A 288,358-nucleotide genomic window follows, 5' to 3' on the forward strand; every position below is an offset into this window, starting at 1 on the left:
CCCGGCACCGTGCGCCCCTGGACGCTGCCGCCGCTGCCGCGGGCTCCCGCCTTCCTCTACAGCCGGCGTGCCGGCTCCTGCTTCCCCCGCTGCTGCGCGCAGGCAGAATCCTCTGGTGCTCATGCAAAAGTGCCTGGGCTCCTGCAAGGCTGCTTCGCGGAGTCGCGGGACTCCACCACGCTCGGGACGCGTTCCAGGCACTGAAGCTAACCTGGAATCCGGGGGCGAGTCCGAGCCCGGGCTGGAGGAGCCGGCCCGGCTCCGCGGGGAGGCGGCGGGGTCGACAGCTCACTGCAAAGCTACCTCCATGCGACCCTCCTCTTCCCGCCCCTTCCCCTCCCCCCACCAGCTCGATCTGGGTTCTTGGGCGCTTATTGTTTTAATGAAATTTTTGGTTGTTGTTTTGGTCCTTGAATGTGATTTTTAGCTGCGAGTAACGTGTCCTCACTCCTCTCAGGATCTCCCGGAGGGTATTCAGAGAGGTCTCAGTGCATCCATTTTCTCAGATCCTCTCCTTTCGGGGCAATGATTTGGTGCCCGGAAGGCGACTTGGAGCTTGAAGGCAGTGACTTGGGCTCTCGAAGGGGTCTGCGCGGTGGTAGAGGTAGCTCCCGGGTGGCGGCGGCTGTTCTCCTGGGCTGGACGCCGTAAGGGGAGCAAGCGGATTTTCCCAGCAAGATCTCCATGTACAGTTACATCTTTAGGGCCGCTCGGGTTAATATATGTCGTCAGAGGCTCCTCACGCCAATCCCGGGGCGGTGGGGGCGGCGCCTCGCGCACTCCGCAATAAAACTTTTTGATGTTCACGTTGCTAATTGCTGAGGTCCTCTTCCAGGATTGGCTGTCCCTTCATAACCATAAGATAATTGAAACAAGGGGGGGGGGAAGGTTAAAAAAAACTTTTTTTTTTTATCAGCCAGAGGTTAATGCAAGTGTTTAACAGATGCTTCACTATTAAAATATTTCCCCCCAAGTCTCAAATATTGGACAATCTCAAATCAGGTATAGTATCACTCTATTTTCTTTTCTGGTTAAAAAAAGAAATGAACTCAGATAATACTTTCCGAATACTTTTGTAGGTAACAGAGGCAGGAAAGTGAGCAGGAAGGCTAATACGGTTTTGTGAGGGAGACCGGAGAGCCGAGCAGCAGGCGCGAGGACCCCATGAAGGGGTGGCTGGTAGCCAACAAGTTCTTTTTGCGGAGGAGGATACACCGCGCGGCTGGGAAGGGTGCTTCCTTTGACCTGGCACAGGTCGGAAACGCCAGACTCGGTGGCTTTTTACTTAGCCATTGCGTTACCTCGGTCAGAGCTGTTTGGAGTGGCTCAGGTTATTGTGACAACTTGTGCAGATCACGGTTGGGACCCCCGGGGCAAACGGTCATACTGATTGTAAATGCTCTCATTTCCACATTCTTCAGGGACACCAGCCCCATCGGAGACTTTGGAAGATTTCAAAGTGCTGGGTACCTCGATTCCCCGAATCTGTGGTGTGGACGGTATCGGTGTTCCCCTGGTTTAACTAGCCTGTTTGGTAAGTAACTGAATATTTTTTACAGCGTGTTCAGAGCTTATTTTCCAGTTTTTATGAACAAACACATAAATATATCTCTGCATTCCTGCCTCTCCCATAAAAGCGGGCATCTGTGGAAAGCAGGTTTAGTTATCGGAGGGGAACCATTAAACGCCAGTTTAAGAGGCAGGCCGAGAGGACGGCTCGTGGATGTTTAGACTGCTGGCCTTGGTGATCTTGAACGCATTATAAGAGAAAATGGATCTCCACTTGTAAGTCACCGGGCCGCGGGGCACCAGGGCCGCGGCGCCCGCGTGGCGTGAGCGTCTTGAGAAAGCTCTCCAGCGGCCAGGGGTGGGTTGGTCATTGGCGGGAGCTGAAATCACCCTTGATGCTTGGCCCCAGCAGCAAAGAGAGGCCGATGTGTGTCTGAGGATTCTCCCCGCCGGATGGAGTTCAGTGTGGAAAAGGGTGTCAACGGAGCCCTCGGGCTGTAAATTAGGAGGAGTCGAGGGCAGACTGTTCAGAGGCTGGCGCGGGCGGGGACGGCCTTGGACCTCGCCAGGGTAGCCCAAGAGAGACCAATGACTCCACCTTGGGAATCGCTTTTTGGGGGCAGGCACAGCCCGGCCCCAGGCCTCAAAGGGAACCTCACTCGAAGGACTCCTTAGAATAGCTCTTTCCTTGCCCGTCGGCCCCTCGCCACTGACCGTGTGGTTTGGGCTGGGAGACCGGGCCAGCGCGAATGGATAGCGTCCAACTCAGGGGCCCAGGCCCTGCCTGCCACTATTTCCCGAGAAGGAGCACCTAGAAATAGTTTGTTTTCAGGCTTGCGGGGCTGGGCAGTAGTGGGAGGGAACTCAGAGAGGGATGTAAAAAATCTCGGTTTGAGAGTCGATTCTTCCTTTCGGTAAGGGGTCAGTTTCCCTAGACGCCCCCAACAGAGCGTTTTGAGGCCAGAACAGAGCACCGGAGTAGCAGAACCCAGGCTGGCTGGTAAGACCAGGGGCTTGCATTTGGTATCAGAGCAGAATAGCCACCTACACATAGCTCTAAACTCCCAACTTGAGTGGGTTTGCAGTTTGGGGTACAAGTAGAGTCTTTTTAAGAACTGTTTCTTCAATGAAAGAATACAGGTAGTGTGGTCGGGGACTCTGTTTACATTTTCACCAGGAGGCAAACCGGGAATGTGTAAATACTGGTAGTTCAATCCTCTGACATTTGATACATTTAAAAAGTCTGTTTATAAAAACACATTTAGGCCTTGGGAGCAGGTAGACAAGTAAGATGGTTGCACTGGGAACAGATAAAAGTTTAGGGAAAGTAGCTGTTTGTCTGCTTTCAGAAATGGAGTTTGGGGGGATTGAAGAAAGGTAGAAGAATTCAGAAGAAGACTGGGTTGGGGATTGAGAAAGTGTTCATCACAGGCAAGTGGCCTCAATTGTAAAGAATCACAATTTGCTACTTTTAGTTTTTCTCGTCCCTTTAAAATTGAAACCAAAAAAATGGGTGAGTCGATTTGTGGCCTCAGATAACACCTCAAGTGATAAAAGAAATGGACAATATGGGTCAGAAAGCGGTGGTCATAAAAGATGCTAATCTGGACATCACCCCTGACAGCATCATTATCAGCTAATTACCATGATCTAGGGGTCTAAAGCTTCATGTTATCTCAATAACCCAAACCCAGGGGTTAGAGCCTTAGAAAGGTGACCCCTAAGTGGCTTAGAAAGAGGAGACAAATGGATGAACTCTAGTGGTGTACCTAACTGTAGCAACTGCTTCAGGGAGGCCAAACTGGTCCCAATCAACTGAACTCTACTCTGAGTGCATAGATGTACACATTCACTTTTTCCTTTGAATGTCACCTGGGACATTTTGCTCCAGGAATCCCAGAATGCTGGGTTAACCTGCTGCTTTGGAAAACTGTAAGACTAAGATGCCTGCTTAATTTTGCCCCCAATTTTAGTGGCCTACCCATGTAGGCAAGTAGTGATGGAGTCAGTGGTGGTGGTGGAGGAGAGGTTGGTGTGGTGATGAAGGGGACAGTGGGAGGGGAAGGGGTGTAACTTAGCTGTCAGCCTTGGAGCCCCACTTCTGGGCTGTCCTTGTGTGGCCTCTGCTATGCTGCTACCCAAAAGATGCATATTCATAGTTTTCAAAGGGCTCAAGGAACTGCAAAAATGTGGTTGGGACTGCCCTGGCTGCTTTGGGAGAAATTCTAGGGAGTGGATGCTTTTTTTCTTCTCCATTGGAGCTGAGGGCTCACCCAGGGTTTGAGATTGAGTCACAACAAGGCATCCTAGGTTCAGGGGAGTGTGTGTGATTCTGAGTCCCACAGTTTGCCTGTGGCTGATGGTATACCCACTGTGCTGCCTTACATCTGCCTCCAGACAAATAAGCAGAGCAGCATTATTTTGTGCCCATGTCTCTTGTCACTTTACATATATCCCACTGCTGTCCCTGGAAAGTATTCAAGGAGCATGAGAAAGGCTGATCATTCCCTTGCAAACGTTTTGGTCTTGTGAGATATTACTTTTAAAACCAATCTGGTTTAAACTAAATATTTTTTTTTTAAACTTCAGTCTGTTTTTAGGGAAAATACAGATCTTTTCAAGGTATTTATTATTTCAAAGGCAAGGGCAATTTTGTATCTTGTGTTTTGCTCATGAGAACTCAAAATAAACTGAACCTGAGAAGGACCAGGCCAGAAGGCCATAAACACACATTTTATATTTACAGGAATTATGGCTCAATTCCCTTCATCATCTTTCAAATCTCTTTTCACCTTGTTTTCCTAACTAAAGTAGTAGAAATAATTTTGAGCATTTCTTCTAAATATCTATAATAAAGTGGACTTCAGAACATGCTAAGAAGCTGAGAAAGAATGTCAAACCTGGATGGTGATAGAAAGCCAGAGTTCTTAAGGATGTCATTTCAGCCCCACCTGCTGAAAGGACAGTGCTTCTGGTGACACTGATGGCTCTGCATTCCTGTTCTGTACTATGGTGGGACTGAGTCATTTTACATGTTAGCCACTTAGTCCCAGAATGTTTAGGACATCCAGAACAACAAGGCATATATCATCTGAGTGGTGGCAAAGGACTCCCTCTAACTGGGGTTTTGAAATCCCTCCTTTTCTTGTTTTCCTTTTGGGAAGTAGTTTTCTATTAACCTGGCAAATGACAATGACTCAAAGTACACATCTACAAATAAAATCAAGTTCGATTGTACTTTTATGAATATTTTAAAAATGAAGGGCATGAGAAGCTGCCTTGGATTCTATGTCGTTTTGTTTCTTCCAGGCAATTTCATTTTGGATTTTGGGGGGAGGGTGGGCATTTTGGGAGTGGCTGTCTTCCCTCCAGTTCCCCATCCAGAGTAGCTGGGGAGGGGGAGGGACTGGTTCAGCTGTACTGATGGTTGTGGAGGACTGATTGCTTGGGAATCCTTCAGTCTAGTTCTGATTAAGAAACACTTAAGTCAGTGGAGAAAACCAGGACTTGCTAAGTGCCTGTACATTTCTCCCTTCTCCCCCATCCTTCCTTTCTCCCACCTTCTCTCCTTCTTTCCCTTATAACTTACCGGCAGCAGTGTTGGATTTACAAGATTTTTTCCTGTGACTGAACCTGAGATTGGTATGAAAGAATGAGATACTGGTTCATCCATAAGATTTTAAATAAAAATCTTAATATCTGGTATCACAGGCAGTAGAATTTCCATTTTCTCCAAATAATCCACTATGAGATCCCCATCTTAACCTAGATTTGTTGGTATCTGGAGAGTTTTCATTAATAAAGAAGGACTAAACTCTTTGACAGATATTCAAGTCTGTCTGTAAAGCTAAAACACTTAGTCAGACTAAAGGCAAAAGGATACTGCTACAAAAGGGCCTCTCATAGAATAATGTATATATATGTAGATTTTATTAATGTTAGATTACTAGTCCTAAGAGGTATGATTAATCTGATCTTTGCTAATTCTTGGAACTTTGTAATAAAATATAGTAAAATATAGAGTTTAGAGTAACAATGCCTAAGAAACTATATCCCACAGGATTTGTGTTGGTCACCCTCATTATTGTTTTAAGCAGATTACATACACACAGAAATATTTTGGGGGATGATGGTATAACTCAGCGGTAGAATGTGTGCCTAGCATGTGCCTGGTCCTGGGTTCCATTCTCAGCACTGAAAAAGATTAAAAATTAAAAGTAATAATTTTTTTTTCTTCCAAGCCGGGAGGAAATCATTTAGAATTCAGATGAGAAAGTAAATGTGATTTTGCATACACACTGTATGGAAATAGTCATGAACATCAAACATTATGCACTGTAGTCTGGAGTTCAGAATAAAATACGAACGAAAATGGTAACTTAAAATGTGGGACTTTGGAGAAACCGTTATGTGACCAAAAGATTTACTTGTGACTTGAGGCCTCTGAGCTTTCCCAGTTCTAACAGCGGTGTTGCGCTCATTCCTGGGAATTTCTATTCTGTATCTTCCTTTGCAAATGTACGTAGATGGATTTCTTTATCTATGATAGTTCCTTCCAAACCTTTTCCACATTCTTATAGGGTCTTTGCTTATAGAAAAGGGACTTGAGCCAGGATGGTTAGGTTTCAGGTTAACAAAAAGAAACACTTTTATTGTCAATATTAATGGCAAACCTCGATTTTTACAAGGGTTGGGTTTAGCAGCATGAGCAGATCAAAAGCAGCTTGGCTTGATTTCTCAATATTCTCTGGAGCTTAGACAATTAACTGCAATTTTGCTCCTAATGAAACAACACAAAAAAATGTTAGTTACAGAAATGTTAAAGTTAGCCTTTTGACAGACACTTTTACCTGTGTATAACATCTCATAATCTAGTGAATTTATCCATTCAATTCAATTTGAAATTTGAAGGAAAATTCCTTAAGAAAGTGTGTATGAGCAGTGTCCTCATTTGCAATGCCAGGAGCCTGTTTCAGTGTGTGCATTCCTTGCTTGCCTTTCTGGCCGGGTAAGGATCCGACAGACTGAGGTCTCCCTGGTAATTTGGGTACACCGAGTCTCCAGTTAATGATAGATAATCAGCCTTTGGGTCATTCGGTCATTCTCTTATTACAAACCCCTCCTGCTCTCTCTGATCTCCTTTCAAACTAAATTTCACACAAACAAATAAAGCAAGACAGGGACAAGTTCTTAAAAAAAGAGGGAGAAATATTAGAAACTTCTGATACAGAACTCTAAACAAGGAAAGGCAAACTAAAAGAGGATAGGAAAGAACATCTTATCAAAATGAACATGTTGTGTACAAAACATTAAAAGAAAAGGCTCTGGTTTCTGTTAAAGTGACAGAAAATTAAAATAAAAATAATTGCAGGCAGAAAAGTTATAATATAAACAGAGAAGGCAGGATGCTTGCTGGGAATGCGCAGCACCAGGAGGCTAATTTGTTGTTACAGATTGTGTTTCTCTGCTGTGATTGGAGAAGCACTACTTTCTTCCATTTTCCAGAACAGAATGGTTTTCCTTTTTAATACTTGTGTGAGTGCCCATTTAAGTTAACACAGGCCAAAACCTCGAGGAACGAAAAATGGAATTGCATTCTGCTTGCAGAGCATCTAACTTCAAACGAAGAAATTGGTTGCATACAGAAAAAGCAGAATTCCATTCAGAATACATTTGGAGACTTCACTAAATGGGTGTGACTGATGCTTTTTCTGTTTTGCTGACAGAAGGCGCAGTTCATTCTTAGTGAAGTACAACTGAAACCAGTCTTCCCTACCCTCTTGGGGGTCTTCGCTTTCCCATTCTACATCTGCCTGTGACTTCAGGAAGAAACTTGATTGGCCAAGGTACACCTCAGATCAGATCCTCCTGGGAAAAGTGCGGGAATAGGTGGCTCTGGTAGTTAAGCTTTCTGATGAGAGCGCCCCTAGTGCCATTTTCCTGTCTCTGTCCTTGACAGTAAGTACCCTTTGGCCTAACCCAAGGCTCCAGAAGGGTCAAAGACTCCCCATCAGGGTTACCTCCAAGCTTAGGTTTTTCAACTGTATGTGGGACTGAAGTTTTGGTTCAGGGTTTGATCAACCTGTGGTTATTTAAGTAAGAAGGGCAGCCAGGAGATGGCAGTAGGTGGTGACTCCATAGTCCCCATCTGTGGGTCTGGAACCTGTGGATTTGCCAGCATCTCTTGCAAACAACTCATCTCCCTCCCATGTTGGAGAATCCATACTTTGTTGCTTACAGGCCCAACCTAAGTGTCACCTCCTCTAGGAAGCCTTTCTAGATAAGTGCTTCCTTCTTCTTTTCCTAAATCAAGTCTATGCTTTTCCTTTGAGTTCCTTTCTCATTCATATTCTCTTTGGTAGTTCTCTGTACACCTATTTGTTGCCTCCTGCGACCTGTTTCTTTTTTGAAAACCCGATTACTGTTCTGCACCAAAAGATGCTTAGACACCCACCCCCAGACTCCCGAAAAGAGGTGTAGGGAAATCTGGTATCCCATTTGCAGTCAGATTGGTGTCTTTTATTTGGAAATGTCTGGGGTTGGGAGAGGAATGCGAGTGGTTTATTAGAGAACAGACCTTCATCCTCAAGTCTTTGGGAGAACTAGGGAAAGCTTCCAGATCAGTTGGGCCTGCAGCATGTCTGGTCTGGCCCGGCCTCTCTTGTACCCACTGCCAGTACCCTGAGCTCCAGAATCGGAGCTGGGCAGGACCGCCTCTCCATTCTGTGCGGACTGGTTGTGATCATGCTCGGTGGCTCTAAGCTTAGTTTCCCCACTGGCACAATAGGAATAATGACAGAGACTTGGGAGTGTGTGCGCCAGGTTAAATAAGATCAAGGCACTCTCGATAGTGAGTCGCCTGATACACAGGCTGCGCTCAATAAGTATTCATGTTTTTCTCTTCCTGCCTCTTCGTTTTTTTCTCACCCTTCAGCTACCAGAAGATCCAGCCTGACAGCGATTGGTGCCAGTCGGCCAGGTGTGTCCTTCCCGCGCCTCTACCTCTCGCCAGGGCATCTCTTCTGGCGGACTCGCAGTATCCATGCTCGCTGCCCTGAAGCCGCACAAAACCGCGGCTCCGCGACGATCGTCCGGGCCTCAGCCCTGCTGGATGATGGGCATAGGGCAGCAAGATGCAGGGCTGCGGTAGCGGCCCGGGAATGTCGGGTGGCAAGAGGCGCGGCCAGAGCCTGCGTCTCAGATTAGACTCCGGCTCCCCAGCCACTGCTGTGGCTTCTGGGCCGCCCCCCTTCCTTCTGGTTAAATTCTCGTTTTGATCCCCACCCTCTCGGTTCCCGACACGGAGGAGGCGAGTTATCCGCCCTTAGGCCAGGGGAGGTCACCGCTCGGGGAGGGGTGGACCCTCTGCTTCGCTAGCGCATCTCCGAGGACTTTTCGCCCCAGGCGGGCAGGAAGGGGTTAATGACTCCCCTTTCCCACCCTCACTTCGGAGCCCCTGGTGCTGGGCGAAGGCCACTGCTTCCCTCTTGAGGTCTCATTAGGGAAACCCTCACCGCTATTTTCAACATTTCCTCAATCAAGTGCCTTTAAATAGAGCTGCACAAACAAATTGGCGGCAAAAGCGTAGATCTTGTCACGATTGAGACCAATCCAATATTTCAGCCTTGTTTGCTTTGCAATTACGGGTTGGCTTGTGGCTGCGGTGCCACCGGGGCAAATCTGCAGCCGTCCGCTTTCTCCTCCGCACCCTGGGTGGGTGGAGGAAGCGACCCGCGGAGGCAGTGCTGGGAGAGGAGGGGGCGGCACGGGAGAGGCGGGCGGTGGGCGGGGGCGCCTTTCTGGACCCCCTTGCAAAGGGCGAGCAGAGCAGTGTCAGAGGAGACAGACATTTTAGGTTCCTGACTGAGCCACTGAGGTAGATACAATAACAATAAAGTGCATCCTTCACACATGCAAATCAGTGTTGTGGTCCTTATCAGACTCCTTTCTGCACTCTGCCCTCCTTCCCGTCCTCTACCCTCCTTAAGCTTTTCTTCAGTGTAAGTCAGCGGTTACTGGATTTCCCTTTTCTCCCTTGCTGCTCAACTTCTAGCATGATTTGTTATATTTTCCATAGCTGCTTATTCTTGTTTGACTTTTTGTGCAAAGTCACTTTAAATCTGCTGCAGGAATCAAGCTCCAAACCCTTTGGATGGGCTCCTGCAGGCATGTGGCTGCCTTCAGCCCACTCTTAATTCTTTCGGGGCAGCTTTTCTGTGTAAATCAGCCTCTTGGTGCCTTCGGTCACCACGCAGGCTAGGCTAGTTTGTATCAGCTGAACAGTAGTTAACTCAAATCAGGGCCTAAGCCTTGTATTTCACAGACAATTAAATCTTGGCTCCCGTTTAACAAAATTGTAATATTTATTCAGCTCTATACTAAGAAGTACTTTTAAAGTAAAAAACAAATACTACATTTCCAAAAGAAGATCTGATAATAAATCTCTTTTTATGGATTCTCTCTGCCTAAGTGGAAACAACATGATTTACATTCCCAACAACCCCACACCCCTTTTCAAGCACAGCTGAAGTTATAAGATACTGGTTTTTCTTTTTCTTTTCTTTACTGGTTTTTATGTTTTCCCTCTCTCCTTCCCTTCCCTTCCCTTGCCGTCCGTTCCTTTCTCTTTCTTTTTTTCTTTCTTGTTTTCTGTTTTCTTTTTGCAACACTGGGGATTGAATCCAAGAGTGCTCTACCACGGAGCCACATCCCAGCCTTTTTAAATTTTGAGACAAGTGACTTGCTAAATTGCCCAGGCTGGCCTCAATTTGCCATCCTCCTGTCTCAATCTTCCTTGTACATGAGATTACAAGTGTGAGCCATGGCTCCAAACAAGATGCTGCATTATTCATGGGTGTGTGTGTGTGTGTGTGTGCGTGTGTGAGCGCGCCCACGCGCGCCCGCATGTGCATTTGTTACATTCAATTGAGTTTCAAGGGTTCACACCTCATCCTGACCCATATAATATGTAACAAGGATTATTAAACAATAAGATCTTGGAAGTGAAATCTTTTTTACATTGATTCAAGAACCATGGGTGTGATGGATAATTATTTTATGATTTTATACAACTTTTCTAATGAATATCCCCTTTCTTGTCAACTTCTGAAGGATGAGGAAAGTTGAGGCAGAGAAATATTCTTGAGATTCTTGAGCACATATTAAAATATTCTTCTTTATTATTTAAGAATGTGTAAGGTATATATCCACATTTGTTTGTCAGTGATCATATACTAAATTTGTAGTCATTTGACCAGTAAATAATCCTTTTACACTTAAAAAAATTTGTTTGGTTTGTAAACTCTCCTGGCTTGTATCACCCTTCTATTCTAATATTTTGATTTGCACTCATTCAAAGCAAATCTCAAAAATGATGGCTTCATAAATTTTTCAGTGACAAAGCTACAGGATAATATTCAAAGTCCATAAAGTCATGCTTACTGATGTATATTTCTCATATTTTCTAGCCAACTGATTGCTTTAGCATTTCAAGAAATAGGAAGCAGTAACTGGAAAGGGTACCATTTAATAAGAATTCTCTTCTCCCCAAAAGAATTGGTCTGGCATATTATTCAATGCACAAATTATACTATTACTTTCATGTGTGTTAATCTGTTTGGTATTAGAACTGTGGAGGGTCTTAACCATTAACATGTTTTGCCACACCACTTTCAAATGGGTGATCTCAGATAATTATGAAGATGTTGATGTTAATATCATGCTAAGTGAACAACTATGGAAAATAACCTTAAAGCATTATTAGTCTCATATAAATGCCAACAAACACAATTGTACAGGAACAGGATCAGTTTTTTTTTTTTTTTAACCTGACATTATCCTATAAGGATATGGCTATATTTATTCCCTTTAAAATTAGAGCAGTTTTCCATTACTTTTTAACAGAACTTTCTTTTTCAACATAGTATTTTGCAATACCCATAAACCACTGCAACTTGATACTGACAGATATGTATTTTTCTACATATTATTAACTTCTTTGCAAACTCACTAAAATTGAATAACATTTAAAAATATCAACATATAATGAACAATTATTAGGTTCTACATATTTATTTAGGTAAGCCAATGTTATTAAAATTAAAAACATGTGCTTGGCATATAAATGCTTCTTTAGAAAAATTTTTTTGGATGCACAGTTATTATTTTTTAAACTGACTCAGATTTTCAAATTCTGAGTTTGCACTCTGAACAGGCATTACATTGTTTTAAACAGTAGCTCCTGGAACAATATCTTCTTTAGAATTTTAGACTTTCAAACAATTGGAATTGGATAAATGCTTTCAGCTGGGAACACTTTCCTAATACCTTTGTAGGTAATAGGATTCTGTGTTTGTGCTGGGTGACAAACAGACAGTGTCTGGACAGACTGCCTACCCTTTGCAAATTGTACCAGAATTTGAAAATTTTTCTATGAGATTGCTTGTGACCCATTTTTTTTTAAAAAAAAATTCTGTTAAAATGTGAAATTAGAGAAAATGCTCAAGTGCTTTTCTAATTACAGTTATAAAATGATGACTTAGAGAAGTAGGTAGAAAATAAGAAAGGAAGAATGCAGAAACTCAAAATTTAAAAAAGAAATTGTGCTTAGGCAGGATCCGACTGTCTTTATCTTTAAACAGAAGAGTGAGGTATTAAATCCAAGTAGCCAAGTAAGTTTGGTTTTTGTTTTCTTCAATTCAGTGACTTTTAAAATTATTTTTCAATAGTTGAAGAAACGCAACCAAGGAAATATATGTACATTCTTATATATGGGAAAATACTAGCTTACTTGATTTTCAATATTAGGTTAAAATGTAAAGACTCTAATTATGATGCCATTGTTTTTTCTAAACCAATGCTTGATGCAACAATTCGTGTCTAAAAGAATTTTTTTTTCCAAATGGGGATTGAATTGGAAAAATAAAGTGTATCCATGAGATGATGTCCATAAAATCCAACTTGCTGAAAAAAAAAATGAAAAAGCTTTTTGTGGAAGAAACAAGGTAATTTAGCTGTGATCAATTTGGGATAAACAAAGCAGGAAACTGCCTCCTTACATTCCTAGTAATTCTTTCTGTTTTTCCAAACATTGTTAGGTTCTATGCATCTTGTGCTATTCAAGTAAAGATGATGTCAGTAATCAAATTGCTGAATCTAATCAAGTGACTATTTTTGCTCTATTACAAAATTTATGTATCGTATTGGGTGGTTGAACCACTTAGTTGCTTGAATGCTGAATTTTTCTTTTTTCAGATAGAGTGATATTTAATGAAGTGCTTATAAAGATAAATATCATCGTTTATCAAAGTTCACATAGTCATAGTAACGAAGTAGCATTTGTGCCCGTGTGGTGTGGCTGTGCTTTGTAAATTATGCTGCTTTTAAAATCATGACCTAGAAATTTAAAATAGGGACATCTGAGAAGAGAAACTCAAGTCCTCAATTTACACAGCCAAGAACACACAATCATGTAAGAGAAATTGCCCTCAGAAGCATTTCTCCATGGGCCTTGGCATTTCCTTTTCTTTCCAATAGTTCTATTTGCTTTTTTTTCACTACAAAGTTACAGAATTAGGAGTGACTGCTGTAACTCACTGGACTTTTCTCTGCCTAAACACCTTAATATCATGTGGTATTCATATAGCTACATTACAATTGAAAAGTTCCATCAGATGTCCGTGTGTGTGTGTGTGTGTGTGTGTGTGTTTGTGTTTTTTTTTTTTTTTCTCCTGTTGTTAAGTAGCTCAATATTTGGAAATTTTTCTCATTGCCTTGGATGCTAGTAGTTTTAACTTAAAACCTCAGATGCATCTGAGTAAATAATAAGCTGTATTACTTTTTATTTTATTGTTATTTATGTTCTGCTTAGTGTCAGAAATAATTTAAAACAGTTGTCTCAAGAATTGGTATGATGAATTTTTCAAAATCTCTTTGTAAGAATAATTCCTGTAAATACAATTGTAATTTACTTTTGATGTTTAGAAAAAGATCAGTGATGTGTTCTGGTAAATATTTTGATCCCAAGAGGAAACAAGATCACAATTAGAATGCAGCAGGATTTTAAAATTAGTTATGTCGTAAAGAAATCTTAGAGATTCCATATAGCTATTGTGGTATATGTAAAGCAGTTTAACACTGTGATTAAGAGCAGGGTCGCAGGAGACAGAGGCAAAGTTTTGAATCTTGACTACGAAAGTTATCAGCTGTATGATCTTGAGAAAATTATTTAGCCATTTTCTGCTTCAGGAACCACATCCATAAAAGGTTCTTATTTATTGCAGACTGTGTCACATTATCATAAGGAACATTTAGTAAGATGATTCATGCAAGGCTCTTAGTAAAGGGTCTGAAATAGTGTTTAATATGTGTCAGCCAATCTCTTTTGCATAACTGTGTGATACTCAAGAATGGCATGCCATAGGTACCTTTCTGAGAACCTTTAATGTGACAACATTGACAGTACATGAATTTCATGAGACTTGTATTGAGGAACCCGTGTTGGTTTCCAGCCCTGAGTTGACATGGTCAAGACAAAGCTTGCTGTCTTTAGACACTCAAGAAAGATAAAGGGAGAAGGTCTTAGAGATAGTAACTCACTAGACTGCCCCTGGAAATCTAGTTTTATGCCACTTCATCAGGTGTATGGTCTATTAGTACCTGAAACAAAGGTCTACTCTGGGGAAAATAACACCTTAAAGGAGTGAAATACCCTAGGTCAATGGTATTCCCACTTTTTATTACAAACTCTGGCAGTAATATAGCATGCACATTATTATATAATACATATTATGCACATTATAAACCTGTGCAAAAAAAAAACCTAATACAGGGTAAGTTAAAGAAGAATTAGAGAATAGATTTAAATATTTAAGTGATATGCAGCACCATCAGCACTGGCTGCAAAGCTACATTTCAAATGGTCTTGGTCATTTAAGAATACTTGACTTACTGTTGGAAGTATGTTGTGTTTCTTCCTTATTTTGTTGCTGGTTTAAAGCTCTTAACTGTGAGGAGGAGCAGAGTCATTTCTGCCGTTCTCTTCTTGATGGTTTATTCCTGCACTATTTGAATGATCTATAATCAACAGTTCTTCGTAAGAATATTTTTAAGCCCCTTGTCCATGGTGCAGGTTTGTTTAGTGAAAACAGAATTATGTAATCTCCTTCCACCTAAGCAAATCAGGTAATTCATAACCTCAGCCTCTGAGACTGCTTCTGAGATGGTAACTGTGTTATATTTAAAAATCTTCCTGCAAGTTTTTGTCCCACATTTGATCCCCAGCTTTGGCTAAAAATCAATCATGACAACACAAAATGCTGGCAAGGATGCAAAGAAACTGGAACACTATACACTGCTGGTGGGAATTTAAAATGGCATAGCCTCTGGAAGAGAGTTTGGCAGATTCTTAAAAAAGGAAACATGCAACCACTATGTGACTCAGCAGTTGTACTTCTGAGTATTTATCCCAGATAAATGATGACTTACGTCCACTCAGAATGCATACAGCAGCTTTATTCATAAGAGCCAACAACTGAAAACAGCCCAGATATCCTTCAATGGGTAAACAACTGTTGGCCATTCTGTTAACATTTAAGCATATACTATTAACCACAGTACATCTATACTGCTCAGCAATAAGAAGAAACAAATTATTGATAAGTGCAAGAACCTGAATGAATAGGGAATTGTGCTGGATGAAAACCAACCTCCAAAGGTCACATTACTATATGTTTTCATATAATGTTCTTGGAATAGAAAAATTAAAGAAATGGAGAAAGAATTGGCAGATAACAAGAATTAGTGAGCAGTGCGGGGTGGAAGGGAAGTGGGTTTGGCTATAAAGGGCAACAGAAAGGACAAGATGATGGAGGAGTAATGGATTTTAACTGCATCCATGTCATATCCTGGTTGTACTAGGCTTCCCACATGTTACCATTGGGAGTAGCTGGTTAAAGGGTATGTGGGATTTCTATTCTCACAACTGCATGGGAATTTTAAATTATCTTAAAATAAAAAGTTAATTAAAAATGTCAACAAATCTTCAGGGAGTTTAATTCTGTACCTTCCAGAACTGACCTGAAAATAGGAGGAGGATGAGATTGAGAATAGGGGTTGTAAACTTTTAGAAAGATTTTCAACATACTACTCAAACTCTTCTGAATTTTTTTCTCTCTGATTTTTTTTGAGGGTACCAGGGATTGTACCCAGGGGCACTTAACCCCTGAACCTCATCCCCAGTCCATTTTATTTTTTATTTTGAGACAGGTTTTCACTAAGTTGCTGAGGCTGGTCTCGAAGTTGCAATCCTCCTATGTCAGCCTCCCAAGTCTGGGCTCACAGATGTGCGCCACCAGGCCTGGCTTCCTCTGATTTTTTTATTGTAGATTCTAGCGCTATTTTGAGGAAGAAGAAAGAAAAATGCTGCCCGTCAGAGAACTTTGGCTTTCCATAGGATTTTAAAAGCCATCAGCTGATTGCTTTACACATTAGAAAATGAAACTAGATTACATTAGATCTGTCGCAGTCTATTTTTAAAGTCAATCAGAGAAGAGTTATACATTTTCATTTGTTGTGGTTTAGATGTGAGTTGTCTGCCAAAAGCTCATGTGTGAGACAATGCAAGAAAGTTCAGAGGTGAAATGATTGACTTATGAGAGCCTTGACCTAATTAGTGCATTAATCCACTGATGAGGATTATCTGGGTGGTAACTGTAGGCAGGTCGGGTGTGGCTGAGGTAGGGTAACTGTAGGCAGGTAGGGTGGGTCATGGAGGATGTGCATTTAGGGGTTCTATTTTGTCCTTGTTGAGTACAGCAGTCTCTCTCTACTTCCTGCTGGCATGATCCCAGCTGCTTTCCTCGGTCATACTCTTCCATCATGATGTTCTGCCTCATCTCAGGCCCAGATCAAAAGAATCGGCCATCTATGGACTGAGACCTCTGATACCGTGAGTGCCAAATAAACTTTTCCTCCTCTAAAATTTTTCTGGTAGGTTCTTTTGGTTAAGCAGCAGAAAAGCTGACTAAAACATCATTTTAGTCTCTTCCTGACATATTTCAATTTCTTCTTTTGTTCCCTTATTCTATTTGAATTCACTTCCCCCATATACTATTTAATCTAAAAACTAGTAAGTGTGCTTATTGATTAAATTAGAAAAGCCACACATTATTATATGCTTGCAGTATGCTTGGGTGTTCTTATTTTCAGAGAGGAGTAGTGGAGATTATAAAAGTTAGTTAACAAATTTACTGATGGTTTGTCGAGAAGACAAAGTAACAGCAACAGTGCAGAGGGTTGGTCTCACTTTTCCAGGCCTCCAGTGCAATCAAAAGCCCTTTGCAAACACCCAGCAGTGCCGGAGAGTGATTTAGTCATTGGAGGGGAGCTGCTGCCATGACAAATAGGGGTTAAATTGTGAGAATTTCGGGACATATTTGGGGGAAGGATTAAATAAATCAGAGGACTTGCTGACAGCAAATAGTGTCTTTGAGTGACTGATTTGAAATGCAGAATCAGAGAATTGAGATGAATCCCAGGTGGTTGTTGGGAGTTGGAAGAAGTCCCAATGAGTTGGCTGGCTGCACAGCTTCATTTCAGCGTCATTAGATAATCCTAAGTGATGGTGTATTAATTGTTGCTCTAAGAAAAGATTATGCTAAAGAGAATGGTAGAATTAAGGCATATTCATTTAGGGAGCATTGCCTTCCAATGATTACTCTAATAGGAGCTTTGGGAGGCTCTAGAACTGCTTTAATCAACTTAAAGGGCATTAATACTTTTTTAAAAAAATGCATTTTTCATTGTTGATGGACCTTTAATTAATTAATTAGTTAATCTGTTTATTTATATGCGGTGCTGAGAATTGAACCCAGTGTCTCACACATGCCAGGCAAGCGCTCTTCCACTGAGCCAACCCTCATTAATTCTTAACTGTCAAAAAGAAGAAGAATTTTTTTTTCATTCCGACGAGGCATTTAAACTCTTTTACAATAGTGACTGATGAACTTTTTTCATGAATGCCTGGTGGATGTAAGAATGAAGTATTTTCACTCAACTAACTTGCAGTGGAATGAGAGGTGTCGGGAGGGGAAACTGGTACCCCAGAGCCTGAAAAAAGTATCCAGCACTCATGGGCATTTCCAGGTGCTTACCAAGAGGAAGTGACTTGTACAGCAGAGGCTATGAAACAGGTGGACACTGGGGGACAAAAATTCCCAATTCTGTGTCTATTCGGGTGAACTTAGCATGGCTTCACTTTATAGTTTTTCCAGAATAAACACAAAGGAAGCAGAACAAAAACAAAAACTATCAAAATTTCAAAATTAATAACAATATGACCCAAACTAGAAGATGAAACCAGACAAGAGTTTGACTAGTGTTATTATGAGTTTGAGTTGAAGTCAGGAAAAGAATGATAAACTTTTGAGAGGAAGGAGGAAATCATCAAAGCCAAGAGAAGCTCAAAGTGGGTTTAATAGCTGCTATCCGATTGCGCCTCAGCCTTGGCCACTTCTGATGCAGCTGTTTCATTTTACGATGTTCCTGTTCCTATTCCACTCACGTGGCCCTCCACAGTGACCCAGGTGCACACTTCCAGGCATGCGGGCCACTCTCGATGGCCATAAAGCCCTCAGAGAGTTATGGCCAGGGCAGGGGTAGTGGAAATGCTGAAATTCAATATAATGGCTAGCTGAATCATCATCTGAAGTTAAGCCCAGTGAACAATTAGCAATATTGGGAGGGGGTCTCTTTGGATCTGTGAAAATTGCACTGATGGCATTATGTACAAATTATATGTGTAGGTAAGTTATTTTTTAAATATTTTGGCAGTAGTAGGAATTGAACCCGGGGTGCTTTCCCACTGGGCTATACCCCCAGTCCTTTAAAATTATTTAAAAAATTATTTTATATATATGTACTTTTGGTAATAGGCTTGAACCCAGTGGTGCTTTGCCACCGATCTATATGCCTAGCCCTTACATATATTTTTTTTACAAAAAGTTTTTGAGACAGCATCTTGGTGAGTTACCGAGTCTGGCCTTGAACTCTGCCTCAGCTTTCTGAGTTACTGGGATTATAGGCATGCACCATGGGGCAAACCTGAGAAATTATTCATTTATTCGTTTGATACCAGGGATTCCAGGGAAGCTTGACCACTGAGCAACATTCCCCAGCCCTTTTAATTTTTTGTTTTGACACAGAGTCTCCCTGAGTCACTTAAGGCCTCACTAAGTTGCAGAGGCTGGTCTTGAACTTGCAATCCTCTTCTTTCAGACTCCTGGGTCACTGGGATTACAGGCATGTGCCACCACACTTGACTTGAGAAGTTATTTTTTGATGGAATTTGAAGAGTAGCATGGACTCAATTTTTTTTTTTTTCCTTTTTAGTACTTAAGGGCAAGAGTAATCTCAGCTTCTCACTCCAGGAGATCATTTTTAACATTGCAAAACATCAGACCTTTTGGAAAATTCATTTTATTGAATGGTGAGCTTTGTCTTTTCATTCACAAAAGGAGGATGATCTATGTTAGAGACAAATGTGCTTGCTGGGTGATGAACACCTGTATGGGATTGCACAAATTTTCAGAAGTTGGTCAAAGTCTGTTTCACCTTATGCTAGAAATTAGAGGTAATAATAATAATAATAAGAGTAATAATGATACTGGTGCTTCCTATGTGCTGGACTAAGTGCATTTCTCATATTAACTCATTATTTTTTCATAGTCGATGAAAAACTGAGGCACATAGAAGTGATCAGGGTGACACATTAGCAGGCGGAATGAAAGCCACAAGGACTGGCTCCCTGGTGTGTTCTCTTATCTTCTGTCATTCACTCATTCATCACATACTTATTGAGCATGTAATGTACAAAAACCATTGGGCTTTATGCAGACAAAACTATAGTGAATCCAGAGAGATGTCTCTGCCTTTGAATTTACAGGTTATTTGGCTTAATAAAGGCTAATGACTCACTTTAAAAGGAACTTGATGCTGTGAGAAGGTATCAATCAATGTTTGTGTGTATGCCCACTTTGACATAAGTTCCTTGCTGAAAATAGAGAGCCTGGGTTCTGTACAGACTTGGTTGAGTGTGGGAAGATTGGCTCATTTCAGCATACTATGTGCATTTATGAATATGCTAACAGGAACCCACTATTTTGTATATTTATTATGAACCAATAAACATAAATACACTTGAAAGTTACAAGATATGAATCCTCAATGTCATGTTTCTTCTTTGCTCTCTGCTGGTGTTTCAGGTTACAAGCTCCATGATCAAGTTTCTCACCTGGGTATGATGGTTCAGGTGGCAACAGATGTACTTATACACAGTAGGAGTGGGAGTTGGGGGTGGGTGATCTTAGAATGCACTCTTGGTATTAACTCCTTTTTGCTTTGTTTTGATGTCCAGCTGTGTGACACTGGAATATGACTCTGGGCTTACTAATTCAAGAATTGCCTCACAAAGGGATTTAGGAGATTGTCCCAACAACTTTCTTCTTTTATTCAAAGGAAGGTCCAAGCTATTTCTTCAAAAGATAGAGTCATATCTACTATCTTTGACTTCTTCTTAACCATTTTTTCTGGATTATAATTATTATTATTAATTTATTGCTGGGAATCTAACCCAGGGCCTCTTGCAAGCGAGGTAAGCACTCTGTCACTGAGCTATATCCCTAATCCTGTAGGGATCTTTTGAAACCTTAAGGATATTTATTCCTGGGATTCAAACTCAGAATTAAGTGGAATACCTACATGAGGTAGATAAGAACTTAATTTTTAATACGATTATCTTGAATTTTGTCTGGGATCTCTTGTAGAGTAACTTCTTTGTAATTATGGGTTGGGTTCCCAAATTTGGGTGGTTGGAAATTCCTTCACTCATTCTTGATAAATGTTTTTTTGAGACCTACAGTAAAGTAAATCTAAGATTTTGGGGTTCACTGACTTTTAAAAAAATTCTAAAAAGGAAAATGGTAACTTTAGATTCATGTTAGTATTTAAGATTAGAAAGGAAAACAGTGATTCAAAGATTGTGCAGGAAAAAATTCATGACTTATTCTGCTCTGGCGGAGAATATTTAATTCTAATGCAAACTGATATGTAAAAACACATTTGGTAATAAGACAACATAATTTTTGTGAGAATATGCCAAATCACGAACAGTGAGATCCAGCCCTGTCTGAATGTGTAAACATCAGGGTTATTCATACTTATGATAATGGGAGTGATAAATGTATATAGCAAATCCACCATTGGAGGCCCAACCATGTGAGGAGCTGTGTTCTGTGGGTTTTCACACTTGTGGGTGATTAAGCCCTGCAGAATACAGTCTGTCCCCAAGTATTTGGTTCATGAAGAAAACTGGTAAAGTGAAATTGAATAAATCATCTCATTTCTCAAAAGGTAAGACCACTGACCTGACACCTTCCTAACTTGCTGCTGTCAACATGTTCAGTTTGGTTCTAATGGGAGCTGTGATGGAGAAGGGACACATTTTTAGGAAAGGTGATGTGGTATTAATAAGAATCAAATTCTGTGTGATATTCTCTGCAGTTATGTGTTCTTTATCTTTTAAATTATGTGTTCTTTATGTTTAAAGAAATGGAACCATTCCAAAATAATAAATCCTTCTTTTCTGTAGCCCCAAAATGACCAAGATTTTGGATGATCAAAAAAATTTTGTCCTAAAGGTATCCTGCTTCTAGCCCAACCTTAGTTGCTGGTGCTGATTTATAGCCAAAAGCACCACTTCATATTTTTTCCAAGCATCAAAGTCATAATGTGTTTCACAAATACTCAAAAGTGCTTAAAATCCATGAACCTCTATATTCCTATTTTTCATTCTTCTGTAAGTATGTATTTAAATTGGTTAAACAGATGGTTTTCTATTTTTGAAAAAGAAAACTGCTAAGAATATTCATCCCAAAATGGAGAACTCATAGGTTAAGTTTCATTTTAGAGTGCCCTTTTAAAACCACATAATTAACCTTTGGAAATGGGGGTATTTGAAGGAACAAGGAAAATCTTAACAAGATGATCTCACTAACACTGCTGTGGTAGACTTCTCAGGAGCAGAGATGCTCCAGAAGTTTAATAATTCAAGACTTTGGAAAAAATGTAAGAATCTATTAGTCCACAGATCAATGAAGAGTCAAAAGGGAGCATAGGAAAGAAACAACAGTGTGGAGGCAGGTCATGATTAATTGTTATCTAACAGTGAGTTAGTAAAGCTAAGTTAAAAAATACTAGAGTAGCATGGCATAGAGAGGCAATTCAAATGAACAAGGAGAAGGGGCTTAAGCAAGAACTCATCCTGAAATAAAAAATTGACTTTAAAACTACTCATTTTGCACTTGTGGTTGAATTTCTCATCTACCCTGGGCTTTTCCACATAGGATGAGTATTGCACTGAATCTACAAACTTGTCCATCCTTAGAAGCTGGCACCAGAATAACCATCTATTTCAAGACTAAGAAGAAAGAATACAAGCAACAATAGGTGTTGGAGAGGATGTGGGGAAAAAGGCACACTCATACATTGCTGGTGGGGCTGCAAATTAGTGCAGCCACTCTGGAAAGCAGTGTGGAGATTCCTTAGAAAACTTGGAATGGAACCACCATTTGACCCAGCTATCCCACTCCTTGGCCTATACCCAAAGGACTTAAAATCAGCATACTACAGAGATACAGCCACATCAATGTTCATAGCTGCTCAATTCACAATAGCCAGACTGTGGAACCAACCTAGATGTCCTTCAATTGATGACTGGATAAAGAAACTGTGGTATATATATATACAATGGAATATTACTCAGCTATAAAGAATAATAAAATCATGGCATTTGCAGGCAAATGGATGAAATTGGAAAATATCATGCTAAGTGAGATAAGCCAATCTCAAAAATCCAAAAGGCGAATGATCTCACTGATAAGCAGATGATGTCACATAATGGGGGGTGGGAGGGGGGCAAGAATGGAGGAAGGAGGGACTGTATAGAGGGAAAAGAGGGGTGAGAAGGGTGTTGGGGGGAAATAACAGAATGAATCAAACATCATTACCCTACATTAATGTATGACTACGCAAATGGTATGCTGTCACTCCATGTACAAACAGAAGCAACATGTATCCCATTTGTTTACAATAAAAATAAATTTAAAAAAAAAGACTAAGAAGAAAAGAAATGTGGGAATCTAGGTTTCTGGACATCAGTGACTTAACCCATGAATGTGTTTGTTCTGAGTGGAATGTCCTCCCTGTTGGTAGAACTCTGTAACCAGTGGTCCTCAGACACACAAAACACACTAGATACTCAATGAAAGTTTTGGATTGATTGACTGACTGTAGATTTTTTTTTCCCTCATGAAGCTTTGCTTGGACAGCTTCTAGATCCTCTTCTCACAAATTCTGGCTCTTGTTCGCATTTCTGGTTTTATCAACTACTCTTCTTGTTTCTACTTCCCCTTTTAGCCTAAGTTAAGGCTCAGGAGAACCCACGCCAAGGAGAGGTCTCCTAATACATCTCACCAGGTAGTAATTACAATGGTTAATGTCTTTATTTCCAAGTTGGTACCGTATGAATTGTGTTTCAGAACTGAAGTCAGATTTCTCTGGAGGTGATCATATTTTGGTTTCATATTTTGGTATTTGGCTTTGAAAATGCCACTGGGGCATAAGATACAACATATATAATTTATAGAAGGACAAAACACCCTACTTTAAAAATTTTTTATCACAGCATTATAGTTACACATAGTAGTTGGGTTTTGATAACGTCATACATACATGGAATTTGATTTACTCTACTTTAATCCCCATTCCCCCCAACCTTTATCTACCTTTGTCCCTCTCCCTTCTCCTCCCTCTACTCTACTGATCTTTCTTTCACCCATTTATTTATTTATTTTTGATTGGTGCTTTTTGTATATACATAAAGGTGGAATTCCCTGTGGTACATTTATACATGCACATAGCATGATTTTGTTAGGTTCATTTCACATTTCCTTTCCTTTCCTGTCCCTCCTCCTTTCCTTTTGATCTCCCTTTTCTATTTCACTGATCTTGCCTACATCTTTGTGATATTTGATCCCTATCCCCCTTTTTCTTTATTTAGGTCTAGTTTCTGCATGTGGGAGAAAACCTTTGACACTTGATTTTCTGAGTCTGGCTTATTTCACTCTATTTCTCCCCATTTATCAGCAAATGCCATAATTTCATTCTTCTTTATGGCTGAGTAAAATTCATACATACCACATTTTCTTTTTTTTTTTTTTTTTTTTTGGGTGCTGGGGATCGAACCCAGGGCCTTGTGCTTACAAGGCAAGCACTCTACCGACTGAGCTATCTCCCCAGCCCCCACATTTTCTTAATCCATTCATTTATTGACAGACAACTGGGTTGCTTCCGTTATTTGGCTATCATGAGTTGTGCTGCTATAAACATTGATATAGCTATATGCTATCACATGCTGATTTTAGATCTTTTGGATATATACTGAGGAGTGGGATAGCTGGGACATATGGTGGTTCCATTTCCACGTATTGGAGGAATCATTATACTGCTTTCCAGAGTGATTGTACTACTTGCAGTTCCAACAATGTATGAGTGTGCCTTTTTCTCCATGTTCTCATCAGCATTTATTATTTGTATTCTTGTTAATTGCCATTCTGACTGGTGTGAGATGAATTCTTAGACAACATCTCCTTTAATGCTTAAATACCAGCTCTATGCCCGTAATTGGGTATAAGTTCTGCTTGGCTGTGACACCTACATGTAGACATCTATCTACACAGCATTCAATTTTTTCTTTTTTGGTGGCTATTTAGCTCAGGTGGTCAGGGCACTGAACTAATGAGAACAAGGTCACAGGTTCAGTCTTTGTGTGGGCCAGCAAGGTTTGCTTTGTTCCATGGCCACAGACCTGGTCCAGCCAGCTGTCTAGCATATGTCTGCCCTGGGTCATAAGAGGACAGGGTAGGAGGCTGTGGATGGACAAGAGCAAATCCATCACCACCATTAGAAAAAGTCAAGCCAAGCACGTGTCCTACTAATGGGGGTCAATAATGTCTCATTTAAATGAGGTTGACATTTTATTACCTCTTGCTGAGAGGGTCTTTTGAACACCAAATTTAAAAACATTGTTGCTTTTTTTTGTGTGGATTCATTTCTAATAAATGGAAAGCTGTACAAGGCCTCGGAGGAATAGGTTCCCAAATACACATTAATGACTTAAACACTTATTTTTAAAAAATTTTTTTAGTTGTAGATGAACACATACCTTATTTTATTTATTTATTTTTACGTGGTGCTGGGGACCAAACCTGGTGCCTCACATGTGCTAGGCAAGCACTCTACCACTGAGCCACAATCCCAGCCCCCTAATGACTTAAATATTTAACAAATTGATTTAGCGTTAAGAAAAGAAAGTTCAGTATGACCATTTGGTAACCTTCCCTTTTTCTTAAACTATGTTTAGGATAGTGAAATGAAAATGCATTAATTCTTCATAGTGTTGATAATCACTGTTTTCATTCAAGAATGAAAACATTTTATTTGTTTTTCTTTTTTTTTTTTTTTTTTTGTGGTTCTGGGAATCAAACTCAGGGCCTCACACATGCTAGACAAATGCTGTACCACTGAGCTACATCCTTAGCCCAAGAATTAAAACACTTGAATTAAATTTTCTGATAATTAGACCATGAAATATTAGCAAGAAGTAGGTATGATTAATTCTGTACTCTTCAAGTTTTGGGCCATTACTCTGCCAGCACATTCCAGCTTTCACTTTTAGGCAAACATGTTCCCTAAACTACTTCATTATTTAGCAGATTCAGATCTTGTTAGATTTCAAATTGGATCAAATACAATTCCATTCCAAAGTGCTCTGCCTCAGCTGTGTCCTCAGCTGGGTCTTCGTGAATGCTGCAAGTCATTTGATGTAGAAAGAGAAGGACAGAGAACAGAAGGAAAATTTGGCAAGAGAATTATCTATTGAGAATTCTTTTAAAGTTAATTTATTAAACATTGTGTCCATGATAATAGAAGTACATACAATTCTTTAAATAATCAATATATTCATAAGGGGAAAAACTAGAAATATAAAATGGTATTGTGAAGAGTTTTGCCCCGTCTCCTGTCCCCCAAATATCCAATTCTACCTCCCCGGTATAGCCATTTTTATCAGGTTTTATGTGCATTTTTCCAGAATTTCTTTGTGTCTTAAATTCTCCCTCTCTTAATAGTAAAAGTTAGCATAAATGTTGTTCTTAATTTTGCTTTTTCTACTTAGCAAATTATCTCAGAAAATTTTCCACATAATGAATTGCTTTGGAAGGCAGCAGGTAGAAAGCATCCTCATTCATTTTTAACATTTACCTATTTTTGTTACTTTGAATAGCAATGATGTAATTTGCTTATCTAGTCCTCTAATGATGGACATTAAGCTCCCAAGCTTTTATTTTTATGGAAAATGTAATAATAAATAGCCTTTATATGTATTCTATTACCTAAGTGCAAATAAATATATGTAGAATTAATTCCTACAAGTCAGATCTTCAGGTAAAAATGGAAATTTTAATGAAGTAAAAGTCATCAAACACATATCACATTATAAAATCAAATATCTTCACTTTCAAGCTCTCTCAAGCTGTTGTTTCCTGGTTGTGGAAGATAAATTATTTTGCTTTTACCATTTGACATTATAATATAGACATTTGAAAGATACTATTTTTTTAATGGTACTGGGGTTTGAACTCAGGGGTGCTCTACCACTGAGCCACATCCCTGGCCCTTTTTGTCTTTATTTTGATACAGGGTTTTGATAAGTTGCCTAGGCTGGCCTTGAACTTGCTATCATCCTGCCTCAGCCTCCTGAGTCACTGGAATTATAGACTTGTGCCACCTCACTGGGCTTGAAAGATTAATTCTTAAACTGTAATAAAAATTTAAAAAGATAAGAGAACTACAACAAAGAAACTTTAATGACATGAGACCAGGGGTCATAAATTGTCCTTCAGGTAATATCAGAACCATACAACATTTTTATAATTAGAAAAATTTAGGCTGGGCATGGTGGCACACACACGGTGACTTGGAAGGCTAAGACAGAAGGACTGTGAGTTCAAAACCAGCCTCAGCAACTTAAGTGAGGCCCTAAGCAACTCAGTGGGACCCTGTCTCTAAATAAAATTCAAAAAAGGCCTGGAGTTGTGGCTCAGTGGTTAAGTGCTCCTGAATTTAATCCCTGGTACCAAAAAAAAAAAAAAAAAAAAGTTTGTGTAACCTACTTACAATGATAGAAACCCTTATACAAGAAGTGTGAGTCCATGACACCTGCTTAAGTGAAATATTTGGATGTGAGCAATGTTTTCCAGTTATGGACAATTTTCAGATATATTTATTATTAGCTTTGGGTAAGGGGGGAACTCTTCTTTTATTGAATTGGAGATTTTATGAGAAAATAAGTACTAATAACTATTAATATTGACATCTATAATATAAAAATGCCACATACAGATAATTTTATTTGAACTCAGTAAAGTATGATATCAAGAATTGTAACAACTGTTTTAAATGAAAAAGCAGTAAGTAGAAATGAAGGTACAATTCAGAGAATGTAACCAATATTCCTTAGTGGTTCTTAACCTGTCCTATATATCAACAACACATTCTTGTAGCTAACATTGTTGCTGGGCATTTACTGTTATGTATGACACTTCCTTTTAAAGTAAGGAGATTTAAGTAAGCCATGATGAAAGACAGGGTCAAGGTGGGGCACTGTAAGCCTGGGCTATTGGGGGCTATAGCAATCAGACTCCTTATTGAGTATTTATTGATAGATCGGTTCATTCACTGCATTGATTCATCCATTCCTTATCATATTTCATATTTATTGGGTTGCTAGTATGCTACTTATTGTGCTCAGATGTTGGAAAATGTAAGAAGTACAAGGTGCAGATCATATCTTAGAATCTTGCAGGGGAAATAAGCAATGGACAAGCTACAATATGAGTGCATGATAAGTACCTCATTAATGGTATGAAGTGCTACAATAGCTTCAAGGAAGAAGACAATACTTTCAGTAGATTAGAAAAGATGATGTACTGGGTATACTAGTGCACACCTGTAATCCCAGTGACTTTTCAGGATGAGGCAGGAGGATTGCAAGTCTAAGACCTGCTTCGGCAACTTAATGTGGCCTTAAGTGACTTAGTGAGACCCTATTTCACAATAAAAACTAAAAATGAGCTAGTGATATAGCTTGGTGGTTAAGCACTCCTCGGTTCAATCTCCTGTACAAAAAAAAAAAAAAAAAAAAAAAAAAAGATGGTGGTATTTGTCCTGGAATGTAAGGCAATTGGAATATCAAAAACAACACAATAGACTTAACTTCCAACGCAGAGATGTATTAGAAGGTTACACTGGTAGTTCATTGCTGGAAACTGTCCAACAGAAGCAGATGAAGGGTCTACTACTCTGCCAACTGCCCACCTTTCCTTGAAGCTGTGACTGACCATTCACACACTTCCATAATCTGGTTCCCTGTTGTCACTGGGGTGGTATAAAGTTTTGGGCAGAGGATTTCAGTATTTTTCTAGGTGCACATGAAGGGGAAGTTTGCCTCAACTTTGTTAATGGCCCAAAAGATCTTTCTTTCACAATTTATTATATAATCTCATTTTGGTGAACTTTGCTATTACCTTTTTATGTAGTCCTCGCTTCAAAAAAATCACCAAGTAGCTTTAGTGTATTTGATAGTGCAAGCAAGCAGGTACCTGGGCATGTTTTCTTATGCATTCTCTTTAAACAACCCATTCTGACTCCCATTGCTAAGCTATCATGGTGCTTCTGGATGTAGTTCTTACCAGTTTTGCAACAGAAAAACTGTGGAAAAGATCTTTTTTTGAATTGTTTGTTCTATTTAGTTATACATGACAGCAGAATGCATTTTGATTCATTGTACAACAATGGAGTACAACTTTTAATTTCTCTGGTTGTATGGAAAAGATCTTGATGAATTTGGAGCTGGAGAAAGGTGCAGGGGGAAAGAGGAATCTTTCTAAGAAGAAGAAATATGACAAGCAAAATTATGCACACATGAAATTTTCACTTTTCATGAGAATGGTATGTATTACGTTTCTGTTTTTCAACTTGCTGCTGTAATCATTATTCTTGTTGCTGTATTTTGCTAAGAAAGGCATTTGTAAATGAATATCATTAAAAATAACATTGTATTTGTTTTATATGAATTATGACACTTAACTCTGGCAATTCAGTAAGAATAATATGATCAACTGAAGTTGATTGGATCTGTTGGCATAGCACAAGGACAACTATGATGTTTAAGATAGCACTCTAGACCAGGTCTGTCTTGGCTATAATAAAATTTTCCATATCAACTTTTGGCAAGTATACAAATTTTTGTAGCTGAAATGGGGCTAATGTAAATAAGGAACTGAATTTTAAATTTTCTTTAATTTTAGTTATTTTAAATTTGAATTTAAATGGCCCCCATGTGAGTGAATGGCTACCATATTGGACAGTATAGCTCTAAACAAAGGTTTTGAATGTATAGAATCATAGCATTTAAGATCTGGGTTAGAGTTGACCTCATCCAGTACTGATGAAACCCTTTGTCCAAGGGCCCTGGGTAGTAGAATTAGAATCTGACCTTTTGATGTTTTGACTTCTACCTAGCTTGGTAGATTTTGGATCCAACCATGCTTTTCTTTCTAGTTATGCCAGTAGGGCTGTGGCTTTACCCAGTTAAAGATGGTTGGTTGATAGATTGAGAAAGTAAGGCCAAGCTTAGTATTTCAGATCAACCAACCAAGGTTTATTTGCTGGACAGGACACCAGGCATTAAGATTGGGAGGGAGGTTGTTGGACAGAAAGGACTGTAAAATGACATAAAGAAACCACAGTCCATTGAGGAAAACAGGATGCAGATAGATATATCTCTAAATGGTTTTTCTCAATGAACTCACACATGTACATGAACACACATGTGTATATATTCCATATATTCATATATTTCCATCTCGTATGTGCTTGTAATTACACACACACACACACACCCCACATCTGGTACAAGATAGTCCACATGGACCAGATGAGAAAAATCCCAGTCAGGGTTATAGAAATTTAGGGAGTTCACTATGGGTAAGTGTTGAGGGACAGCTTCAGGGACAAGATAAGGCTATATGTATATAATATGGATATATATCTATAAAATATGGATATATATAAAATGTGTATATGCATATACATGCACACATATATGTATTTATTTATTTATTAGTGCACTATAGTTATACATAATAATGGGGTTCATTCTGATATATTCATAAATACATATTAAGCATAGTTTTCTCCATTTCGATCCCCAGTACTTTCTCTTTCCCTCCCTTCCTCCCTGTCCCCATCTTCCTGATTCCCTTCCTCTATTCTATTGGTCTTCCTTGGTACCTTATAGTTATATATGAAAATGAAATGAATTGTGATATATTCATACATGCACATAGCATAATTTGGTCAACTTCATTCCCCAGTTCTGCCCCTTTCTCTCCCCCTTGGTTCCCCACTTCTACTTTTCTGATTACCCTTCTATTTTCATGAAATATCCCCATTTTAATTCCTTTTTTTCCTGTCTAGATTCTGCATATGAGAGAAAACATTCAACTTTTTGCTTTCTGGGTCTGACTTATTTCATTTAACATGTTCTCCAATTCCATCCATTTACCAGCAAATGTCATAATTTCATTCTTCTTTATGCCTAAGTAAATCTCCAAACTGTATAGATAGTACATTTTCTTTATCTATTCATCTATTGTTGGGTATCTAGACTGGTTTCATAACTTGGCTATTGTAGATTGTGCGGATAAAAACATTGTTGAGTATTTATCACTATAGAATGCTGATTTTGGTACTTTTGGATAAATACATAAGAGGGAATAGCTGGGTCTTATGATGGCTTCATTCATTTTGAGGAATCTCCATACTATTTTCCAAAGTAAGTTTTAACCTATATTAAAGAGTCTAAGAGAGGAGGTAAAAGATGACATAATGTCATTCAAATTCAATAGTGGTTAATAATGAAAGCAAACCTTTGCTCCACAATTTTATATTCTTGCTTTCTGTATTAATTACACATTTATTTATACATCCCAATCAGTTCTATTGTTCATGGAGTTTTAAAATATGAACATAAAATAGTTTCTTTCAGGATTATTTTCAGAGTAGAAATTATGTATAATTAATCAGCATTAAATTTATGTTTGTATTATCAGGTCATAAAGGCAAATGGTCAAATTTTACTACATTTTTAAACTAGGAAAAACATATTGGCTATTATTATCTTGTAGGCATAATTGGGAGATCAAATTCTCACTCAGCTTACTAAAGTCTTAATTTAATACTACACAACAATATTGTCAGAGATTCTTTTCTCCATCATTGGCAAAACAAATAAGACTCAAGTGCTCAGGGAACATTCCAGAGTCAACAGAGAGAAATGGAAAGTATTAGAAACTTGATTGTGTTAGGTAAGGGAGACATAAATGTAAATAAAATGGGTAACAAAAAATCCTCTATGTAGATGTTCCTTAAAATCTTTTTCTTTTATTAATTGATTGATTAATTGTGGTTCTGGGGATTGAATCTAGGGCCTCACACATGCTAATCAAGCACTCCACACCAAGCTATAAAACCTCCCTACAAAAATCTTTTGTTTTTATAATCTGAAAATATAGTATGTTCTTATTGTATGCACCTAGGATAATAAAAGATAAGGAAGCAACTAAAAATTTCTCTTCATCTCACACAGAACCATTGTTAATCTTTCCTTTCCTTCTTTACAAATATTCAGTTTTAAGTGTTTACTGTCTGCTTCCACTGCTTCTTGTGCCCAAGCTTGAGTTGTGAGAGCTGCCAGTTCAGGAAACACTGAGCTCACCAGGTTGGCCAGGACCAGAACCCCCCTACTGTTGGCTTTATTTATGGAGGTCTAATTTGTTCTGGGGTCCTTCTGGAGTGGATTTCAAGGGTCATTTCTATTTTCAATTAAAAAAAATTTATGTAATCATGTTGTTTTTATTTTTTGGACTTTCCCTGTGCCATGTAAATGGTTGAAAATAACTTCATGCACTTTTTTGTTCTGTTTTGTTTAGTCTCAAGGAAGGCTTCCTGGCTTGTCAATTTGGTAATTTTTCTAGTGTTTGTTTCTGCCACAAATGGTCTCTTTGGGGATATTGCCAAAAATGTTTGATCCAACTTAGGATACCTAAAATGATACTCAGTACTTACTAATCTTAAACTTTATAAATCAGTTTCTCATCCTCAGAGGAATTTTTAAAGATGTTGTTTCCTGCACAATTATAGCCTCCTTTGATCTCACACTACATTTGGTCTTTCAGATAAGGAGACCAATAATTCCTCAGCTATAACTTCAGCAACATAGATAACTATCATGCATCATGTGACATGCAGTTCATTATTCAGTTGTGAATAACCACCGTGGTCCTATAGTAAATGTTTTACAGCCCATCTCTTCATGGCTCACTGAGTTAATATAACACTTATGACTATTATTGTGTCTAAGAGGGATAAAAGATTCTTTACAGCATTTAATGGCATGTAGTAATCAAATTAAAAACATTTTAAGATATCTTAGTAGAAGAGAATAATTATAGTGAAGTAAATCTACACGTGTTGCTTAGAGGGCCTCCTCTCTTTGATGTAATGAGTAATTCTCACTATTGCCTTTTGGATAAACTGGATGAATATGAAGCAGCAAGATTCAGTCTTCATAGATCTCATACTCAGTGTTTTCTGATGTTCCATCATTCCTTTATCCATTTTACAATGTACTGTTGAGTTATTTGCCCTGCATAAAGACTTCTTTGGAATGTGGTAGGAAACAAAAGATTGTTTCAAGATCTGATCACATACTTAAGGACAATCTTCCTACAGTTTTTGGTTCACCAAATAAAGAATTAGCAGTTTGGCGATGGCTGGAAGAGCAGTTTTCTAATCTTGAGTCTTTGGCAAGCTGAAATTCCACCTGCTAAAGTTTAACAGTGTACAGATTGTTGTCGTGCAGATATTTTTTGCAACTTTCTGTTTGGTGCTCAATAAAGCAGATTGTATTACTGTGAGGGAAAAATTTAACTTGCTGCTTATTTGAGTATTAATCTATCAAAATATTTCCTGGACTTACTTTACAGTTGAACAAAAGAGCTATTGTACATTTACCATCAGCAAGTTCTTAGTTCATATTGATATTTTTAATTTCTTAATTGAGTGGTTTTGCTTCCTAGCTTAATGTAGACCTTATTTTCAGATTATTAGTGAGGTAAGAAAAGGTTAATTTGTAGCTTGAATTGAATTTTTGTTACCATCTGAAAAGCCTTTTTGTAGACCAAGAGCATGTTTTCCCCTGGACTTTATTCTGACCACGACTCCCTCTCACCCACTGCCCTCAAATGAGACTCCACCATTCCTTCATTTCTACTTCTAGTCCAGCATGGCAGCTACTTTCTCTGATAGTGCCCTCTCACTTTTTAGGAACAGTTGTTTCCCAAACACTTCAGGAGGGATGTAGATGTTTAAATTGCTAGCAAAAGAGAAAGGATGATGAGAGCCCCCAATTTTTTGTTATGGATATCAGAATAAAAATCTGGTCACAGTATAAATGTGAACTCCTGCTCAAAAAGATTTTTGTATTTTTTTCTGAAAAATCAATTCCGTGATAGTATACATTAACTTCTTTTCTAATGACCATAGTTAGTGTAAAATTCAGATCAAAGACTTTTAAAATTTGTTGTTTTTTTTTTCCTCCAATCATGTCTGGGTCCTGTATGTTGTTGCTGTTGTTGTTTTCACTTCCCTTTGTGCAAAATTTTTAGCAGGAGAGGTTCAAAGTTTGATTCAATTTGGAAACTAATTAAAAAATTAGTTTGGACTAATTTCAACCTTAAAAAGACAAAATAAGAATTGACCTTAAATTCTACTGTTCTTCTGTACTTCTGTTCAAATCCACTTTGTTGGTGTGTGTTTATGTGTGTGTGTGTAGGATTTGTGTGTATGCATGAACTGTTGAAAACAAGAAATCTTATGAAAGAAATTATAGTGAACAAAACCAAATTATTAGGTTAATTTGGCTAGTAAAATGATCTAATAGTTAACCTTGTATCAAATTCCAATTGCTTCACCCACAACGTTCAAATATGAAATGACAAATTTTTTACTTCTATATAGCCTAAAGTACATAGGCACTGGGTACTACTAATGTTAGCAACCTAAGCCTGCCCAGGCAAGGTTTTGTCAGGATAAAAATCTGCCTAATAATGATTTTTTTTTCATTATATGCTTCTTTGCAGCTGTTTGTGTGTATGATTTGTTTTGCTGAACAGTAAGGGTGCTGAAATAAAAAGAACTAGAGTATTGAAGTCAAAAGACCTTAGTGAACTAGTCTATTAGTTATGGGGGGACTTTGGAAAAGTCATTTAGCTTCCCTCTGACACATTTGTTCTTTAAAAGGAGTTAGTAATATCATCTCCCTTAGAGGGCCATATGAGGAAAAAAATTAAATATGTGAAAGTGCCTACTGACACCTAGTACAGAGTGGGTACTCAGCACATTTCATGCCTATGGTATAAGGATAAGTTATTGATTAAATACTCTTGCAGTGTGGCATCAATCTTATTAAAGTTTCACATTGTCTCATTAATAGTCTATGTGGCCCCCAAAGTGGTATCTATATTAATGTCCTATATTAATGCTTATGTCATCTGATCAAACTTAAGTGAAGAAAGGAAGATTAGATGGTACTTTTAAAACTCGGTGGAGAGGGGCCTGGCTATCTTGAGTGTTCTCTTTCTGGAGATCTTAATGGGTGTCTAATTCCTTATCTTAAACAGTGACTATTTTCTCAAATATTTTTATTGTGGACTCTCTGGGGTCTTACACAGCTTTCCTACACCATTTGCATACCCATAATCCACAGCACAACCAGAAATTCATTTCCTTTCTCAAATTACAGTAAATCTCAGAGGACTGGGAGATTGAAAGGGCTGGAATGGAGAAATAGTGACTTCCTTCTGTTCCCCTGGCTTGCTATTTCCCACCATTCCCTTGGAGAAGTTAAAGAGACTGGCAACATGGTCTCCAATGACCTCCTCTGACCATCCCCTGTGTCCTCTTTGTGGTAGAAAAGGCTCCACCTTCTATATGAAAATCACTCCTGTGCTACATCCACAGCTCCAAGAAGAAAAACACTTCATGAGGGACAGACACTATTCTCATTTGGAGGATGTTCCATGTATTGAATGGCATACCCTTTCCCAATCAGTGTCCTAACAGAGGCTGAGACCTTAAATGCCTTGACCCCTTGAACCACATTGTCTTATTTATGTCCATGATGGGTAATACCTTAAAGGATGAAACTCAGTGTTCTTGGGAACTTTGTTTCTTCTCTCTCTGCAATTTTTTTCATTTACTTAGCAAGGTACCCTTGCTAAGACCTTTAGTCTTATGTTCATTATTTAAAATGGGCATGATAATATCTGCCTCATGCAACTTTGTGAGCATTGAGAGGAGATTCTTTGTTGGCACATTGTAGATGCTCAGATACATATATTCTCTCATTAACACTGCTAACAAAAATAAGTTTCAATAAGGACTAGAAGAGCTTCAGGATCAGGTAGCTTTTTCCTCTTTGAGCAAAGAAAAATAATGCTAATGGAGAGGAATGATGGGCTCCCCTACCCTGTTTCTGCTGGTTTCTGCCTTTAGCATGTTGGGTGGAAGAATTGGACTGGCTTCTCCTACACCTGTTCTGTGGTTTAAGTCACTGCTGGTTCTGACAATTGCAGGGAGCTCTGGCCTGGGGAAGGCAGCTGAGACTGGTAAGATTTTCTCCATTGGATTCTCAATGAGCCATAACTCTTTCAGATTCACTGTTCACATATGGCCTCCAAGCAGATCTGGCAGTTTCCATCTATGATGCAGGCTGGGAAAGGTAGGGTCTGGAAAACTCATAAAAGCAGACTGAGTGGTAAAGGAAAATCAATCTTCCCCTGGTTTGGACCAAGTTGACGAGAATCATTCTCCCTGATTCTCCATAAATTGGAACAAGGCTTAGGACACTAATCCTACTGTAATACCATTTGAAGACGAACACTGACATTTGTGACATTTAAATAACAGTTGAGGTCTGCTATTAAACCAGGGCCTCCAACTGTTTAACCTTTGCCCTTGTGTACTATTACCCGTGGTCCAGTGCATGCAAATGTACTTATTAATGCATTTTGGCTTTCTGATGCCATAGGCTTATTTAGTTTGGCTAGATATGTTGCTTTATGTGAACTATGCACTGAACACAAAATTTGTTTTAAAACTTTTAAATGCAATATATTCCCAGGTTCTTTTTTAGATTGTTTTTGTCTAACTAAAGCTAGATGAAAAGTTGTCAATTATCCAAAAATCTTCCTGTGGGCAAGCGTTTTCTTGAACTAAAGTTATGTACAGTGATTCAAACCCATTCATTCATTCAATAGAATTCTTAAAGACTTTTAACATGTCATATACTGTGCTAAATCCAAAATAGAGAAGATGTGTCCCCTGTCCTTAATGAAATAAAGCTATGTTATTTTATTGTCAAACTTAAATAGTTATGCACCTTTACTTATATGCTCTTATTTTAGTCTTTGCCTATTTCTACATACAAAATCTTTACTGGTTTCCAAAAGCAGATTCTTATTTCAGTTAGTTATATTAACTGATAAATTTCAGATTAGGCATATGAATATTTTCCACACAGATAAGTTTTTAAAAAATTAGTGTTGGTATTAAAGACAAGGATAACCTTTCCTTTATCTTTTGGTTATTTTCCCAAACAGAAGAAAACACTTCCTACAATATTCTTTATCATTACATGCCATTTCTTGAACACAAACAAATTTACTTCACATCTGACAGAGTTGGGCCACTTTATTATTAGGACCACTTCAAGAACAATATTTTAGTTTGTCTTTATATTAAGTTAATCCCAACCTAGGATGGTGTTCAAAAGACCTGAGTTTGATGGTTGGTTCTGCTAGTTTCTGGGTGTCTGAAACTCAACACAATGTTTACCTTCCACAATCTCAGTTTCCTCATCCAAAAGATGAGTTAATTGGACTTTGTTGAGTTAGAAGGATCATAGAAAATAATTGTGGTCAACATAAAGCCTGGTACACTGTATTCAGTGTTCTGTTCTCATGATTTAAAGAGTCCCCTCAAGATCTCATCTCTGGCCTTTTCCAGCTCCAAACTTCCTCAAAGCACAAACTTTTCACTTCTAGGCCAGTGCTTCTAAATTGGGAGCAATTTTGCCTCCCAGGAGATATTTGGCAACATCAGGAGACTGCTCTGGTTGTTCAACCTTGCGAGGTCCGGGGCAGTACTGGCATCTAGTAGACAGAGACCAGGGATGCTGCTAGATTCTAGAATGCACAGGAAAACCTCCTTTCCCCTCAGTAAGAAAGACATCCAGTGGAAAAGATCAGTAGTCCAGTCATTGAGAAACCCTTTCTTAGACCATGCTTAGATCTCCAGGACTCTGAAATTCTTTTCTCAGACAGCTACTTTCCAGCATCTTTGCTTCTCACACCTGGGCCAACTGGGTGACTATTTGGGAGGGATGAAGTGAAGCTTGGATGTGGAGTTTGGGGTGTCCACAAGCCTGTGTGAGTCCTCTCTCAAATGCCAGGGATGGGGAAGAGAAGGGAAGTGACCCTGGGGTTAGCTGTTTCCTGTCACTGTGTGCCACTGTGGAACTTGGAGGAGACTGAGGATTCTGAATCAAAACCTGGCCTTCCAAGTTGTTATGAAGGTACTTTTGTCAAGGTCAGAGAATAAAACACTTTATTAACAGTTTATAAGCTCAATTTATAACCTTAAATATTTAGACATATGGTATGCAGGATTTTGTTTGCAGTTTTGCTCTTGGTCCCACACATGTTAGGGATGGGTCTGCCTTTTAGATTTCCAAGACTCTGTAGCTTCCCTCCCTGTGGCTGGAGTTACTTGGTCTGCATCTTTCCGGCTTTGTCCTAACAGCTCACCTTTATTTAAGGCAGATGGTGCATGAATAGCTCTGTTGCCACGTAAGCCTCGTGCTGAAGCTTAGCACCAGTTTGTTTTGGTTGCTAGTTCATTCCAGAGTTTGTGATCTTTTTCATAGTTGAAACATTTATGGTGATGAGCCTCATAATGATGTATTTTCCTGAGAATTTTACCTTTAGCTCAGGCTTCAGCCTCTGGTAGACTATTGGTATCATTTGATCCAAGCAGAGGCCTTCGGAATCTCTTCCAGGCACTTTGGAATTGATGTGCATAATCAGTCTCTGAGAGTGGTTTTAACTGAATGCCGTAAACATGAGAGCTGCTGTTGGACAGCTGTCTTTCACCAGAAGGGAAGCCTGGAGAGAGAGAGAGAGGGAGAGAGAGAGAGAGAGGAAGAAGGAGAGGGAGAAGGAGAGGGAGAGGGAGAGGGAGGAGAGCGAGAAAGATAGATATCTGACTGGGTTCTTTTTGGTTTTAGTGCTGGGGATCAAACCCAGAGCCGTATATGTGTTAAGTTCATGCTCTGCCAGTGAGCTATATCCCCAGCCTCCTGCCTGGGATCTTGATGGTTTTTCAGGACCTGGAAAGATCTCTGGCTTCCATCAGATACCTTAGTTCCTTCCAAAAAATTCTGTTTGCTTAAGCTGGATTGAATTGGTTTCTGTTATGTGTAACCAAAAGGAATTTGACTAAGTCCCTATTTTCCAAGCCCCTCTTCTGGTAACTTACCGCAAATCTTGACACCTTGCTTTGACTGAGGTCTGGCTTTGCCCACACCATTGTACAGATGGGCTGAACAGTGGATGGAACCCACTGGTGGCTGTTATAGTTTGCCTGCTGGTAGGACACTCCTTTATCATCTGCAGTAGGAACTTGACTCCCAGGAGCTGTCCAACATTAGTGGGTAGACTTGGACCTGGACCTCACTCTTCTAGTCACAAGAAAACAGGGTGATTCAGGTCATATTCTTAAATGTGACATGTTTCATTCATGTCATATTCTTCAATATGACATATTTTATGCTCTAGAAATCTGCAGCTCTAAGCTATGTCTGTATACTTTCAAACATCCAGTTAAAGCTCCCCAAATAAATGGACAATTGCATTAGGAGAATTTATGAATAATAGATAATGAAACAATTTAACCTGATATGTACAGTTTACCAGATGTAATCTTGAATACATATCATAGCTGACAAAGTGGTAGGAGAATGTACAAATGAATGGTGAGATACTGGCACAAAGGCAAAACTCAGAGGACAGAAATGGTGTTGCTTCATTCTTTCAACTTTACAGAAAATAGAAGTGAAGTCTCTGTTGATGAAATGAATAGAAGTCTCTCTAATCACAAGGTATGAGGCTAGTAGTAAGAAACTTAAGTTGGTAAAGGTAGGAACCAGTGTTTCTGTGCAAGAGGAATGTTGGAAATTGCCATTAAAAGAAATCTAGCCATGCCAATGAGTAGTTTCTAGAAAGTCACTTACAAATTCTATTATGTTACTTAGTGATTGTGACTTATGGGGTCTTCTGAGACAGTTCTTTCTTTTTTCTCTCTGCTTACTTATGGATTGAAGCCGACTTTCAAGAGAGCCCATGGATTCCTTAATATAGACAAATTTTTGCTAAAGACAAATACGTTTTTAGATCTAGTGTAGTTTAGAAAATTAATTGACTGCGTTGCTTGCTCCCCTTTCCATCCTGGCTGATGCTCTTTTAGTTTCCTCCCTGTTTGTTTGTCTTTTTCTTCTCATCTTTGTCCAGGCTACTCATTCAATGTCTGCCAGATTATTTGGGCAAATGTGTCTGAAGTTTTCTCATGTATAGATTCAGAATAGTTGTCTGGCTGATCTAATCATCTATGCTCATATTACTGTTGAGATGACTTAAAAAAAAGGCAAATGAATTCTAAAAAAAATCAATTCCTTGACCTCCTAAATATTCTATTTATGTGTTTCCAGGTTTAACCTGGCTACAATCTTCAAGTCAAGTACAAAATCTAATTAGAGATCTATGGATAAAAAAGATATCTGGGGCCACGATACAGAGAAATGTATGCCAGCAGTTTTATGACTTAATTTTGTTTATTCCTGAGATTCCCAATGTAATGGATATATCCAGGATCTTGTCAACCAGGGAATTCTTACTATGGTTGTTGAGTAGCTAGATTTTTTTTTCAAAACTTTACCATGTGTTTTAACCAACAATCAGCAACAGTTGAACTCTCACAAATTCTACCAATTATAGGAGAAAAGTAAAAGACTAACCAAAGACCTGTGTCTACAGTAGAAAAAAAAAAGATGAATCTTTTCATCACTCAGCAGCATAGGGATGCTCCAAATATATTGGTCTCCCCTCCTTGGAGTTATTTATTGGTCAGAGGGGAGGGTGGACAAAACCTCTTTTGAAGTTAAACATCTTGCTTGGATGAGCAGATATGTTGCATCAAATCAAAGTAATAAAAAGACAAAATGGTTTATTAAATCTTCTTTATCACTATATTGTGCTCCAATAGGATGATCTAATTAAAGCCACAGTTGAGCCTCTTATTATTTGAAGAGGAGTTCACAGACTTTATTATTAAAAGGTTTGCACAAACATGAACACATTGCTGTACTGCTTCCAAGGTCCTCAGGGGTGCCTCCTTCCTGTTTTCCTTTAATTGTTATGGATGTCTTGGCTGCCACTTCGTGGTTCAAAACTAATTAGTCCTTTTCATCTTCAAAGCACCTGTAAGGCACTAACATGATTCATTCTCATAATATCGCTCTGAGGTAGGCACTGGAAGTGCTCTATACTTTTCAAAGACATGGAAACAAAAGAAAATAACTTAAAGTTGTGTTTATTTGAATGTTGATGATGGACACTTTACTTTCTGGTTCTGAGCTCCCAAATGTCTAAGCTGGCACTTGGCCTCTGTATTCTTCTCTGCATCCCCTTAGATTCTGCCAATCATTCCTCATAGCAGGGACTTTTCAAGTAGCCAATGAATCACCACCATCATCAGAAAAAGTGTAAAAGCTAGAGAGAATCCAACTAGTGATTGCTTTTCAGTTGGATGCTTTCTAGGACATCTTGATTTAACAAGCATTTGCTAGGTACTGAATTGTGTTCTCAATTCCTGATTAATGCCATTCTTGCAAAGAACTTCATGCAGGTTCAGGGGTCAAAAACTAGCATCTCCTTAGTTCATCACGGACCAGACAGTGCTCATTTGCTTTACAGAGTTGATTCTGTGTAGTTTATGTTACCTGCTTCATTGCTGAAGGCATTTGCATTTACTGAACTAAACCAGAGAAAGGAAGGATTACCTTATTTCCCCCCATTCAAGGGAAATTCGGTAAATTAGCAAAATTGGTCAATTATTGAATTTCTTTGACATCATCATTTTGCTCCTGCCCCTAAATTATCTCTTCCCTTTCTCTGTCAAATTCTTATTCTTTTATTACACTTAGCATTCTCAAAGGCAAGTAATCTAATAAAGAAACCCATGCTGAATTGTAAATGATCATGCCACCTGTAAGTTCGAAAGAAGATGGTAACCATGCCCGCTTCTCTGGCATCTGCTAAACCAATGGAGATTATTTTGGTGGGGAGCATAGCCTTTTCTTGTTGTTGTTGTTGTTGGCATGAGTGGAATCTCTCAAATCATTAGAAGATTGTAAATTATTGGCTTTTACACTGTGTATGTATAAAGCAAAACTTAGTCCAAAACTATTATTCCTAAATTCAAATGTCTACATCAGAATCTAGAAAATTGGAAGACATTAAAAAGTCAGTGTTAAAAATATTAGTTCTGAAACAGTGTCAATTTACTTAGGCTTCTCTGTATTAAAGCACACAGGAAGATGTTGAATGGAAGAGAATGTTCTCGGATAGAAAACAAGAAAGCGAGGCAGACCCTTTTGCACTTTTGTCTTCATTCTGAATTGGGTGCTGACCAGCCTGACTTTGGGAATTTCAGATACAGATAGTGGAGGTTTCCAGACATGGTGAATGATCATAGACACAAGACTCCAACTGGGAACAGCAGCTATGAGTGAGAAATGTGACCAGTTCTAGTTGTAACCTATTTAAGTATGGAACTATAAGCCTGAAAGGTAAAAGCACAGAGCCACAGCCTGGCTGCCTTTTCAAACGTGCCTCTGCAGTGTCTCTGTCCACTGCCTTTGACCCGACTTGGTTAAATCAACCTACATCCTCAAAGGCACAGGTAGAGTAAAAGCAAGTCACTTCTTGGGACACTAGCATCTCAGTTAATTCCTTGGGTCTTTCATTTTTAATTTTTATAGGTTTTTAGTGTCAGTTTAACAATGATTTGTGATCAAGGTTAAATTAAAGTTTATTTTATTTTTAGTGACATTTTCACAACTAATTTGAACTTAGGTCTTTCATTGTAGAAATATTTACAAAGAAATAACATCAAATTGCGTGGTATAAATGCCATGCCATTCAACTATGTAAATAGCAGCCAAAATGTTTAATTGAAAATGAAACACTGGTAGAATGTAAACACCATTTTTGTTCCAGTTGCTTGAGGGTAGGCTTCCATGGCACAAATGAATGCAGTAACTGATGGTGGAAGTAGGAGTTCATAACAGGGTGCAATAACTCTTGTGTGTTTGGGAAGCTTTTTAGTCATCACTGTGCTCTTTAATGCTGTTAGCCACTTCTCAACACACACACACATTTGTTGCCTAAAAGACTGGCCATTTGGGACACCCTATAATATGATTTAACATGCAATTAGTATACAATTCAGTGCACATCAGGGATTTCGTTCCTTAACTCATTAAGCTTTTTCTCTGACTATAAATTTGACATCTTTTCAGATTGCTTCATTCTCTTAGGCCACTAAGAATAAACCTGACAACCCAGAGCATCAAATTGTACTTATCTATTTGTGGGTTCTGTATCCATGGATTCAACCAACCACAGACTGAAGCATTCCAAACAAAAATTGTGTCATTATTCCCTAAACAATACAGTATAACAACTACTTACATATTAGCTATGTGTATGATAAATAATCTAGAGATGACTTAAAGTTGATGGGAGCCTTTTTGCAGGCTATATGCAAATACTATGCTATGTTATATAAGAAACTTGAAGATCTGCAGATTTGGGTTTCTTTAGGGGGTCCTAGAACCAATGCCCCAAAGAATACTAAGGGACAGTGGTATTTGTATCTGTGTTACATGGAGCAATCTCCACTCCCTGAGCAAAACCCTCACAGGTCATATCTTGACAAGCATAATATAGGAGGAAATTCACATACTTGGTTATGGGATAGGAATGTATAATTACTTTATACATAAACATGTCCATTTTGGGAAGGGGTGCTCTTTTCTAGATTTATGTGCTATAATATGTGGAGATGAAATCATAATACCTTTGAGCCACACTTTGGCACAGGTGGAAGGATATTTCAATGATCCAGACTGGTTATATAGTTTATCTTTAAATCACATCAATGGGAGATCTTCCATTACCTTCCTTGAAAAATTGTAGTCAGAAAGGAATTATAACTTACTAAGAAAAACATAGATCTGGAGCCAGATCTTTTGAATTAACTGTGAAACCTTTCACAAGTAACTCAACCATTCTACCCCTCAGCTTTCTCATCAGTAAAATGGGTATAAGACTAATACCTAGCTCATTATGCTATTGCAAGGATTAAATAATGAGAACAGTGTCTGGCATGGGTGGTACTGTATGAATTCAATTATTATTAATTTAATTAGTGAATATTTAATAAGAATTTTATTATTTAGCATCTCCTAATATGCCCATCTTTCTGTATTACTATTATCTTTTATGGGAAACAATTCTTAAAGGAAGTAAATTTGATTTTAAGTTCCTACTACTTCTGTCCCCACAGTGAGGGCCACTTGTTGAAGATTTAGCATCTGATGAAAACTGCTCAGATCTGGCAAAATTCTTAGTATGAACACTTTTTTTTTTCATTTATAGGGCAGCATCTGGACTTTAGTAAGCAAATATGCAGTGAAGTATTATTTTGACCTTTTAAAAAGTTGATCTTTATTTTATCCAAATGGTAGAAGTATCATGAAGAGCAAACTTCCACGTTGAATTGCAACTTTTACCATTATTTAGTGGAATGTTTATATGCAAATACTGCTTTTACATGTCATATCTTACACAAAGAAAATTAAACAATAGACTGATAGGAATCGCCTCCAGTGACAAATGGAAAAGACTTGACTTAAACTCACCAAACACTGGAGTCCACTTTGAAAATGTTCTTTTTTAGTTGAGAAATGACTAGATCTTATTTCTGGTGGGAGGGTCAAAGGCCTCAAGATAGACTATTTTGCTCTCTGTTATAGCCATGTCTCTTCCTATGATTGGAGTTAGGCAAAGTCCAGGAAGCATTTTACGATCTCACTGCACTAAAGATGCTTCTCATGTTTTGTCCCATCCAGAGTCTTCAATCTCTGAAGCTCAAAGTGGACTTTGTCAGAAGTGGAAAATTACATCCTAAATTCAAAGGCTTTTAGAAACCAAAGCAAACTAATGCATTTATATAAGAAAATTTTTTGTCTGTCCATGATATTCATTGATACAACAAGTCTCTAAGTCTGGGTATAAAGAGACACCAGAATTTTACACTAATAACTTAGTACAATTAATGGTGACCAGTTTCAGGTTAATGTAACTTAAACTTTAAATAGCTTCAAGCTATTATGAAACTGTGACAGTTCTATACTTCTGTAGGGTTTCACAAGTAAGACTTACCCTAATGCAGTTTGGTTTGGTAGTCATCTCCCAACAGCCAGGGCGGGCATGCACTACAGATGGGTTGTGTGCTTCAGCATTTTTGCTCCTATTTTGGAATTAGAACTTTGACACTATTGGAATGAGCCATTCTAATGGCTTGGGAAGGTGGGGGAGGGTAAATCAACGGACACGTAATTGGTTTCAATACTGTGTTTTTCAAAAGTGAAATGTCTGCAACAGCGTTATTAGCTGAGATACTGTAGATAGTTTTACATGTCAGGAACAATTAACACATATCCTGCGGGTCTGATTACTAGCGTTAAGGAAGTTCTGCTCTGTATAAACCCCCAAGCAAAACCTCCAGGAAAGTTAAAGGTCCCTGTTCTACCATTAAAATGGGAAAGTAATGTGCCCTTTTTTGATTGACTATAAACTTTGACTCGTGGGACTTTGTTCTCAAAGGTGAAAACAAACATGAGTAGGAGACAAGTTGTTTTCCTTAAAAATTCTTAAACCTTTAGTCAAAACCATTTATCAGAAAATTTCTTAAAATAAAATTAAACCAATATTGCCTCATGGTTAACACAGGAAAAAACAAGTTAAAAAGCCAAAGTGGATATTTTCCTTAAAATACAGCACAAAAGAAATTTTGCATGTTTAGGCCATTGCCCAGAAGAGTGATAAATTTGATATTTGATATGTGAAACTGTTGTAGGCATTGCACAAGAAGTTGTAATTATAAAAGATTTTAGAAGTAATTAAGTGATTGAAAGTGAATTTATGAGACGTCCTGATTATTACATATCATAGGTCCTTGAAATACGAAAGTAATTAGGTGAGATTCACACGAACACAGTAAATTAAATGCGTTATTAGCGAGTGATGTAGAATAATACTCAGATTCTCCATTATATGTGAGTACAAAGTCAAATCGTAAACCTGGCTTTCTTTTCCCGCTTCTTTCCTAACCAACTGACTAACCTGAGGCCAGTTTCCTCAAGTGTAAAGTGAAAACACACGAGTTCAAACTTCCGTAGGCTCTGAAATTCCATAGTCCTAAGTATAAGCTTTTAATAAGATTAATCTTTGGTGTAGTTGCTTGATTATGCTTCTCTTCTTTTGGCACAGAGGAGAAAAGGAACAGGAAGAAATGTCATGTCAAGCAGACAGTGTAATCCGAAGTGCCTGGCCTCCAGGTGGATTTGGGAATGCAGAAATCCACTAGTTCATATCCTTCCAGTCCAAAAATGACAGGTGGGAGGCGGCATTCTTCTAGTGATCATCAGCCAGGACAAAGAATAAGTCTCTTGATGCCACATGGAAATCCCGATGTCAAAATAGAAAGTGCTGGACTGAAGAGGTGATTTCTGCCTCCTTACAAGCAGCCCCAAGATTTAGAACAAATTACAGAGCCTCCTCTTCAAAAGAGGAGGTAGGTAAGACCTTCAAAGTTCTTCCCAGCTTTTACATTCTTTGATTCAAAGGAACCACGTTTTGGGAATAATGACCCAATTTGTCTAGTAATTTGAGGTTTTCTTTATCATGTCTAAATTATGATTCCAAGTTATAAAGTAGAGATAGTTCCAGGATTGAGACTAATTTTTCCATTTTAAATGATCAAGGATGAATTCAAGAATTTTCCCTGAAGAAAGGAAATAAAAGAGCTAGGCACATGGTCAGGCAAACTGTGAAGTTGTGGGAAGATGGAGAGATCAGACTTCTGTTTTTTTAACCAAGTGCAAGAAAAGAGTAAAGTTAAGAAAGAGAGAGAGAGAGAGAGAGAGAGAGAGAGAGAGAGAGAGAGAGAGAGAAAGAGAGAAGGAAAGAAAGAAAAAGAAAGGAAGGAAGGAAGGAGGAAGGAAGGAAGGAAGGAAGGAAGAAAGAAAGAAAGAAAGAAAGAAAGAAAGAAAGAAAGAAAGAGGGAGGGAGGAAAAAACACCACAGGGAAGAAGTGGGGGAGGAGGAAGGAAATAGAATAAGCACAGCCTCTCTTGCCTTGCAGGTCTTTGAAGTGAGTCCAGAACTGCAGCAAAGGATTGTGGGACAGGAGGTCAAGAGAAAAAAGTAGATGGAGACCCTTTGTTCAGAGGTTAATAGTTATGTGTCAGAAGTGCTTTATCAGAGTAAAATGCCCTGTGCATTTTTAGATACTTTTTAGAGGAGTAAACCAATTTCAGTGGAAGTTTCCCAAGGTTCTTATAAAAGAAGAATTCTATGGTTTATAACCTCTCCTCAAAAGATATTCTGCAACTAGAGGGTCTGTTTTAACAGAAATAACAACAAACTGGAAGAGGTCTGATGTTTTCATATTTAAAATTATTCCAAACAAACGTTTTATTTCTATTCTGGGGTACAGAGGTTGGGTGAGTGAAGTAGCTGATCTGGGGAGTCTTTTAATTGCTTACCCACATCTGCAGTATTTCTACAAGTTCATTGCCATCTAGCTCTGTAAATTACAAATGACAAAAATGATCTTTTCTCAGACATTCTCATTCCTGAGTATTCCAGTCGAAGGTCAGAAGTGAGGTAAATTTAAGTTCATTTAAGCAGAACCTATTTTCTTATTCAGGTAGTTGAGTAGACCGTATAAAATTAGCAGAGGTTTACTATAGAAACATTATGAAAGTTTTCTGAAAGTGTAGAAGATAGTAACTCAACTGGTATTTCCTTGAATGAATTATTCAAAGCCTTTAAATCAGCAGGTTCCAGGGAGGTGTTTTTTTTTTTTTTTTTTTTTTTTAAAGAAAATCAACATTTTCCTATGTTTGGCAGGTTTCTTTGTGTGAAAGTGATATGGCTGAGTTTTTATTTGTATAGCTCTCCTCAAACGTGCAGTCATGCAGCCACTGGGATGATTAAGAGGGCTCACAGGAAACCTCCACCTCTGACTGTTTAATTTACCAGGACTTTTAAAAGCAAGCCTGATAAAATTCATAAATTTATCACATCTCTGACAGTTGATGACACTCATCAAGTCTATTTCTAAAACTCTTTGGTTCTGTGCTTTTGCAAAACCAGGTCACTGATGACAGACCTAATGCAGAGTGATCAAGTCATAACTAACCTTTAAGTGTTTCCTTAAAGGTTAAGACCGGAGGATCTGGATAAAAAGTAGCAGGATCCTTGCTCTGATCTTTTCTGACATTTCCCAAATCCACAAGGCAGAGGGCATGATGCTGGGTTGGAGATAAACTGTTATGCCCTCTTAGCTCTCACAGAGGATCACTGGCAAGTTGTGTTTCACAGGAGGGGAAAGGAATACACACATATTTCATGCAAATAATATTTGATTCATCTGTGGGTTTATTTTTATTGTGCTTATCAAAAAAATGCTTATCAAAGAAAATTTGAGAGCATTGATGTAATAAATAATCATATAATTGCAAAATATTAAGATGCAAATTTCTGTTGTTTGATGTATTTTATTATTATTTTTTTAATTCTCATTCTGTGATATTCTAGTAGACTTGTTACACAACAGTTGATTTAATACCATTTTAGGATCATATAAATGGTTGTAAGCCTATTTAATCTGTGAGAAAGGGTTACATTATCTCCTTTAATTGTTGGTGACAATTTCAAATAGAATGTGATATTTTATATATGCATTGATGAGCAAACTCCATGTTTGTCCGTTTTATAGGATCAATAGTTAGTTGTCTTTGTATTACCAAGTATCATTCTCTGAAAAGGTAGGTCAAGTAATACTAGACTTAGTAATAGCCATGGTACTTTGAACACCTCTCAAATCAATAATGACAGAGGTAGCCTGATAGCAATTTATGAACCACAGTACTCCTGGGAAACATATTTCAAACCATAACTTCATCTAAACTGTTTATCGGGTAAGCTTGCTCAAATGTATGAAGTGTCAAAAAGTTTCTTTGACATTAGGCTTGTTATTGTCCTTTGATTTATATACCTAAGCAAAACGTAGTAAATAAAAAGATTGTTTGGTGGTTTGGTATTTTAAGGAAATGATTAGAAACATTTGCCAGTGCTATTCATTTTATATAGTTTTTTTCTTTCCAAATAAAAAAAAAAAGTGTTTCCATTCAGGGAATGACTTCACAGTCATGGAACCTTAAATGATCATTATAGCAGTCAGAAATGCCAGTGAAATTGCTATGAAATATTTAAAAACTCTGATCTAAATGTGTAATATTCATATATAAAGCATTTGTCCCTTTCCTTGAATTTTGCATGCCCAGAAGTTCACAAAATGTCCTGTTTATAATCTGAAGCACATTTATGATGGTAAATTTGACTTATTAAAAGCTTGGTCATCATATCTTGGTTGGTTTTTGTGGAAACTTCCATATGGAAAATACAAAGGACTATTCTTTTGAAAAGCATCTGTAAAGAAAATTCTTGGGTATAGATAAAGTGTTTTTATTTGCTTAGTAAGGGGAATATTGAATTTATAGATTTTTTGATGGTACAATATTATAAAGGTATAGAATGCATCAAAAGAAAAACAAGATAAATGATTTTGAAAAATATTTCATTTAGATATTTTAGTCTAGTATTTTACATTGCATTTCAGTTTGAGGCTTTCCATTTTTATAATTACTTAACCAGATTTTCATACTAGGTAGCTTTAGACAGAATGTATATAAAAACCTATATATGTGATAATAAAAGTTGGCCAAGGATACTAAAGGATTACATTATGAGTTTTTAAAAGATTAAATAAAACTTGTGCAATTGGAGTTCACTTGCACAGTGAAGGGACATGAGGAACTGAATAGAGACAGACACGTTTTAATGCAAGAGAGACACATTAATGCTTAAATGAGGACTGTATCTGTTTCCAATATATCTCTTTTGAGCGTTTAACTACTAAGTTGATGGGCATCATAAAAAAGAGGCACAGATATAAAAAGACAAATGAGTACACAGATATCTATACCAGCACTGTTAACTTGTTAGTGAATCTGTTTCCTTGAAAACAGGACACAGAGAATCTGGGCATATTTATGTGCATTTAGGAGAATTAGGAGAAAACACTCCCCAATGGAGTCAGAAGTTCTGATCTGCTATCCTTCAAATAAAGACCGTTTCCTAGGTTGGCCAATATTCCTATGGGGAATGCCTATTGATAAGTTATCAGATTCCTCTCCGGAATCAGCTGGTCAGGAAGGATACAGAGGGGAGGGGACAGGAGGAAGAAGGGATTCTGATAGTGGCTTTGTAAGATTGCCAAGGTAGGAGGAGCTACAAAATAGAGGAGGAAGAACAAAAGAGGTAAAGAGAGAGAGATGCAGGGAGGAAGAGAAAATAAAAGAAACAAAGCAGAAATTGCATTCAGGCTCTTTCTCTCTCTCTCTCTCTCTCTCTCTCTCTCTCTCTCTTCCTTTCTTTCTTTCTTGTACTTAGGATTGAAGCTAGGGGTGTTATACTACTGAGCCACATCCTCAGTTCTTTCAATTTTTTTATTTTGAGACAGGATATTGCTCACCCTTCCTCCCCACAACACTTCCGGTGATTCTACCCAGGGTCTTGCACATGGTAAGCGAGGGTTCTACTATTGAGCCACACACTCAGCCCTGGTTTTGCTAAGTTACCCAGGCTGGCCTCGGATTTTTGGTCCCCTGCTTTGACCTCCTGAATAGCTGGCACTACAGGTCATCACCATCTTTGATGGCATCCAGGCACTTTTGAATGGGTTTTCCTCAGCTCAAGTTCATGGACTTCCCAAGTCTCTCAATACACTGAATAGTATATATATTTTGTGAGTGTATGTATATATGTGTGTATACACACACACATACACACACACACACACACACACGAGTATGTGAGTGTATGTATATATATACATATATATACATATATATTTATATACTTATGTATATATTTATTTATATACATTTTTGGGGGGTGGGGAAGGAATTTCCTTTTCTTTGTTCTGATTCTCCAAGGGGTCCAAGAATCAATACATTTAAAAACTCCTATTGTAGTAGGATCATAACACACACTTTATAGATAGATGTCTTTAAAGGAGACATTGAATGCTTGAGATTGACTGTAGATGTTCCAAGAATGTTGCCTTCTAGTATTAAGTTGTGTGCTCTGGAAGATTAGCCATTCTTCCAGATCCCTAGAATGTAGCTATTGACTATTTACACTGAGTTAAGTCAGCATTTTTCACAGTGGGTGTCCTGGGAGACACCCAGAAGACACTAGAGAAACAGTGTGGTACAAGGAAAGGGCATTAATACGGAGCCAGATATTTCTGGGGCATGGATACTATCTAGAATGCTGACTAATGGTGAGAAATTGGTCAGGTTGTTCCCTACAAATGAAAATGATTATAATTACTTTACAGGGCTGCTGTAGAGATGAACATAAATGTAATTCCAGTTTACATTTATTGTGTACTTTCTATCTCCCACACATCATAACACATTTTATGTGCTTTTCATAATTTAGGCTTCCCAGTAAGTTTGTAATATTAGTGCTTTATTTTTTTCCATTTTCCACATGGGAAAATTGAGGCAGAGAAGTCCAGAAATTTGTTCAAGATCATGAAGTTAATAAATGGTGGAGCTGAAATGTGAACAGAGGCCATGTGACTCCAGAGCTCATGTTCTTGAACCTTTGGACAGACTAAATGGGGCAAGGTACTCAGCTGCTTCTGTGTTGATGGGAGAGAGTGCTGTTCCTGTTATGAAGTGGTTGCCATGGCACTTCTTGCATTGAAGTTGTCCTATTTCTGAGTCATGTATTGCTATTTCCCTCCATGTTGAACATTGCATTTTCTTCTGTTACTTCTGGTTTCCAGATGACTTCCTGGGTTTCTGTGGTTCTATAATTCTGAGGGAGAAAGGATGACAAAAGTCTTGTGAGTTTCAGAAGACTAGTTTCTTGTCACACAAAATTGTTTTCTGGAAGCTTTAGGAGATACTTGGTTTTCTATTAGAATGAAATTGAATACTACAGAAGTATTATTTTGGAAACTTAAGACCCTACCTACTCTCCCTACCAAAATAAAACCCTGGAGATGTAACAACTATATTTTTTAATGGGGCAACTTCCTTTGGACAATTATATAATGTAAGCAGGCATTATATTACTTGGTACTTCACATTCAAAAAAGAAGTTCAGAATTTTTCCTCTTTTGGAATGTTTTCCTTTTTGCCCCCAGGGTATTCATGGATGTGTTTAGTGTTCTTAAATCCTAGAAAAGCACACATATAAAATGTAAGTTTCTTTTTCTGACGATCAAAGTTCTTTTCTTTTTGTTCTTTCTTTTTTTAGTGCTATTCATCAATAAAATGACCAGTAGTGGCCTTATAAAAATCTTATTTTTCAGATTTTTGTGAAATTTGAAAAGGTACTTCACTGTTGAAACAGTCATTATTTTTTTTCTCCTAGGAGATAATGGTTTTCAGAAAGAGTAAGAACACACCTAGAAGGCCTTTTCCCATATGCCTGTTTTGGAAAGGTTATAGGGAGCTTCTTAGTGCTCAATATGCCTGTTCTGGAAGGGGCATATGGAAAGACCAATGAATGGGATTAGGTCTTCAGCTGTGCTTAAAAATAAGTTAATTTTTCTCATAAATGATTTAAATGTAGCTTTGAGGAGGAAAAAGTAGATTAATTGATCTCTTAAAATAAATCGTTATCTCAATGCTTATTCTAAAGCTGAATTCCTTAACTTAGTTTAATTAAACAGTGATCTGAGTAATTTTATTTTTACTAAAGCTCAAATCAAGATGCCAGCACACTAATTAGAAAAAAAAAAAAAAAAACAACCCATGGAAATCTTTGTTTTCCACTGAGTGGTTAAATTGATGAACTATTTCAGCACCATACCCTTATGGCTTAAGTTCCCGATAAGCATCCTTGGGAATCTGTAATAAAGCCCTCTTGGCCCATATCTTTTTTCATATGTAATTTTCTTCATTTTTAAATATCACATTTTAAATCCAAGGAAATAGTGGTGCCTCCTTGCTTTTCAAAGCTTTTGGTTTTCAAGTCAGAAAACAATAATGAGACATTATTTATGAATGAGCTCTCCATTTGTCAGGAGCAATTTTATTAAGAGTACCGGAACTTCACAGTTTGAGACAGAAAAGATAGGAGTGTGGAGTCTTGATCTATACCTCCCTCGCCACCATCTTTACCTCTCCTCCCTCCTTCTCAGTAGCAGTGCACAGCAATGGACTACACAACTGGTTTTCTCCAGTGCCTGGTGGAACCTTAATTCCTCCCTGTCAGCACATCTCTAGTCCACTCTCAGAATTTGGATAAGGATTTGATAAGCTGTTGAACTTCTCCATACTTTTCCAAATGAAATTCAACCTCTAGACCTTTGGGGGTTTACCCAGTCTTCCTCACTACCCTAAAATGAGTTTGGAATGAATTTTCTCTTAATGGATTCTATTTGTGGGTGGGAGAGGTATCATTGCATTGCTCAGAGTCATGAGCATTACTTCAAATAAGGCAGGAATGTGAGAATAGATGTGATCCTCAGGAAGGTGTGTCTGAGGAGGTGCTGGGAGATTCTGATCACCTGTTGAATGGAGATACTGTATCTCACGTGACAGAAGTCACCTCCTGACATTAGAGCTGTATTTGAGTGGTGATTTAAAAAATCATATAGCTGACAAAGAAATATGGAAGGCATTACATTACTGTGTGACATAATGAAATGAATATGCAACATTTGAGATGAGTTACTGAGTACTGATTAGCTGGGAGAAAGGTGATAAAACATTAAAAATAATATTTGCAAAAATATATCCTAAAACGGACTACACCTCCTGTTGATTTGTTGCAAGGAATTCATTTTTTTTTTTTTGGAAAAATCTTATTAAATTATGTGACATGTGAATATGTCTCTAGGATCGTAAATGTTACAAGAATTGAAAAAGAACTATTTTGGATTGCAAAGTATTTTTTAAAAGTTCCCATGTTTAGCAGAGCTATTTTCCATAAAATAAGTTGAATTCCATTTTTGCATGTCTAGGGTCCTGCTTTCATGCCAGGAGCAGGTTATCATCAGGTATCTGAGGCACCTGGCACCTCTCCTGTTTCACCATAGTCATGGCTCCATTTCATCCTGCATGTTTTTTTAAATAAGTGGCTAGACCCCAGGTGTGTGTGTAAACATGCTGTATCTCCATGTAGTTGTTTTGGTAATGTCATATATAATGGAGAGAATACATTAAATTTTGGCAGTAATAGTCCTTTGGATTAAATCTGTTCTTCTTTCAAGATGAAACTTTTTCTCATAACGGAAAAATGTGATCACCCACATCTCCTTCATCAAGAAACAAACAATTATGCAGGAAAGTAGCTTATACAGTCAGTGACGTTTCTAAAAGGTATGGTATTAAATCTACTTTCAGGAAGGTTATGGTCCACTCAGGAATGAATATAAGACAGATAGATGGTAGGGTGACTTTTTGTAGTGTGGTATAACGTAAGTGTCAACTGTGTAATACTAAAGAGCACTACTCCAGGAGAAGCAGTGGTATTTAAAGCAGACAGGTGAATAAGCACTGGGACTTGAACGAAGGCTTGAACAGAGGGCAGACCTACTAGCACTGGAGTGGGAAAGATAATACAGACTGATTTAGACAGGGGAAAAGATTTTATTCTTGAAGGAAGACAGAATAGGCTTGATAACTGCAATGTGATTTGTAATGCCTGCTCACAGAAAAGTATATTTTCTTGACCCATTAATGATGGGCTTGCCTGTGTGACTTTCTCTGGTCAATGAAATATGAGTGAATCCTACCATATGATATGGCAAAGAACAAACTTTAAATGTGACTGCATGCAGAATTGCAGGTTGCAAAATTAACATACACAAATCAGTAGCTTTCCTATGTACCAATAATGAATTTTCTGAGTAAGAAATCAGGAAAACAGTCCCATTCACAGTAGTCCTCGCCCCCAAACACCTAGTAATAAGTGTAACCAAGGAGGTGAAAGACCTCGGCAATGAAAACAATAGAACACTGAAGAAATTTAAGAAGAAGAAAGAAGTAAACATCTCTTATGCTCATGGGTAGGCAGATTTAATATTGTTAACATGGCCATATTACCAAAAGCAATATACAGATTCATTATCAAAATGTGAATGGTATTCTTCACAAAATTAGAAAAAAAAAATCCTAAAATTAATTTGGAAGAATAAAAGACCCAGAAATAACCAAAGCTATTCTAAGTCAAAAAAGCAATGCTAGAGGTATCACAATACCTGAATTTAAATTATACTATGGAACTATAGTAACAAAAACTGCATGGTACTGGCATAAAAACAGACACATAGACCAATGGTACAGAACAGAAGACACAGAGACAAACCCAGACAAATATGAGTCATCTCCTTAACAATGGAGTGAAAAATACATTGTAGAAAAGACAGCCTTTTTAATGAATGGTGCTGGGAAAACTGGTTATCCATATGTAGTATGACATTAGACCTTTACCTCTCACCCTGCACAAAGGTGAACTTAAAATGGATCAAAGACTTAGGAATAAGACCAGGAACTATGCAACTCCTAGAAGAAAACATAGGGTCCACACTCCAGTATATAGAGATATTCAACAACTTTCTCAACAGGAAATCTCAGGAAACAATGCCAAGAGTTAATAACAGGGAGGACATCAAATTAAAAACTTCTGCACAGCAGAGGAAACAATAGGACTGTGAAGAGGGAATCTACAGAATGGGTGAAAATCTTTACTAGCTATTCTTCTGACATAGGATTAATACAAAAACAAAAAGAAAGAGAAATAACCCAATTAATAAATGGGTGAATGTACTGAAAAGAAACTTTTCAAAAGGAGAAATGCAAATGGTCAACAAGTATATGAAAAAATGTTCAACATCATTAGCAATTAGGGAAATGCAAATCAACACTACACTGAGATTTCATTTCACTCCAGTTAGAATGGCAGCTGTCAAGAATACACAATGGACTATTACTCAGCCTTAAAGAAGAATGAAATTATGGGATTTGCAGGTAAATGGATGGAGTTGGAGAAATATCATTCTAAGCTAAATAAGCCAAACCCCCAAAACCAAAGGCCTACTGCTTCCTCTACTAAGTAGATGTCAATCCATAATGGGGGATGGGTAGGGAAGAATGAAGGAACTTTGGATTGGGCAGAGGGGAGTGATGGAAGGGGAGGGGTATAGATGCAGGAAGGATGGTGTAATGAGATGAACATAATTACCCTAAGGTATGATTACACTACTAGTGTGACTCTGCACCACATACAGCCAGAAGAATGAGAAGTTGTGTACATTTGTGTACAATGTGTCAAAATGCATTGTATTGTCATGTATACCTAATTAGAACAAAATAAAAAAATAAAATACAATGATGTCTACAAATAATGTAACATGTAGCATATTAATACATATACTTAATACATGAAGAAAAAGAACACAAACAATAGTAAATGCTGGAGAGGATGTAGAGAAAATGGAACACTTTTATACTCTTTGTGGGACTGTAGTACAACCACCTTGGAAATCAGTATGGAGGTTCCTCAAAAAACTAGGCATGGAACCACCACATGACTCAGCTTTACCACGCCTCATTTTTTTTCTAAAGAATTCAAGTCATCCTACTACAGTGATACATGTATACCCATGTTTATAGCAGCACAATTCACAATAGCCAAACTATGGAACCAGCCTAGGTATCCATCAACAGATGAATAGAGAAAATGTGATGTGATACACACACACACACACACACACAATGGAGTTTTATTCAGCCATAAAGAAAAATAAAATTATGTCATTTGCAGAAAAATGGATGAACTTGAGAATATTATGTTAAGGAAAATAAACCAAGGTCAGAAGGGCAAGGGTCAGGTGTTTTCTCTACATGTGGAAGCTAGAGAGGAAAAAGGAAAAGAAAGGTTGGGAGGCGGGTGGAATCTCATGAAAACTGAAGGGAGATCAGTAGGAAAAAGGGATCAGGGGAAGGGAAGAGGAAAGAGAATGGGAAAATACTGGGAATGATATATTGTTATATTGTCAAATATATCAAATATATTGTTATATTGTGTGCATGTATAAGTATGTATTAACATATCCCAGCATTATGTACAACTCTGATGGACCAATAAAAATATGGAAAAAAATGTGACTGTGTTTTGCTTCTGCGCCCTGCCATGAGTACAGTGATGTCCCAACTAATGGCCACTTCCTGGGTATGAGTTCCAAAATGAAGTGACACATAGAGTTGGAACCTGGAGCAGGGTTCAAATGCACTAAAATCCTATACCTAATGTGAATGAGAAATAAATATTTACTGATGGATCCACTGACATTTGGGACCATTACTGTAACTGACTAAAATAAGAAGGGAACCCAAGTTGATCAAAGGTGTTGAGACAGAAAGTTACATGTTTGAGGGGGAGCCAAAGGGGGGAAAAAAATGAAGTTAGCCTACGCAAAGGAATTTTGTAGGAGGAGAATAAAGAAAGTGAATTGGGCCATATTATCAAATCCTTGAATAGCAGAGTAAGAACATTGACCTTATCATATAGGCAGTGGGAAAACACTGAGAATTTTGAGCACAGGAGTAAAGCCACAAAAGAAGAATTTTAGGAATAATTCTTCAAAAAACATTGTTAGGATGAAGTAGAAAATGAGAGAGAATGTGAGTTGGAGCAAAGTGTTCTTAAGCATGTGTGTTAAAAATGTTTCTGATGAAAACTGATCATTTTTTGGAAAGAGAGTGGAGTTCACATATAAAAATGCAAAGAAAAAAATCTAGTGGATAAAAAACTTTAAGGTAAAATCTTGGTGTGAGCAGCATAACATGTTTTCCTAGAACAGAGAACTAGAACCACTGGCTCTGGTATAAGGGATCCCACGAAAACCATGCCGCAGACACAGGAAATCACATAAGGGAATTTATTAAGCAAACAGAGTGTCTCCCTGCAGGGTAAGAGAGAAAATGAGAGGAAAAGAGAAAGGAAAGAGAAAGGGCGCTGCGCTAGAGAGAGTGGAAAGCGAGGAGGAGAAAAAAAGCAAGTCAGGGGGAGAGAAAAGCAAGAGAGAAAAAGATAGCGGTTGAATTCTGCCAGACTAACAGGGGACCAATAACGGAGAAGGATACTTGCAAGCTGACTGATGAACCAATAACTAGCTAGGATGTTCACAGACTGACAAATGGTTGGGAGGCGGGGAAAATGACTGCAACAGAAAGGGCAGGTGAGGGGGGAGCAGTTTTATACATGACATCTGGTCCCTTGGCATCTTTCTCAAGATGGTAATTCTTTTTTTTGCCTCCTCAGTAATGGAGGTTGAACCTAAGGATATTTCACCACTGAGTCCCATCCTCAACCCTTATTATTTTTTATTTTGATTTAGGGTCTTGCTTAGCTGTCCAGGCTGACCTCAAACTTGCAACCCTCTTGCCTCAGCCTCTATCCCAGAGTTTCTGGGATTACAGGTGTGCTCACCATACCTGGCTAAGCGCATGATGGTTATAACTACACCAGACCTTCAAGACCTTCATAATTCAAGTCTGTCACTTTTCTTTGAGCATATATCCCAAGTAGGATGCCATTTTTCCTTCGGTCTGAAGATCCATTATTAATGTTTGTCTCATTATGGTGTGGATCTTATGAAATCATGAATAGATGTATTGAAGGCACAGCAAGTTCATAGATGTGCTGTTAATCTTTAAATCATCACATACAGAATCTACAAAACATCAGTGTGAGCGGCCTTTGCCACACACATGAACAGGGATGAAAGTTCATATTAAGGGGGGAGTCTAATAAAACAGAATGAGGCTTACCTGCTTTCTATTTTGCTCAATGCTCACCTGCTTTGTGCCCACTCATGCCTATCTCTTCCTCCTCCTCCTCCTCCTCCTCCTCCTCTTTCTTCTTCTTCTTCTTCTTAGTACTGGGGATTGAACTCAGGGGTGCTCAACCACTGAATCACATCCCCACCCCATTTTTTGGTATTTTACTTAGAGACAGGGTCTTACTGAGTTGCTTAGAGCCTCATTAAGTTGCTGAAGCTGGTTCTTTGAACTTGTGGTTCTCCTGCCTCAACCTCCTGAGCTCCTAGGACTAGGTGTGCACCACTATGCCTGACTCATGTGTATCTTTTGTATGCAAGCAGGATAATTATTTTGCATGGATTCTGCAAATTTCCTTGCATTTTCCTAGATGATGTATCATTTGACAAATTGGTTCATTGGGGGCAGATATCAGAGGCTCATGCCAATGACAACACAGCTAGAAAGTCCTCTCAATGTTAAAATTCTCCTCTGGGTTTAGACACGAATTTATTCCATTTCTAATTCCTCAGTAGAGCTTTCTTGGTTGCTGTGAGACATTTTTATTTGCTCCCATCACAGTGTTTGCCTCAAATCTCATAAAGCCCAGCGTGTTACTGCTGTTCTGAAAGTCTCCTGCTTTGTGAGCAACATGTTTAATGAATTGGGAGTATCCTTGCACATTGCATTCACTTAAAAAGGGAAAATCCTTTAAACAGCTATAGCTACAGAAATTCAATTTAGTTTATTTAGGAGGAAATGAGAGACCTGAATTGTAGCTGTGGAGTCTTACAATCTTTCAGACCGATAAAAGCATGGTTTGGGGGATGGTTGGAACGGCATGGAATTGCTTCAGCCAAAATTATTTTTGTGAGCACATTCCCAAACCCACGATCATGTTTTGATAAGAAAAATCCCTTTCTCCACAAGTTCTCAGGTCCCATTCATTGGCCCCCTGCCCCCAATTCTGGAACCGATGTCAGGCTGTTATGTGGCTTAGTTCTTGGTGATATGTTTTCAATTTGAGTCAACTTGATGAGAGAAAAATTACTAAAAAGTGGGAATGAGCTGTGAGGTGAAGAGGGTTTTCCTATCAAAGTGGAGGTATTTTTAAAAGCATTTATTATTTGAAACTAAAACATTTATAGAAAGCTGTGAGTGTGAAGTGTATGATTACCAGTTGCAGCTTTGCTGTATTGAAAAACTCAAGTTCATGGGGAATATTCATGGAGGCTCTGGCTAGCAAGTAGTTTGTTCAAGGGAACAATTTGGTCCAGAAGTCCTGTCAGTTTAAAACAATAGTTTACTAACATAGTAGTAATGGGCAATTAGGATTCATAAATGTTGCCATGACCAAGACATAATTTGGGGTCTTGGACTGGAACAACTCTGTTATGAAGAGAACGGAATTTAAATGCTGTATATTTCTCTGTCTTACACATGAAATGAATATCAGAAGTGAGAAAACCACTCCTCCATTTTTCACATTTTATAGGTTCTGATGTAATACAGTTATTTTTTTCTATGTTGAAAATTATGAATATCGTTTTTGGCACATTTGTTCCATAGTAAGGGAATACTTACCTTACAAGCGAAAAAGTCTGACTTTAGTTGTGGATTAAAGAAATGTGGCATAGCTAAGTTGACTTTCTTAGGAAAAGTCAGTTTTGTGTGGTATTCTCTGGAAATTTGTTTGCCACAAATAAAATTCTCATTGTACAAATTCTGGGACTCTGAGGGAATACTTACTCATTTTGGGTGAAAGCATTCCTTTTTTGTAGGGGTCCTTAGCAAAATCTCAATTTTTTTTTCTTAGTTGTATGTTGTGAAGTTCATCCCATGACAAAGCATTTGGCTTATTGTTGAATAAAAAGCAGACTGCAAACAGCATTTATGGAATATGATCCTGCATACACATAAAATTTTATGTGAGCATGTGCATGTGTGTGGAAAGAAAGATGTCATGAAGGTTGTTAATAGTTAACTCGGGGTGGTGGGTTTTGAGTAATTATTATTTTCTTTGAATGTTTTTTTATAATGCTAGATTTTCTTTTGTTATTGTGAAAGGTGCCATACATTTGAAAGAAGACATATGTGTAGTTTAAGGAATAATACTACCATGAATACCCACTGCCTGGCTAGAAAAATGTTGCTCTAGAAGACCAGCAATCCTTCTGCCCCTGCCTCTGTCAAGGAGGTCACTATCTACCTGAAATTTGTGCTGACCATTTCTTTACCTTCCTACACAGGTTAGTCACCTATGAAAGTGTCCATAAGCCATATAGCATTTTGATAATTTTGAACTTTAAATAAATGCACTCATACTGGATGTGTTCTTCTATTACTTTCTTTTCATTTATATTTTTGAGACTTGCTCATTTCAATGTGTATCTGATTTTTTTCTTTATAAGTGGAAAATGTCATTTCAATCACATTAAAAGTAATGACGTTATAGTCATTTTGAAAAGGGAAACTCAAAAGTACATTTAAAATATATGTGTGCTGGCAGAGTGCTTAAATAACCATGCTTTTGTTAAATGAAATATTTTTGTCCATTCTTATATGTTCACCTGTAGATGGTATAGATAACTGCAGTCAGAATGTGATTTTAGGAACCATTGGCTATACATCATTACAGAAAAATGCCTTTCTTTCTTTCTCTTACTGATCAGTCACTGTGCCTGAAATTTAACCATTAGCTCTTTTTTGCCCTGGGAATTTTAGCAAGTATATCCAAAAAGAAAAATTGTGTCATTGATATTCAACATGAGTTAGTTTAGCCAGTGATCAGCTTTAGTACTTGAAAAGTAAACAGCAGGTCTTGAGGGGCAGAGGAAAGGGACAGTTCTGCACCTGGAGATATTTAGAGGAGAGGTTTCAGTGTGACATTGTAATGAGGACCCACAATAACATAAGTGTCCCCCCATGAATGAAGGGGGAGAGAAAGTGTGGTATATACACACAATGGAATACTTACTATTCATCCATAAAAAAGAATGAAATTCTGCCATTTGCAGAATCGATTGCATGTGGAATCGAAGAAAGTTAACTTATAGAAGCAGAGAGAAGAAGGTTGTTGCTAGGTGCTTGGAATGAGGTTTGTTGGGGGAGATGTTGGTCAAAAGGTACAACATTTTGGTAAGACAGGAGGAAAAAGTTCAAGAGATTTACTATATAATGTAGTGATTATAGTTAATAATGCTATGCTTGAAAATTGCTAAGAGAGTAGATTTTAAGTATTCTCACTACAGATAAATGTGTCAATCACAGCTTGATTCAGCCATTGCACAATGCATACATACTTTAAAACATTATGTTGTGTACCACAAATATATACAATTTTTATTTGTCTATTCAAAAAAAAAAAAGAGGGAGAAAGAGAGAGAGAGAGAGAGAGAGATCACTCAGTGTTCTAAAGGTCAATGAGGACGGGGTGAGAAGGTGTGTGAGATACAGAGAAAGGAGGTGGGAAGGTCGAACTAACCACTTACCACCTTGCCCATATGTAGTGATAAAGTACTTTTTGAGTCTCTATTATTTATCAGGCTTCATGCTAGACATTCACAATCCAAAATAAAACAGACACTAGCCCCTTCTTTTAAAGAACTCACTCTATTGGAGGAAGCAGGTACATCAATAATCTTTGTACCACATCCCAGATGTCCAGTAAGGGAGTATGAAAGAAAATTTGTCTGACTGCAGGGAACTTTCAATGAGGCCAGGCTTCTGCTAGTGGGATGATTGTGGTGGCCATCCTGTCAGATGGAAGGGCATTTACAGAGGTATGGGGGAACGAGCGTACAGGGCTCCTGGGAACCACTAATAACTATGACTGGAGTGTTGGTGTCCATCCTTTATGACACATAATATTTGCACTTGACCTTAGTCTATCTCTCCTATTGTGCTTTTCATATTATTTTCCTGAAATGACTTTCAGCATCATACTTTCCTCTTCTATACAAACAGAGAACTACATTAAGTCAACTAAACTAAACTTTTCCCACAGAGGTCCTGGCAAATGGGTCTTCTCAGATAAACAAGATTTGTTTTCATTACTAGAGTTGAATTGCAGAGTTCCAAAAACATATGAGTTCCTATGAATGTGGATGAGCTAACCATGAAGGTCTAAATATCAGAATCTCAGAGAACACCTATTAACTGATTATGAAACATTCGAGTGCCTACAGGGATCAAGAAGCTATATGGCCATGCCATGTTATCAATCTATTGGAAAATAATTTAACTTTGCATGTATAGTATTTTGTTTATATTTATCTTAAATTGAATAAATTCATCATAAGTGTTTATGTCAACTGCTTGACAGCCATGCACAATATTTTGCTGCTTCATCTGTCTCAATAAAGTGCAAGTACATATAAGAATCATATCCAACTAATATATCATAGTTTTGAAGAATGTTAAATTTGAGAACCAGCAACCATAAACAAGAAAGCATCAAACTGTAAGAATTGACTTGCCTGCTATCTAGACATAAATAGAACTTGTCATGTAACTTAAATTTGATTCAGCAAATAATTACTGATGCCTATACTAGGCTTTGTGGAGGACAACACACTTTCCATGACATACCTCTTCTGCCCTCTGTAATTGTTCAAGTTTCATGAATGTGGACTTTGTATTCCAGAATAAGAGAACGGGAAAATTTCCATCCTTCTTCCCACCCCTCACTTCCAACAGCAACCTTTCCATAATTTGAGTCTCCCACATAGGAAATTCATACAAAGTCCATCAGCCCTGTATTAGTCCAGACAAGCTGTGAAGTGTAAAGTAGTGATGAGTACAGACAGATTTTAACTAGAAATGTTGGAGTCTACACTTTACTCCAGTCTTAATGTCATCAATCTAGAATTTCTGATACTCCAGAGAAAAACCCATGAGATATTGCCTATGGCTCTCAGAGCCCATTCTCCTTGCCCAATCTCTCTGGGATCTCTCATTAAGGAATGACTGAGGAATTGCTGAAAGATTGTATTTAAAACCATCTCACTGTTTCTTTCCAGGTCTCCTCTAGGATGTACTAATTCTGGGGAATAAGTAGAAATAGGAAATTTTCTACTGCTTTTACCTCAGTCTAAACCATAACATCTTACCTGGTTATTCCATATTCTTCTAACTGGTTTCTCTGCTCTGTCCTTGCCTCTCAACACATCAACCACGCTCTCACCTGAGGGCATTTGCACTTGGACCTCTGCCTGGACCACTCTTCACACTATTTCTGGTTCATTGCCTTGGGTGTTCAGTTCTGTACTTAAATGTCACATTCTCAATGAGGATTTCTCTGGCTGCTCTATATAAACTTGTAACACCCACAATTTCATATTAAAAAATTCCTACTCATTTTTTCTGACTTTATTTTTTGTATGTTATTTATTGTCACCTGATGTATTATATATTTAAAGTTTTTACTTTTTCTATTCTCTGTATCTCACAATTAGAATGTGAAGTCAGTGAACTTGTTGTCTGTTTTCACATTCTGTTTATAGTGCCTGAATGCTACTGATATGTGGTAGATGTTCAGTATACATAAATAAACAAATGTGTAAGAAGAAGGGGCTTATTCCTACCTTATGTTATTTTTCTTAGACTAGTCCCATTCTGAAATTTAGTTAGAACAACACTTAGTTTTCATCTGAGTGAAGAGAAGAAACCACACAATTGCACATGATGTTTCTTGTTACATACCATAATATTCAGTTTGACTTTTGTCTTTTCTAGCTGAAAAGATTAAAAGTTTTGTAATTTTTGACTTTTCTCACATTTTGCAAGAGTCACTTTCATTAGAAATTGAAAAATTCACAGGTTTTCCAGAAATATCCCTTTTGAGAAAATGTTCAGAAATAGCTTTTAAATAGACTGTGTGTGTGTGTGTGTGTGTGTGTGTGTGTTTTACATATTCAAAGAGAAAAGAAATCTTTTAGTAGTACTGAGTATGAGACTGTTTTGCAACTGAAGTATGTGATTGCATTTCAAACTCAGTTCTTCATCTCGATCTTAAGATACTTGATAAAACATTGGGTCAGATGGATAATGACTGCTTATATTTCATTTTTTTTCTATCTGATCTCAAATAAGGCAGTAAGGAAAGAGTTTTGTCTGCAGGAAGAATGGGAAGTGTTTCAACAAATTTACCTTGCTATCTGTTTTTCAAATAAAACTTTATTGGAACAAAACCATGCTCATTTATCTGTGGATATTGTTTATACCTGTTTTCATACTTAAATGGTAGAGTCGAGTAATTGCAATACAGACTTTGTGGCTTTCAAAGCTAATATTTACTATCTGACTCTGTACAGTAAAATTTATGGACCCTGACATTAGATAGTAACCAATTTAAGTTGGAGACACCAACCAAAATGCAGCTAGCCATATGGAAGAGGGTAAAACAAAGGTGTTTGATAATCTACAGAATGGCTACTTTTTCCTTAGATAATAAGTAATTATATATTTTTTCTATTTGTACAATTTTAAGACCTGTTACATTATTTGTAAACATAAATTTTCTTAATAAAACCATTTATGTTCATCAACATATTGAAATTCAGATCTGTTTTGTTTTCATTTGGGATTGACTTTTCAAGTAACCATGATTTCTGTCACTAATTTAATGGGAAGTGTTTCAACAAATTTACCTTGCTATCTGTTTTTCAAATAAAACTTTATTGGAACAAAGCCATGCCCATTTTTCTGTAGATATTGTTTATACCTGCTTTCATGCTTAAATGGTAGAGTTGAGTAATTGCAATACTGTACTTCTACAGCTTTTTAGATCAAGTGCTATTTCATAAGTAACACTGGTTTTATAACTTTAATTATTCTTTTATTTACCTGTTTTGTATATGTGTTTAATATATGATTGAAATTTGTTGCAAATAGGCCCTGTTACAATGATTCATTTTAATAAAGCTTTCTTTTTAAATACAACTATTTCACAATGTAAAAATAGGTAGCTTTAATACTATAGTTAATTTGGTCACCACATCAGGTTTTATAGAATCATCCTCTGTTTTGAATTTTCTTAAAACACAAAGAGCACCTGTATCTATCGATTTAATGTCCTGTCATATTCTGTATCATCAATATAGATTATATTGAGATACAATTTGAGATGTGTGATAAGTAATCAAAAGTAAGTACTACTGTGTTTAACATTTAAAAAGCTTTCAGAATGTGTTACTCGCATTTTGTAATCTCCAGAAAGCCATACTCAGAATATTTTTCATCTTAGTACAGTATAGACAAAGTGTCAAGCTTTCTGATATTTGCTGGAAAACACAAGGATATGCAACATTTTTAATGTTCAAAACAACTCAATGATGTGAAGAAGCTGATGTCTTTGTGAGCACATTTTAATCAGATTTACTTAGTGCTTTGGAAAGCAGAGTATACTGCACACAAAACAGGCTTAATTATGAAGTCTTTAGAATCACAAATAGCAGAATGCATTTGGCACTGCACTGTTTTAGTAAGATCTATAGTTACACCAAAATGTAGTAGTAGTAGTAGTAGTAGTAGTAGTAGTAGTAGTAATGTTAATAATAAATCTATCCCATATAGGACTTTACTTGTGCCAGATACTGTTCTGTATTCTTCCTGGGCATTATCTCACTTGTTCTTCACAAACACCCTTTCTTTCATCCTGCTGATGAGGAAACCCAGGAAACTGAATAAGAACAGAGAGAGGACGTGATATAACCAGACTTGACCAATCCAGACAATCTGCTTAGTCCTGAAGTCCATCTCTTAACCTCTGCAGCAGTCTGCCACTCTAAGTATAATTTCGGTTAAGTACAATGGAGGGAGATACTTAAACGGATCCTCTCTTTTAATCTGTTTTCATGTTTTGCACAGTCTGGTTAAAAACAACATTCTTTGCAATCCTTTATTATGTCTTGCAGGTTTCAACCCTGAATCCCTTATATTTGCATACTTAATTGACTTTTATAGAATATCCCTTATAAGTAAAAATAAAAAATCATTTTTCTGAGTATTACAGTTATCTTTCTCTTATTTGTCCTTTCCTTTGATTCTTAAATAGTATGTCATCAATCTCACTGATTAGCCATGATTTAAGATGTACTTTCTTATTTAAAATAAAAAAAGAAAGAAAAACACAGAAATTCCTGTGTTGTTCCAGACAGCTGTATTTTGTTGAGATGACTTGGTTCTGGAAGGTGTTCATTCTACTGGACATTTCTGGAAACAAATATGTTAGCTTGATTTATGGTGCTGAAATAATCATTGTTATTTTACAGATTCTACATACTTCCATTGGAAGAATAACATTTGGAAAGCATCTTCCAATTGTCCAATTGTCCAGGCACCATTCCCTGCCCTGACTTATTTCAATTTAATTAAGCCATGTGGTACTTTGTGTCAACAGATTTGAGAGAATGCTTGCAAAGAGACTTGAAGGCAAAAAGTGTGATTTAGTGGGAATGCACGTTACTGATACAATGCAGTTAGCTTGGGTATGTGAAGGTGATCTGCATGCATGGTGATCTGTAAGCATACTCTTTGTAAGCTTTTATGTAGAGCCAATCATTATTATGGTATCTAGACTCAATCTGGATGGGAACCTTCCTCTCCATGAAGTCCCATGACTGAGAGGAAACTAAATTGTTTTGCTCTGACTTTCTCTTTCTCCCAGCTCCTGGATAGTTTGTTGAATAAGCAAGAAATTATTATGTAGCCTCTTGAAGGTGAAAATCGTAGTTACCTTACCTGCTTAATGTATACCTCACTGGAGTTTCCACTTCTGCCTTTAGAAAGCTATCAAGAGAAGGAGGTGAATTTGGGCAAGTAGTTAATAGAGTCATTGAAGCTTATTTAATTACTTAAATGATCAGTGACCTATCATTGACTAATTAGTAGATTACTCATTTCAGAAAACACTTGGGATGATACAGTTAATATGCAAAAAAATGATTACAGATCTGCATAAATAGAATGTCAAGACTAGAAGAAATATAATGTGAAAGTCAAAGAATTACGACAGGATGACTCAAACCATATGAGTAAAGCTGAGGTCTATTTGGTTCTGAATTTCTGACGACTAAGGTGGAAGGGGAAACATGATTGGTGAAACCTAAATTTAATTAACTGAAATAAAACTCTACAAATATTTCAGTGCTTTTATCCCCCCTTATGTTGAACTGTAAAAACCATTGTGGGTGTTGTGGACTGAATGTTTGTGTTTTCCCACTACCAAATTCAAGGTTGAAATCCTAATCCCTTTGGTGATGGTATTAGGAGGCAGGCAGGGTCTTTGGAGGTAGTTAGGTCAGAAGAGTGGAACTGTGATGAATGGGATTAATGGCTTAAATGAAAAGGATTCCAGAGAGTCACCTTTCTGCAGGGTGGCGTTATAAGGAGAATTCAGTCATTTGCTATCAGAAAGAGGGGCTCTCACTAGAACCTGACTTTCTGGCACCTAGATCTCAGACTTCCAATCTCCATAACTGTGAGAAATAATGTTATTTATAAACCATCCAATTCATAGTACTTTGTTATAGCAGCTTGAACTGCAGTTAGGTGAGTCAACACTTTTGTAAGTCCCAGCATAATGTGTTGGTCATTTTAGGGAAATTATTTATTCTTTCCTGCTGCAGCTAATATAGCTAAATATATTATTTAACTACCTTAAATAGAATCTGAAAAGGAAAAAAATAATTTTTCTCATAATGTAATCAATTTAAATTCAGACAATAATTAACTTCCTTGGCTGAATCTGACTGGTTGTATTCTTAATTTGTTATAAGAACCAGGTGTTCCATTGATAATGTCTAGAACAACATGGGGATAGTGTATCTTTTCTGTTTTTGTCCCTGCCTTTTCTTGTTTCTATACCTTTATTCAATCTGTGGTCTCTGTCTCAAATATACTGTTAAGAACTTTAAGGGTCTGATATATTATCCTCCAAGTGAGTCTGCCATAATTTCATAACTCGCCAGAGCAGTATCCAGAGTATCAGCATTTGTGTCAGCATCCCAAGCTTCAGCTGCAACAGGGTGACCCAAAGAACCAGGTGACATCTGCACAAGCAATATGTTGCATTATAGGAGAGGAACCCTGAGCTTAAGGAAACTAAATGTTTTATAATGGGCAATAGGCATATCTGTCTGGGGGGAGAATATGGATGAATTATCTTTATCTATAAATATCTTGGAAGAAATAATTTGGAACAGTATCAATTTGTGCCTATGCTTGCAAGAAATACAGAAATTGAGATACCCAGGAAGAACAATCTTCCAACAATACTCACTTTTATATACATTTATATACTATCCATCCATGAAACTACCACTTTCAGCATTCTTGGAGCCTACATTTTTAAGAAATGTTTTCACTCTTTGATTTTTTCATTGTAATTATACCCTCTACCAAGATTTTATTATTTATTTTCTCATGTATACCTCTATGCTTCTAATGGTTTCATGTAAGTCAGTATTTTTAAGGAGGGTTTATGATCTCTGAGGGCAGAAAATACCATTAGAATTCATTTTGTATCCACTATAGTAGCTAATACTGTACATGGTATGTAGAGAATATAGATGAGGAATATGAGAAAAGGCCAAAATTTGAAAGTATGTTCATGGTAACAAAATGAAAATGGCTTTACTTCCAATTTGTCATGGTATAGTGTCTAAAGAAACAGAAATTCTAGGCTAAGAATCGGGAAGTTTTTGTGACCTTATAGCTGTGGCATCCAGGATTCGTCAGCCAACTTAAGACTTGACCTTCCTGAAGTGTAATCTTGGTATGTCAGTAACATGTTGATTTATCTCTGATTAAATACAGGGCATGGTAGGGACTCTCAGGAAAAAAAGCTGGTTGTTTTTTAATCCAAAAGTTTCTTGGACAAATAGGGCCTTGCAGTGCACAGAAGACAGGTGGTAGCAAAGTGGAAGGCAACATTCTAGATATGAATTCATCAAGCAACAAGTCCATCGATATTGAAAACCAACTAGGGATATGCTTTTTGAAAGCCTTGTCAGTCTGGCTCCTGGTGCAGAAGCAGAGAATGAGACCAGCATATGTATTTGAGATATTTTGGCAACCCAAGTAAATATTTTTCTTTTTTCCCCTGTTTCTATTTAAAAAAAAGGAACAAAGTTAATTTTAGAAGGGTAATGGAAGACTCCTCTACAGAACATTAAAATCTGGCCTATACCACTTATTCACTGTGTGAGTTAGGTTAAGTTATATGGACTTGCTGAGTTATCATATCAGTAAATTTGTAAAATAAAACCCAGTTTTTAGATATTTGAGAATTAAATGAGATAATGCGTATTCAGCACCCAGCACAGGTTCTGACACCAAAATGATAACTTATGATTACACTATTGACTCTTAAGTCTGAAAAGATGAACCATAAGCCTCCCAACTAGGAAATAACGTAAGGGTCTGGGGCAGATTTTAACTATGAGCCAAGATACCCACTAAGCCTCAGAAATGAAGGAAAAACAGGTGACTGCTTTTCAGGGGTTTCTGTTTAGTGATGAATTAAATCAAAACTTTCAATTTTCAGGGCAATGGAGATAAATTAAAAAAAATTATAACTGTATTGATCTTGTAAATTTTCTGGGCTACAAGTAGACAACTTATGTGATAACTTTTGATGTAGTATAAAGTCTTTGCCTGAGTTTCAGGTTGTCTTTATATATGTGTGTGTGTGTGTGTGTGTGTGTGTGTGTGTGTGTGTGCGTGTGTATATATATACATATATATATATTTACTTTCTTTTTAGATATTCCTAATATCAAGTATACAACTGAAACTATAGTACAGGGAGTAACGGTTTCTTTGTCAAACTGAAATAAGGTAATTGGTACTTTTCCAAGATAGTCTAAAGGGGGCAAGTTACATTCATGTGATCTAAATCCATTGGTTAAATGCACAGGGATTAACATCTGTTAAAAGAGTTGTGCTTGGCATGCAGGTGTTTCAATATTTGCATTTAGTATGTGTTTCAGAAACAGCCTCTGAGAAAAACATTTATGTAACAATCTGGTGGTTTTATTGTCTAAATCTGTCAGGACAGTCATTTTGTTACTCAGACTTTGTGACCCTCTTGCAAGCCATAAACTATTTAACGAAGTGAGTATATTGAGAAAGATGACAGACTTTCAAGCTTTGGGGAAAGAGTATTATATGAGAAGAATCAGCCTTTTCCCCTGAGACTGTGCCTAATATGTGAACAGCAAAAACAATTACATTGGTGATTTCAGGAAGTCCAATAAATTCCATTGCACAGCCCCACTTTTGAAATATTACATCACTCAGCAAAAGTTTAGGTTCATATATTAGCTGAAATGAACTAATCATGAATTAATTGCCATCAGTTCAGTTTTGTGAATGGAGTGCAGAGGTAGGGCTCTGGTTTCAGCCTGGTCAGCCCTCACCATTAACTGAGCCTGCTGTTGAAGTCTCACGGTGCCCATATGCAGAGGGTGAGCCGGATCTCCTCATTTCAGCAGTCCTCGCCCTCACCTCTCATTGTGGTGATTGACTTAACCATTCTGTAATCCACATTGTTAAAATAAGTTGTGCTCTGGTCCGTTTGTTTTGGAGGTAAAGTGGGGGAAATAAATGCAGTGCGTCTCCAGGGATTTGTGGCTTGAAGTTAGAAAGAAAATAGAGGAATCAATTGGTTTCACACACTGCCAGATCAAACCTCAGGAAAATTAAAACTCAGTAAAAGCTGAATTATAAGTGAAACCACACTTGGCTGTGATAGCAATGATGGCTCACTTTGTCTTAATTATTTTCTAAGTGCTTTAAATGTATTTAGGGTACATGAATATCCAGTCAGAAACAGTGCTTTGTGTAGAAATAGCTATGAACTTTTGATGGTAATGGATGCCCTGTGGCTTGTCTTCATGCAATTAGGCTGCTTTTTGACTTCTAGATGGGCCCTAAATCATGGTTATTTCAGTCCACATAGGGAATACACAGGGAAAGTATCAATGGATGCAGACTTTAGATACCTTATAGCTTCAGAGAATCATCTCCCATGCATGATTGGGTGTGGTGGGAATGTATATGTGGGATGGTATTTAAAATTTTGTCTGATGCTTCTGGAATAGTCTTCACTTCTTCAAAATTTAGACCAATAATCTACTGTGTTATTCACTGAATACTAATATTTTCCTTAATTGCTGTAGCCAGACCCATAAACTCCACCTTAACCTGTTTCCTTCAGGTGGTTTCCAGAATTTTGGATTGAATCTATCTGAAAAGTCTCCTGAAAAAAAATCTGGGGGCTCTATATTGATGGTTAGTTTTCATTTTTTTTTTTTTTTTTCAGATTCTGGGGATTGAACACTGAGCTACATCCCCAGCATTTTTTTTTTTTTTTTTTTTTTTAATTTGGAGGCAGGATCTTGCTAAGTTGCTTAGTGCCTCACTAAGTTGCTGAGGCTGCCTCAGCCTCCTGTGCCACTGGGATTACAGGAGTGCAACACCACACCTGGTGGGCGGTTTTCAATTTTGCCAATTATGGACATGAAAAAAAAAAGACTACATTTATCATTTAATAAAGAGTACATTTTAACACCAACACTATAGTCTTTGAAAGAAGAACAGTGCTTTCAATAAAAGCAATTTAACTTGTAAAGGAGTAATTCCATTATCTCTATTTCTTGTTCAGATGGCAATTTTGCCATAGATTGACATCTAACAGGAAAATATTAAGAATCATTGATTTGACCAGGCACAGTGGTACATACCTGTGATCCCAACTAATCAGGAGGCTGAGGCAGGAGGATCTCAAGTTTGAGGCTAGCTTTGGCAACTTAAGGAGACTGTGTCTCAAAGTGAAAAAGGACTGGGGGTGTGGCTGGTGGGTTCAATCCCCAGTATACTCCCCCAACAAGCATGGACACGCACACACGTGCAATCATTGCTTTGGGGGTCAGAGGGCCCTGCCTGGGGTCAGACATCACTCCTTGTTAGCTAGTGGATTCTTTCTGTGCCTCCTCTCCTATAAGGAAGGGGTGACAACCCTTGCCCGACTTTTCATACAAGGTTATTGTGAAATTTCATGTGGAATAATGTATGTGAAAATGTTTCTTGAACCATAAAGCACCATCAAAATGAGGTGGTTTTATTGTAGATGTATGTGAGATTATGATCAGGTGAAAGAATCCTGTGATTGGGCACAGTCTTGGGCACCCGCTGAAGAATCACCTCCCCGTGTTTCCGGATACCTTCCATCAAAAGGAATGGCCCCACTTTAGGTGTGGCTCTGAATATTCATTTGTTTTTGTTGCTGATTTATCTCATTGCTCCATTCCATCTGAAATGTAAACCCATGGATTTGCTGCTCCTCTGCAAATGTATCCTTGCTTTGGCAGGAGGGTTAATTGATGGGTATCAAGCATCATAGAATCCTTGGTTCCTGGGGGTGAGGGAAGGGGTTGCTTATGGAATGCATTCATGAAGTTGTTTTTCAGAAGATGTGTAGTTTGCTATATTCATGGGTTGCATCAGGAAAAACAAAAATCTAAAACTACTCTGCGGAGTCAATTTATAAGCTATTTGTTAGGATATTATTTATTATAAAGATTCTTAAGTGCCCAAGTTAGGAAGGAGTTACAGGTGAGCTTTGAACTTCACTTTCAGTAGCAGCATGTGCTGTCTCTGCTCTCTGATAAAGTGTTTTTAAAATTAATTTTACAGACTGCATTTTGATTCATTGCACACAATGAATCAAAATGGAATACATCATTTCTTTTCTATGGTTGTACACGATGTAGATTCATACCATTCCTGTAATCATACATGTACATAAGGTAATGATGTTTGTCTCATTCCACCATTTTTCATACCCCCCTTCCTCTCATGTCTCTCTACATAATCTAAAGTTCTTCCATTCTTCTCTCACCACTCCCCCCATTATATATCATCATTCACTTATCAGGGAAAACATTCAGCCTTTGCTTTTTAGGGATTTGGCTTATTTCCCCTAGCATGATATTCTCCAATTCCATTCATTTATCTGCAAATGCCATAATATTATTATTCTTTATGGCTGAATAATGTTCCATTGTGTATATATACCACAATTTCTTTATCCATTCATCTGTTGAAGGGCATCTAGGTTGGTTCCACAATCTAGCTATTGTGAATTGAGCTGCTATAAACATTGATGTGGCTGTGTCACTGTAGTATGCTGATTTTAAGTCCTTTGGGTATAAACTGAAGAGTGGGATACAATCAATAATGTGAAGAGAGAGCCTACAGAGTGGGAGAAAATCTTTTCCACACGCACTTCAGAGAGAGCACTAATCTCCAAAATTTATAAAGAACTTACAAAACTTTACACCAAAAATACAAAGAACCCAATCAATAAATGGGTCAAGGAACTGGACAGACATTTTTACAGAAGATATACAGGCGATTAATAAATATATGAAAAGTGTTCAACATCTCTAGTAATTAGAGAAATGCAAATTAAAACAACTCTAAGATTTCATCTTACTCCAATTAGAATGGCTATTATCAAGAGCACAAACAATAATAGATATTGTGTAAAAGGCACACTTTTACATTGCTGATGGAGTTGCAAATTGGTACAGCCACTCTGGAAAGCAGTGTGGAGAATCCTCGGAAAACTTGGAATGGACCCATTTTTGACCCAGTTAAAGATTTTTTTCTTTTTTTTTTTAAATGAGCTGTTCTGGATCTTTCCATGTAACTTCCACCCTTAGTACTAGTTTCTTGAGGAAAGAGATACTCCCACCACCCCTGTGGTGGCCCTTGAGAAAGATAAGAAGTTTAATTCCTTAGATTTTAGGGTTTTGGGGACCAAACAACTTCAATGACTTTAAATATTTCTCATGTGGAAAAATTCAGAAGTAGTTGTCTGTCCTGCTTCTTCTCTCTACAGTAAAGATCTGTTAGTAAGTATAATGTTATCCCTTTGTGATAGGAGTTAAAAATACTTCATCCTAATTTGTAATTGATTAATTTTGACTTCATTTATAGCATTTTCCACATATTACATTTTACTTGCTAAATATGTTGTATTTTTACCTTATACCTCTGGTTTTTGGTATAGTTAGAGTTTCCTTACTGTAAGATTATTTCAAAATTATAATTTTCTTGTTAATTTTATGGCTTTATTTTCCCCATTGAAATCTTTTACCCATTTGGGTTTATTTGGCAGTAAGGAGTAAGATTAGGAATCAATCTACTCTTTAAAAAAATACCACTGACTTTACATTTCAACCTTCTATATTTTATAATCTAACTTCTTCCCATTAATATGAATTTTGCCTTTATTATACACTACATGCTCATATATACACAATTCTACTTTTGAACTTTCTGTTCTATTCCATAGATCTATTAATCTACATAATGTTTTACCACCATTAAAAAATATTTTTAGTTTTATGTAATATCTAGCAGGATTTAATTGCTTATTTTTTGTTAGATTTTTCCTGATTATTCTTTTTATTTTCAAAATATTTATTGAGATAATTGATAGTGATAGATTCTTTATGTTTAAATTGAACTATTTGATTAAATTTGGCATAGGCATATGCACAATCAAGATAATGAACATATTTATGATCATGGAAGTTTCATTGTGACTCTTTGAAGTCTCTCCTTCCTGTTCCTCCCTGCCTCCTTACTCCAAAGAGATTAGTTGGTATCTCCTAGAAATTTAGGAATGAAATCATACATATGTACTTTTTTCCCTCCCAACTTCTTTCACTCAAGGTAATTTTTCTTTCAGGTTCTTTCTTGCTGTGTCTAACAGCAGTTCATTCCTTTTAATAGCTAAAATTCTACTGTATGAATGTATTAGTCTTCTTGCGCTACCATAACAAAACTCCAAAAGATTAAGTGGCTTATCAACAGAATTTTATTTCTCGCCATTATAAGTGCCATTATGATGGGAGGCCTCTGGTAAGCTCTTTTTTCTTGGCTTTCAGGTTCCTTCATCCTCTGACTTCATATGGCCTTTCCTCTGTGCTTGCCCAGAGAGTTTCCTCCCCTTACAGGACACTCATTCCATCAAGCACTACTGATAAGACTAGTCACCTCTCAAAGGCCCCATCTCCAAACACCATCTCACTGTGTGTTAGGGAGTCAGCATGTGAATTTTGGGATATATAAACATTCAGTGTCCATAACCATTTTAAAAAAGTCCTTGACACTATTGAACATTAATAAATTTGTTGTTTCCAATATGGAACAATAAATATGTACAACTATAATGCACCAATAAAAATATGGAAAAAAATAAAAGAAGTTTGTTGTTTCCAATTTTTGGCTATTACGAATACATCTGTGAATTTTCACATTAACAAGGCATATGCCTTTATTTATCTTGAGTAAAGGTCTACAAGTGGAATGGGTAGATGTTCAACTTTAAAAAAGATTGTCAAACAGTCTTCTAAAATGGTCGTACCATTTTATATGCTCATCACAACTGTATCAGAGTTCCAGATGGTTCACATCCTTGACTAACGCTTGGTCAGTGGTTTTAATTTTAGATATTCTAATAGGTGTGCTGTATAGTGACATTCATTATGGTTTTAATTTACATCATCATAATAACAACGATTTGAATATCTTTTCATGTATTTTGTTCCCATCTATATGTCTTCTTTAATACAGCTTTTGTTTGAATATCCCCCCTGTCCCCCCATTTTTTCCCATTAGGTTGTTTGGTTTCTCAATATTGAATTTTGGGAGTTCTTTCTATGTTCTGGATAAAAATCCTTTATCACACATGTAATTTGCAAATATTTCTTCACAGTCTGTAGCTTGTATTTTTTTTATCTTAGTCTTTTTTGAAGAATGAAAATTCTTAATCCGATGAAATATAATTTGTTAATATCTTTTTAAAAGATTGTACTTTTGGTATAATTTATAATCATTTTCCTAATACAAGATCATGAAGATTTTTTTCAAGGGGTTTTATAGTTTTAGGTTTTATATTTGGTAATAAAATCCACTTTGAATTAATCTTAATGTTTGTATTTATTATGGGTCAAAGTTCTTTTTTGCATATTGTTATTTGTATTCTAATTTATAGTTATCTATTACTAGTATATACAATTAAAATTGATTTTTGTATGTTGATCTTATATCTTGACATCCTGTTAAATTCACTTATTAATTCTAGTCACTTGTTTTTATGATTTATGAAGGACTTTCTATATAGATGATGATTTCGTCACTAAATGGAGGCCCTTTTCTCCCTTTGTAGTTTGGATCCTTTTTCTTTCTTTTCCTTGCCTTGGGGGAACTGGCTAGAACTTCCAGCCCAATGTTGAATAGACATGGTGAGTGAGGGATATCATTGCCTTTTTTCTGGTCTGGGGGAAAGCAGTCAGTCTGTCTCCATTAAATATGATATTAGTGGTAAGCTTTTGTTGTCTTGCCTTCTCTCAAATTGAGGAAGTTCTATTTCTGCTTCACTAAGAGTATTTATCAGAGATAGTTATTGAATTTTTGTCAAGTACTTTTTTGGGCTTGTTGAGATGAGCATGTGATTTTTCAGTTTTAGTTTGTTATAGGCGATTTGCACTGACAAATTTTTGGATGTTAAACCAGTTTTGTTTTCCTTGATTGGACCCTATTTGGTAACATTGCATTATTTTATATGGTTCTGGATTTGATTTGCTAAAGATTTTCTAGAATTTTTACATCAATGGACATGGAGGATAGTTTTTTTTTTTCTTGTAATGTAAGCCTGTGTTTCAAATCTGAGAACTGGTCTCATGGAATGAATTGGAGTTCCTCTTCAATTCTCTGGTGGTGTTTGCGTAGAATTGTCATAATGTTTTTCCTTAAATATTTGGTGGTATTTTCCACGAAGCAAACTGCCTAGAGATCTTTTCTTTTTTTCTTTCTTTCTTTGTGTGAAACTTTCAATTACAAATTCAATTTACTTAACAGGCTATTTAGATATCTATTTTTTTCCCCACTAGCACACTTTTTAAAAAAAAATTACTGTAGCTTTGTAAAAAGTATTAAAACCAGGAAATGTGAGAACTACTATATTTCCCCCTCCTAGGTTATTTTGACTATTTAGGGTTTCATCAGATTCCATATAAATTAAATATTTGTACTTGAGTGAATTGGATAGTTTGTGTCATTTGAGAAATTTGTTATGACTTCTGTCTACCACATACAAAATTGTCTTTTATCTAAATGGTTAAAATTAATGCCAAAATGTTCTTGATAATATTTATTATTTTCCTTTTATTTCTGAAGAATATATATGATATCAACTTCTATCATTACTGATATTGGAAATTTGGGTCTTTTCTCATTTTTATTCCCTGATTAGTATGACTTATCTATCAACTTTATTGATCTTAAAGAAGCTGCTTTGGATTTTATAAATTTTTTTTCTCTAGCTTATTTCATTGATATCTATTCTGATTTTTATTATTTCTTTTCTCTTACTTGATGTCAATTGATGCCTTTGTTTAGTTTCTTAAGATAGAAGTCGAAGTCATTGACTTGGGAACTTTTCTTTAACCTGATACAGGTATTTAGTATTGTGGATTTATCTGTATACATTACTTTCATTGCATCTCAAAGATTTTAGAATGTGTTTTCTGTTTTTTGTTTTCAGTCCAGTATAGTTGCTAATTTCTTTTTATTCATGGATTATTTAAAAGTATGTTAATCTCAATATATTTGAGGGTTTCCCTGACATCTTCCTTTTATTGATTTCTAACCTAATTTAATTTTATTCAGAGCATTTATTTTGTATGGTTTTAAAATGGTTTACATTTATGGAGACATGTTTTATGGTCCAGAATATAGTGTATTTTGAAAAGTGTCCCATGTTCATTTGGAAAGAATGTGTATTCTAGTCCAATGTTGTCATGTGTATTATCTGTAAATACTAGGTCAAATTGATTTATAATGTTATTCAGTGTCTTCTACATCCTTATTGGTTTCCTGCTTACTGATTTCATAAATTACCGAGAAATGATTGTTGAAAACTGATTATAATTTTGAATTTATCTCTTTTTTATTGTCTAAAATCTTATGTCATCTAAGTCTCACAATATCCTGCAATGTAAACAGTATTATTTCCATGTGTCAGATGAGGAAATAGGAGCTCAATGAAGTTACATGGGTGACTCTGTGTCACTGAGTTTGCATGCGCAAGAGCTAGAATTCAGGGACAGGCTTATTTGAATCACAGGCCCATTCCCCCCCACCACCACTTTATAATTATGTCTCTCAAAGGATTCTGGGTTCTGTCACTCTCTATGAAGTTTATTTCCTGAAGATCCTTTACAAAAATAAAAATTTTTGACTCTCAGGGACAGTGAATTAGGTTAATCAAAATGCTTCGTTCATGACACATTTATCAATGGTTTCTCTATGAAGCTCTTTTATTTGTTTAACTTTCTGTTGCAACATTATAACAATAACGCAGTAAGATGATGATAATAAATAGAATAAACAATAAAAGACCAGAAATAGCCAAATTGACCTTGAGAAAAAAAGAGCTAAGTTGAAGCCATCATGTTTCTTTTCTGTTTTTCTTTTTTCTAGTACTTGAACACAATTCTCTTTCATGATAGGCAAACACTCTACCACTGAGCCATATTCCTAGCCCTGAGGTATCACACGTCTAGATTTCAAACTATATTGCAAAGATACAGTAATCAAAAAGGAATGGCATTTTATAAAATGGATGTATAATCCAATAGAAAAGACTGGAGAACAAGAAGTAAGCCCATACATGTTCAGTCAATGGACCATCTATCAAAGGACCAAGAATACACAATGGGGAAAGGATAGTATCTTCAACAATTAGTGTTGGGAAAACTTTATATCCGTATGCAAAAGAATGAAATTAGACCTTTATTCTGTACCATACACAAAATAGAAACTCAAAATGAAAACAAACAAACAATACAACAAAACCTTAAACACGAGACCTGAAACTAAATCTTCTAGAAAAAAACTGAGAAGGAAAGCTTCTTGACATTGGACTTGGCAATGATTTCACGAATAGGACACCAAAAGCACAGACAACAAAACCAAAAAGTAAACAAGAGAGGTTACATCAAAATAAAAAGCTCTGCACAGCAAAGGAAACAATTAACAGAAAGAAAGAAAAGACAAACTGTGGAATGGGAGACATTGTTTACAAATCATACTTTTTGGATAAATAGTTTTATTAGCACATAGTCAAGTTCCATTTGCTTACATGTTCCCTATGGTAGGTTTTTTTCCCCTGCATTTTTTAATCAGTGCATTATAGTTGTACATATCAATGGATCTGTTGTTACGTATTTGTACATGCACAAAATATAACAATATGACAATATAATTTTGCCAATATTACTCCCTGCATACCATATTCTGGCAAGGTGTTACTTTAGTCAGTGTTTTGCTGACCAAGAACAATTTTAGAGGAAGAAATGTTTATTTGGGGGCTCATGGTTTCAGAGGTCTTAGTCTGTAGATGACATGAGGGAGGAGAGCAGCTCAGTACATGACAACCAGGAAGCACAGAGTGAGAGAGCCCTCCTCACAAAGGACAAAATATAAATCCCAAAGGCATGCTCCCAGTGACCCACCTCCTCCAGCCACACCCTACCTGCCCATCCTTACCACCCAGTTAATCCCTGTGGGGGGATTAACACAATCTAATGATTAGGTTGACTCTCATAACCCAATCATTTCAACCCTAAACTTTCTTGTATGTTTCACAAATAAACTTTTGGGGGACAACACATATTTAAACTCTAACAGATGTTAATCCCCAAAATATACAAAGAACTCAAACAACTCAAAAGTTGAAATAAATCTATTAATTCAATTAAAAATGGATATTTTTTTCCAGAGAAGACCTACAAATGTCCCAAGGTATGTGAAAAAATGCTCCACATTTCTAATCAACATGAAAATGTGAATCAAAAGCACAATGAGATATTACTTCACACTTGTCGAGATAACTTATTTTTTTAAAAAGAATCCAACCTCATGAATATTGAATAGAATCAATAGAGTAGAGGAAATAAATCAGGGGGAGGGAGGAGAGGAGGGAAAGAGGAAATACTGGGGAATGATATTAGGCAAATATATTGTTAAGTAGTGTGCATATACAAATATATAACAACAAATCTCACCATTATGTACAATTATCATGCACTAATAACAAATATGGGAAAAAAGAGAAAAAAAAAACCTGAACAACAAACAAAAAACAAAAGGCAAATGTCTGCAAAGATGTGAAGAAATAGGAACCTTGTGAACTATTGATGGTAGAGTCCTCAAAAAAGTAAAAACAATTACTATTTGAACTAGCAATCTCATTTCTGGGTATTTATCCAAAATAATTGAGATGAGGATCTTGAAGAGGTATCAGTACTCCTTTATCAATTGCAGTACTATTCACAATAGCCAAAATCTGGAAATGAACTAGATGTTAACAACAGATGAATGGAAAAGAAAATGTGGTATATACATACAATAGAATGCCATGCAACCTTAAAAAAGAAATCTGCCCTATGTGACAACATGGATGAATTCCGAAAATACTAAGTCAACTGAAATAAGCCAGTCACAGACAATTCCATGATTGCGTTTATATGAGGCATCACAAATAGTTGTAGATTTGAGTATAAATTCATAGAATCAAAGAGTAGAATGGTAGTTGTGAGGGGCAGGGAGAGATGGAAATGGGGAGTTAATCACTGGGCATAAAGCTTTAATCAAACAAGATAAAGAGTTCTGTAAAGCCTATAGCCAACAATTCATAGGTACAACCAGGTATTATAGCAAAACATTTTCAGAGGGTCTCTTTTTATCACAGTGAAATAAAATATTATTACAGTAAAATAAAATAAAATAAAAATAAAATAAAAATGGACTACCCGACAAAAACGTTAAGACATTGAAAATGATTTTTTTCATTCAACTCAATAGCTGTTTTATCAACTTTCTTTCCATTTCCATCACTATTAAGTTAAAGTCTGATTATTCTGCCTTTGGACTATTTAAATTGTCTCAATTGGCTTACAGCCAATGTTCGTTTCTTCAATTCATTCTGAACATCACTGACAGTTTGACAATATTCATGTACAGTTCTTGTTCTTCGTTGTCATCAGCAGCAATCGCATTTTGATCAGAATCTTTCATTCTTTCTCCAGTATCTCCCAGCTGACCTTTACAGACCTCTGCTTTGTCCTCAGTCCATTTCCTAATTATATTTCACAGTATTTCTCATACTCTGCATACTCCAGACAAACCAAAGTGCTAATGCTTCTTACAGTAGCCCCCCATATTTTTGTCCTTAGCACTTGGAGCTATTCTCTTGCTCATTTTCTTCCAATCTCTCATCATTCAAAGCCATTTTCTTCATGGTTTTTTTTTTTTTTTTTTCCCCAATCTGATGTGATACATGAATCACCCATGTTAGTTGTTATGGTCCAGATGTGGTGTCCCCCAAACGCTCATGTGTGAGACAGTGCAAGAAGGTTTTGGAGGAGAAATGCTTGAGTTGTAGCCTTAACCTAATCAATGGCTTAATCCCTGATGGGATTAACTGAGTGGTAACTGGAGATAGGTGGGTTGTGTGACTGGAAGAAGTGGTTCATTGGGATCATGGCTATAGGGTATATATTTTGTATCTGGAGAGAGGAGTCTCTCTCTCTCTCTCTCTCTCTCTCTCTCTCTCTCTCTCTCTCTCTCTCTTTCTCTGCTTCTAGATCACCACATGAGCTACTTCCCTCTGCCACACTCTTCCGCCATGATGATCTGCCTCAACTCGAACTATTCATGTTATGTGCTGGCTGAGAAGTTGTTTGCATTTTGCCGGTGCCCTGAGACTTTCTGTGAGGCCAATTTTAAAAGTGATGGATTTCTTAATCTGGTGGAAGACACGTCTAGGCGGGATAGCATTCAGGAAGTGTGACATGGATATTGCTGGTGGTTTTTTGCCAAGTTTATTGTGATATTTGGGAGCAGAAAGCAGAGTAGAAATATTTGAAAAACTTGACCTTGAAAGGCAGGAGTAAAACTAGGGCTAAGGAAGTTGCAGTTGTTAAAGATGTTACTGCCACTAAAGAAATGCTAAAGACTTTGCCCAGAGACAATAAGGAAGATAGCTTGAGGGCATCTCAGAATCTGGCAAGACCATACCCATGTCAGGTTTAAGGGAGTAAAAGTGAAAATTCTCCTGAGAAGAGACCAGTGGGAAATACTCCTTGTACAAGGGAGCCTAGGAAGTTTTTTTCAATATGCTCAGTCATCCAAACATTCAGAGGCTGCTGCAGCCAGGGTCTGGGAGGCTTGGATATTGCTCAAGATGGCAGCAGACCTTGGCATCAACCACATGGTAATGGTTCTGCAGGAATGCAGGATGCTGAAGTTAGGGGGTCATGGAGTCTTACACCAGGATTTCAAAGGTAGACCCTAGAAACCAGGCAAAGTGCAGCAGGGTCAAAGTCCCTGCAGACAGCCCCTGAGAAGGGAAGGTATGGAGATTTGAAGAGGAAGATGAAGCTGCAGTGGAGACCCCCCAAGATTAAGAAATGCCAGTAATGTGGGAAAGCTACAGGAATTGAGCAGAGACAAGCCAACAGAAAGGCCACTTGGGCTTCAATCAACATGGCCAAAGGGGCAGAGCTACGCAAGTCCTTTGAACAGAAAATTACCATGCCTTGTGCCCCAGATGCCAGCTGTAGAGCTATAGGACTTGTTTGCCAGCTGGATTTTGGTCTTGCTTTGATCCTATCCCTTCTTTCTATGCCCCTATTTTTCTGAATGGAAATGTTTACTCTGTACCATTATATATTGGATACTTGTAAATTGCTTTTAATTTTATAGGAGCTCACAATGAGACTTTGCCTTGAGCCTTGGAGAAGACTTTGGAGTTGAACTTTGAACCATCTTGGAACTGTTGAGACTATGGGGACTCTTGGGAATTAACTAAGTATATTTTGCATTGTCAGATGAGTGTTAGTTTTGGGGGGCCAGGGGGTAGAATGTTGTGGTTTAGATATGAGGTGTCCTCCAAAAACTCACATATGAGACAATGCAAGAAGGTTTGGAGGAAAAATGACTTGGTTATAGTCTTAACCTAATCAGTGAATTAATCCCGGATGGGATTAACTGAGTGGTAACTGCAGGTGCAGTGTGGCTGGAGGAAGTGGTTCATTGGGGGCGTGGCTATGGGAGTATATATTTTTTATCTGGAGAGTGGAGTCTCTCTCTCTGCTTCCTGATTATCATGTGAGCAGCTTCCCTCTGCCACAGTCTTCCACCTCACCCTGAAGAATGGAGCCGGCCTTCTATGGACCCCTGAATAAAACTTTTCTTCTCTACAGTTGTGCTGGTCAGGTCTTTTAGTCACAGTAGTGAAAAAGCTAAGACATTAGCTAAGACACTAATATGAGGTTCTTATCACCTGTTAACGCATAGTATAATTCATGTTCTTGTTTTGTTTCTCGTAACAGATTGTTACCTTCTTAGAATAGGGATTATTTTAAATTTATTTTTGTATTTCTCATCAGCATGGTCACTTCCTTTTTTTTCCCCTTTATTTGAGAATGATGGATGCCGTTAACCACAGGGTTTCTTCAGCACAAACCAATGACTTTTGCCCTTCCTTCTCAAAGTTTTTCTTCTTTAACATTTTGTGGCTCACCGTTTCTCATCTGTGCATATAGGGATGATGAGTGTGGTTTAGCAGGGATGGGAGGAGTAAAAATGAGGAAAGGCAGAAAGGTACCCAATGTATTAGGCTATGTCAATCATCTCTAAGGAAGGGAAGTACAAGAAAGTAATATAAGCACATCGATGCGGGAGAATATGTCAACACCACTCTCCTTATTTCAAGAGATGGAAATTTGACCAATGAAAAGAAGGTGGGTAGAGAATCCAATTATATTTTATTCTTTGGGTGCTGTTTCTGGTGCATACTGAATCTTACTCCATCACATAAATCTTCCCCTTGAATAGCAGATTACACTCTAATTCACTTAATACCTATTTTAAACACAAGAAATTGGATTAACGAAAATGCCTGAACTTGAGAATCCATCACAGAAACTCTCCTCTATTTGATGAGCACTGTCCTGGTCATGCATATTCACAAACTGAAACTTTCTGAGGTTCTTTAAAGTTTCTCTTGTATGATTTCTTACTTTTTTCAGGACTCTGCAAGTTGTTGCTTTTTTGAACTCTTTGCTTCCTGGGAGATGGTTTGGGTCACACTCCTCCTCTTGGTCAGTCTCAATGTTTGGTGCTTCAGAGCAGTGACAAATGACTCCCTGTATAATCGTGCACATTCTAGTTTTTAATGATCCATTTCAATTAAGTTGCTCAGAAGGAATAATTTTTTCCAATATTTATTTCTGAGAAAATACTACTAATGAAAATGCTGTAGATTCAGAGTTTTACCTGCGCTTCAATAATGTGTGTATGGCCTGACCTACCACATGCTGCTTTAGCAGATTTACACCTTTGGTGGAAACTGATACACTGAATCCCTTAGGAAAGAGGGAAGAAGGGGGAGTAGAGAGGAGGAGGAGGAGGGAGGAGGAGGAGGAGGAGGAGGAGGAGGAGGAGGAGGAGGAGGGAGAAGGGGAGACAAGAGAGAGAGAAACTGATTTATTTTTTGTTGACTCCTAAGCCAGGGAGAGAGGAAACAATCACAAATGTTCATGACATCAATGTCTATGTGAAGCTTGTCATGTTACTAAATTGTTCAGGATTTCTTTGGCATTTCTCTCAAAATACAACTTACAGACTGAATGTACATAAGAAAAATTCTAGAGAATATTGTCGATGTTAAATTTTTTTTTCTTAGTAGTGGTAAGGTATGTGTGCTCTTGATCTTATAATAGAAATAATGACTTCAACTAGGTTTTCTGAGAAAATTAATGACTGACTGGGTTAATGGCCTTCAGTCAATCTCCTAGGCAGCCATTAATCCCCAGGAAATGCCCTGGGCCTTGATCATTATTGGGTAAATAATACAAAAGTGGGTAGAGTTCTCTTGTCAGATGGGAAACATACATTGTCCTTGTTCTCCCAGACCTCCTTTAAGACAGTAAGAATAACATATTAAGGGAAAAAAACACAAGAACTTTGCTACCACTGAAAATAAATAGTCTTATTTAAACAAAAATTATTAAACAAAATATTAAACAAACTTGATCTCTGTATGTTTGAGTAAGAAATAATGGAAAACAGCAAGCTCAGAATTCTTCAATTGGTTGTAGTTCGGACTACGAGTGAAATAAAATGTAGAGCCAAATACTGCATGAGAACATTGCGATTACTGTCATATTGGATATTTCAAATTAAAATGAGGGTTAAATAAACACATAATCAACAACTTTAATGACTACAAACAAAAGATACTATTAAAACTTGCGTTTAAAATTAGGACCTTATAGTCTAATAAAAGTATCTTAAGTAACTACAATTTAAAAGATTCCGAATAAATGTTATGATTAATAGGGATATTCTTCTTATCTTAGAATATCAAAGGATTTTAATAGTTCTTTCATGGGTTATTTTGCATTCTGGGATCTTCAAGAAGGCAAATAATAAAATGAAAAACATATGCAGGAAATTAGTATAGTAGTTGCCCTTGGCTGCCAAAGGGGCTTCTACTGAGGCGCAAAAGCCTTAGATTTTCTTACTTTGAACAGAGACGTGATCGCCTAACACTGTCCCATGTCACAAGTTCAGTGCAGAGATTTATGCTGTGTAGATTCTCAGTAAATATTTGCAGAAGTAAATGCTTGTCTTTGCTCTCAAGGTTCTTTGCATATGTGGATAAATGTTGCAAAAGTTTTTTCCTACAATGGCATTTATCTTTTACCCTATGATTTTTTGAACCTATTTAAGTTTATTTTTTATTATTTGCCTTGATTTTTGAGTTTTAGTTAGAAAAGTCTTCTGATATCCAGGTTTTAAATGAAGTAATGAATGTTTTATTCTACAAATATAGAATTACATTTTTCTTATATTTTTGTATTGCAGTTTTGTATTTGGATTTCTGATCCTTCAGGGTTTATTTTGGTGTAAGGTGTGAGCTCCAGTTTTATCTTTCTCCAAGTGACTCTCCTCTTGTCACAGTACTATTGATTAAGTAGCCTAGCATGAGATGGATGAGATCCATCTCAATTACATTCTAAATTTCCCTCTGTAGTTGGATTTATTTTTAAACTTTTTATTGTGTTTTATCAGTGCAGTTGTTTTACATATGCCATGTTTTGATAGTTAGAACACCTGATAACTTCTCTCTTAGCTCTTCTTTGTAAGTGGCTAATCAGCTAATTTACATATTTTACTATACAGATTTTAGAGTCAACTTATCTAGCAACACAAAAAATATTGATGTATACTTTTGGGGAATCAAACTATGTTTATATTAACCAGTAGAAAGTCTGATATCTTTTTTTATTGCATCATCTTATTGAAGAATAGGGTCTGTCTTTCCATTTGCTCAACTCTGCTTTTGTCTTCAGGAGTGTTTGAAATGTTCCTTATAAAGGTTTTGTATATCATTAGGTTTACTTTTATTTACTTTTATTTTCTTGTTGATGTTATAAATGTTTTTTAATGACTAAGTTTTTGTACAATTTTGTGTCCTATCAAATTATTTTATTTATGATAGTTTTATCATTGATTCAGATATTCCAAGTATTATACCATATACAGATAGAGATTATTTTCTTTTCCAATTCTACTTTCTTTTCCTTCCTTTTTTTTTTTTTAAATGGTGCTGGAGATTCAACCCAGGCATTTCACTTCTGAGATGGATTCCCAGTCTTTTCAATTCTTTTGAAATTATGTTTTTCTTATTTTCATGCATTAAAATAAATTTACTTCTGTGTTAAATAAGAAAGGGAGGGTAGCAGATATCCTTGCCTTGTTCTGGAAATACCTTTTGTGTTTACCACAAAGTAATATGCTGGCTTTAGGGTTGTAGTAAACATATTTTATCATTTGAAGAAAAATCCCTACTTTTCAATTTTCCAAAGTACTTTATCAGCAATGGGCTTTGAATTTTGTTGAAGTATATTTTATATTATGGTAAGTCATATTTTTCTTTAGATCTTTTAAAATGGTGCTTATAATAATGGATTTCCTAATATTAAACCACTCTTGCATTCTTTTAATAAATCCTGCTTGGTCATGATATATTAATTTTTTAACATGCTGTTGGATTTTGGTTCCTAATAGGTTATTTGTGATTTTTTTTTTGCCTCAATGTTCTGAAATGAAATAGTTCCATTTTTTTCTGATTGTGCCATTTTATTACATTTATGTATCAATGCTATATTTTCTTCTTAATAAAATTTTTAGGAATTTCTTTGTTTTCTATGCTTGGAAAAATTTAAACAGCATCAAATTATCTAATCTTTGAAGGTTTGGCTGAATACCCCCAAGGAAACATCTTTACTGGGTAATTTTTGAAGGCTAGTTCTCTATTTCTGCCATGAAAATCAATATAATTTTTGTCTGTCTTTTTCTGTTTTGAGGAATCTGAAGTGGGGTCTGTGGTAGGAAAAGAATGGCTCCCACGTTCATGGACTGAGCTTCAGAAGCTGTAAATATGTTAGATTACTTGGTAAAGGAATTTTGCAGATAGGCATAAGGGTAAAAGGACCTTGAAATAGGGAGTTTATCCTGGACTATATAATTACATGAGCACTTGAAAATGGTATCTTTTTCCTTTTGGGGCAGAGATGCCATGTGAGAGGGACTCTACAGGCTTCCTTAGGGGCTGACTTTGAAGATGGAGGAAGAGGCTCTGAGCTAAGGAATATGAATGGCCACTAGAGGCTGGCACAGGCCTCAGTCAACAGCCCAGAAGAAAACAGGGCTAGTCACACAGAAACAAATTCTGCCAACAACACAATGAGCAGAAACTCCAAAAAGGAAAGCATCCTCCAGTCTCCATGACTTTGGTTCACTGAGACCTGTATAGGATGTCTAATCTATAGAACTATAAAATAACAATTTTCTGTTTTTTTAAGACACTAAGTTTGAGGTAACTTTTAATGGTAGCAATGGAAAGCTAAGATTTATCTGGATAGACAGGATGTAATTTGATAGCTGTATTTTCCTAGGAAATTGTTTTAGGAGTTTGCAAATTCATTTTTATAGAATTACCCAATATGGACTTACGGTTTTCAAAGTTTTATCTCAAGTGGTTATTTCCTCTTTGCCATTTATTATTTGTATATTAGTACTTTCTTTTTCTTCAGTTAAGCTATCTAATGTTTTGTTTGTGGTTTTAGGTCATATGAAATAGCAGAAAAGGCAAAAGGCTACATCTTTATCTGATTTTTGCCACTAGACTGGCCCCATATTTCAGTGCTTTTGAGAGGACATGGGTCAGTCTTGTTTCTTGATAAATCTGCTTTAAAGAAATACCTTAAAATTATCTTTGCAGGACTGCTAAACTGGGCAAGGAAAAGTCAATTCTGAAGTTCTGATTTTTTTTTTTTTGCCCCCAATTAGTCTCACTCTGGTTCTATCCACATATGGTATTATGGTCCTGCAGTAAATCAAATGCTATCCCTTGGCAAAGGATCACCAGTTTTTCAGTTAGCAGTAGCTATTTCCTTGATGGTCACTACCTGCCCACTACACTAATATCTCCTATTTTAAGTTTTGTAAAGGTAACCCAACTTCTAGGTACTAGACTATGTTTACAGAGTATGTCATCTGTTAACAAAATGAAGATAAAAGGCAAAGATAAAATCACTTTGCCTTTAAAAAGGCAAAAGTGCTTTTGTTTCTCATATAATAATCTAGGCATAAGCAGACCAGGTGTATGAATGGCCGCTGTGTTGTTTTCTTGCTCTGTGATAGTCCCTGGGAGTTGTTCTGGTCAGTGTAGTTCCATGTGACTTGTGCCTCTATTATGCTCCAGGCCTGTCAGATGCATCTATCACCTCTGCTCACATCCAGTATGGCAGACTTAAGCATGTCCTACATTCCTGCATTTCTGTCTGTAAGGGAGACTGGAAGATGCAGTATGTGTTCTCTGTGACTGTTTGTCCAGATAAAACTCAGATTTAATGTTATAATGGAAGAAGAGAATGGATAGTAAGGCCAAGCCATATCCTTTTTTTATGATTTTTTTTCCATTTTCTTTTCTTTTAAAATAGGATTGGGTAGGGTGTAGCTCAGGGGTAGAGTGCTGGTCTGGCTTGTACAAGGGCCTGGGGTGGAATTCCAGCACCAGAGAAAAAAATGTCAAAAAGGATGTTTCTTTGAATTTAAAGGCTCCAAAGTTTTCACCAAGTAAGAATTCATACTGAGAGAAGTTTAAATTAGTATATTATTTCTATAATTTTTAATTCCCCCTGAAAGAAAATAGCCCTCTCATTGAAGATTTTAAATATTATAATGCTCATTATTTCAAAAATCAGCCAGTAAAAGAGAAAAGAAATATCATTAAAAATTTATGCATGTTGAAAAACAATCATTAACATTTTGATGACTAGTTTTCATTTGTATTTTTAAAAACATACCTGCAAATTTCCTTCAGTGAAGATTTTATACAAAGATAATCATACATAATGCTGTTTTTATTGCATGAACTTCTGAAAAAATGTGTTTTTTCTGCTTTGCTCATTGTCTCTTCTCTGCATCTGACTAACCCTTTGTACCAATATGACTAATTTGGTGTATACCTTTGATTACTTTAATTCATAGTCATATAATTAAATTCTGTATATTTACACACATATACACCAATTCAGGCACATTTTAAATTGTACATATGTTCAAATATTTTGTTTAACTTATTGAAATAGGATCATACACACACACACACACACACACACACACACACACATATATATATATATATATCCCCCCATCTTACCTTTCTTAATAGCATATAGTGAGATCCTTTTAATCATTGATGATCGGTTAAAATTATTCTTTGTAATTATTTCATGGTATGGTTTTACCACAACTTGTGCAAAGTGTTACCCATTAGTGAACAATCACTTCCCCCCTATTTTTTGCCCTGGTCCTAAAAAATCTGCATTAACTGTTCTTATTTACAAGTGCTTTATTTTCAGACAATCAATTTCCGGTAATAAGGTGTTGTTTTGAAGAGTGTACATATTTTAAATTTTTATAGATATTTCCATATTGCTTTCCCCAAAGCGACAATTCTTAGTTCCTCTAGTAATTCATGAATGTTTGTACTTTCCCATATCTCCATCAGCAATAGATGTTATCACCATTTTAATTTCTATCACTATCATATGTGTAGTAATATCTCATTGCTACTTTTAACTTTTCATTTTACAATCACTGATTATGTACATAATCATTGATATTTACAATCATTAAGCATAAAAATTAGTATTTTAAGACTATTAAAAAGTAGCATAAAAACATGACATTTTTAGTATTTCCCTGATATATAGTACACTATGAATATATTTACAGAAGGCCATATCAGTTATTTGAAAACCAAGAAATTCTGTGTATGCTCTGGTTTGGATCTAGAATGTCTTCCAAAGGAGGGTTCCCTTGGTGCAACTGGGAGTTGGTGGAATCTTTAACAGGTGGGGCCTAGTGGGGGTCTTGGGGGTCTGAGGTCATTGGGGTTGCACCTTGAAGGGAGTTGTGGGACTTTGGTGTCTCTGCTCTTTCTCATATATGTAAATATATGTATATGTATGTAAATATTTATGTGTGTGTGTATATATATATATAGAGAGAGAGAGAAAGAGAGAGAGAGAGAGAGAGAGAGACAGTACTGGGATCAAATCCAGGTCCTTTTATGTATTGTGCAAATATTTTACTAGTGATCAATATCTCCAGTCCTCTTTTTTTTTTTTTTTTTTGCTTTCCAGGTACTATGAGGTGAGCAGTTTCTTCTGTCAGCTGTTTTTTCCATGAAATACTTCTTCCCTATGGACCCCAAAGTAACAGGGTCAATTAAATACAGACTGAAAACTCTGAAACTGTGAGCCATTATAAACTTTTCCTCTTTTTAAGTTGATCATTTCAGGTATTTTGCTACATTAATGGAAAGTTGGCTAACACAATGTGGGTGTGCGTGTGTGTGTGTATTGGTGTGTGCATGTGTATTTGTGGTATCATATAATCATCTAACTTCCTTTTTTATTTTCAGAGGATTGCAAAATTTAAATAGCCTAATTAACTGGCTTTTAAAATTATTATTATTTAAACCAGCAGATGACTAAATAGTTGGTAAGCTTCTACTGCCAGGCAAGAGTTTACTATATGTCTCATTACTTCAAAAGTACACATATATCTATTTCTGCAATGTTTAGCAATTCTTGGGTTATTTTTAACCTTAAGTGTTTTGGTAGTCAAATTAGAAAAAGGTTGATTGCACACTCTTCCATCAGTACATGGGTCTATGCAGGAGACTCTGGTTCTGTCCTATACATTTAAAATGGGTGAAGTGACCTAAGGATGAAGAGAAATAATTTTATCATAATTTAATTTAGATTAATGATAGTCTCAGTATAAAAACTTCACCTTGAATTAGGTGAAACATTGAATCCACTGATTATGTTAACATAATTGACTGTTAAGCATGAAAACAGCATTTCTAAGTATAAAAGTCTTGGGTTAGTGCTCAGAGAAGACAGTAAGGTCAGAGCGGGTATATTTTTCAAATAAGATTATAAATGTACATGTTATGTATATTTTACTTAAAATCTGAAATCTTACAGAACTGTTCCTTTATGTTGTCATGTCATTTTCACAATAATGCAACTCGATTCACTTATACCACTTCCAAATTTTAAAATCTATGCAAATATCTTCGATGCTATCTCACATAGGCAGTAATCACATATTTATTTCATAGTCACAAATAATGGGAAGCATTTTATTTAGCATAAAAAGGGACACAGACATCCTAAATTGCTCTTAGAAATTCAAAGTGCATTATTACTGTAGCTGTAAATAATTGACACACATATTATAGATGTCTAATTCAAATGCATGTACCTGATAATAGTAAATATTTTTTCCCTTAGTTGCTCTTAAATCTTTAGGGGTCTGTAGGCTGTTGTATAAATTGTCTGAGGAGGGTAAGGTGAATTTTTTAAAATATAAAGATACACAAAATTGTAATCACTTGTTTCTGTGTGATAGAGATAGAAACTGATATAATTTGGTTTTCCTTCTGGCATTTTAAACCAGCAAAAAAGCTAACCTGTCTATAAAGAAACTGTGTTTTATATGTTTTATTATTGAATCCACCACTGCTTTGCTGACTAATAAAATGGAAAATGTGTGCTTTTATAGGTTTATAAAAAGGCAAACTATAGTTTCATGAAAAATATCTTAGACCGATTGAATACAGGTGGCTACTTGTTTAGACTCTGAAGATGTAAAAGCTTAGTATAGATGTCTGAAAAAGGTAATATGGCACAATAAAAAAAAATCTTCCTTTCTTTGCTCATCAATCCTTTGGGTATTCCATGTCAAATAAACGCTACAACAATTTATAGTCAAAGTACACAGTGGAAGTGCCAACGTTAACACTCCTTAGGACTGGATACCTGCCAGACTTTTCACACCAATATTTAACGTGAACCAAAATGTCTTTTCCATTGGAAGTGTGAGAAGGTGCTTGCTTTCCTATATTTGGCAACGTGCTTATGTGAAGTATCAAGTCAAATGCCCGTGATGTTCTCTTTATTTCAACTATGATAAATTGTGTTCATTTGTTTTAAGTGCATGTGGCAGCTTTAGTGTTCCAACTATAAATTTGGTTAACTTCTATTGACATGCTGTATTAAACTTAAGAAAAACAAATTACACTTCACCAGTTTTAATTGACTAAATGTGTCAAAAACACAGTAAGTATAACATGAGAGGTCGGAGCCTCGTCTACACTGTAATGGGTATCATGGCAGGGATCCAACTTTTCTTGTACATTTCATTTTTCATGAAGTTTCAGGACAAGGCATACGTTTAACATTCACTTCCACTTCTCATTTGTACTTCAAAGTTTATCATAGGCTGTGTTACTACCAAGAACACTTTTCTCTTGTGCTATTTAAAGTTCTCTTCGCACTGACGTGTGTGCCCGGAGAATACTGATGTCCTCCTGTAAACAAGGCCTTGGGAATGGATTTTGGCATTGTGAGGAATGAAATGCTGATGTATAAGCATATCCATAGATCACTGGAGCGCTCCACAGAAAGGTCCTGGTTTCCATATCTAGTCTCTTCTTCCATGACTGAACAATGAACCATGTGCTAAGGAACTGGATTAAATTTGGCACACCTACTTCCCTTGGGATCTTATTAAAGCTATCAGTTTTAATTCTTGGGCTCTAGCTCCAGTGGACTGTGTACATCTTTATTCCTTCAGTTATTTATTAGCTTGACACTTGATGCTTACATACTATTCATTAAGCTCTTACTCTTCTGCTGCCTCTTACTTCTCTCTGCTACCAGTGTTATCTTCTGGTGTGGTATATTTGGATCTACCTTCTCAAAATTAGCTCCTTTTTTAAGAGCTGAAACATTAGTTTCCAGTGTGAATTTATGTCTGGAAAAACTCAAAATAGAGCAGGTGTTTGCAAAGTGTTATGTTTTGTATTGGAGAAAACAGGAATTGTAAATCTTAGAAGTTTATTCCATTTTCATCACTATAGGAATCTAATTCCTTAGCACATGCTTTACCAGCAAGACACTAGAGTTGAGGGACTATCAATATTTATGTTGCTCTGCTGGACTGAAGGGAGGGAAGACTAAAAGAGTCATCCTTATACAACAAGCCCAGAGACTCTGATGGAACCAAAATAGGGGCGTAGATTTTCCTTGAAGGAAGGGTGAGGCCATCCCACCCTCTCCCACGCCCGAGGGCAGCTTTTACATCATGAAGATAGTGAAGCTGGCTCTAAATTATGGTTGGGAAACAGTCTATAAAGTGCCAGATAAAAAAACTTTTAGGTCTTGAGGTCCAGATGGTCTCTGTCATGGTTATTCAACTCTGCCATCGACAACACAAGTCACCCACATTATGTAAACAAACGTATGTGACTGTGTTACAATAAATTTATGGACAATGAAATTTGAATATCATATAAATTTCACGTGTCACGAAATAGTCTTCTTTTGATTTTTTTCCCCCCAAACATTTAAAAATGTAAACACCATTCTTAGCTTGATGGCAAGATGGATTTGATCTGAGGGCTGTAGCCTTGCTCTAAACTAATATATTGGTTTCTAAAACGTCCAAAAATTTAAAGTAGAGAAGTTTTATTTTAAGACAATGTTATTCTCTCTTCTTTCTCATGCAGCACACATTTAATTGCAGTTTCTTTTCCTTCTTTCATGTTTTGATTAGATCATAACTATATCTGTATTTGGTACTCAGTCTTAAGAGGATCAGGTACAGGAAACACCATTTCTGTCCTGCCCATATCTGCTTGGCATGTGCACTCTCCTGCTTCCTGAATCAGGCATGTGTGACTCTGCAGAGCATTTTCTCTGCCCACTGGAGTGCTTTTAGCCTGTGGGCAGTGCATGTTGTAGGAACTGGCATGGAGGTCCTTTAGAAGTGGCTCTTGATCAACGACTGATAGAATTGGAGGGTAAATTTCTCTGGACTGGGATATCTCTGAGGCATATTCTACTTTGTCCCTCCTCAATGGAACTCAAGTTACCCACAGCTGTCACCTGCCCACAAACTCATGCTTTAATGGCCTTCCTTTCTGTTTTACTTCCTTTCTTCTCTACTGGTGCTTCCCACGATCACCTCCTAAACCAAACACTTCATTGCTAGATCTAGAAAGATCTTATATTCTTAAATGCAAAATTAACCTTTTGTAAATAATGAAGGTGGCTGCATAAGTTGTAAATTTTAGATCCTGAATTTCTCCTTTTATACTTAGGCCAAGTTTGCCACCCTTTGATTACAGGAGGTTTTTTCCTTCTTTTCTTTGGTTTCCAGCTAAAAGTAAAGTTACACAGCTCTTGGCAGTCTGCATGATTGCATCCAAGAAGTGTTCCAAAAAGTGGTGTGATATCTCCATCCAGGTCATAATACTATTGTTGTGCCCCGCACAGCATGACACAGAACACAAGAAAATAGTTCCATGGGGACATTCTGCTCTATCCCTTCTCTATGTCCATCCTGTGAACCTGCCAAAGAATATCTTTTTATTTTCTGCTTTTATTGGCGCATTGTAGTTGGGTTCATTTTGACATAATCATACATGCATGGAATTTAATTAACTTCATTTCAGTCCCCAGTGCCCACTTTCCTCTTTCCTCCTCCCTCCCCCTATTCTCCTTCTTCTTTTCTACTGGTCTAACTTCCACTCATTTATTCTTTTTATCAGTGTTTTACACATATACATATAAAGGTGGAATTCACTGTTGTATATTTATACATGCTCTGTGTATATCTTCAAGACAACTCACTTTTTCTTTACCATTGTGAAGTATAGAATTTGAATGAATTAAAATAATATGCCTTTTTTTTTTTTTTTTTTGATACCAGGGATTGAGTTGCTCAGGGCCTTGTTAAATTACTGAGGCTGGCTCTGAACTCGAGATCCTTCTGTCTCAGCCTCCTGAGCCACTCAGATTACAGGCGTGCACCACCATACCTGGCTAACATGGCCTATTTGACAACCAAATCTTTGATAACTTTCACTGTACATCTAGTCTAGTGTAGATTTCCTTATGGTCCCTTGTACCCTGATCTGTCTGTTCACTTTTTTCCCCCCCAAATCATTTGTGTTTTATGATCTGGAATAAGGTTATTCTAGAACACACACACACACAATTTTTGGAGCAGTCTTGGAAAGAGTTAAGTTTTTCCTTTGTAATACTCTATCCCTACATCCTCCTTTTATTAGCAGGAAGTGTGGACATACTTTCCTCACATTCTTCCTACAGGCTCCTGTCTTTGAAAAGTACAACCCCTCTCTATTTGTAGTGTAAGTGCAGATGGACTAGAGATGACGAGAAGTCTTTTTAGGCTAAAATTTTATATAAGATGACTAAAAGCAAAGGAGAAACACGATAATCCTTTTTATGGCTGCAAAAGGGGTGGTTTCTGTGACACTCGAGGATCGTGGATGTTGAGCTGATCGAAGTCTATGCATAACTGATGCTGAACTGACCAAATAGTAAACTTATATATCATCCAAGTTTGTATTTTTCTTAGAAGAGCTTCTATGACTTCAAATGGAATCACCAGATTTTAAGGAATGCAGATTTGAGTAGATAATTATCACCACATTAACTCCTAATCCCCATGGGATGTTTAATCAACATTTACTTGAACTGAACACACAGTAGGTGGTCTGGCCTGGAGAGTGATGTGAAAGGCCAAGATAAGAACCAGGAAGACTGAGATGGTCCAGAAATTGACTTTTATAGGCTACACTTACACACTTCTAAATGAAATAGATGCATTCATATAGTTTTATAACTTGAGTTTGAACTCACACTGAAATAATAAGGCTAGTTTTGCCCAGCAGTTGATCTAGATAATTCAGGAAGGAAAAGTCCAGTTAAAAAGAGTCCAACATTGATGGAAAGTATCAGATGAAATCCTCTTATTTAACATTATCATAGATATGAATTTGGATAGATTAATGAATTTTTCTAATTCATTTTGTATGTAGACACTGTGCAGGAGGCTAAAGGTTACACAATGAGTAAGATGCATTCTCTGGCTTAAGCTATCTACAATCTAGTGACTTCAGGAATAGCATCAAAATCTGTACAGGAAAGTCCATCACCTGCTTATGTTGATGGATTCTGGTCTTCCACTGTAATGTGGAAAACCCATGTGCGATCTTGGCTTTGCCTGGGTCACAAGTTTATATCGACTTATCCATTCCTTCACTTATTCACTCATCACTCACTCATTTACTCAGTATTTGTTGGTCACATACTTTGTGTTAAGTGTTTCAGATGCCCTCATGAAGCTTACTATCTTATCTTAAAGACAAACCAACACAGATTTAGGAATGCATTAATAATCCTAGCAATCCAGGATTTGTTAAAATTGAATAATGGCATTATTGAGTTTCAGAACAAACTGTATGTGGAAGTTAAAGGATGGCAGGTTACAGTCTTTAAGGACTGCTTGCTGACAGCATATCACAACAGTTATATGAAGACAGGACGTCGTCTATATATCAAAATTCAGCCCAGTGAGTTTCCAGATTTTCTTCTGGTCATTTGAATAATTCCTCAGATAAAGCCTTTTACATTATGGATGGATGCCCGCCACCACACGATCACTGCCTATCTCACTTCATCATTTCTTGGGATTCTCAGCTGCACTTCATCATATATCATCGCCTTCGAGCCTGCTCTGGTCACTCCATCTCACACTTCATCACTTCTTGAATTCTTTGTGAGCTTTCAGTTCTGTTGCAGAATCCATCACTGCTGTCTACTCATTCATTATTTGCAGGTCAAATATAAATGAAAACATTGATATTTAGAAAAGTTCTTTTCAGTCCATCAAACAGGGACTGATCAATTGTTCATTATCAAAAAGGAGTAATTTATATGGTAAAATGTGGTCCAGAAAGCATTATACAGTATTATATAGTTGCTAGATATTATTCTACTCTCTATTGGTTCTACAAACCTGAGCAGGCAACTTATTAGTAGGTCCCTTCCTTACATTAAACTAAAAGGAGTAATGATACCTCCTGAATGCCCTGTTGAGATATCAACCTCATGGGTTGGTTCATGTAGCTCTTGGTGGTGTAAGATTCAGTGACCTTTTACTTTGAACATATTTACACTGAAATAATAAGGCCAGTTGAACACATTTCAAAGTGTCGAACAGCATTTTTTTCTCACTTTCTTTACCCTAAACAGCTATCCTTTCTTTTATTGTGATTGACCAATCCAGACTGAATGTTTGTGACAACCAGGATCAAATGAAAGAAATTTTGTATATAAAATTAAAAGAACTATTGTCATATGGATTACTGTTATTTTAAGTAGAATTTCCTGAGTGAATTATTTCTTCAAGTTTTCTAGTGAAAATTTGCCACAATGTGGGCCTCTGTATATGGAAGTGGTCATAGCAAATGTAATATTTTTACTCACAGTCATTTAGATTGTCATCTACTACTATAGGTAATTTTCCATTCTTTGACGACATGATCTCAAATTGCCCTAGTAGATTTGCCATTACTCCCTGCCCACTAGAATAAAAGGTTGTACATTTTAAAGTTCAACAGTCACAAAAGGTTACTGCAATCCTTTTTGTCATTGAGTTTCATTGTGGTTTTACAGGGCATATTGGAGACAACAATTTCACAATACAAGTGAAAGAATCTTCTGGTTTTCTCATTTTAACAATTCAGTAAAGTTGTATTCATAGACATGTGGTACCTTTTGTTGATGTGACTAATTCATTATTTAATTAGTGCTGACTTAAATTGAATTTATACTATTAGAGAAGGGAAAATGCTTATCCAAGATACTTTTATTGTTATTTGGGATAGTATTTATTATTTAGAACATTATTTCAACTTAAAAAAATAAGCTGCTGCAAATTAAGGATTGCTAGCCTTTACCAAGGTCTCCAGAAATCCTTCATTATTGTTAAGGTACTAAATCATAACAGATAGGTGGGTGTGGTCAATCTTTAATTTAAAAAATATATTTTTTAGTTGTAGATGTACACAATATTTTTCTTTATTATTTATTTTTTTATGTGGTGCTAAGGATCGAATTCAGTGCCTCACACATGCCAGGTGAGCACTCTACTACTGACCTATTTTGTTTTAATCTTGCTCTTTGGTCTGTGGAATTTAAGACTTTTTAAATCAGATGATGATGAAAAAGCCTGACCTTTCTTTGCAGTACTCCATAACAATTTACAGAGAAAATGTTTTTTTTAGAAGCAAAGCAATGCATTTCATTAACTTTAATAATTGCCAGAAATTGTAACTGATTTGCACTATGGTGTCCTTTGGCATTTCATCGGATGGTTTGTAACAAATGGATGGATGAGTTTTAACTTCAGAAATGGATCCTTTCAATTTGATTTTAGAAATCCTACAAAATTAATGTTAAAGTTTACAGAATCAGAGTGTATGATGCTATATTATCAACTGTCTACAAAAATATTCTTAGATTTATCTTCTGGAACTCAGAACTGTATGGATTTTTTAAGGTAGGTAGAGTGGGTAGTGTGGTATTGACATATATAAGTAAGTAAGAGTTCATCCAAATGCAAAAATACTTAATAAATTATTAGCAAATCATGCTCAACAATGTGTTAAGATTACACAATATGACCAAATTGATTTTATTCCAGAGACACAAGAATAGTTTAACATGTACAAATCAATAAATGTAATTCATAACATAGATAGAACTAAGGACAATAATCATTTAGTCAACTCAATAGATGCAGAGAAGGCCATTGAAGAAATTTAGCACTCATTCATTATAAAAACTCTGAAGAAACTAGGGATAGAAGGACCCTACCTCAACATCATAAAAGCTATATATGAAAAACCCAAAGCCAACCTCAGTAAATGGAGAAAAACTGAAAGCATTTCCTTTAAAACCTGGAACAAGACAAGGATGTACATTCTCACCGCTTTTATTTCATATACTGCTAGAAATTATAGCTGGAGAAATTAGGCAAAAGAAGGAAATAAAAGGGATAAAAATAGGAAGGGAAGAAATGGAATAAATCAAATCATCACTGTTTGCAGATGATATGATCTTTTACCTAGAAGTTCCAAAAAAACTTCGCCAAAAGACTGCTAGAGTTAACAAATTTTGCAAAGTAGCAAAATCAACAAAGATCAATAGCTTTCCTATATTCCAACAGTGAATATGATGAGAAAGAAATCAGAAAAACAATTCCATTCACAATAGCCTCAAAAAATAAATACATAAATATCTAGGAATAAATCTAACCAAGGATGTGAAAGACTTCTACAATGAAAACTATACAACATTGAAGAAAGAAATTGAAGACCTTAGAAGATGCAAAGACTGACCATGTTCATAGACAGGCAGAATTAATATTGTTAAAATGGCCATATTACCAAAAGCAATATACAGATTCAATGCAATCCCCATCAGAATACCAATTACATTCTTCACAGAACCAGAAAAAAAAAAAGTCCTAAATTTCATTAGAAAGAATGAAAGACCCAAAATAGCAAGCAATTCTAAGCCAAAAAAGCAACATTGGAGGCATCAACATACCTGACTTCAAGTTATACTACAGAGCTATAGTAGCAAAAACTGCATGGCATTATCATAAAAATGGCACATAGACCAATGGTACAGAATAGAAGACAGAGACAAACTGACCCAGATACAGTCATCTGATCCTTGACAAAACTGCCAAAAACATACATTGGAAAAAATACAACCTTTTAACCAAGTGGTACTGGGAAAACTGGTTATCTATATATAGAAGAATGAAACTAGACCCTAATATCTCACCCTGCACAAAAATCAACTCAAAATGGACCAAATACCTAGGAGTTGGACCAGAAAGCATGCAAATTTTAGAAGAAAATATAGGGTCAACACTTCAGTGTGTAAACACAGGCAATGACTTTCACAATAGGGCCATTAAAGCTCAGGAAATAATTGCAGGTGTTAATGAATGGAATGGTATCAAATTGAAGAAAGCTTCTGCACAGCAAAGGAAATAATTAGGAAGGTAAGGAGAGAACCTTCAAAATGGGAGAAAATCTTTGCTAGATACTCTTCTGACAGAGGATTACTATCCAGAATTCATAAAGAACTTAAAAAAAAAAAAGAAAACCTTAGACTGAAACTCCAAATAACCCAACTAGTAAATGGGAAAATGAAATAATTCCAAGAGTTAATAAATGGGATGGCATCATATTAAAAAGTTTCTGCACAGCAAAGAATACAATTAGGAATGTGAAGAGAAAAGCTGAAGAATGAAAGAAAAATCTTTACTAGCTATTCTTCTGACAGAAGATTAATAACTAGAATATTGTAAAAAACAAAAAACTTCATATCAAAAACTCCACCCAATTAATACAAATTAATTAAATGACACTTAAAAAAAGAAATACAAATGACCAACAAATATATGAACAACATGTTTGACATCATTTGCAATAAGGAAAAAGCCAATTAAAACTACACTGAGTTTTCCACTCACACCAATAAGAATGGCAATCATCAAGATTACAAACAATAATAAATGCTAGAGAGGATGTGGAGAACAAGGAACATTTTTACACTGTTATGGGACTATAAATTAGTGCAACCACTATGGAAATCATTATGAGGTTTCCTCAGAAGACTAGGAATGGAATCATCATATGAATCAAATCTATCACTCCTTGGTATTTATTCTTTTTTTTATTGTAAACAAATGGAATACATGTTGTTTCTCTGTTTGTACATGGCATGAAGGCATACCATTTGTGCAATCACAAATTTACATAGGGTAATGTTGTTTGATTCATTCTGTTATTTTTTCCCTTTCCCCCACCCCTCCCACCCTCTTTTCCCTCTATACAGTCCTTCCTTCCTCCATTCTTGCCCCCTTCCCTAACCCTAACTCTAACCCTAACACTAACCCCTTCCACCCCCCATTATGTGTCGTCATCCACTTATCAGCGAGATCATTCGTCCTTTGGTTTTTGAGATTGGCTTATCTCGCTTAGCATGATATTCTCCAATTTCATCCATTTGCCTGCAAATGCCATGATTTTACCATTCTTTATGGCTGAGTAATATTCCATTGTGTATATATACCACAGTTTCTTTATCCATTCATCAACTGAAGGGCATCTAGGTTGGTTCCACAGTCTGGCTATTGTGAATTGAGCAGCTATGAACATTGATGTGGCTGTATCTCTGTAGTATGCTGATTTTAAGTCCTTTGGGTATAGGCCAAGGAGTGGGATAGCTGGGTCAAATGGTAGTTCCATTCCAAGTTTTCTAAGGAATCTCCACACTGCTTTCCAGAGTGGCTGCACTAGTTTGCAGCCCCACCAGCAATGTATGAGTGTACCTTTCTCCCCACATCCTCGCCAACACCTGTTGTTGCTTGTATTCTTGATAATCGCCATTCTAATTGGGGTGAGATGGAATCTTAGGGTGGTTTTGATTTGCATTTCTCTTATTACTAGAGATGTTGAACATTTTTTCATATGTTTGTTGATTGCTTGTAGATCTTCTTCTGTGAAGTGTCTGTTCATTTCCTTAGCCCATTTGTCGATTGGGTTATTTGCATTCTTGGTGTAGAGTTTTTTGAATTCTTTTTAGATTCTGGAGATTAGTGCTCTATCTGAAGTATGATTGGCAAAGATATTCTCCCACTCTGTAGGCTCTTTCTTTGCATTGCTGATAGTTTCCTTTGCTGAGAGAAAACTTTTTAGTTTGAATCTATCCCAGTTACTGATTCTTGCTGGTATTTATTTATTTATTTATTTTATTTTTTATTTTTAATTGTATACAAATGGGATACATGTTGTTTCTCTATTTGTACATAGAGTCAAGACATACCATTTGTGTAATCATACGTTTACATAGGGCAATGATGTTTATTTTTTTTCCCTTCCCCCCCACCCCTCCCACCCCTCTTTTCCCTCTATACAGTCCTTCTTTCCTTCATTCTTACCACTCTCCTTATCCCTAACCCTAAACCTAACCCTAAACCTAATGCTAACCCCTCCCACCCCCCATTATATGTCCTCATCCGCTTATCAGCGAGATCATTCATCCTTTAGTTTTTTGAGATTGGCTTATCTCACTTAGCATGATATTCTCCAATTTCATCCATTTGCCTGCAAATGCCATAATTTTATCATTCTTCATTGTGGAGTAATATTCCATTGTATAAATATGCCACAGTTTCTTTATCCATTCATCAACTGAAGGGCATCTAGGTTGGTTCCACAATCTGGCTATGGTGAATTGAGCAGCAATGAACATTGATGTGGCTGTATCTCTGTAGTATGCTGATTTTAAGTCCTTTGGGTATAGGCCAAGGAGTGGGATAGCTGGGTCAAATGGTGTTTCCATTCCAAGCTTTCTGAGGAATCTCCACACTGCTTTCCAGAGTGGCTGCACTAATTTGCAACCCCACCAGCAATGTATGAGTGTTCCTTTTTCACCACATCCTCGCCAACACCTATTGTTGCTTGTATTCTTGATAATCGCCATTCTAATTGGGGTGAGATGAAATCGTAGGGTAGTTTTGATTTGCATTTCCCTTATTACTAGGGATGTTGAACATTTCTTCATATATCTGTTGATTACTTGTACATCTTCTTCTGTGAAGTGTCTGTTCATTTCCTTAGCCCATTTGTTGACTGGATTATTTGTATTCTTGGTGTAGAGTTTTTTGAGTTCTTTATAGATTCTGGAAATTAGCGCTCTATCTGAGGTATGGTTGGCAAAGATATTCTCCCACTCCGTAGGCTCTCTCTTCACATTTCTGATAGTTTCCTTTGCTGAGAGAAAGCTTTTTAGTTTGAATCTATCCCAGTTGTTGATTCTTGCTTTTATTTCTTGTGCTATGGGAGTCCTGTTAAGGAAGTCTGATCCTAAGCCAACAAGTTGAAGATTTGGACCTACTTTTTCTTCTATAAGATGCAGGGTCTCTGGTCTGATTCCGAGGTCCTTGATCCATTTTGAGTTGAGTTTTGTGTAGGGTGAGAGATAGGGGTTTAATTTCATTCTATTGCATATGGTTTTCCAGTTTTCCCAGCACCATTTGTTGAAGAGGCTATCTTTCCTCCATTGCATATTTTTGGCCCCTTTGTCTCATATGAGAAAATTGTATTTATTTGGGTTTGTGTCCATGTCCTCTATTCTGTACCATTGATCTACCTATCTATTTTGGTACCAATACCATGCCGTTTTTGTTACTATTGCTTTGTAGTAGAGTTGAAGATCTGGTATTGCAATACCCCCTGCTTTGCTCTTGCTACTGAGGATTGCTTTAGCTATTCTAGGTTTTTTATTCTTCCAGATGAATTTCATAATTGCTTGCTCTATTTCTGCAAGGTACATCATTGGGATTTTAATTGGAATTGCATTGAATCTGTATAGAACTTTAGGTAGTATGGCCATTTTGACAATATTAATTCTGCCTATCCAGGAACATGGGAGATCTTTCCATCTTCTGAGGTTTTCTTGAATTTCTTTCTTTAGTGTTCTGTAGTTCTCATTGTAGAGGTCTTTCACCTCTTTTGTGAGATTGATTCCCAAGTATTTTATTTTTTTCGAAGCTATTGTGAATGGGGTAGTTTTCCTAATTTCTCTTTCTGAGGATTCATCACTTACGTACAAAAATGCATTGGATTTATGAGCATTGATCTTGTAACCTGCTACTTTACTGAATTCACTTATGAGTTCTAAAAGTTTTCTGGTGGAATTTCCAGGTTCCTCTAAATATATAATCATGTTGTCAGCGAACAGGGATAGTTTGAGTTCTTCTTTTCCAATTCGTATCCCTTTAATTTCTTTGGTTTGTCTAATTGCTCTGGCTAGAGTCTCAAGGACAATGTTGAATAGAAGTGGTGAAAGAGGGCATCCCTGCCTTGTTCCAGTTTTTAGGGGGAACGCTTTCAGTTTTTCACCATTTAGAATGATATTGGCCATGGGCTTAGCGTAGATGGCCTTTATAATGTTAAGGAATGTTCCCACTACCCCAATTTTTTCTAGTATTTTGAGCATGAAGGGGTGCTGTATTTTATCAAATGCTTTTTCTGCATCTATTGAAATAATCATGGGATTCTTAACTTTAAGTCTGTTGATATGGTGAATGACATTTATTGATTTCCGAATGTTGAACCAACCTTGCATCCCTGGGATAAAACCCACTTGATCGTGGTGCACTGTCTTTTTAATATATATTTGTATGCGATTTGCTAAAATTTTGTTGAGAATTTTTGCGTCGATGTTCATTAAGGATATTGGTCTGAAATTTTCTTTCCTCGATGTGTCTCTGTCTGGTTTAGGTATCAGGGTGATATTGGCTTCATAGAACGAGTTTGGTAGGGTTCCCTCCTCCTCTATTTCATGGAATACTTTGAGGAGTATTGGAATGAGCTCTTCTTTAAAGGTTTTGTAGAACTCGGCTGAGAGCCCATCTGGTCCCGGACTTTTCTTTGTTGGTAGGCTTTTGATGACCTCTTCTATTTCATTGCTTGAAATTGGTTTATTTAAGTTGTGTATGTCCTCCTCGTTCAGTTTAGGTAATTCATATGTCTCTAGAAATTTGTTGATGTCTTCGAGGTTTTCTGTTTTGTTGGAGTATAGATTTTCGAAATAGCTTCTAATCATGTTTTGTATTTCACTCATGTCTGTTGTGATGTTTCCTTGTTCATTCCGAATTTTAGTAATTTGAGTTTTCTCCCTCTTTCTCTTTGTTAGTGTGGCTAAGGGTTTATCAATTTTATTTATTTTTTCAAAGAACCAACTATTTATTTTGTTAATTTTTCCAATTGTTTCTTTTGTTTCGATTTCGTTGATTTCGGCTCTGATTTTAACTATTTCCTGTCTTCTACTACTTTTGGTATTGGTCTGCTCTTCTTTTTCTAGCGCTTTGAGCTGTAGTGTTAAGTCGTTTATTTGTTGATTTCTACTTCTTTATTTGAATGCACCCCATGAAATAAATCTTCCTCTAAGTACTGCTTTCATAGTGTCCCAGAGATTTTGATATGATGAGTCTTTGTTCTCGTTTACTTCTAAGAATTTTTTTATTTCCCTCCTGATGTCTTCTGTTATCCATTCATCATATAATAGTGTATTATTTAGTCTCCAGGTATTGGAGAAGTTTCTGTTTTTTATTCTGTCATTTATTTCTAATTTCAATCCATTATGATCTGATAGAGTACAAGATAGTATCTCTATCTTCTTGTATTTGCTAACAGTAGCTTTGTGGCATAAAATATGGTCTATTTTAGAGAAGGATCCATGTGCTGCTGAGAAGAAAGTGTATTCGTTCTTTGTTGGATGGTATATTCTATATATGTCCGTTAAGTCTAAATTGCTGATTGTGTTATTGAGATCTATAGTTTCCTTATTCAATTTTTGTTTGGACGATCTATCCAGTGGTGAGAGAGGTGTGTTAAAATCGCCTAGTATTGTGTTGTGGTCTATTTGATTTCTGGAATTGAGAAGGATTTGTTTGATGTACGTGGATGAGCCAATGTTTGGGGCATAGATATTTATGATTGTTATGTCTTGCTGATTTATGCTTCCCTTAAGCAGCATGTAATGTCCTTCTTTATCCCTTCTGACTAGTTTTGGTTTGAAGTCCACATTATCTGAAATGAGGATGGATACTCCAGCTTTTTTGCTGTGTCCGTGTGCATGGTATGTTTTTCCCCATCCTTTCACCTTTAGTCTATGGGTGTCTCTTTCTATGAGATGAGTCTCTTGCAGGCAGCATATTGTTGGATTTTTCTTTTTAATCCAATCTGCCAGTCTGTGTCTTTTGATTGATGAATTCAGGCCATTGACATTCAGGGTTATTATTGTGATATGATTTGTATTCTCAGTCAATTGACTCATATTTGTTTTTGACATGATTTGGTTTCTCCTTTATTTGGCTATTCCTTTAGGCTAGCGCCTCCTGTTGCTGATTTGCATCGTTGTTTTTCATCTCTTCCTCATGGAATATTTTGCTGAGAATGTTCTGTTTGCTGGCTTTCTTTTTGTAAATTCCTTTAGCTTTTGTTTATCATGGAAGGATCTTATTTCATTGTCAAATTTGAAGGTAAGTTTTGCTGGGTATAAGATTCTTGGTTGGCATCCATTTTCTTTCATGGTTTGGTAAATGTTGTTCCAGGCCCTTCTAGCTTTTAGGGTCTGGATTGAAAAATCTGCTGATATTCTTATTGGTTTCCCTCTGAATGTAATTTGATTCTTTTCTCTCGCGGCCTTTAAAATTCTGTCTTTATTTTGTATGTTAGGTATCTTCATAATAACGTGCCTTGGTGTGGGTCTGTTGTAATTTTGTATATTTGGAGTTCTATAAGCCTCTTGTACTTGGTTTTCCATTTCATTCTTCAGATTTGGGAAATTTTCTGTTATTATTTCATTGAATAGATTGTTCATTCCTTTGGTTTGTTTCTCTAAGCCTTCCTCAATCCCAATAATTCTCAAATTTGGCCTATTCATGATATCCCATAATTCTTGTAGATTCTGTTCATGATTTCTTACCATCTTTTCTGTTTGGCCAACTTTGCTTTCAAGATTAAATACTTTGTCTTCAATGTCTGAGGTTCTGTCTTCCAGGTGTTCTATCCTATTGGTTATGCTTTCTATGGAGTTTTTAACTTGGTTTATTGTTTCCTTCATTTCAAGGATTTCAGTTTGGTTTTTTTTCAGTATCTCTAACTCTTTATTGAAGTGATCTCTTGCTTCCCGTATTTGCTCTTTTAACTGTTGATTGGTGCGATCATTTAATGCCTGCATTTGCTCTTTCATCTCCTCCTTCAATGCCTGCATTTGCTCTTTCATCTCCTCATTAGCTTCCCTGATCGTTTTAATTACGTACATTCTGAACTCCCTTTCTGACATTTCTTCTGCTCTGCTGTCATTGGGTTTTATTGATGTGTTATCTAGGTTTGTTTGGGACATTTTCTTCCCTTGTTTTCTCATATTGGTCAGTTGTCAGTGGGACCCTGAGATATTGCAGTTTTCCGCTATTGGCTTATAGTGTCCCGGTAGATTTCCAGTGTATCACCTCCCAGCCTTCAGTAGCCTGATGTCTTGGAGGAATCTGATAAAGCAGTGCATCTGAAGAAAACTGCCCCTAGCCCCCTACTGGTTCCACGGTTTGGAACTCGCTCTGTGCGGAAATGGTCTCACTGTGGGCCTGCACCGTGCAGCTGGCTGTGTGGGAGGAGCCCACTGCCGGAGTGTGGAAGGCTACCTTGGGAAGACTCTAGCTGCCCTGCCCGGCTCCGATAAGCCACCTCTATCTGGGCCTGCCACCTGGGCCGAGCTTTACCCAGTGGGCAGACTCACCTGTGGCTCTATTTCAGTCCGAGTCTCTCAATGCCTCCCCTTCTTAACTCCTGGGTTCTGGAGCGACTGGGGGTGCAGTCTCCCTCTAGGCCACCATCTCGGATCACCCCGTGAAGAGAGCCTCAGCCGGAGTGGGCAGAGCCGCCTGAAGAAGTCTCTGGCTGCCCTGCCCTGATCCCAGAGGCTGCTTGCTGATTGAAGCTCTCCTTTGGTTCGGGGACTTGTGGCTGGTTCTATGTAGAAAATCTCTCACTGGGCAGTCTGGTCTGAGAAGCTAGCCTTGGAAGGCACCTCCCACCGCAGGGGTCCAGGCTACTTGGGGAAGTCTCTGGCTGCCCTATCCTGGTCCCTGAAGCTGCTTGTGTGCCGGAGTACGTTGCGCTGCACTGGCTCCGGGACTCGGAGCTTGTTCTGGTCAGAAAGGCTCTCACTAGCGGGCCAGTTCCGTTCCAAGAACCTGGAGAAGCTGGCTGTGTGGGTGGGGCCCACCGCCGGAGTGCGCAGGGCAGCCTGTGGATGACTCTAGCTGCCCTGCCCGGCTCCGATAAGCCATCTCTATCTGGGCCTGCCACCCGGGCCGAGCTTTACCCAGTGGGCAGACTCACCTGTGGCTCTATTTCAGTCCGAGTCTCTCAATGCCTCCCCTTCTTAACTCCTGGGTTCTGGAGCGACTGGGGGTGCAGTCTCCCTCTAGGCCGCCATCTTGAATCGCCCCGTGAAGAGAGCCTGCAGCCGGAGTGGGCAGAGCCGCCTGAAGAGGTCTCTGGCTGCCCTGCCCTGATCCCAGAGGCTGCTTGCAGATCGAAGCTCTCCGTTGGTTCGGGGACTTGTGGCTGGTCTGTGGCTCTATTTCAGTCCGAGTCTCTCAATGCCTCCCCTTCTTAACTCCTGGGTTCTGGAGCGACTGGGGGTGCAGTCTCCCTCTAGGCCGCCATCTTGGATCGCCGCTGGTATTTATTATTAAGAATTAAAGTCATTATACTACAGTGATACATGTATACCAATGTTTATAGCAGCATGATTCACAATAGCCAAACCGTGGAACCAGCCAAGGTATCCATTAATGAATGAATGGATAAAAAAATGTGGTATATATACAAAATCGAGTTTTATTCAGTCATAAAGAATGAATAAAATGAAAATAAGTCATTTTCAGGAAAATGGATGGAACTAGAGACCATCATGTTAAGTGAAATAAGTCAATCTCAGAAGGTCAAGAAGTGTATATTTCTCTCACATACAGAAGCTAGAGCAGAAAAAGAAAGGTGGGAGTGGACTTCATGGAATTCAAAGGAAGATCAGTAGAAGAAAAGCACCAAAGGGTGGGAAGTGGAGAGGGAGGGGGAAGTTTTGGGGAGTGATATTGGCCAAATTGTGTTGCTATATTTTGTGCATGTACAAGTAGGTGACAACAAATCCCATCATTATGTACAAGTATATGCACCAATAAAAAGAGTGGAAAAAACTAGTGACTGATGTGACAAACTGTACATGGACAGAAAACTTGCCTTATGATTTTCAGATAGCAAATGTGGGATGACTTGAAGGATGAATTTTAATAGGCCCACATCAGTCAACAAAAGCCTGTCAAAAGGGGGCCAAAATTATCATCTATACTGTGTTTATTCCAGAAACATTTCTTGAGTCCTTTCAGTGTGATAAGCACAGGCAATGGAAATAAAAATAGAAATAAGACACTATCTCTGCTCAAAGAGGGAGCTGCATGGAAATAATAAAAGTGATAGTAGTGAGAACAATAGTTACCAAAACTTATTGAATACTTAAAGTATGTCCTATTTAGTTATATGGTTATCCCCAGCACAATGATTCTGTAAGGTATCAAGGGCTCTGATTTACCAACAAACCATCTCAGAAGGTTCAGTAACTTGCCCAAGTTGTCAGAGAGCAAAGGGAGAATTTAGATTTGAACTTTGTTCTGATCCTGAGTCTGAACTTATCATTCTGAAAATACCTAGGTCAGATCATGTGTATCATTTTAGGTAATACTAAGTAGTTTGCATTTGTTCATTTATTTTTAATTTAAAATATTGATATATTTTTATTATGTATAACATGATGTTTTGAAGCATATATCCATTGTGGATTGCTTAAATGTAGCAACTAAAATACATTATCTCACAGTTATCATTTTTGTAGAGAAAGCACATAACATTTACTCTCTTCACATTTTTCAAGAATACAATATGTCTTAATTAGTTGTAGTCACCTTACTGTACAATTGATCTCATGAAATTTATTCCTCCTTTCCAACTATAATTATGTATTCTTTGATCAACATTTCCCTGTCTTCCCACCCCTTATCTACTCTAGCCTCTGGTAATCACATTTGGGCTTTCTACTTCTATGATATGAACTTTTAAAACTTTTTTGTATGAGTGAGGTCATGCAGTATTTATTTTTCTGTCCTTGGCTTAATTCACTTAACATGTCTTGTGCATTCAACTATGTAGTCCCAAATGACAGAATTTCTTTCTTTTCTATGGTTGAATAATGTTACATTTGTGTATATATACCACATCTCTTACCCATTTATCCATTGATGGGCACTTCATTTTGATTCCATACCTTCCATCTTGTGCTACAATAAACACGGGAGTACAGATATCTCTGTGAGGTGCTGATTTCATATCTCCAGTAGTAGAACTGCTGGATCATATGGTAGTTCTCTTTTTATTTTATTTTTTTGAGAAGGCACTATGTTGTTTTCCATAATGGCTGCAATAACAGTACCTAAGTGTCCCCAAGAACAGTGTATAAGAGTTCTTTTTTCTCCACCTCCTCACCAATGTTGATTTTTATTTTTTCTGTCTTTTTGATAACAACCATTTTCACCATAGTGAGAGGATATCTCATTGTAGTATTGTTTTTTCTTTTACCTGATGATTAGTGATGTTGAGCATTTTTCATTTACTTGTTGCATGCCAAGTGGTTTAGATTTTATTCTGAAGGCTGTTGAAAGTTGCTGATGTTCAACAACAAATAGCATGCCAGAATTTGGGTTTTAAAGAGAAACTTCTGACACTAAAATGGAGAATGAGATCAAAGTGGGCAAAACTAGAGGCAGGAAATTATTACAGAGGTTGAGATGGGAGAGAGGAAATCCTGGTGTAAGAGATGGCAGGGGGAAAGGAAGGGAAGTAAATGACTTTGATATATTCAACAAGGGGTGGGTGCAAGAATAGTCAAGAATGACATACGGAGTTCTTATTTAAGGAGACAATTAGAAAATGATGTCAGTGCTATTTTTCAAATAAGAAATACAGGTAAAGAAATTAGTACTTAAAATTTTTATCTAAAAATTATACAAGTTCATTATAAAAGCTAGATCAATACAAGAAGGCAAAAAATGAAAGTTAAATGTGTCCCAAATGTTAGAACTCAGAAATATTCATTATTAGCTTTTGGTATACTTCATTCCAGACATTTTTCTATGTAGATAGAAAGATAAATTGTAAGATTTTCTTAACTTCAGATGATTAGTTCTCTACTATAAGGGGTGTTAGTTCTAAAAAGCTCATTCTAAACTTAAGATAAAAGATTATAGAATATGTCATGAGTGATTCTGACTTTATAATTACATGTTACATCTCTAAAGAGCATCTTATAGGTTCCAACTCAATTTTTAACTTGCTGATTTGAGGTGTACATAAGACATGCATATGGAATTGCCCTGTAGTCAGGAGCATTTACTATCTTGGACCTATAGTGAGATCAGGACTGCAGACATTGATGCAGGAGATGTTATTGAATAAAAGTAGTTAAAACCCTGAAGAGGGAACACTGGGTTGGTATGTAGAATCGAGAAAGCCTGAGGATAGAGCACCCTTATTGAAGAGATAATTTCCCAAGAACTTTTTTTTTTTTTTTTTGTCAGAAGAAAAATCAAAGATATATGGTGTTAAAATAACCAGGGAGATAATGTGAAAAAGTTTTACTTAGGGTCAAATGTCATAAACAACCAAGAAAGATAAGGTTGGATGCCTTTTGGCCATAGCCATTTGGGAACAGAACTAACAGCAATTCGATATCATTGTGGCAGAGAAGGAAACAAATTTCAGCAAGTGAAGAAGTAAGTGGGAGACAGTGTCAACTCTTAAGGACTTGGATGCGAAGGTCAGAGGAAGCTAAAGAGTTTGCTCAAGAGAGGTGCTGGGTTGAGCAGGGACTTCCTTTTTCACACAGTAGAGGCTTGAATATATTATATGCAAAAGGTAAAATACTAAACAAAGGAAGAGACTGAAAGAAAAACCAGGGACCCTGAGAAGGTGAGAGGTGGGGTTGCAGGATACCTCATTCATTGTGACAGAGGTATACAGACATTATATATACTTATAAAGGAAAGTAGGACTTGAAGAAAGTTCCACCTATTTGATATGTTTTCTAAGAAGATGATAAGATAACTTTCTGTGAATGATAATGATGAAGTTTGAAAACTGAGTTTAGGGAGCCATGAAAGTAAAGAGTAAATAAGAAAGCTATTTGTGTTAAAGAAAAAAAGGAGCAGGCCTGTCAGGCTAGAACTGCTGATTGGCCCAAAGGCTTGACCAAAGTTGAAACTACATTTCTTCTTGGTGCCAGATTTCTGGGTTCTCAGAACTTAGATGTAGAAGTGGAGCAGATGAATAGTTAGATGGATCCAGTGGTTTTGTTCTTTATGAGTTGGGAAAGAGACTGACAAGATCAAGTACTATAGACAAAGGACTATTTGAAGAGATAGGCCATGAAACTTAGGCCAGATAGTGGGGAGAAAAATAAGGAAGAAAAACGTTTTTTGGGGGTTCACCATAGTTAGTTATGGAAGGGAGTGTGGAATCTATAAAAAGAAAAGGTGTAACTCAGAGAAGTAAATGTGATGGTTTATATTTAAGAGATGGGACATTTTCCATTAGAGTGGGATACTTAAAAGTCAAAAGCAATTTGTACATTTTTTTCATGAAAAGGAACACTGTAACTGGGAAACCTACTTGTGTTAGTCAGATTTTCATTGCTGCGACCAAAATACCTGACAAGAACAACTTAGAGGAAGAAAGGTTTATTTTGGGCTCACAGTTTCAGAGGTTCAGTCCATGGTCAGCCAACTCCATTGTGCTGGGTCTGAGTGAGGCAGAACACCAAGGCAGAAGGGCAGTGGTGGAGGAGGGTTGCTTACCTCATGGCAGCCGGGAAGTAGAGAAAGGGGAAATGGCTGTAGAGAAGATGGACTCTTCCAGGGCATGCCTCCAGTGACCCACCTCCTCCAGACACACCCCACTTGCCTACAGATACCACCTAGTTCATTCAAACTAGGATGGACTGTTGAGTTTATAGCTCTCATAATCCAATAATTTTTTCTTTGAGTAGTCCTGCATTAACACAGGAACGTTTGGAGGACACCACATATCCAAACTAAAACACCAGTGTTGTAGATTGGAGATAGTACGCCATCTCTTGTAGGCACACAGCTCTTGTAGACTCATCCTAGGCAGCTTAAATTCTTATTTTGAACACAAATTTTAAAATCCTAGTGAGGTCAGAGGCCTGATGTATTACTCTCTTCTGTAGTAATGACAAGATTTCTAGCTCAGGCTTGGTGATGATACAATGTTGTATGTGACAAACTAAGACAAATTGTTTCTTTGAAATCTGGGTCAGAACATCATTGTCAGTTTTTTGAAACTTTCATCAAATGCAGTTTGAATGACTTTAAACTTAGAAACTTCTGTTCAGCAACATCTAATATGAATTAAAAGCTTGATTTTGATTCAAACATAAATTCAAGACAAAATATAGGAGACTGTGACCTTAAAATAATTCACTCAGGCAACCAGAGTTCTGAGGTGAGTCCAGCTTTCCTGGCACATTAGAAAATGAGTGCATATCAAATCTTACAGGGGAAAGAAAATTGTCTAACTTAATGGTGGGAAATAACAAATTTTATGCCTCCAAAACAGGAATAGTCTCATGGAAAAGAAATACAAACTTAGAGAACTTTAGCCATTTTCATCATTGATTTAAAAAGTCAACATTTTTATAAAATGCCACAAAGTAAAATAATTATATGTCAATTAATGTTTTTGATTTTTAAAGCAATTGAATCTTTCCTTTTTCTGAGTTAAAGACTTTTCAACTCGCAAGCATTAAGGCCCTGAGTTCAATCCCCAGCACCACAAAAAAAAAAAAAGGACTTTTCAAGAAAGATGAAAATAAGTAAACAATTCTAACCAGATGTTTCTGTAATCCTTTTGAAAGATTGGTTAGAAACAATTTTTTCATTCTTGATTCAGGAATAACTTCAAATTACTTCTATAAAGAGTAATATGTGTCTAGACGATTACATTTATTCCTGATTCTTTGTTTTGTTAACGAGACTTTTCCAAGTTCCTCTTGAACCCAAAGGAACAAAAAAGGAGATTGGAGGCATAAAATTTGTTATTTCCCACCATTAAGTTAGACAATTTTCTTTCCCCTGTAAGATTTGATATGCACTCATTTTCTAATGTGCCAGGAAAGCTGGACTCACCTCAGAATTCTGGTTGCCTGAGTGAATTATTTTAAGGTCATAGTCTCCTATATTTTGTCTTGAATTTATGTTTGAATCAAAATCAAGCTTTTAATTCATATTAGGTGTTGCTGACCAGAAGTTTCTAATAATTCCCCTAGTCTTTCATTCCCATCCTTTACCTGTATTCAATATACCTATTGATGAAACTTGTGCTCTCTTCTTTTTTTTCCTTTTTGGGTATTTTTAAATTAATTTTTCAAATTTGTTCTGATTAGTTATACATGACAGTAGAATGCATTTATGCATTTTGCTAAATCATAAATAAATGAAGTGTAATTTCTCATTTTTCTGATTGTACATATTGTAGGATCACATCAGCTACACACCCAGCCCCCATAGCAGGGATTTGAATTCAGGTCTCTGTCATTTTGAGGCTTTTTTGTACTCTTCACTCTCATACTACATCAACTTGATCAGCTATTTAGAAATATCTTCAATAAGTCACAAAATGAACTTTGCTATGGAACATTTCAAAGCTCAAAGTTTATATGACTATTGTGTTAGTAGCCCTGTCTTCACATTACTCTACACTGATGTCCAAAATGACTCCATTGTGTCCTGAGAGAAAAGTATTTCTCTTTATGTGGGCTATGCCCTGGGAAACAAATTCACACGAAAGAGACAAATAAGCTGGGTGTGGTGGTGGACTCCTGTAATCCCAGTGGCTTGTGAGTTTGAGGCAGGAAGATCACAAGTTCAAAGTTAGCCTCAGCCACTTACCAAGGCCCTGAGCAACTTAGCAAGACCCTGTCTCAAAATAACACAAACAAACAAACAAACAAAAAGGGCTGGGAGTGTTGCTCAGTGGTTAAGCACCACTGTTTTCAAACAACAACAACAACAACAACAATGAAAAGAAGACAAATTAGATTGATTTTATTTGCAAAATGGAATTTCAAACTATTTTTATAAAAAGGATTATATGTATAGAGGATTGCAAATATTAATCATTTATAGAAGATGTTCCCCTTGGCTATGTAGATTTACTTCAGAGGTCTGTTAATAAATTCAAAGTTTCTAAAATCAGAACAAAGAACCAATGTTATTAATAGATCTTCCTTTATACCACTATAGCCCATCAACTTGGGAGGCTGAGGCAGGAGGATCACAAGTTCCAGGCTACCTGGGCAAATTTTTTTAAAATTTATTTTTATTGTAAACAAATGGGGTACTTCTTGTTTCTCTGTTCGTACATGAAGTAGAGGCATATCATTTGTGTAATCATACATTTACATAGGGTAATGGTGTTTGATTCATTCTGTTATTTCCCTCCCACCTCTCCCATCCCTTTTTTCCCTCTATACAGTCCCTCCTTCCTCCATCCTTGCCTCCCTCCCACCCCCCATTATGTATCATCATTTGCTTATCAGCGAGATCATTTGTTACCTGGGCAAATTAATGAGACCCCCATTTAAAAAAAATAGGGGGCTGTAGCTCAATGGCAGAGCATTCCTGGGTTTAATCCCTGGTACCAAAAAAAAAAAAAAAGTGGCAGATGAAGTTAATATCAATAATATATGAATATGGGTTAATATATGTTACATAATATACAATATATACATAATATAGATCCAAAATATAATTATTTCAACCTTTAGTTTATATAAAATTATTAATGAGAAATTTTACTTTCTTTTTTCACACAGTCTTTGGAATCCAGTGTTCATTTTACTCTTCGGAGTATACCTCATTTTGGACTAGCTGCTTTCCAAATGCTCAGTGGTCAGTGCTGTGAATGGCTACTGTCCTGGACAGCACAGTCCTAGATCTACTGTTGAGAATTTAAGAGACACTTTCACCCATCTTCAAAGGTGCAAACCTTTTTCTAAGGTGGATGGTTCTGCAGATGACTGAGTTCACCCGTTGTATGTCAGTTACTTTAAGTTTCAGTTTCAGAATTTGATATGTCTTCACTTAAAAGAAAAACTTCATCTGAGGTTAGGGTCTTTCTACTTACCCATTGCTGGTGAGCAAAGTGCAATACACGGAAGTTATTACTTAGTTTTCAATCAGGCGTTATTTTCCTACTAAGACTTATTAGAAATATTCCATTTCCTTTAATAGATAGTTGTGAAATTGCCTGCTACATGCAATGTATTAAGAGGGAACAAATGTGTATGGAACTTTTTAAAAAAAATTAATTAATTGTAAGTATTGAAAATCTCTTAATGGATTAAGGGAAGAGTGCTCCCACCTAATATGTGTGATGGTGTTTTATCTTTTAATAATCCTATGTGCTTTATACAAGTTAAAAAATCTGAAGTTTGGAGGTTTTAAGTATGTTTTCCCAAATCAATCACATAGTTCATAATGGTGAAGTTTCACATCCATATTTGTCTAATTTTAAAGGGTTTGTGATATGGTTTAATCTTACTCCAGGGCATGCTTGATATTTGAGAAATTTCAGATGTGTATGAATAACCTGAAGTTCGTATTTTTCTTGTAGACATTTAAGGCTCACTCCCAAGAGCACAGGTTTTTGAGGAGGATTGACTTGAGTTCAAGTTCCAGCTTTTCCACTTACTGGTTTTTTGATCTTGGGAAATTTATTTAAAATTCAGAAGTCTGTTTCCCCATTTAGAAAATGAGCATCATAACAGTCCCTATCTCTTTGGGTTGCTTAAGGACTGAGTGAGCTAATTCAGGACAAGCTCACTGTGCAAAGCTGATATGAAGGACTCACTAAACGTCAGCTGCTTGAGGTTTCTATCATTGGCAGTGACAGGCCTCGTATATACTCATGGTTTCAATTTGCAAAAATTTTCTCATCTTCTCAATACAGCACAATACATTTTTTTATATGTTAAATATGAGTAAACAGATAAACCCGAAGTGTGTTTCCATAATCCACTGTACAAACCGTATTAGAGAATGAGAAGTTTTTAGAAGTAGATCGGTCATTCCCCAACAGCTAGGGCAGAGGACAACACATTTCTCTTTCTACCTAGGAACTAATAGCTTTATCCTTCAAAGGCGGTGACTTTGATTTCCCTCTGAAAGATACCCCAATTCTAGACAATGCTGCTTTAGGATTTGACTCATCTAAAAAGAGGTAGAAGAACAGGTTTTTTCTTTGGTTGTAGCTTATCATTCAAAGTTCTTTTCTTGCTTTTGCTATGGCTGAAGATTGTATTCAGACAGTGCAACAAAAACAACAAAAATCAAAATGAACCAATGACCACAACAAGAGCCAAGAAAGAAAGGGCAAAGAGCTTCTGTCCAGAGTTCAAATACTTCCACTCATCAGTTAGTCTTAACCTTTTTGATAATTATATTATGTGCAACAGCAAAGACACAAAAGGGGATAAAGGTCTTAGGAGTTATATTGATAAACTATGTGTGGTGCTCAGAAATGGCATGGAATATCTTGTTTAAGCTGTAAAAATATATTAGCATGTCATGTTATCTTCATAAATTCTTCTCACACATAGGGCGGGTGGAGTTCCCGAATCCCAAGGCACATTACCATTTCGGCTGGCCACTGTAATCCATCAATTGTTTTGTCACATATTTGCAGGCTCACAGTTGGGACTGAGGTATTATGATTCTGGAGGGTTTGATAATAGGTGAATTATTAGCTGTTGGGGACAGATTTGTTTCTGAGCCTTTCTGTGGCCGTCTTTCATATAGAAAGGCAATCATTCTCATGGAATTTGCTCCCTCAGACTTAAAGAGATTCGAATATACCTTGTAATTTTTTTTCTCAGTAAAATTTCATTAGTGGTTAATTATGACTGGTAGAGTTTTCCGGAAGTTCACCAAGAGTGTTGAGAGTTCAAACATGTCAAATTTTAAACAGTCTCGCTATGGGAAAGCCTGCTGTATTCTTTGTCACCATGTTTAAAACAGTTTGTTTTTAGAAAATGAAAAGATGTATATAAAAGTTTCTAGGCTGAACAATCTTACCTTTGGCTTTTTGATCATTTGCCTAGGATAGTCTGATTTTGGGTAAGAAATAAATAATTCATTCCTAGGCATATTTAAATAGCATCTAACTTTGATAAATAATGCTAGAAGTAAAAGGCCTCTCTCTGTCTCTCTCTTGCAGTGCTAGAATTGAACCTAGAGCCTTATATATTTTAGGCAAGCACTCTACCACTGAGCTACAATCCTAGTCTCCCAAAAGATTTTTGTGGATGCTGCAAATCAGGTCAGATGAATTCAAAGTTATGCTTACACCCTGTTGGGCCTATCTAGAAAATTCTCAAAGGAGCTAGATCATTCTGAAAGCAGAATCAATTTATCTTCCAATGATGTACATTTTTGAGAAACAAAAAGAAAATAAAACACAAAGGAATACAATAAACTTCTCAATACATTTTTTCCAAAGTTTTAGTTTTCTATTTTAGAAGGGTATCTTCAGGCTAAATACTTTATTTCACATATTGTCACTAACATGAAAATTAGCTTCATGATTAAAATATTATGAATTGCTTATATTTTTTCAGTGAAGGTGGAAAGATATGGAAATAAAAGAGTGTTTCCTAAAGGTCAATACAAAACATGTTACATTAGATTAATAAGATAATCGAACACCTTATTTAAACTATGCTGAACCCAAAGTTTTTGATGGGAATATATTTTAGACTTTTATGCTATTTTTCCTCTCTAATGTACTGGAGACTGAGTTTATCTGAAAACAGCACCTACAACTCCCTGGGTTGGAAGAAAGAGGAGAAATGACAAAACTTTAAGATGGAGAAGAAGTCACCTTGGTAGTGAAGCTTCCAAGTGGCAGTTGAATCTACAGTGAACATTTCAGAATACTGGAGTTGATTGTTGTTAAATATTATTCAATTTCTGGGATAGAAAAATTCTGTGGGTGAGGGGCATTTCCATTTCAGCAAAGAATGATCTGGAGTAAAGTTCGGGAGTTGAAGGGGTTTAGTCAAAATGAGGTATGTGTCACAGATTATTTCTGATGAGTTATTTTGAGCCCTCTCACCAGTCCTGAAATTCATACCAATGTAGAGTCCTTGACCTAGGGCAGACTCAGTCCTAGATTTTATTTAAAGTGAATGGTGGGGGATACTAAAGAAATTTTAGTTCATAGCATAGAAATTTATATCCTACTTGGGGGAAATAGCACTCAACAGGAGTAGATAGAGGGGGAAGACCAATGAGGGTTTGAGGTGCCATGGAACATTTGGAGTCAGGTAGATAATGAACAAGGATGATGATAATCAAGGCATATGAGAATGGGGAAGCTGATAGGTGTTGAGAATTTAGATGGCACTTTAACCTCTTAGCTATTTGTTTAACTCAACCACTCACTCAATGTGTGTTCATTGGGTGTCTACCAAGTGCTAGCAGACTTGCTGTGGAAGGCAGGACTGAAGAAAAGCAATAGTGCTGCCATCTTGAAGTTTAAGTTCTAGGGGCAGTGGGCGTGGTAACAAATGTATATAAGCACACTGTGGTAACTCATAGGAAAGAAATGCACGATGCTATGAGAAAGTTTAGGGTTGTGATAGAAGAGATATTTAAGCTGAAACACAAAGGATATATTTATTAAAATATCATGCCATACTTTGGACACAGGATTTATTAAAATTAGATCAGGTTCTCTGCCTAGTTGTTCTTCTCTGGTCATGAGTCTGATAAAGAAATAAAGAGATATTTAGGACATTGTCTTTCACTCAGCAAGTGCATCAGTCAGGGACTGGCAGAAAGCAGATGCTGCCTGCAAAATAGAGAACTTGAGGGCTTAATAAGGGCCTATTTACAAAGAAGGGATGAAGCGTAGGGAAACCACAGGGATAGAGCAGCCCTCCCAGGACCAGAAATAGCAGAGCTGCCATAATCCCTAGGACAAAAGGAATGAAGTAGAGGGAGCATAGCTACCAAAATTTGGAAGAAGAAAGTAGAGAGAGGGCAGTTTCCTTGAGAGGTGCAGTGACCTTGATTGAGGGACACAACAGTGTGATGTGCCCCCCGCCTCCCCCCCGACGTAAGAGTCAGGCAATACATCCTCAGATCTCTCTCTCCCCTTCTCTCCAGCTGGGATTGCCCCTTGGCTGGATCTAACTGGAAGCAAAAGGATGAGATGTTCCATGCAGGTCTGCCTCTCAGTGTCATTTAATTTCCCTAAAACATGAGGATCTCAGTTAATTCTTACAGTGTCCCTGTGAGGTGGGTGGGGCAGTCCTGATTAACTCTTGTTTCATGTAAGAAATTGAGCCTTAGAAGCCAACTAACGTGCCAAGGTTCTACGGTTGAGAAGTGGTAGAGGTGCCAGAAGTCCAATTCCATTCTATAATAAAATCACAGCAGTTTCCAAGAAGATTTTGAGAGAGGATCTATCTGGGTCTTTTATTCTTCTCAGGAAATTCAAGTGTTGGGATAATCGGGGAGCTTTTGAGTAAGTTTTGTTTACAAATGTATCCAATGAATAAGTAACTGTATTTGGGAATAAAATTATGTTTTATTGGAGTCATTGTTCAAATGTCCTTTCTCTTATTTTCTTCCCTCTTCAGAATACTGGTAGCAGGAAGGTGTGCTGCTTTCTGCCAATATTGTGTTGGTTCTAACTTGGTAAATAACATCAAACAACACCAAAATTTCAATAGGAGGGTATAGCTTATGAGGTATGAATGGTTTCAAATTAGATACTGTCTTGAACCCTTTCACTACAGTCTAGCCTATTGAAATTTAGGAACTTACACTAATTCTTTCATGCCATTTGGGTAACATTGTTGGATAAGCAACTTTACTGCATTGACATACAAGTAAGTTAGAATACGTTTTGAGTCACTTACTATTCAAGTACTGGGTAAGTCTAAGACAAAGATTATGTTTGAAAATATCTTCAATAACTTACAATAATAAAAAGACATGCATTTTGTGGATATGGCCACCCTGTTATGATTTTCTGTGCCTTCCCTTTATTTTCAATACAGTAAAGACTTTTCTTGTAGAAAACATTTAAATTGTCCAAGTAAAAATAATTTACTAATACTTACACTAAATTTGATTGTTACTTTGATTAAATAGAGGTGAATTATGATAATTTTACTAATTTTTATTTTATAATTCTGAATTTCTAATTATGAGAACCTCAACATTGCCATGGATATAGAATTTAATATCAACTATGTATTAACCTTGGAAAACTTTCTTTAAAAAAAACACATTGTTAAGAAAACACAATGCCATCATAGGCAGGATGGATCTTTTCTTCCCACTTGTGATTTTCTAACTTCTCTTTTTCTGTGTTATGTTTCTCCAGAGAAACAATTGGATATATGTAGACATATGTATAAAGAGACTTATTATGAAGGATTAGTTCATGCATTTATGGGGCTTGAGAAGTTCCAAAAGTCACTTCTGTAAGTTTGAGGCCCAGTGAAGCCAGTGTTATTTTTCTAGTGCAAGCTCAAAGGTTTGAGAACTGGGAGATCCAGTGGTGTAAGTCCCAGTTCAAGACTGAAGGCCCCAAAATTGGAGCTCTGAAGTCCAAGAGCTGGAAAAGATACCTCTGCTCAAGCAGTCACAGAAAATGTTCTCTTTCCCTTCTCTGCTTTTTTTTTTTTTTTTTTTTCCCCTCTGAGTCCTCAACACATTGGAAGATACACACCCACATTACTAAGAGCAAAGCTTCTTTACTTAATCTACAGATTCAAATACAAATCTCTTCTGGAAACACCATCACAGACACACCCAGAAATAATATTTCACCAGCTCTTAGGGCATCCCTTAACCCAGTCAAGTTGACATCAAAGTAATCATCACATTACCTATAAATAAACTCCTCCCTGAACTTTGCTACTCAATGAAACTTAAGAACTCAAGCATCAGTCCTACTTTCTGAGCAGTCTTACACTTAACTGTATCATTGGTGTAGGCACAGTTATTATAGAAATGATTACATGCAGCTTTGGATAGTTTTCCATATTGTGTCTTACACTTTAGTGCATGTAATCATTATCTTTCTGTTATGCCTTTTGCTCTGGGTGCATATTAGCTATGTATTTTTTTTTCCCACATTTTTTTTATTGCTGCATTATAGTTGTACATAATGACGGGATTTGTTGTTACACATTACACATGCACACAATATAACAATATAGTTTGATCAATATCAGTCCCTCATACTACTCCCTCCTTCCCCTCCTAACAGCCCCTGATCTCTTTCCTCTACTAATTTCTTTCTAATTTTCATTAATCTGCCCCCTCTTTCTTTTTCTTTTCTGTTTTTTTTTTTTTTTTCTTTCTCTTTAGCTTTCACAAACAAGAGAAAACATATGACCCTTGACTTTCTGAGTTTGGTTTATTTTGCTTAACATAATGACCTCTAGCTCCAACCATTTTCCCACAAATTATATAATTTCATTTTATTTATGGCTGAATAAAACTCCATTATGTACATATACCACATTTTCTTTAGTCATTCATCCATTGATGGATACCTGGACTAGTTCCATAGTTTGGCTTTTGTAAATTGTACTGCTATAGATGTGGGTATGCATGTATCACTGTAGTTTGATGACTTTAATTCTTTAGGATAAATAACAAGGAGTTTTCTAGCTGGGTTACATGGTCATTCCATGCTTAGAATTTTGAGGAAACTTCACACTGATTTCCACAGTGGTTGTACTAATTTATAATCCCAACAGTGTAAAAATGCTCTTTGTTCTCCACATTCTCTTCAACACTTATCGTTTGTAATCTTGATGATTGGGATTCATATTGGTGTGAGATAAAATCTTTGTATAGTTTTAGTTTGCATTTCCCTAGTTGCTAATGATGTTGAACATATTTTTTGTATATTTGTTGGCCATTTGTATTCTTCTTTTGAGAAATGTCTACCTGATTCATTTGCCCATTTAGTATGACTTTTTGGTGTTAAGGTTTTTGAGTTCTTTATATACTCTAGATAATATTCCTCTGTCAGAAGAGTAGCTAACAAAGATTTTTCTCCCATTCTGTAGGATTTTTCTTCACATTCTTAATTGTTTCCTTTGCTGTGCAGAATCTTTCTTGGTGCCATCCCATTCATTGACTCTTGGGATCATTTCCTGAGCTTTAGGGGTCCTACTGAGAAAGTTGTTGCCTGTGCCTATATGCTGGAGTATTATCCCTATATTTTCTTATAGAGTTTGCATAGTTTCTGGCCTAATTCCTAAGTCTTTGATCCATTTTGAATTGATTTTTGTGAAAGTTGAGAGATAAAGGCCTAGTCTGATTTTTCTATGTATGATAATCAGTTTTTCCAGCACCATTAGTTTAAAAACTGTCTTTTCTCCAATGTAGTGTTTTTAGCAACTTTGTCAAGGATCAAATAACTGTATCTATATCAGTTTGTCTCTGCGTCTTCTATACCATTGACCTGTGTCTATTTTTATGCCAATACCATGCAGTTTTGTTACTGTAGCTCTGTAGTGTAAGGTAGGTATTGTGATGCCTCCAGCATTGCTTTTTGGCTTAGAATTATTTTGGCTATTCTCAGTCTCTTATTCTTCCAGTTGAATTTTAGGACTGCTTTTTTCTGGTTCTGTGAAGAATGTGATTGGTATTTTGATGAAGATTGCACTGACTCTGCATATTGCTATTAATAAAAATATGGCCATTTTAACAATATAAATTCTACTTGTGAAGATGGTCATTCATTGCAACTTCTAAGGTGTTCTTGAATTTCTTTCTTCAATGTTGTATAATTTTCATTGTAGAGGTCATTCAACTTCTTGGTTAGATTTATTCTAGGTATTTATTTTTTTTGAGGCTATTACGAATGGATTTGTTTTTCTGACTTCTGTTTTTAGCAGAGTCATTATTGTAATATAGGAAAGCTGTTGATTTGTGTTTGTTGATTTTATAACCTGATACTTTGCCATATTTATTTATTAGCTCTAGCAATCTTTTGATAATGATTTGAATCTTCCAAAGATAGGATCATATCATCTGCAAACAGTGATAATTTAACTTATTTTCCTTTTTATATCCAATTATTTCCTTCTCTTGCCTAATTTCTCTGGCTAGAATTTCTAGCAGTATGTCAAATAGGAGTGGTGAGAAAGGGCATCCTTGTCTTGTTTCAGATTTAAAAGGAAGTACTTCCAGTTTTTCCCTATTTATTCTGAGGTTGATTTTGGGTTTTTCACATATAGCTTTATGATGTTGAGGTAGGTTCCTTCTATACCTATTTTGTTCAGTATTTTTATAATTAATGGATGCTGAATTTTGTTGAAGGTCTTCTCTGTATCTATTGAGATGACTAAGGTCCTTAATTCTGTTTATGTAGTGAATTACACATATTAATTTGCATATATTAAACCATCCTTGCATCTCTGGGATAAAATCAACTTGGTCATGTTGTATAATCTCCTTCTTATGTTGTTGAACATGATTTGCTAATATTTTATTAAGAATATCTGCATCTAAGTTTATCAGGTATTTTGTTCTATAGTCTTCTCTCCTTAATGTGTCCTTTTCTGGTTTGGGTACGAGTGTGATACAGGCTTCATAGAATGAATCTGGAAATGTTCCATTCAATTTTATTTCATGCAATAACTTGAGGAATATTGACACTAGTTCTTCTTTAAAGGTCTGGTAGAATTCAGCTAAGAATTCATCTGCTCCTGGGTTTTTCTTTGTTGAAAGACTTTTTATTACTACTTCTATCTCATTATAAATTATTGGTCTGTTTAAATTTTCTATTTCTTCTTGATTTGGTTTTCTTAATACAATTTTCAGATTGTAAGTGTGTAGAAATGTATCAATATCTTCTAGGTTTTCCAATTTATTGAAGTATAAGTTTTCAAAATAGTTCCCAATGATCTGTTGGATTTCTGTGATGTCTGTGTGAGTTCTCCCTTTTAATATCTAATTTAATTAACTTGGCTTTTTTTCTCTTTTTCTCTTGGATAGTTTGGCTAAGAGCTTATCAATGTTGACCATCTTTTCAAAGAATCAACTCTTTGTTTCATTGACCATTTTTATTGTTTTTTTATTCTCAATTTTATTGATTTAAGCTCTGATCTTAATTATTTCCTTTCTTCTACTGGTTTTGGAATTGGTTTGTTCTTCTTTTTAAGGGTCTTGAGATGCATCATTAGATTGTGTACTTGGAATCTTTCTGATATTTTTATGTAGGCACTCATGGCTGTAAACTTTGTTCTTAAAATTGCCTTTAGAGGTTCTGGAATGTTGTATCATTATTCTCATGTGAGTTTAAGAATTTTTCAATTCCTCTACTGATTTCTTTTATCCTACCCATTCATTATTCAAAAGTGTATTCTTCTACAACTGTGGAAATAAGTATGGAGGTTCCTCAAAAGAGGAGGCATGCAACAACCATATGACCCAGCTATACCACTTCCTGGAGTTTATCCTGAAGAAATAGAGTCATTGTACTACAGTGTTACATGCATGTCCATGTTTGCAGGAGCACAATTCACAATAGTCATACTATGAAACTGGCCTAGGTGTCCATAAATGGATGAATGAATAAAGAAAATGAGGTATACGTACTCAATAGAGTTTTATTCAACCATAAAGAAAAATGATATTAGGTAGAGGGGAGTGAAGAGAGGGGAAGGGGTATGGGGTTAGGAAGGATAGTAGAATGAAACAGACATTATTACCTCTTGTACATATATGACTGAATGACCGATGTAATCCTACAATATGTACAATCAGAAAAATGAGAAATTACATTTTATTTATGCATGATCTATCAAAATGTATAAATGCATTCTACGGTCATGTACAACTAATTAGAACAAATAAAAACTAATAAAAGAAAAAAGAAAAATGAAATTATGTCATTTTCAGGAAAATGGATGGAAATGTAGACAATCATGTGAAGCAAGATAAGTCAAACTATGAAGGTTAAGGGTCATATGTTTTCTCTCAAATGTAGAAGTTAGAGAGGAAAAAGGAAAACAAAGGTGAGAGTGGATCTTCTAAAAATCAAAGAGAGATCAGTGGAAGAAAGGGACCAAGGAATGGAAGGTGGAGAGGCAGTGGGGGAAGTGCTGGGGAGTGATATTGGCCAAATCGTACTGTTATATTGTGTGTATGTATGAATAAATTACAACAGTCTGTCAAAATGTGCAAATATAGAGATGGCTCTGCCCACTCTGGCTGCAGGCTCTTTCCACGGGGTGATCCAAGATGGCGGACTAGAGGGGGACTGCATCCCCAGTCGCTCCAGAACCCAGGAGTTAAGAAGGGGAGGCATTGAGAGACTCGGACCAAAATAGAGCCACGGGTGAGTCTGCCCACTGGGTAAAGTTCAGCCCGGGTGGCAGGCCCAGATAGAGGTGGCTTATTGGAGCAGGGCAGGGCAGCTAGAGTCTTCCACAGGCAGCCCTGCGCACTCCGGCGCTGGGCCCCACCCACACAGCCAGCTTCTCCAGGTTCTCGGAGCAGGCCCCCTACTGAGAGCCTTTCTGATCAGAACAAGCTCCAAGTCCCGGAGCCAGCACGGCATACTCTGGCCTGCAAGCGGCTTCAGGGACCAGGACAGGGCAACCAGCGACCTCCCCAAGCAGCCTGGACCCCTGCGGTGGGAGGTGCCTTTCAAGGCTAGCTTCTTGGAACAGACCGCCCAGTGAGAGCCTTTCTACATAGAGACAGCCACAAGTTCCCGACCCGAGCCAACGGAGAGCTTCGATCCGCAAGCCGACTCTGGGATCAGGGCAGGGCAGCCAGAGACATCTTCAGGCGGCTCTGCCCACTCTGGCCGCAGGCTCTTTCCATGGGGCGATCCAAGATGGCGACCTAGAGGGTGACTGCATCTCCAGTCGCTCCAGAACCCAGGACTCAAAAAGGGGAGGCATTGAGAGACTTGGACAAAAATAGAGTCGAGGGGTGAGTCTCCCCCACTGGGCGAAACTTGGCCTGGGCGCCAGGCACAGATAGGGGTGGCTTATCATAGCAGGGTAGGGCAGCTAGAGTCTTCCCAAGGTAGCCTTCCACACTCCGGCGGTGGGCTCCCCCCACACGGCCAGCTGCACTGTGCAGGCCCCCAGTGAGAGCCTTTCTGCACAGAGCCAGCTCCAAGCCCTGGAACCAGTAGGGGGTAGGGGCAGCTTTCTTCGGAAGCACTGCATTATCAAGTTCCTCCAAGACTTCAGGCTACTGAAGGCTGGGAGGTGATACACTGGAAATCTACCTGGACACTATAAGCCAATAGAGGAAATCTGCAATATCTCAGATTCCCACTGACATCTGACCAATATGAGAAAACAAGGGAAGAAAACGTCCCAAACAAACCTAGATACTACATCAATAAAACCCAATGACAGCACAGCAGAAGACATGTCAGAAAGGGAGTTCAGAATGTACATAATTAAAACAATCAGAGAAGCAAATGAGGAGATGAAAGAGTAAATGCAGGCATTGAAGGAGGAGATGAAAGAGCAAATGCAGGCATTAAATGATCGCACCAATCAACAGTTAAAAGACCAAATACAAGAAGCAAGAGATTATTTCAATAAAGAGTTAGAGATACTGAAAAAAAAAAAAAAAAAAACTGAAATACTTGAAATGAAGGAAACAATAAACCAAGTTAAAAACTCCATAGAAAGCGTAACCAATAGGATAGAACACCTGGAAGACAGAACCTCAGACATTGAAGACAAAATATTTAATCTTGAAAACAAAGTTGGCCAAACAGAGAAGATGGTAAGAAATCATGAACAGAATCTGCAAGAATTATGGGATATCATGAAAAGGCCAAATTTGAGAATTATTGGGATTGAGGAAGGCTTAGAGAAACAAACCAAAGGAATGAACAATCTATTCAATGAAATAATAACAGAAAATTTCCCAAATCTGAAGAATGAAATGGAAAACCAAGTACAAGAGGCTTATAGAACTCCAAATATACAAAATTACAACAGACCCACACCAAGGCACGTTATTATGAAGATACCTAACATACAAAATAAAGACAGAATTTTAAAGGCCGCGAGAGAAAAGAATCAAATTACATTCAGAGGGAAACCAATAAGAATATCAGCAGATTTTTCAATCCAGACCCTAAAAGCTAGAAGGGCCTGGAACAACATTTACCAAACCCTGAAAGAAAATGAATGCCAACCAAGAATCTTATACCCAGCAAAACTTACCTTCAAATTTGACAATGAAATAAGATCCTTCCATGATAAACAAAAGCTAAAGGAATTTACAAAAAGAAAGCCAGCAAAAAGAACATTCTCAGCAAAATATTCCATGAGGAAGAGATGAAAAACAACGATGCAAATCAGCAACAGGAGGCGCTAGCCTAAAGGAATAGCCAAATAAAGGAGAAACCAAATCATGTCAAAAAACAAATATGAGTCAAATGACTGGGAATACAAATCATATCACAATAATAACCCTGAATGTTAATGGCCTGAATTCATCAATCAAAAGACATAGACTGGCAGATTGGATTAAAAAGAAAAATCCAACAATATGCTGCCTGCAAGAGACTCATCTCATAGAAAGAGACACCCATAGACTAAAGGTGAAAGGATGGGGAAAAACATACCATGCACACGGACACAGCAAAAAAGCTGGAGTATCCATCCTCATTTCAGATAATGTGGACTTCAAGCCAAAACTAGTCAGAAGGGATAAAGAAGGACATTACATGCTGCTTAAGGGAAGCATAAATCAGCAAGACATAACAATCATAAATATCTATGCCCCGAACATTGGCTCATCCACGTACATCAAACAAATCTTTCTCAATTCCAGAAATCAAATAGACCACAACACAATAATACTAGGCGATTTTAACACCTCTCTCACCACTGGATAGATCGTCCAAACAAAAATTAAATAAAGAAACCATAGATCTCAATAACACAATCAACAATTTAGACTTAACGGACATATATAGAATATACCATCCAACAAAGAACGAATACACTTTCTTCTCAGCAGCACATGGATCCTTCTCTAAAATAGACCATATTTTATGCCACAAAGCTACTGTTAGCAAATACAAGAAGATAGAGATACTACCTTGTACTCTATCAGATCATAATGGATTGAAACTAGAAATAAATGACAGAATAAAAAACAGAAACTTCTCCAATACCTGGAGATTAAATAATACACTATTATATGATGAATGGATAACAGAAGACATCAGGAGGGAAATAAAAAAATTCTTAGAAGTAAATGAGAACAAAGACACATCATATCAAAATCTCTGGGACACTATGAAAGCAGTACTTAGAGGAAGATTTATTTCATGGGGCACATTCAAAAAAAGAAGTAGGAATCAACAAATAAACGTCTTAACACTACAGCTCAAAGCCCTAGAAAAAGAAGAGCAGACCAATACCAAAAGTAGTAGAAGACAGGAAATAGTTAAAATCAGAGCCGAAATCAACGAAATTGAAACAAAAGAAACAATTGGAAAAATTAACAAAATAAACAGTTGGTTGTTTGAAAAAATAAACAAAATTGATAAACCCTTAGCCACACTAACAAAGAGAAAGAGAGAGAAAACTCAAATTACTAAAATTCGGAATGAACAAGGAAACATCACAACAGACACGAGTGAAATACAACACATAATTAGAAGCTATTTCGAAAATCTATACTCCAACAAAACAGAAAACCTCGAAGACATCAACAAATTTCTAGAGACATATGAATTACCTAAACTGAACGAGGAGGACATACACAACTTAAATAAACCAATTTCAAGCAATGAAATAGAAGAGGTCATCAAAAGCCTACCAACAAAGAAAAGTCCAGGACCAGATGGGTTCTTAGCCGAGTTCTACAAAACCTTTAAAGAAGAGCTCATTCCAATACTCCTCAAAGTATTCCATGAAATAGAGGAGGAGGGAACCCTCCCAAACTCGTTCTATGAAGCCAATATCACCCTGATACCTAAACCAGACAGAGACACATCGAGGAAAGAAAATTTCAGACCAATATCCTTAATGAACATCGACGCAAAAATTCTCAACAAAATTTTAGCAAATCGCATACAAATATATATTAAAAAGACAGTGCACCACGATCAAGTGGGTTTTATCCCAGGGATGCAAGGTTGGTTCAACATTCGAAAATCAATAAATGTCATTCACCATATCAACAGACTTAAAGTTAAGAATCCCATGATTATTTCAATAGATGCAGAAAAAGCATTCGATAAAATACAGCACCCCTTCATGCTCAAAATACTAGAAAAAATTGGGGTAGTGGGAACATTCCTTAACATTATAAAGGCCATCTACGCTAAGCCCATGGCCAATATCATTCTAAATGGTGAAAAACTGAAAGCGTTCCCCCTAAAAACTGGAACAAGGCAGGGATGCCCTCTTTCACCACTTCTATTCAACATTGTCCTTGAGACTCTAGCCAGAGCAATTAGACAAACCAAAGAAATTAAAGGGATACGAATTGGAAAAGAAGAACTCAAACTATCCCTGTTCGCTGACAACATGATTATATATTTAGAGGAACCTGGAAATTCCACCAGAAAACTTTTAGAACTCATAAGTGAATTCAGTAAAGTAGCAGGTTACAAGATCAATGCTCATAAATCCAATGCATTTTTGTACGTAAGTGATGAATCCTCAGAAAGAGAAATTAGGAAAACTACCCCATTCACAATAGCTTCGAAAAAAATAAAATACTTGGGAATCAATCTCACAAAAGAGGTGAAAGACCTCTACAATGAGAACTACAGAACCCTAAAGAAAGAAATTCAAGAAAACCTCAGAAGATGGAAAGATCTCCCATGTTCCTGGATAGGCAGAATTCATATTGTCAAAATGGCCATACTACCTAAAGTGCTATACAGATTCAATGCAATTCCAATTAAAATCCCAATGATGTACCTTGCAGAAATAGAGCAAGCAATTATGAAATTCATCTGGAAGAATAAAAAACCTAGAATAGCTAAGGCAATCCTAAGTAGCAAGAACGAAGCAGGGGGTATTGCAGTACCAGATCTTCAACTCTACTACAAAGCAATAGTAACAAAAACGGCATGGTATTAGTACCAAAATAGACAGGTAGATCAATGGTACAGAATAGAGGACATGGACACAAACCCAAATAAATACAATTTTTTCTCATACTAGACAAAAGTTCCAAAAATATGCAATGGAGAAAAGATAGCCTCTTCAACAAATGGTGCTGGGAAAACTGGAAATCCATATGCAACAGAATGAAATTAAACCCCTATCTCTCACCCTACACAAAACTCAACTCAAAATGGATCAAGGACCTCGGAATCAGACCAGAGACCCTGCATCTTATAGAAGAAAAAGTAGGTCCAAATCTTCAACTTGTTGGCTTAGGATCAGACTTCCTTAACAGGACTATCATAGCACAAGAAATAAAAGCAAGAATCAACAACTGGGATAGATTCAAACTAAAAAGCTTTCTCTCAGCAAAGGAAACTATCAGCAATGTGAAGAGAGAGCCTACAGAGTGGGAGAATGTCTTTGCCAACCATACTTCAGATAGAGCGCTAATTTCCAGAATCTATAAAGAACTCAAAAAACTCTACACCAAGAATACAAATAATCCAATCAACAAATGGGCTAAGGAAATGAACAGACACTTCACAGAAGAAGATGCACAAGCAATCAACAGACATATGAAAAAATGTTCAACATCCCTAGTAATAAGGGAAATGCAAATCAAAACTACCCTAAGATTTCATCTCACCCCAATTAGAATGGCGATTATCCAGAACACAAGCAACAATGGGTGTTGGCGAGGATGTGGTGAAAAAGGAACACTCATACATTGCTGGTGGGGTTGCAAATTAGTGCAGCCACTCTGGAAAGCAGTATGGAGATTCCTCAGAAAGCTTGGAATGGAAATCCCATTTGACCCAGCTATCCCACTCCTTGGCCTATACCCAAAGGACTTAAAATCAGCATACTACAGAGATACAGCCACATCAATGTTCATTGCTGCTCAATTCACCATAGCCAGATTGTGGAACCGACCTAGATGCCCATCAGTTGATGAATGGATAAAGAAACTGTGGCATATATATACAATGGAATATTACTCTGCAATGAAGAATGATAAAATTGAGGCATTTGTAGGCAAATGGATGAAATTGGAGAATATCATGCTAAGTGAGATAAGCCAATCTCAAAAACCTAAAGGACGAATGATCTCGCTGATAAGCAGATGAGGACATATATTGGGGGGTGGGAAGGGTTAGCATTAGGTTTAGGGTTAGGTTTAGGGTTAGGGATAAGGAGTGTGGTAAGAATGAAGGAAAGAAGGACTGTATAGAGGGAAAAGAGGGGTGGGAGGGGTGGGGGGGAAGGGAAAAAATAATGAATCAAACATCATTGCCCTATATAAACGTATGATTACACAAATGGTATGCCTTGACTCCATGTACAAATAGAGAAACAACATGTATCCCATTTGTATACAATAATAATAAAAAAAATGTACAAATATAATGCACTAATAAAAAAGGTGGAAAAGAAGTGTATTGTTCAATCTTCATGTATTTATATAATTTCTGTAGGATTTTGTTTTGTTGATCTCTAATTTTATTCCATTATGCAAGGAATTGTATCAATTTTGTTTTGTATTTGCTAAGAGTTGCTTTTTTTCTTAGAATATGGTATATTTTGTAGAATATTCCATGAATTTCTGAGAAGGAAGTGTATCCAACTGTTATTGGATTTAGTATTCTTTAGGTGTCTGTTAAGTCCGTTTGATATATAATAATATTTTTCAGATCCAAGGAGTCTTTCCTGAGTTTATATCTGGATAACCTGTCCAATAGTGAGAGAGGTGTGTTGAAAGCACTCAGTATTATTGTACAGGGGTGTATCTGAGGATTCAATTTGAGTATTTTTTTTTCTTTTAACATAATTAGTTGCACACACATTTGGGGCATAAATATTTATTATTATTGAATCCTCTTGTTGAATCATTTCCTTTATCAAATGAGGTAATATTCTTTGTCTCTTTTTATTAAAATTTTGGTTTGAAGTCTGCTTTGTCAAATATGAGAGTAGCTATTCCTGCCTATTTTCAGGCTCCATTTGCATGGTATGTTAATTTTTGTTCTTTCACTTTCAGCTTGTGGCTTTTTGCCTGTAAGGGAAGTCTTTTGCAAACAACATATAGTTGGGTCCTAAGTTTTAATTTTTCTGCTACTCTGTCTTTTTATTGGAGAGTTGAAACCATGTATCTTCGATGTTATTATAGAGAGATATTTATTAATTTCTGCCATTTCATTTATTGATGTTTACTTTGGTCCTTTTTCTCATTTGATTACCTATGAATTTTGTTGAACAAAGTATTTATTCATTCAACTATCACTTTGTGTTCACTATAAGGCAGGGACTGTGTTAAGCACTGTCATGCTATAATTTATTTGCTATTTATTAACTCAACCCATTTTTGAGTGCCTGTCATTGGCCAGATATTTAGAAATAGGAATAAAGTGAATTAAATTTCTGGTTTCATGAAACTAACATTTTAGAAGGGGAATAAATGATAAAGAAATAAGTAACCAATTGATATATGTGTGAATATAAACATGTTTTATATCTTAGCATCATGTTTCTATCTCACAGTCCTCCTAATCCTCTTACCAAACCAAACTTTCCCTGCCCTTATGAATCTAGTATAAATGTTTCTTAAGTATTATTTGGGATCTATGAATCAAGTAGCAGTATTTCATATTCTTATATGGAGAAATAAATAGACAACATATATATGTATATATATATATACATATATGCACATGTGTATATGTATGTAGCTATGTATATACATATACAGGTATGTGCATATGCATGTATATATGTATGTATGAGCAAAACAAAATGAGCCAAAGCAACAGGGATTAATAGGGTATGGATGTAGTATGTTTTAGAAAGATGGTTAAGAAAGGTCTCTAAGGAGATGGCATTTGAGAGAGACCCAAGTGAAGTAAAGGAGGAGACAAGCAGAGTTCCTGGTAGAGGAAAGAAAGATTTCAAAAGCCCAAGATTGGGATGCCCTTCGCATGTTCTTGGCACAGCAAGAAGGCAAACTGTGGCCATCAGCCTTGGGTGACAAGGAGAGCTTCCTGGAAGTGAGGTCAGAAAGAATGGCAGAGCCAAGCTGTGGAAGAATTTAAAGGATTTATTCCTATGTGTGATTGGAAGACATTGAAGAGGGAGTTTAAGTAGGGGACTGACATGGTCTGATATATGGGGAATAAGACAAATGATAAGGATCCTGAAACATCACTAAAGAAACCTCAAAGTTCTATTATACAAGCATTCATAGACAAATGGTTATTAGACTAATGGTTATTAGAAAAGAATTTGCTAGATATTAAAAAAATCAGCTCTGTGTATGGTCTATGTAGGGTGCACATTTATGTGACTAATCGTGAGGATGGTATAACACAATTTTAAATGGAAAATTACAGCCTCAAAACTTATAAAGATGGGAAATGTAGCATTTATAAACTGATCAATCAAATAAGTGTCATTATTCATTGGAGAAGTTAAAGCTATAGCAATTTTGATTTTTAAAATTCTATATATTTATATTCTAAACCATAAAGACTTGATTTAAATTCTCTATATAAGAATATAAGTTACCACTACCTGGATTGTAGGTTCCAAACAATGCTTAAGAATCATTTACAGTAGATATTTTCCTTACATCGGGGCAGGGATTGGTTGGTAAGAGGATCCAGAGAGTCGTGAGAGAGAAATGTATGATGTTAAGGTATGAAATAATCAGAGCTTCCTTTTTTTTTTTTTAATCTGTCCACTGATGGGACCTTAGTGCTGGAATTAAGGTTACAAAGTTAACTGTGATGCTAAAGGGAGAGGCAACTGAAACAAGACAAAATAATGGTGGTAGCAGCTAGTGTTCGTCAGGTGCCAGTCACTGTGTGAATGTGTGCACTACGTTGTATTGTAAGGGCTTCATGAAAGGTTTTCCTTATCAGAGTTCTTTTATTACTAATTTTTTGTTGGCAATTTATCATATGTATTTATGGGATACAAAGTAATGTTATGATATATGAATAGGTATACTGTGTGGAATGATTGAATCGAGCTAATTCACATATCCATCACATTAAATGCTTATCATTTATTTCTCTCTAACTGCCACTTTGTACCCTTTGAACAATATCTTCCCATTTATTCCACTTTCCAGCCTCAGGTAAACACCATTCTACTGATTCTTTTAGTTTGATTGCTTTGAATTCTACACAAAAATGAGAATATGCAGCAGTTGTCTTTCTGTGCCTGGTTTATTTCAATTTAACAACATCCTCTAGGTTCATCCATGTTGTTACAAATGAAAGAATATTTTCTTTCTTTTTTAAGACTGAGTAGTATTCCTTTGTGCATATATCCCACATTTTATTTACCCACTCATCCATTGTTAGATGCTTAGGTTGATTCCATAATTTTTCCTCATCAGAGTTATAAACTAAATGAACAAGAAAACAAATTTGGTCAGAGAGAGAGAACCAAATATCATTTTAAGACGACTGAAGCTAATATCAGACCATGTGGAATGAAAGGCTTCCACATACTGAGCTCTGGAATTAGAGATTTTTGCATGCAGGCTCAGATCATGTGGGTCAAGTATGTGATTTTTACAAATGAAGAACAGAAGAGAGGAGAGGAAGAACATTCTCCCAGGAAGAAGGGAGCCAGGTGTGCTGGGCTATGTAACCATGCCTTCTCTTTCAAAGTCACTAGTTAGGGGGGTATTTAAGGCAATGAGTTCTCATGGACAACACAGAAGTGGGAAAGAACTATTCTCGGTAGTAATAAATGTATTAAATCTCACAGCAACCCTATAGAGCAAATCTTACATAGTTTTAACAGATGTAGAAACAGAGACACAGGGAAGTGTGAAGGACAACTTTCAAAGCAAATAGCAGAAGCAACTTTGCACCCAGTATTCTGTCCCAGAGTGTCCATTCTCACCCATGACATCCTCCGGCTTTTCTAGAGTTTTTTGACCTGTGATTTCTTTGAAAAAATGGGGAATTTAGACTAAAAAATTCTCTCAAAACTCCTTTTAACTTTAAAATGCTCTAATATACTTTTAAGTTTATTGTAGAAATATCTGGGTGTGTGAAGTATTTTACACTCCTTAGGCAAAGGATAATATGGAACAATGTTATATACAACTTACAATATTATTTGGATGAACAGTCATAGTAGGCAATTTAACCCAATTCTGTGTTCAATGTGGAAAACTTAACAGTTTAAAAAGGAACAGACAGATGGAATTTTGCTAATGCATCCAAGAAGGAAATATGATTTCACATGCATATTATATGCAAGTTTATGAATGTAGTCATGGCGTCTGGAACCTAGGTAGGAAACTATGATGAAAATCAGTGAAGTAAAATATCAAAATAAAACATCGCATGACAACTCTTAATGGGGAGTAGTGCTGGCACCTTTAATAAAACCACTTGGGAATATTAACGTGATGCATAAGTAGCTGAAGGGTTCTGAATTTCCCTGGCGATATTCATATATCATGAAGTTAAAGTTAGCTGGCAATAACTCAAGAAGCGACATGCTTCGCATACCACTAGTGAGATGCCAGAGTTGGGATCACCAGCAGTAAATTGTGACATTTTACTTTGTGTAAATAAGTAGATTCTTGTTTATGATTTTCTAAGAACTTGTTTGGAGTAAAGATTTAGGATTACAATCTCAATTAAGGGTGGAATGTGTGATTTAGGTAACAAACTCACCTTTGTGTATGTGAAAGCATAAACGTATAACCAACATGTTTCGAAAAAAACTACTTTTGGTGCCTTCCTGGTAGCAAAGAAATAAGTCCACATTTTAAACACACTCTGGGCAATTTAGAATAGTATTTTTTGATTGAAGGCTTTTTGAAAAAAAAAAATCATCTTGAATTAATAAGCTTCTAAAAATGGCTTCAAACCAATATAAGTTCTAATTATGGAATTAATAGTTCAAGTAACTTCAATTTCTGTGTAAAATTAATTTGGCAGTTGGCAAGAGTTAAAAACGTTTATTGGAAAACCTCTATTTAACCTTTATTGAAATGCTAACTGAGCTTTTCTCTCCTCCATCCCCCCAAAATTTCAGAAGAATGGCATTACCTTTGCTAATTAAGGATAGATATTTTAGGTGAGAGTGACTTTAAAAACATTTTGGTATTTTATTCATTCAGTTTTTTTTAAGTATAAATACTTAACTTATAAATGCCATTCTCTTTTAAAACTTAAATTATTATTATTTTTTGAGATCAGGTCTTGTTATTCTACTTGGGCTAGACTGGAACTCCTGGGCTTAGGAGGACCTCCCACCTCAGCATCTCAGTAGCTGAGACTACAGGTACTTGACACTAGGCCCCATTTGCATCCTCATTAGTAGAAATTTCCCCAGAACTCTTCTGCTGGTATCTCAAGGGTTCATTCTGAAATACTTATTTTCTTTTGGTTAAAAAGAGATTTTATTTGCCTGTTGCAACTACATGTATCCTCGCTCTTTTCAAAATGTGTATGTTTTAAACTGTAAGGTGAAATTATTTCCTCAAAAATTATGGTATGAATGGGATACTGTGGTTCTTGATTTAAGGGTAGAATGATTTTTTTTTCTAATTTAAACATTGTATAATGTGTTCCTATATTGAAACATCATGTTACCTCATTAATATGTATAATTTTTATGTTTTTTATGTGTCAGTTAAAAATAATTTAATTGAACAAAAAGTTAAAAGGAAGAAAAAAATCACCTCTTGAACAAAAAGGAATGATTTGTTAATGGTACAATTTAATTGATATATTCTATGATTTTCTTCTCACAATAGGTATCTTTTAGTGCCTAACCTCTCAGTATAGAAGAAATGAAGTAGTAAAGAGAAGAGTTGACATGTTAGACATTTAAATGACAAATATTAAGTACTGTAGAGAAAAGTGGTTTGATAAAATATATATATATAAAGCACCAGGATTCTTTATTTCAGAATTACAAAGTTAATACAATCTCTAAGTATGTATAGCACAAAATAAGCAAAAGCTACATTATTTGACTCCTAATAAATTGTTGATGAATTGTTAAAACCAAATGAATATCAAGTAGAAATGTGAAAATGTGCATGTGCCACATGAGTTGATATGCATTCAAAAGCCTCATAATATCCAGGGTGCAAGGGCTAAGGAGGAGACAGGAAAGCGGGTAACTGCCTGAGTGAGGTTCATGTACTGCTTATTTTGAGAACTGTGACTTGTACCTCTTGTGAAATATTCTCCTGTGATTTCTCCACCTATAAATAACTTGCTTTGGGTCTGATGGCTTCTAATCAGTGAATTATGATTGCTGACTGGGTCTCAGTTATCAACAGCAGCATTTATGGGGCATTTAATCCTCATAACAACCCAGTGAAGTAAGGATTATAATTACCTTCGTTTTTCTCATGAGCAAACCAACACTGAGACCATCAAACAATGCAAATATAACGTATTTCTTTTGCTCTTGCTTTTTCTCTTGCTAGGTTCTAGGCACTGTGCTGGTACTGAGGACTAAAAAGAGTAGGAAAGAGTCTGTGTTCTCAATCCTTTTACAATCTGCTGGAGAAGACAGATGAATTCCCAGGCAACTACAACATGGAGACCAAGAGCTAGCATATCGAGTACTGTATTGGTGTGTTACAAGATACAGAACACATTCATCGGGCTTGAGGAAACTTTGGCAGACAGAAGTAACAGAGCAGACTGAAAGAACTCTCTTTCTTGTGTGTAGCTTGCTAGTGAATATGGACTGTGTTCACCTTTACTCTTTTAGCTCTACAAGGCTATAGTTCTTTGTAGCCATATTATAGCTTACCACTATACCACACACAAAACTACTCCTCTCTTTTGCACATGAGTGCCAGAATAGACCTTACATTTATTTTCAGGGCTGTGTTTAGGAGGGTGCTTATCTATTGTGCCAAAGAAAATATATACTTGAGAAAAACACTGAATAATTTTCTAGATGTGTGGAATCCACAGCTGGTTGTTTATAAGATCGAGTTACTATTTATAAACTCTCAATTTTAATATGTTTTAGCCACCAAAAACTGTTTTGTCATTTTGAAATGTTTTAACATTTAGAATTTCAGCATTACTTGTATTTTCCAGTCACATAGATAGAATGACAACATGAATTCAGAGTATCAGCAGAGTCATCTGTAGATTTGTCTAGAATTAAGAATGAAATGCCTAACATACTTGGTCAGTTAGTGAAGTTTTGAGTAGTGGGAATAGAGCACCAGGACATGGTCTGCCCAACTTCTCTCTTTGAGGAACTTCCTTCTCTTCCCTCTAAATTCACATGGTTGCCATAGATGCTGCCATATTTAAAATGTGACCATTGATTGGTTCAGGGTGGGAAGAAGATGGAATTTGGGCTAATCTTATTATCCTACTATTTGGCCTTGTCATTGATTAGGTTTGGCTAGTCAGTCTATTCTGTTTCCACCCCAACTGGATGGACTACACTTCATTTCTGACATTAACTACCTAGAATTAACAGATTCCACAGTCTTAGGAGCTCAGTCATGCACAAGACTGCTCTCGGTTCAAACAATAATTTTAAGTGGGTACCTGGGCCACCCATGCTTCTGACTGACTGATATTTAGAGGTTCCTGCAACCCCCTCGAGTTTATCAATTTGCTACACAGAACTCAGGAAAGTGCTATACTTACAATTTAAATTTTACTGAATTTATCAAGGTCACAGAGTTCTAGATTGGAGCTTCCAATCTCCCCCAAAAGTCAGGATGTATCACCCTTCCAGCATGCGCATCAATTTTTACATCACCAGAAAATTCTTCTGAGTCCTGGTGTTGAAAGTTTTTGTTGGGATCACTTTATCTATCTGTGATGGACTAAATCATTGGCCATGTGACTGTACTCAATCTGTAGCCCACATCTTCTCCTTGGAGATTCAGTGACTGAAAATTCCAACCCCCTAATTATGCACTTTGTGACCAGTTTCCATTCTTCAGTTAGCCAGGGACCTACCATGAGCCACTTTATTAGCATAACAAAGATAGTCTTATCATCAAGGAAATTTGGAAGGTTTTGTTGTTCTGTACTAGGGACTGGGGACAAAGTTTAAATATATTATTATATGACAGAGTCTATATTTAGAAATTCTAGTATTGAAATTAAGAGAATTCAGTCTTTTTAGACTCCTATACTATGAGATATGAGGCATAAAACTGTTGGCTGCCATTTCCCACCAGAGAAAGAGAAGCCAATATTTATGTGTGTGTGTGTTGGTGGGAGGAATGCAGAGAGAAAAGATGAATGTGGAGAGAGAGTGAGTCCTTAGAGAGTTGAGTCTCTTTATCACTTTTTCCTTGTATATGGCGTGTTTGATGTTCCACATTTTCCTTTCTAAATATCCTTTCCTTCTCTGACTTCATCTAATTTCACGTGAGTTCCACCAACTCCTAACAGAACATTCTGTCTGGTAGAGTGAGCAGGTAACATTTATAAGGTAGTGGAAGTGTTATGTATACTTGAATAACATGAAGCTCCACATAAGAACATGTAAAAGGGGCTGGGGAGATAACTCACTTGGTAAAGTGCTTGCCTTGCAAGCATAGGACCCTGGGTTCGATCCACAGCACTGCAAACAAACAAACAAACAAACAAAAAAACATGTAAAAGTCCAGGTGGGACTTATATCCATGTATTCCATTTAAGACAGAAGGTCATAGCTGCTTTGTGCAAATGCTGATCTTGTTAACTCTTCTGAACAAGTTGGTATGAGCAAATGGGAGAGTGTTTAGTCACAACATGAGAATCCTCATTTTGGAAAAATATTCAGTCTCTAGGGAATATGAGAGAACACATTGCTTGACTCTAGATTTTGCTCATTCTCTCAAAGCAGCTGTGACTATATGATCAGTGTGTGGAGTATGTTTGCCCCACCCCTGGTTTTTGCATATGTTGGTCTCTATGCCTGCAATGCCCTTTCCTGAGATATCTGCATGGCTCGTTTCACACACTACTTCAGTCTTTTGCTCCAGTACAGTCTTACTAATTCCTCCCTATCTACCCAGTCTACATGGCTCCCTATACTCTTCACCCTGTTTTATTTTACTTTAAACCACCGCATCAGATATGTTGACCATTTATTTGTTCACTTAATTGTCACCTGTCTGCCACTTTAGAAGGAAAAGTCTATGAGAGAGGGGCATGGACTGTTGTGTATATTGTTTTGTCCTAGCATGTAGAAGAGTAGAGTACGGGTACATCGTTGACATTAACTAAATTTTCTTGACTAAAAGAGGAACAAAGAATTGCTTCTGTTGTTTAGTAACTTTTGAATATGCTTCCTATATTTGGGGAGAACTTTCTGCCTTGGGATTCTTGCCTCCTCAAGAAGGCATCAGATACTTTATTTCCAATCCTCAATTCAGCCAGGGTATCAATCAGATGTACCCTCAAATACTCTTGTTCAGAAGGCAGCCTTCTCTGGAAGCATGTACCAGGAGGGACGTGTGTGTGTGTGTGTGTGTGTGTGTGTGTGTGTGTGTGTGTTTGTGTTTAAAGGCCTTGGTGGTAGATGTCCCAGTGGCTAATGCCTAGTGCCAGTGAGTGAGGTGCAGTGCTTAGTGTTGTTGGCAGTGGATTTTCTGTGAAACAGTTCTGCATGGGTTTGGGAGTTGTGTCTGGCTTCACAGCCTTTAGGTTTTACTTTTTCCCTTTCCCAGAAAGTTGGTGAGCCACTTTAAAAAATCGATTTCTTTTCTATTTAAACTAGCTTAAGCGGGTTCTGCGGTCTGCAACTGAGAAACCTAAATGATTCACAGCTGGTTTAAATCTGGATGACTTATCCAAGTCTATAGTTTTAAAAAGCAATTTAGCCACTGACAGAGTAGAACACTCTTTTAGAGGACCTTAGTGTTCATCTAGTCAAGTAACTTAAATATTTTTTTCCCTTGGAGTTGTTTCTTTTAATAACCTTTGATAAGAAAGTGGGTACCCAATTGGCAAAGCTACTCTGATGGAAAGATGGTAGGTATCAGAGACCTCATACTCTCTTCCTTTATAGTATCTCAGATTCTTCCTTGGATTGCTTAAAACACTCCTGAATATCAGTACCAATAATTGAACTTCCTAATTTCCTAGAAGAGGAAATGGGTACGTGGAACAGTATAAAGAACACACTGATAATGAGAGGATAGTAACCAGAACCCAGTTATCTCTACATGGTTCAGAATTTTCATACTATACTAGAACCCCAAAAGAAAAGAAGTAATGCTCTTCTTTTAAAGTTCTTTTTTTCTCTCTGCAAATATCATTTGAGTAGCAAAAGCAAGATCCTATTCAAATTTTGATTCTAAAATTGAAAAGTTTTAACAGACTCAATTAAAAAATTATTTTCACAGAATATTTGAGAATATTTAAAAAAGTAATTTAAAAATGGATACGATCCTTTTCATTAGGATAAAACCCTGTTCAAAGGTTTTCCCCCAGTGTATGATAATATAAGTACCATACATTATACTTTTCAAATTCAAATGCATTGAAAAAAACATGTCAAGTTTAACAGTGAGATAGTGCCTCATATCTGTTAGGATGGTCAAAATCTAGACACTGACAACATCAAATGCTGGCAAGGTTGTGGAGCAACAGGAACTCCCCTTTATTGTTGGTAGGAATGCAAAATGCTATAGCCACTTTGGAAGACTGATTGGTAGGTTTTTCTTTTTTCTTTCTTTTTTTTTTTTTAACAAAACTAAACATATGCTTACCATAAAATCCAGTAAATCTGTTTCTGGTATTTATCCAAATGAACTAAAAATGTGTGTTCATACAGAAACTTACACATGCATGCTTATGGTAGTTTTATTCATAATTGCCAGAGCTTAGAAGCAACCAAAATGTCCTTCATCAGGTGAATAGGTAAATAAACTGTGGCACATCCAGATAATAGATTAGTTTATGCTAAGAAGAAAAAAACTATCAAGTCATGAAAAGACATAGAGAAACCTTTAATGCATATTACTAAGTGAAAGAAACCAATCTGAAAAGGCTACATATGGTGTGATTCCAACTATATGACATTCTGGAAAAGAAAAAAACCTATGAAGAGAGCATAAAATCAGGCATTGTCAGGGGTTGGAGTCAGGGAAGGATGAAATGTGGTGCACAGAGAATTTTTAGGGTAGCATACTCTGTATGACACCATTATGGTAGATGCATATCAGAATACTTTTGTTAAAATTCATTGAACGTACAGCAGCGAAGTGAAACCTAACGTAAACTATGGACTTTGAGGTGTCCATGTAGGTTCGTCAATGGTAACGAATGCACTTCTCTGTGGGTGGGGATGTTGATAATAGAGGAGGCTGGGAATGTGTGGGAGTAGGGAACATCTGGGAATCTTTATTGATCTCTCAGTTTTTCTCTGAAACTGAAACTACTCCAATAAGTCTTTGAACAATAATAATAACTACAAAAGCCCCAAGTTAAAAATATTAACACATGTTAAGTGCATCTAGATATATTTATCCTTTTGAAAGTCTAATATGGACAAATAAGTCAAACAGATATGTTTTCCTTTCTTGTTTCAGTGTGTGTGTGTGTGTGTGTGTGTGTGTGCACTTGTGTGTTTTCTATGGCAATTCAGACACAGTAAAACAAACTCTACAACTTGTGAAATGAGTCCTTTCATTTATAAGACTGATTCAATTACATCATGAATAGAGGATCGATTTGTGTTTGTCCTAATTTTTTTGAACCTAAAAGAACAAACCACTGCAAAGGAAACATGATTAGCTCCCAAGTTATCTCAATCACAATCCAGGACATTTGTAATTTTTGTTGTTGGAATTACCTGACGCAGGGTAAACTCCTATTCAGGTAGCAAACACCTTAACAACTCATTATTGGCAGCATCTTTGATTTTCTCTTTGCAAATGATAATAATTTTTGCTTGGTGATTTGGAAGACTCTTTTCTTCTCTTCATTTTTTTTTTTTTTTTTATGATTCAGCTCCCCAAGGAGTATAATTTCCCATTAAATTGCTGTCCACACTAGTACCACAAAGCAACTCTTCTCTTATGTCATATTTTTTTCTGTTACTTTTATAAGCATTTAAGTTTTTAAAGCTGTGCCTTACTTGAGATTCTTCACTTTTATACTATTTTTCACTACTGATAAGTGAATAAAAGAATTTGTCTTTAAATGAATTTATAGCTTTCTAAGTTCCAAAGAGGAAATGGGGAGCTCATCAGAGATCTAGGACAATTTCATGATAGATGCATCATTAACTTTCATGTAAGTGATAAAAATAGGCTGAATACATGATATTCAAATGGATTCTGGGCTCACAGTTCAGGATCTCTCCCATGGTACCATGACCCTCCACCCCTCCCCTCCTCACAGGCACATTTGTCCATCCTGCCTTCTGCATAGAAATTGTCATTGCTGCTGTTGGCACTGGATATATGGAACTCTCAAGAAGCCAAAACTTTAAAAAATATTTTTCCAAATATATTTTTTTCAAACGATTTTGTTCAGAGAATATTTGGAAGAGCCAAGTCTACTCAATTCTCTTATTTATTTTGTTAAGCAGTTACACTAGTTAAGTTTTATTACAATGCTTTTAAGTAGTCTTTGTTTTTGGCTTTTATTAGTACATTACAGTTATACATAATAGTTGGGTTCATTTTGACAAAAGCAGACATGCATGGAACTTCATTCATTCCATTTTGGTCCTCAGTGCCTCCTCTTTCCTTCCCCTTCTCCTTCCCACTATTCTCCTTCCCTTATTGGTCTTCCTTTCATTCATTCATTTATTTGTTTTTAATTGGTGCTTGACATATATGCATAAAGGTGGAATTTATGGTGGTATATTTACATGTGCACATAGAATCATTTTTGTCAAGTTCATTCCTCATTTCTTCCCCTTTCCTGTCTCTCCTCCCTCCCTCACAATCTCCTTCCACTCCACTGATCTTCCCTGTATCTTTAGGGTACCTGACCCACGTTTGTGTTCCTTTATTCTGCTCTATGCTCCACATGTGAGAGAAAACGCTCCACCCTTGATTTTCCAAGTCAAAGCTTTGATGTGTTCCACAGCTCCCAAACAGAATTCAGAGGTCTCCTGTCCTCTGAAGACCATGGTTGTTTTAGACTTGACAGGGAATAGCTGACAGGATGAAGTTTTTCTTCGGAGGCTTTATGTCCCCTCTTGTAAAAAGTCTAGAATTTTGTAGATTAATAATTTTGACACCCAAAGCCAAATGACCAAGGGCTACTACTAGATTAAAACAGTATTTATGTCATATATGTAATCTAAGTATAAAGTACTACTTTGGGCCATAATTGACCTATTTTTTGATTTATTCAATTATCAAGTGACTATTACTCTATAATTTTTATAATTATAAATTTAAGAATAAATAAATGTATTTACCCATTCTTTTGCTATATTATCACTGATTCCTTAATCTGCTGGGTATCATTTTCAAGTTACCTCACAATGAAATTCAAACTTCTATCCTTGCTCAAGTGAATTTAATATTGATCTGTATAAAGGAACTGTTATCCTGTTGTGAACATTAAATGTGTTTTAAAGGTGTAACTTACCGATATCTTGGCTCAAACATTTTCCAATGTTAAACAGGTTGTTTGACCTTTCTGCATTCACCTGAGCAATATTTTAGAAATGGTTGCCTTGGACAGGGCCAGAGGGGCCTCTGACCTGGGCTTGCTGTTTGAAGGATCTATATATCATAAAAACAGGATCCTCCATTTGGTTCAAGGGAAATGCTTCTCCACATTTCTGGCTCCATCCCTTTTGCCATGTAAGCTTAGAGATAATGCCATTACCAATGTCAGAGACAGTACTTCGGAACTGTGAAACAAAAATGTTTAGGTGAGAGAAAACATAAATTAGTTCACCAAATTCTTTCTGTTTGATGGAAGGGATACAACAGGTTTTTGAATATTGAACTATTTATTTATCAGTAGTACTATATGTCTATAATCTTGGTTTTCCTCATTGCTATGAGCCAAATTTTGTCTCCCCAAATTCATAGGTTGAAGCCTTATCTCCCATTGTGACTATATTTGGAGATAATGCCTACAAGGAAGAAATTAAGATTAAATGTGGTCATAATGATGGAACCCTAATCTGATAGGATTAGTGTCCATATAAAAAGACACAGGAGGGCACATTCTTACATTCTCTCTCTCTCCCTCTCTCTCTCTCTCTCTCTCTCTCTCTCTCTCTTGTTCTTCTCTCTCCACTCAGACAAAAAGCCATGCGAGGACATATTAAGAAGTTGGCCATCCATAGTATTGGCACCAAAATAGACAGGTAGACCAATGGTACAGAATAGAGAACACAGACACAAACCCATATAAATACAGTTATCTCATACTAGACAAAGGTGCCAAAAACATACAATGGAGAAAAGATAGCCTTTTCAACAAATGGTGCTGGGAAAACTGGAAATCCATATACAGCAAAATGAAACGAAACCCCTATCTCTCACCCTGCACAAAACTCAACTCAAAGTGAATCAAGGACCTTGGAATCAGACCAGAGATCCTGCACCTAATAGAAGAAAAAGTAGGTCCAAATCTTCAACATGTCAGCTTAGGATCATACTTCCTTAATGTGACTCCCAAAGCACAAGAAATAAAAGCAGGAATCAATAAATGGGTACGATTCAAACTAAAAAGCTTTTTCTCAGCAAAGGAAATGATCAACAATGTGAAGAGAGAGGCTAAGAGTGGGAGAAAATCTTTGCCACACACACTTCAGATAGAGCACTAATTTCCAGAATTTATAAAGAACTCAAAAAACTTTACACCAAGTTTACAAATAACTCAGTCAATAAATGGACTAAGGAAATGAGCAGATACTTCATAGAAGAAGATCTGCAGGCAATCAATAGATATATGAAAAAGTGTTCAACATCTCTAGTGATAAGAGAAATGCAAATCAAAACTACCCTAAGATTTCATCTCATCCCAATTAGAATGTCTATTATCAAGAATACAAGAAATAATAGGTGTTTGTGAGGATGTGGGGTGAAATGTACACTCATACATTGCTGGTGGGTTTGCAAATTGGTGCAACCACTCTGGAAAGCAGTAAGGAGATTCCTTAGAAAACTTGGAATGGAAACACCACTTCACCTAGCAATCCCACTCCTTGGCCTATACCCAAAGGACTTAAAATCAGCATATTACAGTGATGCAGTCATATCAATGTTTATAACAGCACAATTCACAATAGCTAGATTGTGGAACCAACCTAGGTGCTCTTCAATTGATGAATGGATAAAGAAACTATATATACACAATGGAATATTATTCAACCATAAAGAATAAAATTATGGCATTTGCAGGTAAATGGATGGAGTTGGAGAATATCATGCTAAGTGAAATAAGCCAATCCCAAAAAACCAAAGGCCGAATGATTTCTCTGATAAGTAGATGATGATACATAATTGGGGGGGCAAGAATGGAGGAAGGCTGAATTGTATAGAGGAAAATAAGGGGTGTGGAGGGGGCCGGGGGAAGGAAAGATAATAGAATGAGATGAACTTCATTACCCTCTGTGCATGTATGATTACACAAACTGTGTGGTTCTACTTTGTGTACAACCAGAGAAACAAAAGTTGTACCCCATTTATGTACAATGAATCAAAATATATATAAAAAAAAAAAGAAGGTGGCCATCTGACAGGCAGGAAGACACCCTCACAAGACACTAAGCCCTTCTGGATTTTCATCTAGAAACTTTGTAGCCTGTGGGTATTTTGTTATAGAAGACTGAGCTGACTAATACATTTGCATTTCAATTTCTGGATCTGGAGTTAGTCATAATTTAATGAGATGTGCCCAAAGATGTAGATGGTGTCTGAATAGCATTTTCAATGTTAAATAATTCATGTTATTGTAAAATTTATGTGTATGTTATAGATAAAACATATCAAACGTAACATTAATTCTTTACATTGGCAGCTAGATGGAAATAAAACTTGATTGTGAAGGGTTTCATTTTTTATAAAAATGTTTAGTGAGATGTACTTCTATTGTCAAAAATTAAATTTAAATTTCAATTCATATATTTTCATTTACATTTTAAAATTGATCATTATTTTATTTGGTTTTTAAATTTTAACATAGTATAATATATATATATATATATTTTTTTTTTAAGAGGAAAAACAAACATGAAAAGTAATTTTAAGTTGCAAGTTGAACATTCCTTTTCTAAAATTCTTGGAATCAGCAATACTTCAGATTTGGGATTTTTTCAGATTTTGGAAATTTGCATATACATAATAAGATATCTTAGGAATGAAATCCAACTTTAAATGAGGAATTTATGTTTCATATATACTTTATATATATGTGTCTGAAAGTAATTTTATACAATGTTAGGGTGCCTGCATAATCACTGTGATATATGACATAAGGTCAAAGTGTGAAATTTTCCACTTACAGTGCCAAAGCATTCAGATTTGAGGGCATTTTGGGTTTCAAATTTTCAGATTTGGATGCTCAATGTGTATTTATACTTAGATATTTGACTACCTATATTTTTATGTAGTGTCTATGACTGCTTTTATGTCACAACATCAGAGTTGATAATTGCCACAGACACTGGTTTGCCCTCAAAGCTAAAAATGGTTGTGGCCTTTTATAAATAAAATTCACTGACTCTGCTTTAGACCAACAAGAATGTGTTCAAGTTGAACCCAGTGCAGAGGCACACAGCTGTAATCTCCACTACTTGGAAGGCTGAGACAGGAGGATTTCGGTCAATTTTTGCAGCTTAGTGAGACCCTCAGCAATTTAGTGAGACCCTATTTCAAAATGAAAAAATAAGAACTGGGAGGTAGCTCAGTGGTTGAGCACCTCTGAGTTCAATTCCTAGTAGAAAATAAATAAATAAATAAATAAATAAATAAATAAATAAATAAATAAATAAATTTTAAACATGTGCTCAATTTAAAATCATTATAAAAATATGAAATACAGAAGTGAAACTTAAAAAAGAAATAAAAGCTAAGAAGCAAAAAGAAATGTTCAAATTAGTGCTTCAAATTTAACTAACTAGAAGCTGGGAAATTGAGCAGAATTTTTTAGAGAACAACCGACATAAAACTTGCAAAGCAGGACATTACAGATTCTTTTCTTAAAGATTTAAAGAAAAGGAGCTAGGAAATTATTCTGATCAAATTCACAACTGAAGCAGGTCAGACAAAAATCATCACTGTCAAATTTTTCATTAAATGAAGCAGTATCCACTGTTTAGAACAATGAGAATGAAAGGGAAAAAATCATTTATATCAAATTTATAATTCAGAGACAGCAAATATAACTTTAGTCTACTCATTAGAAGTTGAAGAAAACTACATTAATAAAATCTGAAAATTGGACCAGAAAGTCAAAACTTCTGGAGCTTTCTTCTGTTTATTGGATGATGATTCTGGAAAATGACTGTCACATCCTGACATGAGTGAGTCTATTTCTAGCAAAACATAATTCCATTCAAATCAACAATTACAATTTTCCATTGGATAAACATGGTGGAAAATTTATATTTTACTTTAAATTACAATTCTTTCAAATTGTGAAAGAAGCTTTTCACTCTAAGTTCAAAGACAGAGTTTCTTGTTACCATTGTTACATATTTCTCAATCAGTGTTCGTGATTGGTTTTGGCAAAAGAAGGTATTTGTAACTGGAAACACATTCTTGATTAAAAGAACATGAAATGTCATGTGCACAAAAAATTAGCAAATACTAGGACTGAAAAAAAAAAGACCAAGTGACAAATAATTGATATTTCTCAAACCAGTAAATACAGAAAAAATATAAAACATTGTTATAATGTCCTTAAAAGACATTGAAAGATGATATTTTGTGTCTAATATTTAGCATAACACAATGAAGATTATTATAGAACTAATATGGAAAAATGGAAAACTTTTAGGGATAGGAAAAATGTTTTACAAATTTGTTAATAGAATGGTTGAACATGATTGAAAAATACTGAAAATTGACTTCTCTCTTGGAGAATTCAAATTTAATCATTAATTTATTCAGTAACAAAATGGGAGAAGAAAACACAATTAAAAATAAATATTCAGTTTAATGATTTCAAAAGTCATATTGAGAAGCTCCTCAAATCAAATTGTGGTTTTCAAGAGAACATGAACTGTGCATTTAATTTGGAGTGTGTATTATTCATGTTGCTTGCTACTAATAGTCCTAACAGAAGATAATGACCATCCTTAAAAAAAGAAATTTTGGCTACTTTATTTTTAAAAAGATTAAAATAATTTTAAAAAATAAATTTTAGAGATGATTTTTGTAAGTTGCAAGAAATTGCATGTGAAATATGTAACAAATGTGACTTTCATTAAAATGAAAAGGAATTAAAATGAAAGGAAATTAAAAGATTACATTTTTTTGACCATGCAGAAAGAAGATTCATGCACAAATATTTCCAAAAGTAATTAAGAATGATTATTATCTAGCCAATGGAAAGAAAGTTATGGTTCAAATGAAGAGAGATTATGACAAATTGAGCAAGATATTCTTGGTTTTGGTTTTCTTTGTAATATTGAACATTGAAAATTGAAGAAAAAAAGGAGTCTAAGAGATAACTATAAGGCTGTCTGTAGATGCTGTTTTAAGATACTTTGAAAACCCATGAAAGTGGTAGTTATAATTAAACCTTTTCATAATATGTTGGTGATAATTATAATATTTAGACATAGTTTGTTAATTTCATATTTTATTTTGGAATCTAAATATTGCTTCAAAGTGTTATTGACAATTTAAAAATGTTACTGACAGTTGTTATTGCCTCACAGAACAAAGTTTCTCCAAATTAAAATTAACCAAAATTTATTTAAGAACTCAATATTCAAATTTTTGAATTTCAAATATTCAAATACTTGAAAATATTCAAAGAATATCTGATTTGTCTGCCACTGGAATATAACTGTATGGAAACCTGGATCGTAGCAGCAACAGAAGTCAGTACATGGACACTTTATGAGACAAACATTTTTAAATCAATTACATTATTTCTATTTCAGTACTCACACATAGCTGGCCCATCAACAGAGCATCCAGACATGCACAATAAAAGCTAAAGTTCAGTTTTCTTTGATATTTTGTCAACCTTCAATCATAGACTAACCATAGCTTTCCACATATTTACAAATTTTGAAGTTAGTAAGATATATTAGTTAAGTAGGAGAACAGAGCACATTAACTATTTAACAGTCTATTGGCCAGTGTAAAAAAATCACTGTTTAGACACAGCTGCTTTCCTTTGTAGCCTTGTTCCAGACTGTCTTGCATGAAAGGTTGGCCTCCCTTCTTTATAGGTTATCATAAGAAGCATGGGATGAGATAAAATGTGGAAGAACATTGACAATAGGTGAAGTGATGTGCTGGTGTCTTCTATTATTTTTTTCTTTCCTAATGCTGCATTTCAAATAGGTATATGGTTGCTGATTCTAGGAAGTGGGGACATTGCTCTGCATTCAAAATGCTTAGGTATTTTCTTCCTAATTTCTTGCCTTTAGCTTTCTTGACTGAAAATATTTTGCTTTAAAATGGACCCATGTGCATGGGTTTCCCCTGTTGAAAATCCCCCAAAATTTGGGTTTGCTTTTTCTTTACTGCTTCCAGGGAGGAGAAATGTCTTACCTTCTAGGAGGATCAGCAATTCAGACCTATTCAATTGAACTATTGATCGTAATAAAGGATAGGCTATTATATTTAAGCAGTCATTACATATTTCATATGCCAAAGTTGTAAAAAATAACAAAGGCCTATTATCTTGAGTGTGGGAAACCAAATCATTTTTTAATATGTGATTAATTGTGTGAACTTGGACTTTTCAGTAATGCAGTAAGTGGTATTCCATGGGAACTTTCCCAGCATGTATCCAGTGTTGTAAACAAAAAGTTAAAATACAGCTAACACTCTCCCTGGCATTCATTAGCATAGCAAAGAAGGCAGGAACTAACCACATTTTACATAAAAGGACTTTAGAAATCTGTGTCTGCTTGCATTAGCACGATTCAATCAGCGGGTGCCAACTCTAAGAGTAGAACGATCTTTATTTATGGGCCTATCACCAAAATGTGTTCTTCATTAATTCATATTTTTCTCAGCCTCACATTACTTCTTGAACCCATCCAGGTGGTTTTTAAATGTCGAGGGTAATTTAAAACTGAGCAAATTCATGCTCACCCTCTTTTTCAGAGCTTAAGAAGAACTGAATGGAAATCTCCTTACCATTCATTTAATATTTTGCCAATTTCTTTACCTTTAATTAACCTGAAGAATACCGCAAATACGAGCTTGCTGAGCCTTTTGAGTTAAAATCCACACCGAAAGGAAATAAACCTTGAATGTCTTGCCAAAGGTATTTAGAAACATATTTCTCACAAGATTAAAGCTGAAAGTCCAAAGTAACTACAGTTTATTCCAACAATACCATTCAGTGAAACTTTGTTATGTAGAACATTTCCTCATATATGACATTCGTTAAAATAGAAAAGACCTCATCTAAAGACTCATAAAGTGAGATTTCCTCCATATAATATTTTCCTGTATGTAATGTTCAAAAGTGTAGTGCCCTGGAAAACATTACAAAGGACTTTCCCTGCAGACCTATGCTTGTTGTTAAATTTATTTTGGGTTGTTTTTCTGGTTGGCATTTCATAGTTCTTCACAGACTCAGGATTCAGTGTATATGTAATAGGAAAAAAAAAAAAAAGCCTTGTTTGCCTATTATTATACCATCAATTGGAAGTGCTGGAGAAAGTCTACTTTTCTGGGTGAAGGCCTTTGAGTCCAAAATGTGCTCTGATAAAGTTTCAGACATGCCCTTCTATCCCCTCCGCCCAGTGAAATGTATTATATACTCCGTTCTCTGAGACTAATGTTACCCTGGGAAAGAAGCTTCATGAGAAATTTTTGCTTGTAAATTAAGGTGACCCTCTCTCATTTGGACAGATATGTATTTGCCCATTATATTTCTATAGAACATTTTATAGGCAAAGCCTCCATTTTAAAAAAATGATAATTGATTTGTATTGCTATGGCAAAATTTATCAGTATCCACTAAGCTTAATGAATGGTTTTGTTAGACAATGAAAACATTTTTCTACATTGCCACAGGGCTCTCTAGTTTCCAGGAACAGATTTCAAGTGTATAGATAAATATGTATAATAAAGTTTGTGCAGAGATAATTTACCTTCTATTATTAAATCATTGGGTGTGTGTTTCAAAGCAAGTGTTACTGATTCCCAGCACAGCAAAAATAAATAAAATAAATGAATAAATAAGGTAAATGTTAACTCCAAAGTGTCTTCTCATACATTTACTGATTTATTTATTCAAACATGTGTTTTGAGTTTCTACTATTTGCAGGCGGATAGTGAACACTAGGCATAAGAGTGACACTGTCCCCATCCCGCACCTCCACTGTTGCCCACCCTCATCACTGTCTACGGTAAACCCTTTTACACAAAACTCTTGGCACACAAACTTAGGCAGATGAGGAGGGGGCATGGTGGGTGGTAATTAATTTGAAACCCAAAGGAGACAGGACCAGCCAAGGAAAAGGGTGACTGAAAGTTAAGAAGTTTCTCCCACAGAAGGAGCAGCATTTGCAAAGACTCAGAGGTCAGAGAAAATGTGTTTGAAGAACCAAAAGTTTGAGCTCAAGTTTGAGGAAGGAAAAGGGAGCCCATGATGCCAGATTTCATATCTCTTTTCAGCATGCTTCAAGCCAAGCAAATTATTTTTAATGTTAGCTAAGGTAAACTGTAATAAAAAGGTACATCTGCTAAGCAAATTACAGAATCAATTTCAAACTCAACTGTACCACTTGCGCATTCAGAGTTGGTTGCCTGTGCATCCTTGCCAGGCTTGAAATCCGGACCTGCTCAGAGCAAGGAGAGGTTTTTAAATGGTCTGTGATTGACAATGGCGCCAAGAGGATTTTACCCCAGCTGAGGCTGTATGGTTGAGCCTAGTGCATGGACACGAATTTGCAAAGTGAAAAGGTACCTGCAGGTGTGCTATAGTGCAGTTGCCTTCCTCCACCCCAGGAAGTGAGGGCAGGCCTGCCCAGGGCTTCTGAGCTGACCTCAGTGCCTTGCTCCAGCCCCTTCTCCTGTGGAGAGTGCCTCTGGATTCTTCCATGAGGAGGAAAGACTGTGACTCAGAGATTCTGGGCTTCCTTGGCTCCTCAGGCTGGAAAACTGTGAGAGATAATGGAATCCAGGTGTGTGTCCTGCATGCAGGTTTAAATTTTTTCCTTTCTTTTCAAAGCAGTCAAGGACAGAGGTCATTGCCTCTTTGGGAGAAAGCCCTGAAGCTGGTAGCTTTGATGGCATTGCTGCGACATTCACGGAGGAGTATCATTCAGGGCAGTGTTATTGGAGATGGTGGTAGAAAAAGCTGGCAAACTTTCCTGGGGTAGCTGCTGTGGACTGTGGTTCATCAGGAGAGGGTAGTGTGATCTTGCCCACGGTAACCTCAGGGTCTTTCTTCTAGGGAGTTTGTTCCAGGTTCAGTTGACAGGACAGCAGCAGCAGATTCAGCAGGTTACTAATAAAAAGAAACTCAGATAACAGCTGCTGAGGGTCATTAACAAGCACTGACTCAATCCTCTACCATGCCTAGGAGATAGGCACTATCATCATCACCAAACTACAGATTCAGGCACTGAGGCACAGAGATGTTAAGAAACTGGTCTAAAGTCACAAAGCAAATAAGCAACGAAGCTGGGATTTGAACATGAGTACTCAGAAGAGATTATAGAAAGTCACTTTGGGTACAGCATCTTGCTGTTCAAAAAGTTGAGGGTGAGAGAAATAACTGAAAAATACACTTTGAATGACAGTCTAGTCTAGTCACTGGGAATGCATTGATCCCACGAGGGTGAGAATTTTATAGTTTAAAGGAAGGAAAGGAAAGGGGTTTTCCTCTGTGAAATCCCATGCTTTTCCTTTTATTATGTCATTTATGTTGGGTGGGTCCCAGAATGTATTCCAAGCAGTTTGAAACTAAAAGTAGGAATCGTGGACGGGGTCTGACAAAGATCTCTAAAAGCTGCCTGGTAGGCCCTGAAATCCAGTGTTAAGTTATGGTTTCCTTGAATGTTGACGAGTTTTTCTTTTAAAGAATTCTCTCAAGATACAAATATCCTTTTGAAGGATCAATTTAAATTCCTTGAAGTAATGATAAATACGTGTCACTGTATCCTGAAAAAGTTTTCAGAATATGGAAGGTTCAGGAAGCAGGAACGGGATGAAGACACAGGAGAAGGGGTTCCTTAAGAAAACATCAGTAAACTAGTGCTTCCAGAAATCTCTGCATTTATAAGTGGTAGCCTGATGACATAGGCTACCATAATTTCTATAATATTGTGATCAGCAATATGTACACATTTTACTGAATGGGTACTTTAATTGCAATAATTTTTTAAAAAAGAATGTTGATTGTTATTTCAAGAAAAGCTAATTATTTAGGAACACAGTTAATCATTACTGGGTTTGTCATACCTTTTGAAACTGTGGTGTACCAGATAATGAGAAAAAGAGCGCTTACCTTAAAATATATGTCTCCTACCATGGAGGAAGTGGTAGAACATCATAAAATAAATTGCTGGTCTTTGAAGCAATCAAATGTCTCTTTCCAATATGGTTGTTGTGATTATATGCCAGTAGTGAAAGCTGTTAATGTCTAAGATAGATGTTGTATTTTCAACAATATTCAACAAACTGCTGAATTTATTTTCTTCTGTTACATCTACTACTTTGTCAAATTACAGTTAAGAAAAAAATTATAATTATGATCTTACAGCATAGGTAAGAATAAACAAAAACTTCAGAAAATTATAAAAGAATCATGACCCAGGTAAAAACAATATATAATTAAAACGTAAAACCCAGAGTATTTGTGGGCTAATGCAAAAATGTCTGTTTTCAAATTGACTTTTTGGTATTCAAAAAGTGGAAGAATAATAGTTGTAATCTTGAGTTCAGGATTCTGTAAAATAACCTGGGTACACCTTCTGTACCTTCTGTACCCCTCTCAAGGCTGTGGTGAGAATTGAAAGAGACTGCATGTGAAAGGCATTCTCTCCTATCACGGGTGAGGTATTGTTGCTCCACTCTTTATTCAGAACCAGTGGGAAAGGAAGACAAAGGGTTAAAAATGGTGGCCATCTCTGCTCACCTGTCTGGAGACAGTGTGGCTAAGTAGACAGCTATCCCACTCAGACAAAGTGCACATATCCTTTAAGTCCATGAAGCCCATAAAAATTTCATCACAATGTATAGGTGCAGTGTTCTGAATGGTGGGTCTACATCTCTATTCAGCTTCTCAATCCTCCCCAATCCCAAAGTGTACAGAAGTTTGCAGTGTGCACTGTCTGAGAGGAGGTATTTTCTGTATTTTTTTTTTTCCCAAATGATCTGAAAGTTAAAAAAAACAGTATCATGGAAGGTTTGATTTATGGAAACTTCATCAGTTCTTCAATTATGGAGCACAGATTCAAGATCAAAGAATCAGCTCTATTTGGAACACAATCTTTTGCTAGAGCCTCACCCATAAGGCTATATACCTTGAGTCAATTGATTCACCTTAGATTTGATTTGAAACTTCAAAATAATGTACTAATTCCATGGCATGACGTGAATTGTCACAGAAATAATATTTGCATGGCATTCTGGATATATCACATGGAATTTGGGCATGCACATATGGATATCAGTGAAAAGTTAATTTTGTTTTCTTTGCATAATTATAAGAAAAGTAAAAACAAAGATACTATTAAATATTGAATTTATAAAGTCCATTCAAGTAAAATATATTCAGAAGTTTTAATGAGAAACTTGAACTTGCTTTAATTTATCAGGGTTAATGCTTGAAATGACTGCATGAAAATTTTGACCAGTACTTGTAGATAAAAACATTTTCAATTTTGAAATATTCCTCATTGATGAAAAATTTAATTAAAAATAATTTGGGGATTAATTTGTTTTGACACACAACATGATTTTGTTAAATTTATTCCACATATCCTCCCCTTTCCTGTCTCTTCTCCCTCCCTCACAATCTCCTTCTTCTTCTCCACTGATCTTACCTATATCTTTATGATATTTGATTGACCCTTTCCCCTCTTATTTTGTTCTAGCTTCTTCATTTAAGAGAACACATTCGATTCTTGATTTTCCGAGTATGGCTTATTTCATTTACCATGATGTTCTCCATTTACCAGCAAATGCCGTAGCCTCATTCTTCTTTATGGCTAAGTAAAACTCCCCTGTGTATATATAACACATTTTCTTAATCCATTCACCTATTGACAGGCATCTGTGCTGCTTGCATAACTTGGCTGTAGTGAGTTGCATTGCTATAAACATTGATGTACCTATATCACCATAGTATGCTTATTTTAGTTCTTTTGGATAAATGTTGAGGAGTGGGATAGCTGGGTCATATGATTGTTCCATTCCTTTTTTTTTTTTTTTTTTTCTTTTTTTTTTCCCTGAGGAATCTCCATCTGCTTTCCAGAGTGGTTGTACTAATTTTCAGTCCCAGAAACAATGTATGAGTGCATATTTCCCTCCACATCCTCACCAGCATTTATTATTATTGCATTCTTGATAGTTACCATTCTGATGAAATACCAATGTAGTTTTGAATTGCATGAAATAGTATTTAAAGTATCTGATATTTTCCTTTCATTGAAAATTTCTTATGGTAATTTACAAACTATTCCAAATCAAATGGAATATTTTCATTTCAAGTATTTCAAATTAATTAAGCTCTAACATCAGAAATGTGTGTGTGCATTGTTAGAGTATTCCTCTTGCAGCCAGTGTGGACAACATTAAATGGACCATCAGCTTCCTATGGGCACAGGAATTCAAACTTTGTGGAGCTTAAGAGTTGGAATCCCCACCAGTTGTTGATCATACCAGGAATCCCTGCCCTGCCATCCTTACCCAATTTCTCCAGTTCTCACCTGTGATGAATGCTTGAGCTCTGTGCCTTTCCACCTGTGCTGGTGTGGTTCAGACTTCTTTGGAAGCTCTTGGCCCTTAATTGGACGGTGGCTGGCTGTGAAGTGGATGGACAGGTGGTAGAATACATGTTTGGCCAAGTTTTGAGCACTGAGGAAGGGTAGGAAGGATCCTCACTCTGCTTGCTGCTACTGGGTACAGGTTGGGAACACAGAAGGAACCAACCTGGGATGAGGCAGCTTGATCCTTGGAGCTTGGGGGTTCTGAATATTCCAGGCTCTGTCCTGTCCCTGAGGGTGAGAGATCATTTTCTCCACACAGGGCATGGTAGCAGAAAAACTCCAGAAGAGGGTTTCTAAAGCTTTGGTGTTCGGGCCTGAGGCTATAGCTCAGCAGTAGAGCACTTGCCTAGCATTTATGAGGCACTGGGTTCCATCCTCAGTACCACATAAAAATACATAAATAAAGCTTTGGTGTTCAACAGAATCCCTGCAAGCCTTGTTGAAACACTGATTGTCCTATCAATAGTTTCTGATTCAGTAGGTCTAAGGTGCTGCTTGAGAATTTGCGTTTCTGAGGAATGTTCAAGTAATGCTGCTGGGGAAGCCAGACTTTGGGTACTGCTGCCATAGAACACAGTGTTTCTAATAGAATTTTAATAAAATCCACTGTCTTTAGATAAATTTCTAAAATCAATCTTTAAAAACCTGTATCCATCTGTCTTCAAGAAAGTTTTAGAATGTACAGAAGATTCTTACCATTCATAAATTAAGAGGTGCAGTTTTGAATCTAGGAGGGCAACCCATGTAAAATAATTTATAAATAATTTCTCCAAAACACAAATTTGAATTTCGTTTTACGTAGTCAAGGTGCATGCATAAACTTGTAATCAGTAGCTGTGAGTGAATCTATTTGACGTTGTCAGTGTCAATAAGCCAAACCATCTTTGTTTGCTATTCATGACTATTGTACATTTTAAGTGAATGATTATATATTTTCATGCTGGGCTCATACACTAACTGGTCCAGGGGAGCAACTGCAACAGAGCAGAGTGATCTGATGGGAGACCATGGTGAACTTGGCTTGTGACCATTTAAGAACAGATCCTAAGAGAACTTTAGTTGATGGGTGCCAGCTAGTCACATGGGTCTGATATGTCACATCTTCTAACTTTCAAGAGAATCTGAAAATGCATATATTTACATGAACTTCCCCAACTTTTAATGTCAGCTCTCTGAAGGTTCAACAAAACACATTTGCAAGCCAGATTTAAGTTAGATTTTACTATCCAATAATGCCCCCACAATTGAACATTAAAGATTTTGGAAACATTGCTTTTGTGAATGTCAAGTGCTCATTGCTCAATATTAGGAAAGAGTTTAGTGTGGTTTAAATATGTGACTGCCCTTTAACAGCAGTTTTATTTTAAGGAAGGAAAGAAGTGTACTATGGAATTTCATTCTTGGGGCAAGAGATGGAGTACAAGGTTTTCCATAAGAGTAACTCAAACTTTAAAAAAAAAATACGTATTCCATGCCATGAATACAAAGTCCTGTGCCAAGCAGAGATTGTGTACTCTGTACTGAGCCTTATCATTATTCACATTCTTTTACTAGCCTGAAAATCATTTGGGGAAACAAACCTCAAGTTGTTGAAAGTAGATATAATTTTCCTAAAATGAAACAATTTGCCAGTATAATATTTTTATCCAAAGGCCAAAGTTACTGTGTGACAGCTCAGGTGTTTATGTCAACTCCCAATTATCTAGAACCAGGCTGTTGGATTTTCATATTAATTCTCCTTTCCTTTGTACCTCCTCTATTTTATTGCTCCTACTGTTGCCATCGCCAGTCTGGCAAAATAGAACCATAGTTTGTGGTTTTACTAGCAATTCTTTTTAAGAGTCAGGTTGAGGGGCTCTTGGAACCAAAAGCTTAATTTGAAGTTAGGGTTTTGGCATTTTTCATTTATATATTTTCCTGCCAGCCCTGCTTTTATTTAAGTAGCTAAGGAGGACTGGGATTTGTTTTTCTTCTCTTTCCAAAACACCCAGGATTTTTGATATTTTGCCTCGAAGATGGAAAATGCCCGATCTTTTTATAGGAGAAGCGGAGAATTAATGCAGGATATCAGTGAGCGCTAAGCATAGGACCAGCATGTGGTGGAGTCAGGGATGGATGACTTTGATAAATCATCTCACATCTCTAGGCCTCAGTTTTCTCAATCAGAAAGTGGGTTACATGGACAAAAGCAGCAAGTTTTCCCAGTGGTTCTCTTGAAGCCCCAGCATTTCTCTCCAGGTACCTTAGAGGAGTTAGGAGGAATATAGGCACCTCCATTTCACAGAACAACTCTGCTTTGAACTGCACAAGAATTTATACTATTAAAGTTTGAAGACCACAATTTTTGAGAGTCTTTTAAGAAAATTTTAAGACGTGTCTACATTTTGGGAAAAATGTTTTTGTCTCTTGCAAATCTACAAGTTGGCACCTAAAACTCAATGTGGTAGTATTAAGAGTAGTATTGGATAATATGTTATAGTACTTGGGGCATGATTAATTCATGATGGTGGAACTCTTATACGGGGATTAATGCCCTTATAAAAGAGGCTCAAGGAGCATGTTTACTTTTTCCATCAATTGAGGAAACAGGGAAAAGGCGCCATCTAGGTGAAATGGGTTCTCACCAACGCTAAATCTACTGGTGTCCCCGTCTTGGATTTCCCAGTTTCTAGAACTATAAGAAATGAATTTTTGTTGCTTAAAATTTTACCTAGCCCAAGGTATTTTGCTATAGCAGCCCAGAGAGGTTAGGACAAAACCTGAGTTTACACATCATGGGGCCTCTGTGCTACAAATCTTCCTGTACACTATTTCGACATACCTCCTCCTGCCTTCAGTTGTCTAGCCAATCCCTATCCATTTTTAAACTTTTGATGGAAAGTTAATATGCCATTAATTCCTCAAGAGCAGGAATTCTGCTCACCCTACTCCCAGCTGTGTACCATATTGTCAGAAGGATGTATTGGAAAAGTATTTTTTGATGCATTAGGTACATGTTAATAGTTTAACAAGTGAACGTATTGGTATTAATATTGCTCTTCACACCTAGGTAGGGAAAATACATTCCTATTGATATACTTCCTCTTTTCTATCAGGATGAGAAAATCTAATATTTGTAAATTTAGAGTTACTCCCTACCCCAGAGTTGCATCTAAGTTCCTGGGATTTTGTTAGTGCTGAGGTATAAGGAGGTGCAGGCATTCTAGCCCCTGAGCCGGGTGTCAGGTGTTGTTGAGACAATACCTGCATGGCCACCTCTCTGCTCTCTCAGAGATTATATTTCTTCTCATTAGGCCAGACTCCTTATTATTAATTTTAAAAATCTGGTTTCAAGAATAAACATTAACATTACCTCCTTAAATCTGCTATGGGAATTCTCCTCCAAATATTTTTTTAGATCCTATGTCTTTTGGTTCTCCTAAGACTTCAACTCTTTTAGAGGTATCTCTGTTTTTTTTTTTTTTTTTTTTTTTTTTCACATAAGGGAGTTTGTTAAGCAAACAAAGTGTCTCTCTGCAGGGTAAGAGAGAAAATGAGAGGAAAAGAAAGGGAACGAGAAAGGGCACATGCTAGAGAGAATAGAAAAGCGAGGAGGATAGAGAAAGTGAGTAGGAGAGAGAGAAGCATGAGAAAAGATGGTATCTCTGTTTTTATTTTCAGCCTTTTGACACATCCTACCCCTGCTGATGGACACAGAAGGTTCTTGATGCTTGAGTAGAAGTTGGAACTGGTGTGGGTGAGGACAGAGAAAAAGAAACATCTATACAGAGAAAAAAAAAAATCATTGAACTATAAATCTTGAACTGCCTGGCTTTCAAAAATTGTGATGTTCTAAGAGGCTGGTGTTCTCTTAAATATACAAATGAATTCTATGTTTATTCATTGAACATTCATGCTATCTCAATATAAAAATATTTCAACATACTTTCAATGAAAAATTGTATATTTTCCTAGTTGTCAAGTAAAAATGATGCATCTAGAAAGATGCGACATGCTGCATTTCATCTCCTCAAGCACATTATTGCATATATGTGTGCGCTGCCATGTCTCACACATAGATGTTTGGTGGTCTCAAGAAAAATTTAGTCCAAATGTACATGTGGTAAAAGTGTTGGGGGGGTATGAAGTGATACAAATACCAAACCAATGAAGAAAGACCACTTTCATAGAGAGAATTACTAAACAATGAGACCACATTTGGGAATGACTTTAAAACCAACCTCATTGTCAGTTTCGGAGGATTAAAGAGAAGTATCCTTTTCATGCAGTCTTTTATTTTTTTCTCCTTTTGATGAAACACCTTTGCGCAAGCTGTCAGTGGATCTTCTATTATGATGAAAGTTTATTTACTATTGCAATGATACTTAAAATACTAAGAATTAGAAGAAAATTTCAACTTATGAATTTAGTGTAAAAGTGACATTTGATATTAGTTCAAAAAGTAAAACTATTTCTGATCTCAGAGCACCTAGATACAATATTCTCTTGCTCTTAAAAAGCATAGTGGAAGGGGAATTAAAAAGAGGAGAACGGGAAGCTTTTAAAGTAACTAAAACTTATCCTGACTGATTGGCTTTATCTTAAAACTAGGGTATTTTCTGACAAAGGAAAATCAGACTGGTTGCTAAAAATAATGTGAAGATTCCACATTCCAGTGAGTTTGGTTAAGATAAAGAGGAAGTTCTGTGGCTCCTTAGGCTTGCAGGCAGATATCAACCTAAGAAAGTGGGGTTTACATAATAAATGGAAACCAGCTAGTGGTTGTGTGTGGCAGGATAGGGCAGAGCCTATGTGTCTAGAAGATGCACAAAGAAAACAGTGATGATACCTATCCATTGCCTTCACTCCTGAACTGGCCTGGAACTACCTAGGGACAACTTGCTCTGAATGTCTCTCACCACTCTTTAGTAAGTACAGACTTTCTGAAAACAACAACAACAACAAACCAAACCAAAGCAAAACAAAACAACAACGACAAAAAACTACCAAGTTTGTTTCTTAGGACACCAGTGCTAAGTCAGAACAAGAAAATGCCTTCCCAGAGTGAGTGCTTATAGAGGGAAGGCAGAGGTCTGCTATCCCTAAGGCGATATCACAGAAGTGGGAGGCATTCAAGTAAGGAACAGACTGAAATGATTGAAGACCAGTAGTCATTGAGAGCTCTGTGGGACAAAACTTTTCTCTCACATTTCCCTGAAGTATATGGACATCATAAAACCAAAGAATAAAGTTAATAAAATAAAGTTTCAAGATAAAATATTGAGTCTTCAAAAGATGAAAATTTTCTTTTCTGTGTTCAGACAGACATTCAAGTCATAAGCAGGACTGACATCTTTTTCTGGTCTTTTACAGAAAAAGGTATTTATTTTTAAAGTTCACATATAAAGATTGTGTCTATTTATGGTATATCATATGCCATTTCAAAATATATAAACACTGTGAAATGGCTAAATGAAGCTAACATATGCATTACCTCACATACTTATATTTTGTGTGTGGTGAGAGTACAAAATCCATACTCTCTTAGCCATTTTCAAGTATTTGATACATTGTTACCAACTCTTGTTACCATGTTGTATAATGATTCTTTTGAACTTACTCCTCTAACTGAAATTTTAATAATGTTAACTCAGCTGAAGTAAGGGAACCATGTGATCTTGTTCCTCATTTTTTTATTAATGGCCAGGACTTATTTTTGACATATGTTGTGACTGAATTTTTTGGAAGAAACTAAAGAGAAATATGCAATATAATAAAAATAATGTTCAAGTAATTAGAACAAAATAATAAAAACAATGAAGCTCTCTAAATATAGATTGATGTAATTTTCATATTGATGAAAATCAATATGGTTTCAGGTTAATGGGAGTGGAGGGATGAGCAATTTTTAAATTTACTATGTAATATTGTTCTAAGAGGTGGGAAATATGGTAGGAAAAAACAAAGAAATTTTTGCCTTTGTGCTATGTGTGTGTCTACACCCCCCCCCAATATCAATTGGTAAGGAATGCACCAAAGATAAATAAATCAGAATAAAGGAATAGAGAATGATGGAAGGGATGAGAATAATATTTCAGATGGAGTTGCTGAGGAGGCCTCCCCAAGAAGGGGGCATTAGAGTAGAAATGCAAATAAAGTGGACAAAGAATCATGACAAGTCCTAGGGGAAATATGTTCCAGGCCAGGGAACAAAACTGTACAAAATCCCGAGAAGGAATGAACATGGAATCTTCAAGGAGTGACCAGAGGACTTGTGACTGGAGTGAGCTGTGTGGAGTGAGCAGTGGTAAAGATGAAGTTGAAGAGGAACCAAATTATTGGTGGACTTTCAATAAGCAATCTGCCTTTCATTCTGAGTGTGTTGGGAAGCATTTGGAAGGTTGAGTAAAGGACAGTGATATTGTTTATGTCTAAACAGGTCAGTCTTTTCTTAGATGGAAAGTAAAATTTTAGGGGGGCAAAATTAGATGCTAGGAAATTGGGACCCTGAACATAGGAGCTGATGGATTTTACTAGGGCAGCAGTGGGAATGGTAAGAGGCAGTCAAATCTGTGGCATCATTTGATTTCTAAGCCAAAAAGGATTTGTAGATGAACAGGGAATGAATGTGAGGGGAAAGAAATATGTTAAGATGGCTCTTCAATTTTTACCTGGTCAACTGGGTGAATGGAATCATTTTCTGAGAAAAACAGGGTTGAGGAATATAGAGTTCTGCTTTGTACCTCCGAAGTTTGAGATGCCTATTAGACATCTATGTGAAAGTGTTGAATAGGGAGATGGATATCTGGGTCTGGTATTTAGGGGGAAGGCTGAAGCTGAAGATCAAAATTAGAAAATCCTGAAGGTACAGATTGTTTATTGGAAGTGAGCATCAAAGGAAAACAGAAGAGGGTCTGTGTGACGTTTAGTCTTGACTATCCACCTGGTTGGGTTGAGAGATGCCTAGGGTGTGTCTGTGAGGTGTTTCCAGAGATGATCAGCATATAGAATACCAGATTGAACTGAGGGACTCCCTCTGAATATGGACATCACTGTCCAATAGGCTGGGGGTCTGGATGGAACAAAAGTGGAAGGAGGAATTCCATCATTGTGTGAAAGCTTGAGTCTTCTTGGGTGGGTACATCTGTTGTTATTGGAATCACCTGTGGACATCAGACCCCAACTTCAGTGTTTCAACATGGACTCACACTAGCAACTCTCTGGGGGGCTTCCAGGCCTTCAGCATCTGACTGGGGCTGCCTCATTGGTTTCTTTTGTTGAGGCTGTAGCTTCTTGGACTGAGCAACTTCTGATCTCTCTGTTTCTCCAGTGTGTAGATGGTCATAGTGGAACTATCCAGTCTCTGATTATGTGGTCAATCAAATAAATCTCCTTTTATAATTATATGTATATATATATATATATATATATATATATATATATGTGTGTGTGTGTGTGTATGTGTGTGTGTGTGTGTGTGTGTGTGTGTGTGTTTTATCAATTCTGCTCTCTAGAGAACCCAGACTAATACAGTATACAACTGAGTCATTCATTGGGAGTTAGAAGACAGATGAACATAGCTTGTCGTCTGTTACTTCATCCTATTTCAGTTGGTATATCTCTTATAATCCAGAGGAAATAGCTGAGGCTTAACAATGAGGATTAAATTCACTGTAGTGGATTTAATATCTGAGAAGTCTTTTGATTACTTCTCAAAGACAGCAACCAAATTAAAACCCCATTAAAAAGAAAATAATATGGTACATGATAAGGCACAGAGCTGTCTTAGCATGAGAAATAATGTAGCATAGTATGCAGAGTTGCAGTATAGAATCATAATAACTAGTTTGGTGATCATTAAAAACATTACTTATGTAAATATTACAAAACTAATGTATGAATGCAAATAATAAAGCCAGATTCACTGGTTTCCACTTTAGACAGAAGAGTTAAGGTTTCTCAAATTGTTTTGGTTTCATGTTTTAGGAGGCATTTAAAAGCAATTTGCTTTAAAATATTTGTTTTTCCTAGTGGAAACATGACAAAGGACATATACAGGCCAGTCATAAAGAAAACACAGGAAGAATACATACTAAGCTTCAATAGTAATCGAGTAAACATCAACTAAGATGAAATGCAAATTTTAATATTCTGGAGTGGCAATGACTTAAAAGATGATTATATTTGCACTCTACTACAACATTAGTGAGAATATAAGTTAGAAAAATTTTCTAGAATGACATGTAGTATGTATCAAAAGCCTTAAAATATTCATATTATTTTTGAGGGTAATCGTGCTTCCAGAAATCTATTCTAAGAAAATATTCTGAGCTAGTTAATAAAATATTTATTGCAGAACCATTTGTGAAGGTGAAAAATTGAAAGAGCTTTAGGGTACAGGGTTAGAGAATTGACTAAAAAAGACATGGCATCTTTATGTAATTTCTCAACATGTTTTGAGGACATTTAATGACTAAATGCTTATTGCTAAATGCTAAGTGAAAAGCAGATTATTGAATAAATTTCAATTATGATGCTAAGTGTGTATGTTAGCACATGAATGCATATATATGTATATACATATATATATACACACACACAGAAAAAAATCTTCAAAAGACTTTTGCCAAGATACTTACAATGACTTTCTCTGGGTGGTGAAATTGAAGTGATTTTTATTTATGTTTGAAATGCTCTTATTAGTGCATTATAATTATACATAATAATGGGGTTCATTTTGACATAATCATATGTGCATGGAATGTAGTTTACTCTCGGTCCCCAGCACTTTCTCTTTCCCTCCCCTCTTCTCTCCCCTGTTCCCCTGTGATTTTTAAATTGTCCAAGAATCTTTTATACTTTCTAAAATGTCCACTATATTTACATATTGCTCTTATATTTAGAATTTTTAAATTTGTGAATTTTCAGGAGGAAGACAACATTCTTAGACACTTGTTTTCCTTCTATTACCATAATATTGTGAGATTTGTTCTCTTGTTTTCCATTATTGAACATTTGAGTTTTAGAACCCAGTAACTTTAAAAATTGAAAGAATTGTGTGATTTATATACAAAAAGTTATCTTTTCTTTCAGCTTGTTATTGTGTTAGTGCTCCTGCCTTCTACTTAACTGACATCTCTCTTACATTGCAATCATATGGCATACTCTAAAAGGAAAGTGGAATTTGTAACTAACTAACTGGTGGTCATCAATGCTGAATTAGGTGATTCTGGGTTGACACTGTATACATGTTAAATAGTAAAATACATTGTATAAATGTTAAATATGCTGAATCAATTGTTTCCTCTTTGCTATGTAGGCTGTAATCTGACAAAGCATTATAATTCCAGAAGATGCCTTAGGCTAGAAACTTCCATTCTGTAAACTCAAGTTTAATCTGGAAATTGTGGTAGGGAGAGCCTTCAATTCCTAGCTATGAATTTAGTCAGAGTAAAGGTCCTTTCCTTTAATTAGTGAATAGAAACCATCTGAGGAAGCCATATGAAAAAAAAATTGTAAAATTCATGTTAGATAATGATAAGGCAGAATAGTGATCTTTATAGAAAAGCTCAAACTTCTAATAAAAATATATGTATCTGTGTAAGTGTGTATGCTTATTGTACATAACCAGCTAAGTTTTTTAAAAAACTTATAAATAGTATGTAGGTAGAGGTTCATAAGTATGCTTTCAAGAAGAATATTTCTGACCTTAAGAATAACTGTACAATGACTCAGTAGAAAATAATATGCCAACATGGCAAAGTAATTGAAGCAACTCTGTATGTAATTGAAGCAAAAAGAAAACAACTTTTCCCAAATCACCTCTAACACGTTCGTTTCCCCTGAATGACCCAGATAATTGCCTTAATACTTCATTTCATTTTGACTACAGAGACCTGATTTTTACATTTGTTTTCTATGTAGAACATAGTGGTGTGGGGTGAGGGGAGAACCCTTTCCCTTATGGAATTTCCCAAAAAATTGAAAAGGAAGTAATTCACCCAAAAGTTGAAAGGTAAACCAAGGACCTTCACTTCTGTCAGAAGGCCTCTGAAAGAGGACTTTATAAACATTGGAGGCATGTTTTACTTTTTTCCATTTAGTGCCAAACTGTTTTCACCCATTTTGGTGAAAATAATCTGATGAAAGCATTGTTTTTAATTAAAGAAAAAGCAAAATATCTATACAAGATTATAAATTAGTTTGAGTACCTACTTATTTTTAGAAGTTACATTGTCAGGTCACCCTGATATTTCAGAATTTACTTCTCATGTGAAAAAAAAAAAGAATCACACTTTTAGTATGATTTCAGAATGTTTAGTGCCTGAGGCTAAAGAAGAGTTATAAACTCTGAGCAGAGTGTGCATGCGGGTAGCCTTTGAGGTGGGCTTGGTGGACTGCACCTAATAGGGTTTATTTCTAATGTCGAGTCTTTCAGGACACACACGGGAGTATTCTTTGGCTGTTGTCAGAGTGAAATACTTTAATTACCCCATCTGGCCTCTGATTGTTTACAATCTCCTCTTGAGGTTGCAGTATGCTGAATTGTACTTAAAACACATAAATTACCCTTCAAAGGTGGCTCAGGGAGCCTGAAGTGGCGAGGGACTTCTAAATGGAAAGGATAAGCAAGGTCTACTGAGTCCTCTCAAATGTGGGTATTACAGTTTATTTAAAACATAGAGTAGTCTAGACTAAAGAATGAAACCTCTATGATAATTTAGCTAAAAGAAAAAGTATAGGCACTGCTGAAAATAAACATTTTTGTAATTACCAAGACCCTTAATATCTTAAATACCAAAGTTGGTGCTATTTTGAGGATGTAGCTTAGGGGGAGCAGTGATTTGCAATCTTACTAGTCTCTAGAAATAAACAAATAAACCAGAAACCAAAACAGACCATAGGGTGACACTTGAGTTCTTAATCACATTGGCTGATTGGAATTGCTTAGGTGGTTTCAACATGGGGAAAGGCCAAAACTGTGAGGTTAATGAAAGATTGATTACCTGCTTTGTTTTACCCTTTAAATGCTTGAATTCCAATGGTTTCGAGTATTCACTCATGTTCCCTTTATTTTCCAAGCATACCATTTTCATCACAGAATTGTACATTTGGCATTCTTTATCACAAATTATAATTCTACACCAAAGCTTGCAATAAACCAAATTGGATTAAGTCTCCTGTACCTTTTGTTGGTAGGAACTATTCCAGAGCTGAATGAAAGTGGCTTTGACTGATCTCATGGTGCCTTGATTTGTCTGGCCACAATGACTGGCTTCCATCTCCTCTAGAAAATAGCTCTGACGTGAGTGGTTTTTATTTATGTTGCTTCATAGCCACAGTAGGCTTTATTTTATTTGGAAATTTATATTCTTCAGCTTTCCCTGTTGACATATCATTTCCTATTTTTATCTTTATTATAATCTTTATTGTAATGATTTTGGGGAAGAAGTGTCTGGCATACCATGATCAACACATTCCTATTGACTTGGATATCTGGAAATGAAGCTAATACTTGAAGAGGTTTTCATGAAATTGATACAAATGTCATCTTTATAATGAGTTAAGTTTATGCTGGGGGATATACAGTTAACATCTATAGGTTCAAGTCAGAAAACTCTCACTCACTACTCTCTAGACCTTTCACTAGTCATTGTTTCAGGAAGGTCATTGGCACCCTGTACCCAAGGCAGAGTTGCACCCACAATGAATTCTGGCTTATTTTTGTTATGAATGATGAGAGCAATTGTGGTGACCCTTCTATTCTCAGGTTGCTGGTTTATGTATTTGGAAGAAGGTAGTTATCCCTTAAAGAGATGTATGGGAGGATATTTAAAGTAAAACTTGAATATAATGAGGAAAACTATATATATGTACATAAAATGTATGCATACACACATATACTATATAGATATAAAACTATATATATACATATATATATATGAACTATATATATATATATATATGTGTGTGTGTATATGAAACCAACTGGAACTTCTAGAGTTGAAAAATGAACTGAAATTAGAGATCCATACAGAGATTTAGTAAATATTAGAGATGCAGAAGAAAAGATCAGAGTACTTGAAGACAGAGTAATGGAAACTATTTAAAAATTACAAGAGAGAAAAGAAAGGGGTAAAAATTACTAGAGTTTCCGTGACTCATGGGATAATATAAAGGGTTGTAATAGAAACTAAAGTTCCATAAAAGGAGATATAAAATAAATAATTGAGAAATAACATCTAAAACTCATTTAAACTTGCTGAAAGCTATAAATTCACAAATTCAAGGAGAAACAAGAGTAAACCATGTCAACTACATCGTGATCAATTGCTGAAAACATGGTCATGAGAAAAATTTAAAAGTAAGCAGACATGAGGAAGACACAGTAAACAAAAAGGAATAAAGATAAAAATCACCACTGACTTCTTATCAGAAACAAGGTAAGACATCTTTGAAATGCCAATGAGAAAAAACCCAACACTCTGTCAGATCTTGAATCTATATTCCATGAAAATATCTATTAAAGATGAAGCAACATAAAGATAAACAAAAGTCATGAAAACTTGTCACAGACTTGAATTATCATAAATGTTGAAAGAAATTCTTCATGTTGAAGGAACATGCTATTCAATAAAAACTTAGAATTACCCAAATATAAAATATATATTAATAGATAAATATGTATTAGCAGAAGAATATTACTAGAGATGAAAATAAAAGAATTGATTCATTTATAAGACAAAACAAATCTAATGTGTATGAACCTAATAACAGATTTAAGATATATTAAGCAAAAACTCGCAGGACTGAAAGCAAAACTACACAGATTTAACAATTATAGCTGGAGATTTCAGCACTTATGCATAATTAGTAGAACAAGCAGAAATAAAATCACTAAGGATTTAAGACTCAAATGTCATCACAACCTATTTGACCTATTTTATATTTACAGATGAGTACATTCAACAATGACAGAATATAACATTCCTTTCAACAAGTGCATTCAGAATATTCATGAAGTTAGGTATATACTGGGTCTTAAAACTAGTCTGAATGAACTAAAAGACTGAGGTCATACAGAGTGTATGATCATAACAGAATTCAACAGGAAGTTGATTACAGAAAGATGTCTGGAAAACAACCAACTATTTGAATATAAAACAATATATTTCTAAGTAATGCACAAGTCAAAGAGGAAATCAGAAACTTTTTTGAATTTAATGACAATAGAAACATAATATGTCAAAAGATGTAGGATGCAGTTAAATAATATTTGGAGGGAAATTAAACATTGAATGCTCAGATTAGAAAATAACCAAGCTTAGAATCATAAGTTTCGCCTTAAGAAACTGGACAACAAAGAAAAATTAAAGCCAATATTTTACATATAATTTCCAGTGATCTTGGAACCCTTTAAAACCTATCATAAACTTTAGGTTAAGAATCCCTGTTCATTCACTATGGAAATCAGAATGGAGTTTTTTCCAAAAGCAAAAAGTAGAATTACCACACAATCCAGTTATACCATGACTTAGTATTTATCTGATAGTATTAAAGTCAGATACTTTAGAGATAATGCTTGACCATGTTTGTCACGGTAAAATTCACAATGACCAAGTTATGGAATCAGTCTAGTTCTCTGTCAAGAGGTAAATGGACAAAGAAAATGTGGTTTATATAAAAAATGGAGTTTTGCTTGGCCATAAAAATGAAATTATCTCATTTGCAGGAAAATAGATGAAACTGGAGACCATAATTTTGACTGAAATAAGTCAGACTCAAAGTGAAAAGTATCCTATGTTTTCTCTCATAGTTGGATGCTAGAGGGGAAAAAAAAGACCCCATGAAAGTAGAAGGGTAATCTTTAGGATAAAGGATAAAGGGAGGGTGACAGTGTTCCAGAGCAAAATTGAGCAAATTGTATTTTTCTGTATATGTGTATATGCAACAGTGAAACCCACCACTCTGTATAATTGAAGTGCACCAATGAAAAATAAGTAACTATCAAGAACACAGGATAAGAATAAAGATAACAAGTGCCAAAAACTCAGCTACAAAAAATAAAAAAATAGAATCCTTGGTCCTCAACGACCAATCCTAAATTTATATCTCAATCCCATTTCATTATGCTTGAATGCTTTCAGCATCTAGAGTTAAATATTGTATAGGTGACTAAAAATCAAAACTTCCAAAAGGAAATGAATTAACCCTCCCTCCGTCCTCCTCTCTTCCCCCTTCTTCTGACCTTCCCTTATCATTTTTCTTCCTTATCTAAACTTCAACTATGACTGGTTACCATCCACTCAACTGACCATGTCAAAATCTGCATCTCTCCAAATGCCCAGACCCCACAATATGACAGTTCTGTTTGACATGGGTTATAACCTATACAAGTCCTGGGTGTCGCCAGCCAGTAGAAAATGAGCCAGGGGCGAGGCTGCATGTTCCAAGTGAAGCCTAGGCATCAGTGCTGGGCCTCACCCATAACCCACAGATGATCATAATTTCCATGTTCTCCCAAAGAAAGTGCTAGTGAACCTGTGCTCCACACCTTCCCCTTGTCCTGTGAGCATCAGCTGCCTGAGGACACCAAGCAGTCAGGGCAGAAGGGCGTCAGAAGGTTCAGCCTGACTCTCCCTGATCTTCACTCCCTGCATGCAAGGACCCCTGCTCCCTGGATTGCCTCCCAGCATGACCCTGGGTCCCACATACCCAACTCCAGGGGGATCCTCAGTAAGGGCATTGCAGCAGCAGATGGCACAGGCAATTTCTCCCGAGATACCTCCAAAGGGCAACCCTGGGACAACACCAAACGCTGGAAGAGGGTGACCAGGATTGCTGCCTGCTTTCAATGACTATGTTGTTGCATGCCATGTGTCAGCATAAATGTTGCCCTTCCCAAGGAGGCCTGAAATGTGCTAGATCCAGAAACATAGTGGTTCCATGTAAATGCAGAACCGAGACACACAAAACCAATGGAGAGCCAGACAGAGCATCCTATGCTCTGTATATTCTGACATCACGGCATGGGCATCAGTCACATGGACTCTCAACAGTTGCAGGAGCAAGGTGGGCATACTGGTTGAGGCTTCTCTGCCCAAATTCCAGCCAGGTACACCTCTGGATCCACCTGGATGACAGGAGTCTCCTCTGCCCCCACCTGTGAGAGACATCTCAGACTGTTTTTCCTGGGACAATTCCCTCTGCCCTGTTCTTCTCTGTCCTTTCTCCCATGCTTCTGGGATGGCCAAGATGTTTTTTAAAAAATTGGTTTCTTATGGGGGTAGGAAGGATAATAGAATGAATCAGACTGTGCTACCCTGTGCTCATATATGAGTATACGACCAGATCAGTTTGAGTCTACATCATGTCCAACCAGAAAAGTGAGATGTTATACTCCATTTATGTATGATGTGTCAAAGTGCACTCTACTGTCATGTATAACTAATTAATGGTTTCTTGCTTTTGTGTAATAAAATTGATGTTCAAAGAAAAGAAAAATTTAAGACTGGTTAAAAGAGAAAGAGGGTGCCTCAGGGTGAGTGCAGGGGCACAGCAGCCATCCTCTGCACCTTTTGGACCACTGTGCCTCCCTCTTCTATTCAGGGTATATACTCCCCTTGAGTCAGTGTAGATAAGAACTCACTTGCCTTAGCCAGTGTTCACAGGAACTCACTTGTTTTAAGCCACTATAGATGGGTACTTACTTGGCTTGAGCCAGTGTAGACGAGCACTCACTTGGTGATGTGGATGGAGTGGATGCAGACTCTCTCCCCTTTATCTAGTGTGGGTGGAGAGACTCTCCTTGAGCCAGTGTAGACATGACTCACTGTGAACTGGTGACCTGGACCAGAATGAACCTGTCTTCCAGCCATCAGGCCTGAGGTGTGTGGAGACGGTGGGTAGCAGCAGAAGTCACATCTGAGAAGGCACAGGAGACCATATCATTTCCATAATCCCATGTGCACAAAGTGAGATGTGGCTAGCCTGCAGCAGTGGCTGGCTGCTTCACCACCTGGCATGCAGCCTCCACACCAAAATCTCCTTGTGGTTTCCGCTAAAGGTAGTGGAGAAGGAACACATGGGATTTGAGGTGTGGAAATGTCAAACTATCTTATGCTATTTACATAAAAGTAAAGTGCACCCATGTGGAATTCCTCTTATCTTTGGTTTCTATTGACACTGAGTTTTATAATTCACTCAGCTAATGAGTAAGAAATGCTCAGGTTAGTCAGAAGGGGCAGGTTTTGTACACCTTCCAACCCTGACACATCTCTAGCCAGTAGAAAGTTCAATGATGCAATGGCTACAAACTTGATTCTCCAGCACCAAATGAGCCAGGGGCATGTTCCAAGTGAAGCCTAGGCATCAGGGTTGGGCCTCACCCATGACCCACAGATCACCACAATTTCCATGTCCTCCCCTGATATCTACTCAGGGTTGTGGCCCCAGAGTTGCTCTGGCAGCTTCTTACTGACCACTGTGGATAACTTTAAAAAAAAGTATGCCTCTGTAGTTTTCACTGTAGAGGTCTTTCACCTCCTTGGTTAGATTTATTCTTAAGTTTTTTTTTTTTAAAGTTATTGTGAATGGGATAATTTATCTAATTTCCTTTTCAGTAGATTCGTTATTGGAGTAAAGGAATGTAAAGGAACACACACACACACACACACACACACACACACACAAATATATATATATATATATACATATATATATATCTTGTATCCTGCTAACTTTGCTAAATTGATTAGCTCTAGAAGTCTTCTGGAGTTTTTGAGGTCTTTTAACAGAGGATCATGCCATCAGCAAATGGATAATTTGATTTCTCCTTTTCTTATTCCATATCCCTTTAATTTTCTTCTCTTGCCTGATTTCTCTGACTAGAGTTTTAAGGACTAAGTTGAATAGGAATGGGAGAGTGGACATGTTGGACATGTTCCTGATTTTACAGGAAATTCTTTCAGATTTTCTCTATTCAGTATGATTTTGGCTTGGTTTTGTTATATATAGTCTTTACAATACTGAGGTAAGTTCCTTTCCCCCCTAGTTTATCTAGTATTTTAAACACAATTGGGTGTTGCACTTTAAAAAATTGATTGCCTATTTTATTCAGCACATTTTAATAACTACATATTTATTTTCTCTTCCCCCCCTTTTTCTGACTGGAAAAATGTAATGCACAAAAATACAATTTCTCCGACAATATTTATAACTTCTTTCATTTCATGTATTTCTCTAATTGTAGCAGGATCCGCTTCAATTTACCATATGAAAACTTTTTTTATTACCTTTTAAAATTTGTTCTTTTTAGATATACATGACAGTAGAGTGTATTTTGACATATCATACATACATAGAGTGTAACTTCCCATTCTTGTGGTTACATGAGGTGGAGTTACACTGGTTGTGTATTCATGTATGAACATAGAAAAGTTATGTCTGATTCATTCTACTTTCTTTCCTATTTCCACCCCTCCCTTCCATTCATTCCCTTTTGTCTAATTCAATGAACTTCTATTTTTCCTTCCCCCTCCTCCATTGTGTATTAGCATCTGCATATCAGAGAGAACATTTGGCCTTTGGTTTTTTGGGATTGACTTATTTCACTTAGCATAATAGTCTCCAGTTCCATCCATTGATTGGGAAATGCCATAATTTCATTCTTCTTTATGGCTGAGTAATATTCCATTGTGTATATATACCACATTTTCTTCATCCATTCATCTGTTGAAGGGCATCTAGGTTGGTTCCATAACTTAGTTATTGTGAATTGAGGTGCTATAAATATTGATGCGGCTGCACCATACTATAGTAGACTGATTTTAAGTAGTTTGGGTATATGCTGAGGAGGTGGATAACTGGGTCAAACGGTGGTTCCTTTTCAAGTTTTCTGAAGAATCTTCATACTGCTTTACAGAGCGGTTGCACCAATTTGCTGTTCTACCTGCAATGTTTGAGTGTACCTTTATTTCCCATATCCATGCCAACATTCATTGTTCCTTGTATTCTTGATAATTGCCATTCTGACTGGAGTGAGGTGAAATCTTGGTGTAGTTTTTATTTGCATTTCTCTAGCTGCTAGAAATGTTAAACATTTTTTCATATGTGTTGAATGATTATATTTCTTCTTCTGTGAAGTGTTCAGTTCTTTTGTCCATTTATTGATTGGGTTATTTGTTTTTTTGGAGTTAAGTTTTTAAAATTCTTTATATATCCTGGAGATTAATACTCTATTTGAGGTGCCTGTTGAAAAGATCTTGTCCCATTCTGTAGAGTCTCTCTTCAAGTTCTTGATTATTTCCTTTACTGTGAAGAAGCTTTTGAGTTTGATACCATCCCTTTTATTGATTCTTGATTTTACTTCTTGTGCTTTAGGAGTCTTGTTCAGGAATTCTGTTCCTAAACTGACATGATGGATATTTGGGCCTACTTTTTTTTCTAGTAGGTGCAGGGTCTCTGGGCTAATACCTAGGTCCTTGATCCTCCTAGAGTTGAGTTTTGTGCGGGGTGAGAGATAAGGGTTTAATTTCATTTTGCTACATAGAGATTTTTAGTTTTCCCAGCACCATTTGTTGAATAGGCTATCTTTTCTCCAATGTTTATTTATGCCACTTTTGTCTAGTATGAGGTAATTATATTTATGTGGGTTGTCTGTGTCTTCCATTCTCTTCCTTTGGTCTTCATGTCTGTCTTGTTGGCAATACTATGTTGTTTTTGTTTCTATAGTTCTGTGTATAATTTAAGGTCTGGTCTTGTGATGCCTCCTGCTTCACTTTTTTTGCTAAACATTACTTTGGCTATTCTGGGTCTCTTATTTTTTCCAAATGAATTTCATTACTGTTTTTTAATATTTCTATGAAGAACATCATTGGAATTTTAATGAATTGTGTTAAGTCTGTTGGGTGCTTTTGGTAGTATGGTCATTTTGACAGTATTAATTTTGCCTATCCAAGAACATGGAAGATCTTTCCATTTTCTAATTTCAATTTCTTTCTAATCTTCAATTTTTTTCTTTAGTGTTCTGCAGTTTTCATTGTAAAGGTCTTTCATCTCTTTTATTAAATTGATTCCTCAATTTTTTTGAGGCTATTGTGAATGGGATAATTTTCCTAATTTCTCATTCAGTTGATTCACCACTGATGTCTAACTAAGAACACAATCGATTTATGTATGTTAATATTATATCCTGCTACTTTGATGAATTCATTTATTAGTTCTACAAGTTTTCTGGTGGAGTTTTTGGGTCTTCTAAATATAGAATTATATTGTCAGCAAATAGTGATAATTTTAGTTCTTTTCCTATTTGTATCCCTTTAATTTCTTTCTTCTGCCTAATTGCTGTGGCTAGAGTTTCAAGGACTATGTTGAGTAGAAGTGGTGAAAGAGGGCATGCCTGTGTTGTTCCAGTTTTTAGAAGGAATACTTTAGACTTTTCTGGATTTAGGATGATGTTGGTTTTGTGTTCAGCTTAAATAACTTTTACAGTGTTGAGGTATGTTCCTACTATCCCTAGTTTTTCTAGTGTTTTGAACAGAAATAGATGCTGTATTTTGTCAAATGCTTTCTCTGCATCTATTGAGATAATCATGTGATTCTTGTCTTTAAGTTTATTGATGTGATGAATTATGCTTATTGATTTCTGTATGTTGACCAACATTTTATCACTGGAATAAATCCCACTCGATCATGGTGTAGTATTTTTAAGTATGTTTTTATATGTGTTTTGAAAACATTTTATGTTGGGGGCTATGCCATGCGAACTTGCCAAGATGGCACCTGGCAGCCAGCCAGAAGTTATTTTGGTCACATCGACAGTGAGGAGGTTGATTAACATAAGCACACCCAGGTGATTTATCATTGGCCATATTCAATTAAGTCCACACACACAACGTGTGCACAAGTGTTCCCAAGTGCTCCTGATCATGCCTGCTCGTTTTGACCTTTGCCATGATTGGGCAGCTAGCTCCTCGCCTAATCTTCGCATAATTGGCATCAGCCCTACCCTTCACCTCCTGGAGGGGATATAAGCCCGCTCTCCTCGAGCGCTGGGGTTCGGAGTTGGAGTTGGAGTTGGAGGTTGGAGGTCCCAAGTTCCAGGTTTGAGGTTGGAGGTTCCAGGTTCGAGATTCCAGGTTCCAGGTTCGAGAGCCAGGGTTCCTGGGTTTCCTGATTCAACAATAAACCATTCAGAATTCAAGAGCCTCGCTACTTGTTTGCCCCCGCGCCAAATCGATGCTGTTGGACAGCGTCAATTTTATTGAGAATTTTTGCATCAGTGTTTATTGATCTGAAGTTTTCTTTCCTAATGTGTTTTTGTCTAGTTTTATTATCAGGGTGATACTAGCTTCACAGAATGAGTTTGGAGGTGTTCCCTCCTTTTATATTTCATGGAATAATCTGAGGAGGTTTGGTGTTAGCTATTCTTTGAGGGTCTGGTAGAACTTAACTGAGAATCTGTATGGCCCTGGGCTTTTCTTTGTTGGTAGGCTTTTGATGGCATCTTAAATTTCATTGCTTGAAATTGATCTGTTTAAATTTTTTCTATGTCTTCCTGCTTCAATTTGGGTGGGTCATCTGTCTCTAGAAATTTGTTGATGTCTTCAATATTTTCTATCTTATTAGAGTATAAATTTTCAAAATAGATTCTGATTATCATTTGTGTGTCAGTAGTGTCCACCATATTTCCTTTTTCATCATGAATTTTAGTAATCTGAATTTTCTCTCTCTTTTTCTTCATTAGCTTGACTAACGGCTCATCAATTTTCTTTACTTTTTTCAAAGAATTACTTTTGTTTGGTCTATTTTTTGAATTTTTTTTTGTTGTTGTTTCAATTTCATTGATTTTGGCTCTTATTTTAATTATTTCTGGTCTTCTACTGCTTTTGGTGTTGATTTGTTCTTCTTTTTATAGGACTTTGAGATGTAATATTAGGTTATTTATCTGGTGACTTTCTAGTCTTTTAAAGAACATGACCAGTGTAATGAACTTTTCTTTTAAAACTGCCTTCATAGTATTCCAGAGAATTTCATAAGTTGTGTCACTATTCTCATTTACCTCTAAGTATTTTTTTATTTCATCCCTGATTTATTCTACTATCCGTTGGTCATTTAATATTGTGTTATTTAGACTCCAGGTGTTAGAGTAGCTTCTACTTTTTATTTTATCATTGTCTTCTAAATTTTATTCCTTTGTGATCTGATAGAATGCAAGGTATTATCTCTATTTTTTGGTATTTCTTTAGAGTTGCTTTGTGGCCTAAGATATGGTCTATTTTAGAAAAGGGTTCATGTGCTGCTGAGAAGAAAGTCATCAGTGGATGAACTATTCTATATATGTATGTTGCAGTTGGGAGTGTTGACTGAATTATGGGTCTTGAACTGTTGGGTGACAGAGGCTGTACTGTGGCCTACTTTATGCTTTGAATATAACCCTTGCTGCTCTGCCACTGCGACTTATTTTAAAAATAGACCTGTTTCTTTCTTTTCCTCCTTCCCTGCTCCTCCCTAATCTCTCCCCTACCTTAATCCCAGGGGAGACAGGATTACCTTTGTTCCCCATCCTAGACAGAGTTATCTGTCTTTGAGCACACACCCAACTAGAAATGAAGTAATCCAGACTTTGGGGATAGTACCAGAAGATTTCAAAGAGGACTATTTCCCAAATTAACAAGTGAATTACAACTGCAACAGAGAACATGTGGAATGTGGCCTTTGAATCCCTCTTTAAAAGCCCCCTGTTTCTGTGATGGGCAGAATTACAGCCTGTGGGACAGAACTCTTCTTTGTCTCCTTTGTTAGCAAAGCAATAAACTTTCTTTTTCCTTTTTCTCAAAATTGTGTCTTTGTTAATGGATTGTCATTGGGGACAAGGACAGAGAGTTTTGGCAACAAGGCAATACCTCTTTTAGGAACTTTCAGTGTGAAGACATTGATTTGAGACTGCCAGTCGCTATGGTGATGACCTGTTCAATAGGAGGTTCAGTGGCAGACCTATTCAGTTTTTGACCTTGAAGTTCAGACATTACCTGCTCTGGGATAGAAAGTTATGGGCACAAACTGAAAATCATAATTGGGCTGCTCATATTCATGACCTTGGTTCTGCTTGCTTTGAAGAAATTTTCTCACAATAACCCCTTTGATGTTAAAACCTACATAATAGGCTTGTGGTCACTGCTTTCCTACCAGAGTTGTTAGTGAACCACCCAGGATTTGGCTTTTTTTCTATTTGTGTGTCTGTTTGTCTTTTCTCCATCCCCTCACCACCCCCCCCCATTCTTGGAACCCAAATGAATGGCCATGCAGGTCATGGCATATTAATTCTAAATTATTAATTGTAGTTTTTAGTTCTATAGCTTCTTTATTTAGTTTTTGTTCGGAGGATTTATCAAGTGGTGAGAGAGGTGTGCTAAAGTCACCCAGTATTATTGTGCTGTGGTCTATTTTATTCTTGAAATTGAAAAGGGTTTATTTGATATATGTTGATGCTCCATTGTTTGGGGCATGTATATTTATGATTGTTATGTCTTGTTGATGTATGATTCCCTTAAGCAGTATAAAATACCCTTCTTTGTCCCTTCTGATTAACTTTGGTTTGAAGTTCTCTTTATCTGATATGAGGATAGAAATCCTTCCTTGTTTACATGATCCATGGGAATGATATGTTTTTTCCCATTCTTTTGACTTTAGTCTGTGGATGTCTTTGCCTATTAGGTTAGTCTCAGAGATAGCATATTGTTGGGTCTTGATTTTGAATCCAATCTGCCAGTCTATGTCTTTTGATTGATGAGTTTAGGTCATTTACATACAATGTTATTATTGAGATATAATTTCTATTCCCTGTCATTTTGATTTATTTCTTGGTTTTAGTTTGAATTAGTTTCTTCATTCATGGTTGTTCTTTTAGAGTAGATGCTCCCTTTGCTGGTTTTCAATTTTGTTTTTCATTTCTTCTTCATAAAATATGTTAATGAGTATGTTTTATAGTGCAGACTTTCTAGTTGTGAATTTGTTTAACTTTTGTTTATCATGAAAGGTTTTTATTCCATCATCAATTCTGAAATTTAATTTTGCTGGGAATGGTATTCTAGGGTGGCATCATTTTCTTTCAGAACTCAGTATCTATTATTCCAATACCTCCTAGTTTTAAGGGTATGGGTTGAAAGATCAGTTGAGATCTGGATTGCTTTCTCTCTAAATGTTTCCTATTATTTTTCTCTGGCAGACTTTAAATTCTATCCTTATTCTGTATGTTAGGCATTTTCATAATAATGTGCTTTGGTGTGGGTCTGTTGTAATTTTGTATATTTGGGGTCCTGTAAGCCTCTTATATTTGATTTTTCATTTTATTCTTTAGGTTTGGGAAATTTTCTGATATTATTCCATTGAAAGAATTGTGCATTCCTTTCATTTGTATCTCTGAGACATCATCTCTCCCAATAAATTTAAATTTGGTGTTTTTAGGTTATCCCATATTTCTTGCAAGTTCTATTCATGGTCTCTTAACATCTTTTCTTCATGGTCAACTTTATTTTCAAGATTATATATTTTGTCTTCATTGCCTGAGGTTCTGTCTTCCTAGTGATCTAGTCTGTTGGTGATACTTTCAAATGAATTTTTAATTTGGTGTACTGATTCCTTTATTTCAAGGATTTCTTTTTTTTTCTCCATAATTTCTATATCTTTATTGAAGTGATCTTTGACTTCCCGTATTTTCTCTCAAATTTCACTCTTTATACCATTTTTTACTTTACAGATCAGTGTAACTATGTACATTCCAAACTCCTCTCTGACATTTCTTCTACTGTGGTGTTGGTGAATTCTGTTATTGAAGTATCCTGATTTGTTTGGGGTGAGTCATTCCCTTGATTTTCCATATTGTTTGTGTGTATAACATACTATATAACAGTATGGATTTGGGGCAGTAGAGTTTATATCCTGTGGACTTATAGTGTCCCTGAAGGTTTCCAGTACCTTACTATTTAGGGGGAGAAAAATGCCAACAACCAATGCAAACAATACAGAGCATTAAACCAAATAATTACTGCTATGACATCTAAAATGTTAACTGTCACAATAAACAAAAAAGATACAATTAATTATTGCTTAAAATAAAAATAGTAAATTGCAAAAGTGTTTACAATTTTGAATGGTGGACAGAGAGAAAATAGAAGTGATATAAGATGTGATAATTATGAGTGAGGAGAAGAGAAACTAGAAGTAAAAATTTAAAGGAAGTGTAAAAGAGAGAACAATAGAAATAGGCTTTAGCAGAAGAAAAGAGAGAAAGAGAATCAAGAGAAACAGGTAGGTAAGTGAAAAAAGAATATATAGCAAGTAAAAATTTAAAAAATTAAAAATAAAGACATAAGAACACAAAACAAAACTGAAATATACTAGTCAATTGTCCCAGTCCTCAAAATACTGAGTCATGAAAAGTAACTTGCTTCAAAAATGCTAGAAATGAGAAAAAAAATATGAGTATACGTAAATGTCCATAAACCATTAAGGTCATAATTAAACAGAGAAAATAATAAAATAAAAAATAAAAAAAGATCTCAGTGAAAATTAAAGAATTGTTTCCATTGGAGTTTGAAAGATTCTCAGCTTCCCTTCTCAACAGTATTAGTTGGGCTCATCTGAAGTGTGATGCTTTCTCTACCCTCAGGGTGGGGTTGCTGGAGTGAAAGAGGTAATCTTGTAGATGGACCTCCTGGAGGCAGGGTTTAGGCTTAGTAGACTCCACATTCTTTGCTGAATGCCAGTTGGTTTGGAGATTTTAAACCAGCACACCTCCAGAGCCCAGCAATTTCCGGTACATCTTGGATGACTGCACCTCAGGGATCTCCCCTGGGTTCCACTTGTGTAATGGAGGAGCCAATTCTTAGTCCACTCTGTCACCTCCAGGCCCCACATTTCTTGGTCTCTTGCTCAGTCTCCAAACTCAATCTCTTGCACTTCTGCCCTTTTGAATTCCTGGCCCGGCATGTCTCTCCCAGTCATTCCTGTAAGCATCCAGTTTGGAGAAGAAGAGGGAGAGTTGGTGGGTTTCCATGACCAGTTTCCCCTGTGTAAACTCTTACCCACATTTGATTTTCTCCTGGTCACTTAGACACCCTCTATGTCATGTAGTGTGGGTTTACCAGGCCTGTATTTTGGGTCAAACTAAAATTTGCCAAGAATCAGCTCCCCTAGGTTTAGCATTTGCACTGCAACTGCAAAATGGTTTCTTTCCCTGTCCTCTGTACGCAACTCAGAGAGATACGGTTTCTTTTCCATACAAGGATATTGTTCAGCCCACCTTTCAGTATAGTTGGTCAGTGTCTTTGATCTCTAAACTCTCTATACCCAGATGTACCTCAGGCCTCCTAAAAATGTGGGTTCCTTTGATTCCTTTATCCTTCCACTGTGCTTGCAAAAGGACAAGCTCTGGGTAGTGCCTCTGGCCACACAACAGCTGGGGCACTGTGCTTTTCTTCCTTATTTTATTATATTCAACCTCCTGAGTCCCCGGTTTTCTTTGAATGTTCAGTATTAAATCCAGTAAGGTCTCCCCTTTTATTTCACCTACCTTGCTGAAAAGCTGCCTACCTGCTTTCTTGGCTTCATGCCATGGTTCAGCCAGGAAAGTACCCTCTCTATTCTGTCAGCTTGAAGCTCCTCTAAAATGAGTTCTTAGTATAAGAATTATTATGGAATTCTTAATTACCTGGGAAAATATGTAATAAAAGTAATGTAACTAAATACTAAAACTTAGTAGGTATTCAATAAATATTTCTGTAATACATATACTTTTCCTGTGATTATATATTTTCACTTGTCACTGTATGAACTCTTATATATTTTTCTCTATTGACAAAGAGAAGATAATTTCTTTTTTTTTTGTTAATAAGTCTTGGTGCTGTTTTGAATAGATCATGAAGTACAATTAAATATTATACTTTTCTCAAGTTTTTGTATATTGTGTATATCCCTTTCACTGAGGAAACTTCTGAGCATGGAGGCATTGATATTTGCTTGACTCTGTGATGTAAATACTTTAACATCTCAACTGAAAGCAAATTGTTGAGTTTTTGACTGTGCTATGCCATTTAGCTGCCTTTTGTTTTTGCATTGTGGAGTTGTAGTTACCCATTACCCACCGTCCTCTTACTATGAACCTTCTAATGGTCAGTACTAAAGTTGTACTGTGCCATCACCAAATGTCCAGCACCAGATCCTTATTAGGTTAATATCAGATCCATTAGAAATTAGAAGGGGTCAGTGTGCCCTTTTGGCATGGTTCTCATACACTATATTCTACTTCAGTGGAAAAACAAAATCATTAAAATAACATTATGCATGAATAGTCATTAAACCATGTCATCAACATTCAGTTTATTTAACCACGTCTGGGGTTTGATGTATTTGTACATTGAATTATGCCAATAAATGGCAAAGAAGTTTGGTGTGTGTGTGTGTGTGTGTGTGTGTGTGTGTGTTAAAGTGTGTGTGTGTGTTAAATTTATGGTCTTGTGCTTATAATTTCAGTTTTATTTATAATACAATAGAAAGAAATCAACTGTAAAATCAACTGTGATCAAGCATAGCTGAACAATGTTATTGTGTCAGCACTAATCACAAACAAAACAATTTAAGAAGTGTTCTAATTATAGCACATTTAGAAGTGTTCTAAGCATAACCAAACTATCGTCAAACCTAATTCTTGAGCTATAAGGAGGAAAAAAGTAGTAGTCATATGGAAAAAGAATTGGATCCAGACACACTGACACTTTAGAGGTATTTAATTTTTCATGAATATAGTAATCTAATAAGAGACTACTACCAACAAATTAAAGTTTTAATTTTAACAGATCTGAGTATTTTAATCTGATTTTAGTGTTTTTTTTTTTTCTCTCATTTGGATCAGTCATCAGTATATTGATATCATTCATTCATATTCATCAAACTTTTCTTCATCCAGTTTATGTTAGAGACTGTGTTGCTGGGGCTCCAGAGACAAATAACTCATGGTCTGTGATACTAAGGGAGTGGACCATAGGTAGAGGCTGTGGATATTCCGTGTTCATCTTGGGGGCATCCTTTCCTTTGAGGAACCTTAAGTCTTCCTTCCTGGTCTCCATTGCAGGTAGACCTCGATCCTCGTGCCTCTTTCTGGAGTCCCATAGATATGGTAAAGGAATGCCAAACACAGCTCTGGCTTCCCTGATTTGAATACTTCACTTTAAAATATTCAGAGTATTCAATGTTTGGCTCTGGGTTATCATCTTTTCTCCAAATACATACTCTAAATACATTTAGTTTTCTCTAAGTCTCTTCCTTAATTTGTAAAGAAGCTTCATTGGTGCATTGCATTTATTACTATGCAGTACAAAGGAACACTGTCTTTATGATTGGTGCCATCTGAAATATACAAAGAGAGAGAAGCATCCAGCAGGCTGAAGATTTAGAACCTCTCTCCTGATTCTTGTGGGCTTATCTTGGGACAGCCGTCTAGGGTGGTACAACTCACATGCCAGTAGAATAGATAATCTATGCTTTTACATTTTTGTTTTGTTTTAGTTTTTAAAGATTTTTTTTTACCTCCCTTGACCCCAGGAGATTAAAACCTGTTTTTTTGTTTGTTTGTTTTTTCTATTTTACAGGCAAACCACTTCAATAGGACATGGCTGGTGGCCATATGATGAATACAACAATTAGTTCCACAAAGAAAACCGATCACAGCAAGGTTTGACTATGCCACCACAGATAGTGCTTTGATGATTATCAAGAGAGGATTGCAGAGTAAATGATAGTAATGTTTATAAAAAGGTATGTTTCCTTTAGTCATTTATGGATATTCAAATCATTAGTTCTCATCTGTTCAATATGAAGTCCATGGCATTTGGAGGAGGTACTTAACACTGAATGTATCATTTTATAGCAAAAATATGGTGTTAATATTTAGGAGCTTATGATCTAATAAACTTTTGATTAAATAATTGTGTTGTTCTCATCTGAAACTCCCAGGTCTAGACTTTGACGGGCATGGTTTCTAGAACCAGTGCTTCTAGTCAAAATCATTAAGTGGAGAGTAGCTCAAATATGCCAGAGGAAAAAAAATCAAACCCATCTTATCAAACTCAAGTCAACTAAACACATTAGAATCTCATAAAAGATTGTTAGCAATTTTTGGGAAAGAACACATAGCAGTTTTTGTTTTATTCCATTATATTTTATCTCACGAATCTTCCCACCCCTAGACAATTTCCTTAGCCTTGATATTTGCAGAATCAAAGCTTAAGTCCCCCTGTCACCACTCCTCACATGCAGGAAAAGCACGTGGTATGTGGTTAGGGATCCTCTCCATTTATGATTCCTTTGTATTGAGAGTGAATGAAAGGGAAAGCCAAGTATAAGGTTAATTTACACACTTTGTTCACATTTTACTGTTTAATCTCTGGGAAAATGAAATACTCCATAGTTTTTCACAGACTTGAGAAACCTGCCTTTAGGATCATGTGAACTCTGTGATGAATATTTCTTCTGGAGAGAGCTACGACACTGTTTTTTTTTTTTTTTTTTCTGTCTCATTTTATAAGCTATTTTCAGTATTGTTACTACTTAAACACGTAGATAATTAGTGCATGTGCTGTCAAAATGTAAATTGGTTGAATTTCTGAACTGAAACTTGTGGTTAGGTGCTAAAATTATAATTAATTCAAATGAGCAAGACATTACAGATGATGACAGTTGCAGAAAGATCCACGATATACCAAAAGCTCTGACTTCTAGAGGGAGCTATAAATACTTCCTCAAACTACTTTTTAAAGCTGAGATAAAAAGAGAGCCTCGACCATATGCTGCATTGAATAAAAATGGAATTAATGTATTAAAAAATTAGAGATTGCTACCACATTTAGGTAATGTCACTACCTATTTCTGAACATGAATCCTGAGAGCTAACTGCAGCCACTGAAGCTGTATAATCAAGAAGCTGGAGAGTAAAAATTGGAAATGTTTCTCAGTGGTTTTTCTTTTTGAAAGCTTTTACCAGCATGTCAGTAATTTAAAGAAAAAATACAGGGAAAGGGTTAAATCACAGGGCTACCATTCCTCCAAAGCTGCTCCCCATGAATCTCTTGACTTTCAAACAGTAGGGCATGGTATGACTCTTAATATGCAGAAGTCATGACACTATCCAGGAAGTTTATCGTAAGGCTTGTACGGTTATATTTAGCCTGGCACTCAGTATTCCAGTGCATTTACAACACAGTATGATCTCCTCATAGAATACCAAAATGAGCTATTTATATCAAAGGAAAAAAGCTGAGGAATAGTTTGGAAAAAAATTAAAATGGGCAGTAAACATTATTTTAATTGCTCTGCAAAAAAAAACTGTTTTTGCTCTAGTTATTTCATTTGGATTCAAACTTAGAGAAAAATAGAGTCTCTAATTCAAATGTAATTGCTTGGTATGGCTATAGTAGAAAGAGTATTGTAGTGGGAAGAATTTCTAATACAGAAGAAATCACCACCATTCCATATTCTTATCAGATTCAAGGGAGACCCAAACTCAGGCTCTGCTCTTGATTTGTGTTGAGTCAGAACAAAACACCTCAATCCTTTGGTGGCTATTTTTCTTTATGTATGAAATGAGTAAGAGCCAGGTGCAGTGTCGCGTACCTGTAATCCCAGTGGCTTGGGAGGCTGAGACAGGAGGATGACAAGTTCAAAGTCAACCTCAGCAAAAGTGAGGCAGCAAGTAACTCAGTGAGACCGTGTCTTTAAATAAAATACAAAATAGGACTGGGGATGTGGCTCTGTGGTCAAGTGTCCCCGAGTGCAATCCCCAGTATTCCCCCAATATAAGTAAGATAATAATTACAACCTGCCTTTGGGTTAATATAAAGAGTAATAAAATCAAAATTAGAAAAAAATCAATCATGGCTAATATTTCTTTTGAGGAACTGGCAAACAAATGTATTAGCAACTTGATATCTAATTACAGCCCAAATTCTTCAGAGTCAGTAGTTAATTTTCAGTGAGTCTTCTGAGCATGCCACCTCTTAGTAGGTATTACATTGAAATGGATTAGAAGTCTAAATTTTAAAGTGGTAGGGAAACCTTCTTGCCCTCATACATGCTATTCATGTATCATCAGAGTGATTTGAATAAAGTGCAAAATTTAACATTTTACTTCAGTGTTAAATATTCCTTAGCAATTTCTCTATCACATTCAAGATGAGCATAATATTCACAGTGTTGCATAATGCAGTTCTGATTGTCTTTTGTCAGTTTCGCTACCACCACCCCTGTGTGTGTCCCGTCTGTCCTTTACTTACACCAAGCTTCAAAGATCTCCCTGAATGTACAGAGCTCTCCCAAACCTTCTTGTCCTCATGTGTGCTGTTTCCTTTTCCTGATGGGCCATATTCTCACTTCTGCCCTCACCAACCTACGTTAATTCTTTTACCTTTAAAACTCATCTCATATCACCTTCTTTATGCACCTTCCAAATGCCTGAAAGAATGCTAACTTTGAATGCGTCTGTCTCCCTAATATGATTTGGGGCCTTAAGTGTAGGTTACTTATTATAGAATCTCTGTGTTCCCAGAGCCTAACTCAGAATTTGCTGACTGGATAAATGAATGAATGAGTACAATTTCAACATGAATTACACAGCATCTCTTTAGAAGCATCTGGAGTTTGGTATTACTAATAAATTAAACCACTCCAAACTTTTTGGGTTTCAAGAATCAAGCACTTAATCAAAACAACAGCTTTGTTTGCTCTCACTAAAGGATGATTTGGGGGACATTGCCTAGGTATATGGCAATAGTATGCTAGCCCAGGCAGTTCTGGACAACCATAGGCCACCCTCCTCTTAGAGTCTTACCCATTAAGCTTATGGCATGACCAAGAGTGGACAAGAACACAGACATATGATCAGATCCCCAAGAGGGGCAGAGAAAGAGTTGATCCAGGCCTATCTACATTTTGTTCCAAACCCATGTATTAGTTAAGTCCATGCTTTTTCCTGGACAGAGATTCCAGAAGTGCTACTTGAATGGATGCTGGCCTACTACCGGGACATGAAATTAGCAGCAGTGAGCTCCCTAGTTGCCCTTCAATGGTACTAACAGCTTTCTTTCCACATGTCTTTTCCGTCAACGGAATTGCTTTTTCACTAGTGATTCACACATAATTAGAGGGTCACCATTCCAGTTTAGAGCTCATTTCCCCAGTGAGCAATTGATAATGATCCTCCAGCTTTATGGTCTCGGTCCTATAATTGGCTATTGGCATTTTATATTTAGAAATTTGAATATCAAATTAATACCTGATCACTTCGAAAATTACAAATGATGCACATATAAAAATATTAGCTTCCCCAGAAGTCTCTCCGTCTTCCAACCTTCTACCCTGTCTGGTGATAACTGTTTTTTACATATGTTATCTTCAAACTTTTCCTAGGTATTTGTAAATGTTTAGGCATAAAGATTTTTTTTTTTTTTTTTTTTTGCGGTACTGGGGATCGAACTCATGGCCTTGTGCTTGCGAGGCAAGCATTCTACCAGATGAGCTGTCTCCCCAGCCCGCATAAAGATTTTTGAAACCACAAATACTTGACAATATTTGGTAGCAAATTTTCTATGTTAACTTACATATTTACCTAATTCTTTTTAACATTCCACAATATGAATGTTTTATAATATCCTTCAGCATCCCCTGAGATATTTAGGTGGTTTCTAACTTTTCACTGAAAAAGAATATAGACTCTATACACACATCTCTTACTATTTCTATAGGAAATCCTCCTATACATCAAGTAATTTATACATCATAATTTTGGTGGATATTTCTACATTGTGCTTAAAACAATCAATACTACCAAATTTTCATTTTCAATCTTCTGAGTTTTTGCCAATTAAGCAGTTGAAACATATCTTTCTTTTTCATTAGTTCATTTTAGTTATATATAATATTAGGATTAATTTTGACATAATTATATAAGCATAGAATATAATTTACTCTTAATTCAGTCCCAGTACTTCCCTTTTCCTTCCCCTTCCTCCCTAATTCCTTTTCCTTGACTCTACTGATTTTCCTTCTATTTATTTATAATTTTTAAAAAATTAGTGCTTTGTGGATACACATGAAGGTGAAATTCACTGTGGTATATTCATATACATGCGTAGGAAAGTAAGATCAGAATCATCCATTGCTGAAACATATACTTTCTACTTCCCTTTTAAACATGATATTAAACATAATTTTGTATGGTTGCCAGTCTTTGGTACTTTCTCTTCTGTCAGATCATAACATAATTTTTGTCCATTATTCTTTGGTAGTTTAATTTTTCTATTTTATTATGTTCTTTCTATATCTGCTAAATACAGGTCAAAATTTTCTTACGGAAGTAGTTTTTTTTCCACTTTGCTTGACAGTTGTTTTTTTTTTTTTTCACAGATTTTAATGCCAATAGTTTCATAGAGTAAATTTTCATATAAGCATCATGTTGTTTGGGGAGTTTTTATTTGGTTCCATTGACCTATTTATATTTTATTCACACTATTATAATTCTTTAATACCCTCATTTAATAATAATAATCTCTAACATTCTCCAACATTTATTAAACCTCTAGTATGTACCAGTACCATCTGTTAATCTTCACAACTTCCTTATGTGGTAATCACTATTAGTACCATTTTACATATTAGGGAAATTGAGACCCAAAGAGGTGAAGGAACTTGCTCAGGTTACTGAGCTGGGGTGGAGACCCACATCTCTGATTCAAGTTCAGTGGTTATTTTGTTGTTGTTATTGTTTGTTGTTGTTGTTGTTGTTTTAGAAAAAGGAAAAGGAAATTTTATTGCTTTGCTACCAAAGGAGAAACATAGAGAACTCCTGTACCAAAGGCTGTGATTCTGCCCACCATCAGGAACAGGGGTAATTTAAAGGTTATATTCCAGGTGTTCCCTGACATGGTGCTGTAATTCCCCTGTTAACTTGGGAGAGAGTCATTTCGTAGATTTTCTGGTGCCATCCCCAAAGTTCGAATTCCTTCACTTCATTCCTGTGGTGGTTGTGTGCTCCAGGACAGATAACTCAGCCTAGGATGGGAAAGAGAAGTAATCCTGTTTCCCCTGAGATTAGGGAGGAGGAGGGACAGAGGAAGAGAAACATGTCCTTTTCCTTTTTTTTTTTTTTTTTTTTTTTTTTTTTTTTTTTTTTAGCTTTGTAACAGGATTTTATTAGCATTTATAAAATATATTTCTACCTAACAGTGACCACATCGTTAGGGATTAATTTGAAAACATTTCTACACTAATTTCACTATCTATAAAGGAATATTAATATGAACAGCTGATCTTTTAATTCAATCTTAGAGAAGTGTTTATTCACTAATAAATTTTATTTGTTTTCTGTTTTAAAAATCATCTTTTCATCTTGCTGTTTTTCCCTGCAGCTAAACTAGAAATTTGTACTTTTTCCCCTAAAAAAAAAAAGAAAATGAAATGACAAATTCTTTCTTAATAACTACATTCTCTGATTTTCCTGTCAGCCTGTTTCAAGAAAATCCATGTGTTCAATGTGCTTGCTCGCAGTTTGGCCCATATCAAATGGTTGAGAAACATGTCCTTTTAAAAATAAGTGACAGTGGTAGAGCAGCAAGGGTTTTATTGAAAGCATAAAATGGACCACTGTTACATTTTCCCCACTGTTAATTTCTACATTCCATTTCTATGAAAATGGGTGAAGACATCTTCAGGCTGCTTCCTGTTGAGGGAGGATGAAGCTGGGGGAAGTGACCAAAGTCCTTGTTCTTTATCAGGTGGGTCATGGGGCAGCTAAGGGTATTCAGCATCAGGGCAATCCAAAGTCCATAGGGGCAGATGGCAGGTGACTAGACAAGGCATACATAGGGCAGGGATTGTAGGCTCTCAACCATGATGGCTTTCCACAGACTTGGAGAATGCCTTGAAATTTGGTTCAGGAAGCTGCCCCCGAGTGCTCTTCTATTTCACAATTTTCTTATGCATTTATTCTTATAAAACTGACTCTGTAGATTCACTCCGTAAATTTTATGTTACCTTGTCAGGTTTCATGAAAAACTGTTGTACTTTCGTGTTAGTCAGCTTTTCATTACTATAACAAAAATAGCTGAGACAGTTAACTTGTAAAAAGAAAAGATTTATTTTGGTTCATGATTCTGGAGGTTTCAGTCTAAGATTAAGTGGTCAAATTATATTGGGGCTTTGAAAAAGGCAGTACATCATGGCAGGAGCATGTGGCAGAGCAAACTATTTATATCACAAGACAAGAAGCAAACAGAAAAAGGAAGCATGCCCCCATGAACCAAAGGATCTCTCATATAACCCCATCTCCTAAAGGTCTGGAGCACTTTCCATTGGTGCCACCTTGGGACCAAGAAGTTAAATCACAGAACTTTGGGGACATTTGACATACAAACAGTAGCAGATTTTAATAACAATTTGTTCATTTAGATTATTTTGAGAAATAAATGTCATTGCTAAAATTCACATGTTGAAGTCCTAGCCCTAATACCTCAGAATGTGAATATATTTGGAAGTGGAGTTTAATTTTTTTAATTTGTTCTAATTAGTTGTATATGACAGTAGAATGCATTTATACATTTTGATAGATCATACATAAATGGAGTAATCTCTCACTTTTCTGATTATACACATTGTAGGATCACATCAGTCATGCAGTCATATATGTACACGAGGTAATAATGTCTGCTTCACTCTACTATCATTCCTTCACTCATACCCCTTCCCCTCCCTTTACTCCCATCTACCTAATATAAAGTAACTCTATTCTTTCCTATTCCCTCCTCCAACTGTGAATTAGCATCTGAATATCAGAGAAAACATTTGGCCTTTGCTTTTTTTGGGTTTGGTTTATTTTGCTTAGCATGATATTCTCTAACTCCATGCATTTACCAGAAAATGACAGAATTTCATTCTTCTTTAAAGTTAAGTAATATTCCATTGTATATCTACACACCACATTTTCTTTATCCATTCATCTGTTGAAGGGGCATCTAGGTTGTTTCTATAGTTTAGCTATTGTGAATTGAGCTGCTTTAAACATTGATGTGGCTGTGTCATTGTAGTATGTTGATTTTAAGTCCTTTAGGTATAAACCAAGGAGTGGGATAATTGGATCAAATGGTGATTCCATTCCAAATTTTTGGAAGTGAACTTCTTAAGGGAGTATTAAGTTAAAATGAAGTCATTAAGGTTGGTTCTGATCCAATATATTTGATGTCCTTATAAGAAAAGGAAGTTTGGACACAATCAGGTACAGAGGAAAAATCACAGGAAGACACAGAGAGAAGATGGCAATCTACAAACCAAAAAGAAAGCCTAAGGAAAAGCTAACACTGTTGAAACCTTGATTTTGGACTTTTGACCTCCAAAACTGTAAGTAATTTTCTGTAGTTTAAGCCATGTAGTCTGTGATAGTTGTTATGGCAACCCTAGCAAATAAATAAACTATTGCTATAGTTTGTATCTTCCCATCTAAAAAATGTCTTATAGTTTCACTTATTTAGTCCTTTTTAAGGGTCTTCTTTAGTTAGGCATAAGTGATATCTTCAAGTACACATTGATATTTATTACTGATTTTGTTGTTTTGTTGTTCTTGTGATTTAGATATATTTTCCCTTGTATTCATAATTGGTTATTGTTTTTTGAATATTTGTTTTATATGGCTATCTTACTGGACTTTATTATTAGTTTTAATGATTTTTCAAGTGATTGTCTTGGAGTTTTTAGATAGGCAAATATAGAATATGTAAATAAGGGTAGTTTTGTTTTGTTTCTTTCTGATATACACATTTCACTTTTATTACACTGACCAAATGCTCCATCATAAGCTTGAATAATAAGGTTATTATAAGCAACCCTTCATAGCTCCTGATTTAATTTAGCAATTATTAATTATGATGTTTATCAGAGATTTTTATATCATTTTCAAGTTATTAAAAGTTTTCTAGGAGTCTTTATTTTTATTAGCAAAAGGAATTATAGGATCTGCTTTAAAAGTGCTTTCAAAATAACCCTATAGGATTTTCTCTTTTTATATGTTGAAATAGTAAATTACATGGGTTGATTTCCAAATTTAAGCCGTCTTTTGCTTGCAAGAATAAGCCTGTTTGTTCATTGTGTATTCTTTTTATAATTCACTGCTAAATTTTAACTACTAATATTTTATTCATGAATATTTCTGAAAGATAAGTGGGGGGTAAATTTTTCTAGTTGTATGACTAAAGATTAATTTTTTCCATAGAGTTGAATTATAATTTAGCTGGGTATATAATTCTAGATTCAAAATAATTTTGAAGAAATTGGTCAATCATATTCTTATACCCAATGTCGTAGATGAGTAATTTCAGTCCAGTCTAATTCTCTCAGCTCAGAAATACTAAAAATAATGATATAATAATAATGATAATAATAATAATAATAATAATAATTTGATGTGAATCACAACAAAAATGGATTAGAGTAGAAGTTTTAAAAATTTTGTATGAACTATTTTTTTGTACCTTATTTTTAAGTTTTTATACTGTATAGTTTTCACTGTAATATATCCAGGTAACATATTATGAAGGGAGAAAATGAACATATTTCATTTCTTTGTTTCATCAGTATAATCTAATAAAAGAACACTAAAGTCAGAAAGAAGTTATGAATAATAGTCTTACCACTGAATGGGAAGTATTTAAGGAAAATATTACTTTGTTAATAGAAAAGTGAGAACAAAATTCAAATTTTTTTAGAAAAACATGTTTGCATGTTTAGTGTTCTCTTTTGTAAAGAGTTTGCTGGAGCAAGGGAAAATTGGATCTTTTGCTCAAATAATAAAGGAACTCAGCTGTTATAAGATTTCTAGAGGCAAAGCCACCTTGAAATGCACAAGTATTTTGGCATTTGCTTGTTCTGGACTATTGATCTACTAGACTTGGAGCTGAAACCTATTAAAAATATTGACTCTTTTAAAATTATTATTTATCTATGTTTAAATATATATATATATATATATATATATATATATATATATATATAAAACCCTAGAAACTCTTGATAATTCCTAAGGATATTTAAAATACTGATTTATGCTAGGAACTTATTTTTCTGTATTCATTTTCCATATTTGTGCTACTTTTTGGTTTGGCATTTCTTTGTTAGGTATGAATTTATTATATCTAGGCTTGAGGTTATACCCAATGAAGACCTTTATTTATGAACTAATTATTCCTCAATTTTTCAAACAGATGATGAATCTAATGGTCAGGCTACAAATTGCCCTAGAGGTCTTCAAGCAAAATAAATGGGATGATTCAAAGGAATAATGTCATTTTCCTCCTTTGTCATCTTATTTCCCTTATTGTTACATTCAGAAGCCTTGCATATCCACTTGAGAGCATAGTGCAGAAATAAACAGAGAATATTCATCATTAGTTTCTTGAGAGAGTCAAAGTTACTACTTCAAGTGATAGAAATACGTAATAATAGGTGGAAAATACCAATTACTAGTTTTGTGTAATTAAGAATAGAATAGTACCAGATGAAAATATTAAAGACATAAGAATGGCATATTCATTTTAGCACATATTAAATGTTAATCAAATAATCTAGACCCATCTTCCAGTTGACTCACACACTGAATAGGGTGATTTAAGAATACAAGATTAGGATAAGATGTTTTCAGTTTTATAAAACCAGTTTCCACTGGACAAAGGTATTTTTAGAATCCATTTGAGTGTATTATAGTTCTGCTGTTACTGGGCCATCAAATGCAGTTTGGCACAGCATGATGTTTCAACAGTTGCTCAAAGTTAACAACAACTATAGAACCTTTTGTGATCGGCTGGGGTTATTTTTAAACCTAATTCCAGATAACTTGGAGAAGTGCTGTTCTGTATTCCACATGGTAAGCTCAGTGATATTTCTCATCGAGGATTCATTGCATGCCGTTATGCTGGATTTACTGTGAACCCCTCTTACCATCAAACCACTGAAAACAGAACCTCAGAGCAAATGGAGAGTCATGCTATTTTAATTAGGAAGATCACACCTCATTCATTTAGGTTATCTCTACTGCATGGAAGAATTTATTTGTTTGCTTGTTTTTTGTTTTTTTAGAAAAACATGTTTGCATCCATGAAGCTGTGATATAATTAACCACCGCTCTTTCATATGCTGGGCTCCCTCATCAGTGAAACCACCCTATGTGTAAGTTTCTAGGGAATTCCTGGGAGAACTCTGTATTCATTTAACTTGATGACAAAACAGCAACATGCTAAATAATGTGATTAAAGTTGTTAAAAGCCAAAATAAACACTTATAATTATCTCAAGGAAAAACGGTGTCAGGTAAGTGCGGGCTCTATAAAGTGGGACTCCGTGTGCGTCTTTAGGTCCTGCTGCACAATAGATCATAGTTAAAGGTCTGTTAACAGACCTCTGACGGCTGAGGTGGGTAGCTTGTGGTTTTTTCTGAAACCTATTGGCATAATGTGAATTTATGTGTGAGGTGCAAATTGGAAGTTGCTTTCTATTGGTGCCCTTGGCAGAACAGAATTCATACTGTAGGGCTAGCAGCAGGAAGTACATTGCTTTGAAATTACCCAGCAGGGTTTCTACTCCTTGCTCTTACTGCTTCTGAAACAGGGGTCTTATATTGTCTGGCCATGATTAAAATCAAAGTGTAGGCTTCTTTGCTGGATGCCAGTAAACTTAGGTGAAAAACAGAAACAATCTGGAGTTTTAATTATTTTAAAATGCAATGTAGGCAAGAAACAAAGATGAAAGCATTTTTGACTAATCTATCCCAATTATTTCACATAAACGGATTAAAAAAAAAAAAAAAAAAGAAGGCCCACAAAAAGAGAGAGAGGGTTTGCATTCACTAGAGACTTTGTAACATATCTCATGGCCATAAAGTTTATCTGTGTAAGTATGCCACATTCTTGAAACTTGTAAAGAAAAGTGTCCAAACATTATGATACTTTGGAGTAAATAGAGAAAGAGATGGATCTTTACCTTATTTCAAATATAAGATGCTATGTGTATATGAAACAAGCCTTTAAAGTACAGATTAGAATTTCCAGGTTAATTGCTTACCAACTTCAAATAGTCCATTTATGGGGGGAACAATTTCTTTGCTATAAATAATACTTGTCGAGTTCCAAAGACTGAACAGATAATTCCTATTATGCCCATAGTTCCCAGACTGGCAGACTCTGCATCTCTGCTCTTACTATCATTTTGTACCAACCAGATCTCAAATATACAGTTAAAATTAGAAGTTAATGTGTAGGATTTTTGGAAAACCTAAATATTAAAGCCAAGCATAAGTGCCGAGAATTCATGCATTAAGTTAACAAATACTTGCTGGGTACCTGGTGTGTGGCAGGTACTATGATAAAGACAGGGGATATAAAGGTGAACCAAACATTTAAGGGAAGATTGAGCATTAAACAATTATATACGCCTGTTTCTCTGGAAACTGACAAGTTGAGGAACCACAGTAGCAATGGTGCTACTACCTGACACACAGCTGTTACTCTACCACAAAGAGAGATGTGGATACTACATTTCCATCACAGTTGGCCCATATATATTTTTTTAAGACATAACCAGGGGAAAAACCTGTTTTGATTGCAAGGTAAGAAATGGCTTTAGGAAAAAAAAAAAAAAATGGACATGCAGATCCTCCTTCTCCATGAAAAACTTATTCGTGATCAAGGTATTGCTATACCTCAAATCATTCAGTCATTGCAAAGAGTAGGTGTGTAGAACCTCCACAAAACCTCAACCAATCCTATGGTCCAGATGTCACAGGCTGTGTCTTAACTGATGGAAGTTACTCAAGGTCAGGGTTATGGACTATCAAACCTCTAGGCAAGGGGGAAACCCAGTCTTCAGATGCTCTTCCACTTGAATTCAGGATGCAAAAGAGGAAACATAGTAAAACAGTTAGGATGGAGTGTCTTTTCCAACTGAGCAGTAATACTCTTTTGTTGGACAGGTATAAGAATAGAAAGTTCAAGCTGCCTCTGGTTAAAAGAAGTTATGTGGAATTTGACTGTTTAACATTTATATCTGCTTATAAAAATTAGCTCCCATGGGCGAATACAGATTCTTTTCAGAATGAGGAGTTGTTTGAAACTCTCTCTCAAAGTCTCATCCTGATAAGGTTTTAACTGTTTTCAAGCCAAACTTTAATTTACTAAGCACACTAATTCGGTCCAGGAAAACTTTCCATAGCATTGGTGGAATCTAATGTACATTTGCAGAATTCCATCCCAGCAGCACCACCTATTGTTGTCTTGTAGCTCTCCTACTAAACTTCACAAGTGCCTAATTCATTTATTTCTCTGGGCATCTCTGAGAAGTACCCAATATATTTTCCATTTTACTGGTTATAGGGTGAAGATTTCAAACAGTAGTGATGTTTCTAAGTTGTAAATCTTGCTTTGTAAATAAAATGAAGTTTGCAGGACTGTAGACGTTAAGCAAAAAGACAATGTAGAAGCAATATGCTTAGAAAATATTTATGGATATCAAAAGAATGTTTGGCAAATAAGATCCAAATTACATTTTTTTTTTCAGTATTGGGGAATGAGCCCAGAGGCTTAGTATGCTAGGCAAGCACTCTACCACTGAGCTGTGTTTCCAACTCTTTTATTATACTACCAGCGCTTTTAGTTTTTATTTTTGTTGAGATGGTGTCTCACTAAGTTTCCCAGTCTGGCCTTGAATTTGCAATCCTCCAACTTCAGCCTTTCCAGTAGCTGGGATTACAGGCATGAGACACCTTAACCAGCTGCACATGTATGTTTCTGAAATTACTACTCACTAGGCACTATGATTCTAAAATTAAAGCCAGAATTATAATTGGAATAAGACAAGAGAAGCTAAATGTCATTTCTGCACTTTATTTTAATCAGAATATAACAAAATTATTTATCACATATAAATGACATTTTCCCAGTGGGATTTAAAAACTCACTTGTTATAAAAAATATTATTTGCATTTATAGGTAGAACTGAAATTTTGGGAGTGTCAAAATTAGGGCCATTATGGAATTTCTCAACATTATTTCCAAATTAAGGTAGGATAAAGAATTTTTTACACTCTTTATCTAATCTTTACAGGTATTTATATGCACGTGGATAATAAACTGTGTTTTTTGTATGCCATGCTTATTTAAACCATGAAAACAACATTAGCAGAAAAATTATTAAGCACCATAAGGAGTATTTTCACACATATTATATCTTCTAATCTTCTCTACAGCTTCCTAGGGTAGGTAAGGTGATTTTGAGTCCTTAGCCCTCATCTTTCTCACTGAGAATGCTGTGCTTGATATTTCATCTTCTCCTATGGGTTAAGTTACCATCTATCATTATGATGAAAATTTCAAAATGTGTGCCTATGTCCCTTATATCTCTATCAACCTCTAGGAAAAAAAAAAAAAAAAAAAAACTACATATTTAAAAGTTCCACAAGCATCTAAAACTCAAGACAAACTCATCGTCTTTCCTGTCCAAACTACGCATCTTCCTATATTTCTTATCTTAATTAATGCTGTATCATTCATCCATTTGCCTGAGCCTGGAATTTATCTTAGACTCCCCTTTTCGTTTACCCCTTAACCCAATCAGTCATGATGATTACATTTCCCCAAAACCTGTGAATTCCTCCCTGTTTTGTTCAGTCACCTGGCTCACTGTAATAGCTCACTCTTTCTAATTTGACTTTCTCTGCTGCTAGAGAGAAAATTATAAAATTCATGACTCTTAATAAGAAGCCACATGCATGATTTATCATTGCAGTTATGATGAATTTCAAGATTTTACACACATAATTTGATTCCATTTTGGAAATATGATCAGTGACAAATTTCTCAGTTTTCTATCCTACCATTCCTGATCACATTTGTTGTTCCTACCATGTAAGATATTTAGTACCCTCAATGTTTCAGCTCTAAGGGTGGCTTCTTATTTGGAAATCTGCTAAAATAACTCATTATGTTATTTGAATTAAAGAACAAAACCACATGATTATCTACATAGATCCTGAAATTACATTTTAAAAACTCATCACCCATTAATGGTTAAACTCATAAGTTAAGAATTGATGAATATTTTAGTATGATAGTAAATATAACCATCAGATTAAAGTGAATATATTAACTAATGAGGAACAAGATTAGAGACACTTTTACTAATGTCAAAACCAGGAAACTACACTGGATATCTCAACTATTATTTAATTTTGAATTGAAAGCAATAGCCAATGTCATTAGACAAGAGAAATTGGAGGTATAAAATTGGAAGTGAAGAGTTAAATTATCTCTTCACAGACATTAAGATTATTTATCTTGAAATCCACCCCCCCCCAAAAAAAAAAAAAAAAACAATCTGGAAAACTACTATAAATTAGAAAATTTAATATAGTAGCTAAATATAAAATTAACATAAGGAAATCAATAGCCTTCCTTGGAAGTTAGTAACCATAGAGGATATAATGAAGGAGCAGACTTCATGTCTGATAACAAATAAAATAGAATAAAAGAAAATAAAATACAATTCTTAGGCTTAAAACTAATAAAAGTGTATAAAATCAACATGAGGAAAACTATAAATGTGCTTAAAAGACATAAAATAGACTTAAATAGAAAGACATGAGATAGTTGTATACAAGAAGATTCAACATCATAAAGATGTCAGTACTTCCTAAATTACTTATTGATTTAATTTAATCACAGTAAAATAAGATTATTTTCCTTCTGGAGCTATACCAGTTGAATATAAAGTTAATATGGAAGAAAAGACAAGGAACAATCATCAGGAAATTCCCAAAGGAGAACAATGCATTTCTTTTCTTAAAACAAAACATAAAATCTCTATGATTAAAAGCCCATGGTATTGGTACTTCAGTAGACCAAAAGATCAATGGAACCAGGATTAAAAATGTAGTAAGGTCAATTAAATACAGTATTGATAACAAAGGGAAACTGTGGCCTTCTCAGTAAACAGCTTTGGGTCACTTGGATAACCATGTGGAAAAAAGATAAATTACATCCATTCATCATACTATATTGTAGATATCAAAACAGATCAGAGTTCTAAATGCACAAACAAGTTTCAGAAGCAATAAGGGAAAGGAATGATAAATTGGGCACAGATTAATATCTCAAACACATAAAATGCTTCTAAGGATTGAGAAAAGATGTTCAAAATCTCTATAGAAAAATGGGCAAATGATACAGATAGTTCATAAGGAAAGAAACAAAATGACCCTAACACATATGAGTAGATGTTGAACATGGTTCATAATATGAGAAATACAAATTGAAAAGATACTGAGATACCATTTTTACCCACCTGATTGGCAAAGATTATCCATTATAGAGGTTTTGGTGAAATAAGTATGTAAAATGGTGTAAGCCTCAATGGAAAGGAATTTAGCATCTTTAAATGAAACTGCTATACATTTACTCTTCAACTCTGTAGCATTGCTTGAAGGAAACTATTCCAAAAATGCACATTGGCACATGGTCAAGACTATTCCCTCATGGAATTATTCATAACACAGTTGAAATCTCTTAAATTGCAATAAGGAACTGGTCCAGCAAATTAGAATATATTCATACATGGAGCATTGGACCTTTTTGTTTAACAAAGATGTCCCAAGTGTTTATTATTTTTATTATATTAAGTAGGAATAATTTGGATGGTTATTTGTCAACCTAAAACCCCCACCAATTTCCTAAAACACAGTAAATATCTTATATATGTAATAAATTATCAAGTAAGGAGGTAAATTGTCTTAAAATTCATTTCCTAATAACCAAATAATTAGTGTGGTTAATGAAGATGGGTTACAGTCACCTTAGATGGTGACTTATAGTTGAACATGACTTCTCTTAGTTTCAACAACAGCACTGAAGCATATGTCCTGTTGAAAGTCTGTGTGTGTTTTTAGCATTCTAACAACTATTTGGGAGAAGAGTCAAGATTCACGAGCCAGGGTGAAGGGTCCTTACTGAGGCAACAGTGGGGAGACAGAATGCAAGCCAGAGCATTTCTTCCTCCTTATGCCTACCCAGTCTCTCTACCACCTTCTGTTGGCAGATGCTAAAGAAAGCTGGTAACCCCAACATCACAAAGGAGAGTCAGTCTGAGATTGGGGGACAATAGCTTAGTAACTGATGCTAGGAAAATTGGAGTTAAGGTTTTACATGTGATGAGGAGGATTTGCAAGGAAATTTTAAGAACCAAATGACATTGTAGTACAAGGTTGTTTGAGTACCAATGAGGCCTGACACATTAGGTAAAACCATTTCTAATGAAATAATGTAGGTAAATAGCTTCAGAAATATAAAGTGCAATGCAAGTGTTGTTATTATTAAGTGTTAATGCAAGTGTTGCTATAATTTCATTCTTAACCAAAATAGGAGTATTTGATTTTAAAAAGTTTATAAAGCCCAAGATGATCATGAGGTAAATATAGAAATATAGAAATAATAATTTGCTATTACTTTCTGTAGTCGGGTCAATTTTATTTTAGTTTGAAAGTTAGGTGAGTTGCAAGCTTTTGAAATCACACACATTTCCATTGATTCAGCTGTAATAACATAAAGAGTTTTGTGGATTCTTGCAAGATTTGAATTCAAATTTCTATCATGATTTGTCTACTTGTTATATATTGACTATATAGGGCACTGAATTACTATACTATATGATTACATGATTGATCTTATTAATGGGTGTCTTTGTAGTGTAATAATTTTGCATTTGTCCATTCATCAAGGATAACCATGACTAATGCAATTATAGATTAATTTTAAACTCATTTTTCATAGTCATCAATTTAGAGATAAGAATGTAATTATGTTGATAAGTGTATAAACTGATGGCTGGATGCCAATCAGATTGCCTCATGCTCCTAAATTATTCTACAATGTTACTTGTGGTGAATATGTTGATTTGAAACAAAAATTTGGGGACTGGAGTCATGCTAACAGAGCTGTGAGTCATTTTTCATTTCAAAACCCTCATATAGACCCAGAAAAGGTATGTGACTATTTCATGAGTCTAACTAACAAAATTACAGATATTGTTTATAGTAGATAGAGGAGACCAGTCTGCAATAAGAACAAAACAACTCTGATCTTTCATGAAAGAAATAAAACCTAAATCAATTTAACAAAACATTAAGTGCTAACAGGTAAACCTGATTTGTTAAAATAGGATTTATGGTAATGGTTACTTCTTTAGGGAAACAAATAAATGGAAACATTTATTTACTTGGGAAGACAAAATATTTGTTACCAGTCTAGGTAACATATTACAGGTTCTCAAAAGAATTCAAAACATCTTGACTAAAATGTTGCAGGTGGTTGAAATCATTAAAAAAAAAAAAAAGAAATGTAGTGAAATTACCCAACCAAATGGATTTTATAGGAAAACAGTCTCTTATTCAGGTATAAGAATAATATGCAAAGGAAATGGATGATTTTTAATAGAAAATTGGAATCGTTTTAATGGAGAATGCATCAAGTATCTGTATTATTTTTCCTATATGTAGAACCTAGTTATAATTAATTAACAAATATTTGTGGAGCATCTGTTTAATTTATAAGGCTGCACTAAAGACTTCTGTAGAGACAAAGACTTTAATGGAAGATTTTGTCAAGGAGTTTGTAATCTAGTGATTGGCATACATGTTAAAAGCAAAGTAGATAGTGTCAAGAATTGACAATGATGAGAGATCAATGAAAGGAAAGAGCATATCCAATTAGAACAATTAGGAAAAACTTCATGAAGAAAAGAACATGCAAATATGGCTGGATGCTGTGAAGAGATAAATAAAATAATACAAGGGATATTTATTTTGTACTAGGTAGCATCTTAAACATATATACATATGTGTGTATGTGTACACAAACACACACACATACACACACACACATACACAGAATCCTCAAAACAATCACTGGAAATAGTATTCTTATCACCACTCCACAAAGGTAGAAGTTGATTTGCCCCAGCTCTCAGAGTAAATGGGGAGATCCAGAATTTGAACTCAGATTCACCTAACTCCAGACCCTATACCTTAGTCACTCTATTACACTGCCTTGTAAAGAAGAGTTGTTGACAAAGGCAAAAACTGAAAACCCCATGTCTACATTCTATATTTCATGGAATTTATATTTAACATGACATTTGTGCTTTACTAAAATGATGTTTGAAAAGATAACATTGATTGGTAGGAATATAATAAAAATGCACATCATTATATTCAGTTTAAAAAGCAAATGCTAAATTGCACATGTACTTTGTTTATAGCAATGTCAATATATAATAGACTCAGTGAATGTTCATTGAATGAATGAGGAATGAAGAAAATCTACATATGCTTAAGGGTAGAGATTGGGCAACTAATATATAAAAATGATTAGTTATTGTAGAATAGTGGAACTTTGAGGTCTTCTCCTCTTTCTTTCATTTTTAATATTGCATATGGTCAGATCTTTCAGATTTGAATAGAAGATAGCCATTATTTCCTTATCATTAGCAAAGACTAATGACTTTAACCTAAAAGGATAGATGAATCAATCTAATATTTATAATCAATAGAAAATTATTTTGCTGAGTATTTGCCAAGATATACAATTTTTTTTCTGAATGGGGTTTTTCACCTTTTATTTTTTTCAGTAGTGAGGAATACAAATATGATAACATGATGTATATACATCATAATTTGGACATGCACAATTAAGACCATATGAGGCAATGATAGATTTCATGCTGACTTCTTTTTTTAATTTGCCCAAATTGAAGTCTTATTAATCATTTGCTAGTTTCATGTAATGGAACATTCTTCAAACAATAACTAATGATAGAAACAGAAGAAATGATGAATGAAAATGGTCAAAGTATTCAATGTAGTAAGAGTTTAATTTTTGTCTTTAACTAAATGAAAATATATTCTATTTACTCAGCTAGAAGGAACTATAAAATACTAATACAAAATTGCTTTATAATTATTTGATTAAGAAATAGCATTTATACACATATATGAACACATACATAAACACTTACCAATGAAATTGATTAATACCTAGTTCTGGAGCATCATTATTTTTTCTCATTATAAAGGGGCTTCCAGTGGAAATAAAAACCATGCTTGATTGTGTTGGGTTGACCTATGCTATAGTTTGGACCTTAAGTGTCTCCAAAGTGTCCTCCAAGGCCCATGTGTTTAAAGGCTTGGTCCCCTGGATGACACTGTTGGGACTTAGTTGAACTTAGTATGAGGTCTGTAAGTCATCCAGGGTGTGCCTTTGAAGGGAAATGTGGGATCCTGATTTCCTTCTCTCTTTTTTTTTAACTTCCTGATTATGAGATGGGCAATTTTGCTCTGTTGTGTGCTCCTGCCATGATGTACTACTTTATCACAGGCACCAAATTATGAGGCCAACTAATCATAGATTGAGCCCACCAAGACTGTAAGCCCAATAAGCCTTTTCTCTTCATGAATTAATTATTTCAGGTAATTGTTATATTGATGGAAAGGTGAATAACACTCTCTATTTACTGATTTACCATGAAGATGTCAGATTTGAATGGGACCAAAAGAAAGAGAAGGCTTTGTGGCTGGTCCAAGTTGAAGTACAAGGTACTCTGTTACATGGGTTTTATGACTGGGCAGATCCAGTGGGACCCAAAAAGTCTATGCCAAATAGACATTGCAAATAGAATGTTGTTTGCAGCTCCTGAAAATCTCCAGTAGAATATTTTAGGATTTTGAAAACAAATATTTTTCCTCTTTGAGAAATAGCTTCTGCTCCCAACTTGGCTACTAATTCCTGGTAGACATTGAATGTCTTGCTAAGATGTACCAGGTGCACAATTGACCTGATTTAACATATCATAAAGTTTGGTTTACTCCAAAGAATTGCATTATCTAATGGTGATGGTATAAAAGATATAGTACTCAAGAAGTTGCTGAAGGCATAATATGCTATTTCTCAGAAGAGGGTCTGATTATCTTGGCACCTACATATGCTACTCTAATCTTTTTTTAATTGTTTAATCTATTTAGTTAAACATGACAGCAGAATGCAATTTGATTCATTATACACAACTTTTCATTTCTCTGGTTGTATGTGATGTAGAGTCACATCATTCATGTAATCAATCACATGTACATAGGGTAATAATGTTTGTCTCATTCCACCATCTTTCCTTTCCTTTGCTCCCTCCCCTCTTCTCATTTTCCTCTACACAATCCAAAGTTCCTCCATTCTTCTCTTACCTGCTCACCTCCCCCCCCCCCCCCCCCCCCCGTTATGTATTAGCATCCAGTTATCAGAGAAAACATTTGACCTTTGGTTTTCTGGAACTGGCTTATTTCACTTAACATGGTATTCTCCAGTTTCATCCATTTACCTGCAAATGCCATCATTTCATTCTTTAAGACTGAGTAAATCCATTCATCTATTGAAGGGCATCTAGGTTGGTTCCACAATCTAGCTATTGTGAATTGAGCTACTATAAACATTGATGTGGCTGTGTCACTGTAGTATACTGATTTTAAATCCTTTGGAGTGGGATAACTGAGGAGTGGGATAGCTGGGTCAAAGGGTGGGTCCATTCCAAGTTTTCTAAGAAATCTCCATACTGCTTTCCAGAGTGGTTGCACCAATCTGCAATCCCACCAGCAATGTATGAATGTACCTTTTTCCCCACATCCTCACGGATACCTATTGTTGCTTATATTCCTGATAATAGTCATTCTTATAGGAGTGAGATGAAATTTTAGGGTAGTTTTGATTTATATTTCTCTAATTACTAGATATGGTGAAAATTTTTTCATGTTTGTTGATAGATTGTATATCTTCTTCTGTGAAGTGTCTCTTCAGTTCCTTAGCCCATTTATTGATTGGGTTCTTTGTATTTTTGTTGTTTAGTTTTTTTGTGTTCTTTATAAATCCTGGAGGTTACTGCTCTATCTGAAGTGTGTGGGAAAAAGATTTTTCTCTCACTCTGTAGGCTCTCTCTTCATGCTATTGATTGTTTTTGCTGAGAAAAAACCTTTTTAGTTTGAATCCATCCCATTTACAGACTCTTGCTTTTATTTCTTGCATTCTGGGACTCTGGTTAAGGAAGTCAGTTCCTAGGCAGACATGATGAAGATTTGGGCCTACTTTTTCTTCTATTAGGCAGAGTCTCTGGTCTTATTCCTAGGTCCTTGATTCATTTTGAGTTGAGTTTTGTGCAGGGTTAGAGATAGAGGTTTAATTTCATTGTGCTGCAAATGGATTTCCAGTTTTCCCAGAACCATTTGTTGAAGAGGCTATCTTTTCTTCGTTGTATGTTTTTGGGCACCTTTATCTAGTATGAGATAAAGGTGTATTTATGTGGGTCTGTCTCTATGTCTTCTGTACTGTTGTTCTGTCTGTCTATTTTGGTGCTAATACTATGCCATTTTTGTTACTATTGCTCTGTAGTATAATTTAAGGTATGGTATTGTGATACCTCATGCTTTACTCTTCCTGCTAAGGATTGCTTTGGCTATTCTGGATCTCCTGTTTTTCTGAATGAATATCATGACTGCTTTCTCTATTTCTATAGGTTGCATCATTGGGATTTTAATTGGAATTGTATTGAATCTGTATAGCACTTTTGGTAGTATGGCAATTTTGACAATATTAATTCTGCCTATCCAAGAACAAGGGAGATCTTTCCATCGCCTAAGTTTTTCTTTAATTTCTTTCTTTAGTGTTCTGTAGTTTTCATTGTAGAGGTCTTTCACCTCTTTTATTAGATTGATTCCCAAGTATTTTATTTTTTTGAGGTTATTGTGAATGGAATAGTTTTTCTAATTTCTCTTTCAGAGGATTCACCACTCATGAATAGAAATGCTTTAGATTTATGACTGTTGATTTTATATCCTGCTACTTTGCTGAATTCATTTATTAGGTCTAGAAATTTTCTGGTAGAATTTTTTGGATCCTCTAAATATAGAATCATGTCATTGGCAAATAGTGATAGTTTGAGTTCTTCTTTTCCTATTCATATCCCTTTAATTTCTTTGATCTGATTGCTCTGGCTAGAGTTTCAAGGACAATGTTGTATAGAAGTGGTGAAAGAGGGTATCCCTGTCTTTTCCAGTTTTTAGATGGAATGCTTTCAGTTTTCCTCCATTTAGAATGACATTGGTCTTGGGCTTAGCACAGATAGCTTTTACAATGTTGAGGAATATTCCTACTATCTCTAGTTTTTCTAGTGTTTTGAACATGAAGGGGTGCTGTATTTTATCAAATGCTTTTTCTGCATCTATTGAAATGATCATATGATTCTTTTTTTTTTGATCATATGATTCTTAACTTTAAGTCTATTGATGTGATGAATTACATTTATTAATTTACAGATATTGAACCAAATTTGCATCCCTGGGATGAACACCACTTGATCATGGCGTACTATCTTTTTAATATGTTTTTGTATGCAATTTGCTACAATTTTTTAAAGAATTGTTGCATCTGTGTTTATCAGGAATATTGGTCTGAAGTTTTCTTTCCTTGATGTGTCTTTGTCTGGTTTTGGTATCAGGGTGATACTAGCTTCATAGAATGAGTTTGGAAGGGTTCCCTCCTTCTCTATTTCATGGAATACTTTGAGGAGCATTGGTATCAGTTCTTCTTTGAAGGTCTTGTAGAAATCAGTTGAGAATCTATCTGGTCCTGGACTTTTTGTTGGTTGGTAGGCTTTTGATGGTATTTCTATTTCATTGCTTGAAATGGATCTGTTTAAACTGTGTATATCCTCCTGATTCAGTTTGAGTGGATCATATGTCTCTAGAAATGTGTTGATGTCTTTGAGATTTTCTATTTTGTTGGAGTATAGATTTTCAAAATAGCTTCTGATTATGTTTTGTATTTCAGTAGTGTCTATCATGATATTTCCTTTTTCCTCATGAATTTTAGTAGTTAGAGTTTTTTCTCTCCTTCTCTTCATTAGTGTGGATAAGTGTTTATCAATTTTGTTTATTTTTTTCAAACAACCAACTTATTTTGTCAATTTTTTCAATTATTTCTTTTAATTTCCTTGTTGATTTCAGCTCTGATTTTACTTATTTCCTGTTGTCTACTACTTTTGGTATTGATCTGTTCTTCTTTTTCTAGAACTTTGAGATGTAATATTAGTTTCCATTTATTTGTTGACTTTTTATTCTTTTAATGAATGAGCTCAGTGCACTGAATTTTCCTCAGTATTGCTTTCATAGTGTTCAGATATTTTGATATGTAGCATTGGTGTTCTCATTTACTATATTTCATTAACATGGGCTTCCCTTCCTTAAGTTACTACCAATTTTAGATTTTCAATCTGGTCATCCTATTAAAATCGTCTTATGATAGTACAGTTATTGATGGAACTCTGGGGAGACAGTGAGGCCTAACCTTAACCCTAAGCATAGATAGATCCTTTTTCCTGGGGGACAACCAACTACCCATGGGAAGTTGGTAACTTTGAATTCCTTTCATTATGGAAGGGGTAGCTATTTATACCACTAGAATGCATTTTTACTCTCTATGTATGTTTTTGCCTTCTTTGTTTATGGTTCCTTTGCAAGTACTACCATACCCAGACTTTCTTAATCACTGCCAAGTGTCCTATATAACATGGTGAAGAAACTCATTTAATAGCCAATGATATGAAGCAATGGGCCCATATCTATACAATTCACTGGTTCTACTCTGTACTCCTTTGTCTTTGGCCTACTGAATGTCCCCCAAAATATTTGTAGTGGGGGACTTTTAGAGATGCTCATACTGTTCAACTTACAGCTTTGTTATTTAAAACTGACATCTTCATGGTCAATCAGTAATTGAAATAATGATATAGGTAAAAAATCATGAATTTGATCTTTATTACTTACAGTATGATTGGTTAGTAGCTTGCTGTTTTCATTTGCATTTCTTTTGTAGTTATACTTTTAAAATGAGAAAAGGATCCAGCATTCACTGAGTCAATGTTTACTATTATTTTAAGGATTGTTTTAATATACTGTTCAAACATGAGAATATTTTATAAACTAGTATCAAGTGGTTTTTTTTACTGACATTTTGGATAAGGTTAGTGCTCTAATTAAATAAGGATATTAAGAACTGGACTTAAAATTATACTTGGATTCTGATTTTGTTTAGTATAATCTTTCAGGCCAAATAGCTTTATGTATGTTTTAAAGATTCTAAATCAAAACACCAATTTTAAAGTTGGAAACTTCTTCAAATGCCTGTCAGAAGTCTTTAAGACTATTTAAGGAAATAGTGATGTAATTTTAGTACTTCAGCAAACTTTGTATTGCTTTGATTACATTTTAAAAAGGCTGTTAGTGTCAAAACATAACTAGCTAAAAATTTTAGCTAAAGGATACTTTAAGTAAGTCAGAGAACCTATTTTATGATAACTGGACTTTTTTATGAGCAGACTTCTGTAAAAATCCATTGAAGGAAAATGTCAGCTAGATAAAGACATACTATTAATATAAACAGTTAAATGTTCTGATCTAAATATGGTATACTCAGGATAAAATTAGGCCAAAAATTAAACAAAATATAGCAAGTAACTTAAAAAATATGTAACCTAGAGGTTAACATAAGCTATTCTGAAATGAGTAGATGAAATGTACAGAATGCATGGAGCTAAAGGTGAGCATTACAGGCATTGAAAAAATTTACTTTCCTTCTCTCAAAGGGGAAAAAATGTAGTTCAGTATAATCTTTTCCATAATAGGAAATAAAGACTTAAGGGCAAAAGTGTAATGTCTGTGATGCAGAAAACTTACACCTGTATCTTTCCATCATCTGCATTAATAAAACATAGCCCAGGAAAAAAGCAGCCTGACCTTTTTCATTGACCACATCAGTACTGTCTTCCTCTGTGAAAGTATTGTAATGAATGCCATATAACCTCAGGATCTCCCAGAACCAGGAGCCAGGAGAATTTGGTTTAAGTCATAGTTCTGCAATAATTATGTGATTTTGAATAAACAGTTCCCTTTTTGAACTTTAATTTACTTGTATGTAAAATGGACACAGTAACTTCTGTTCTATCTGATACTATGAGTTACTAAAAGAATCAAATGAAAATCCTGGCACACTCTTTTGTGAAATGGAATAATTAATGAAAATACATGTATCAAGGCATTTTGTACATTCTCAAGTGAATGTGAATTTAAGTGAAAGTGAATTTTTAATTTTTTATCCCAAGAATACAATCTAATCTGAGAAAAAAAAATATTTCAAGAAGAATGCCTACAATATTTTGCTATGATAAAGGTTGCTTTACATTTAAATGAATGCAATAGTAGTGAGTTAGGATGGTTGTCACCTGGATGTCATTGAATGAGTATAACACAGTTCTTTCCTAAGAATATTCTCCTTCATTGACAAAAGCTTCAAGATGCCTTTGGCATTGCTATGGATTAAATGCACTGATTTCAAATGGCACATGTGAGAAAGATGAACTCAGCTCTTTGAGAATCGGTTAAGAAATATTTTAGTACAGGAATTATCAGGAAGAGATTCCAAGTGTTTGATATCTGTTAGGACTTGGCTCCACCATGAGGAGAAAATGTTGGCATAGCTGAAATAGAGGCTTGGACACATCTGGCTATGCCAATATTTGCTTTTAAGTTTCTGGATTGTTGAGAAAGTTTGGGAAAGTCCTTGGTGATGGTATGGGGAAACTAGGATGGCACTCAGATGGCTAGGGGTGGTGGCTGTTACCAACAATATGTTAATGATAAACTTTTATCAACTGTTTTTGTTATCCTGGCTACTTGTCCACAGAATGGCTAATTCAAAAGCCTATAGGAGCCAAGACCTCAATACACCTGAGATATAAGCATGAATTTTATGGTAAACTGGATACATGTGAAGAGAGAGCTGCTCAGTCAGTTGTCAAGGGGAAATGCAGACTTGGTGGATATGCATATAAAATTTCTTGAATTTGGAACGTTGGCAACACATTCAATCTTTTAAAAATCCTGTATAGGCCAAATAAAGCATGAGTATGTATTGGATTTGACCTGCTAGTACCCCTTTAGATTCAGTATACATTTAAATTCTAGCATGGTCCTGTATAAGAAAGTGGTTAGAAAAGAAGCATTCTGAAAGGGAGGAAAAGAAGAGGTAAGGACCCAGAAACAAAAGCCCATAATTCAAAATTTCCTCAGCCTGGCCTCTGGACAGTCAAGGTAAAGGGAGGAAACTATGCATTCTAAAGATAAAGATAGTGATCCGAAATGGTGACAATTACTCCCATCAACTGATGGACAATCTCTCCCACAACCTGGAGACGATGAAAGTTGAGTAATGTCAGGCAGGGTGTTCTCCTTATTGTACTGATTATTGTCAAATTTTTACTTCCTATGTCATGTCTTACAGAGGAAAGGTTTCTCTAAAGATTATCTTAAACACATAAAAATATCCTTTCACAGATGTATCTTACTCATTTTTAAGGAAGAGTGGTGTGAACTCAAGATAAACTCAATATTTTGGAGAACCAAAATATTTTTAAAACAACATAAACTGTTTTTATAATCCTTCAGGTGATTTAAGAATTTACATTTGGCTCTTATTGTGGAAAAATCATATTAGTTTTGATAAACACGAGGCGATGCTCTTGTTCAGAAATTGATAGGTGCATTTCCAATGGAATTAAAATGATCTGTTACAGAGTATTTATAAATTGCACTAAGATTTGACTTGAAAGACACTTCATGGTGGTCTGGTTTGCTAGTCCAAATTCAAAGGGTGGAGAAAGTACCATTCTTTAATGTGACGATGTCCTGTACATATCTACATGTCTCTGATGGGGGAGTGGGGAAACGGAGAATAGAAAAAGAAAAGGGAAAAATATGTCCCACACCAAACATTGGTGCATCCAAGGATGATTGGAAAAATTAGACTACCTGTCTGTCACCAATGGAGGAGCAGCTATGGTTGACCCTGGCACAGCCTATGAGGAGAACATGTTTATAACATGAATGAGTCAGCTCTGCCTTATTTTTGGCCAGCTCTGAGATCTTCTTTCATTCTCTTCCATGGCCCAATTTTAAGTTGTGCTTAGTGATGAACAGTGTTGATAATATTGCAAGATAAAATTAACTAGGCTTTAGAACATAAATAATGTGAAATTAGACTGCTTTTATGTGTGAAGTGATATTATCCTTTTCGTATGTGGACACTTGAGAAAATAACGTATTTTATCATATGTATTTGGAAGTAATACAAATCGAATTTCTTTTAAGAAGCTTCTTTGTTATAAAATCCAGACCTCGCTCCGACCGGGATACTAAGAGTCACATTTAGGATCAGCTCTTCTGCTGGCTAGAAGTAGACAAGTCGCTTCAGCATTTTGGGTGTTAGGTCCCTTCTTGCTAAAATTAGAGATAATAGTGCTTGTCTTTCTAGCCTCATCAATGTCTAATAGAGGGGTTTTTGAGGAAAGGGAGAAAGGACCATCGTGTAGGTGAGCCTGAAGGTAGAATTCGTACAGGCTCCAGGGTTCAGCAACCTGAGGAGCTTAAGATAATTTCAGCGTTAGACCTGAGAAGATTTGCGGGTCACCAGTGCGCAAGTTGTAGTAGAGTGAACTGGTTAACAGTTAATGAATGGGAACACTCAGAGACAGCAGACTAGAGGCCACAGAATTTTGCAGAACACTGAGGGGATGGATATGAGTATCCATATTTAGCTCATGTCTCTAATAGGCAGAATGAAAGGCACTTTTTAGTTTCCTCTTGTTTAATTATTCTGATTAAGTTTATCAGTCTCTTTCCAAGGAGGAAGAACATTCTGAGTTCAGGAAAATTCAGTACCATTAGGGAGGTTTTCAGGTTACTGTACTCTTTTTTGGGATCCCAGGGTAAGAGAAATTCCCCAAATTCCAGGAGTGGGGAGGAGTCAGAGTTCCCTTGTATGAGATGACCAAACAGAAGAGGACTGATGCTGGGAGAGAGAGGGATTTAATAAGGATTTCAATCATATCCTAAAGGTGGGAGGTTTACTAGCCAATATCAGAAATGATTTTAATGGTGCCAGTGCACATATGGATTTCTAATGCTTCTCCCTTAATAGTGAAAGGAAATAAAACCCCATAATATTCCTGTCAATCTGGTAATAACATGCTCAATGTCTGCAATTAAAATATATCCAACTGTGGGTTTTTGCTGAGCCTTCCAATCCACACAGATCCCAAGGGCCATGAGAATTTGGACTTAACTCTTGTATTACTGGATTCCAACTTCTTAGCAAACTTGGGGTCTCTCAGGGTTCCTCATGATAACCTTGATGTTCTCCACAGAGAAGCCTGGTCACTTTTGGACTCTCCCTTTCTTCATTCTGGACTTCATTAGAGAGCTGTAGGCTCTGTAAACTTTTTCTTTTCCCTCATCTACCCTTGATCCTGCGACCATTATTAGTTTCAGATTTTGGTTTAGACCAATAGATTGCTTGGTATCCTGGCTAGAAGGGACAGGGTGAGGCAGTGAACCACCCATTCTGATGTGCCCAGGACTGGAGTGTTCCTGGGATGTAAGACTTTCAGTTTTGAAACTTGAAAAATCCCACAAATCCAGACCAGTTGGTCACCCTAGAAGGGGGAGAAAGAGGAAATGCAGGATTCCAAACTCAGTGTGGAATATTTACACAAAACCCAACCCTTTTACACTAAAAAGATTAACCTTCTCTTAGCATATTTCCTATGACCTTAGAAGAAACTCTGTCTCTTTGTTTGCTTTCAGAAATATGCGTGTCTTAAAACCCTGTAATAAATCCTTTGCTGCTTAAACCAGCTCAAGCAGATTTTCTTTCCTCAACTGAACTCTGCCTGACTCAGTACCACTCATCCCATTTTATGCTGAGATTTCTTTCTCTAATGAGCTAAAATTCATTCTAAGAGAACTTCCACCTGGGAGCTCTGTGTATTTTTTTTTTTTCCCCTCGTCAGCTATTTTTCTCCCTTCTTTTGGTAATGATATCCTTTTTCCTTTGGAGAACCACCCCATCCCCGGTTTTGGTCTGGGTAGGCTGACGTTACACTCAGGCCTGGATGACAAGGGACATTTTCTTTTCCTGACCAGTGTTGGTTTGGGTGCTGGCATGTGATCACCAGGGCTAGTGAGGATTTTCTTTTGGGAATTTCACTTGAACTACTGAGAAAGAAGTTTGTTTTTGTTATGTATGACTACTGTGGGGGCAATATAAACTTAGACTCTCCAGTGGACACACAGCTCTCTTGAGAATGAAGCCAACAGAGAAGAGATCAAAGTTGCAAAGGAGAGAAAGAGACTTCAGGTTTATCACCTTGTTGGAGCTTCTGGATTGGGTCATGCCTGGAGTGGATTTGCAGTTGTGATATTACTCTGATTTGCTTATGTGACTTTGAGTTGTGTTTCTGTCACAACTTGAAAGTACTAAATAATTCAACATTATAAACAAATAAACTTGAGGTATTGTTACCATAAACTAATTCACTTATTTAAATACATAAATTGCATTTGATGTATGATTCCATTTTAAATATTTGATTGGCATATACTCTTTCAGGAATACACAGTATTTAAAGTTCTTTCTCTTAGTTTGGTACTATTGCTACCATGATGGCTTGAGCAAGTTACTTAACCTCTCTGTATTTCCTTTGCCTCATCTGATAAATGTAGCTAATAATAGTAATTATCTCATATAGTTACTATGCATAGAGGGTCAGAGCAGTAAGGACAGTAATCTGGTACTTTAATAAGTGTTAACTCTTATTGGCAAGCAATGAACTTGTTAGTTATCTTTTCTCTCATTTAAAATTATTTTAATGTAATAGTTCTCAGATTAGATAAGAATATGTAGCATTACAAATATGTAAACAAATACATAAAACACTTATGTATAAGGAATATTTGAAGTAGTTAAGTAAACAAATAGATTTAAAAGAAAGGAGAAAGGAAAAGAATTGTAGAAAAGATAAAACGTTATTTTTATGTGTTGTCTGGGTTATTTTTAATTTTTGCTCACTTAAAAATTATTGTACTATTTTTTCATAAAAGATATGATCTTCAGTTATATATTAGTAATTTGTTTTATAGATAAGATAGACGTATGTGTCAGAGAGTTGATGTAAAAAATAATTTGTTGAAGATTGCTGCCTTGTAATAAGCAACCTGATAAGTAGCATAATACTTCACTGTCCTTGCTTTCTAAAAGGGAATAAAAGATTAGAATTGGGTCATATATCCAATGTGAAATATAGGGTATTTCAATTAAGATTCAAGTTGACTTTTTAAAGTGTTGTTCAAGTCAAATGCTACCCTATGTCAATTGCTTCCAGCTGCCGAATGAGTTTGTAAAGTTATAGGGCATTATAACAACATTGCCTGCAACACTTCTTCATTTCACTTTTAGAACATAGGAGATAAATCATAAAATGCATCAAAGTGCATCAAAATAATAATCAATAAATAAACAGTAACAATAATAAATAGTAAGTGAATAATATTTACCCTTCCTTTGCAGAAATATGTAGAGAACATGGATTGAAATGTATATGTGAACTCCCAAAGGCAAATCACCAGTTACTTTCAATGTTAATCTTATCTTACACCTTCCCATCTATATTTAAATATATTTAGTACAGGTGCTAAATCTTTTTTGTTTTGTTTTTGCTTATAGGTAATTTTCTTGGAAAATAATGGCAACATTGTTACATTTCAAGACCAAGAAACATGAGAATTTTGATTCATGCTATCGTCATTTCAATGAAATCTCACTGAATCTTATGTGTATGGAATGAAGAAAAAAATAGTAGCACCTTTCAGTGGTTAATCCCCAGACTGCCTTACTCTGTAAACTCTTCAGGTCCAAAGAAAAATTAAATGATATTTTGAAGTAAGTGTACACATATAAAAATTTCTTCCAGGATCCAGTGGTCTCAGCTAGGATTGGAAAGCAAAAAAAGTTCATTGCTGGACAGGGGCTTATTCCCCATTTTTCATTTCTGTTTGTAATTCCTGTCATCTTTGTTTCTTATGCTTTGGCTAAAAAGGGCGACTCATATTTATTGGAACTGGGTTTCAATAAACATTATGCATTATGGTGAACCAAAGAGAGATTTATTGATAATTTGTCACTTATATTTATGAAAATGTAGACCCCAGAGCTCCAGGGCTGGTAAATCATATTCTACAGCCTCAACGTGTTAGAACCCCCCACCCCCCACTCCATTTATTGCCAAAAACACACCGTACTGACTGACTGCCCCGTATAACTCAGGTCCTGGTAATCATGCTCATGTTAATACAAAATGAGGAAAAAAAAAAAAAAAACAACTGTTAGAGATTTATTTTTTGTTTCAATATGTTTTCAATTTAATTCCCAAGTTGCAGAAATAATAAACTGATAAAATATAATTAGATGTGAGATTACAACTTAATGAGGCCAGAGAAGGGGCAAGAATGTAAGGGAACAGTAGACCGTGTGGAATTCTTTTTTTTTTTTTAATTTGTTTATTATGATACAGCTGTCTAGAATTTTCACACAGTTTCCAGATGCGGGCAGCTGTTAGTCCTTTGCTATTAAAGAAACAAAGGTTCAGAGTTCATGTTGATCCACTTGTTCTAGACTAGAGATGCTTAAGATGACACTTCACTAAGCTGCAGCCTCCTGTCCTAGACAAGCTTGTCAAGATGGACATTGTGTTCACTTGCTTCTTGCTGCTTACTTATCTCTTCTGGCAACCACTCCAACAGCAAGCTGCCCCACTCTGCCTAATATGTTTATCTCCCATGGTGATGTCAGCAGAACTCAGTAAATCTAATATTCATGCTCAAGCAGATTTGTTGGTGCTCTTTGTTTATAAGAATAGGCCCTGTATCGCTCTCCCAGCTGCTTCCTCTAGATATGTGGCTTTGTGTTTCGAGTTCCCCCTCGACAGGACTTGGGTGAGGAACAAAGTACCTACCTATCTTACTTCAACCTCTTTTTTCCCCACAAAAATTGAATTCCAATGTGTTTTTTTCCACAGATGTGACTATAATCATCTCTCTTTCCATTTGGCCAATTCTTTTGGACATAAAATCTTGGCAGTACTAAAATAATGCACATTTTTTCTTTTGTGAAGAGATAATTGAGGGAAAGAAATAGGATTTAAAATATATAATTGATGCAGAAGAACATTTCTTTTTTTCATTTTTTTTTTCTTTCCTTTGGTACTGGGGACTGATCCCAGGGGCACCCCACCACTGAGTTACATTGCCAGACCTTCTGTATTTTATTTTGAGACAGGGTCTTGCTAAATTGTCCAGTCTGGTTTCCAACTTCTAATCATCCTGCCTTGACCACCTGAATAGCTTAGATTACAGGTGTGTACCACCACTCCCTGCCAGAAGAACATTTATTAAATATAAAGCTCCTACTTGAAAAATCTCAACTCTTGAAAAATGCATGTATGTTTCACATAGAAATCTATAAAAAAAAGTCTTATATACTATGCTATAATATCTGAAGTTCTAATCACCTCATAATTAATCACTATGTTTCAAGTTTCAAACACTTTTTATCATTTAGTGGCAAATATATTATGGGAGAATGGGGAAACAGTCATACCTATGGCTGCAGATTTCTTTAATAGTTTCTAGTGCAAATCTTGTGCTCTTTCATGGAAAAAATACTGATTGAATTTTAAATCAGTAAATATTTGAGTTCAGATAGTTGGAAAACTATTAAGTAACAGATGTGGAACTTAGTTTTCATCATGATTTTAAAGTAATTCCCACACCTCCTTATTTATGTATGAGCTATACATGCCAATTGTTTCTAAATGACTCTCAGTTGCTTTTATTTTTATGTGCAGTGGTATTGTAGCAACTTCAGGGGCCATCTTTGATTAACAATTGTAGTAGCTTTTTGTCACTGAGACAAAACACCTGAGAAAAACAGCTTAAAGAAGAAAAGATTGTTTCGGGCTCACAGTCTCAGAACTTTCAGTTCATTATCTGTTTGGTCCATTACTTTTGGACCTGTGGTCAGGTAGTACATCATGGTGGAAGGGTGTGGAAAACCAAAGCTAATCAACTCATGGTAGAGGGGAGGACAGGGAAGGGAGAAGAAAGGACCAAGGATGAGAAATAGTTCCCAAGGGTATCCCCAAAGGACTCACTTCCTTCTCCTAGGTCCCTCTTCTTATTGTTTCCATGACCTCCCAATAATCCATTTGAATTATGAATCCATCAGGGGATAATCCACTGATAAAGCTAGAGCCCTCATAACCCAATCATTTCCTAACAACGCCACCTCTGAACATTGCTGTATTGGCTACCAAAGCTTCCATACATGAGACTTTGAGTGACATTCCAGATCCAAACCATAACAACTAAGTTGTATGTAATTTTATGTAACTTTCTACTTTTAGATAATGAAATACCATCTATTTGTATTACATCACAAGTTTTCTTATTTTTATGTCTTTTGAGAAACAGTACTAAATGTTAATATAGACCAATTAAAGTGCTAATTTTAGACCCCAAGTTCTCTATCTTTTTCAAGACCATCATCAATTCTGCTTCTTTTGCTCACTCTGCAGGCAAAATATAGTGTCAGATTGTCTTGTCCTTTTTAAAAAGGACATTTTGTATCCAGCCAAAGATATTATATACCACATCTATGTTACAAGAAATTTTTTGATAGTCATTTGAATAAGGGCTTGTGTTAGCTTTGTGTTGTTGTGACCATAATACCAGACAAAAGCAACTTAAAGGAAGAAAAGTTTATTTTGGCTCATGGTTTCAGAGGTTCAGTCTGTGGTGGGCTGATTCTATTGCTCCAGGCCAGAGGTGAGACAAAATATCATGGAGGGAGGGCAAGACAGAAAAAAAAACTGCTCAGGTTCTGGCATCCCAGAAGCAGAAAGAGCAAGCACAAAGAGACAGGAATAAAATATAAGTCCCAAAGAAACACTCCCAGGGACCTAACTTCTTCCAGTTATGCTTCATCTGCCTACAGTTACCACTCAGTTAGTCCATTCAAATTATTAATCCATCAAATAGATTAATGAGGTTACAGTATTCATAATCTAATCATTTCACTTACTGCAGGAGATTTTGGGGGACCTCACATCCAAACCATAACAATGCTTAATTATATACTGAACTCATACACAAGTATTTTAGTGTTTAAGTTTTCAGATAACTTGACACTGGTCCTATAAAATCTTAGTGTCCTCATTTTATGAATTTATAAATTGATATTTATAGGTTTAATGTCATGCAAAATGCCCAGGTTGCAGTACACAGAAGGCAATAGCTTTATAATAATTATTTTTATATGAATTTATGTGATATAAATTTAAAAATTAAATTTTAAAAGAATACCCACATTTTGAAATTCTGCATTTTAAGTAATAATGATTGAATGTATTTTAACATCATCTGGCTGTCCAGTCTATGTGATTAGAGTTTACAAAAATGGCTAACGAAATCTAATCTCAAGTAAACACTTTTGGTTGTTCTTGATTTTGCACTTTATTATAGACTTTCTGTTTAAAGGAATTCATTGTTGAAGTGTGTGTGGGGGGAGAATCACAGTAATTAAAACTGATGTTGATAAAGTCCAGAAAATCCTAACTAGCTCTGTACCTCAGAAAAGAATCCCCGACTGTCTACCATGTCAGAGGAAAAGTAACTTAAGATTTAGTTTGAGCTCAGCTTCCCAATTTCTAAGAGCACTTGAACTTTCAGGGTGGTCAGATGAAGGCATCAGACTTATCAGCATTCTACCTCCTGTCCACAAAAGCAGACATGAAAACACATGGACTTATTCAGTCTATAGGTCATCCCAGGAACTCTGTAGTTGTGACCCCTTAGTATTTGTGTTATTAAGAAAGTTTTCCTTTGCAGGTTTACTTAACTTTTGCTATAGATTCATAACAAGAGCAATAACAAATACTTATTGTTTTTATTTGATCTGAAGGCACTGACTGAGCATTATAAATTTGATATTTCTAATAATCTGTGGTGTAGTTACCATTAATATCTCCATTTTATAGATAAGAAAATGGGAGAGAGAGATAAAGAAATTTTACCCAAGTTTACTTGGTTATTGTGATTGTATAGCCTGTAGGACACTCTTTCCTTCAGTGGGATCAGGACTTGTGACTTTACAGATATATTAAGATCCCTAATTAGTTTACTTGAGGAAGGAATCTTCCTTCATAAAGGAAGGAATCTCACAAGGTCAGATGATCCCTTCAAAAGGAATGGGCCCTTCCAGAAGGAGGGATGAAGGCATTTGTGGAACCTGACGGTGACCCCCAGATGCTGACAGCATGCCCAACCAACAGCTAGCATAAAAACAGACTTCAGTCACATAAACCACAAGGAACAGAGTACTGCCAACAACTTGAATAAACTTGTAACAAGACCCTAATCTCCAAATGAGAAGCTAGCTCCAGCTGACACCTTGATTTCAACTTTTTGAGACTCTCAGCCCAGAATCCAATCCCATCCTGCCCTGATCACCGATCTACAACACTGTGATAATAACTTAGAATTTTAGGTTGCTAAGTTTGTGTGATTTGTTATGCAGCAATAGAAAACTGATCACAGCTATTAACTTGCAAAGCTAAGATTATCACTTGGGTCTGTCCAACACTAGAACCTTCACTCTTTTTCTGAAGTGGACTGATTTACTATATTGCATACTCATCCTCTACAATCTTTGTTCTAAATCTTATTCTTTGGCTGTAGGTTCAAGATCAAAGGTAGGCAAAATACCTTGGTAGCAGTCTAAGTAAGTAAGAGTAGGAAATGGTACTTGGCTGATTCATGCTGATAGGATGAGAAAGAGTAGGCTGGAGAATTTATGGATGCCTCTATATTTGATGTCAACAGTGTGATGTTAATATTGAAAGTTGACTTCTTATGCTTAAGCTGATATCTTTTTGGAATCCTGTATAAACTATAGCTGATATGAGCATCACTTTGGTATGTCATTAAACAAAATGGTGGTATATTAGCTGATGTGTGTTTTTCTGATGATTTTGCCACTATGTGTTCCTTTATAAATTATGTGATTCATCACACCTACTTTTACTTCTCTCTGAACACATAAAGATTCCATAAGAGATAATTAGAAGGTAAGCAAAAAAGCTTGAGCATATGAATTGCCTCACAAGACTCAATTGTGTGGGATTATGGGATACCATCTTGCATGGATTCGTGGCAGAGGGGAAATGTGTTTGGCCTAGCTGGTGATGGCAGACAAGTTCTCTAGTCCGTCTGATCCATGGGCAGTGGAGCAGGCATGGGTGCATCAGGATGTCCAGACAGAGCAGTTGGAGTCAAAAGCAAGTTTACCATGACCCAGGGCAATGTGATGTGAGAAGAGCTCAATGTTTTATGTGTGCAAGACAAGTATGGAAATCCCTGAGATGGATCTCGACTATTGTTTGGAGTGTGAGTTGTGACCTGTGAACCAGGAACCAAAACTGGAAACCAGAAACCAGATGAGCATAAAGTGTCTCAGAAGGCATCAGAATGGGCATCTGAGGTACAAGCAGCAGACACTCTGTTCCTTCTTTAGAACAAACACACCCTTCAGCTTTCTGGAAGACCCTAGGGCTGAGGCATCATTCTAGGGATGAGACCTTAAAATATCTTTGGTGCACATAGAACTCTATGTTGCCTCCATTCAGTGGGATAGAGATTCTAATTAGAAATATTTCGTGGTATAGCAATAAAGAAAATTATGTTTTTTGAAAATTTCGGTTTGGGGTCTATATATGTGTAACTGTCCAATTTCATTGATAGTAATTGGTTTTTGTCATTATCATATCAATCACCATCAATACCATGTATCTGCACCTGCAGAGAAAATAATCTGTCCAAGGGTGTGTAATAAGTTACTGGCTACAAGCTCACTAGACTCGAGTGTTTTACTTACTTTTTGTTTAGTTTGTGTTGGAATAAAATTCTCCTCAATTATAGAAAACTAAAGACTCAGATTTATTTGTTTTCTCTCTGTTTGATTGTGTTATGAAAGATGGGGGACAAGGGATATCCATGTGGGTTGGATGTTTAATGGAACAAGGCATGCAGGAAATTATCTGGATCTTAATAAAAGGGTTAGATTCAGAAAGATAGCGAAAAGGAGAAGGAGGAGTGTGTATTCATGGATAAGTGGACAGAGAAGTGGAATGTAAGTGGCACTTTAGAAGGATTGACATGATGGAAGGGGAGGCTTAATGTCTAGAAATAAGTTAAACAGGAAGGTAGTGGACTGCAAAGGAGCACATGGCAGTATGAGTCCTTGCAAGTCTTGAAAAGGAAAGTGGAACAGGCAATCGTTAAAGCATTTTAAACTAATGGCAGGGAAGACAAATTAGAGACAGTGTGAAAACGGAGAACATTGTCTTTTCCGACTAGAGTGAGCACAAGGACCAGGAAGTGGCACCTCATAACAAGAAATAAAATCGAATTTATTTTGTTCCCCTACAACTAGATAGTAAGTTCCCCAAGGACAAGGTGTACATACCTTGTTGGTATGTATTCACTGTTTTGATCCTAGGACTCTGTGTATGGTAGATGAGTGAGTTAATGAAGAAAACTATCAATGAATTTATACAGATGAAAAAAATTGGAGAGGAATTTCAAAGAAGGAATTGATTTTACAAATACTAAGAAAAGAAACATGAAATTTCTAATCTGGTAAATTTAGTGAGATGTGAAGATTTAACAAGTTATCTTACATACTTGATTTCTGCCTGGTTGTCTCATATAAATGCTCAGACTGAAATTTCAGAGATCCGTTCCTTCCTGAATTGGGATGAATATGTGTGGACTTTCCTTTCTGTGTCTGGTTTTACCTCCTTTATGTAAATATTTTGGTCAAGGGTACTAGGACTGTCTCTTGATATGTTAAATAGAAACATAAGGGAATTTAAAACATCCCCTTTTCTTGTTTTTGAGAAGACTCAGTTTCATTTTAATTCATTTTCACAGACACTTGTCCCTGGTTTCTTCATTCCCTGATGCCACTTCACCTAGCAGAAACCAATGACTCAAGAACAATTGATGACCAATTGGAGTCACAAAAGCCTTGAGATCTGATTAAAAAAGACCCTGATTTTAAAAAATTGGTGAACCATAAGCAATTTCTGGAAGTCTCTTGAAGAAAGATGGTTGAAATATGTTTAACTTTAGTTGAAAAGCCAATCCACAAAAATATAATAGTTCCTGAAGTCTAAGCATTCATGACTGGCTAGGAGCAGACATTCCAACATCCTCTTCCCAGAGCCTGGGATGTTAAAATGCCATTTAGATCCTTGAAGTAAGCTGATATTTTCACCTCGTAAAAATACCTCTGCATGTTCACCTGAGAAGAAGAAAAAAGTGACATTTTCTGGTGACTTTCATGAAGAATCCCAGTACCCTTTTTCAAAAGGAAGAAATGAAAAAGTCTTCATTTCCAGATGCTGGGAGATGGGAGGGAGGGAAGAATTCGTGTCCTTAATTTTCTCAACAATGTGTTTTTTTTTTTTTTTTTCCAAAAAAGTGTAAAATAGTACGTGCATGCGTGTGTGCTTATGAACAGACATGTCAACACTCCTTAGCAATCACCCTAAAGTCTGTTTTTCTTTTTTCTCTTTGATTCCTTTTCTGCTTGCAGGTCATTTGAATACAGAGACTTCAGTAGGAACTGAATTCTGTCTTATCAATTAACTACCCTTGAGTTTCCTATATGTCTCCTCTCTCTGATGTTCAAATCCAGCGAAAGATGCTGAGCTTTTAGGAGTGTCTACATGGGACATCCCTATTTTGTCACTGCTGGGGTGCAAAAACCCTGCATTTCATTTGCTGGTCTCTCTCCTCTATTGAAATCAATATTCGGAACGTGAAGTCCTACATTAGCTCTGAATATTTTAACCATTCTGTAGCCCTTCAGCTGTCCTGTAGTGTCAGTTTGTTTTCTATTACCCTGACATCTCACAATGCTAAGTGCTCAATGACAGCCGGTAGAGGTTTCACTGTAATCCACCTTTATCCATTAACAGACACTCAATCACTAAAGCGCTTACTAGACTAAACACATTTATCCAACCAAATCACACTTTACAATGCAAATCTGCCAATCAGACCCCAGCTATTAACAAGCAACTGCTTTAAAGGGATTTTGGTGTTTGTGCTGTGAAGAGCCTGCTTACCTCCAACAAACCACTAAACCAAATTAACATAGCTGTATCCTCATAAAAGAAACCAGATATCCTGTTGTGAAAATAGAGAGCTTGGTGGGACAGGCCTCCTTTGATGGCTAACAGTGTGGCAGACAAGGCTTCAGACTTCAAATCTGGCTACCACAAAGTCATTACAAACCTCCAGCATCAAGCTTTTGATAACTTTTAAAAGCAAAATAAAAATGTAGCATTGGGTAACTCAGTAAGTCGTCAACTTGCTCAGTTACTATTATAATTGCAATAAGTGTTGTAATTGTTGGATAAGGCTCCTTAATTCTAATTGCTCCTTCAACCAAGATCATGTTGTAAAAGTGCTTGCATTAGCCAAAAATAAAATCCAAGAGACACAAATGTGGTAGTAATAATAATTCTTTTTATTGGCCTGGCAGAGAGGAAGAGAACAAAGCTTTAAAAACTTCAAAGTTCTGACCAGAAAAAAAAAAAAAAAATTCAGAATTGGAGAAACTCATATACTCTTTGCCCCTTTATTAGACCAATACTTTCTAAGTGGCATCACCCCAAGTCCGGGGTTTGACAACACTTTTTTTCTTGCAGTCTGCAGAAAAGTTACACCATCCATGTTGCAGTACTAATTTAAGATTTCTGTCACAAACTACACAACGCAGTCCTGTATATCCTCACTCAGGACCCTTAATCGCTTCAGACTTACTGGTATTATACCTCCTTTAAATACCAATATTTTAAGGCAGCTTTGACACTTGGTAGGGTTTGAGGTAATTTTTTTCCTCCACTTAGCTAGCAAAAGAAGAAAGGTAGAATTTACTTGGGGTTAAGCTACAGACACAAAGTAAATAGTAATTCGTAAAATAATAGGCCATTATGCTGTGTAGAAAAAGCATGCTACTGTATCTCAGCTCCACACTTCGGGTACTAAAATGAAATATGAATTTCCAGTCTTCACTGTTTATCAAAAATAATGAGAACTTTCTTATTTTAGTAGACTTTATAGGCACTTCTGGGGAAAATATTATGTGTGGCTAGAACAAGCTTTATTTTGGAGGTCACTCTTCACTCCAGAATAATTTCCAAAGTGAATAAACCACACGTGTGTGTTTTCCCAAAGATCAGCTGAGTCAAATCTTCAAGCCAAAGTAGAACACTGTCAGACAGCAAAATGTCAGTAGTTTGCTAGAAATATTTTAGGAACACAGGTATATTCCTGAAGTAGGAATAAAAAAATTCTTGCTTGTAGATATATTTAAACTTGGTGGCCTATCCTATCCTCATCTCTCATGTTACAGGAATGAGTTGAAAAAGAGTTGCTAGATGAAGTCTGAAATATTTGGGGGGCAGATTTTTGCTCTTAAGTATGTGTAAAACTAACTTTATGGCCTATGTATTTTAAAAATGAAATAAGAGCAATTATCAATGTTTTTGAATATGTAAAGATGTATAATTTTTCAGCATTTGAATTAATAACATTAATGGGATGTAAGTATCCCATTTATGTCAATGAGCACCAAATAATGTTCTCATAAAATTGCCTGCACTGTTTACTTAAAAAATTGAGACTGAGATCTGAAAATGATAATTATTGTGTTTCACGGACAAGCATGGAGTAGTGAAAATACTCAGTAAAATCAGAATGAATAACAATGTTGTAAAGTTTGGACTTTGCTTTAAAAATCCCCTTTCCTCCAGATAAAGCTATTATAAAGGACAACATTCGTAAATATGACTATAATGTTGGTATTTTTCCAAAGCTGGGGATCAAACCCAGGGCCTCATGTATACTTGGCAAGCACTTTACCACTGACCTACATGCCTAGTCCTCAGGAAAGATTTTTAAGTCATTTATTTGGATAGGAATATTAACTGTTCAGTATCACATGTTGAATTTTGAAACTGCATTTTTCTAGCAACAGTGTGTATCATCTAGTAAAAATATGGATAATGTCAGTAGTAAATAACATAGATGTGAATGCCATATTGGAGAGGTAGAAAAAGCAGGAAATGTTCTCCATCTTAGGGATGCTTGTGGTTTAGAATTAAAAAGACTTTTATAAAATATTTTAAAAAATGCACAAGTATAGTGTGTGGGAGAATAAAGGAAAGAGAGAAGAGACAAATTGCAGAAAATTCCCAGCACTGGATTATAAACTCATCCTGAGAGAGACTGTTGTTTTCAATTCTTAACATCATTAGTGCTGGGCACTGCACAAGGAGGAAATCAATACATTTTTGTTGATTGAATGAAGAATACATTTCCTGCAAGTGAGGTTGGCAACAGATTTTTAAGGGAGAAAGACTCATGGAATGCAGAGGTAGATTTTTTTGCTCAGACCACTGAAAGGGAAAGGTCAAGAGAGAGTGTGTGGAGAAGGGGCACGTGGGTGAGGGGGTGTCATGTGACTACAACCTGGCTTCCCATGCTACCCAGGGACGTCCGACAAAAAGCACATCCTTAAAAACACAAATTTAGAATGGGTCACTTCTTCGAGAACATCAAAGATTCTTCACTGGTGTCCCTTTGTAGGGTAGAAAGCAATACCACCTGCAGTCTGCCTTGGAAGAGATGGGGGTAGCTGGAGCAGGAATTTCTGCAGCATCCCTGATGTGGACCTAATGAGAAAATGATGTGCCGTTACAGAAGAATATTCAGATGTCAAGTCTTGTTTTATCATCTAATAATCTAATAATCACCGTGGAGGACCCTCAGGATTCGAGATGGAGGTCCACTGAGGAAACTGACCCCTGCAGCCTTTTCTATCGGCCTCTTCTGTTGCAGGTTTTTAAGTTCAGTATCACCAGTGTGATCCTTTCCACACCCTACAGAGCAAAATCTGTATGCGTTTTGTGGTTGTTTTATTTTATTTTTTTCTTTCATTCTGGTAGTCCAGAAGTTTCTTTCCATCTCTGCATTTCCCTTTAGGTAAGGGAAAGTTCAAATTGTTAGACCGTTTACTGCTGATAGTCTCTGGGATGTCACAGAACCAAAGTCTGTTGTTGACCGTAGTTTCCACAAGCCTAACCATAAGACAATGGAGGTTTGAGGAAGAGTCAACAAGTTTAAAGATTTGAGGAATGAGGCATTTTACTCCCAAACCAGAAAGCATTTCTCTGGATGGGAGAGTGTGAGGAGAGAAGGAGGGAAAAGTATTTTTAAGAACAGAACTTGGTAGATCCTAGGGACAGAAATCTTGTGCCAAGATCTAGTTAGACTCATAGGGATTGGCTTTGAATGCACAGGGGATTCATGGACAGGACCACAGAGTGGGCAGGCCATGCAATAGGTCTGGTAGAGGCATACAGAGCCACAGATAGCCCTGTGGAGATTCTGGAAGGTGAACTAGCATGGTGGGACATGGTGAAGGGACCCAAGAGCTGAAGAAGCCACATGAACAAAGAATGAGGGCCACCTCAGCATCTAAGTGGATGGGTGAATAAGAATCAGCTGGGACAACAGACTTTCTGGAATGTGCCTCAGTGGATAATTGACATCAAAAACCAGAGGTCACCCTTTCCAGAACTTGGCACCAGGTACTGTCCTAGGTTCTAACCCTGAAAAACAATGGGTGGTTGTCCCAGTTGACAGAGGTTTGGTTTATGCTACAGAGATAGAGCAGGAAGCAAAATATAAGTTGTGCTGAGTTACTGAATGGAAAGCATTTGGAGTGTTATACTGCTTGTCAGCTGTGAATTTGTAGATTATATGTCATTAGTGTTTCTAAAACTATGAAGCTAGTACATCTGGAAAAACAAAAAATATTCCACTCTTTGCCTCCTGCCAAAACCCCCGATTTTAGCATTGCACACATGTATAAAAGCATAAAGTGGATATCCTCTGCTTCCTCTGCCCCCACCAACTTACACACGAACACCAGCTCTGCTCCTCTCAGAGAAAAGCTGTGAATGAATATATTTACTCTTTCAGAGACTATTAGATAAAAATAGGCATCCTCATTTGACATTAGAGAAACAGAAGGAAAGAAAATTTTACTTTCACCAGGTTACTTTTCATGTTAAGGTTTTATCATTGTTTTAAAGAAGCTATGAAACCTGCCAAGTTCCCCCACCATGACCTGCCTTAATGATAAGTAAACGTTTTTGCAGAACTTTGACCAGGAGGGAGGTGGATTGTTTGTTTTAATGTCACCCAAGCAGCTCTGATGATGTATGAAGTTATGGAAATGTCAGGGAAGGGAAAACCCTACTGATGCATGAATTATGTTAATTAAACAATGGGACATTTAATGTTGTTCAACCACTGGGAAATTAGGTTAATGTCAAATAAACCTTGGGCTTTAGTTCAAAAGACAGATCTCAAGCAAACTGAGATAGTTCCTTCCTGCTCTCAAGATCTTATCTTTTCTTAGAAGAACTTAACATACCTTTAATCCTTGCATTGTGGTAAAGTTTGCAAATGAGGAAAAGATATCATTTGACTATTATTTGAATTAGAATAATGGCAAGTAAAGGATTTTCCATTTATTGACTTTCATCAGTGTAAATATCTATTTTGAAGAAATTCTGCAACTACATGACAGATATAGTATCAATATGTTTTACAATTAATAATGATGATTTTAGCCTATGAAATAGAATCTTGTTTCTTTTTCCTTATACATCACTAAGATACATGTTGACATAATCACAAAAGCAAAGAATACAATTTGCTCTCAGTCCTCAGAACTTTCTTCCTCCCCCTCCTCCCTCCACCTGCTCCCCTCCTCTCCCTTACTGATCTTTCTTCAAGTTACTTATAGCTTTTTAAAAAATTAGTGTATTGTGAATATACTTGATATTGGGATTCACTGTGTTATATATTTATGTATGTATGTGAAAGTTGGGTCAGAGTTATTCCATTGTTCTTCCCTTTCCTCATCTCTTTTCTTCCCCCTCAATTGCTTTAGTCTATTCCACTGATCTTTTCTCTATTTTGATGAAATTCCCTCTCCCATTTTTTTCATCTCTCTCTCTTTTTCCTCCACCCTCCCCCATTTTGGATTAGCTTCTGCATTATTAAAGAAAACATTTAACTTTTAGGGACTGGCTTATTTTACTTGGTATGATGTTCTCCAATTCCATCCATTCACTGGCAAGTGCCATAATTTTACTCTTGTTTATGACTGAGTAATACTCCACTGTGTATTTATACCACATTTTCTTTCTTCATTAATCTGTTAAAGGGCACCTTGGGTCATTAAAGATGCCTGGCTTTCTGCTTTCTTTAAAGGCTTTATCTTTGGTTACTAGTCAAGGCATTCAAATTTGGTAAAATTAAAAATTCTATTTCTTAGTTGCTAGTCACATTTTAAGTTATTGCTTAGGTCACGCAGATGTTGAACAATTTCATCATTTCATAAAGTCCTATTGGAAATCATTGTTCTTCAGCTTTGGCTGTGTATCCATAGGGGTGAACGTCTAAAATATTATTGAAACAATTTCATTATCTACTGTGAAACAAAACTTTCCTAGGAAGAGTGTGTGGCTATCATTCTATTGATTTTCCAGTTTTGACTGATTGGATGACTGAACAATAGGACAAATTTTTTACTGATCTTAATGTACGATAAAAGGAACAATTGAAATAAAATAATGGTTTATTCTACTTATTTGAGATTAATAACATTTTTTTATTGGTCAATGTAAATGCTGATTACATAATTATTCTTAATTTAATCTTAGTGTGCAAATCCAAATCACATTTCTAAAGAAAAGAATACTATTCTGCACCAGAATATTTCCTTTCTCTTTTAATATTTATTCTCTGTGCTTAAAAAGAACTTGTGAAGATATCATCATAAGTATTTATCTATTCAGAATGCTGACAGTACCCTCTTGTGCTCTTATACATTTTGCAATTAAATAATCCCTGTTTCCTTGTGTCATAATGTAAGCAATTCTGGGTTCAAACTTATTTGGAGTTTTCACATCGAGTCAGATGAGAGAACCAGTTCATTTTAAAGACTAATCTTTATGTCCATTATCTCTACTTTTTCCTGTGTTTATTTTTAAAATCCAGCTTTACTGAAAGTTTGTAGAATAACGACTTACCCTAAGGAAATGAGTCAGTGTCTCCGAGAAATAAGAGGATGGAGTTCTGAGTGTAGTCATGCCTGTTGAATTCTAAGTTGTGGATTTGTGTGGTGGAGTGGAGAAACTAAGCGAGCTATTCTGAGGAAATGTGTGGGTCCTGGGAATCCAAGTACACCTTTAAATTCAAGATGACTTTTTGGAGTTGGATTAATAAAATAAGATTATATATTTCAAAATAACTACTAGAGAGAATTTAGGATTTTCTGAACATAAGGAGATAATAAATGTTTGAGGTGAGGGAGATGCCAATTACCCTGATCTGATTATTATGCATTGTACACTTGTGCTGAAATATCACACTGTATTCCATAAGTATATATGATTATTACATGTCAATGAAAAAATAAGACATAGTGACATACAAGAATTGGTACTTAGGATGATACCAATGCATATTTCCCTGTACATGTAGAGGCACCTTATTTACAAAGATTTCTTCAGTCTTGTGATTTATTCTAAGTTAAATATTTAAAGGTGAGCTATTTTATTGCTATTTTCTCTATACTCTTAAAACACACTTTTGTTGTTTTGAGTTTTAAAAATATATATTTAAAATGTAGCTAGCAGCTTATAAATTGGTGTCATTTTTCCTCCATTTATACAAGAGTCGACCCACATTTCCTATGGTATCCATTCTCTTTCAAAATACTTTTGTAGTGGTTGCAAAAGTGAAATATGCTCCAAAGTTTCCTCTCAAGTATAGAATTTCATGGTATTAAAGCGAAGCAGGAGTCACTGTAATTACGCTTTTGGCTTGGTGATTTTAGGAGTGAAATGATTTTTTTAGCCTTCAGAAACAATTCCTTTTCATGTTCTAGTTGTAATATATATTGTAGTTGGTGATTACTTCTTTCTTTTCTTTTTTTTTTTTTTTTTTTTTTTTGGTGCTGGGGATCGAACCCAGGGCCTTGTGCTTACAAGGCAAGCACTCTACCGACTGAGCTATCTCCCCAGCCCCTGGTGATTAATTCTTTCACGTTTATTTTTAAAAAATTGTCTATATTGACTACTCAAAAGTACCAAGAGAAAATGACTCACTTTATATTTCTTTTTATAATGCACTTTAAACTCTAAATTCTAAATAAAAACTTCTTAAGAAGAACTAATATATTATTATGTGCAATAATCCCTGGAAATTTTTAATGGCATAGACAGAAAAAATGTATATTTTTCATGAATAGATGTTTTATGATTTTTCCCCTAAGACAATTTTTTTTTTTTTTAGGTATATAAACTATTTATTAACAGAAAAGGCCTACAGACTCATTTCTTCTTGGACACACCCACGGTGCGGCCCCGGCGCCCAGTGGTCTTAGTGTGCTGGCCTCGATCGCTGAAGGCCCCAGAAGTGGCGCAGCCCCCTTTGGGCCCTAATTTTCTTCAGTTGCTCCAGGTCTTCCCGGAGCTTATTGTCTAAACCATTGGCCAGAACCTGGCTGTATTTTCCATCCTTTACATCCTTCTGTCTGTTCAAGAACCAGTCTGGGATCTTGTACTGTCGTGGATTCTGCATAATGGTGATCACACGTTCAACCTCATCCTCAGTGAGTTCTCCTGCTCTTTTGGTGAGGTCAATGTCTGCTTTCCTCAACACCACATGAGCATATCTTCGCCCCACACCCTTAATGGCAGTGATGGCAAAGGCTATTTTCCGCCGCCCATCGATGTTTGTGTTGAGTACTCGCAAAATGTGCTGGAACTTCTCAGGAATCACTAGAGACATGGCGGCAGCTGACCGGCGGCGTGTAGGCCTCCTGTGGAAGGCAAGACAATGTTTTTATGTATATAATATACTCTAATGATTAAAACATTATGTCTGAAGTAATGCATTTAGGGAAGATAGAATGGTAAAAATTATTTGGGAGTATTGATTTTATAAATTGGCACATTATTTTAATTACTTGGAGTTATTAATCTCTACTTATGTGCCTCATATTTAAGAATTAAATGTATATTTCTCAAACAGTACATAGTATATATCACAGGTATCAAATGCCCTTCTAGATGATTCTACATATCTTATCTCATTTAAATCCCACATGAGCTTTCCTAGTGTTAATTTATTTTATAGACAGAGAAACTAAGAGTAAAAGAGGTTCTGGTTTGCCCAAGGGTACTCTGATAAAAAAGTTGAGAGACAAACCTGGAGTGTCTGACTTAGAGCTTTTACTGCAAAGCACTGTGTAATTGAGGTCAATTGTATCCTCATTATGCAAGGCAGAAAAAAGTGATTAGAAAAATAACTAGTCCAAAATAACATAAATAAATCAGAGTTTCAACTGAATCTGGCAATTTCAAATTCCAGCTTGTTTGGCTATACCATACTTGGATTATTAACTGAAGCTTAGCCAAGAGGCATAGACCATCAGAAGTGAATAAGAATGAAAACAGGGTAGGCAAAGACCTGCTTGGAGTGCCTATGACTGATTCTAAAGTGCCTGTTAACTTGCCCCATAACTTAGAAGTTGTTCTGTGTCTATGGATCCTTTCTTTATAGTGATACTGATTCCAGGAGCAAGCATCTTCAAAGCTGTTGCATAAGGCTTACATTTTCAATCAAATGGGAAGCTAGTGAGGTCCATAAGAATGTTTTGGTTTACATTTCTCTAGTTCTGGAGATGTTGAACATTTTTTCACATATTTGTTGATAGATTGTATATCTTCTTCTGTGAAGCATCTGTTCAGTTCCTTAGCCCATTTATTGATTGGTTTTTTTTTTTTTTTGGTGTTAAGTTTTTTGGGTTCTTTATATATCCTAGAGATTAATGCTTTATCTGAGATGAATGTGGTAAAGATTTTCTCCCAATCTGTAGGCTCTCAATGTTTGTGAGGATGTGGGGAAAAAGGCACACTCATGCATTGTTCCTGGGAATGCAAAATGATGTAAACATTATGGAAAGCAGTATGGAGATTCCTCAGAAAACTTGGCATGGAACCACCATTTGACCCAGTTATCCCACTCCTTGGTTTATATCCAAAGGACTTAAAATCAGCAAACTACCATGACACAGCCACATCAATGTTTATAGTAGCTCAACTCACAATAGCTAAAATAAGGAACCAACCTAGATGCCCTTCAACAGATGAATGGATAAAGAAAATGTGGCATATATTTATGATGGAATATTACTCAGCTTTAAAGAAGAATGAAATTATGGCATTTGCTGGTAAATGGATGGAGTTAGAGAATATTATGCTAAGCAAAATAAACCACACCCAAAAAACCAAAGGCTGAATGTTTTCTCTGATATGAAGATGCTACTTCACATTAAGGTGGGGTGATAAGGAGGAATAGAGTTACTTTGGATTAGGTAGAGGGGAGTGAAGGGAGGGGAAGGGATATAAGGTAGGAAGGATAGCAAAGTGAAACAGACATTCTTACTAAGTGTATATATATGACTGCATGACCAATGTGATCCTACAATATGTATAATCAGAAAAATGAGAAATTACACTTCATTTATATATGATCTATCAAAATGTATACATCCATTCCACGGTCATGTACACTAAATTAGAACAAACATAAATAAAGTTTTTAGAAAGAAAAAAGAATGTTTTGGGTCTCATAGTTGCTGCTTGTGATGTTTTCCTGGGTGAATTTGGGGTCTGGTCTTTCATTTGTACAAGCGGGACTTTTTAGAGCTTGGCTGGGAGGTAAACTTAGAGATCTTAAAATGTCATTTAGAATGTCCGATGCCATCCTCAGTCAGGATCTTCTGCAAGAAACACAGAATTGTGTGATATTGAAAAAAGGAAAACAGATTTGAAAAGAGGATTATCTTTTTTTTTTTTTTTTTACTAGGGAATAAAAGGGAATGTGTACCTACCTGTGATTCACCAATCTGTTGGTCTTCTGAGGAAGACTACTCGAACTCCAGACTCATTGTTCAATAATTAAAGATGAAAAGTGAAGGACAGCACACACAGGGTTTTATAGCAAATGATGAGGAGCAGTACTTTTCTGATGAAGATGATTCGTCATGACCTTTTTGACATGCTGTACAATGACTAACGATGCTGATTTCTGACCAGTAGGTTTTATGACAATTTGGATGACTGTCTTCGTATTTTTAATTATTGAGGGAGAAAAATTAAAAGAATGCAGAGGAGAAGTTTCTGCAGAGGGTAAAAAGTATGGAGTAGTAGCAAAGAAAAGAAAAAAAGGCCAAGTTTTATGGGTGATAAGAAATATAGACCTAATTCCAGGAAACATGAAAAGAAAATTTGTATATACCAGATACGACCTGCATCTGGTGGTTTGCTAGCTGTTATTCTTCTTCAGTAACAGAAACTGAGTCATAGGAGAGCAGTTTTGAAACTTAAATGTGGAGCTATTTCTACTTAAAAGTAAATGTAATCTTTTACAAATGCTTAAAAGGTTTCAGTGTTTTGGAGCTCTCTCATGAGGTTCTCACTGCAGCTGGAGTCAGGAAATATTAAATACTCACTTCATGAACAACAACATACTGGTTCATTGGGGAGATAGTGAAGAAACATGACATGTGGTGGTTTGCAAATCAATAGTGAGGTAAAACCATCAAATGTGAAATAAATGAGTAATGTGAACACACATTTTAACAGGCATCAAACACAGGTGTATAGGAAAGGGCAGGTTCCCTGGAGGAAATGGTACTGAAGCTGGATCTTGATGGGTGGGGACCATGGACGCTACCAGAGAATGGTTCAAGAACCAAAGAGGAGTCTCTTTTCATTGAACTTCCTTCAATACTTTCTTTACCAAAAGGTGCTTAACTCTCTTACTATTTCACAATTCATGTTGAAGGAAACATGTTATTTGGAAATTTTCACTTACTTAAAAAGTTTTTCAGTGGGTTGACCATTTAGGATAGTCCCAGATTTTCCCTTTAGATTTTGCCTCCTTCTTATAGTTTATATAAATATTGATTCAACCTAGACATGAGTTATGGGCAGGAAGATAATCTTTTTAACTATAGAACATAGCATTCCAGAAAAACCTCATTTCTGTTGATGAATGGCTATTGGCCTACAGAAATCTGGCATGTGGTTGAGAAGAAGGGCTAGAGCTGACAGGAGAAAAGCTTGACAAGGAAACCATAATCCCCCTTCAAAATTCACTGCTTATTAGAGGAGCTAAAATGATTAACCAGCTGGAGGTTTGATGTATGGAGAAAGATTAAAAGAATTACATGTGCGTAGGTTGGCTGAAGAGCTAAGGAGTGTGTGCATGTGTGTGGGGGTGGGGACTCGATAGTCGTTTGCAGATAATTGAAGGTATAAGCCCCAAAGAAGGAGAGGGATTGTGAAGGTGGTCTTTTGGGGATTATCTAAGGGTAATGAGTGAAACCAGGAAAAGAAAACAAACATTGTTTCATCAGGCAGACTTTCACAATGGGTGATATTTAAGAGGTCATAAAATAATCTCCCATGAGAGGAGGTGAAATTCCCATTCCTTGAGTCATTTAGGGGAGGCCTATAAAGTTTGGGAAGTATATGATGCTGCTCTCGCAGGCAAACCGATTTGGTAACCAAGAGCATCCTTTTCCCCTGATATTTTACAGCTCAATTCTAAGATGAATCAATTGGTAAACAATAAATTTGGAAACTCCCCAGAACTGGGTCTATCTTATCTCACTGATAATTTTCTTCAAGTAATAAGACATGTTCCCCACCTCTTCCTCTTCTGATCTCCACACACTGTCCTTGACATTATCATTTCTTCAGGAACATGAAGGTCCAGGGAGAGAGGAATTGCAAGATTAAAAGGATAAGCAGCATATAATTCAGCCGTTGGCAATATTAATGGCCTTTCCCTGAAAAACAATCTCTTTTCCAAACATGACGGCTATTAGATAATGAGGACTGCTGACAATGTGCTCTTCAGGGTCTCTCAGCACTAACCAGTGTTTGAACCATGACACTCTTGCAAATGAGATTGATCAAAGCTAGTCTTTCTCCAATATCATGACTAAACAAAATTTCTTTCTGGTGACATTTAATAAATAGGATAACAGTGTATCTATGTTTATAATTTGCAAAAACTAAAAAAGGTGGGACCTTAGAATTCTTTGATTTAATGCCAGTGGAATAATGAAGCAATCCCATGAACTTGTAGGGTCCTGTGCTTTGATCTCAAAGTTTCTTATGTTCTTTTCTGTGGGAGGAATGATAAATGATTCTCACATAAAGATTTATGTACTTATTTTTCTTTGCAGTGTTGTTCATACAAATAATCACTAAAAGTAACCTAAATATTCAATAGTAAAACAAAGTTGTGTCATGTCCTTTGGATAGATTGTCACAGATGCAAAATTCATGGTTTTCAAGAATATATAATGACATGCAAAAATGCACATGATAATGTTGGAAAAAGGAAGCAGGGCATTCAAATACAACAGCATCCTAAATGTACTTACATAAAAAGATAAATAGATAGACATTTATCTTGCCTTTTTGCCTTTGAGTAATGAGAATATGAGAAATACTAATTTTCTTCTTCATACCCATTTATACATTCTGCACTTAATATATGTAACTAACATCCCTATATTTAAGCAGATTTTATCTTTAATATTTAAAACATAGGCATTTGGATATGAGTTTTTTACCAAGCAATAGACAACATACACAGAACTGCAAGTGAACTTCTCTACCTAAAAAACAAACAAACAAACAAACAAACAAAATTAGTCGGAAACAAACACTTGTGGTATGGCTCTACAATTTAAAAAGTGAGAAACCAGTTTTTGGATTTTTTTCATCCAAAATATCTCTATGAATTGAAACTAGAAAGTTGAAGATGGATGTATATCATCACTTCACAAACTACTCCAAAATATTCTAGTATATCAAAATATTTTATTTTTACCTCAAAAAAGTCTTCATTAGCATGTAATATTAAATATTTTAAATAGCCTTAACAAAGATAAATGGGTTAACAGTCTTCTCCTTCTTTTCCTTCTTTTTCAGTGCTGGAAATCAAATCTAGGACCTTATGCACACTAGCCAAGTGTTCTACCACTGAACCACATTCACAACCCTCTAGTCTTCTTTACCTTAACACGAATAGGCATATTTCTGATTTCTCAGGAAAGGGGTATTACAACGTCACGTTTGACCATAAATCAATAGAGGGGTTATTATGAAAATCAGGAGAAACCCAGAAGTTTTCCATTATCACCTTTATGACTAAGTTTGCTCTTGTTATCTTTATTATTTAACATTATTGTAGAAGATTAGAATTATGAAAGAGAATAATTATAAGAATTAGAAGAAAAAATCATCATATGAAAAGCAGTTAGAGGTATGAAAGAAATTCTTAAAACTATCGGAAATAAAAAAAAAATTCATTTATTCCATAAATACTTACTGTGTTTCTGTAACTGAAGAACTTTCATTGTTCTAAACTTAAAATCTTATATAACATAATAGATTTCTGTATGTGCACACTAGATATTATAAAATTAATCCTTACATGAAATCCTTACATAAAATCTAGTGTTTTTTTTTTTTTTTACCAGAATAGAAGCAATGGCCTGGTGCTGTGGTACACTCCTGTAATCCCAGCTGCTTGGGAGGCCAAGGCAGGAAGATTGCTAGTTCAAGGACAGCCTGGATGATTTATTGAGAATTGTCTCAAGATAAAAAATAAAAAAGGCAGGGGATGTAGCTTAGTGGTAGAGCATGCGTGGGTTTAATCCCCAATATTAAAAAGAAAAAAGCAATAAATTAAAAATATAAACTAAAAATTCCCAATATACTTATTAGGATGATAAAAATTGATTTTTTTTGTAATAATATAAGTGATTATCTTAGTGTTTTCATTGATTTTTCTTTCATTTCTACATTGGTTTAAGATGTCCTATTCAATCATATAAAAATATATGTACACATGTGCGCGTATTCTATTTTGTTAATCTGCCTCTTCTACTTTACATATGAAGAGGAAGAGGGACAGAATGAATACCTGTAATAATTCATAAAAGTTAATAACCAATTAATTTTAATAAACATTTAAATAAAAAGTTAATAAACTATTTTTTTTAGGTACAAGTTAATAAACTATTTAATGAACTAGAAAGCCAGGATTGAGACCAGTCTAGCTTCCAAGTGCCACCTCTATTTAACCCACCATCCTATACCCAAATTTTCCCCTACTTCCCTGACTCAAGAACATATATGTGGCAGACCTCTCTGAAGGGTTAGTGCCATTGAAGGTAGATAGGTACATTCAAGGCAGCAAAGCCAATCACTTGCAATTGAAGGATGGAAGGATTGTCCACCTCCTACAAGTTCTGCAGCCAGTAGGAATTTCCTTACTGTTTAGTGGTGAACTAGGTCCCTAGGAGGAAGGTCCCTTTCTTGTCTTTTTGCTCTTTCTTTTCTCCTTCCAGGTGCCAGAGTGTTCCCCTTTCTGTTGAGTAGGAGTTTGGTTTTCTTCTCCTTTATTCATGCATTCTGTCCATAGTCTGGGGCCCTCATCCAGAAAAGCTCTCAATGTTTTTCTTCTTTTCTTTTTAAACAAAGGGTCTTTTCTTCCCTAAAAGTGGTTCTGATGTTAGTAGTTAAACTAGTTAAATTATTCTTTCTTTTATTTCCCCATTGCATACTTATGGATCTATGATGGATTCCTGCAAATTGCCAGTCAAGTTCATCCTCCCTTCTCTTTTGCTTTTTCACTCACACTTGTGACTGATCTTGCTTTATTTAAACTTTTGATGTTTCATTCATCAGAGATTTTTGCATTCATTTTCACATTTAAAAATGATTGCATCAAAATACAATTTATCTTATTTCCTCTGTCTTTTTGCTCCCTTGCCTTTTGTAGCCAAGGCAAGTAAGTGCTCACTTATCTAACTCTCACCCTTGTCCTTCTCATATTACAGAACCAGTTATTGGGCAACCCAAAAGAAGCAAAACCACATCATAGGACTTAGCAAGATTTTTTCTAACAGATAAAATTTAAATAAATTTAAAAATTTTCCCTCATGGAACTAGAATGATTTGCCAATTTTTTTTTATCATAGTCAGATCATTTCAAGTCATTTCAGCTAGATAACAGTTGGAGCATGGTGCATTTTAAAATTTATTTGTCCATGTGTTGGGGAGCTAGCAGCACTTGTTGACCAACCTCTGTTCATTTTTTATGTCTTTATCAGTCGCAGTATATTAGAGAAAGTTTCTGGAATTTGGGAAGATCACTTAGTTCTGAAAAAATAATCTAAGTAATTTTGTACAGAATCTATTTGTAAATCTCAAAATTACAAAACCCTGAACTTAGATTATTTTATTTTCAGAAGTTACCCTATTTTATGTAACTATAGAAACACTTGCTCTTGAGTGATTATTATAGATGGTTTTTTACATGGCTTCAGCTGGATTATTTAGTGTGGAGGAAGGTAACAGAGGAGAACAATTGTGAATGATTTGGGGGACCATCCACTGCATCTGTCATTTAAAAACTATTTACATATGATCTTTTGGATGTTAAGGGAGAATTGTTATGAAAGTGTAATTAAGTTTTGGAGGTGTTAGGACACCATAATAAATAAAATAAAAGTAGAATAGGAAGAAAGTAGGCAGAGCTGAAGACCAGCCTGAGGTCCAAATGTGGAACATTTGGGGACTCAATTTTCTATATTTGAGTTATGTATTTAAACCAAGCAAAGGGAGGTCTTTAATAGAAACAGGTTGAGACAAAATATTTGTGTTGACTCTCTGCACCCAGTAATTGAAGCTCATGAGATGACCAGTATGGCAGGCAGCCCAGCTTTCCTCAAACAGTCCTTGGTTCACCTCCAAGTGACCACTGGTGAACAGGGTCTTCTCACTGTGTTATTAATTAACCCTGGCAGACCTTCAACATTTTCATTTCCTTGGCAGAAAGTGGGCTTCTCCCCAGTGTTCTCTGCTGCCTCGGAGACTGCATATCTCTGTGCCAGCACTCCACTGAAGTCATTAAAATCATCCCTAACTGCTGATGTTGCAACAGTCTTGGAAACAAGAAGCTTCATCCAGGTGGCATTTGTTTTCTTAAAAAAAAGTCACAGAGGGTTCACTATCCCCCTTCTGTTCTGAAATAGCTATGGGAGTTTCTTGTTGCAGTTTTTAAACTTTGGGAATAGAAAAATCAAAAGAATAACATACCATGGTAGTTGCCTTATTAATCACCTGTGGAAATTAGGTTTGTGGACTAAACACAGAGCTGAAGAGTTAGAATCACAACATTTTGGAACTGTATGGTCCAACCTCCACATACACCCATCATCTTTATACTATCCCCAGGAATCTTGTCATTCAAACACCTGAATCCTTTTATTAACAGGAATCCTTTATTATATTCTTTATTGTAGTCAATTTCATGTTTAGGGGAGCATTATGATTCAAAGACAAAACAGAAGCTTTAAAACATATAACTGAATCTAAAACTTGGAGTTGATACTCAGAAGCCATGTTGTTTTGGGGTCAGGAATTTACTTTTCGAAACCCCAGCTCCTTATTTGAGAAATCAGCATTAAATATCTACTTCAAAGGGTTGGTATGATAATTCAATCCTAGATAATAGCATACATTATGTGAAATTCCAGTCTAAGTTGCTAGACTGGGGTCACATTTCACTCTTATATACAAGTGGCAGTAGTTAGCATTATACTCCCCCTTGACAGTAGGTATTTGGTCTTTCATGGTGCAATTCTACCTTATTGCCATGAAAGATTTGGGAAATCGAGTAGGCCTGGATGTTCCACAGCTCCAGTCAAGTGTGGTTTTCCAGGGTTTTGTGTGCCTTGCTCTTCCCTGGGCCATTGCTGCCATTTTGAGGAGCCCACTGACTTTGTTCTGGCTCCTCTTGTTTTCCTCACACACAGCATGGTGAGAATCATGAGGTACAGAACTTGCTCTCAGTCCTACAATGTTTAATGAAATATTATTGGAGATTTAGGGTAATGGGTGGAAATTTCATCAGTAAAAACTGAAACTAGCTACTAAAAAATGGTTTCTGTCAGGTCCATGACAGGTCTTTCCCACTGGAGACGCTTCACCAGGCCCCGGGTTTGCCTCCCTGTGGCAGATCTTATCTGCCTTTGCTCATGGCTTGGTCATGTGGCAGGGGCCACCTTACCAGCTACAAGAGGACAGGCCTAGGGTAATTTCACCCATTTCTAATTTAGTGCTTAACTCCTCGTAACCCTGAAATCAGAACATGTTTTTGTTCTATTCCACCTCCAAGTCCTCAATCCGTTCCAAAATTTAACTATACTCCGGAAGGAAGATGGGCCAAGGGAATTCCTACTACACCCCAGGGAGGTTTCTATTATGTCTTTTACAGTATAGAGTACAGTCTAAACATAAGATTTCTAATAATGTATTAATCCTGTGTTAGTATTTCCTGTCAAAACAGTCTTTTCTCCAACTCGAGATGAATACCAAGCCTATATTTTTCTGGCTAATATTATAATAAATAAATAAATAAATTTATATATATTATATAAATATAATATATATTATATAAATATAAATATAATATATATAATATTAGCCAGAAAATATATATACACACATATATAATATTTATATATTATGTATTACATAAAATATTATGTATAACATGTGTAATACATACATATATATATCAGTATAGGAAATTCTAAATTGATAGTTAAGAAATAAATACTTCTCAAAATAATAATAATGGACCACAGTGGTACACACCTGTTATTCCAGCTATTCATGAGGCTGAAGCAGTGGAGATCACAAATTCGTGGCCTGCCTAAGCAACTTAGGGAGACCCTGTCTCAACATAAAAGATAAAACGGACTGGGGATATAGCTCAGTGGTAAAGCATCTTGGTTCAAACCCCATTACCACAAAGATAAATAAATAAACAAACAAACAAAAATTAATAATCATCTGAAGTTTTAAGTGAAGATTATACTATGACCTTAGTTTTTATTTTCCATTGCTTTCAGAGGAATAACTGTCATGATAATAACTGACCTTCCCTCATTAAATATAGCTCTTTAGCTTCTTAGGCAACACATTCACATTGTCACAAATCTTTTGTTTTTTTCTCCAGAAAACAGTTTTAACCTACTTCTTAACATACATAAAACTCATTGGGTTAATATACCTAGAAAAAGGAACAAATTTATTTTAATATTTTAAATAAAGTCTGCTGCTCACAAAAGAGAATGCTGCTTGAACCTTTATTGATTTTTCCTATTCTTATCAAGGGTCTACTTAGTGACACAGGGATATGTGTTATTATATTTGTTATCAATTAAATTGCAGCCCAAACTCTGGGTTTTTACCTCTGGAAAAGGGCAACACAGATTGAATCTTGTATCTTTGGAAGCTTTATGGCACAAAATATGACAGAAGAACAACACACCTGTTCTGGACATAAAGTAAAAAATGGAGATTTTTATGGGTTTGTTTCCTTGGATGCAGAAGGGAAACAAGGAATTTTGATAGTAAAGGGCTGCTGACCATTCTTTTGGAAAGGTAGAACCAGTAGTCCATGCTCAAAACATTATTTAGTGCATGAGGTGTTACACATCTAAAATTTGGAACAATCTATGGTAAAATGATTTTTATTACTTCTCTAACTTTTCTCTAGTAATTTCTTTCTCCACCAATATTTGCCAGTGAGAAGAGGAGTCTCATGCAGTGAGTCTTCCCACTGTGTCACATTTAGGCTAGCACGGACTATTGTCTTTGATATCTTATCAGTTTAACAAAATAACAAAACATTCCTTTAATGAAACTCACTCCCTCTTGGCCACCCATCTGTCCATCTATTCATCCATAGATTATTCATGATATGGTCAACTCTTTGAATATCTTAGTAACTTACTCTATGACTCCCCTTTCAAAAGATCAAATGTGTACTGTGCCTGTACTTGTGTGCATGGGTGTGTACATGTTGAGTGTGTGTCTGTGTGATGTAGACATGAAATCTAAAAGGACTCTCCTTGACTTTGATCTTACGGTTGCCCTGTCCACTCTATAGCCCGTTGGTACACTGCCAAGTCATAGAACAACTGCAAGTAATGAGAGATAGCAAATATAGTTATTTTCATTATTTAAAATAATTTCCACAAATTAGACAATAGATTATTAGGAACAAATTTAAAAATTAATTGAAGTCTACATGAAAAATGTAGACATATCTTGTTGTTTAAAAGGTCAACTATACAGATGATAACACAGGACAATATGGTGGAACCACAGAACCTATAAAAGAGATTTCAGAATTTTGGTTTACTGTATTCAATTCTATAATGAGTCTTTAATACCTTATACCATTTTAGCCTGTATTCCTACAGACATTACTATCTGGGGAAAGAGAAGTTTTAGTATGCTTCTATATCCTATCCAGACTGAACCTGGAGCACTGTGTTCCCCTCTGGGGAGTTTACTGTGCTGAGATATTGACAAACTATATCCAGAGCAGATCAACTAGGATAGTATAATCACAGAAACACTAGCATAGGAGACTCAATAGAAGGACTGGAGGTATTTAGCTGGGAAAAAAGATTTACAGGCAGATGATCATGATTTTTAAATATGTAGAAGGTTGTTGTTTGATACAGCAATTAGGTGAAAATCCTAGCTTTTTCAAATCTGGATTTGGAACATAACTTTGTATTACTAATATTATTATTACTATTATTATTTAGCATTATAATTATAATCATTATTTAATACCTATTTAGTCTCTATAAACCCCTTTTGTCATCTAGAAAATATGGAGACTATGAAAGCTAACCATTTCTCAGGTCAGTTGTGATGATTAAATGCAGAAATCTAGACCAAATTCCAATTGCCATGGTTGGTGCTTCATAAAGCCTTGATAAATGGTAATGATTGTTCCTGTGGTTGCTCTTGTTAATATTTCCAGATGGCAGAAATAATATCAAAGCAAGGAAATTATAAGATTGACCTTAATAAATACAAAAATGCAAAAATAAATTGAAAACATGAAAATAAGAAAGAAGTTTCTCAAAAATTGAGCTTGTAATAAATAGGAAGTTCTTCAATGCAGGAGTATGGAAGTCAAAATTGGGAACTATTTATTCAATGATAAGTGATAATTGAACTATATGAACTCCTTGGAGCTTTCCAGATGAGTTTCTACAAACTTCTTAGAATGTTTAAAAGCAAAATAAATTATGATTTGTGCATAATAATAAGAATTAACTTCTTTGGAAAAAGTATCACTTAAAATTATTTTCTAATCCAAACTGAATTTGGCTTGGACATCTTCAGAACACATGGCTTCATCAAACTCTTACTTAATTTGTATGTACTTTTTGTTGTTTTTATTTGCACTGCTATTCAGAAAATATTTAGGATGCTTCAGAATAAGGCTTTTGGCTGAAGAAAATCTAAATTTGGAAACATTACACATTTTTCAAAGCAAGCTGTGTTCTATCAAACAAATCTTTTTGGATTTCCAGAAAGAACAAAAATCAATTTTGTTGATTTCAGGCTTTTGCTGACACAAGCAAGGACATACCAGAGCAAGAAGATATTGACAACGAAAGCTAATGCAATGTTTCATTATTTTTCTTTTCTCTGATATTATCTAAAGATATAAACACATAGCTGATGATAATCACAAAGAAGGATATAATAAAATTATGGCAACAACAATGATGCATGGTGAGGTGAAACATTATTGGATATAAGGATAATTTTTTTAACAAAATGTGTTACCTATGCAATAGACAATTAATCAAAAAATAATTTGTACATGTCTTTTTATTCATCCATTTACTCATCTTAGGAACAGAAGAGTTCCCATTAAGACTTGTTGATCATGAACCACATTTTCATATGTCATCCTGGAAAATATGCCATGGGTGTGTGAAGCAGGTTTTAGAAATCTACCCTGCTGGTGTGCCAGGTACTTTTGAAGCTTCTGCCTTTCCTGAATTGATTCTTTCTTTTTTTTTTTTAAATCTATTCTACAACTTTTCAGAAATTAATGTAGAAAATCCAATGAGATGAACAGAGAATATAATTTACTTAGTTACTATAATTACTAAACACTGAATTTAATCAAGAGCAAATTTCAAAAGTCTTTTATAGGGAAACACTAAAATTATTAACAAAATGCCAAGTAAAATGTCAGTTGTGTTCCTTCTTCATGAACAAGTGAGACACATCATCCACAGGGAAGGGAGAATGTAAGAGTATGGAGGTAGGTGAAGGAGACTTTTTTTTTTCTTTTTCTTGATCTGTTTTTTAGGCACATTTGGTTATTTTCCCACACTCTCTTCTGCTCTCAAACAAAGGAACATATTTAAAGAAGCCATTTGGATTTTGTGATTAGATAGAGACTTTTCCTGAAGTGTTACTCCTGGAGAAAAACAGCCTCAATGATAGCTTGTGGTTAGTCTTAACTGTGTATTTTCTTCCATCAGCCCTCATCTCTAGAGATCTGCATAAGTTAGAGTAGAGCCTAAATGAATTTTCAGATACACTGAAACTAGAACTTTTACTCACATTCCTTTTACCTCAACAACAACAACAGTAACAACAACAACAAAAATAAATAAATAAATAAAAGAAATGAGGACTTTGAATTTCCTGCTTCACTTTGGTCTTCAGGACAAAGGGAGTCTTAAATTCATATTTTCATATGTATGTATTCTGTGAACTTGTTTAAAGACATGCTTTTGATATATTGCGGATTTTATTTAAACATAACATCCAATTACTTCACATATCATGTTTGCTATGTTTACTGATCTGAACTCTTCTTAAAATAATTTTAAACTGTCTTGGATATATATCCCCTAAATTCACTAGTATTATATCATGTTAAAGATACAATTATGAAAAATAAAGTCAACATTTACATACTAGCATAAGTTTCTTTGTTAGTTTTCTTGGACTCTAGCATCAAACTTAAAAGAACAAATTGCACACTTTCAAATTTGTAAAATTAACTTGCTTATTTTTAAAAGTTTAAAATTATGAATAAGTGAAAGTTTTAAAATTAATACTCAGCCACAAAGACTCACTAGAGCAGATTAATTACACATACGTTTATAAAAACTTATATTGTATCATTCCCTCAAAATATTTAGCCAGTAAAATAGAAGAGTTTAAGTAAAACTTTCCAGATCTTTTTCACAGCATATTACACAACTGCTTATCTTGATTAGAATTCAAAATGTTGAGTTTCACAATAGGACTCATAGACTCACAGGACATTACATTATGACTAAGCCTGATCCAGCAATTTTCCTCCTAATGATATACCAAGACAAATGACTTTGTATGTCCATCAGAAGACATGACAATTTTATTCAAAATAGAGAAAAATCTGGAAAAAAGAGAATCCTTAATACTTATCAATAATGAAATAGGTAATAATTGTGATAATTAGACAGAAAATGAAACATCAATTAAAAATAATGATCTACTGTTTCAAGTAGCAGCATTCATAAATCTCACCAGACTTAGTGATGAATTAAAAAAAAAAAAACAGAAATAGAGGCATACACATTATAAAAGAAATAACATGAGGAATTAGAAAATACTTTGATACAAATGAAAACAATAGATAAAACTTTAGGACTTACAGGGAAATGTATAGCTCTAAATGCCTATATTTAAAAAGGAAAAATCTTAAATCAATTACTTAAATTTTCATCTTGCTAGGTGAAGTGGTACATGCCTGTGACCCCAGCAGCTCAGGAGGCTGAGGCAGGAGGATAGCAAGTTCAAAGTCAGCCTCAGCAATGCAAGGTGCTAAGCAACTCAGTGAGACTCTGTCTCTAAATAAACTACAAAATAGGACTGGGGATGTGGCTCACCTTAAGGAAGTAGAAAAAGAAGAGAAAACTAAACCCTAAGGAAGCACAATGCATACTAGAGAGTGATGTACAAACAAATGAAATAGAGCATAGAAAAGTAATAAAGATCAGTGAAACCAAAGTTGATTTTCAAAGTCTTCAATAAAATGAAATGATTCTATTTAATAGCAACTGATCCCAGAAACATATAAAAAGAAATATGTACCCTGAGCAAGTGGGATTTATCTCAAGAATGCAAAGTTGACTCAATATATGGAAATCAAAGAATGTAATAGACCACATTAATAGAATAAAGAGCAAAATCACATAATCTCAATATGCAGAAAAATCATTTGACCAAATTCAACATTATTTCATGATAAGAAACACTTAACAAACAAGATAGATAAAGACTATCTATGAAAATCTCACAACTAACACTGTATTTAGCAGATTGGGTATTTTCCCCTAAAATCAGGACCCAGCAAAGAATGTCTGCTTTCATCACTTCTATTCAATATTGTATTGGAAGTTTGGTCAAACAAGAAAAAAATGAAAGTCATCTAGATGGAAAGAAAATGTAACAGTATCTCTATTGTAGAAGGTATGATCTTGAATGCAGCAAATCCTAAAGAACTGGATAAAAACCTATTAGAACTAATAATCCAGCTTGACAAATGTAGAATTCAAAATCAACACACAAAACTCAGTTGTATGTCTATAAAACATCTATAAACAATCCAAAACTGAATTTAAGAAAATAGTTCAATTTGAAATAACATAAAAGGACATAATTATTAGGAATATCTTTAATAAAAGAAATTAGAAGTTTGTGTTCTGAAACATAGAACATTAGTGAAAGAAATTAATGAAGACCTAAATACAGATGCTCCTCAACTTACAATGGGGATATGTCCTCATAAACCCATCATAAGTTGAAATTTTGTGGGTAAAAAATTCATTTAATACACCTGACCTCCTGCATATGCTAAACCTGGCAACATAGTCCACTACAGAGTGTCAATTGCTTATCCTCTTGACTGCATGGTTGAGTGGGAGATGCAGCCGTTCAGCATGGAGAAAGAACATTTTATCACATCTTGTTAGTCTAGGGGAAAAAATATCAACATTCAAAATTTGAAAAGTGGTTTCTACAGAATGATTATCATTTTCCCATTATTATAAAGTAAAAAACTAATCATGAGTTAACTATCACTAAGTTCACTAAGTCAAGGACCTTCTGTAAACAGAAAGCTTTCATGTTCATGGATTGGACCATAACATTGTTAAGATGGCAGTGCTCCCAGAATCGAAATACAGATTCAACACAGTCCCTACCAAAATCTGTTACCTCCTCCCTCCCTCCCCATCCCTCCCTCCCTCCTCCCTCCCTCCTTCCTTCCTTCCTCTCTTTGCTTTTTATTTTTGCAAAATGGACATGATTTCACATGGATATGTAAGGGACCCAAAATTTTCAAAAACAATCTTGAATGAAAAACAAATTTGGGGAATTTCTACACTTACTGATTTCAAAATTTATACTGATCAAAATTGTATGGTACTAACATAAAGATAGAGATTTAGATCAATAAAAAAGATTTTAGTGTTCAGAAATTTACTCCTATGTTTACAAAGGAGGTAAAACAACTAAGGGTGGGGAATTGAATAATCAAAAAATGATTCTGGGACAACTGATCTATACATACAAAATAATGAAGTTGGATCCCTGCCTTGTATCATGTACAAGCATTTACAAATGCTTTTACAAAATTGGTCATTGACTAAAATGTAAGAGTTAAAATCATGAAACTGCAGGAGTAACTTTTGAAGACTTTGGGTTAGGCAAATAAAAATGACACAGGAAATGAATGGTCATATCTTTAAGGAAGATATACAGACATATCATACCTATATATAAGGAAGATATATATTTGTGTGTATATATATATAAAATATATATATGTGTGTATATATATATAAAAGATATATAGGTGTGTATATATATATGATGTATATCATAAGGTGCTCAAAATCACTAGTTAATAGGAACATAAAAATCAAAGTCATGAGAGACCACTTCACACCCACTAGATGGCTATCAGAAAAAAAAAAAAAGGCAATAATAATAGGTGTTGAAGAGAATGGGAAGAAACTGAAACCCTTACATATTGCTGCTGGGAATAAAATATGGAGTCACCACTTTGGAAAACAGTTTGGTACTTCCTGAAAAAGCAAACAGACTTACCATATGATTTGACAATTCTACTTGTAGGTATTCTACCCAGGAAAGAATTGAAAACTTATGTCTTCATAAAAACATGAACAAAAATGAAAATATTTAGCAGCATTTTTCATAGTAGCTCAAAGTATAAATAATTTAAATATTCACTAACTGTTGAATAGATAAAACAGAGTCTATCCATGCAATGGAGTACTATTCAGACATTAAAAAAAAGAGAAGTACTGAATTATGTTTACCATATATATGAACTTTGAAAACATGGTGCAAACATTAAAGCAGCCAGGCATGAAAGGAATTTGCATGAAATGTCTTGAATAGGTAAAGTCATTTATAGAGAAGGTAAATTAGGGGTTTCCTGGGAGGAGAGAATGGGAATGACTGTTAAGTGGTATATAGCTCTTCTGGGGGTGATATAAATATTCTGGAATTAAATGGTGGTGATTGTGTCACAAATTTGTGAATATGTTAAAAAAAAACCACTGAATTGTGGTTATATATTTATAATTTATAAAACTGAACTAAAATCAGAAGACTATGTATATATGATTTCATTTACATGAAGTATAATAAGAAGCAAAAATTAATAGTGGTTCTAGAAATCAAAATAATGGTTATCTTGGGGATTACTGATATTGGTACATTATGGGGTATTAAAATGGTCTCTTTATCTGAATAGTGGTAATAATATATATCCATATTATATCACCATTTATATCTAATATGTACATATAAAATATTTATATATAAATAACTATGTTGTACACTTAAGATTTATGTTATAACAAAATGTTATAAATAATTCAAAGGTTTCATGTTGACAATAAATATTACATTTATTTATAAGGGCCATGGTTTTTGATCTTAGAAAAAATAAAGTACAAGTGTATATAGAAAGGCAGATTTTATTATGTGATTCATAATTTGCAAATAGAACATTTTTGCCTCTGATACATAGTGAATGCTTAATTTAAGACAGTCTCCTCTGCTTCTCTCATTTTCTTCTCATATTTATTTATTTTTATACTAGGGAACAATTTGATAATATATGTCTATTAATATTATAAATAAATAATTTACTTTTCCAACTCTGAACTCTTTTTACATATGACAAAATATGATCATTTAACATCACTACCTAATGTGTAAAAATATAAAGTGAATATAAAAGAAGTATCAGTGCAAAAAATAACCTCATAAATAATGAAATGTGCCAGTTTCTACATATTTAACAGCATCTGGAAAGAACAAACTGTTTCTGCTTATCACCAGAACTACTTATAAAATGTTATATTTATAAAAAGAGCAATAAAGCTTGCCAATTACTATAAGTGAGTAATCTTTGTAGGTTTAAAATAGCCTTTAATTGTTTATAAAGACAAAATTTCTATGATTGATTATATTTTAATTATCATTAAACATTCTTTTTAAATTAACATTTGGCTTTGGATTCTCAATGATTCAACTCTGAGACTATTAATATTGGTTAATTTTGATTGAAATGCACCAAGAAACTTCATGTTCTTCTTAATAGCCATGATAATAGAGGGAAGTTTCATTCTTTTTTTTTTCTAATTTTTGTGTTTTGGTTTGACTCAAAGTCTAAATAGATATCATATTTGGCTTAAGGATAATTTCAACATGTGTTATAAAGCAAAAGTAAAACTTAAAACCTCCAAATCTATAAAATTTCAATTTAGACTTGATAATTTAAAAAAGATAATATCCTAGGAAAAATGGAGTTGCATAATAACTCATTTTAAGACAAATTTTCTTCTGAACAAAAAAAATCATACTTTGATATGACATTTGCAGACATAGAATACTAATTTAATTCATACACAGTGATGGTTAATTTTAATGTGTCAACTTGACTGGGCTAAAGAATGCCCAGGTAGCTGGCAAAATATTGTTTCTGTTGTGCCTTTGAGGGTGTTTCCAGAAGAGATTAGCATTTAACTGTGAACTGGGTAAATTGGGTGACCCTTCCAGTGTGTGTGGAAATCCTTCAATCTTTTGAGGACCATATGACCAAAAGGTAGAGGAATGGCACATTTGCATTCTGCTTGAACTGGGCATCCATCTTTTCCTCTCCTCTGATGTTGACATTGGTTCTCTGGGTTCTGGCCCTGTGGGCCCGTAGCAAAAATACACTACCTCCTTTCCTGGACCTTCTCAGCCTCTATAATCTCATGAGCCAACCCTTATGAACCAACCTCTTTAGTTTGTTGGTTCTATTTCTCTGGAGAGCTCTAATATACATTCTCTCGTTTAAATATGTCAAACTTTAAAATTTTTAGTAGTAAAAAACATTTTCCAGTCAACGCTAGTTAAGACTTCAGAGAGCATTAAGCTTACAACATTGAAGAACCAAATTTAGCACTGACTTTTTGAACTTCTTTTTTTGAACAGGATTATACTATTATGGTCTAAAATAGCAGATGTCCAAAATAAAAAATCTTTTGAAGTTTCTTTTCAAGGAATTTTGGACTTTATTTACACATTACCTTTTCTTTGTCCGCATGTATAAATGTTAAGGGAAAAAGGGTGTTGACTATATGTATGTTTAATGATGTAATTATAGCCTGAAGAGAGTACATTTTTAATATATAATAAAAGATAGTCAAACACATGGAATTATAACTGATCATATGTAAATATAGAAAGTTATAAGCTTCTTTGCCTTTCTGAGGCAATGTCTACAGGGCACCTAGAAGACAAGAATTTAAGAATCTCCCTCCCTTCCTTCCTTCCTTCCTCTCTTCCTTCCTTCCTTCCTCCCTCCCTCCCTCCCTTCCCTCTTGTCTCCTTACTCCCATCCCTTTTTATTCTTTCTTTTTTTTCTTTCTCTCTCCTCTGGCCCCACTTTCTACATGGCTGCTTGTAACTTGATATGTCTGGCTGTATACTAGTTTTAATTTGTAGATTTAGAGAATCCCAAACACTATTATTATCTTCAATTTGGTTTTTTTCTATTAATGAAAATAAAATCATTTTCCTATGTATAAATCAAAACTTAAACCTACAACTCTACTTGAGTATCAACTTTTATTTTTTCTTTCCAGTGGCAATAAAAAAAAATCATTTATTGCTAGTGAAGGTCTTTGAGAATCATGTGTGAAAATGTAATCTCAAATTGTTGACCCTTTTACCATTTACAAAAATGTTCTGGCCTGTATTTTTTTTTTTCTTTAGAATGAAAATGCAAAGTTAAAAAGAGATTAGGCAGTTAAATTTAGATACTATTATCAGTGTGGGTCAATGACCTAAATTCCTCTGGGGTGGGGGTGGGGTGGCTTCCATTTTGGCTACTGTGCAATTACCAGAGATTGCCATTTCCCATGCTGCTCACAAACTGAGGCACGTGGATTTGAACAAATTTCTACTTTCCTCAAGAATCCTTCAGACTTTTAATTTTAATAACATTTAAAAACCACAAGTTCATTCAATTATTTAAGGACAGATTTCAGGATTTAGTAACATTACTAAGCAAGATTTATTAATTTTTCCAATAATTGAAATAATTTTAATTTAAATCAAAGTCATCTAGGTTAAGTAGGGAGATATTTTTTTTTTCTATGTGAAAAAATAACAAGACCTTGTAGGTCTTATTAAGCCTGTATTAAGCCATTGTAAAGGTTTTCCTTGGCTTCGAATGTGAAATACTATGTGGTCTACAAAAAAGTGGCAAGGACTTCCTTAAGTTTTCTACTTGTTAAGTGGTTCTGCTTATAGTTTCTATGTGCCCACTTCAAAGCAGTGTTCTGAGTACTAAGTAATAAAACTAGTTTTGTTAAACTTTTTTTTTAATTCTGAGGTTAAAATAGAAAAGCCATGTTTAATATTAATTTTTCTCTTTTGCAAAACAATGTATTTATGCTGGAGTACTTGTCTTATTTCTGCAACTTCAGGGAAATGACAAGCTGGGGTTTCAGAAGTTCTGAGGCTATATTTTGATATTTTAATAGGCCTATTGCCAGCTATGATTAGACACTCAATAAATAATCGAATTGAATTGTTTGGGTACTTTCATCGAGGAGAACATAATATAGATTTCTTTTTGTTTTTACTTTAGAAAATTCCTGGAAAGTCTTCATTAAGTAGAAAACAAAACAAACCATAAGACCCACAAGGAATAAATAACAAAATTGACTTTGGGGCTATGGAGTTTGACTTAGCAGCTTGTACTCTATCCTTTATAACAAAACCTTTCTGCTAATGTGAAGCAGCTGTGGCAATTTCACAAATGGCCTAAACTGTTGAAAAGCCATTAAGAGTCTGATGTACGTAGAATAAAAAGGTTCATTCAGCTTTTTAAAAGGTTTCCCAATATGGAGTGTTATTTTATTTTATAACCAAGTCTTAGTCATATTAAGTTTAAATGCCACAGAAAATTTTAATGACCATGTGGCTGGCTTTTTTTTTTTTTTTTTTTTTTTTTTTTTTTTTTGTGAAATAGTGAGAATTCTTCGACATACCTAAAATTCTTTCAGAAAAAAATTGGTACAAATCTGTAAGGCACTCTGTGCAAGTTCCCACTGTAAAATGCAAAACTCGAGAATTTAGCATCACATATGAATTGCCATTTATGTTTGTAGTGGAGCCTAAGTAAATTAAAATCAATTTCTATACATATAGTCTCTGGAAATAATGAAAATCACTTGCTTCCCTAGCCCTTTAATAGATCTAAACCTCAATTATTAGCTGTATATTTCCGAGCTTAGGTTTTATAAATTATATGATTTTTCAAAATGTTTGAATCTTAAGAATGTATGAAGGATTTATACTTGCATTTCTCATTCCCTTTTCTCCTCTGGAAATGATAGCTATATGTTGCTTTTTATGCATTTACATATTTTACTTGTCATCTTGATTTTTAGAAAGTCTCTTTTTGTATTAGCTTATTAATGCAATCTGCATTCTACATGATATACCTGAGGCAGGTATAAAATGATTTTCAGCAGATTTATAACTGCATAGCTACAAGAGATATAAATGTGTTCCTTAAAATTGGGTTGTGAATTGTCATGTGTTATTACGATGTACACACCTGTTGGGGCTCAGAAAATGATGCCCCAAAGTACATCACTTTGCCATACTGAGCGCTTTGAACTATAGGAGACTCAAGGTCTCTCTGACCTTTGCAGCCACCTCTGTCTCTTGCCCTGTTTCCCTCGTGAGTTGCAGAGAGTGTCCTCTGAAGTTCCTGTATCTGACTAAGAAAAGGGTTTTGTAGAAGGAATGCAATTGTCAAGAACCCCACCCCCTAAAATGTCATCAAACTGAAGACTAATTTCCAGGAAAGGTGGCTAATGGACAATACCACTTATTATTTTGAGAACTGCCACCTGAGAGACTTTATCTGTCTAGTAAGATAATCTTTGTTCATCATACATTTCTTCCCCTCACACTCCCACAGCATGTGTCAACACTTCTCCAACAGAAGTTCCCTTTTCTCTCTGTTGTGCAAAATGCTATTTAAGCTTTAACCACCTGGATCTTCTTTTAGTTTCATATTTTGTATGGCTCCTGTGTGCATGCTTAGAATTAATTTGTACAGTTTTTCTCCTATTGATCTTTGTATTGTTAGTTTGTTTCATAGACTCAAATGATTGAATCTGAGTAAGAAAGTCCCTTTGTGGGACTTACTGTGATTTGGATGTGAGTTGTCCCCTAAAAGTGCCAAGTTAATGCAGGAATGTTCAGAGGTGAAGTGATTGGATTGTGAGGGGTGTAGCCTAATCAGTCCATCCTAGTTTGAAAGACTGGGTGGTAACTGGTAGGTAGGTGGGGCATGGCTGAAGGGTCACTGTGGATATACCCTGGAAAAGTGCACCTTCCATGTAGCCCCTTCTCCACTCCCTCAATCAGCTTCCTGACCCCATTATGAGCTAGAGCAACATTCCTCTGTTGGGCCCTTCTACCATAGTGTGCTACCTCACCTTAAGGCCTAGAGCAATGGACCAGACATTTATGGACTGAGACCTCTGAAACAGTTAGCCCCAAATAAACTTCCTCCTCTATGCTGTTGTTGTTGGATGTTTTGATCACAGTGCTGAAAAAGCTAACTATAGCACCTAGCTTAGCCAACTTTTAATCACTGTGCCCCAAATACCTGACAAGAACCGTTTAGAGGAGGAACTTTTTATTTTGGCTCATGGTTTCAGAGGTTCAGTCCATGGTCAGTCAATTCCATTGCTCTGGGCCCAAGAAGAGGCACAGCATCATGGAGGGAAAGCATGGCAGAGGAAAGCAGCTCAAGACATGGTAACCAGAAGGTGGAGAGAGAGAAAGAGAGAGAGAGAGAGAGAGAGAGAGAGAGAGAGAGAGAGAGGAATAAGCTGCAGGGAAGATACCAGAAGGTGGAGAGAGAGAAAGAGAGAGAGAGAGAGAGAGAGAGAGAGAGAGAGAGAGAGAGAGAGAGAGAGAGAGAGAGGAATAAGCTGCAGGGAAGATGAACCCTTGTAGGGCAACAAGTACTTTAGGATTATAGGGTCAGATTAGTAAAAGGAAGGGCTGCAGAAGTCAGTGGAAGCAAGATTTTACTTGTTACATTCTAGCCTTTTAATATATGGTCATTGGCTAACAACAAGAACAATCTAGATGAGCTACAAAATCATAGTCTTCAAAACTTACCAGAGAGCTGAAGATACAATAAATCTGAAATGAACTAAATTCTAGAAATTCATGAGACTTTCCTAAGAGAGAAGAAACCCAAGTTTTCACCCCTGGGTCACTGCAAATAAGAGGCAAATATATCACAGATCAGAGTAAGTAAAAGCCAGCTCAGCTTGTAATGAATTTTCAATAGCCATCTGTAGAATAGAGTGAAGGAACCTCTTCCTTGAGTGAGTCTATACTCACTCGTCATCTCTTTCCCACAGGACTTTTATTGGGTGCACACGTTGGAACAGGGCAGGAGGCTTAAAGAGGCAAGCCTAGGTCCTCACTTGGTGCATCAAACTTTCTACAGTGCACTGTACATTGCAGTGACCCACTGAAAGCCGAAGGGCATCAGGATGGAAATTAACCTTACGTAGTTTGGAAAGTCAAGGATTAGATGTAAAGCAGGGCCAGGTCTCAACATCTCACTGCCACGTCCTGCTGAAGAGATGACACCATGGTGAACTGGATTTAATTCAAGCTGCAACAAAGCCCTAAACCATCTGAATTAAAGACTGGATGGTCCATCATCCCACCCTTTACCCTCCGCTGTCCACAGTAGGTAGAGGACTGACAAAAAAAGGACACGCCCTTTTCTAAGAGTAAAGACTATTTTTAAAAAAATTCAGTTTCATTTTATCCCCTTTATACAGAAATCTGTCATACAATAAAACAGTATATGACATTTGAAGAAGCAGGAAAATATGACCCATAATCGAGAGAAAGAAATAGCAACAGAAACCAACACATGGCTGGTCCACATATTGAAATCAGCGCACAGGTTGTTAATAGCTATAATAAATATATAAAAGGGTCTGGTGGGAAAGACCTGATAGAATGATTTGCAGGAAGGAGTAGAAGAAGCAAGAATGATCAATAACCCTAATGAATTACTTTGGGTTTCTTATTCGCTAACTTGTAAGAAATAATTATAATTAGGTTTGGCGAAGAAACTGACACTTGGAAAATTTGAAAAAAATTTGCTATGTCTCTCATGTTGAGATAGGATGCTGAGACTGTTTAATTCCAAATCTGTGAAATTCCATCATTTTGTCATACTTTTACTATTTTCAACATTTTTGGACATATCATGTTCTTTTTTTATTATTATTTTAAATTCAATCAATATTAAGAAAAATACAAATTAGACTTGAAAAACAAGGCTAGTGCTGCTCACAATTTTTCTTCCCACAAACAATTTGTGATGAAACTAGTGATATCATGTATATCTACCAACTGCAATTAGTAGACATAATTCTAATTATTTTATTGGAGCTAATGCATTTCAATTAATCTCTAGTTCATGTTGTTTTCAATAGAAATTCATCTTCAATAATTATTTGTTTTTTTCTTGGCGCCAAATACAGTTGTATTAAAACTTACAATTTTATCAGATTAAAGATGATTTATTTATTCATTTATTTTTTACTGAATAAAGAGAAAAAGTTTAAACTGTAGCTAGAGGTTTGCTTTTGGGGTTTAATATGACACCACATCCTAATTAGAGTGGAGTGAGAAGACTACTTAGGTTATTCATAGAGGCTAGGTTGGAAGTGATTCAGTTTTGACTATCATAACTAATGTGTAAATGAAAGCAAGGGAGATATCTGTGGGGGAAAAAAAGATAAGAGATGGGACTAGACTATTGAACCTGGTTTAAATGGGGGGAAGAGTCAAAGAAAAGGCTAAGCAGACTTGAAAATAAAGGACTAATAGAAACAAATGAGGTCAGTGAATGATGACCACAGTGGAGAAACCAAGGCAAACTCAACTTCGACACATAATGCAGAAGAGGACTATGTCTTTGCCAGAAAATGTCAGAGAATCTCACAATTCAAAGGATTTTTTTAATGAAATGAAAAAGTCAGCACAAGTCACAGTGATGGGAAAAGAACAGAACCAAAATTCACATAATGTATCATAGGTTAACTTGGACTTTTCCCTGTCATATCCCATTTTTTTAAAAATGTTGATTTAAAAAAAAAAAAAGGAAAATTAAGATGAAGTAGCTTTGGATTGTACCACACTGTTTTTACTTGCTATAGTGCTATTTATTTTATTTTTTCCAGATCTTTTCACACATAATCACAAATTAATTGAAAGAGGGAATATTTTATAATCCTTTTTGTTCTACAATACCCAGAAGTATTGCCCTGGGCAGAGGGTACATGGTAAAATCACATTAATTAATTCAAGTTATTCAATTATTCACATTCTTATTTCTTGTTGCTATGGAAATTACAAAGATGAATAAGACACTGCTCTGCCCTCAGGTTGTTCATGGCCTACTGGTTAATTGATTGGTGTTGCAGTTTGGATCTTGGAAGGCCTATGTGTCAAATGCTTGCTTCCCAGGGTGGTAATCTTGGGAGAAGGTGTAAATTTTTAGAGGTGGGGCCTGCTGGGAGGCCCTTAGATCAATGGAGCTATGCCATTGAAGGGGCATGGGGAACCCTGGACTCCTCCTCACTCTCTTGTTTCTTGGCCATGCAGTGAATGGTTTTCCTCTGCTATATGCTCCTGCCGTGATGTGTTGTGCCTCCAACCAGAAGTCTAAAAGCAATGGGTCCACCCACACCTGGGCAGAACTTCCAAAACCATGAGTGAAACTAACCTGCTTAAATATATTTTGCTGGAGTGATGGAAAGCTAACTCAACTGACATTAATGACAGGTGGAAAACAAAGACATAACTTTTTCTTTTTTACAATGTTCTGGCATTTGTCTTAAGTCAAGTGTAACTTTACTCTGAATTCAATAAGGTAATATATGTGAAGTAGTTTAACACAGTGATTGGCACGTAAGTAATCTTTGAATAATGGTTAGTTATTTTATTTTTGTTATCAGTGTTGATATAAAAACAGAGCAGAAGAGTGATCTGAAGTCCTTTTGCTTTGATAAATATTAGTACATTTTCATTTGTACCACACTCTAAAATGTTATCTTAGAAAAGTACAGGAAATGCATTCCAAAGATCTTCAATATTATTTTCAAAAGTAACTTCGGGAGTCTGAAACATAGTTAATGTGGGTAAATGAACTGTTAAATCGACTGTTGGCTGTTTTCCTTCAATAGTCACAAACTAGTTTGCACTGCCTTTCAAAAACTTTAGAACTTACTTCATGTACCTGTCCTATGAGCCTCAAGTCTAGCTTGGTCATTTTTGCTATTTCCATGACTAGCTACACATTGTATGTGCATATATGTATTTGTGAAGCCTAGAGCTTACACTATTTTGAAGTTGCTCTTTAAGAACAAGGGTTTGGACAGAACCTATGCAAGTGAGGAGCCTTGACACTTAAGCTTTATTAGCTTCATGATAAACTGACTTCTGCTCTATCAGTATTTAAAAATGGTTTTATACATAGGACTTAACAAAATTATTTTGCTCTATCTATAATTTACCCGTTTCAATGCCACTATCTTGCCTTTTGTTCAATCAGTCCATTTTATTAGGCTATGAGAAATGCAGCTTCTGTTGGTTTTATGTGTATAGGCCCATGGAAACAAAAGTTGAATAAAAGAAATAGAGAATAACATATATTAAATTTCTTTGGGGATAGCTATGTAATTTCTATAGGTCTACTTTTAGGTCTACCAGGTCTCCTTTCAATCTTTTTTTCATGAATGCTAGACAGAGGCTCAACCACTGAGCTACATTCTCAGTCATTTTTATTTTTTATTTTGAGACAGGGCCTTACTAATTTTCCCAGGCTGGCCTTAAGTTTGTGATTCTCCTGCCTCAGTCTCCCAAGTAGCTGTGATTACAGGTATATGCTATGTGCCCAGCTTCAGTTCAAAATCTTTTAAAAAATTCTGTTGATAGAATCAAGAGCTTGTTTTCTCAGTTACCTCTTAAGAAAGTCTTAGACAAATTCTATGGATTGAAAGCATTCTATAAATATATTGAACAATTGTTAAATACCAGGTTTCTGCCATTAATTTATCTATCACTCCCTTCTGTTCTTCAACTACTTTATATTACTCTGTTTTCACTCTTTTCTGTCACCTTCTGCTTGTCTTGAACATGGTCCACCATGGACTCTGGTAGTGAGAGCTTAACTTCTATGATACCATAGTTTCTAGGTGGTATGTTGAGCATTGTATTCTTAAACATCTAAGAATAGCTTTAGTAGATTTAACCACTTGACTTTAAGCCACAGTTCAATTTTCAACTGATACGATGGCACCTTTTATAAGGAAAGAAAATATGAGACCTATAAGTCAATTGGGAGATAGGGTAAGTGTTCCTATCTGACATCTTGATTAATATGACTATGTCAGGCTTATTTCAAAGTTCATAAGTTCATGTCAGCAATGATAACAGCAGCCATTAGTGATGACACTGAGACTCTGAGACTTTAATTAGGATTTCCTTTGATGTTCAGGGGATCTAACCACCAAAACAACTCTGAGATAGAATGGGAAATAGAAACAGGAAAACATTAAAACATGAATGGATATGATTTACTTCTTCACCATCAAGCTTTTGAAAGTGCTCAGGTTATTTCCATTAGTTATGAAGTTTTGATATAAAATGAATATTAAATAGGAGTCACAATTTTGTTTTCAGAAAAAAGATTGTAGTACATCTTGAGAAGATAGTTCTTTGTAAAGTAGAGGGGAAATGTACCATACATTTTTCTCCTTGAATAGACTACATAACAATTTCCATATGGTTGCTTTGTCCAGCTTGCCAATGATCATGGAATGACCACATGGGGAAGTTATTAGACATGAATGTGTCCAGGACATAGCGGAGTTTCTCATGTAGTAGTCCTGAATCACCTGTATAAGTATCACCTGGAATAATTATTAAAAATCCCCATTTCTGGACACTACCCAAAATTCTACTGTATCAGAATCCCTGGAGATGGGGTCTAGAATTCTGCATTTAAAATTGGCTCTCCAGCTATTTATTATACCTACTAAAGTCTATGAACCGGTACTTTCTGAGTGTTTAGTTTTAAATGCTGTGAAGGGATTTATGAAATTTACTTTCTCTTTACTTTGAATTCAGGGAAAAACTGGTATTTTTTATCTTTGAACAAAGATGATATTAATCAAGGTGAAACCTCAGTAGACACATCCCTTCCAGTGAAATGTTTCCCATGGTTATGGTGATATTCAGTCACAGGAAAGTTCTCCCAAAGCTCAGTCAATTATGAAAATATTCTGAGGATTGCTTAAAACATAACATAATTGAGGTAATTGGACCTGGCATGCTGAACTCTGATGCCCCATAATGCTCACAAAGAGAGCAGGTTTGTGGGCAAATTGCAACATTAGAAGCCCATTTGGAATATAATAAACCTCTCTTTGGATACATACCTAGGTATAAGCTCTTTGACTTGCCAATCCAGTGTAAAATGTGTCCAAACAGGAATGCAACTAACTGGGCCTTGCCATAGCTTAGTCAAAAGATACTCTGTGCAATTGAGAGTCAGAAAGTGACTGAATCTAGAGTTTGGTAACACTTCAGCTTGTTTTTATAATCTCCATTTAAACTCCTCAAGATTATGCTCAGCCATTCTATATGTTTGCAGATCTATTTTTGTCTCATGTGATCTCCTGTGTTCTTCTTACACTAGGGACCAGAGTTTTATTCCATGCTCAGATGGCTCATTAGTCCAGTTGCTTTCTCAGAGATCCTGTCCCAATGTTCTTCCAGAGGAAGCAGAGATCTCCAGTGTGGGATTGACAGGGTAAGAAACTGGCTCCTATTTCTGCCCCAGAACCAGTTATTCAGTTTGGATCTTTGTCTTGTCAAGGTCTGAGGCTCACATTAGCTGTTATTACTATTTCTTTATCATTTCCCCAGAAATATTGGAGATGGTAGGGATTCATATTGAAATTTGGTGTTGTTGTTGTTGTTGTTGTTTTTTAACTCTGATGCCCCATAATGCTCACAAAGAGAGCAAGTTTGTGGGATTCACATCGGCTGTTTTTGAGTATATTTGATAATAATCTTTGAGAATATTTAAATAAGAGCAAGAGAATGGGAACTAAGGGTGCCACTACCCACTCAGTTTTCTTCTTGTAAGTCTTGATGTTTATTTTTAAAAACAAACTTAAAATGTCAATAATTTAAGATGAGCAGAATCAAGACAATTATTAATTGAAGGTGAATAAAAATGTCATACACAAAAAAAATCACATTAAACTACATGGTGTAGTTCATGCATAATGTTCATACACTCAAAATAATGTGTAAAGTGAATACTGATGTTACTAAGAATAAAGCCGTAACTAAATCAGGAAGATGAAGAAATTTATGGGTAGGGAAGCAGAGAGGGCATATAAGCTAAAACCTCATGTCCACACTAGGCAGTCAATAAGTACCTAACATTCAAAAGTCAAGAAATAGAATTATAGACATGTTATTTAGGAATATGAAGTAAACATCAAAATAAAAGGGTAAGTTAGTTGAAGTTCATTGCCTCTGGGGAACGGAAATAGGGAGGTGGGAGGGAGTGAGGTGGAGGGGTGATGGGTTTTTTTATAGCTTTAAGGAAACTTTTGACCTTGTATGTTGTAAATATGTACAACTTGAATCAAAATTAAATTACATAATGTTATTTAAGAACTCCTTTATTTTAGCCCTTTCTCTCACTTTTCCTCCTGACGAGCAGATTTTGATCGAGGGTAATATGTATCTCTCACTGGTTAATCAGTGTACATGAAAATCTTCCAAAAGGTACCAGATTTTACAATTCAGTTTCTTTCTTTTCTTTTTACCATCTGGGGGTTGAACCCAGGGTCTAGTACATGCCAGGTAAATGCTCTACCACTGAGCTACATCTTTTATTTTATTTTGTGTCAGGATTTCTCTAAATTGCCAATACTGACTTTAAACTTGTGACCCTCCTGCCTCAACTTCCAAAGTAACTGGGATTACAGGTGTATACCACCACAAGAATGACTACCAGTTTCTTTTGGTGTTGGGGATTGAACCCAGCAGTGCTCTATCACTAAGCTACATCATTCAAACCTTTGTTTTTATTTTATTTTGAGACAGGGTCTTGCTAGGTTGCAAAGGGCCTTGCTGAGTTGATGAGGGTGGCCTCAGATTGTGATCCTCAGCCTCCCAAGTTGCTGGGATTGTAGGTGTGAGTCACCATGCTCAGCTACTTCCAATCCCTTTGGACCCTAGAGTTTGAAATATTTTTCAGCTTTTATTAATATTTTATTTTTCCATTTTATTTGTTTAACTGCTTGAAGGTCACAAATGAGAACTGCTTTTAAGAGCTGTAATTGTCATTAAAATGAGTTGATTCAACACTCCTCCAAAGCAAAGAAAAGTAATGTTAAAACAACTTACATACTTCTCTTAGTAACATGACTCCAAGACAGTACAATTTCCAACAAACAAATAAATGAGCTCGAAACTGTCAGAGAGCAGAAGATGTTTTGTAAGAATGTTGGAAGGGTGGTCTAGTAACAGGGGATCCACTAGATTGGGATGGCTAATTAAAGGTTGCTTTTAAACACATTTTACATCCAACTGAATCAGAAGGACAAGGAAAGAACAGTCATCTGAAGTTCAGAATAAAAGGTTCCAATCAGAGGGATCTTCCACTGAAAAGGAATGAGCTTGTCTAGTTTGAAGGACAGTGAGAAGTCAGTGTGATTGGAGTCAAGCCACCACAGGAGAGAGTCATGATGTGAAGAAGCTAGAGGTGTAGGCAGGGACCAGGTCATGAGTCTGGGTAAATGATCTGCATTGGGAAGCCAGTGAAAAGTTTTAAGAGTTTAGGTCATGCATTTTTGTTAGGAATATTTTATACCTTGATATAGCATAAGACTTTTTTTTTTTTTCTTTTTTCTTTTTTTTTTAGTACCTGGGAATGAACCCAAGGGTGTTTAACATTGAGCCACCATTCCTAACCCTTTTTTATATTTTATTTGGAGACAGGTCTCACTGAGCTGCTTAGGGCCTCACTAAATTTGCTGAGTCTGGCTTTGAACTCTCGATCCTCCTGCCTCAGCTTCTCCAGCTGCTGGGATTACATGAGTATGTCACCACAAATGAGTAAGATATCATTTTTTTCCTTCTCTTGCCTTCCCATTTTATTTTTTCTCATTTTCTTTACAAGTCATACAGAAATAAGACAGAAATTTAATAATTTGGCCATTATCTACTGTGTTTTTCAACTTTGTTACCATGACAAAATACCTAAAATAATCAATTTATAAGGTGGAAAGGTTTATTTTAGCTCATAGTTCAAAGGTTTCCATCCATGATTAGTTGGCCCCATTGTTTTTGGGCTTGTGGTGAGGCACATCATGGGGGGAGCATATAGCTGAGGAAATTGCTCACTTGGGGGAATTGGGAAGCAAAAAGAGAGACAGGAAGAGGCTCCCTAGCCTCCAATATTATTCCCTCCAAGGGCATGTTCCTAATTTCCCTTCATCGGAACCCATCTCCTAAAGTTTCTACCACCTAGCAATAGCACCATAGGGTGGTGACCAATCCTTCAACGCATGGGTCTCGCTCTCCAGACATTCTCTTATCTATTAAGTGAATTACTGTCCATCCTTGAGAACTCATCTTGGCTTCTCTTTGGTTAAGCATTCTCAGGCTTCTTTATGCATTTTAAAGACATGCACTGCAGTGATCACATTGCTACTGTGGCTCTACTGCATCATCTTCACTGTTCATGAAATTTTCCCCTGAATAATGTGAGTTTGTACTTCTGTAAGGATATATGCTATTTCGTGAGGTCCCATGAATAAAACATGATGTCTGGCACATAGTAAGCATATAAGAAGTGTTTGTTGGATGGTCATAGAAAGGACTCTTAACTTGCAAATGAGTAGCAGACCTGAGAGTAGCACTGAAGTCTTGATTTACAAATAGAATTTTTGGAGAGAAGTTCTGGGTCTGCTCAAGTTGTTGAAAATCTGTCATCCCTGTGGACACGGTACATGAACAGATTTATAAGTATCTATATTAGAGTTCATAGTCAATGAAGTACAGATAGATTACAGGCAGGGTAAGATAAAGGTCTCTTCATTGAGGTAGTCTGATCTTCACTCCAGTAGGCCCTACATATATTGCCATTTACTATTTAAGCCTTGAAGTGGAAAATAGTTGACAGCACTACATATAACCTGAACGAGAGTATATTGAACAATAATGAAAAGAGTTTGGAGATTGATTGCAAGCATGAGTTGAAAAAATTCTGCAGCCTACATTTAGCTAAAAAGAATAGTGTGTGCATGAGTAATGGATGTTTTTGTTTGTTAAAGCTTATATACAAAGTCATAATTTTCCCCTGGGTAAATTACTAAAGCAGTTTTGCTTTAAAGTACAAATCAATCTGGAGTCATTGAAAATCATTCAAAATGTCAATTACAGTTTTAAAAGTTGTTACAGTTATCTCTGATTTATGTTGAACAGGATGAAGAAGAAATCTGTTAAACTTTGAGAATTTTGCTCTGATTCCATGAAAGCAAGGAAAATACAGCAAAATTAACTTCTGCTTGGTCAGGGGTTAGTTTATTTTGTCAAAGTTAATATTCATGATGATTCAGATTGGCCTCAACTTGAAGAGAGCCAGCAGGGTTACTTTGCATTTGCCAACCCCTCTGTAAATGAGCAAATTCCACATGTAGACAATTATATGTGGGAATGTAGGTGCATGTGCATGTGTGTGTGTGTGCGCTTATGAGAAAGCTAATTAATTCATGTCAATTCTGTGCAAAGGAGTCAACACTTATAAAGAAAAAAAATTTTAAGCACTAGGGATTGAACCCAGGGCCTCCCACATGCTAGGCAAGCACTAAAGTATGTATGTGCCCAGACCTTTAAAAAAAAATTATCTTGAGACAGGATCCCACCAAGTTTCCCAGGCTAGGCTTGAACTTGCAATTCTCTTGCCTCAGCCTACTGACTAGCTGGGATTACAAGTGTGTGCTACCATGCATGACTTATAGTCTTTTTAAGATAAAGCTTCTTCCTTAGACATTATTTTTCCCCTCCAATTAACTCACAAAATCTTTGAAGGTCTACCTAAGTAAGAATAAACTTTATCTAAGTGCCTGTTGAAATTCTACAAATATTGATTATTTCAAAGTATATTTTAAGGGTGAGATTTTTTTCCTAGAGACAATTATGGTGTTTACCAGAATTTCTTTAATTAGCTCAGAGTTACAAATTGAGTGTAACATGATAGGAACATAGTTTTTAATTTCAAAAGTATGATTTTATGGGTGAAAAACTAAAAACATTTAATAATATACTTTTTTTGAAATCCAAAGACACTCTTTCTTGGTCCCTCACTACTGATATCATATTATGCTGTTCTTAAATTTCATTTCCAGAATTACATTGCCTGTTAATATAATTAAAAATAATATTGTTCTGAATATGGTTTTTCTGTAATCCCTAAGTCAAAATAAGAAAATATATTTCTAGGTTTTTAAGGAGAACTTTTACAAATTTTAGCAGAATCATTTAAAATAACAAGTGCTTGATTCTTGGAAACAAATGTTGAGGATATTTTAGGTGATTTATTTCAGTTGAGGTAAAGTTGTGGAGGGCAAATTTACTTTTGTACAATGCTTAAATTGTTTTTGGTAGAATCTCTCTTCAGAGGAATTCATTTTACTCTTTGTAACTCTAATATTTGTGCTTTATACTAAAAATTAAAGCTTGATATATTTCATGTTTTCTTTAAACAACTCAATTAGATGACTAAAGCTTATTGCATTTTTATTTGATGATTTTTATTCTTAAAAGGAGTGTTCTCAACAATGAAGATAAAATGACTCTTTTTATGAAGAGCCTTTTTTTTTTTTTTTTTAAAGGGTGCTTTTGAAGGGAAAAATCACACACTTCCTTGTGTTATATAGCAAGCATCCTGTGTGTTATTTAGAGATCCTTTATCATGGAGGGTGGTCCAGTGGTAATTTACCAGGGAAGAGAAGGAGTGTACAAAAATTTAATTATTATTTGACCTCAAATAATTATATGCCTCTAAACTAATTAAAGAGCCAATTAACAATGCACCACTAATGGACAGTCTGCTCCTTGCATGACTCACTCATCTTTCACAAAGAATAAGTGATTTGTATTAGAAAAGAGTTGTTAAGGATGTTTTTTGGGATAACTATGGCTGTCATTGCTATGTTAAATCACAGGCCCAACCTCTGGATAAAAAGGGACAGGCTTATCAAGAGCCAGGGAAACAGCAGCCCTAGCCTGATAGCCCTGACTCAAAGCCTTGTTTAAAAGCTATGACTCAGTGCAGGGCAGGCAGGGAGCTCTGTTCCTCTCAGATCCTTCTCAACTGGCCATTCAGACTCTAATGTTCAGGTTGCGTGCCTCATGCCGATTATTTCTGTGAAGTCCCTCACAGTAAGCTTTATTTTCTCCCAAGCATTCATCTTCATTTCCTCGTGAATGAAGGGAGATTTCAGTGCTACTACTGTCTGCAGAGCAGAGCTAATAGTTCAGTAAAAAAAAAAAACAGCTGAAGAAACTGCTAGAAGAATGTTAATTCTAACATAGAGGCCTTTAATATGTCATTGTGTACAGATGTTTGCATTGAGTGTGCTTGTGTAGCTTGTACAGTTTCTTCTTATGGCCAGAACAAAATATCCACAAGTACAAACAGAGATCACCTAATTTACACGTGTTATTAAGTGGATATTTTTTACTTTTATTCTGGCGCATTTCACAACTTATGGTTCCTTTTATTCATTCCATCCTTTCTTATGACTAAACTACAAACGCTTTTTAAAAAATTTCTTCTTTATTCGATGACAGATTTCTATAATGGGTGAATCAAGAGGCATCAACTAAGAGATCTAAAGTAAGTATTGTTATATTGTCAACGACAACACAATAGTGACAGTAAGTGTGCATACAACAATGGAGATTGTGGATTTCTGGGAAAACTATATTCCTGGTGGTGATCTTGCTCCTCAGAGCCAGTTCATTACTGCCTTGCTTAGAAAGAGGCGAAGCTTGAAATCCAGATTTTTTATGTGAATTCAATTGACTTTTAAAGGTTGGCAACTCATTTAACAAATTTTAAACACTCTGCAGACTGACAACCAGTTTGCAAGCTGTTTCTGGCCCATGAGCTGCATTGTAACCTCTGATTAAATCTAATTTAATGACATCCTTTATTTCTTTTTAATTTACTGAGACATGATCCCTATTTTGTGTTACTTGCCTGTCAATAGAAAGGTGTGCAAACAGCAATTTAAAGTTTGGGTCAAATATAACAACTAAAATTTTTCTAAGTAAACTGATATAAATTAATAATTTTCACTATTTTGTAGGTCAGAAAAGAGATGCTGAGGGTAATTACATGATTCAACCCAACAGCATGAAGCTGATAGATTCATATCTTCTAAGCGCAAATCTTTTGCTTTTTCCAATCACCCTGTGCTATGAACTGAATTGTGTCCCCTCCATCTCGAAATTTTGTCCAAGTCCTAACCCCCCCATGCAACTGTATTTGGAGGTAGGGCCTTTAAAGAGGTACTTAAGGTTAAGTAATGTCACAGGGGTGGGGCTAATCTAATAGGACTGCTGTACTTATAAGGGATACCATGGATGTATGTGCACAAAGGAAGACCACAGACAGGAGAGAGCCATCTGTAAACCAAGAAGAGAGGCCTCAGGAGATACTAAGCCCACTGACAACCTAATTTGGTGCTTCCAGTTGCCACAACTGTGAGAAAATAAAATTCTGTTGTTTAACCCCTCCTCTCCCCCAAAAGAAATGCAACAACTACAGCCTCTTTCATTCAGATGATCAGATACTAATTGCTTCATATTTTCTGCAATCCAACAACCCTCCAATCATCTATCATATCCAGTTCAAAATATTTGGATATAAAGAAATAACTTCTATTAATACTCAAGTATCTGATCTTGTATAATATGTAATAGGGATGTTAATATATTTATTGAATAATGGGTGGTGTTAAATTCTCTAATGTTTGGAAATGTCAATATAATTAAAATATTTCCTTTTTCTTCTGAGCGGTGAATGTTGAGTGGATATAAATGTTGAAATCTTCAAAACTTCATGAGAAAAGTGCAATCGTTTTCTTAAAAATAATTTGTTCACATAAACTATTTTTTCCTACTTAAAATGTGAGAAGAAAAAAAGGTTTGTATTTAGACTTAGTAAGGTATTTAATTTCAGCCAGAGATTATACTTTTTCCATTCCTGTTTTCTAATTACATATTTTGACTTAGTTGTGAAAATGCTGTTAAAAAAAGCTAAAAGCAAGTGTAGGAGAAAAAAATTACAAGAAAAAATATAATTAAAAATAAACTTGTAAAAGTGCCATTAGTATGACTATGCACTATTAAAAATAACTGAAGTATTACTCTATTACATATTATGTGGAAAAGTAAATAGCTAAGATGATCCAAAGTATGAAACAGAAAATAAAATAATATATATTATAAGAAGAAGTTATTTTAATTAGAAATTGGATTTTAATAATGAGTATCTTCCAGTTTTTTTCATAATGAGGAAATTGAGTAATATACAATGAGAAAAAGTGATCCCTTTGGAAAAAATTTAAGGCATGGACTTGGGTTAAGTGATTGTATTAATATATAATGGGAAGAAAAAAATAAGGATTAAGAAGTTAAAATATATCCTTAATATAGTATTCTTAAATAGAAATGGACTATCTGCAGATCTAAAGATAATTAGTTTTTTTGGAAGAGCAAAAATGTGTATTTCTTACTTAAAAATTAAGATTTCTATAAAATTAAAATTTGATATTATGAAAAGAGACATTCATTCCCACAATACACAAATAAAGGCTATACTTGCTGTCTGTATAGAAATGACAGTGATACTAGAAAGTGTTGGGGGAAAGAAGGAAAATGCCAAAGTGGACAGCAGATGTTTGAAATGCATGCTGAGGTACATTCATTATGGATACACACAATTAATCCTTCAGAGACTCTTGCTCACATCATGCTTTCCTTACCTGTTCACTAGCTCACACCTGCACATTAGGAGCACACCTGGTTGAAATGTGAGTGACTCCCAACACTAGCTTGTTAAAACTTTTTCTATAAATTTTCCTCTTTAAAATGTAGCAAAAATAAATTCAGAAACAAAGAAACACACCTACATAAACAAGTAGATCCCTGAAAAGCATAAGCAGCCACTGGACTCAACCAAAAAGCACAGGTGGAAGGAGAGTTTAAAGGGCCTTGGAGCACTGTGAATGTTTTTCACAGTGTCACAATTATAGAAACACCTGGTTTTGCAAATGGGCTGATCCACTGGGAAATTTTTTTCAATGTTCAATGGGTCTCAGAGTAGTTTTAATACATTGAATAGGGGCTACATGCTGACACAGAGTGAGACATATCTGGGATCCCAGGCCAAGGACCATGGTAGCTGTCCTTCTGTCCGCCCAATAAGACTTTACTATGCATTTTTCTCTGCTCCAATTAGTAGCAAAACTCAACACCTTGTGAAACCTACCTGATATGGAGAACATACTGAAATTGAAAATTAACCAGTTCTTATTTGATGTGAATATGTTAAGAACACATTAAGAAAAATAGTAATCCAGGTTATTGTCTGGGTAAGGAGTTGCTATTTTTCTCTTTCCCTCTATGTACATGATCATGGTTGTACAGTGACAATAATTTCAGTGAGAAAGCAGAATGGTGGAACTCAGATGTCACATACTACCTTGGGGACATATCAGTTGGTTCCTGATCATCTTGATCTCAATTCTTGCTATAAATTCAAGATAATCTAAATATCTATTATGCTCAATTTTATATTTCATAACTATAATCATAACTCACATCTATAATCACTGAAGAAAGGTCTACATACAGTATTCAATTTGGAATTCAGTTTGATAGCAGGGCTAGAAGACAAGAAATTTATAAGACCTAAACAATATTTCCATGCATAGGAATACCTAAAGAATACAGATAACTAATTGGTATTTTAGAAGCCCAACACTTAGTTTCACACTTTGCACAAGATGAGAAGTGATACCATCTAATCCTGGTAAGTATAGAAAAGTTATTTAATGTTTTACCTTCCAACTAAATTCTGCATGGGATGGGTGCAGTACTTAGTTTTGAGTGTTGCAACTTTTCAGATAGATCTGCAGATACACACTTGTTAAGATATAAATATAAAAGCGTAAGTAAAATTTTTAATTCATAATAAGTAATTCTGGTTTTATCTCTATCACTCTTCTCTTCATTGATAAGGAAAATAAGGATGTGAATGAATTTCTTTCCCTTGTTATCTTACAGAAATGAGGGGACAACAAGTGTTTATTCACAAGAAAATATGGCCTCACCTGTAGCAAATTATGTATGTGGGTGGGTGTTTCTCCTCAAAGTTATCAAAGAGGTTGGCTAAGACCTGGAATGTTTGATATGATGTCAAAAGAGTAATAGGGAGCTTGGAAATAGTTATAAGATCTTCAGCTCTCACTCTGATTGGCAGGGGAAGACCTGGAGGCTTGTAGCTGTGGAGTGACATGCTTGCTTTCAGTTTAATTTTCACTGATTACAGCTTTTGTGAAAGAGGTAAGAGCAGAATCAGGGAGAGAGTTAGGAGACTACTGTAATAATCTAGGGGAGATCAACAGTGGCTTGGATTAGGGTGTAAGTGCAGGATGTTGTTAAGAGGTGTTAAGATCCTGAGCTGCATCCCCAGCCTACGTCCACTATATTTTTGACAGGGTGTCAGATTTAAATAACAGAGCAGATTTCAAATCAGTAAAGGAAGTGTCAAGGATAAATCTGACTTTTGTAGCCTTAAAAATTTATTTTAATTGATATGAGCCTATGTCATAAAATAATACATGGAAATATAATTTTTTATTAATTGTATATTATTGTTATAATTTAGTAGTGACTCAAGTTTGCAACTATAGGGTTATTTCTATTTCTCTAGTATTATGCACAAAGTTGTAATTAGTATTCTTGGACACAAATACTTAAATATGTATCTGTTATTTGTTTATGACATATTCCTTTGATCAGATGAAAGGGCATGAATTTTAAAGCTCTTGATACATATTGCCAAATCATTTTTTAAAGTTTGCAGATACAACTATTATGTTAATGCAAAAACAAAGAGCATTTATTTCCCCTCTCCTTTTTTTTTTTGTAAAGAACAAATAAATTTCATTTTTTGAACACTGAATAACACTAGATATGATACTAAGTATTTTATGTATCTCATCTTGTTTTATTTTCATGGCAACACATGATGTAGATATTCTTGTCTGATTTTACACATGAGGAAATAATCTCAAAGTAAGTTATCCAAAAGAATTTAGTTGATAGTGTCCGAACTCAAATAACTGTCTAATTATAATAAAAGTCTCATACTATTAATTGTTTTGACATTTTGTCTTCTTTTAAAATTTCTCTGCACTTGTTTTCCAATGTATTTATGATAAGGCATCTCTAGTATGGTTTTTGAAAACCCTGCTTATCTCAGTTCATTTTATGTTGCTGTGACAGAATAACAGACTGGGCAATGAAGAATAGAGGCTTCTTTAGGCTTACTGTTCCAGAGACTGGGAAGTCTAAGAACACAGCACGGCGAGGGCTTTGTGATGGTTCAACTCTTAGCAGAAAGCAAAAGAGTAAGTAGGCCCATGGAGGAGACCACACGTGAGCCTTGATCTAGAATGACCTGCTCTTGTAGTAACTAATCTAGTCCTTCAAGAAGGTTAACCCAGTCCCCCAAGAAAAATGCTAATCAGTTCATGGAGACTCCACCTCCACGGCCCAAATACCTTCCACTAGGACTCACTTCCCGACTCTGCTTTATTAAGGAATTAAATTTTCAACACATGAAGTTTTGGGGCACACACTTAAACCATAGTACTAGCCGGTCTATATTTTAATTGAGATGTTGGAACCTTTAATATTTTATTATAATTGATACTTGGTTTTACTTCCATCCCTTAATTTATTATACTTGTTTTGTTTTGCTTTTTCTTTGCATGCCTCCTTAGAACTGTTTTACTTGTATTTACTTGTATGTAAATGTACCAAGGATAGTATATCCACCTTGAATTTTTTTTAATGAAGAACATTTTTTCAAAGACATATTTTAATTTATATTTTCTCAATCCTTAATTTCATAGCTTTGGTTCACTTAATCCTTAAAATGCTCTCTTGTACCTTAAGAAATTTAAGTGCTGTATTTAAAAAAATGAGTACAATAATATCTCTTGTTCTATTTATTCTTCTAGAATAAAGGGAGAGCTGGTAATTATTTCAGCTCTGTGGGTCATATGGTGCCTATTGCAAATAGTCAATTGTGTTGTTACAGTACAAAAGCAGTTATAGACAATGCATAAATTTATGAGCAATGCATATTTGTGGTTCAACAAATCCTTGTTTATAATACCAGATAGGACACCAGATTTGGTCCACAGTTTATAATTTCCCGACTCCTGCTTGAGGATCTTCACACTCCTCCATCAAGAGATGGAGACCTACTCTCTTCCTCCCAAATCTGGGAAGATCTCTTTCTTCTTTATAACCAATAGAATGTGGCAGGTGTGATGCTGTATGATTTAAAAGAAAGGGTAAAATACGCAATGATATTTCTGCTGTGGGTGCTGGAAGCTTCTTTATTTTACAAAACAAAAACTGTTGAATCAATTGCTTTCCAAGCTATCTTCTATGAAATATTCTGGATTTGTTAATGCTCAATCAAAAAACATTCTAGCATAATATTCTGGAGAGGTGAGGAATAAGAATGCCATTCTCGTACTAAATTAATTGAACAATACTCTCTATTACTTATACTCTTAGGTTTACATTGAAATTCCCTTATTTTGTGCAGTTTGCCTCCAAGATATATTTTAAAATATAAGATTTAGATTTTGACTAAGCATTCAGAAATTAAATTCAACCTGTAGGTGTATTTGAAACTTTATGACTAAAATTAGCTGAAGTGATAAAATATTCTGCACACAGCCAACCTTAAATCTAATGAAGGTGCAAGGGGAGTAATTAGTAAGGATGGGGTTTGGAAAAGATGTTTATAAAAGAGATTTCTCATAAATTGTATTCTTCTTTCAGCCACCACAACTGGTTACAGTATTTAACATCTAAGAAAAAGTCTTGAAAACATAAACTTCTCTTTAGTAATTATGCCAACATTCAAACAAAAATTATAAGAGGACTTCAATTTGTTCCTTTTCACTTTTGGCAGTAATTGGTTCTCCTTCTTAAATAACTTCATCTCCACCAATTTTACTGCTTTATATAGAGATTAGTAATACCCCAGATTAGCTCTATTTTAGCTTACTTAGTACACCATCAATAGCAGTAGCAGAACTAAAAGTATTGGAATGCTACGGTGTTAAATTTTACTACAAACTTTACTTTCAAGTGTCAGTTATATTATTATATAATTTTCTTCCGTAAGCCTTAAAATTTCACTTTTTTGCGGCCAAATACAGGATAAAGTGCATCCTCTGTAAAATGAGTCCGATTTGCACTTGAAGTTGATGATATAATCGTAAAAAGAATTGAGTTTGAAGCATTGATGTGGTGAGTTACTCTAAGGAGATGCGTGTTGAGAAAATACATTACCCTTCTCCCCTGCCAAATTTTACTGTGAATTGATTTTCAATTTGAACTTAGGTTTGTAATTATACTATTTTATCTCATATTGGTATTAAAATAGAAGTCACTTATTTAAGATGGTGTTTAAAATCCAATTAGGTAGTGATTAAACATTTATAGTTTTATATTTTATTATATTGGAAGGTAAGTAACTGTGTATTCACATATAAAAATTTAAGAGGAAGGGGTATAATCATTTTATAAATCAGGAAATAATGTTGGTACGTAATACAGTGTATTATCAAGGGAACTAGAATGAATAGATCCCTCTCCAGGCATTAACACTTCTCAGGCAGAAAGGACAAGAAGTCTTTTCTCAAGTAAATCAAACTTTTAGCATCAGGGAATATTTCATCGGTAAGCAGCAGGTACTTCTTTCCCATTACCACCAGCCTCCCTCTCCAATTACTATGAATAACCCAGAAGATACAAATCTCTTGAACTGTAATTAGTATTTGATGGTTTCACTCATGTTTGTTATAAAAAGTAAAGGATATTAAATTAAAATTCTTACAACATTTCTTACTTTCATAAATAAAAATGAACAAATGTTGGTTGTTTCATATGAATTGTTGGAATATTTTACTTGGAAATAGTTTTTTTGAAGAAAAAAACAACGTGTGGCAATCATTTTAACAGGTTCTGAACCACATTGTAAGGATAACTTGCTTGCATTCCATGAAATTTCTAGTTGTGAGTGGCAGATACTCCTGATCATCAGGTGATGTTAAGTCATTACAGCTTCATATGCATTGTGCTTCTGGTATTCCACAGACATCAGAATCTTTTAAAAATATCTGGCAATAGGAGAACACTTGATAGTTAAGGCAATTCAATCCATTACAGATCAGAAACAATATCTGAATTTCTTTAAATATGTATTCTTTCAGCCTACACCATTTTAATAGAAATTCCTGAATGATGAAATTAAACCTTTTCATTGTTGAAATGGCATTAATCTCCAGAGACCTCTTCAGTCAGCTTATCTTATATGCATTCTTTGTTATTGTTACAGAACATAACTTTCCTTTTAGGGACAGAAGATTGTAAGAAATTCTCAATGGTATTACTCATAATAAATATATGCCCTGTGAATGAACAATGTTTAAAATCTGTCAAATACTACCAAGAATTTTTTTTTTAACTTAAGTCTACCATAAGGCCAAAGAGAGGTGCTTATATAAAGAGGCGTGTTCACTTCTTGGTCTATGAATTCCCTTCATTTAGAATAACCTTTTAATTAAAGGTAGTACGCAGAGGTAAAGACGACACCAATGTGGCATTGTGGGTGTTTTGCCGGGCTTTCTATCAACACTGGTGCATGTTAGTTTAGCTTCTCACCAGGGCTCAGTCTGTGGGAAAGCACCTGACACAGAGACTGGCCTCACCGGCCAGGTATGGCTTCAATAGACTATGCCACTTACCAGGGGTAATCCCTATGAATTGCCATATTTGTAGGTTTAAAAAGTTTTGGAATGTCAGCTATTTAATATTGTTCAACTTCATGCATGTATGACCATAGGAAAGTTAATTACTTTAGGGCTGAATATCCTCATGTATAACATGGATTTTATTTTTATTTATTTATTTATTTTTTGCAGTGCTGGGGATTGAACCCAGGGTCTTGTGCTTGCAAGGCAAGCACGCTACCAACTGAGCTATGTCCCCAGCCCTAACATGGATTAAAAAAAAAAGTTTACCTGATAGAATCATTACAAGAATGGAATGTAGTGACGCATATAACATAATATTCACAGTGTTGAGCAAATGGCAGTTCTTTCAATAAAAGGCAGTTACTGTTAGAGAGATCCTACTGCGGTCATGGCAGTAATATTGGGGTTTAACGAACAGGGTTATCATAGATAAAATCAGCATTAATGAGAGTTCCTTTAGGAAACAAGCAGAAATACCCACATTTCCTTCTTCAGTGCATGATACCTGAGTTCCTAGGACTTCATGAGAGGAGTATGGCTAAGTTAACACTTGCTGATTTACAGAACAGTTTTTGTCTCCAAGCAGGGAGCACATTCACTATCTTTCATTGCAGTTTGAGGTGTTTCAAGAAATTGACAAGACATCTGACCTGGGAATATTATTTTTGGTGTTTTTTCTTTCTTTAAATGTTTCTATATTCACTTAATTCTTTTATTTTAGGTTCCTCTTGGAACTCTAGATTAATACAGACTGGTGAAGGAGTCTTCATTTGGTGCAGTTACTTGATCACATGTTCTTCATCTTCACATCTCTGACTGACCTTCCTGGTCCACGCCCCACTCCCTCCCGCGTGACCCTCCATCAGGAGACTCCTTGAGATGCGCAGCTACTTCAGTTACAGAATGACATCTTGTTAATGCCCAACACTTCCTGTCTCTGTTTCTCTTAGGGCATTTGTGTATGTACTGCTTCAAGTTAAGAAATGTAACACTGATAACAACCCCTAACATAATTATCAGGCTCTGGCAGTTTCCAGAGGAAAACAGAAGTGCCCAGCACATAATGCAAGTTTTATCTGTCTTAAAACTTACTTGTATTATAGCTTTCCCCCTTCTACCAGAGGAAATCAATGTTCAGGAAATTTAAGTAATTTTTCCCATATATCATAAAAAGAAACGGGGAACTGGTTTTAGAACTCACGTTTATTCTTATATCAAAGCCTTGTTCAGATTGCATTTCCATGTTCTCCCATTAAACCTAGCATTTATCACTGTAAAATCCATGTACTTGTCTGCCTCTTTCCAAACTGAGGGCAATTTAAAGGTAGGTAACTTTTTTTTTTTTTGACATATTTTTAACTCCAACCCAGGTATGTATTTAACAAATAACTGAGAGTTTACTTTCTTCATATTCCTGTTACTGGATACCTTGAAGGTGTTTCAGATTTTCTGATTTTTGCCTTCTCCCTAGCTACAGCGTTTGGTGACTGACTCTTAATTGGAATCTCAGCATCTCCCAGAGATGTTGTATTATAGGCTCTTCCCTCCCAGCCAGTTGTCTTCCCTCAGATCACAGGTAGAACCAGGCCCCAGATGGGGGAGCCCCCAGGTTTCACCTGCTCACTCTTGATGGTGCCAGGAGGAAAAAGGAGCAGAAAATGAAAAGAAAACACTAGACAATCTGGACTTGCAAAGAAATCTCAATAGGCCCAGAGAAACATTATAATAACTGACATCAGAGGCAGTACCTGAGAAAGGGGGTGAGACACTTCTTTTTCTACTGGAGAGAAGAAAGCCTTCTCAAAGTCCCTGGAGTAGTTCACCCCAGAGATGTGAGTCAAGCAATAGCTGGGTTTATTTAATCTAATGTTTATGTTTATGTTTATGTAGGAGATATGTAGACTTATTTCAGGTTCAAATTAATAAGCCAAGTTTGCAAAGGAATTGTATTCCTTTAGGCTTGAAGCTCTGCAAATTGAGTTATTTTGGATTTTGTTTCATGCTTCCATAATAGTCCTCCTTTACTCCAGGGTGGTAGACCAGTCACGATCCCAGTGACTCAGGAGGCTGAGGCCGGAGGATTGCAAGTTCAAGGCTAGCCTCAGTGATGGGCCATGGCTCTTGAAGATACTACATTTCAATGTTCCTATCTCTCTTATTACTGCTCTACAGGGAATCCAGAGACCAAAAAGATCTTCATTATTATTGTTATCATCACCATTTACTGAAGAAGTGGTTATTAGGCCACGTTTTGGTGGAGATATACAGTAAGCAAATAAACATGTCATAGGTCAAGGGGGGTGGTAAGTTCTCTGAGGGAAAATAAAGCAGGGCAAAGAAGTGGGTGTGAGGTACTAGGAGGAGGTATCTATTTTATATGGGGTGTGAGATCTGATTTCTTTTGGTGAGATCATATTTGAAAAGAAATCAGAATGAAGCGAGGAAGTTTGCCACATGGTCACCTGGAAGAAGAGCTTTCCAGGGTGAGAAAACAGCAAGTGCAAAGGCCCTGGGGGAGAACATTTGATGTGTTTGACCAAAAGCAACCTGAGTGGAGGGGAAGGAGCCAGAGAGCAAGTGGTGGGAGATGATGTCAGAGAGCAGATGGGAGCCATATTAAAGTGTTCGACTTCTACCCTTAGAACAATGGAGGAGTGATGTGACCTCTCAAAAGGAGAAGAGAAAGGAGAAGAGAAGGGAGATGGAAGCAAGAAGATCAAGTGGGAGGCTGCTGGAAATAATCCAATGTGTAGGAGACAGAGGCAGTTTAGGCCAGGGTGGAAGTAGCAGAGGTGGTACTCTGGAAGTAAAGCCAGTAGGGTTGACTGACGTGTTGAGTGGGGGAGCCAAGGATGATTCTATAGTCTGAGTAATTAGGAAAACTCTTGCTGTTGACTGAGATGGGGAGAGGTTGCTTGTGAGGTTTTCTGAGTGAGCAGGGAGGCAGCGACATTTTTCAATTCCTGGTAAGTAGGGGAGCAGCATTTTTCACTTTAAAATTTAAACAAATCTAGCTGGCTTTAATTTTGGCATGGAAAGTCTGACATTAATCTGCGAGAATTTCTTTTAGAGGACAGACCTTCTCTTTAAGGAGATGAGTAAGATTTTTATTCATCGTAACTCACAGGGACAATACATTGAAGTTGGTCATGATTAAATACAAAATCTCTAGAGTCGGTCTGTGTATACAGCTGTCTCACGGATTTCACCTCCTTGAATAACAGGGGTGATTTTCTGGTGTGTGAAGCCAGAGGGCATGTGGTAAATGTAAATCGTGAACCAGCTATCTGGGATTTTAAACATTGGGGCTTAGATTAATTTAGTGGGAAGTACTTTACTGAGGACCAAAGTACTAACCTGTGGGAGATTTAGATGCAGGATTGAAGACTAGTTGAGATGTCCACTGAGAGAGATTCTGTTTGCTGTGATGGCTTAGGCATGTGTAGGTGGCTTTCCTATAGAACATAAATATGTTCAAGAAATCCTTCTTCAACCACGCAGAGAGACCCATGTAGCACGAAAGGCCACCTTTTCCCTCTCCTGACTGCAACTGATAATTACTGAGTTTGGATTTACTTTTCATATATTAGCTTAAGATCAACTTTCTTTAACAATGGGTTGCCTTCCTTATTTAATCAAAACAGTCAGAAACTTGAATTTGCCATAATGTTTAGTTAGAGTAGTTAGTAACCTGCCCCCCCCCGCCACCTATGGCCATTAATAGTCTCATAGGAAAGAGACTCGGTGGTCTCATCAGTCACACATGCTGATAGGGTTCCTGTGTCCATAGCTTGTGTCGAACAAATGCCTGTTCATTAACCAAACACCACAAAGAAAGGCTGAAATTAGAAAACCGAGCCCTAGGAGTAACAGCCTGCTAGAAAGAGGTGAGACTCCCTGGCCAGCAGCCTCCACAGAGCAATCGTGTTTCTAAACATAGAAGCGATTTTAGGGCCTTTTTCAGGGCAGGGAGACAGTTACTGCCAAAACAAAAAAGGCAGTGTCTCTATACCTCAGGCACCAAGTGAATTCCCTCCCAGCGAGGACTACAGCCGCAACAGTGGCTCATCAGTTTGGCTGACCCGAATGAGGCTAAGGATTTCCCTTGGTTGTCTTTGAGTTGTTTGAGTGTGTCCCCTTAATTGATGGATGAGCTAACTGAAACAGAATGTGAGCCACAGGAGGAGTGCTGTGTGCTTCACACTCTGGCTAATAATAAAAATGTACTGTGTTCACTAGAGATGGGAGACTTCAATAAAAATAAAGTTAATAACATTTGCAACTTCAGAATATCATTTTTGAGTTGTCTTGAAATTCTGGTTACATTTGGAAAATATCACTTCAAATTTATTAGAGTGTCAGGGCAGGAAAATTATGGATTAATGTTCTCTCCAATTAAGCTAGAACTCTACGTACTGAATACATGTGATTTCCACAAAGAGCTTCGTGGGGCTCCCAGACTTTGCTCATTAATGACTACTTAAGGGCATTCTTTTGGACTCCATGTCATCTACCTGCACTGATGCGTGTTTTTCAGGATTCCACCTGAACCCCCATCCCATGAATGATCTGCAGGATGTTGTTCTTTATCTGCATCCATCCACAGTAACTTCCACCTGAGTTTTAAAAAAATATAAGATCTTTCTAGACTCAAAAATCTCTTATCTCCTTGACCCTTGTCCCGCTCATCTTGACATTGCTCAGCTCTGTGTAGCCGCAGGTTTCTTTATTCTCCATGTTTGCTCCTGGGCTCCAAAGTAAACCACAAGGATTGTTTCAGACTCCGTACATCCTCCAGGTCCTAGCCTCACCTCCAGTCTCACATTAAGTCACTGACTTCACTTCCTACCTTGATGCAAATGAGAGCATGTCATGGGAATTCTCTCCACTTCATACCTCCTGCGTCCTTAATCACCCTGTCTTCTTTGTTCATTCTTTTTGTCTTGCCTGGCATGAAGTAGGAATTCAATAAATATTTGTCAAATGAATAAGTGATTGCTTCTTGATCCCAATCATTGAGACAAATGGTAGTCCTTTGCCCTGCTTCCTTCCCCTGTATCCTTCCCTCCTCCTTGTAAACATGATTAATTTTCTTTGACTTAACTCTTTCTCTTTTAAAAAGACATTTTTTATTTTGCTGGGTTGTCACAAGAAGAATACAAATAAATTTATGAAATAAAACTTTGAAATTCTCTCCCCGATAACACTGATAACATTTGGGTATATTTATATTTACTTGTTTCTATGCTTCTCTCTCTTTTTTTTTTTTTTTCAAACTAAATTGCTCCTTTATTTATTTAAAAACATTCCTTTTAAGCCTCTGGTGTCTTCTACTTACTGCAATACTTCTTAACTGAGTCACTTGGAGCAAGTCACTTAATTTCTTTGAGGTTAAAGCTATGCATCTGTGAAACTAATAAGATCCACTTATGTAGTTATATTGTGGAGATTATAAGTAAGACTTATACATGTGGCCTGGCACGTAGCAGTTGTTGAGTGAACGTTAACTCTTGTGATTTCCCCTCTCCTTTCACTTTTAAGATTCTTTAAAAAATTATTTTCTTGAAATCAGTGGAGTAGAGGAAGGGGAATGAGAAGTGGGGAGGAGGAATGGGAAAGGGGAAGAACAGTGGAATGAATCCCACCCAACCTTCCTATTTACATATATGAATATACCACAGTGGATTCCACCTTCATGTATATCCACAAGGCATTAATTAAAAAAAAAACTATAAATAAATAAAGATCAGTAGAGTAGGAGAAAAGGAGCAGGGAAGGGAGGACGGAAAGGGGAAATACAGAGGTCAGGCTTACCTAATAGAGCAAATTATATAGCATGCTTGTATAACTATGTTAAAATGAACCCTAATACCGTATATAAATAAAATAAAGTAATAATACATAAATAAAAGTTTAAAACCTACAGGGTGATACAAATGTATCTTCTTTCACTACCTCACTTTACCAGATATTACTATTCATTTTTAACAATTACTATTATTCATTTCTTATGTACCATTTGGCATATCCAAGAGAGTACAGGGAGCATAGATCTATGTCACAACAGAACAATAATGTGATCACTTGTGAACTTCTAACCATCTTAAAAACCACATTACCAATATTTCTACTTTTTGTATTTGATGCCCTTGCATATACAATTATCTCCTTCGGGAAAGTTCTCAGTTTACAGAAATCCATCCTCACACGCAGGCAGACTAAAGGTTACCTACTCCTTGACATCTGTCTTTGCCTTTTTTGTTCTCTCAGCCATCTCTGTCATTATGCCATAACCTAACTTTCTGCTTTGTAAGGTAATTATTTACATACAAATATTTTCTATTAGATTGTACAAAAGTCTTAGTGGCAGAAATTGTGTTATTCATTTTTAGCAAATCTCAAAGAATATTTATTGATTAAAAAAACTGATCTCACATGAAAGAACACCACACTATGATGCTTTTAAATCTTTAGTAGAACTCAGGTTCCAGAACAAAGAGCACAATGACAGGAAGCAGTGAACTAGACTTATTTTAAAATAATAATAAAATTATTATTATTATTATTATTATTATTATTATTCTACTGGGGATTGAACACAAGGGCACTTTGTCACTGAGCCACTTCCCCCGCCCCCTTTTAAATTTTTTATCTTGAGACAGGGTCTCATCAAGTTGCTTAGGTCCTCACTAAGTTGCTGTGGCTGGCCTCAAACTTGTAATTCTTCTGCCTTAGCCTCCTGTGCTTCTGGGATTACAGATGTAAACCACCATGCCTGAGGAACTAGACTTATTTTGACATCAAAATAACTACCTATAAGGAGTCATTTTAAGGATGTTTGAAGTTCCCTTTTCTGTTTCCTGCATGAGATCCTGCTTCTGTCACCCTGGCCTTCAAATTTTGCATCTATTATGTTCTTTAGAGGGGACTCATATTCCTACTATTAGAGCTGTTTGAAAATTCAAGAATTAGCTATAGAAAACCACAATAAAATGTGTTTACATTAAAGTAGGACCAATATAACATTAACAGATGATTATACACCTAGGGATATGCTTGTCCCCACAAAGAAGGGTCTTAACAGACAGGAGAGAAAAAGGTAACATTTTGAGAAAGAAAAAAATCATAAAAGGTCTCAAATTGACTGATCTAGAAGGTAATCAGAAAATGAACAATATTGGGATGATCTGGAAGAGAATCACTATACAAAGGTCCTGAATTTCACCTTTGGATAAGGACCAAAAAATGGAAAAAATAGGGTAAGAGTAAATTGGTATAGGATTAAGCCTTGGCCTTCTTAACAGGATCCTTTCTCACTACAAAATTTTGTAAAATATATTAGTTTTATCATCTCTAAGTTCTGAGTTCTATAAAATTCAGTGCTTTTTGGAATCTAAGAACTTGAGAACTATTATATATCAGTAATATACAGTAAAAATGAAAGCTCACATAATTTAGAATTGTCTGGCTCACTTGCTATTCTTACTGCATGGTAAGTTTCACTTAAGCACCTTCTAGTCACAATGCAGTCACTGGTGCTGGATCGCCCTCCTCCTGGAGATATCTCACATACTGGACAAAATATTTTCAGGTATTGGATAATGGAAGTGATTCTCAAAAGAGTGAAAAGTCTTACAGTGAGCCTTGTAATTCCCAGTCTCTTTCTAAGAACTGCTTCCAGGTAGCAGTGGGGAAAGGGAAAGTCTGAGAAGAGCACAGCGATTATTCTGAGTTGAAGAAGCAGAGATTAGGTTCTGGGAAGGCAAGGTGGGCCACTGAAGAGAAAGAAGCTGTGCAGAGAAGGGACTACGGGGACCAGTGCCACCATGCTGTCCATTGGTGGCTGAGGTTGGACTGCAGACTTACAGGACTGTGGTATGCATCCCTATACAGAAAGGCAAGACCAACTGGGACTTGAGGGTAGCTACTAGGGGGTTGGGAGGAGGAAAGAGGAAATGGGAATACAGCAGTTCTATGGGAAGAACAGGGCTAGGAAATGTCAGAGATCTGGATTGGTCATGTATTCATATATGAACATAAGAAAGTTAAACAAAAAATTCTTATATTTGTTCCTCTGTAGGTTAGGCACTTTTCCTTCTGGCTTCTTTTGACAGTTTCTCAGCTGGCCACAGTTTCTGCCATGATTTCCACTCCTGAATATCTGCTCTGGGAAGCCGTGACCCCTTGGTGTTGCCTGTCTGTTCCTCCAGGCTTGGGGGTGGCAGTTTGCATGTGACCTATTCTACAATTCAAGAAGAACTTTTGATTTTTCAGTTTGTTCATATTTTTAATTATGGTTAACATGGAGTGTGACTTCCAAGCTTCTCACATGAAGGGTAGGAAACCAGAATTTCAATAGCAACATGTTTAAACTACTGAAAGAAGAAACTGTCCAGCCAGAATTCTAAGGGCAAATGTCCTTAAATAAAAATTGAAATGAAAACAAAAATTTCAGACAAATAACAATGGAGAGGATTTGTAGCTACCAGACCTATACTACAAAGAAGTAATCAATAGGCTTTAGAAGGAGCAAGATGATAATGTGTGGCAAACAAAATGTATAAGTAATGACATACAAGAAATGGTAAGTGAAAAAGACTATAATTTTTCTTCTCAAGATTACTTAAAAGATCACTGAGGCTTAAAGAAAAAGTGTCAAAAATATGAGGTGGAGTTTACTGAACATGATGAAGTAAAATACATGCAAACTGTCTTGCAAAGATGGGAGGTAAACCAATGGAATAATACCATTTAAAATGCATACATTTGTGAAGGGTAGAGCAGAACATAGGGAGAGTCAGGTGTAAATAAGAAGAGGAAAGAACAAAGTGCAAATTGTGAAGAGCAAGGAGAAAGTTTCAAAGTATGGGGTTTAAATTGATTCTGAAAAGACTCTGAAAAGTTGTGAATGTATATTGTGTGTATTGTAGCAGTTTTTTAAAATAACACAAAAGATTGCCAATAGAGGAAATGAATAGGATAAAAATATAATAAGTAAATGCAAAGAAACCAGGAAAGGAACAATAAAAACAAAATGAAATAGCAGAAGGACAAATGAAAATGTAGTGCAAGAGTAGACATATGCCAATCAAATTCATACATCAACTACATAGGGAAGAAAGAACAGAGAACTTGAACTTCATATGAGACCCCAGGGATGCGTGCTGGTTATGACACGGGCAAGTGTGTTGGAAACATGCATGGATTTGTATACCTTATATTCATTGGAGAGTGGGAATCAGTTTTATCTTAAGGAAGTTCCTTCTGAAGATGATGGGAAGCCTCTGTTTATGGAAGACTGATATGGGGAATTTAGTGATCATGTGAACATTGTTAATGGGTCACAAGAGATCTTCAGTAAATGGCAGCTATCACTTATTGACAGTTGGTAGAAGGAGAAAAGGATAAAAAAACATTTTTATATAGATTTTTTTGTTTGAAATGCTTTATCTAAAATACTTGAGTTTCTGAATGATATAAGGAACATTAAAATAATTACTGTTCATCTAGTGTCTTAAATGTAACTAAATGTCATCACTGTGGATTCTAAATTATTATGCATTTGTTTTCTGTGACTGGATATTTGCATAATTTTTATCTGTAAATACATTTGAAGACTTCTTGGAACCTGATAACAAACTACTTCATTACCCTATTAGTGATATTGATGGTGGCTTCCATTTAACTTTAAGAACAGAACATTTGTTCCTTTATTAAAATGGAGAAAGTATTTGTGATCTTTAGAAACTGTTGACTTCAAGGGTCTAGACCTACAAAGGTTTCCATAACCCTCAGGGTGCTTCATGTGGAGATTTCAAGAACTGACATTCTATGTGTAAAACAAAGGATTCTAGGGTCCTGCTTTTGAACCTGTAAAGGGGTTTGTGTATCATTGAGATGCTGCACTGATACATTCCTGTAGCCACTGTTGATTGTTGTAATGGAGAAGGATGTTAAATATGAGGTAGAAAAGATTATATAAAAATTTGGATTAACTACACTTACATAGATTGAAATCACTTAATATCAAGGAAAGGTCCAATGACAAGAAACTAAGAAAAGGTTTGGAGTGGTATCTATATTGGAAGAGTCTTGAAGTGCTGGGCACTAAAATTTGGAAAAATAAAAATGGATAGTAAATGTGTAAAAGTAATAAACAGCAGCGGGGCACGGTGGTGCACACCTGTAATCCTTGCAACTCAAGGGGCTGAGGTAGGAGGATAACAATTTCAAAGCCAGCTTCAACAACTTAGCGAGACCCTATCTCCAAATAAAAAATAGAAATGGAATGGGGATGTGTCTCAGGGGTTAAGTGCCCCTGGGTTCAATCCCTGTTCCCAAAACCAAAACAAAACAAAAGCAAACAAACAAAAAAACCAAAAAGCAGCATCTATTAGTAAAACACAAAATGTGTGACATTCTTCTAGGTGCTTTACACGTGGGAGTTTTATATAGGGCTCACCTAAACAAAAACAG

At 36.1% G+C, this 288,358-nt stretch overlaps 2 protein-coding genes and 1 long non-coding RNA gene across 6 annotated transcripts in view; 1 reads left to right on the plus strand and 2 right to left on the minus strand.

Moving 5' to 3' along the window:
* The window catches only part of Hand2 (heart and neural crest derivatives expressed 2), a 3,746-nt gene extending 3,067 nt beyond the window's left edge, over positions 1 to 679 (minus strand). Inside the window, exon 1 of the mRNA XM_047550139.1 lies at positions 1 to 679. This exon is cut by the window's left edge and continues 802 nt beyond it. The gene's annotated coding sequence lies outside the window, so the exon portion shown is untranslated.
* A 158-nt stretch (positions 680 to 837) lies between these two features.
* LOC124981897 (uncharacterized) lies at positions 838 to 9,422 on the plus strand. 4 transcript variants are annotated; one of them, XR_007108121.1, is made up of 5 exons: positions 838 to 1,002; positions 1,080 to 1,330; positions 1,422 to 1,534; positions 7,236 to 7,355; positions 8,444 to 9,422. It is a non-coding gene; the product is annotated as an uncharacterized LOC124981897 (long non-coding RNA). The 4 variants fall into 4 exon arrangements; XR_007108122.1 differs by having other exon boundaries at positions 1,080 to 1,254; XR_007108120.1 differs by lacking the exon at positions 1,080 to 1,330.
* Positions 9,423 to 233,427: 224,005 nt separating this feature from the next.
* On the minus strand, positions 233,428 to 233,887 carry LOC124981896 (40S ribosomal protein S18-like). Its single transcript, XM_047547938.1, has one exon. The coding sequence runs from the start codon at positions 233,851 to 233,853 to the stop codon at positions 233,443 to 233,445; it is 411 nt and encodes a 136-aa protein (XP_047403894.1). The 5' UTR covers positions 233,854 to 233,887; the 3' UTR covers positions 233,428 to 233,442.
* Between the last annotated feature and the right edge of the window lie 54,471 nt (positions 233,888 to 288,358).

This window comes from Sciurus carolinensis, chromosome 4, assembly GCF_902686445.1.
Source record: "Sciurus carolinensis chromosome 4, mSciCar1.2, whole genome shotgun sequence".
Classification (NCBI taxonomy): domain Eukaryota; kingdom Metazoa; phylum Chordata; class Mammalia; order Rodentia; family Sciuridae; genus Sciurus; species Sciurus carolinensis.

Bases quoted from the DNA above. Each gene is read 5' to 3' on its own strand.
- LOC124981896 (XM_047547938.1), bottom strand. From the start codon at position 233,853: ATGTCTCTAGTGATTCCTGAGAAGTTCCAGCACATTTTGCGAGTACTC.